Here is a 236,070-nt window from a genome sequence, read left to right as displayed (position 1 = left end):
ACCCATATGTCCATCTTCCAACCCCTCAAGACGTTCCAAAATTAACTCACCATCGTACCTTACAACAATTAAGACCTGCTCTGTCGTGCCAAAGGCAGCGGGGGGGGGGGGTGACCCAAACTTAGAAATAGGCAAACACGTTTCTGCATCGGAGTTTGCAGTTTGAGAAATGAACTGGCAGCCACCTCTTCAAAAGTAGAGCTGGTGGCTTGCGTTGTCTGCTTCTGTCCCTGTAAACTGGAACCTCTAGAAACCACTACAGGAGAATGAAACTTTGTTACTGCAATTAACAGCCCCAGAGGCATCCTTATCGTTTGCTTCTTTGATGAACGGCTGTATTTATTTCGGATTGATGGGCTAAGCACTTTGTTTTTCAGAATATTCTGCCCTAGATTTCGTCTGTAAGAATACATGTGTTTCTATGATGAATAAAACCATATTCATTAACTTATTGGCTTTTTTTTTTTTTAATTAGCAGCTGAGGTAAACCTTTTTCTCAACTATACTGTCTCAGTAACACTGTCTGATTCGCGTGCTAGCAATGATTCTTAGTGGGTGTTCACGATCAATTTGTCTAAGAGCTGTTGTTTGTAACCAGCTTCTGTATCCTCCCCCAGTCGTCGTTTTTAAATTGATCTGCTGCCTTCCATTCCTCCTGCCAGTGCCTTAGTTCCGCCTTGTAATGGCCTGCCTGAATTCCTGTAGCTGGTCTCTCTGCGATCCTGTCTTCCTCCACACCATTCTCTACAGCGCAGCTTAAATGTTTTCTTCTGAAACGTTCATTCTCTAGTCCAGAAAACATCTCACATTCCTCTAGGATACGGTAAGCCGGATAAGCCATGAGAAACAGACCTGAATTTTCTTTTTTATTGTTGTTTGTTGACGTGGTTTTTTTTTTTTTTTTTTCTTTTTAGTTGAAAGAAAGAATGGTCTCACTTTTATCACAATGGACCCAAATGCAACCAAGCAAGCTCATCAACTCCCTGATAACAATTGAGCTATCATCCGCCCTTGTGATTTCGGCCTCTAAGTGTCTGCCTACTTTTTGGTACACAGAGCCGTTTCTCTGGTAATGACTGGACTCTCTTGCAGGTGCAAGTTAAAATTATCCCATACTCAAATGCCTTTAAGGGTTTTGGGGACAGATATTTAATCATACTTATCAGCTGTGTGACCTTGGGCACGCTGCTAAACCTTCCTGATGACAGGGGTCAGGACAGGCCCCTGAGGCACAGGAATGTGCTGAGCGAAAGGGATTTGAGTTCCTGAAATCCCTTATCTGCCTAAAGCAGAGTCTCCCAAAAGAACTCAATTGTCATAAACCCCCACCTGTAGCAACTGTAATCATCTTGGAATTGAGACCTGGTCGCCACACCCAAACAGCCAGTGTCCCAAGGCCATCATATCTCCTATCTATTCTCCTAAAGGACCATTTATCTTTCCAAAAAGTCCTTCCCCTAAGGGCCCTTTCTCCCCTTCCCCATCCCCTAGGATGGAATAAAATGTATGTTTTTTAAAGCAGGACAAGAAAATTTCAGCAGAACATATTCCCGGCCCACCAGGGCCCTTCCTGCATCTGAGTTATACAGTAACCAGACCTCCTCAAAGGCAGGAATGTCTGCTCAACCATAAAGATCGTTTTTCCCTTCTTCTGACGCCAGTAATGTAACTCCTTAGCAGATAACATTCTTTTCCTAACTCTGCAAGGGGTTACAGTGACCTGCTACTCCCTTTGTCCCGTGTAGGTCTGGACTGTGTATCTCTGGTGAACTCTATGTAAGATATCAATGTGTCATTTTGATGAACGATCCTTTGTCTCAAAAATGTATATAACTGTGCTTTCGACTTCCAACCAGTAGAGCAGTCCTCAAGAGTTTTCTGAAAGGCTGTCTACAGGTTTATAATCCTCAGATTGGCACAGAAAAAAGTCTGTATTTTTTCTTTAGGTCTACTATTGATTAATTTTTCTTCAACGCCTACTACGTGAGGTATATAAGCACAAAGTTTTAACCCCCCCACTGTGAGTTAGCATCACTGAATCCTCCTCTGTGTGTGTGTGTGTGTGTGTGTGTGTGTGTGTGTGTGTGTGTGTGTGTGTGTGTGCTGTGTGTGTAAACTCTGGTGTTTTTCTGCTGTTAATCTGCCTTTTGTCAGTTTAACTTGCAGGTCCCAGTGACTGCACTTAAGAGGGTGAAGGAAAGCTCTTCCTCCCCTGCACTATCAGAGTTTTCACCTGTTAGATAATGATGGCAATAATAATAATGCATTTGGAGGATTTGAAGAGATAAAGGCAAAGATCTTAGCACAGTTCCTGGAATATTATAAATGCTGTGATTGTCACTGTTGGAACTATGGTGTTAGGACTGGTAAGACACAAGACTGGAGGATGAAGATCAGGTTTTCAGCTAAGAGTGAGGGGATCAGACTGGAGTTTTACAAGACAGTTTTAAGCTGCAGGTATCAAACAGAGGTAGGACCGAAGACAAGGAGACCACCAGTTGAAGGATGCTATGGTAACCAAGCAAGCTCTAACAAGGGCATGGAAAGAACTGAACACATCTGAATGTGATCCAGGAAAAGCCATTAGCAAGACTTGGAGACTAATAAAATATGCTTGCTTAACCACAATGAGAGACAATCTAAGGGCACTATGTGGTCTTTTTTCTTCATCACCTTGACCTTTGCTGTTAATCACTATGCTATCTGATCAAATTCTTCCTTGCTTGATATCCTCCCTGGCTCCCCAGGCCTTCAATATCAGCCAAATTCCTGACCACATCTTCCCAGGCTCTCAGTAATCAGTTCCTACCTGCCTTGTTTCAAAACCCTCCTCTCTCTGCTACAATTTGCTTTTCTGCCACAGGCCCTTGTCCTCTCACAGCATGCCTTGCTTAAGACAGAAAGCTGCCACCATGACCACACATCCACCCCTCCTCCTCACTGTCCTGAACCACCTCTTTGTCCTCCAGAACACGGCTCAGGGTCAAGGCCCTCTCAGAAGCCTTCCCTAGCGCACACACGGACCTTGACATTTTCTTAGCTTCCTATGTGTATATCCAACAGGAATACCACGCAGGATTGTCTTTGCTGGGCTCCTCTACTGGACTTAGAGGCAAACCATCTCATTCTTCTTTGATCTTCTGCCACAGTTAAGACACTCAATAAATTCTATTAAACGAAAGAAAAATCAGATAAAGGAGGAAATAAACAAATATTACATATCAGTGTCTCATTCCTCAATTTTATCCGTAACAGCTTTATTGAGGTATCCTTGACATACAGTAAACTTCATATATTTGAAGTGTACAATTTGATGTTTTGCTCTCTGTAAACACTCGAGAGACTGTAACCAAAATCAGGAGACTGAACATATTCAGTGCCCTGTGTTATCCCTCCCTCCTGGCCTTCCCCACGTCCCCTCCATCCCCAAGTGGCCACTGACCTGCTTCATGTCACTATAGATTAGTTTGCATTTTCTAGATTTTTATATAAATGTAATTATACAGTATGTACTCTTTTTTCTTTCTTTCACTCAACATGATGATTTTGAGATTCATCCATGTCATTATGCATCAATTATTCACTCTTTTTCTTTGCTGTGTGGTTTTCCATTGTGTGTGCATATATAATGCATTTATCCATTTATCTATTGATGGATCTCTGGGGATTTTGTTTGTTTGCTATTATAAATAAAGCCGCTATCAGCATCTGTGTACAAGTCTTTGTTTACATATACGCTTTCTTTTCCACTGGGCAAGTACTTAGGAGTGGAATGGCTGGATCCCATGGTGCCGTGATTAACAGCAAACTTTCCAAAACGGTTGTCATTTCACATTCCCAGCATCAGTGTGTGAGAATTCCAGTTCCTCCGTCTGGTGAGAAAAACAACTTTCTTTTTCTGAGTTGCTGCTGAGGCATTTTATAGTATGATAACCCTACTCACACCCAGAGTCTGAACACTTAGGGAAAAACTAGGGGCTGCCCGCAGTAAGTTCTGGTTTTTTTTGTCCGAGGGCACCTTTTAAAATAACCGTTTAGAGTTAAGCCTGCCGAAAGTTAGTGACCTCGGCCCGGGCACCCTGTAAGTAAAGGTGCTTGCCACCTGCTCTCCAGCTCCTGCTTGCCGGTGACCTGGGACAGAGGACTGCCCTTCCCCCAGTTCATTGTGCCCCCTTGCTTCTGGGATCTGTAAGAAATAATAAATCTTGTGACTCTACTTCTTTTGTGCAGTTGTATTGAAACTGCGCCTTCAAAAAAAAAAAAAATCCAAAATAAAAAAATAATAATAAAACAAAAACAAAAACGTAAATGGGGGGAGGGTACAGCTGAGTGGTAGTGGGTGTACTTAGCATGCACAAGGTCCAAGGTTCAATCCCCAGTCTCCCCATTAAAAAAACACAAACTAATACGAAATAAATAAAGCTAAGTTAAATGTCGAAAAAAAAAAAGAAACTGCACCTTCAATTAAAATGACTCCCACAAAGTGAGAACTTGGATGTCGAGGGAGCTACCTGCTGACCCCATGTGGGTGTCTTGTGCCCCTTCATTCATCAAGTCATAATCAACACATTCTTTTTTTAAAATATATTTTTAATGAATTACAGTCAGTTTACAATGTTGTATCAATTTCTGGTGTACAGCACAATACTTCACATAGGAACATACATACATTCATTCTCATATTCTTTTTTCACCATAGGTGACTACAAGATATCAATACGGTTCCCTGTGCTGTGCAGTGTGACCTTGTTGTTTATCTGTTTCATATATATTAGTCAGTATTTGCAAATCTCAAACTCCCAGTTTATCCCTTCCCACCCCCTTCCCCTCCAATCCCGGTAACCATAAGTTTGTTTTCTATGTCTGAGTTTGTTTCTGTTTTGTAAATAAGTTCGTTTGTCTTATTATTATTATTCTTTTTAGATTCCACATATAAGTGATATCATATGGTATTTTTCTTTCTCTTTCTGGCTCACTTCACTTAGAATGACGAGCTCCAGGTTCATCCATGTTGCTGCAAATGGCATTATTTTACTCTTTCGTATGGCTGAGTAGTGTTCCATTGTATAACTATACTGCAGCTTCTTTATCCAGTAATAGACATATTCTTAATTCAATACACCAGCTCCGGCTCCTCAACACACTCCACACCCTCACCAACACTTACTATTGTCTTTCTGATTAAAGCCATGCTAGTAGGTATGAAATGTATCCCATTGTGGTTCTAACTTGTATTTCCTCAATGACTAACAATGAGCATCTTTTCATGTGTTTGCCATCCATACATCTTCTATTCAAAGTACGTCTCATTTTAAATCCAAATTGTTGCATTGTTTTCCTGATCTTTCGTAATTTGGGTACATTAAAAACAGGTGCATAGGTCTTTCCTCAGGACTGGGAGAATGATTCATAAAGCTAATGGCATTATCTGGAATAAAGAGAGAAAAATAACCTCTCTTGCTGTTTTTTGGAGAATATTATTTTAAATATAACATATAATTTGCAAACGTTTATAAATATAAATTCTAAATAAATTTGTAAATATATTTCTAATAAAATACATACCTCACTTTAGTTTTAAAAGCAGCCTCGAGATGCAGACAACATAAATTAAATTGTACTCAAGCGTGATTTGCCTCTGCAATCCCAGAATGTGTTTCTCCCCAGACTTTTTCTTTTTTTCTTTGAAGTATAGTCAGCTTACGATGTGTCAATTTCTGGTGTACAGCGTAATGTTTCAGTCATACATATAAATACATATATTTGTTTTCATATTCTTTTTCATTATAGATGACTACGAGATACTGAGTATAGTTCCCTGTTCTCCCCAGGCTTTGGAATGAAGTTTGAAGTGTTGGATTTTCTAGAACTTTGGCTTCTTTCCACCTCTTTTCTCCACCACATGGCCCTGGCGCTGGGAACGTGTAGGCTTCCTCTTTTCAGTTCCTTATCTGCACTGCAGTTGCTGCTTCTTCGTTTGGTCACTAGGCAAGCTTTTAAACACTGGTCACTGAGTCACAGCCAAACATCCCGACATCTGGCCCTTTAAGATCAATGTGTTGTAAAAGGGCTGAGCCCTCACAGCGAAGTGAAGTCCTCAGCCAACTAAAGCCATAGTGCCACCTAGTGGTCACTTAACCACGGCCCCGTGTGTCTGAGCTAAAATGGTAAAAACAGAAAAGAGCAAAGATTCTCACCCACGATTTGACCACACATGCTGGCATGCCTGCTGTAACATGTGGCAGAAACACTTACCACTGATAATATTTAGGGCCTAAAGGTTACGAAAGATTTGGTATCTCCCGTGACACATTCCCTGTCTCTATCTCTCTCACACACACACCCACACACACCCAAAGGCGAATCCACCAGCGAATCCTGTAGGCTCTGCTTTCAAAATAAACCCAGAATCTGACCACCTTCCCCACCTGCACTCCTTCCCTCTGGTGCCAGTCACTACCGCCTCTAAGCTGGATCATTGTGAGGTTCTCCTAAGTAACCCCTCAATTTCCACCCTTGCTCCCTGCGAATCAGGTCACGTCTTTGCCCCACTGGAAACCCCCCAACACCTCCCCTTCCCACCTCATCCAGCCTAGCCCCTGCCCTGCCTCCCACGCCTACCACTTTCCCCCTCTTGACGACTTTTCAAATATACTGGACCATCTTTTTTTCTTTTTTCTTTTTTTTTTTGGATATTTTGTGATTTATTGAGCCCATAGTGAAGTGCTTACTAACACGTGATTTACAGTATAATAATTAGCATATAGTTTTCTTTTTTTAAATTTTTTTTTCCAGGGAAATATAATTAGGTTTTATTTGTTAATGGCAGTACTGGGGATTGAACCCAGGACCTCGTGCTCGCTGAGAATGCACTCTACCACTCAGCTATACCCATCCCCAGTTAGCATATAGTTTTCAACGTTCCAATGGACTTTTGCCGTAATTGTTTCTAACACCTTCACTGTGTTATGGTTCCTCTTGATGTTATGCGAACATGTCTCTCTGTTTCCTGCTTCAGGGTCTTTGCACTTGCTACACCGCCAGACTAGGATGGTCTTCCCTGCAGCGTGTAAACAACTAACCCCTCATCGCCTTGATTTCATCAAATGCTTTTTCTGCATCAACTACAATGACCGTGTGGGTTTTTCCCCTTCCTTCTCTTCATGTGGTGTATTGCACTGGTCCGTTTTTGTATATTGAATCATCCTTGCCTTCCAGAGATAAACCCCACTTAGCATGATGTGTAATTCTTCTAATATGTTGCTGAATTTGGATTTTCTAGTATTTTGTTGAGGGTTTTTACCCCTCATTTCCTTTAAGTCTTTGCTCAAATGCTACCATCTCCCTGAGGTCTGACCACTCTATTTAAAACTGCAAAAAGTTTCCCAGCTTTGTCTGTCTTCGTAGATACTCATCACTTATTTTGCTTATTGAATTCTCATGAGGACAGGGACTTGCCATGATGACAGAGACTTGTTTCCTTTTCCCCTTTTTCCTAATTGAGGTCTAAGTCACATACACTGAAGTCACAAATCTCAAGTGAACAGTTTGATGAGCATTTTGACAAAAGTAAGACACATAACCCACCACCTGTCGAAATACAAAACAGTCCCATTGCCCCAGAAGGTTCCCTCCTGCCCCTTCTCAGTCAATCTCACAACCCCCCAGCCACCTCTAGGCCAGCAGCGTGCTGGCGTCTCTCACCACGGGCTGGCTTCACCTGTTCTAGAGTTTCTTATGAATGGAATTACACAGGCTGTGCTCTTTTGTATCTGGTTTCTTTTGCTCAGCATTTTTTTGAGATGCAGCCGCATTGTTGCTCGTACCGGTCCTTCGCTCCTCTTCCCTTTCGCACAGCATCCCCCTGTGCGACATACTTCGGTGTGTTTACCTCTTTTCCTGACTATTGACATTTTGGTTGTCTCCAGTTTGAGGCCGTTATTAATAAAGCTATAAAACTGCTATGAACATTTCTGTAGAACTCTTCTTGTGGGCGTATGTTTTCCTTTCTCTTGGGCAAACGCCTCGGAGTGCAATCACTGGGCTATAGGGCAGGTGTATGTTGAATTGGACAAGAAACTACCACATGGGCTTTTGAAGTGGTTGTAAAGTTGTAAGATTCCCACCAGCTGGGCATACGAACTCCAGGCCATGGACGGTGGTGTCACCATTTCAACTTCAGCCATTCTGCTGCGCGTGCGGTGGTGTCTCATCGTGGTTTTTAACTTGCATTTCCCTATAACATTTCCACGTGCCTATTGAAGACTAGGATTTTGTCCATTTTGTTTATTGCTTATCTCGTGCACACCCGTGCAAGGTGGGGCCCATATTAGATCAACGAATATTTGTTGAATGAATGAATGAATGATTTACTCTAAGAAATAAACAAATTAGAGTGGATTCAGGGTCGTTATTCCTTGATGACAACCCAGAAAACATTCTCTCTGACTCGGATGCTGAAATCTTTCTTGAGTGGGAGAGAAAAGAGAGCCCAGCCTAGTTTGCTAGGAATGATTTTCAACTCACAGCTCTTTTTCCCCATTATTTCCCACAGCATTTTCCCATTGCTGATCAAGCTGATCAGACTGGGGGTAGGTAATTGAGGTAATATTTGACAGACCCATGAACGATCATCACATTGCTAGTCATGGTAATTAAAACTTGCCACGGTGCTTTAGTTCCCTAAAAATTTGTTTAAGATTTTTTCAAAAATTTTATGCCCACAGGGCTGTGTGGTACTTTCGAACATCATCAGACTTTCATAGATTGAGGAGGAAAAAATGTGAGAGCTTTAAATAAAATGTATGCAACAGTTTGATTGGAAATTATCCTTGAGTTTTCATTTAATGTGCTCCGAGCTTTCACATAAACTATTATCTAATTTAATAAAGAAAAATCAGGCTGGGAATAGCGGTATTAGCTCTAAGGATCTCCGTGGTTAGAATTTCTAACGGTAACAGGGAAAACTTTGTTTCAGTGGAAAGCTATGCGTTGTTTAGCCTACAGCCTCTTTGCCATCCTATCCTGATTCTCTGGGAACTATTGTTCAACTTTGTAAATTGTAGACAGCTAGTAACAATCCTAAATAAATCTTAAGCTCAGACATGCAAATCTTGTCCTGTCCAATTGCTTTCTCTCCTGCTCTACAGAAAAAGAACCAAGTTTTGCCTCCATTTGCAGATTCATTTCAATATTCCTGCTCCATGAATCCCTCTGTTGGCATCGCCTTTGAATTGGTTGTAACAGCTTCCCCGGGTCAAAAGAAACTTCAGAGAGCTTTACTGGATGTGATTATTTTATTGAGCGAGAAACTGTTGACAAACCGGGAGACTTCAAAACCGAAAGCAGCTCGCTTTCAGCAATTACAGCTCAGTTCATAAAGCCTGAATGGAAGGCACTGTTTTCTGTTGTGATCGGTCAGCAGACACGTATTCTGGTCCCGCAGTGATGTCACACAAGCTTATCTGTTTGCAGCTGATGGACTAGGGAGCAGCAAGGTCACGCCGATGTGAAGAAAGCTTACGTTTTTAAGGTCAGAGCCAGTATTTTGGGAAATCAGGACAACTGAAGTTTTATTTAGGGGACTAGGGGTGATTGACTTAGGGTCCACTCAAACTGTGGCCTCCGTTATAGTTTTTTTTTTTTTTAACTTTTTTTATTGAGTTATAGTCATTTTACAACGTTGTGTCAAATTCCAGTGTAGAGCACAATTTTTCAGTTATACATGAACACACATATATTCATTGTCACATTTTTTTCGCTGTGAGCTACTGCAAGATCTTGTATATATTTCCCTGTGCTGTACAGTATAATATTGTTTATCTATTCTACATTTTGAAATCCCCGTCTGTCCACAGTTTTTTTTTAATACCAGTTTCCTCATTAGTGAGCTTTTTAAGTATCCAACACATGTTCATTTTACTTATCTGTATGGGAGTAATGATTTTGCCCTCTTGAGGAAAATCATCCTTTAATTAAATAATTGGTTGATCAACTTAAAAATTAGCTAACCATATAAGAAGGCTGGTAATTAAGTCCTAACTTTGGGAATCTGGTCCACGTAGGTGCATCCTGAGTAACTGGGATCTGGCTTAGTGTAACCAGGAGTAGTTTGGCCGTTTCTTCCCCCCAACACTGACCAAGCGGATCAGATTGGGGACAGATAATTGAGGTAATATTTGATCAGAAACTTGGTCTTCAATAGACATGGTTCTTATGTCTTTTAAAAGCAAAAGTTGTCTGGGACAGACTAGCTTTAGAATATGTTATTTATTATCGATTTATTTAATTAAAGTGTAGCCAGTTTATGATGCTCATCAGTTTCTGGTGTACAGCACAATGCTTCAGTCATCCATATACATACGTATATAGAATATATTTTCTATGCTTCAAAATATATTTTAAATGTGGCTTATGACAGGAGCTATTCTTAAAAACGAACACAATGCTATCTTTTTCCAACAATTTCATACTGAGAGGCTGAATATGCCAAGGGACAATGACCAGCCTGTGTGACAGCAGAACTCTGACCCTCAGACGCCAAACCACTGCCTCTGAAGCCATAGCCCGGTATGATGAGACGAGGTCAGTGACTGCCAGCTTCCCTGCATTTGCCCCACTTCCAAGTCAGGATCAATTAGGCAAAGCCAAATATGCTCCTCAAACCCATCTCGTAAAATGCCGTGATTCTCGTCAGCCCACCTCCTCCTTCCTGGTGCCACCAGCCTCCGTCACAGCTTGCCCAGAGACGTCCCGCTCCCCTATGGGCCTCTGCCAAACATGAGCACTGGAGGCTGCCTCCCTTGCTGGAGCAAACTGTGAATACACAGCCTTTGTTCTCATCGGAGGCCCTTCACTCATTTCCGCAACATAGTACACTTACTTAGACAACCAGGAAACTTCGAAGGGCTTATTGTCGGCCCAGAGGAAACACTCAGAAAATCAGACTACTCGTTCCTCCCGGAGATCAGAAAGGATCTCTGTGCTTCAACATCTTTGTCTATAAAACAAGATAGCGGAAAGTACCTGAGTCACAGGGTCGTGGTGAGCATTAAATGAGTCAATGCATATAAGCTTCTTTATTTTTATTTTTGGGGGAGGTAATTAGGTTCATTTATTTTTTTAATGGCTGTAGTAGGGATTGAACCCAGGACCTTGTATGTGCTAAGCACACATTCTACCACCGAGCTATATCCTCCCCCCACCATATAAGCTTCTTAAAGCAGAGCCTGGAATATAGAAAGCACTCAATAAATAATTATAATAATTATTATTATTTAAATTAACAATAAATGTATCCTTGCTTGAGTCAAATAAGCTAGAATTTTTATTAACTTAGCATAGGAAGTCGTGTTCGTTATTTCAGGAGTGGGAATACGAAGATCTTTGCACAGAAACATTGTAATAGATTATGCTTGGTTCCCAGGCCCTCACACAAAAGACTCTCTAAGCCATGTTATCCCTTAAGGCTGTCATGTTTGCAGTTTAAAAACAAATTTAAAACCATTCTGTCATAATAATAGAAAGTAACCCAAAAAAAGATTTAAAAATACAATCGGTAACTTTGTATTTATCTTGAAAGTTGACACTTGAAGAAAAACAGGGTCGATTTTTAAATGGGTGAAAAAGTATATGGAAATTTCTGACAAGATGAAAAGAAACATCTGAGAGCTTTTAGAAGCTAACAGTAAGTTTTTAGAAAGTATTCTTTCATTCAGGACTTAGATGGCTTTTTTTTCCCCCAGCCACTGCGAGCGGTGATTTTGTACCTGTAGGTGGGATTAAAAGAAAAAAGGACAAAAGGTTTTCCTTAAAACAATGCGTGTACATATGGAAGAAAAAAACCGTTTGGAATGGAATTAATTCACTTTGAGAAAAAAAGAGCAGGATAAAGTCTCCAAAAAGGAAAAGAAAATATAACAGTCCTTGACTTTCATACTTCCAACCCCTGCACGTTACACACCTGCACTTAACATGGTGAAGAGCGGTGGGCAGCAAGTGGGGGACATGGGCCCTCGTTCAGAGGTGCCTGTCAGCCAGCAGTACAGGCTGGCATCTTTGTCTGACACTGTTTGCCCTTGTGACTTAATACCTAACTGTGTTCCCTTATTTTAATTTAAAAAATGAGAGCAAATTAAAAACTAAAGACAACAGGTAGACCACATTAAAATAAAACAATTGAGCAGAGGTGGCTCTCAGCGGAACACATCCTAAATCTCAAATGTCCACTGATCTAACTGCGCAGGAAAAGAAGAAAATTAAGAGTATGTGCCGACTATTAGAAATATTTGAAGAGTGTGAAATAAAATTAAAAATTTGATTATCCATTTTAGTCCTCTAGAAATGAAAACTCCCATCACACGCAAAAGCATAAAGACTACATAAGTCCAACTTTTTTACTTTGGATTTTCAGTAATGCTGTACGCAGGTCCAAGAGTGAGGAGACCGCCTCACGAAACGAGGCAGCGGTTTTGTGGCAGGTGGTTCCCGCGGCGGCCACCAGGGGGCACCACGAGCTCGGTCATAACCGCGCGGCTCGGGGAGCTGCAGGTGAAGCAGGGCTGTTCGCAGTGCGGTTCAAGAAGGAAAAAACGACCTGCCCTTTAATGCATTCATTCAGTCGGGCTTTTACAGATTAGTGATTGTAACTGAGACTGCCAGATATGCAGGCTGTAATTAGGTTTTTGCCGTGTCACCAACATCCTGCGTAGCAGTACTTTTAAATGCCGTCTTCAGGGTCACGGACCGACTTCTCTGTTCTCTGAAGGGCCTGTAAATGACTCCGGTTCCAACAAGACCCCGGGAGCTTTTATCTGCTGGACTAGATTATCTTATCTCTTTGAACTCTGAACACCAAATCTAAGTAAGACTCTGACCTCAGATTTTTAAAAGTCTTTATAAGTCTTTAAATGAGATAAACTATTACACTTGCATTTATCTGTACTATTTGTCAGGACAGAGTCAGATTCCAAACTAAAACAACCCCCCGTCAAGACAGCGGCAGCTCCGCTCTGCTCCCGCGGCTCCGCTCCCGGGAAGACACGTGGCGTCCGGCAGGACGGGGGCAGGCCCCCCTTCTCTTGCACCAGTGCAGTCCAGCGTGCTTTTCCCTTCCAGCTGTTTCCTCTTGCTGACAGGCTGCTTGTTTTAAGGCCTAAGTTACTCTAAACCATTTAAAAGACAACTGGGCTGCATGAGAACCTTTGGCTGGGAAGCCTTGCCGGCTGCTAAAAGGGTCTTCCTGGGAAGCAGAAAGCTGGTGGGGACCTCACATTCAGGGTCTGGTCCTCCTTGCCACAGCCCAAAAAACAGCTTCGTAGGACACAGAGATGGGGGTGACACTACCATGTTCCCGAGAGACTCTTGCACACAGAACAGTCAACTGCAATTTATTAAAATCATAATGAACCAATAGGACTTAGGAGCACTGATGGTGGCACATGGTTTAGTAGAAAGAGATCTTGAGTTACTGAGATTGTTTCAACAGATGGTAGCCTGGTCTGTTAAGTGTGGGGTTTGTGTGTTGATTTCTCAGTGGGTACATTATTTCCAAGTGTGGGGACTGCATTTTCCTGCAGTGTCGCATACATACGACAAGGTGACTGTGCCTTATTCAGTAGTCACTCGCCACCTTTATACCCACATGGTGCCCTCCCCGTGTTGAGGTGATCCTCCACTCTGATGAAGAGTAAGGAAGATCACAGCATGAAAGCAAGATAGGATGGGCTATGCTGGGTAACAAATAACCCCTGAAATCTCAGGGGCTGAACAGTATACAAATTTGTCTCTCGTTCGTGCTGGTGTTCCTGGTCAGAGGGTTCACCAGGCAGCCGTTCTCTAAGCAGCAAATTCAGGGATGGGTATCTCTCCCATCATGTCCCGCTGCCATCCTGGAATCTTCATTCCGGCTGTGAGGATGGAGAGACCGCCAGACTGAAAGGTTGTGAGGAAGTTTTATGTAGGGTTGCTGAGAAATGTCATCTTTCTCTGGGCTCAAAATGAAAATAAAATGGTTTGGTGAACACATGGAATCAGCCCTGCCATGATCATTAATCATTTCTAACAAAGGAACTTTCTGCAAATATCAATTTCATCTTTCCAGTTCAATTGCACCTTCTTGGATTCTGTAAAATTTCTAATAACAGGGAGAAATTAGATAAAACTTGTGCATCCTTGTGAATTTACCACCCATATAACCTACATAAGCATTTTAATCTACATAAGATTTCACTAAACCTGGAAGAATAGTCTTTTTTTTTTTGTCCTTTTTTAATTGAAGTAAAGTCAGTTTACAATGTTGTGTCAATTTCTGGTGTACAACACAATGCTTCAGTCATACATGAATATACATATATTCGTTTTCATATTCTTTTTCACTGTAAGCTACTATAAGATACCGAATATATTTCCCTGTACTATACAGTATAAACTTGCTTATCTATTTCACATATACCAGTCAGTATCTGCAAATCTCGAATTCCCAATTTATCCCTTCCAACTATCTTCCCCTCTGGTAACCAACCATAAGTTTGTTTCCTACATCTGTGAGCCTGTTTCTGTTTTGTAAGTAAGTTCACTTGTCCTTTTATCTTTTTTTTTTTTTTTTTTTAGATTCCACATGTGAGTGATATCATATGGCATTTTTCTTTCTCTTTCTGGCTGGAAGAATATTCTAATGATAAACCACTCTCTGTAGATGGAAAGCACTGAACGTACTCCCCTGCACCCCGCCATTCCTAACTTCAGACTTCACACCGTGTTACAATCAGGACCTACAACCATTTGCTTCCCCACAGTTGCAAAAGCTTAACCCTCCCAAACACAACAAAGAACATTAAACTAGAGTCATGTTTCCAAATTCCTGGCAGATTTTAATCTTTGGGAATTCAGGATGAGATGTGAGAATTCCCAAGAATTCCAGAAACCATAAATTTTTCCTACTCCTTAATCCTGATTGAGGTATCCAAAACAAACTAAAAATCATTTGAATAGGAATAGGAATTCATTTATCAATGAATTACTTGTGGAGTTTTAAAAGTGAGGTAGAGATACAAACAGACCTTGTTAGAAATGTTAGAAAACATCACATCATATAACAAAAATACCTGTCATTTCATTAATACAGGTTTTGCATTTTCTACAATAACCAGAAAGTATCTAAAAGAAATATATAGGAATCTGATAAAAATCATATTGATTTTTTATCATAGGAGAGGATCACCTTAGGAAATAGCTAAAACAGTGTCAAAGAAAACTGTATTAATGTGCTCCAATCACATTGTCTTAGAAATCTCTTGTGCTGTAGTCATAACGGAAGTTAGAACATGACAAGTCCAGCCGTTTTCATTCCCTGGTTGCTGGATAGAAAGGTTACCATCACTGTCTGCTGCAGTCATATCATGTCTATTTAAGTTTCCACATCATAAACTTGTATTCATGTGGCCGAAAAAGTTCCAGAAACGTGCTGCTGTCATATTTTCATTTGGGCCACAGCCATGTGCTAACAGACAACATGTTGTATTCTAGGTAATAAAAAAAAGTCACAACAAAAATGAATGTTTTAATTTAGAGCCCATGTTCGGTACTCATCAAGAATTTTCTGTGACTTTTCTTTTCTAAATGAAGTATAGTCAGTTTACAATGTGTCAATTTCTGGTGTGCAGCATAATAGTTCAGTCAGACATATAAATGCATATATTCCTTTTCATATTCTTTTTCATTATAAGTTACTACAAGATATCAAATATAGTTCCCTGTGCTATACAGTATGAACTTGTTGTTTATCTATTTTATATATAGTAGTTAGTATCTGCAAATCTCAAACTCTCAATTTATCCCTTCCCACCCCTTTCCTCCCCTGGTAACTGTAAGTTTGTTTACTATGTCTAAGAATCTCTTTCTGTTTTGTAAATAAATTCATTTGTCTTTTTTTTAGATTCCACATATGAGCGATCTCATATGATATTTTTCTCTTTCTCGCTTACTCCACTTAGAATGATGAGCTCCAGGTCCATCCATGTTGCTACAAATGGCATTATTTTATTCTTTTTAATGGCTGAGTAGTATTCCATTGTATAAATATATCACAACTTCTTTATCCATTCATCTGTCGGTGGACATTTAGGTTGTTCCCATTTCTTGGCTATTGTAAATAGTGCTGCTGTGAACATTCAGGTGTATGTATCTTTTCAAATTAAAGTTCCCTCTGGATATATGCCCAGGAGTGGGATTGCTAGATCATATCGTAAGTCTATGTTTAGTTTTTTGAGGACTCTCCATACTGTTTTCCACAGTGGCTGCACCAAATTCTGTGACTTTTGTGATTCGTGTTTGGGAATATTAGTAAGGACAATAATTTAATTTATCCTTCATTTCAAGTGTGTACACTTTGGGAGGAGGGGCTATGGCTGAGCTGCTTCTGGAGTTCCTATTCCCACCCAGAGAGCCTAACTGTACCGCCCGAGGCCTCTGTGGACCCCTCTCCTCGGTTTTCAGGTGTATTAAGAAAGCACAGGGACACGTAATGGCTGAGGCATGGGGTAACCCAGATGGCGAAATTGAGTTGAAGATAATTGAGAGACCTCTTCAGTGTGGTAAACCATTCACACTACCCCAAAGGAAACAAAGCCTTTTCCGGAGTCTGGGGGATGCGGGAGGGAGCTTGGGGAGAGGATAAGAAGAGAGAAGAAGGAGGAGGGCTAAGCAGAAAGGGGGAAGCAACCCTGGGAGGGGTCTTTGAGGATCCAGCCTAGGTAGAAGCTCCTGCGATTACAAGACACAACCACCAGGTGGCGCAAAGGAGCGCATCCTATTCAGGCCCTTAGCGGGCTGCCTACCGGCTTGTGTGAAAGCCGCCCGCCCACCGGGTTCGCACCTGCACACAAATAACGCACGGGTGACGATGAACACCGGGGGACTGCGCCGCATTTAGACAAGAGGGGATTAGGAGGGACTGGCAATAGGATTTGGGTTTCCGCTGGGTGATTTGGGGGAAGTTTCAGCAGAGTGAAGATTGCTGTGGATTGGGTGCTGTCAGAAAGCGGGGGTCACTTGGTGACTAAGCCGAGTATCTCAGTGATTTTTATCGAAGAGGTGGCGGGATCGGGATCGGCTAACACTGTCGGCGATGCAGAAGCAGCAGGAGCTCGTGTTAGCCGGAACGGAGCGGGGGTGGGGCGGGGCTGTTGGGTCGTCTCTGTGGTTCACACGGTTGTCCGGGCCCGTGCTAAGGGCATGGCTGCAGAGGGGTCTCGGCCTCACTCCGCAGCTGGTCTCGGGAGGCAGGGCCGGCCTGTGAAACGGCTCGTGATCCGTAGGTGTTAAGCCAGTTCCCAGCCGTGGGTGCCAGGCGGGTTCCCAGCTGACAGCTGCCGGGACGCCTTTTTTTCTTTTTCACGGGCTCCCTGTCCACAAGGGTGCAAGCTGTCAGAAGGCGCATCCCAGGACGTCATCCCTCAGGAAAGCCCATGGCGTGGCTGCTAAGCGCCTGAACGGGGGCCTGGGGCCGGCCTGACCTTGCCTCCCAGCCCTGCCGTCCACTGGCTGTGGGGCCCTGGGTTTGTTATTCAACTTCTTTGTGCCTGTTTCCTCATTTGTAAAAGAGAGCTAAAAATAGTACCTACCTCTTCTGGAAATTGGGACAATTAAATGAGATAACATACATAAAGCATTTAAAACAATGCCTAACGCATGATAAGCATTTGACTTAGACGAATCTACCCCGTTCACCATTTGTCAGAGGTCACAACGCGCAATGCATTCTGGAAACCCATTCCAGAGGCTGAAGAATGGAACAATATTCAGCTTATAGGAAACATCTACTATCAGAAGATGCTCATTAAGGAAGCTGATGGGTTGTCGTCCGTTCCTGGTTTGTCCAAAATACACATATTCCAGACTTAGTAAGGAGAGACTTGTATTCAGAAGGATTAGTGCAAGGGGGTGGGGAACTATTGCCGGGAGGGAAGGCTGTGACCATGCGGCCCGCAAGCATCTGAGAGTTAGGCAGAAAGATCTTCCTCTGCTATAGAGAGGAACAAGCAAGGCTTGGAAGAGCGGACTTGGGGAAGTGAGATGAAAGTGCGGCGTGATGGGATGGTAGATCAGGGAATGTTTGACTCCGAGGCCAGCCCATTCTCAGAAGCTGAGGGTGGGCCAAAGTTCAAGGGCCTGGAGGAAGGAGAGAGGCTTCACCAGAGTTTGGTTAACAGCATTTTGGTGTGTTGATCAGTGGGGACAAGCGGTCCAGCTAATCATTTACAAGGCAAAGAAGAGGAATTGCGAGGGTCTGTGTCTCCCTGGTCACAGGTGAGCAAGGGGGCATCTCTGAGTCTTATCTAAGTCATAGGGGCAAGCACGGGTCTTTGCATTAAGCAAAGGCTCTTGGGGGGATTTCTTAAACCTCACTTTTCAGGATCACAGGACTCAGGTAAAATTCAGCCCTGTCAGGTTGCAAATGATGTGTTTCCTATTTCTCAAACTGCTGTGTTTCAGATAAAGGATGAAAGCTGGGCTTTGATATGACCTGAGAGATCCTGGATCCTTACATATAGAAGCACAGGTCTGTAAGGCAGAGGGGCTGAGGATGGGCTGGTTTCTTTGCAAAGTCCTCAGCAAACTGGACTGTTTAGAACATACTTATGACATTGTGTAACTCATATGGGTCTTGCATTTCTTCTGATCTACCAGTGGATCAATAAGAAAGAACACTTAATACGAGGCCACATCAGCACAAGTGCTGAAGTCACACTTCAGCTGAACCGTGTCGAGGGCCCAGCTCTCTTGGCCAGTGCTTTGGGGAGTCTGAGCCTTGAAACCTGCTCGGCCCACACCCCCTGCAGAGCGCCCTCTGCCCTGTGATCCTGAATGTCTTCCAGCGCCACCAACTTCTCTTCCCCAGTAAGGATCCAACTGTTCCGCAGGTGTGTCAGGGCTTTCCAGACCAGCTTGCACCTAGAACACCTCCCCTCTCATTCCTTCCTCTCCTTCCACTGCCTCTGGTTCTGCAGTGACACGGCTTGAGGGCTGCTCTGTTATCCGGGCAGTCTTGTGACTCCAGCAATTTGCGGTGCCTCCCGGAAGCCAGCCTGGACACGCAGGGACCCTGAGAGGCGACCTGGCTCCCCACGCCTGCCCCACCCCTCGGGGAACATTTTTTTACGCCTTCCTGCCAGGTCCTGAGCAGTCAGGCTTTGAGTTACTTTCCCTTCCAAGAGCCAAGGGAATAAAGCTGTCAAATATAAGCTGATGATTTGAACTCATTCTGTGGATTTATGAAAGTGTTGAAAATCCAAGTGGGGCGTGAGGAGCGCCAGCCTGACGACTGCAGCTGGGAAGTGGGTGCCGTGGTCTCGGCACCCACCACCACCCACACCCCCCCGCGCCCCTTCCTCTTTCCTGACGGGATGCCTCCCCCCTCCTCCTGCCAATGCCCTCTCCCCTTCTGGAAAACAAAACCGAACGCAGCCTGCCCTGAGAGAAAGGATGTGAATCAGAGGATCCTGTAAACCAGGAGGAACTTTACCGAGTTGTCTGGTCCAGCTGTGTCCGTTGGGAAAATATTTACCACTCCACGTTTGGAAAGCTGGCTCTGGCCCTTTTGCTTTACATCTAGGAAGGTTCTGGTTAGGTATCTTCCTAGGAGTGGACCAAGGAAATTTTCATCTGTTGGTCTCATTCCTTCCTCCCTCCAAGGGATGCTTCTTTTTGGTGGGGGGAGGGGTTAAGTTAATTAATTTAGCTTTTGGGGGTAGTGGAGGAGGTAATTCGGTTTATTTATTTAATTTATTTTTAATGGAGGTACTGGGGATTGAACCCAGGACCTTGTGCATGCTAAGCATGTGCTCTACCGCCGAGCCATACCTCCCTCGGCAACCTGGATGCTGCTGCTTCTGTTATAAAACTGTGTTTTGTGGCACCACAAAGGAGAAGTGACAAAGCATTTAGAAGTATCCTCGCATCCAGTGCACTGAAAGATTGCTGAGGCAGGGTGGACCGCGGGTGTAGAAACAACACTCTTAGAGGGAGATGTTGATTAACTAGAGGGGTGGGGGTGAGCCGAGTATTAGTCAAAGGAGGTTCCAAGCTGCTGCTGCTCGCAGTGATACCGGACTGTCCGCAGAGAAGTCCCGCACAGGAGGAGGAGCAGGCAGGCGGATGCGATGATCCGCAGCTACATCCTGAGCAGAGCACCCTCTTCCCGGCCCGGCTCTCAAGTCCCTCTGCCCCCAAAGGTGCTGACTCAGTGCCAGGGGTGGAACCTGTGGCCCAGCCTGAGCCAATCAGCACAGCCTCGTCCCCCAGGCCATCGTGGCTGGTTCACAAATGGGCGCAAGATCCCAGATGGTCCAGCCGTTGAATGACAGGACTTGTGCTCAGCTCCCTGGATGAAGCTCTTTCCCTTCCTTGACCTTGAACCTAGGAGGCTGTGAGGCTGGAGCCCGAGAACAGGACCGGCACACGGAGGCAGGAGGAGCCGGCTAAGAAACAGGGAAATCTGTCTCTCCTTCACATTGTCTGAGCCCTGAGTCAGGCCTTTCCCTGAAACCGGCCCTTGATTCCACGCGCCGATGAAGCCCCGTTCGTGTGCATCCAGGCGGAGCTAGCACCCGTCACGGGACGCTCAGAGTGCCACCCAACAGCGTCACTGCACCGAACGCTGAGTAGGCCTGGAATGAGTGTATGACTCGAGCATGTTTGTGTCTTTAAGGCATCACGCAGGTGTGCACACACCCTCGGTCCTCTCTGGTTCCTTTCTTCACATGAGTTCAAAGAGCTTCATGTGTTTAAGTTCAAAGCAGGTGAATGGTAGGTGTTAGCTTCGCTTGAAGATGAGCCAGACGTGAGGAGGGGGAAATAAGAAAGAAGGAAGCAAACTAGAGATGCGAGGCTGAGGAAGCGGAGGGGGGCTTCCTCAGTGAGCGGCCACCCCCTCAGAAGAGAGGGGAAGTGAAATCCCCCTCAAGGAGCCAGGGGCTTCGGCTCTGCCTTAGCTGGAGAGACTCAGGAACAGTTACAGAGAACAAAATCCTTCCGGGACTCACACCGTGAAAAGCATGGAGACATCTGAAGGCACTGCTAATTGTATAAGCTGTTTCAATTCTGTTAGAAATGCTTTTGCCAGCATTTAGGGAAAAAAAAATTTTATCTTTGAACCCATGTTTTAAATTCCTATTACTAGCTACCTATTGCAAAACATAGGGCTTAATACAATCATTTATTTTGTTTGGTTTGTGTGTGTGTGGGGGGAGATAATTAGGTTTATTTATTTATTTTTTATGGCGGTACTGTGGATGAACCCGGGACCTCGTACATGCTAGGCACATGCTCTGTCACTGAGCTATATCCTCCATTTATTTTGCATGTGGTTTTGTGGAAAAGGAATTTGAGAAGGAACCTGCTGGGCAGTCTGTCTGCGTGGCTTCATATGGGGCAGTGAGGTCAAGGTGATACACTTCGCTCACACGTCCGATGTTTCAACGCCGCTGGGTTTTCTTGCTGCCTGCCTCACGCCTCAGACCCCAGGGCTTCTTCGTGTGGCTTGGGCTTCTCATGGCATCGTGGTCTCAAGATAGTTGCACTTTCAAGAAGCAGGAAATAGATGTTATCAGGCCAATTAAGGGCTATACCTGAAACAGGTGCAGTGTCATTAGTGCCGCATTCTATTGGTCAAAGCAGCCACAGAGGCTGTCCGGGTGCCAGGGGGGCGTGTCAAGTTCTTGATGAGATTGGGAGATATTTCATGGCCATCTTTAGAACATACATTCTGCCACAATCCATAATCTTCTTAGGAACTTGTTGCATGGAAATAATGCCAAAGAAGATATAAAAACAGAGAAGTTCATCACAACTTTTGTAGGAAAAAACCCCCAAAACAGTGGAAACAATCTTCATGTCTGCCAATAGATAAATGTCTAAACTGTCACACACAGACTGACAGGAATAAAAAGCCATGATAACTGAGAAACTCATGACACAACGTGAACAAGTGTTGCTATAAAAGGAGAAAATGTAAAATTAAAAAGCACTCGCACTATGCTGATAATTAGGTAAAAACCTGCAGACATCTGGACTGAGTCCGGAAGGAAATACGTAGAAATGAATATAAATGCATCGAGGAGATAAGATTCGGCATGACGTCCGTTTTCCTCTTTATTGTTACAGCTTCGCAAAAAATGAAAATTAGAAGAAGGGAATTAAAGCTTTAACTATCAGTGCTCAGTACCTGGCAGGCATGTGGACTGAAGGAATGAAGGAAAGACACAGGGAACCACAATTCTCCCTCTAGTTCACTTAGATTCAGATAAACTGTCAGGTCAGAGGGTCCACAGATATTTTCATTTATAATTAACTTTCTGCTGTGACCTCTCATCTTCGGGATGCTGATTGTCATGGAAGCAATAATTATTACATTAGTCTTGTTATGTTCCTAAGGCTGTTCATGATATGACTGAAAAAGCTTTAAGTTACTGTGACATGTAAACAGAAGGTGATACTTTAATCTTTTTCATGACGACTCCATCATATCAAGGGTTTTTAAATTGTCAGGGGCAGTTTGGCCCAGGAATTTATCCTACGATGCCCTCGTGAGAACTAGGTTGCCTCTCGCCCCACATCCTGTTTGCTGGGTGGCGCCATGTTTTGTAGATAAGCAGGCTATGGAGTCTGGAACAATCCATGCTAATCAAGCTGCAAGTGGAATTTCTGGAGTGGCCCTGAATTTGACCTGGGTCTCGGAGACCAGGGACCAGCCCTCCTGGGACTGAGACGCTCACAGCTGTAGACGACCTCCGGCCCTTCACGGTCAAATCCAACCTTTGTGCGGGCATTGCTTTCCGATACTACTTTAACTTGCCGGTCGCTAGTGTGTCTTTTTTTTTTTTTCTTTTTTTTCTTTTTGAAGGCCTTTTTAAAGAGTTATTGAGGAGGGTGCAAGAAATACAATAAAGGTCAAAGTCTTAAGAAAGTCTGATTAAAAAATTGCAAAACCAAATTACAAAAAACCCCACCAACTGTCTGATTAGTTGGCATGACCACTAGCTGTGTTGAAATAGTTAATAATTAGAGCAAAGTTGGAAAAGGGGAGGGTTTACTTTGATTTAGCGCACTTACCTTTTGGCAAGTTAACAAAATAAAACTTATCCACTGGTTGATAAATGTAATTACTGGTGTTCTTAGAATTAATACTTCAGTGCTCTTTTTTTTTTTCTTCTGAAATTGGTGTTTTACTTAACAAATGCTAATCTGCCAGTCATTATGTGGCATTCTCCTGTACTTTGCAGGTGTTTAACTAACTTCATTTTCAAGAACCCATAATGCAGGTACTGTTATCACCATTTTCATTTTACAGAAGAGGAGACTGAAGCGAGAGAAGATTAAGAGACTTGCGCAAGATCGCCAGCAATAAGCATCCAGTTAGGACTCAACCCCACACGGCCGGCTCCGGAGTCCTCCATTACTGTGCTGTGCAGCCTGGATAAGGATCCCAGTAGAATTACATGTTAACAAACACAGCTGCGAAGAGTTTAATAAAATATTTCCATGTCTAGGTGTGTGCTTTTTGATCAAATTGCAGCAAAGGCTCCTGTACTCAAAACAATTCGTCAGCTTTCTCTTGCTCACGCAGCTGTGCATTAGGAAAGATGCTGTAATTTACAGTACAACCGAGCACTTCGGAGGACTTCCTGCCTTTCCAGTCACCAGATACTCATAATAAGAACAGGTAGAATATCCCATGTCTTTCTTTGCATGGTGTGCTTGTCAGTTTCACAGGCTACACCCCCCCTCCACCCCGTGAAACACTCCTCCTGGTATACAGGCCTTTATGGGGTCCCTTGAACCTGGCTGGCCTTGCTGACCCTATTGATCAATGGAACATGGCAGAAGTGATGCTGGGCTAATTGCAGGCTTAAGTCTTGAAAGGGTAGGAGCTTCCACTCTTTTGCTCTTGGGAGCCCTGACCTGCCATGTAAGGAACCCAACTACCTTGTTGCAGAGAAGACATGAAGAGGCCACGTGGCCAGGGAGGAGCAGGCCCAGCTGAGCCCAGCACCCAGTCATTCTGGCTGCTGATGGCTGATGCAGGAGTGACTACTGGCAAAAAGCAGTGGGAAAATCACGCAGCTGAGCCCAGCCAAAGGAATCACTGCGTTCTGGGGTAGTTTGTTACTACAGCAATAGGTAACTGGAACATCGGGTGCCTTCGCCTTTTATTAATGCACTTACTCCAAAATATTTATTGAATCTCCACTGTGTGCCAGCTCTAGGAACTGGATATCGTGGTGACAATGAACAATTAAACAAACAAGTAAACGCCTTCTAAGGAAGCTGGCTTTCGAGTAGAGATCTGAGTGATGGGAAGGAGCCAACTGGACAAAGCTAGGAAGAAGCAAGTTCCAGAGATGGTGTGGAGATGCAGTCAAAGAAGCAGGCGGGTTCCAGGTCCTGGAGGGGCTTGGATTTTCTTCCATGTGTCACGGGAAACCCTCGGAATGTTTTATAAAACGGAATGATACTCTCTAATGTGGGGTCTGGAAAAGATGACTCTGGCAGCTGTGTGGAATCAAAGCTCCAGGGGCACCAGGCGGGCTCGGAGAAACTGGGTAGGCAACCCGTGCAACCGTCCAGGCAGCAGGCAGTCTTGTCAGCTTAGGGATTCCTCCTAAAGTTAAACACAGAGTTGCCGTACGACCCAGCAGTTTAACTCCTTGGTATAGACCCAGGAAAACTGAAAACACGTGTTCACACAAAAACTTGCACACTGATGCTCACAGCAACATTGTTAATAGCCAGAAAGTACAAACAACCCAAATGTCCGTCAGCTGATGAACAGATAAAATGCAGTCTATCCCTGCAACAGAATATCGCTAAGCCATGCAAGCAAGTGAAGTACTGATAACATGCTACACAAGAACTTAGAAAATATTATGCTAAATAAAAGAAGAAGCCAGACGGAGAAGACCATATAAAGTCTGACTCGGTTTTTATGATGTGCCCAGAATTGGCAAATCCATAGAAAAAGAAGGTGGATGGGTGGTTACCAGGGGCTGGTCTGAAGGGCAATGGGTAATGACTGCTAATGGAGTGATGGAGGTGCTCTGGAATTAGATAGTCGTGATGACTGCATGACTTTGCAAATATGCTGAAAACCACTGAACTGCAGATCTTAAAGGGGTGACGTTTACGGTATGTAACTTATAGCTCTATTTTTTAAATTGTTACAAAGTTCTTGGGGAGCCCTGCAGATCCCTGAGACATTCTAGTGGGTCTGCAAGGTCAAAAAAGTATTTTCGTAGTAACACATTACTTGCCTCTCTTAGTCTCATTCTTTTGTGAGTATATAGTAGAATTTTCCAGAGTCTACATGACATGATATTGTAGCAGGTTGAATACAGAAGTAGATATGAAAACACAATCTTTTTTTCTCTTTTTTAAAGCCAGACATTAAAGAGATTGGCAGAAAGATAAAATAATGACAGTCTTCTCACTACATTTTTTTGGGAAAATATATCTCCTTAAAAATATGTATTACTTATATTAACATGATATGGATTTATTTTTAATGGATAAATTAATTAATTTTATTTTATTTTAAACTTGTTTCAGCTCTGATTTCTAATACAAATAATAAATAGTAATAAATATTAGTATAACCCAGAAAAACAAAGGTCTTTGGCATCCACAACACTAGTTTCCAAGAATATAAAGGGACGCTGAGACCAAAAAGTTTGAAGATTGCTGAACTACGGTGATAGCAATGGAGGTGGTACAGAGAGGGTGGATTGAAGATGGATCTGAAGGCTGACCCCATTGCTGGGGGTTCACGTTAGCGGTGAGGGAAAGAAAAGGGTCAAGAAGGGCTTCTGGTGGGGAGAGGTTATAGCTCAGTGGGTTCAATCCCCATAAATTTTTTAAAATTTAAAATTTAAATTTTAAATAAATAAATAAAATTTAAAATTTAAACATAAATAAATAAAATAAACCTAATATCCTCTCCAAAATATAAAAAAATTTTAATTAAAAAATTAAATTAAATTAAAAATAAACTTAATTACCTCCCTCCCAAAAAAAGAGAATGGCTTCTGGTCTGGGGCTAAGCAAATGTGGACGGTGGTGTCACGAGCTGAAATGGGGAAAAATGTGCGAGGAGGAGGCTTGGCAGAGAAAACCAGGGCCTGTGTCAGAAATACAGACGTTTGGACATTGAAGGATGACCTCGTTCAATTCTCCCTCCAGTCTGATGAGTTAGATATGATTATTCTCTCCATTTTGCTGATGAAGACATTGTTACTCGGAGGGAAGACGGGAAATGGATCCTGATCTGAACCAGGTCTGACTCTCCAATCCACGCTTACCTCAGTCATCCTAACTAAATTCACTTAAACTCCCAAACAGGAGGAAACAATAAAGGGATTTAGGTAAAAGTGATACTTAAAAGGTGTAACAACCAGTTTGGTGCCCTGTGGAGGCTGCGGTTCCCACAAGTAGTGACAGAGGTTTTCCACAGGAGGGCACAAGGTGAGGGGACCCAATGGGCATCTAGCATCGTCCTCGGGGTGCCGGCAGAGTGGCCCCGCAGAGCCCAGGCCTGCCCAGCTCGGGGCCAGAGACGCCAAAGGCCGGGCTGAGGGGACAAGGAGGTGGAAGCACTGGGGTAGGTTCTCACCTTTCAAGAAGAACTTGAATATTTTTCACAGAGTACACCAACAGCAGTGTAAAGCCAGCAGAAAGTCAGCCATGGCATTAGGAAAGAGGATATTAAAATATTTCTCCTTCCATTCTGGATTCAGAGAAATTATTTTCAAAAGTAGAGAGGTTAGGTTTCAGTCTTACTCTGTTTCTTGTCTTGCAAATAATCAACCAACCGACCTATCAGATATGGATAAAATTACAGTCCTTGGATGAAATCAACCAACCAACCAATCTATCAAATGTGGGAATGTGATCTATAAGATATATTCATTTTAAAATAATTTCAACACAACAAAACAAGAAATGGAAATACTTAAACTCAAAATTCAAGTTCCTGCAAGTTCAACCTGAAAAAAAAAATTGTATTACCACTATTATCTAAACAAGGTGACTATCAGTAAGACTTTTAACATTACTGACTCTATTTGATTTGATGTTAAGGTCTTTATTTTCTTATGTTTGAAACTGGCATTAAGATTGTGCTTTCAGGCCTCTCTCCCCCTTGTCTTCGGAGATGGCCGGCACTCTGTCTATGGAGTGTATACCTAATTCTGCTTTAACCTGAGCATCCAGCCCCCACACCTCGCGCCCTTTCTCTTGCCTTCTGAAACAGCCTGCACTCTATGGAGTATGTATCTGTCTAAGTAAATCTACCTTTACTCAACTGCGGCTTGCACTTGAATTCTTTCCTACAAGAAGCCAAGGACTCACAGTTGGCAGGGCACGCCCCAGGGGCTCAGCCTCGATGTGACCCTTCTCATGCCTTGCATCTGTTTCTCCTGCATCATCTCTCTGGCGCCCAATGTGGGGCATTTAATTAAAGAAATGGGGCTCTAAGGGCATAATCTCCATCCGCCTATTGGGCTACAGCTCCCCTCTCTTCCGAGGGTGGCAGGGGGGTTCTCTGCGCCGTGCAGATTCAAGTAGCCTTAGGAGGCGGCTGGCGCTGCCTGCAGGATCTGGCAGAGACCAGCTCTCTAGCCGTGGAGGAGCCCCCCCCCCCCCCCCCGAGCCCAAGGCTTTTCTCCCCTCGATCATTTCTCATGCTCCTTTACTGCTCTATCTCTTTGGACTGGAGAAGATGCACCCAGGCAACGCTTGGACGTCCAAACTAAGACCACGTGGCAAGTACCTGACAGCCTGATTGGGTGAGCTAACCCTCTGTGGCTCCTTGAGCCCAGTTCCTCCTCTCTATTCGGTCTTAGTCTCAGCCTGGTTGTGGGACGCCAGAACTGCGAAGGGGACCCAAATTAGGGGATTCCAGAAATTCCTCTTTAAAACTTTGCAGCCTGACCCTCCCCAAGTGCCCTTGGGGCTTATAACCTCATTGCATAGCCGGGAGTCCCGGACAGGCGGGCACTCCCTTTGCGGATTGGGGGTTTTACACCCTTAAGCAGGAGTCTCTGGTGAGCGCTCCCTTCACAAGCTGTGGGTTTTTGCACCCCTCCTGGGGTCGCAGTTTCATTACACCCCTGAGTGGGATTCGCAGACGGGTACCCCCTCAGGGGGCCCATGGACCTCTGGTCTAGGAACATCTTGGCTGCACACCTTCCCTCCTTGCCCTGGATTTCTCTTATATCCTCCTCTGCCCTGACTCCTTAGACTGTCTGCTGATACCTGAGACTCGCTGTCATGCTCTGGCCCTGCCCTTCAGCTCTATTTGTCTACCCTCCTTCTTTTGCAAAAGGCAATCCACTTAGCTGACACAGGGCCTAGGTCTCCTCCCTCCCTCTTGAAAGGATTAGGCCCTGGGACTATGGTCACTTTTTCGCCCACTGGGTCACTGAATTACAAAGGGAAGGTAAATGGGGAAAGCCCCGTGTGTCCAAGTGTTCCTGACCTGATTCCAAGGCCCAGGTTTAAGGAGCGCCTGCCAGGGGTGCCTGGCTTACGCTCCCCTCAGTGTCTTGCCCCACACGAGCCTGATGATTTAAACGACCACTTATGGGTCCACGTCCCTGAGGTTCACAACTGGGAAGCTTTACCTCTCAGGACTCTGAGTTTTCCCAGTGATCTACCCCTAACACCCTTTCTGGGCAGCTGGGGTCCCCAGGCCCCCATGAATCCCCTCATGGATCTGGCATTTGGAGTATTTAAACAGTAGAGACAGGGTTAAAGAGGCAAAAAGGATTCAGGGACAACAATGAAAGGCACCACTCTTAGCGGCAGCCCTAACCCCTGCCCCACCTTAGGGTTACCCTCGCTTGCGAAGACCCATGGAGAGGACAGGATCCAGGACACTTGGATCAGAGCCACTGTCTTGCCTAGAAGGGACCTGATTTAAGTGGAGCCAGGAGGGCCATTGCAAGGACAAATGCCCCATGTTTGGGGAAAGTCCACCAGGACCCTACCCGATACGCAAATGAAAAGGCCACAGGAAGCAGGCTGCTCCAGGTTCCAAAGGGGTCTTAGGGCTCCCAAACCAATGATGGCCGAGGTGGTCAAAGACTGATGGGGCCCGGGACCCTCCCTGGCTCCCAAAGGACACCTGGTCATTTTTCCAGATGAGCTTCGGGTAACCCTTGATGTGGCAGGCAGGAAAGTTATTTTCTTACTAAATATGGGGGCTGCCTACTCTGTGCTGACTGACTTCCCTGGACCCTTGTCCTCTCAATCCTGGGTAATAACGGGGATCAATAGAAGGTCCTAAACCACGTGCTTACTACGAAATTTATTTTTGTGCATCAGTTTCTGCTGGTGCCTGAGTGCCCCATCCCCTTCGTTGGGAAGGGACTTGCTCACTAAATTCCAGGCAATAATCCAATTTGGAGACCCTTACATGCAAGACACCCACCAAAGAAAATGTCTGCTCTTGGCTTTGGGAGCCTGCCTCAGTCTTAAGCCAGAAGAGGTCTCCCTTCCACCCCATATTGTTTCTCAAGTGAACCCTGCTGTCTGGGAAACTGAGGTCCATGATAGAGCTACTACTGTCAGGCTATCATTAGAAATGAGACCATGTGGGGCTGCAGGCCAGCCTCTTTAGATCAAAGGTTGAATTGAGAGCCATAATTTAAAAACTTCTCAAACCCAAAAAGGATTCTCAAAGATGTTTGTAAATAGATACCCAAGTGGGAGGCCATACGTTGGACTAAACTGGCCACGGCTGATGTTCAGAGCCTGATAGAAATTTTGGGAGGAAGCCTTCTCCCCTAAGCTGAATGAGGAAAAACGAAACTGTCTTTATTTTACAAATCTAGTCTTTACAGGATCAAAGGTGTGGCTCCAGAAATAACACAAAGCCCACCAATAATTGTACAGCTCCCCAAACCTCCCCTACTTACCTTAAGAGACTTGCAAGTATTAAAGAAAGTTGTTTTTTGGTTTTTTGTTTCTGTTCTCCCTCTGGCTTTAAGGAAACAAAGTCTTTCTAGGAAAAACTTGCCTTCCTATACCTTTGAGATACAAATATTCTACCTTGTCTTCTCCAGAAACTCTGACCTCATCATCTTTTTAAAATGCAAATTTCAAAAAAGGGGGAATAAATAATTTGGAATTAAAATTTTAAGGACAAATAGAAATTTTGTCTCTTTTTTTCATAAATATTAGTAAAAAGGTTTAGCTGTTTAGACAGGCAACTTTGATTTGTTCTATCTGCCAGAAACCCAATTTAGATCCAACCTCTTTTGCAGCTGATGGGTTTTACATTGTTATATCTGATTTATGGCTAAAATTTTGAAATGAAAACTGTAAGGTCTCTGTTTTGTTTGTTTATATGTCATAGATCTATGGTACTGGCAAAATTAAATGGTGAAAGAACACTATTTAATTGGCTTAAAGGAAATTAAATGTGTATATAAATACTCAAAAATATAAAGAAAACTGGCCAAAATGAATTTCACATTCACATTATCTAAAAAGAATTCAGTACTAGTTTTGGCACTGAAGCTAGCTTAAACTTGTTGGTTTAATATAAACATGCCTTTAGAGCCATCAATGTTAAGTATAATACTTCTGTTGTACCTAGGTCACTAAAGGTCAAATAAGACCTTATTGTATCTGTTACAAATTTGTCAGAAGGGAAGTAGCTCAATATAAAAAACTTTAAAAAAAAAAAAAAGTAAACAAAATAAGAGCTTTGAGGTAAACTCTGTAGGACTAGTTACGTCTTGGAAATGTCTACCTAAAATTGTCTCTCCAAATGTTGGTACTTGAAACTTAAAACTAAGTTAAAAAACCTCACTGACTATCTAATGTCATTTATAAAATATTAAAACATTAATTGCTTGGCAGGTCTAAGTTTACCTACCTTTGCCTTCTTAGGAAAAAAACCCCCAAAAACTGAAGAAACTAAAGCATAAGTTTCCAATCAGGGAACGCTGATATGACAACCAAGTCACAATTGCTTGCTTCTTGGTTTTTGCCAGAGATTTAAGGTTTTTAAGGCTTAAAATTAAAATGTATGTAATGCAAGCTACTAAAATGATAAGGAAAATATTTCAGTATGCTAAAAAAAAGTAAAATGTGTGTTTTCAGTAAAAGGTTTGTGGAAAAATATTAGAATAGTTTCATACGTGATCAGGATTTTCTAACATTGAATTAAATTTAATTAGGTAAAAAATTTTGTTATTAAAAATAGGTTGATACAAGACTGGAGTTTGATTCTCTGAAATTCTGCTTTTGATAACAGATTGTGTGTGATTCTTTCAGTGATCTGTATCTGCTTTTAAAATCTTTGGCTAAGTAAGTAAGTATTTAACAAATTCTAGAAGTTGTAGCTCCAGCTAACTTTGAGATGCTTTAAAGGAACCCTGAGTCATCTTAGATATTAAATTAACTAGGATTATTTGGTACGTTAAGTTAATTAGTCATAATTTTAGTAATTGCAAACAAGTCTGTTTATCGATTACAGGTGTTCATGCCTTTTAACTCTTTTGTCATTATAGGCAGTTGAACTGCTGTTACAAAGGTGCTTCACCTTTAAGAAGATTCATCGGAAGTCTACAGAAACAGGTTACAACAGTTGTATGTCAGATGATGGCCATGCGAGGATTCCAGCACATACTGCCCTCTGACGCAAAAACAAAAAGCTCTCCCACCCCTGGGGCCCTGAGAATAGGCACTCAGAGATTTTTACTCCCTGATGTGCAGGGTCAACGCCCCTACTCAGCCCTGAAATAGTTTTGTAAGACAGACTGTGCCCACTCTGCACCTCCATGAGTTTATGAGAGTAAAACCTGTGGGAGGGGGGTGGATGAGACAGGAGGGAAGGGGGCAGGGCATGGTCATTCAAGGAATGACACAGCAATTAACACAAGGATGGTGGAAGATTCAACTCCCAGGAGGCCTTGAGGCTCAAGACAGCGGGAGATTTGACTTCCAGTAGACCTTGAGCCTCATTATACACTCATTGTCATATATTAACATGATAAATGACACTCCCACAGGTGCCATGAGAGGTTTGAGGCTTACCATAAAAGGTTAAAGAGTGGGTGTGGGGGGGCCAATTCCTGGGAATCCCAGCCCCTTCCCCAAGGTAGTTGGAATGGTCCTCCCATTTGTTGTCAGGTGAAGCTACCGAGCCCATAAAAACTGGCCACACCACACCTTACCGCCTCTCGCTCCCTCGTCTTCGGAGACGGCCCACTCTCTGTCTGTGGAACGTGTACCTACTTTTACTTTAACCTGAGCTCCCAATTCCCACACTCGTGGCCTTTGTCTTGCCTTCTGGAACAGCCTGCACTCTATGTAGTATATGTAGCTCTCTAAATAAATCTATCTTTACTCAAAAAAAAAAAAAAAAAAAAAAAGACTGTGCTTTTAAAAAAGAGTCAATCTCTTAAATATACATATTACAGAATTTTCTGGTGAGATGACATGACATCTGACCGTTGATTTCCAATAATCTAGTGTAGTGGGGGTGGGGACAGTGGGGTTATAAATGAAACAAGATTGGCCATATATTGATAAATGTTGGACCCAGGTAGTCAATACATGGGCGCGCATTATTCCACTCTTTCTACTTTGTGTACGTTTGGTAATTACTATAATAAAAAGTTTGAGTTCAATATTTATCCAATGTTTGGAGAGTGCAGTTGTTCAGAAAAAGGACACACAGGACACAAGACTAAATTGTTTTCTATATTTCACTTGCTTTAGGTCTTTTTTATTTTTTTTCTTAAACGGATTCTGTGAAATTGTGCATTTGAACACGAATATAAAAAGCAGTGTGTATTTATCTACAATCTTTACAGAAGCTTCTGGGTACCTCCTATACACTTCCAATTATAGCAATGAAAGTAAATAATCCCCCCTAATTTGGTCTTAACACTCAGCTGCTGTCACATTAATTGCTACCTTTGTGTAGCTGCTGCCCGCCTGTAGCCAGAGATAACATTTTAAAATACATTACTAGACAAGACAGACATTTTAGTGTCTAAATTCAGACGTTAACTTAGCAAGTTTTCCATTTTTCAGTAATTAACTTTTTTAGGTTAAAGATTTAAAATCCTGTCATTGACTTTGTTCTTTATTACGATCTGGGCATATTTTGCCTTAGAGGACTCTCCAGAACTCACTTTTTCCCCCTTCTTCAATCACCTTTATTTTTAAATATTTTTAGAAATTTGCAACTCTCACATTTTTGAAGTATCTGAAACAACTAAAATTGTCTAATATCTGCCTTGTGCGTGTGTGTGTTTGGCATCAAAAGAAAACGTTTTTATTTTGACTGCATATATTTAGAAATGCTACATGACAAACACTATCTTAAAACAAGGAAGATGAAGAAGAAATTACAAAACAGGAGATGGTGGTTGCAAAATCTCAAAATTTTCTAATCAATGAATTTAGCACTGAACTACTCTTAGGAATTTAGCACAAACTATAAATTAAGTATAAGGTAATAGAAATAATATGTAGTTTGAATGGGGTGTCTTGCTTAAGTTTTTTCAGTTTCTTTTTTTCCCATTTTTACCATTTTTTTTTGTTTGGTTTTTGTTTTTTGTTTTTTGTTTTTTGTTTTTTGGTTTTTTTTGCGCTTAGGTTTTCAAACCAACCAAAATTTATTCAGGTCAATATCCAGCAGTTACTTCTACATTGTAAACAGTAGCCAAATGTACAGAGAATTCTCATTGTCTCGAACATCTCTACCAGGACAAATTTAGAGGATGCCTTAGGTCATAGTGGGCATTCAATTTCAACCAAAATACAACACTATAGACAGTAGTCCTAGGGGTTTCAATGGGGAAATTAGTTAATTACGAGATCCACGTTTAAATGCGGCTACCATTGGGTTATAACGCTCTACTAGCTGGAGTCGCTGACTGTGGCACCGATGTGGAACCAGGACAAACTAGGGAGAGCTGGGTGGGGGAGTCCTCCCCAGACGCGCGTGCGGACGTGGTGCGGTGGTTGCGGGGGTCAGAGCCGGGCGCTGGGAGCTGAGTCATCCCTGCAGGTGGCCCCGGAGCCCTGAGCCCTCAAGGGGACTCCCTCCTCCTTGCTAGGAGCCCGATGCCCGATGCCCCCCACCTCCGGCCCCCGGGAGCGGCGGGCGGGGCAGCGGGAGCTCCAGAGCCCCGCGGGAAGGGCCCGGGGTCTCCCTGGACCCGCGGCGCCTGCCTGTGGCGCTGGTTGCCCTCCCTGAGCTCCTGGAGCTTTCTCTCCACCCCCACCGCCGCCATCCAGCTCGCCTGGGCTCTCTTCTCAAGGAAGAGGATCTCCTTCAGGTGACGGGGAGGGTTTTCCTCCAGGTGCTGGCCCAGGGCCTCGGCCATCTCCTCATAGGTGCTGCGGATCTGCTGCGTGGAGGCCACCTGTCCACTGGCGGCGGCCAGCTTCCTCTCCAGCTCTGAGCAGCGCGCTTCCTCCTCGCGCCACTTCTCCTGAAGCTGCGTTAAGTGACCCACGTGGACTCTGGGCAGCATCTGGAGCCTCTGGCGCGGCTACCGGATGTCACTGTGGAGCTGGGCGTTCTCCCACCGCAGACCTGCCTCCCCGGCCGGCAGACTGGCTGTTTGTCCCACGAGCTCTTCACTCATCCACTTTTCTTCCCCTGCTTGTCTGGCTCTTCCTTGAGGCTCCAGCTCAGGACCTGGACGGGACACTCCGATGTCACCCTGGACCCGCATTAGGTCACCTTCTGGACCGAGGGACCGATGGGGGGGGCCCTGTGCTGCCCCCGCTGGCCTCTAGCGCTGCCGTCTTCCCCCCTCCCCCCAGCAATGTCCCAGGGGCCCAGGCGGGGGGGGGAGGCCCTCAGCAGGCGCTCAGCCAGGGACTCCAGCTGGCTGACCTTGTCCTGCAGGGCCCACTCCCTTCGGCGTTTGCCTCCTCCAGGCTTTCTTTCTCCTCCTCCTTCTCCTGGACTCGCTGCTTCCAGGTTGCGATTTCCCGGGCCAGCAGCTCTGGCCTTTCTGGAACAAGAGGCATTCCTTCAGGCCCTCCCTTCCTCTCCGCTGGGGCTGCTCCCCCGTGCTCTCTGGTGCCTGGAGGCTGGGTGTCTCAGCGGTCACTTGGGAGCGCTAAGGAGGTGGGCTCCTCCGAGCCTTTTCTAAAAAGTCCGCAGTGCCCTGAGAGGATGACCTGCTCAGGCTGGTGCTCAGAGCTGACACACACACACACAGTTTGTAAGAGTGGAGGACTGGCCTCCCCGCCAGGCGGCCTGCCGGCTCCCTCAGCCTGGGTCATGGGTCCAGCTGTCTTAGCCTCTTGTCCAGGGGCTTCATTGCTGGAAGAGCACCCCTCGCCTGGAATCTTCTCACTTTGGGAAGTGTGCCATCTCTTTATTATCAAGAGCAGCCCTGCCGCACACACCAGGGTCCCCCAGGGAAAGAGAAAGGTCAGGCTTTCCCAAACCAGCAGCAGAACACCCCACAGGTGCTCCACCATCAGCGGAGAATGCGGGCCTGGGGGCAGGGAGCAGACCCTCCATGGCTTCCAGGGCCCCACAGCTCTGCCTCTGAGGCCAGGTCCTCTTGGCCACAACTGACCACTCAGAACCCTGCGGGTGTTCCATCTCCAGGTATAAACAGGTCCCTGAAGATGGGGGCTGACCAAATTTGGGCCAAGGGAGGGGAGGCCAGCCAGGTTCCAAGAAATGGTTCCCCCAACTTGGCTCTGGAGTTAGAGTGATGTCCCTTCTCCAGGCACTGGGGGAGAGGGAAGGGCTGATCCCAGCCTGGAGCTGGGCCACTCTGGCCCCCGCCTGGCCCCACAGGAAACCCAGGGGGTCAGAGAAGGGCCAGGCCAGGACCTTATCTGTGCACAAGGCAGGTCGGAGCCAAGTGGGGGGGCCCTGTCCCTGGGTGGGGGCCAGTTCTCCTGAGTGAAGGCAGAACTCATTTTTTTACCCAACACTGTTGAAAAGGTAGCTCCCCAATATTTTAACATTTCTAGTTACAAATTATATATATAATAAATATATCTCCCTATTTAGGGATATAGAATCTTAAGCTATAAGAATATCTTAAGATATTCTTGGGGGAAGGGTAGAGTAGAGTGCATGCTTAGCATGTGTGAGGTTCTAGGTTCAATCCCCAGTACCTCCTCTAAGAATAAATAAATATGTAAACTTAATTACCTCCCCCCCAACACACAAAAAAAGGATAGATAAACTTAAAAAAAAAAAGGATATTCTTACCACCAACCCCACCCCCCACCCCCACCCCGGATGACCATGTGAAGACATAACTTGAACATGGCTGTCTGCAAACCAGGAAATGGGCTCTCCCCAGATGCCTAATCTGCCGGTACCTTGATCTTGGCTCTCTCAGCCTTCAGAACTGTGAGAAGTAAATTTCTGTTGTTTAAACCTCCCAGTCTATGATAATCTGCAGATGCAGCCTGAACTGAGGCAAGGAGTTTGGTGTTTTATAAGCCTAGAGAGCAATCTTGTGAAGTGATAATAAGTTAGGCAAACTTAGCTCTTAACTAAATTTAAGGACAAAACAGCTAAAGACAAAGTTGAAGTTATTTTATCCATTTCAAACCATGAAGAAATGGGAGTATCTATAAATTTAAAATGTGTTGTTTCATGCTTCTGGCTCCTCGCTACTAGATAATGCTCCTTCCTCCTCTTAGTTAATAACATGCATATCTAAAATTAAGCCTCTTGTGTTGCCTTGGATTCTGTTACTTTAAATAGGCACCCGCCAGATTATAATTTTTACTTGTTTGAAGATTGTTGGAGTCTGATATTAATTTCTTTCCTGCCAAAAAAATCACAATGGGCAAGCTGGAAGTCAGAAACAATTATTCAGGATAGTACAATTAAATTGGCTTTTCTCCCGGCATCTTTCTTGTTACCTTTAATTATCACTGGAGCCTGAAGTTCAAGGAAATAGTCATAGGAGAAGAATTCTTAAAAAAAAAAAAAAAGAGAGAGAGAGAGAGAGACCATAGTTTTCCTAAAACATATTAGGTACTTTCCACAGTATATTCCAAAAACTATTACGTAACGTAAAACTGCTCCCTAGAAATGATGGAGGGGGTTATACACTTGAAGGGTAACAGATGCTTAGAAGCAACTAAGGTGAATAAACATCCTGAAATTTCTTCCTATGATTTCAAGCCTAATTCAATGATGAGATTATGTCTAAATTGCCAAGCTTAAAATAATTGCCTCATGAATAGTCATATTGATTATGACTGAAAAACACAGAGGGTCTGTGTTCTATTTTTAGTTTAGATGTATGCTCTCTGTTGAGGAAGCTGAGGGATGCATTTAGTCAATTTTCTGAAAGAATAAACTGATGTGTGGATGTGAGGAAAGAGAAAACATTTCCTGACCTCCATAAGCTCTCAGCCACACAAGCCGGAGAGAAAAGACTTATGTATCTGAATTAATTAATACTGCAATACTAAATTGTATGGGGCTAATTACAAGTGCCTCTGAATTCAGAGTGGGAGAGAACAGATGAGTGAGATTTCTGTGATTTAATAAAAAGAGGCAATAGAAATTGTATGTGAGGTCTGGGACTGAGACCTCAGGTTTAAATTCTGGCATGTGGTAAGGGTCTAAAGATGCTGGATCCAAAATATACCCAAATCAAGATCAGTAGTTTTATTTAGTGGGCTCTTCAGTTCCGTGCTTTCAACAGTGATTTTTATGGTTGAAACTGAGGAAGATGACAAATTTATAACATGGAATTGAGTTCATCACTGAATAGCCAAATTAAATGTTTTTGATGACTGCAATTTATACGTACATAAACATATATACTTTGCTACATTTTGACATTTTATAGTTACTTATATTTTAAAAAATTTTTATTGAAGTGTAGTTGATTTACAATGTTAGTTTCAGATGTTATAGTTAACTTATATTCTTTTTTATTTTTTATTCTTTTTAGTTAACTTATATTCTCAAGACTATTTTGGATCTCATGTGCAATATTATAAATCTATAGGACATTTTGATATGTCACTAGAATGCTGCCTGGCATATAGTAGGCACTCAATAAGAATTGTTGAATAATAAATGAATTATCAACATTCATACTCCATTATGCATGCATGTACATAAATGCATATATGAATATATCTATAGTTATTCAAATCAGTCTTAAGAATAAGTCAATAAAACAGTTACAAGTTTGAGTTATTTATATAAGAATAACTATAATTCACAATGTTGGTAGTCTTTTCTTACAGAAAAATACACATATGCACTTAAAAAGGAAAGGTTTTTGAATTACAAAAAAATTGATGCTTTTGTAAAATTTTTTTAGCAATTTATAAATTTCACATTTAGAGTGATGAAAAATAAAGTGGAAGCCTTTCATATTTTTAAGTACAAACATGTATATATGGTTTGTTTTTAATACAAATAGGATCATATTATATATTTTTCTTTCATGATTTTTTTATTCAACTGTATATTAGATAAATTTTTTCCATCAGTGAAGCCTCATTCTTAGCATTATATCACATAGATGTATCAGAATTTATATAACTATTTCCTTTTTATAGAAATAAGGTTGTTTCCATTTTTTTAATATAATGAACAATGTTTCAGGGAATATCATTGTACATGTATCCTTTGCTTGTCTATTTTGTAGGAGAGATTCTGAGAAGCAGACTTGATGAACCAAAATTTACCAGTGTTCTAAGTTTTGATGGCAAATCTGCATCTTAATCACTATTCTTACATTCTCAGTCTTGGTTTAGTGAGAAGGAACCCATCCAAACAAGGAAACTATGCCCTACAGATGACTGCTAAGTTACCTTCCTCATCCTATGGGCCCTGATTCTCAGTGGGGAGCCTGCCCTAGCTGCCAAAGTCTCTGGTGGCTGATCATTGTCGCCTCCTTAAGCAGAGACAGCTCTGGGATTTTCCCCAGATCATAGAATTATATGTTCTTTCCTTCTAGATTTCGAATATGCATTTTTCTTAAATTGGGAGAGATCTATCACCGTCCTTATCTTGGGAGCATACTTTTAGCTGCAAGTAAAAGAAAATAACTCAAACTGGCTGAAACAATACAAGGAACGTATTGGCTCACAGTAACTGACAAATTCGATACTGGGCAGACCTCTTGTGTGATGTGATCCAGAGTTTAGGATATAATCTGCTTTTCAGGGTTTCTTGTGGCTCTGCCCTCCACGGTACATCGGCTTCATCCTGGGCCTGGCTTTCCTTGTAGGACTATCAACAATTCTGCATACTTCCTTCATTACATCCAAGATGAGAAGAGGGTGTTCCTTCTTCCGACCATTGAATGAAGATCCCGAGCCTCACACTAATTAGACCAGCTTAGGACAACTGTCCGTCTCTGAATGATTAACCCTTAAGAGGGAGGTAGGGTCACAAAGCCTCGTCCTAGAGGTAGCAGTAAGGCCAATCCCACCCAAACATCAGTGCTACACAATACAGGGAGGGGAATGGATTCTGGTTAAACAAACACTCCTTAGGGAGGAACCTCTTTTCCTCTTGCAGCCTGTTTCCCTGCGGAGGGAAGTCTACTACTGTAACACTCATGGTCCCTCCTTTACCCCTTGCTTACTATTCTCCTAAATGGTGGGTAGCTAAGTCTGATACTCACGATCCTCAATTCTCCACTGAACGCAGCTAATCTAATTAAAGGTTGCAAGTGTTGAAGATTCAGCGATTTTCTTCCTACCTGGAGTTACATGAGACTAGGGCACTAGGGTAAATGTAGATGCTCTACAGGCTCAAAAATTCCCTTCTGTGTGTCTGACCTGGGGGAAGATTTTTGAACACAAAATGCAATTTACCAATAGTTGAAAAAAAAATAAGCTTATGACTTTTTAATATAGTTTTGCTATTGCTTCAAGACATAGATAAGGTACAATTAGCTATTATAGGTTTATGTATTTATATTTATACAGAGATCTTGAAAACATATACAGGATTACAGCTTCCCTTCTCTTTCGAATTTGGGGCTGGGTGGGTGTCTATAGTGGGCTTTATACCTTTTTGTCTGGGGTAGCCTGAAGGGTTTGCCTGATCCTTTCTACTGATAGTCTCCAGGCCAAATCACACACATATGTGCACTTTTGCTACAAGTGCCAGAATCCCAATTTAAATTAGCTTAGGTGAAAAAATTCAAACTCATGATGAGAATAGAGGATGCTTGCTCCGTTTGTCGTCTCTGTCCTGAATGTCAGCCTCATTCTTCTCTCTCCCTGCAGGCTGTCTCTCTTCACACAACAGAAGCATGACCACTGCTATCTCCTGAGGTTTTCAGCTTACAGCGTTGGCCTCCTGCAAAGACACCACCTCAACTCCCTGGGTCCCAGGTCCAAGACCACCCGGAAATTGCTTATTGGTCCAGCTCGAGCTGCAAGCCTTTTTCTAGACCAATCAACTGTTTTGGGAGGAGGGAGAGGTGTGTGTGTGTGAAGTTGTATCATATCATTGTAGCTGCTTGGAGAACAATTTGGATGGAATGAAAGGAAGGGCGTTCTCAGAAGTAAGAGGCAATCCTGAGAAAACAAGTACACGTGGATCTACTACACTATTATTGGGGAAAAAGTGTGAAAGAATAGGACTAGATGGTGAACAGGAGCTAATGCTGGGTATTTTATGTGCAGTAAAGGAAGAAAAGAAGGTCTGGAGATTTCATTGAGAGCATAAGGAAACATTCATGTGAAACCTTAGATAAGACAAACAGACATACTCAAAATGCTGACAAATGTTATGACTTATTTACTTTCAAATTCAGTAAAAAAAAAATAGATGAAACAAAAATGGCAAAGAGAAAACCTCCCCCAAACAAAAAACTAGGTGATGGGCATATAGGTGTTCATTATTCTAGTCTTTCTGCATGTTTGAAAATGTTCATTATAAAAAGAAAAAAAAAGAACCAAATTCTGAAGTGGATCTCTGAGAAGAATTCGTAAGCGGCACAGAAGGGAAAGATTAATTAACTCAAGTGAAGCGATTGCACAGATTTATAGACATCAGAACTGAAAAAGGCCTTAAGATATCCTGCAATCCAGACTTGTAGACTTTGCTCCTGGTCCTGGTTTGGGTAAGTCACTGAAATTCGGTGGGACTTAAAACATTGCAAAATCAAAGTGCTGGCTTAGCTGATTTCAAATATTCTGTGTTCAACTCACTGAGACCTAGCTAAGACTAGCTATCAGTTATTACAAAGGTAGGTAGAAGAGTCTAAGAGAGTCACCCCCACTGGCCTGGCATTCAAAGCTCTTCATGCTCTGACTTCAACTGAACTACTGTCCTCTACATACGTTTATACCCCAGTCATTTCTTCTGTGTCTGGAATGTTTTCCTTTTCATCTCTTCCTGAGGAACTCGTCTTCCTCTTGCAAGGTCATCTCAAATATTACTACTTTCACGATCTCTTACTGGATTCTCTAAGAAAATTGGACCCTCACTTTGGTATTTTAATTATTTTTGGAAAATATTTTCCTTCCTACTAGGCTGTGCCCTCCTGATGAAGAGGGACCATGTCTATTAGTTTCATATTCTCAAAACATTAGCATCATGACTTACATAAAAGAGATTTTTGATAATATTGGACTTGTTGTAAAAGGTAGAAACAGACTGATGCAAAATTGTGAGTTGGCTGTTTTGCTACCAAGCTCTTACTGGCGTAAACTAATCCTTTTTTGAAATTTTTTTTTACCAGTGAGTTATAGTCAGTTTACAATGTTGTGTCAATTTCTGGTGTACAGCACAGTTCTTCAGTCATACATGAATATACATATATTTATTTTATTTTCATATTTTTTTGCCTTGTATTGTTTGTTTTATGAAGGGGAGGTAATTAGGTTTCTTCATTAATTTCTGCTTGGAGGAGGTACTGGGGATTGAACCCAGGATCTCTTGGGTGCCGAGCATGTGCTCTACCGCTTGCGCTATACTCTTCCCCCAAACGAACCCTTTTTTGGAAACTAATGCTGAGGAATATGATTACTGATTTTCCAAATAACTTTTTGTTATGGTAAGATTTTCTCAGAAAGCTAAAACCCTGGCAGAAGGAAATACCACTCAAGATTCTCTTTTGTTGGACTTGTGATTATTTGGTTTTGTGCTATTTAGAGGTTAAAGTTGGGATGATTGTTTCCACTGCAGGTTCCCAGTCAGGCAGCTTATGTACAGTGGAATGACAGCGGAATGGAAGGCAATTCTCTAAGTATTTGAGCAATGATCTGCTGCCTCTGAAGGGCTCTCTGGTAAAACCTCCAACAGAGGGCATGATTTACGCTTGGGAAGGCTGAGCCTTGCCAGGGTCTGCTGCCTGCAGGATGCACAGGAATGAGGACCTGACTGTGCACTGTTACCCTAGTGGCACATCATATGGTGACTCTGACTACTGGTAAAATGTGGTCCAATGATCAGCTGGGGCTCTGAATAGTTACTTTAGCAATTCCCTTCTCACTTGGTTGTATGTGTGGATGGCACAGTGGAGGTGAAGGATGGTACAGACAAGGGTTGTCTTAGCATGGCAATGGGCATATGATCTCTCCCCTCCTCAACACAATTTAAATATTTTGGAAGATTTCTTTTAAGTCATTTTTGTTCACTGAGCTAATTCATTTCTATGTCATTATTTTAGAGGAAAACATGTATGCAATGATACATAGTTAATTCCTGTTTATCCTTTCAACTTCTGTTTGATTGCAGCTTAATGTGAAATATACCTACGCAGTGCCATTCTGAAGCGGTAATTAGGAACATACCCAGGTATTTTCAAATTAGACTTTAATCTTGTAATGTGTGACTCTTCTCTTGAAAGCTTTAGGGAAGATTTTAGAGATTTTGTCTATTTTGAGGAAATGTACATAACACAATTGAATGCATTCTGTTTGGGCTTCTTTCTATTTTTTCATCTTAAAAACACTAAATGTAGGGCTTACAAGCTCCTAAGTCAGTTACTTTTCTTTTCTTTTCTTTTTTTCATTGTAGTCAGTTTACAATGTTGTGTCAATTTCTAGTGTACAGTGTAATAGTTCAGTTATACATACATATATTCATTTTCATAATCTTTTTCATTATAGGTTATTACAACATATTGAATATAGTTCTCTGTGCTCTACAGCAGACACTTGTTGTTTATCTGAGGTAAGCCTTCAGCTGAACAGGGACACCGCAAACAGCCCACTCTCTTAGAAAGCACCTAAGTCAGTTACTTTTCAAAGGAACAAAAAGTGAAATGTCCCTTGGCTAGGGCAAACAGTAAATGAGTTTTCTGCTGTGCTTTGTTTTATTAGTCTAGAATCTAACATTCTGTAAGGAGCCACCACCAAAGATGAGGGAAACACGTACACATCCTGTCACTCCCTCTCCTCATTAGTGTAATTGTTTTACACATTTCAGTGCTCTATGAGAAAAAGCAGTAATTGTAGTAATAGCAAATTAGCATATGTTCATAAATATGTTACTAGATATCAGAGTTTCTGAGTTTTCCTAGTAGCATCAACAATTTGTTACTACCTGGATAACCATCCTTCTTTCGTTTACTCAAGAAATATAAATTGAGGGACTAGGTGGGACCAGGGTTCTGTTAGATGCTAGAAATAGGATGAACCAAGAGTGTGACTCCAGCTCGGTGGAGCTCACAATTCAGCTAAGAAGACAGACAAAGAAGAAGTCCTCATAAAAGTTTTGAGGGAAAAGTGCAGGGTGCAATGGGAGATAAAGGTCAATTACCCAGGCTGCGGCTCACTATGACTTTTTTTTTTTTTTTTTGATTCTTGTTACATTTCAAACTTGAAAGTGAGGATGCAAGATATAGTAAATATCTTACAGGAAGCTCATTAGTCAGTCAAATAATTGAGGTTCGTTCTCTCAGTCCATCTGCCTGGAAGGATTGCTTGTGTGTCCACCAGAGGTGTTCAAGATGCACCCTCCTCCCCGCCCCCTTACGCCCAAATCCGGAAAGAAGAGAGTAGGGAGTGGTGTGGAAGGGATGACAACGTGGAGGGGGGGATGGATTCATTTTTTCACCTTTCAAAGGAGTAGGAACTAGTTGGTGAGCTCGTTCTTGAAGAAAGGTCAGAGGAAAGAGCAGCGTAAGAAAGCCTTGTGAAGAGCAGAGTTCAGGGTCTAATTCCTGTTGCCTTATCATCCTCCAGTTGTACCTGCAGGGAGAGCTGATAACGTCAAATGAGTTCAGAGCTGGGGAACTGGAGCGCCTTGGCTTCTTTACGCTGACCTGGAAAATGTCAGGATAAATTACGGAATGGGTTGTTTAGGGGAGGTTGGCAATTGTAGTCCTTTTAGAAGTCTCAAAGCTTTGTGGATATTGAGGGGTTTTGTTTTGGTTTTTGTCCCTCCTCACTATTGAGTTGGCGCCAATTCACTGAGGAAGGATGGCTTGTAAATGGGGCTGAGAGCTGAGGGGAAGGAGTCAAGGACTAGGATCTTACAATGAGATAGGCATCTGCACTTGTTACAGTTCAAAATATGCTGATGGTCCAGACCGTTGTGGGAAATAATTTCAGAGCGGCCGTTAACCTTCCCCCAAACTGCATTTCTTTCTTCCGTCCTTTCTTTTTTCTTTCTTCTTTTTTGTTTAAATTAGGGTAGGTAGCATCCAGTTTAGAAGACAGAATCCCGCTCTGCAGCTAAGCCTCTCGCTGGGTGGCGCAGGCCCGGAGGCGTGTGTGTGGGGTCGCCCCTGCGCCGCAGTCCCGGCCGCCGGGCACGGATCCCGCCCGCGCCCCTCGCTCCCTCCGACCCGCTGGGCGCTCGTGCGCGCGCGCACCGCCGAAACGCGCGCCCCCGCCCCCCGCGAGCGCGCGCCCGCCCTCCCCGCGCTCCCACAGCCCGAGCGCCGCTCAGCTGACCGGCGGGCGCCAGACGCCGCGGCTCCCAGCTCGCGAGCGCAGCTGCGGCGGCGCGGGCCCCTCACGGCGACACTCCCCCCTGCGCGCCCCTCCCCCACGCGGCACCGGGATCCCGACCGGCTGGGCGCGAGCCCGCGGCCGCTGCCCCGGCGCCGAGCGAGGAGCGAGGCTGCGGCGACCAGCGGCGGCTGCGCGGCCATGGGCGCACCCGGGTCGCCCTAGGACGGGCGCGCAGAGACCGGAGCCGGAGCGGCAGCCTCGGCAGCGGGCCCTCCCGGGCGGCGGCGGCGGCGGCGGCGGCGGCGGCGGCTGCTGGAGCAGCGCGGCCGGGATGAGCGGGAGCGGCGCGGCGCCCGGCCCGGGCTCGGGCTCCTCCCCGGCCGCCTGCCGCTTCGCGCACTACTTCGTGCTGTGCGGGATCGACGCGGACAGCGGGCTGGAGCCCGACGAGCTGGCGGGTAAGGCCGGGCTGCGGTGGCGCGGGGCTCCCCTCAGGGACGCGGGGGGCGCTGCGGGGACGCGCGGGAGGCGGGGTGCGGGCTCCAGACAAAGTCAGCTCCTGGCGGCGCCCGCTCTCCGGCCGGCGGGGCTCTCGGGCGGAGATTTAATGACATTGTTATTTATTCTGCGTGCAGGGTGCGCTGCTGAGCCCGCGGGCGGCCGCCGGAGGCTGCCGCCTGGCGGGCGCGGGGTTATTAATAACGGGCGCGGGGGCAGGGGCGGGGGCGGCCCCGAGGGCACAGCCCCCGCCCGGCGCGCCGGCCCCCTCGCCCGCAGCTGCCGGCGGAGGCGGCCCGTGAGTCACCGGGCGCGTTAACTCCCGGCCTCGCTGCGCTCCCGCCGCTCCCGCCCCCCCCCCCCCCCACCCTCCGCCCGGGCCGCTAAGTTTCAGCCCCTGCACGTGACGCGGCGCCCCCGGCCCCCTCGGGGAGGGGGCGTCGGAGACCGCGGGGTCCGCGCCCACCCAGGCGGCGGTGGCCGGCTGGGCGGGCGCCGGGCGGGAGGCTGGTTGGACTTCATCCTTGACTGTCGCCGGGCTGCGCCGCCGCCCGCCTCGGGTTCTGCGATGACGGTCGAGTCACCTTTTGGAATCCTGTCGATTTGGCAGTGTCACGGGAGCAGGCGAGGATCTTTGAACGCTCGGGACCGGGCACGACGCTTTGTTGGCGCTGCCTGCGCTGCCCCCGAGTTTAAGTAGTTGGATATTTCCCCTCGGTTGGGTGCGCCGTGTGTTGCTGCCTGGGTTTTCCCGGAGGGGCTTCGGTCCGTGCTCTTGACTCATTTGATGGCGCAGTGCGGGGCTGAGCTGGGGAACCGACGCTGCAAAGAGGGGGCCGCTCAAGGATGGTGGTGGAGGGGGCGGGGGCGGGCGCGCAGTGTCGGGAGGAGGCCCCGAGAAACCTCTGATTTTATTTTTCACGCATTTTCTTTCTCCTTGCCTTCTTGGGATCTGAACCTGGATTTTTTTTTTTTATGGGTGAGACAAGTGACATCTACCGCTTGAACTTTATCTGTGTCACTTGTAAACACTTAGGTCATAGCCTTTCGGAACAGCTTCTTTTGGACATAGCATTCTTTCTTGATTGCACCAATGTGTATTTTTTTTTCCTTTCCTTTTTGGAGGTGGGGCACTGGGAAGAATGTGTTAAATAATAGTCAATAAACAACAACCGTTCAGCTTTAAGATACAGTACCCATCAGCCCACCTCTTAGCTAAGTGAGTATCTTAAGTCAGCCGCACAGCAAAACATTTTCAACAAAACCTGTGAATCTGTTTTTTTTGGAAGAGAGGGATGAGTACTGGGTTTTTCTGTATGTGTAATTATATAATCATACTGTTTTTTTCAGTTAAGATTTCATGTACATAATAAGAATGGCTATGTGAAGGGTCAATGAAGTTAAAAAATGTTTGCAGAGAGATTTGGGAACATTCCTTTTTTGGGATCGGTGAAGGGATTATTTTATTTTTCTAGAATTCCTTTTTCCTTAAACATTTCCCTAACCATTTGTGGCACTGGGTCACTTGGAGACCTTCTGTCAGTGGCGACCGATGACAGGGAAAAGCCTGTATTTTTTTTTTTTTTTTCTTTTTCGTCTCATCTATCTGCCTAGTAAAGCTGGAACAACACCTGTAGGTGTGGCCTGGGACTCTTTGGGCATAGTGTAAATGGCTTTAACAAAATTAAACAGTAGAACATTTTTAATGCATTTTTTAGACGCAAACTGGCTTATTTTGCAATGCAGTGTGTGTGTGGGTGATTGTTTGGGACTTCTGCTCATACTTGGTGTTTTGAGGTAACAGTATCGCCTGATAATACTTAATTAAATCATTCATTCATTCATTCAGTAGATAGTTTTGGAAGCCTTTGAATGTAGATTGTGTCCTAGGCACTGGAAACAGCTGTAAACAAAGCAGTCAAAAATCCCTGCCATCATAGAGCTTCCATTCTAGTGTAAACAAGTCATAAAAATATATAGCTTGCCAGAGGTTGAAAAGTGCTGTGAGGAAAAATAAAGCAGGGAAATGCGGGTAGAACAGTGCTGGCAGAATGGTGGGATTGGTGGGGTTATGATTTTAATAAGATGGCTAGGGAAGACCTCACTGATAAGGTAATATTTGAACAGAACCCTAAAGCAGGTGAGGAAGCAAGCCATGTGGATGGTCTCAGGGGACAGCATTGCAGGCGGAGGAAACAGGACATACAAAGCCCTGGGGTGGGAGAGTACCTTGTTTTGCAGGTAACAGCAAGTGAGGGGGAGATTGGCAGATACAATCATTGAGAAAGGGTAGGGGAGATTCTCTGGGGCCTCATAGACAATTGTGAGACTTCTACTGAAAACTGCTGAAAGGTTTTGAGTAACGTAATGATGAGATCTGATATATCCTCTAAAAAGATGGCTGTGGTTGCCAGGTTGACTAGGCTATATTGGGGCGAGAATAGAGAGACCAGATAGGAGGCTCTTTTTCACTATTTGAGGTGAGAGTTGGTGGCTTGAACCAAGGCAGTAGCAGTGGTTAGAAGCTTGATCTATTTTGAAGGGAGAGACAGCAGGACTTGGTGATGGGTTGGATATGGTATTCACATTCAAAGAAAGTGATGGAAGATGACTTCAAGCTTTTCTGTGGAAACAATGATAAGCATCTCAGTTTACTGAAATTGGCAGACTGATGGAGAAGTTGGCTGGAGAAGATGAGTTCAGCTTTGGACGTGTTAAGTTTGAGGTGCCCATTAGACATTCAGATGGAGATAATCAAGTAGGCAAGACATCTCTCAGGGGTGTAAATTGATTTTTAGATACAAATTGGAAGCCATGAAATTGGGTGACATCACCCAGGGAGTGAGTGTAGATAGAAAAGAGAAAAAGGCTCAAGGATTGAGTCCTTGAGAGATTCCAACATTCAGAGGTGGGGAGGATGAGGAGAAAACCCAGGAGATTAACAAGTGTGCTCATTGAGAAGAGAGGAAAACAAGAGAATGTTGTATCATATTTCCAACTAATAGTCTTCTTAACTTTGTCCACAGAGCTACATTTGGGGATCCGGAAACAAGGCTAATGAGTTAGGCAAATTAATCAGAAGGTTGTTTCTGTTTTGACGCATTAATTTCAAAATTAATGATAGTTAAGTTTCTGTTTTACTTCTTTAGAACTGATCTATTTTTATCACAGTTTCTTACCAAGTTGTCACCTTGCCGGTAGGTCTTAATTGTCTTCTGTTAAAGCAATTGGTAGAATTTATGTTTATTGACCTTTTTCTTAACATATGCATATTCCTAGAATTCACACTCTGCAGGTGGTGGGACATTGGTATCAAAATGAGGACACAGACTGTCTGATGAAGTAAGAGACAGACTGAGACCTTATGGGAAATGAGACTTTGTGATAAAGTTACCAGGGCTTTAGAGTGTTTTTTAGATGCTTCTCCAGTAAGGCCCTGCTTTACCAGCAATGGTAGACTTCTTTCATTTCAAATAGGTCTTTGAAGTATATATAAATTTAAAAATATTTTCAAATGGAGGACCTAGAAATTTGACGGAGATGTCTCCACATGCTGATACACCGGTGTTGTCTATTGGCCTTCCTCTACCACATCTTAGCCGTTGTGCTGCTAAGTATGTTCTCCTACTCACTGTGTGTTTTCAAGATGCACTTTATCCATAAACAGAAGTATCCCCATAAACAGAAGTAGCCCTTAAATGTTAAAGCAGAAATATATAAATTTCCTTTAATGTTAAAGATATGAAACGGTTTCAAACTGATTATTTCGTAAAGGAGAAAGGAGATATAAACAGAAGTAAGCCATTGGAATTAGTTGATGTGAATGGATGCCGGTGACATTTTGAAATTTTCCTTTTTGCCTCTCATTTCCTTTAAGCCCTAGTTGTAGGAATTAATATGGATTGATTTACAGCAACAAATCTTTCAGGCAATGGAAAAATAAAGGATGTAATTAGAGCTTTATTTAAGTGACATAAATATGCAAGCTCCCCAAAGGGGAGAGTGATCTTTACCTCCTTCTTTCCTTATAGTCCTTGGTGTTTAATAAGTGGATGAATATAGAGTACTGCACAGACCTTTGTTTGGAGATCTTCCTTGGTGCCTCCAGCTATTTATTTTTAGCTTGGATTGGTTTCCAAAAGAGCTTAGAGGCAGTGGAGACCATGGTCTAAAGTCACATGTAAAGCTTGGTTGAGACTGAGGGTGCCATGCCAAGATAGTGCTGGAAGGGGCCGTAGACTTCATTAACAGTGAAGACACCAAAGTCGAGAGATTTAAGGGCCGTCTCAGAGGTCACATTGGACCAACGCAGACACTGGACGAGCCTGGCTGCTCGAGTACTCGATGCTCCATAGTTATTTTACTTAAGCTCAGAAAAAAGATGCACTTGTTTGAGTTCAGCAAGCATTTCGGGCTTGCCCTTAATCTAGACTGAATGTCACAGTCAAGACTGTGCTAAAGCAGGTGTTTCAGAAACCATGGCCAGGTGTCCAGGCGTGGCTGGGGTAGGGGCTGCCCTGACCTGGCCACCTTTGGTAGTGCCTCAGTCGTTAGCTTTGTTGGCATCCCTGGGCTGCAGTAGATGATGTTTGGGAGTTTGGAAGCTCTGGCCTGCTGACTCGGGGGCTGGGGATGGAATAATACAAGGATCAGCCTCCATTCTGAGGGGCCAGAGAAGTTTCAAGGTCTAGTTGCTGTGGTATAGTGATAATTTGATTTTAAAACTCCGCTGGGGAAAAACTCTTTATAGGGAAATTGGCCTAACAGGGAGGGCAGCTGGGCTCCTGTGGTGACCCCAGGGCTCAGGCATCTGCTTGGTGGGTAAATGCAGAATGTGCCAGCATTAGGGAGCTCAGAAGCCCAGAGAAGGTGGGGAGGATAGACAGTGAGGGGAGGAGGGAAGGATGGAAGTGTCTTTGGAGGAGGAGAAAATAGGAGAAAGGGAAAGAAAGGGGATGGGAAGAGGGAGAGGAGGCCGGAGGATCAGAGTGCACGTAAGTGATGCCCACTGCTGAGGTGTGAGGCTGATGGTGCTCAGATGCCTGCGTTTATCCCTTGGTTTGTATTTCCACTGCTGGTCACAGATACTATGGGAGTAATAAAAATAAATGTCTGGAATACAGTGCATTGTTAGTCATATTCTCCATGAAACTCCATATGGAAGAAAACACTTTCCTCTTCTATAATTTATCAGCAGGTAGAGGCAGTTCCTACAGGAGGTACTTAAATCAACTATACTTCAGGTTTTTTTAAAAAGGTGCTTTAAGGAGACATGTGCCCCATGTCCAGATCCTTAACCTTTTTTTTTAAGCATTTGTGCTGCTGAAGCGAGAACAAGATCCGTGGGCATTTTTGATTGATAACGACCTAAGTTTTGTTTGTGATAAAGCCATAAGTAGCCATTACACTTTGGATTAATTATTCAATGTTGAATGCTTAGCAGTGTGTCAGGTTGAGGAGTATGTAGCTGACAGTCACTGTTCTGAAGGAATCCACAATGAAGCAGCAGTAATGAAATAGCCAGCATTTATTCAGTACTTTATGTGTGCCGAGCACTGTGCTAAATGGTGCATAATTATTACCTCATTTAATCCTGACAACAACTGTAGGAGGTGGCTCTATTTTCTCTATTTTATAGATGAGGAAACTGAGGCTAGATAGAGGGTTTAAGAACGCTACCTAAGTTCCTATAAGAAGTGAGAAACCTGGGTCAAAAGTCTATGTGACATGACCCATCCATGCCAATAACCACTACATTTGCTGTCTCCTTAGCAGCATACACTGCGTTGTGCAGATGATAAATCCGCAGTGGAGGGACCCTACACGGATAACCTTGTGATCAAATGGGATTATCTTTTAACCCCTCTATACAGGAAAGCTATTAAGAGGGAGATGACTGGTCTTTATGACCTCACGTGGGTTGTCTCTTCTTAATTGGCAACAGTGATGCAGCGGCTTGCTTGCTTTCATTCATTCATCAAAAAATTAGAAGAGTATGTATTTCATGTTACTTTTGCTGTTATTAATGAATATTTATAATGATATTAGTATGTAAATATAAGGCATTTACTACATAAATAAAAGTGCCACGTTCAAAAAAATTTTTAAAGCTTTTTGTTGCTAGGGTTTTATCATCTACCTTTCTTAGCATAAATTACTTGTTCTTAGATAAGTTCACAGTGTTTAAAAAGAATGTTGGTTGCTTGTGGAACCATGGCTGGCGGGGCAGTCAGTGCAGTTGTTAGAGCTTCCTGGCCCCTAGGCTCAGACGGAAGGGGTGAGGGTGCTGGCTGAGGTCTCTCCTTAAGGGTATTTATGAATTCCATTCATGAGGGCTCCACCCTCATGACCTAAGCACTTCCCAGAGGCCTCCCATCCAGATACCATCACATTGGGGATTAAATTTCAACATGGGGATTTTAGGGGGGCCACAAATAGTCTCTTCACCCTGGTTGGCAGAGTTATTCACGATCTGCTCTGTGCCTGCCTTTCCTACCTTTCCTGTTACGTTGGTTTTCTTGTGTTTTTTATGTGTGTGTGTGTGTGTGTGCGTGTAGGTTCTTAAGCACAGTGAACTTCTTGTCTCATGGCCTGTTCATCTACTGTTCTCTGCCTTGAATCCTTTTCCCCTAGGCCAGCATCGTCTATTATAACTGTAATATGAAACACATTTGTAGTTTTAAATTTTCTACTAGCCACGTTTAAAAAGGTAAACAAGTGATATTAATTTTAATGATGTGTTTTACTTATATATCTAGGATATTGTTTCAACATATAATCAACATAAAAATTGTTAATGAGATAATTTCACATTTTTTTTCTTCAAAGAAAAAAAATCTTCAAGATCCAGTGTGTATTTTCTGCTTACAGCACATTTCAGTCTGGACTAGCCACATTTCAGGGTTTTGGTGGCCACATGTGACAAGTGGCTACCCTGTTGGCACTGGAGCCCTGCATCTTTGCAAGATTGGCTTTTCCTTGTTCAGATCTTTGTACAAGTGTTACCTCCCCAGAGCGTCTTGCTAGACCACCTTGTATAAAGTAGTGTCCTTCCTCGGGCTGCCTGCCGCCCCCTGCGGTTGCCCTGCTTTATTTTCCTCACAGCACTTACTGGTACCTGACAGTGTGTTGTAAATGCATTTGCTGGCTTTTCCTTTTTAATGTCAGTCTTCCCCATTAGATTGTTGGCTCCTAGAGAGCAGGACCTTGTCTCTCTTGTTTAGTACTGTACACCCTGCGACTGAAATAGTGCCTGGCCCAAACAGATTGTTTGAATAAATGAAAGATAATTTGAGATGGACAAATATAGGACATTTCCTTTCGTTACCAACAATAAAAGTTAGTATAATTGGTGTATGTGTGGGTTTTCTTTTTTTAATTGAAGTATAGTCAGTTTACAATGTTGCATCAGTTTCTCGTGTACAGCATAATAGTGCAGTCATACATACATCTATTTGTTTTCATATTCCTTCTCATTGTAGGTTCCTGCAGAATATTGAATATAGTTCCCTGTGCTATACAGTATAAACTTGTTTATGTGTGTTGTTTTTAATCTGTGAAGTGGAAAGTAGAGTTCTTTTTTAAAAGGTAGGCTTGAAATTGATGAAGAAGCAATACAATGGATGAATAATTAATTTTAAAAAAGATATATGTCAGCTTTGTGGAAAACTGCTAAAATTTCTTATGTCTATAATGTTTATTAGCCTATTCCTCCCCTCTTGAAATAAGCTATGTAAATAGATAAATAAAATTAATAATCTTTTTTTTTAAACACCAATTTTATGCAAGCAAGCATACAGGTACCAGCAAGGCTTTGATTTTTTTTTTTTTAAGCAGACAACATGTCTTATTTATTTATAAACTAGTGCGATGCCATGGGCACATAAATGGTGGGTAGTGTTCATGAAGTTTCAGAAGGTAGCTTCAGGTGTGGATTTAGAGGAATATCTTAGGAAGTTGCATTCAGTTTCCTTCTTTGTGGGCATCCACAGCAGTTTTGGGCATGGTCAGCCACGACAGTTCTCTTTGTTTTATAAAGTTTAATCCTTTGTATTTTTCCCCATTTGTACTTTGTCTTTATTGTACCTTGTATGATATTCTGTTCTGCCTGAGGCTTGATTTTTTTAGATAGCTCCATATAATAATCTCTTAGCCAGAGATTCCAAAAATTTTCAGTATGAGACTGTCTTCCACATTACTTTTTAAACAGAATACAAAGATAGCTGTTTTAGTGTGAGCAGCTAAGAAATGAGAATTCTAGGAATAGAAATGGAAGTATTTTATGTGCTGCTGAGACAGTACATCATAAGGCTAGAAAACTAGGAAACACTTGCCTTCTCCTTCATTCCTGTGCCTTTCCCAAGAATCGATGATTTTTACTGACTTTACTCTAAATTAAATATTGTGACTATTTTAATTAACATGGATTTCTTGAGTTAATACCTTTTATTTTTCTTTTATAAACTTGTATACATCACTGGTGCATTATTCAAATAATGCTTTTTAAAAACAACTTTCCAAGATATATGCTAGCACTATTACGTCAAAAGTAACTCCAGGAAATCACCTTTATATGATGAAGCTATGAAAATAGCTAACATTTATTGGGTCATGAACTGTGATTGGTGATTTATAAACATTATATTTAATCCTCACAATAACTTTTTAAAAAATGTTATTTATTTGTTTTTTGGGGGGAAGGAGGTAATTAGGTTTATTTATTTATTGTGTTTAGAGGAGGTTCTGGGAATTGAACCAAGGACCTTGTGCATGCTAAACACGTGCTCTGCCACTTAAGCTGTACCCTTCCCCAATCGTCACAATAACTTGAAGGTATTACTCTCATCACTTTACAGGTGAAGAGGCTGAGAATCAGTGAGTTGTTACTCAAAGTCACAGAGACAATGAAGGCCAAGGCTGGAATTGCATCCCAGTGACTCTCTCTCACCATGCCGTGCTGCCCTTCCATGTCCTCCAGACCAGCTGTCCTCAGCTGCTGGGGGGTGACACATTAGTGGGCCTGCCAGTTGTGAGCTGGGTCATAAAGTAATTATTAACAGTGGTTGAAGTACTGAGGTTGTAAATGATACGTATGTTTAAGTAAGTGGAGTGAATTCAAGGTCTTCCCTCTAATGAGGTCACTCTTACTGCCATTCCTATGTGCTTTTTTTTTTGGGTGGGAGAGGAAGAAGCGGCACTGGACGCAGCAAATTAGTAACTGTGGAGAGCCCCGCACGCAGTGGGAAAGCTGCCTCGTTGATGCTCCTGCTGAGCTAGTTCCTGACGAGCTGTCAGTACTTTCAGATTCATATTCTCTTAGGAAGACTGTTGCAAAAGGAGTCTGTTTGCTTCCCTTCCCTGTAGATTAAAAAAACAAATTTGTTCCAAGTCCAAGGACACACTTAGGAGTATGTTTTTACAGCACTCAACGCTGATCTGGATTGTTTCTAAATACTCTTATCAGTTATAAAATGTGATGGTCTTTAGGAAAGAGCTTTTAAACTGTAGAAAACAATAAAAAAATACGAGGTAGAACTGTAATTTTAGGGAATTTAAGTTCAATCCTGCTGTGGACTAGCAGGCCGAATCCTTAGATACAGCTTGTGGACCTCTAGGTTTTAAGCTGTGAAACTTAGTTGAAAGATAGCTTAAGTACTTGGTTTTCTAGATCCCGGAAGCCTTGTGATGAAAATCTATCTGTTTGGCATAATTTTCTCCTGCCCAGACTTAGAGAATCCAGGCTTTGAAGATCATGTTTTGTCACCCTTTCTGTCTTCCTCTTTTCTGCCACCCTCCTACTGTCATTTATTTAACACAGAAAATTATTGTCTAGTTTGAGGGAACATTCATGTAGCAGTGATGTCTAAGTTAAGTTCCCAGGAGCCTGGCCCAAGTTTGCTCATAGACCAGAGTTTTGTACCTTTTTTTCCCCTAGTGCCTTCTTCAGAGATCACCCTTATTTTCACCTTAGGCCTCATGAAACCACCTCCTGTTGCTCTTTTGGTCGTCTTTTCCCCTATAACAACCTGGAGAAGAAGAAATTTTTTTTTAGCAAAAATTTTCAATGTCTTAATTATTGTTAATAATCTCATAGTGAAGAAATTCAAAGGTTCAACTGAGTATTTCTGTTACCTCCATCCCCAGCAGAAGGAGGGAAGGATTTCTTATTTCCCACAGCTTTTTTAGGTTTCATGCTTTCTGTTTCTAGAATCCCTTCAGTTTCCTTCCTTTTCCATCTCTCATAGTCCTTTGGGAAAACAGGGACAATCTGCCAGATCAACAATATTCTTTTTATATATTAAAGTTACATTATTTTTTTCTCTTGTCGATCAGGACTGAAATAGCAGGGCCAGATTGTCTCCCCCCCGGGCAGATGAGACATGAACTGTTTTGAGGGGAGCGAGCATCCCATGCTCTTATATAACTCTCTGACATGGGAGTCGTCCCTGTCGTAAGAATCAGCACCAGCATATCAGCTGGAATTCCATGAGAATGAGATACTGACTTTAATAAGAATGGTTGGAGCAGTAGGAATTCAGGACTGATTACAGGTTTAAAGCCTGCAGATGGTTCACTTCTGGGACCACAGCGTTTTGTTTTATTTTCTTCACTTTAAGTTTAACGCTAATTTTGAAGGAAATTTAAATGGCTGGGGTAACAAGATAACAGATTGTTTAAAAATGTTTCCCCATCTCCTGTCTCAAGGGTATTCTTTTTCTTAATAAATAAACTTTTGTCCGGATTTCAAAATATTCTGGCTCAGCTCCAGGGAAATGGGCTTTGAGACTTGACTCCGTTTGCTTTGTGTCATTGTTCACGAGAACAATGACTGTGATTTCACAGTTTTTAAAACACAAGCATTGGTATGACTGAGGTGGTTATGCCAAAGTGGGTTATTTTGTTTAGCTGTTCTCACTCCTGTCTGGCAGCGCGTATCTTCCATTGGCAGCCCTGGCTCCAGTTTGATTTTAAATACATACATGGAAGCCGTGTGGGCTCGAATGTAGAATCTTGTGTGTTCCTCATAGGGAAGGGCCGACAGGCCTTGTTTACTGTGAACCCCTTGTAAACCATCTCGTCCCTGGTGGAAAGGGCCAGCGGGGAGAGAGTTAAAGTCTGCGTGTGTGGCAGGTGGAAAGTGGTGGAAAAGAGAAAATTAAAACCACACCTGTTATTCCAAAATCCCCATTTCCTGATCTCCCCCTTACCCTTTTCTGTATGGAACACAGATTTTATGGTTAGAGTGTGAGAAATGGCACAGAGCTATCCAGACGAAGACCCTAGACCCTGGAGCCTCCCCCCCCCCCCCCCGATTTCACTGTGCTAGAGGGGTCATTTCAGAGCCACCTGTACAAATGTCACCCCTGCTGGAAGTTTAAGAGAATATTCTGTTCACTCTTCCCTGGAATGAAATCTCTAGATAAGAGTCAAAATGTAGCTTTTTGTGAATGTAGCCATAAGACTGAGAAGTGCATATATTTTGTTGAATCATTAGCGGGCAGAGGCCTCGATGTGAAATGTCTGTTGACATGTATGCACATTTAGTATTTATTTCTGTGCCCCAGTGAACTCTGTTGAATAGATCAGGTGACAGCTTTTATGCGAAAGTCAGTCTTTGAGGGACAGCTGAAGCATTGGTGTGTTACGTGTGTTAGAGAGACTGGTGTTTTTTTTCAATCTAGGGGAAAGAAGTAACTTCTTAAATTCCTTACTCTTAAAAATAAATTCTTTCATAAAATTTAGATTTGCTTTGGGACTTAAAGGAAATGCTTGTATTACTTTAGCGAGCATGACTGGATAGTTTTTGAAGGACTTCTGAAATAATGAGATACAGCCTCTTCTCAAGGGTGGGAACTGTTTTGCACCCTGTCCCCCTGGTCCCTGACCTCTGCCTTTTGACCCTGCTGCTTTGTTATGAGATTATGGGCCTTTGAGCTTTTCTCCAGTTGACCCAGGTTTCCTTACACAGCAACATAAAGCTTTAAGCTTCCTTAAAACATGTTCTTAGAATTGAGGAGAACATTCACATTTAATTGTGGGCAGGAGTTTTGTAAATGATTTTTTCTTTAAAAAATCAGTTTTTTCTGTCCAGGGTGTGTGTATATTTTCTAATAGGAACTTTAAAGTTTTGTGGGTGTGTGTATGACTAAACATGTTTTTTCCTTTGGAGTAAAGTGTCACAAAGTAATGGTGCTTACTTAGGGAGAGACTTAAAATTCGAGCTTTCTAGGATAAGGGAACCCAAGAGAGTCCCAACTGTTTGCTCCACATTGTCTCTTTAGGTACGAGAAGTTAAAAGTCTGTATTCAGAGGGTGTTTTGCAAGAGCAACCAACAAATGGAATGTTTTCAGAGAGAGTCAATTCTTTAACCTGCTTATCTTACAATAAACACTTTTTAGACACCTTACCAGCTGCCCAAAATAGAGTGGGAAGAAAATCAGGGGCAGACGAAAGGAGAGGAACACATTTAGTTTTGCTTCTTATTTGTAGTTTTGTTTTTGAAAGAGGGTAAAATTAGTATCAAAAATAAAGTCTCGTGGATTACTTATATATTTTATTATTGTTTTGCATACTGTCTTCAAGTTTATCCAGAAAACTAAGCATTTGCTGTATTTCAGACATTTAGTAGGACTTTCTGAGGAGTGTCTGTTTTACACTGTCAGAAAGGTTTATAATAATGAAGCTTTTGGACTTTGGTTTACAGGGTACTTTCCCGCTATTGAATATTCCATAAGAAGTGTGCATAAATAAAATAATTGACTCGAAATAATAGAAGGCAATAAATGCTTTTTTAAAAAATATGTGGCTTTTAAACTATAAAAGTATCATATGCTCAGTTTAAAAACTGAAGGATACAAGATTATATTAAAGAAAAAAATCATCTGTTATCCCAAAGGGATGGAATTTAAAATGAAAGTAGAACTTCTGATTTCTGGTCACTAGTTAGAAGCCAGAGTGACCATTTTCCTGAGGTTAAGTGAGCTGGGCAGTAGTCTGGGAAACACAGTAAGATTTTCTTTTGTCCAAGTAATTGCCACTGATTGAGGATAAGACAGCTGTGGAGATCTCCGTGAAGAACTGTTGGCTGAAAGAGTGAATGAATAAATAAAATGGAGTTGTCTACCTCAGGTGTTTACTTTGAGGGATAGGAGTTAAATGCTTAATACTTGTTACACATGTGTGTCTAAACCCGAATCCTCTAGATGATCAGTAATTAAAGTGAAATGGGAAAAGAAAGAGTAGTTTTGAATCTTAGGAGTTTAACACCAAAATAACATTGAAATTTTTTTTTTCTATTATGGAAAAAGGAAAGCATTGGTGACAAATGAGATGGGAAGACAGGAGAGACTGGTAAGCGAAAAAGGCAGTTCAGTGACAAATGAGATAAACTCTTGATCTCCATCTTACTGGGAATCCAATTTATTCATAGTCACATAGGAGAATGGAAATGCATTTAGATGGCATAATAAACCTCTGATGGAAAATCTGATTGTCTCCTGGGAGAGTATTTTAGGGAGGCTGAGTCTAGGAGCCCCAGCAGATCTGACACTTGTCCCTGGCAGCTCCCTTCCTGTGTCCCTCGAGGGGCTGTGTAAACATTCCAGGAGCAGGGCTGGCACTGGCTGCAGAGTGCCAACAGTTTCCCTTTTCATGTGGCGGGGTAATAAGAACAGGGACAATCTTTTGATTGTCTTGCAGTGTTTTGGCTGTTGGTGTCTTTAGATCCTTTCTGTAAATTGCTTTCCTCCTAAAAGACACTTTCCTCCTAAAAGAGTTTCATTTGTTTAAACCAACCAACCAAAAACCTTATGATACCAAAGAAGGGATGTTTGTCATAGTAACTGGAAAAACTTATACAAGAACAGATGTGCTTTTCATTTCCCTTGAACCTGTCAATTTACTGCCATGAATATAACTTCTGTTAGTCATGACAGTGCATTCTAACAATTCTTTGAGTAAATGAGGCAAAACACTTTTTCCGAAAAAAAAAAAAAAAGTGTTTTAAAGGGGGTGGGCGGGCAGGGAGTGAGGACTCTAGTTAGTTCTTATTTGGAGAGTTATTACTTGCATTTTTGTTTCTGTTTAGTTTTTTTTATTTTTTTTTTAGCATGGATTGATTGAGGTGAATTTTAGTTGCTCTAAGTACTGTGACTAGCAGTGGTTCTTTAAAAAGTTTTTTGAGAATATTAACACGTTCACAAAGGGAAGTAGAGGAGCAAGCCAGGGGGAAGTGGGATTTATTTATGCCTAGGTCTCTGCTCCCATTTTTTGTTTCTAGAGTTGGGTGTATACTTCAGACACTTAAAAGAGATACGTAGACTAGGTTCCTTTAAGCATTTCGTGAAGTAGAGATGAGTTGAACCTGGCTTTTGGACGATTTTTCTGTCAGTTAGAATACTTGTGATTATAGGTGAGAGAGGACCTAAGAAATGAAGGAATTTGGCTGGTTTACACGTAGCAGTTTTCTGGGGCTGGGCTGATCAGGTATAGTTTAAACAGAGCTCTCGCTCCGGTTCACAGCAGTTCTTTACCGTCCATCTCTCCCCAGTGCTGACTTCCGTTCAGTTTGGCTTCCTTCACATTTGCACATCACACTTTCCCTAGAGGAGATTTGACTTTCCTCTTCCACTCGCCACTCATGCCTGAAACAAGAATCTGGATCTTTGCTGTGACCAGGTCACAATTCCACGAGGCCATCCTTGAACCACTGTTGTGGCCAAGGAAAATGGGGTTACACTGGCTGTTCAGAGACCAGTTTGGGATGCAGACCACAGGGCTGCCTCACAATGGAGGGTGGGGGAGTGGGTACTGGAAAGCGGCCTCTCCGAATGCGTGACTGTGAAGACAGGACAGAGCCCCTCCGAGGTCTCGAGCACGGGAATGGCGCGCTCCAGGCTGTGCTCTGGGGATACCACTCTGGATGCGTGGTGTAGGATGAAATCAAACTGGGAAGAGCCTACAAGTGGGGAGACCAAGTAAGAGATTGTTCTCCAAAACAAACGGGAGGGGAAGGGCCTGAATTAGGATAGCGGCAGTGGGAGTAAAGAAGCCAGGATGGGTACAAGAGGTGGATAGACATTGGATGAACTGAACTTAGCAACTTTAGTGTATGTGAGGTCAAAGGGGAGATGGGATGCACAGGACTGAGATTTTCGGCCCAGGCAACAAGAATATATGATAGTGTCACTCAGAAGGAAGGAACACAGGAGGAAATAAGTTTCAGAGGATGGAGGTGAGTTCAGTTTTGAATTTGTGGTAGTGATGGTGCTGATAGGCCTTTTTTTTCCTTTCTAGCAGGAAAGACTAAAACCCCTTTCTCCACATCTTACTGTAATAGTAGTGATTAACTACGTTAAAGCACGTGTGTGCGAGCAGGTAGTGAAACTGGAGCTCGGATTCAAGGCTTCCCAGAATTCAGTGATCTTCCCATAATGCCACACTTACCTCTTTTATAACACATGCAATTCTTTCTCCCCCTTTTCCCTCCCTCTCTCCTTTCCTTTCTCCCTTCCTTTTACTTTTAAGGGAACCAAGAACATGTGCATGTTAATTTAAGTCTGTGTTTTTAAACATGAAATATAAAAATAACCGTAATTAAAAATATGGAAACTGTCCGTTACACAAGCTGAGAAACTTGTTTTTGAATTGGGATAATTTGTTGGGCATTAATTAGGAAATAATTTATGTTTCTTCTGCAGTGCTTCAGCTTGTAGTCAGAGTGCACACTTTTCGTGGCAGGCTTTAGTAGAGCATTTAGCGTGCGTCTGTATGCTTCAGCTATGAGGCAGCGAACCATATGCTCCATAAACTCTTTGGCATTTGTACAGCAAACAACTGCCTAACCAGTCTGACTGTCTGCACGTGCTTGCCGTGGGTTCTCGGCACGCCCACCCAGAAAGCTGAGGTCCTCTGGTACTGCTCCAGGACTGTGCCTGCCCGTTGGCTGAAAACACGTGTACAGTGCACACTGTAGTGGGATGTAACTGTTCAGGAAACAGTTAGCTACTACCTTCATTAACATAATCGATTGAATTAAACCTCAGGCACTTTGGTGAGATTAAACGCCTTAAAGGTGTTGCTGAAACTCTCCTTTAGACATTAAAAGACAGTCCCTAGAATTGTGTCCTTTTTTTTTTTTTAACTGACAGCGAATTCTCTCCATTATTTTTAAAATTCATGTGGTATCATTTTTCAGAAGATAAAAAAATATTATTTAAAAAAATGTGTCCCATTCCTTTCCCCAGCGATCCAGTTCCTCTCCCAGGCCACAATCAGTTACCACTTCCTTGTGCGTATGTCAGAGGTACTCTCTGTGTTCCGTGACACGTTTCTTATAAATCTCAGAGCATACTCTTACTTTGATCTTTGATAGAATTCTCTTACCCATGTTACTGCCCTTTTACCTCACTTTATTTCATAATATTAATGATAAAGCTATTGCTCAAGTTGTATTTTTTATTGCATATAGCACGTCAGGTACAAACCCAGTTTGCAGTTGGCAGTCACATTCAGATATGTTAAATGAATCTTCTGAGTTGGCATTGCTAGTGATAGAACCAGAAGAGAGAGTCTCCTGGGTCCAAATTCAGGCCCTTTTCCCTGCAGAGGAACTTAACCATTCTCAAGTGTAGAAGAGTCCACCCCTTTAATCTGATGGAAAGCAGGGCACTTATACTTAAAAAGAGCAATAATAAACCCATTCAACTTAAATCACATTCTGAATGAAAACAAGACAAACTTTGGGCCATTTTACACATGAGAGTTACAGATTTTGTCGGTTACCCGCCTGTTTAAGGAATAGATTATCTACACGTGCGAGCATACCTTACCTTATTGCGCTTCCCTTTACTGCGTTTTTTTACCCTGCGCCCAGCAAGTCTTTCGCTCACTTTGTGTCTCTGTGTCACATTTAGTAATTCTTGAAATATTTCAGACTTTTTCATTATTATTATATGTGTTTTGGTTGATCTGTGATCAGTGATCTTTGATGTTACTATTGTAATTGTTTCCAGGGCGCCACGAACCAAGCCCATATAAGATGGAACTTAATGGATAAATGTTGTGTGTTCTGGCTGCTCTCCCGACTGGCTGTTCCATGTCTCTCTCTCTCCTGGGGCCTCCCTACTTCTTGAGACACAACAATATTGAAATTAGGCCGGTTAAAACCCTATGATGGTCCTTAAGCATTCACGGGAAAGGAAGAGTCACACCTCTCCTGCTTTAAATCAAAAGCTAGGAGTGATTAAGCTTAGTGAGGAAGGCGTGTCAAAAACCGAAAGGCAGAAAGCTAGGCCTGTGGAGCCAAACAGTTGGCCAAGTTGTGAGTACAAAGGAAGAGTTCTTGAGGGAAATTATAAGTGCTGCTCCAGTGAACGCATGATTGGTAAGAAAGCAAAGCAGCCTTATTGCTGACATGGAGAATGTTGTAGTGGTCCGGATAGAAGATCAGACCAGCCACGATGCTCCCTCAGGCCAAAGCCTAACCCAGAGCAAGGCCTAACTCTCTTCAGTTCCATGGAGGCTGAGAGAGGTGAGGAAGCTGCAGGAGGTAAGGTGGAAGCCAACAGGGGTTGGCTCATGGGGCTTAAGGAAAGTAGCTATTTCCATAACACAGAAGTGAAGGAGCAGGTGCTGACGGGCAAGCGTCAGCCGCGTAGCCAGAAGCTCTGGCTCAGCTTGTCGGTGAAGGTGGCCACACTGAACAGCAGATTTGCAGTGTAGAGGAAATGCCCTTCTATTGGAAGAAGATGCCATGTAGGACTTTCATAGTTAGAGAGAAGTCAGTGTCTAGCTTCAAAGGATGGCATGACTCTTGTTAGTGACTAACACAGCTGGTGACTTGAAATTGAAACTAGTACTCATTTACATTCTGAAAGTCCTAGGACTCTTAAGAATTGTGCTAAATTTACTCTGCCTGTGCCCTCTAAATGGAACAACAAAGCCTGGGTGACAGCACATCGGTTTACAGCATAGTTTACTGAATATTTTAAGTCTATTGTTGAGACCTGCTCAGAAAAAAAGATTCCTTTTACAATATTACTGCTCATTGACAATGCACCTGGTCACCCAAGGGCTCTGATGGAGATGGACAGTAAGATTAATGTTGTTTTCATGTCTGCTAACACAGCATCCATTCTGTAGCCCATGGATCAAGGAGTCATTTTGACATTCAAGTCTTCTTTTTTAAGAAATTATTATATATATTATGTGTTATCATTATAAGACTATAGCTGCCATAAGTAGCAATTCTTCTGCTGGATCTGGATAAAGTCAACTGAAAAACTTTCTGGAGAGGATTCACCATTCTAGACGCCAGTAAGAACATTTGTAATTCATGGAAAGAGATCAGAATATCAACATTCACAGGAGTTTGAAAGAAGTTGATTCCAACGCTCATGGATGACTTGATGTGGTAGAAATAGCAAGAGGACTTGAATTAGAAGTGGAGCCTGAAGATGTGCCTGAACTGCTGCAATCTCATGATGAAACTTGAAGGGATGAGGAGCTGCTTCTTACGGAAGAGCAAAGAAGGTGGTTTCTGGAGATGAAATCTGCTCCTGGGGAAGATGCTGTGAAGACTGTTGAAATGACAACAAAGGAGTTAGAATGTTACATCAACTTAGTTGATAATGCAGCAGGGTTTGAGAGGAGTGACTCCAATTTTGAAAGTATTCCGCTGTGGGTAAAACGTAATCAAACAGCGTTGCACGCTACCAAGAAACTGTTCACGATTCGGCAGACTTCATTGTTTTATTTAAAGAAATTGCCACAGCCACCCCAAGCTTCAGCAACCACAGTCAGCAGTCATCCACATTGAGGGAAGACCCTCCACCGAAGCAGAAAGCAAAAGATTCTGAGGACTCAGATGATGCATACCGTTTTTTTTTAGCAATAAAGTATTTTTATTTTTAAAATTTTCTATCTTTATATACTTTTTAGCGGTTACTTTCCATTTATAGTTATTACAAAATCTTGGCTATATCCCCCATGTTGTATAATACATTCTTAAGCCTATCTTACACCCAGTAGTTTAAACTTCCCACTCCCTTGTCCCTATATTGTTCCCCACCCCCACACTCTGGTTCTCTCTGTATGTGTGAGTCTCCTGCTTTTTTTGATATTCACTAGTTTGTTGTAGTTTTTAGATGCCACATATAAGTGATACCATGCAGTAACTGTCTTTCTCTGTCTTATTTCACTTAGCGTAATGCCCTCTAAGTCCATCCATGTTGCCACAAATGGCAAGATTTCATTCTTATTTATGGCTGAGTAGTAGTTTAGATATAGATATAGATGTAGATACCATATGTTCTTTGTCATTCATCTGTTGATGGGCACTTAGGTTGCTTCCATGTCTTGGCAATTGTAAATAATGCTGCTGTGAACATTGGGGTGCATGTATCTTTTCAAATTAGTGTTTTTGTTTTGGATATATACCCAGCAGTGGAATTGCTGGGTCATATGGTAGTTCTATTTTTAGTTCTTTGAAAAACCTCCGTACTGTTTTCCACAGTGGCTGCACCAATTTACATTCCCACCAACAGTGTACGAGGATTCCCTTTTCTCTGCATCCTCACCAACATTTGTTGTTTGTAGACTTTTTGATGATAGCCATTCTGACAGGTGTGAGGATATCTCCTTGTGCTTTTGGTTTGCATTTCCCTGATGATTAGCAGTATTGGCCATCTTTTGGTGTGTCTGTTGGCCATCTGCATTTCCTCTTTGGAAAAATGTCTTTCAGTTCTTCTGCCCATTTTTAATCAGGTTTTTTTTTTTTTTTTGATGTTGAGTTGTGTGAGCTGTTTATATATGTTGGATATTGATCTCTTGTCCGTCATATCATTTGCAAATCTTTTCTTCCATTCAGTAGGTTTTCTTTTCATTTTGTCTGTGGTTTCCTTTGCTGTGCAAAAGCTTTTAAGTTTAATTAGGTACCATTTATTTATTTTTGCTTTTATTTCCTTTACTTCAGGTGATGGATCTAAAAAAATATTGCTGTGGTTTATGTCAAAGAGTGTTCTATATTTTTCTCCAGGAGTTTTATAGTATTTGGTCTTACCTTTATGTCTTTAATCCATTTTGAGCTTATTTTCGTATATGGTGTTAGAGAGTGTTCTAACTTCATTCTTTTACATGTAGCTGTCCAGTTTTCTCAGTACCACTTATTGAACGGACTGTCTTTTCTCTGTGGTATATATTCTTGCCCCCTTTGTTATAGATTAATTGACCATAAGTGTGTGGGTTTATTTTTGGGTTTTCTATCCTGTTCCATTGATCTATGTCTGTTTTTGTGCCAGTACCATGCTGTTTTGATTACTGTAGCTCTGTAGTATAGCCTGAAGCCAGGGAGCGTGATTCCTCTAGCTCCGTTCTTCTTTCTCAAGGTTGTTTTGACTATTTGGGGTCTTTTGTGTTTCCATCCAAATTTTAAAATTACTGGGTGTAGTTTTGTGAAAAATGCCGTTGGTATTTTGACAGGAATTGCATTGAATCTGTAGATTTACTTGGGTAGTATGGTCATTTTAACAATATTGATTCTTCCAGCAATAAAGTGTTTTTAAATTAAGGAATATACTTTTTAAAATTTAGGCATAATGCTATTGTAAACTTAGTGGACAATATATAGGCTAGTGTAGACGTAACTTTTATATATGGTGGGAAACCAAAACATCTGTATGACTCACTTCAATGTGATATTACCTTTATTGCTGCTGGTCTGGAACTGAACCCACAGTATCCCTGAGATACATGCCTGTAATTGACTAAAGGCACCCACTTAAGCAAGGCATATACGTTGGTAAAAAGGGCTCAACAACATGAATGTAAAAGGACTCAACAGATATAGTCCTTTCGGGGGGGGGTTAGTTAGGTTTGTTTGTTTGTTTATTTATTTATTTATTTTATGGAGGAACTGGGGGTTGAACCCAGGACCTTGTGCATGCTAGGCATACGCTCTACCACTGAGCTGTACCCTCCCCCCCTTTCTTTTTAATAGGTAGTTGAAAATCATCAACAAGTGTAACTGTACGTGTTGCATTAGTGAAAATTTTACTTAAAAAAAACCTATTATCTAAAGAAGTACAGAGCATATGTTTTGGTTTAATTAACCTTTTTCTTTGGTAAGATACTGTTCTACAAATTATGTGACATCACCTTGACTTTATGGAGTCTTGGTATGCTAAGTGGAAGTTTTGATTGATTATGGTAGTTAAGTAGGAAATTATCCAGTGTAGGGTATGTTTTGTTTTGTCTGCTTAGAAAAACAAACAAACAAGAAAACCTCTTTAGTATGAAAAGTTTCAAATATGTGTAAAAGAGAATAGTATAATGAACCTTCACGTGCCTGTCAACTTACCAGCTCACTGCCATGCTATTTCATCTTCATCTGCCTCCCTCTTTACTCCTACCTACCACTACAGAATTACTTTGAAACATACCAGATTTTATGTCATTACTACCATAATATTGTAGACTATTCCTCTAAAGATAAGTACTCTTTTATGGACACTTTAATGAGTTTTGATTTTCTGTTTAATCTTCTGATCCCAGTTACAAGCAAATTATGTAAGAATAAACAGTGTGAAATGTCTTATTAACCAAATTCAATAATTAAATCAAGAAGTACATTTTGTATGTGCTTTTAACATTTTTAAAGTTATGTTGACATAGATTTTATGAAAGTAGTTAATTATTAAAAGCATCAGTGTTATTCCAGCTTAGAAATTTAGACCTTTTTTGCTCGTCTTCTTCCACTTTTTTTTTTGAGGTATTATATTGAGGTATAAAATTTACAGTATTATATGTGTTTCAGGTGTATGACATAGTGAGTCACAAGTTTTAAAGATTATGTCCCATTTACAGTTATTATAACATACTGGGCATATATCTTGTGCTGTATAGTAAAAGACTCTTTTAACACCTTCTTACAAGCAAGCTGTCAGTAGGGCTGCTTAATTGTATTAGTTAACTTACTGTGGAACAAATTATCCTAAAATTTAGCACTGAAAACAAGTGTTGATTGTATTGCACACCTTCTGAGGGTCAAGAATTCCAGGAGCCGCTTAGCTAGGTGGGTCTGGCTCAGGCTTTCTCTTACAAGGTTGCAGTCAAGCTGCTGGCAGGGGCTGCAGTCACCGCAGGGCCCAGGCCAACTGCTTCTAAACTCATTTGTGCGGCTGTTAGCAGGTCTCTTGTTTCTCACCACTTGGGCTTCATGTAGGCTGCCTGTATGTCCTAATTAAACGGCTGCTGGCTTCCCTCAGAGCAAGTGATGAGAGAGAGACAGACAGACAGACAAACGGGTGGAGAGGTGGGTGGCCCATGATGGACTCTGCAGTTTTCTGTAAGATAATTTCAGAAGTGGCATACCATCATTTTTGCCTTGTGTTCCTGGACCCACAGTCCAGGCCTGGGTCTCTGTGCGAGCGGACTTGACAAGGTTGTGCGTGTCGAAGGGCAGAGATCTCTGAGCCGTCTTGCAGGCTGGCTGCCACAGTGATTCTGGCGATAGGAAAGCTTTTAAATCTCTGATATAGGTAGGACTTAAAACCTTCAGCAATGACTTTAAATAGAGTATGTCCAGGCTGCGGTAGTGTGCGGGAATTGGAAGCAGTCTGTATTTGAAGGGAATGATAGTACCTGCTGTTGCCGCGGCAGGGTTTGAGTGTGGGCTCTGAAGCGGGTTGTCTCTGCCAGTGACTTAAATTCTCTTTGCCTCGTAGTATTAGTTCTCTAACTTCTCTTGGGATTTGCTGATCAGGTGCTTTGGAACAGTGCCTGGCACATAGTGCGCACTCGAATGCTATTTGTAATTTTAATTTTTATTGTTAAAGGGAGCTGAGTGAGCTCAGCGCTTCTGTGTCGGGACCGCAGGGCGGGACGCTGGGAGGCGAGTCGGGAGGGGGCGGGGCCGGCGTGCTCGGGAGGGACTGCCCCCCCCCCCCCCCCCCGCGCGCCCAGGCGGAGCTGGTCTGTGCTGGTGTCTGCGAACCCTTGGCGATGAGTGTCTACTTCGTTTAGAAAAGAGTGGTTAGCTTTTGTAGCACTTCCTTTGTCCATTTTTGCTTCAGTCATAACACCTGGACTCACGCTTCAGCCTCAGCAGTACGGGACTCACAGATGTTCTTCTCTTTCCTTTAAAATTAAAAAAAAAAAATCCCACTTTGAAAGAGAAACAGTGGTGGTATTGCTCTTTAAAAAAAGAAAAGAGAAAGGAAAATGAAAAAAGAAAGAATGTAAAGGGTGATAGTGGAAGGGAACTGAAAAGTGCTTGATAAATTATGTAAGGAAGCATTTGGCTTTGGTCAGAAATTGAGTTGTTAGCCAGCTGCAAGCAAACCCATCTGGCACACTTTTTCATTATTCTTCTGAAATATTCATGGGCTCCAACAGTCCCTGCCTTGTTTCCATTAAATCCTCGCATATTCTCGTCTTCAGTAGCCAATCTGGAGTCGCACTGGGGTCGCCCTGGTTTTGTTTCCTTGTTGCTGTGGATGTAATCAATAAAGAATAGAAATTCAAGGGAAAGTTTGTGTATACTCCAATTCTCTTGAAAAATAAGCTGTGAAACAAATTAAATAATGTAGGACTTGAGCAAAGTAATCACTATGGTTCATTATGCTTAAAAATATCTGTGATACTCTGAGGATCTCTGAATTATGAATCTCTTTTGATCACTGGGCAGTACCCTTCATTTTCATTAAAGAAATTTTATTTTTGATTTAGAGAACATGTGATTAGTATGGCAAACTTAAAAGACTTTATTTCTAAGAGACATTTGCATGTTATTAATTTCTCAGATCTCTTGAAATAATTTAGAGTGCAGATAAGAGAGATGAAAAGGAATCCTTATATTTTAAAGTTAACTTTGTTATTGAGGTATAGTTGATTTTCAGTATTAGTTTCAGGTATACAACATAGTGATTCAGTATTTCTATATATTATTCTCCATTTAAAGTTGTTACAAATTAATGGCTCTATTTCCCTGTGCTGTATACTGTATCTTTGTTGCTTATCTATTTTATACATCATAGTTTGTATCTCTTAATCCCAAACCTTTATCTTGCCCCTTCCCCCTTCTCTCTCCCCACTGGTAACCACTAGTTTGTTCTATCAGTGACTCTGTTTCTGTTTTGTTATATATACTTGTTTGTTTTATTTTTTAGATTCCACAGATAAATTATAATAACATAGAATATGTTTTCATCTGACTAAGCATAATACTCTAGATTCATCCATGTTGTCACAGATGGCAAATTTTCATTCTTTTTTTATGGTTGAGTAATATTTCTGTGTGTGTTTGTGTGTGTGTGACATCATCTTTATTCATTCATGTGTTGATAGGTTTCTTCCATATCTTGGTTATTGTAAATAATGCTACTATGAACACTGGGATGTGTATATCTTTTCAAATTAGTGTTTTTTTGTTTTTTTTTTTTGCTTTTTTGGATATATACCCAGGAATGAAATTGCTGGATCATATAGTAGTTCTGTTTTTAATTTTTTGAGGAACTTCCATAGTTTTCCCACAGTGACTGCACCAGTTTACATTCTTACCAACAGTATACCCTTTTCCCTTTTCTCCACATTCTTTACATTTGTTATCTTTGTCTTTTTTTTGACAACAGCTATTCTGACAGGTGTGGGGTGATGTCTCATTGTGGTTTTAATTTGTATCTCCCTGATGGTTAATAATGTTTGGCATCTTTTCATGTACCTGTTGGCTATCTGTGTCTGGAAAAATGTCAGTTCAGTTATTCTGCCCATTTTTAAATTGCGTTTTGGGGGGGTTGTTAGTTTTTTTGTTTTTTGTCTTTTTGCTATTGTAAGAGGTTTTTTTTAAAAAAAAAATTTGTGTATGTATATATTTTGGACATTAGCCCCTTATCAGATGCATGACTTGTATATATTTTCTCCCATTCAGTAGCTCGCTTTTTTATTTTGTTGATGGTTTCTTTTGCTGTGCAGAAGATTTTTGGTACAGTATAGTCCCACTTACTTTTTGCTGCTTTTGCTTTTGGTGTTATATTAAAAAAAACATTACCAAGACCTATGTCAGGGAGCTTACTGCCTATGTTTTCTTCTGGGAGTTTTATGGTTTCAGGTCTAATGTTCAAGTCTTTAATCCACTTGAGTTACTTTTTGTGTATGGTGTGAGATAGTGATTGAATTTTATGCTTTTGCATGTGGCTGTCCAGTTTTCCCAACATGATTTATTGACAAGACTGTCCTTTCCCCATTGTATATTCTTGGCTCCTTTGCTGTAAGTTAATTGACCCTTGATGTGTGAATTTGTTTCTGTGCACTCTGTTCTGTTCCATTGATCTATATGTCTTTTTAAATGTTGTTCCCATACTGTTTTATTTACTATAGTTTCACAGTATAGTTTGAAATCAAGGTATGTGATGCCTCCAGCTTTGTTCTTCAGTCTCAAGATTGCTTTTGCTATTCAGATTTTTTTTTTTTGTGGTTCTGTACACATTTTGGAGTTATTTGTTTTATTTCTTTGAAAAATACCATTGGAATTTTGATAGAGATTGCATTGTTGAGTTTGTAGGTTGCTTTAGGTAGTAATCACATTTTAACAGTGTTTATCCTTCCAATCCATAAGCGTGGAATTCATGTCCATTTATGTCATCTTTAGTTTCCTTCATTAATACCTTGAAGTTTTGTGTATACAGGTCTTCCACTTTGTTGTTCTTTTTGATGCAGGTGCAGATGGGATCGTATTCTTTATTTCTCTCTGACAGTTTGTTATTAGTGTGTGGAACTGCAGAAAATTTGGGGTATTGGTTCTGTATCCTTCAACTTTACTGAGTTTGTTTATTAGTTCTAAGAGAATTTTGATGGAGTCCTCAGGGTTTTCTATACATACCTACTTCTTTTTTAAGAAGAAGCTTTGCCACTATTTAGGAATGTCTTCAACATTCAAATACGATTTTCTTCCGTTAGCTACCTGTTTTACATGGGAAAAAATCCTCGTATGTATTTTTAAGGGAGGATGGCAGTTTGTGTTCATACCAACTGCTGAGATTTTACCTAGTTGAGTGATAGAGTAAGATTTTAAAAAGAGTGGGGTCAGTCCTTTCATTTTTGTAGATTAATGTTGTGACAGCAGTGTTGAGAAATAGGGGCTGTGTACATCACAGATTTGTATGGTATGGATTTTAATGTTTGTCTAATCTTCCCTTGGTTTCTCTTCTTTTAGCTTTGCTCCTTTGTCGCTCTGATCTTGCAAGATGAAACATAATGGCTTTATTGGGGTCAATGCTTCCCAGAAACCTGGCTGGCTTTGCTGGTCAGTAGGACCCATTTGCCACCTTTTAAACAAAGGATTTGAAGGCCTTGCAGGCTGCCCACCTGTCTTAGGAAGCTTTGTGCAGCTAACGTGCACAAAGAAGTTTCACTTAGAGACAGAAGGAAGCCTCTTCTACATAAGTATTTAGAATTTGTGGGAAAAGTTTCTAGGCAAATACATAAAGTGGCATTTAGTTTTGTGCTATATTCCAAGTCACCTGCTTTTGTTTCCATGCGTTAGGAAGAGATGAGTTGGACAGAATTGGAGGTCTTGTCACTGAAGTAATTCAACTAAAGTTATTGGAGAGCAGCTTTTTTAGAGTAGAAAGGAATTAGTTGCTTTTATCTATTATTTTCATTCATTTTATTTTTCCTGTAAAATTGCTGTTGTTACCTGGATCATGTACAACTACAAGCTATTTATTTCTTTAAAATTGGATTTGTCCTCCAGGGAGTGATTCTGTAATATAAAGTGTGTGTACTCTTTACCTGGGGATACTTAATTTGCCATTTTTATTTGTTAGGTAGACTTCTGGGCCTAACGAGGTGGGGCTGGCCACATGTGTTAACATTATTTCTAAGCATATCTTTCTGCCTCCCAGACTTGAAGCTACTTGAGGAAAGCAGTTTAGCATAGCAGTTAAGTGCCTGGGTACTGCAGTTTAAAGTGCCCGAGAGTAAATCCCAGCTCTGCCGCTTGCTAGTTTTGCCTCTTAAATTTTCTAAGCTTTACTTTATCATCTCTAAAACAGAGACACATTTAACCAGTAAAGTTGTTGGATTAATGAATGAGCTAATACGCAGTGTCTGGGGTACAAAGGAAATAATAAATATAACCTATTTTTCACCTTTATAATCCCTCAGCACCAAATATAGTGCCATGCACACAATAGATGCTCAGTGTACATTTGTTGAATGGGAAAGTTTCCAGAATGTATAGTCACTGTCAATATAATTGGTGAATACGTTTAAAAGAAAAAAATGCTCACGTGTTTGATATTTGTACCTCATTTTGGCTGTAGTCAGTGCACTGAAGGCAGTATCAGCTCCTGTCACAGGCCTGACACATATTAGAATTAATTGTTGATTTTTCACTTGCCCTTGAAGTGGCACGTTTTTCTGTTTGTCACTTTATGGTATGCTAAACAGATTGGAGCTTTAGGTGTCCTTTTTGAAAACAAACTCTAAATTCAGCAAGTTAGATGATGGCTAATCAGATTTCAAAATGATGATGAGAATTTTTTGTTTGTTTTTGAAGCTGAGCATGTCAGGTGAGCCTCTTTTCATAAAGACAAACTGTTACAGGTATACGGAGCAGAAATTTTTATTTAATTTATTTGCATATACCTGGCATTGGGATATATTTCACGGCTGTTTGTCTTTTGCCATGTGTGGGTAAGGAGTTGGCTTTGGTTGTCTAGTGACTTCAAGGAGCCCTAAGGAGCCTGGAGGAGTAAACAGCAGGATGAATCACGGGAGAGAAGGGCCAGAAGCGTCAGATCATGAAGGGCCTTATATCATTAAAAGGACTTCTAACCCTGAGATAAAGAGCCATGGCAGGGTTTGAACAGAAGAGAGACCTCTGACTTAGTTTTAAAAGGATCATTCTGGGAGCTGTAGGAAGACTGTAGATTCAAGGCTGAAAGCAGGGAGCTCTGTTGGAAAGCCTGATCTAGTTAAGGGATGGTGGCAGCTCAGGATACTTGGGGAGATATGATCAGTTTCTGGGTATACTGGGAAGATTAAAGCAATAGGATTTCATTACCAAATGGTGGGGTATGAAAGAAGGGGAGGAATCCAGAACAATGCCAAAGGTTTTGACTGGAGCAGCTTGAAAAGTGGAGCTGCTGCCAGCTTCAGTGGGGAAGACTGGGTTGCATAGGTTGAAGGAGGCACGGTGCAGATCAGGAATTCATTTCTGGACATAATGAGTTTGAGATGCTTATTAGATATCTTGGTCAAGTGTGCTGTTAAATGTATAAGTTTGGAGTTAGAAAAGACTGAGCTGGAATTATAAATTATGCATGCATTTAAATCCTCGAGACTGGACAAGGTTTCCAAGGGAGAGAATTGTAGACAGAGAAGAAAGGGGGAGAAGATAGCTCACAGGCGAGACTGGATCAGTAAGCACATTTAGAACATTTTAGGGAAGAATCATGAGTAGCTTTTAAAGGATAGAATAGTAAATAAGGATGGCAGCTGTAGTCAGAGTATCTCTTTTTTCTTTCCCCTTTTCCTCTTACAAAATTCTTAAAATTCTTCCTTTGGTAGTAAGCGCAAGGTCAGAGTGAACACACAGCTGACCCTCTTCCTAGTGGATTAACATCTTTTGATTGTGTTCTTTTCACTATTTCATTGATGTTCTTAACTCCTTGATTAAACTTCAAGTATTTAATTGCTCAACAGATATTAATAAATCCTGTCAGAGTCTTACATTTCCATTATACTTTCATTAAGCTGAGCAGTGAAACAGAATGTAGGTGGAGTATCGTCGCTGCTGACTGCTAACAAAATATAGGCAGGATATCCTCACTGCTGTAATTAATATATTAACATTATAAATTTTGAAAATGACCAGTTGTTGGACATAGTAGGTTTAGAATTTTTTTCTTGTGCTTTAACTCCTTGCCTGAGATAATGCCAAAGTATTTGTGTTTTAACAAGTTTGTATGCTTAAGTAGTACATCCCACTGAATGATAGAAAGTAGCTGATCTAGCTGACGGAAAATTCTTACCGATACTTTCAGTTAGTTGAATGGAGCCGATTCTGAGCTATAATGTGGCTTAGGAGACCATATCCTTTCTTCTCTCTTCCGTTCGGTGGCCCAGCTCTTGAGCTTGCCTTTGGCTTTGTTGAGGAGAAGTGGCTTACAGTTTGCCATCAGTTCATTTCCTCTACTAGTGAAAAGGTTCAGTGAGAGCAACTTGGAGACGGATCATCTTCCCTTCCCTCAGCAATAAGAATTGTCTGTCGTTACTGGGATGGTAGAGAGTTTGCTTTTCATTTTTCACCTGTCATTAAAACTTCTTTTGCAAATGACATACTTACCACTGAATGAGGCACGGGTGGTGATGGGATGACTGATATGTGAAAGGACGGGTATATTTGTTTTTTCCTCCACACAGAAAATGCTTCAACAGTGCTGGTTAAGTTGGCAGTTGAGTCTTAAATCACTCCGAATGAGGGATGAAATTATGTTAGTTGCATTTGTTAATAAAAATCAATGTCAAACTATATTCATGGGGTTTCTAGTTTAAAGAACCAGAGTTTCAAGTCCTAAAATGAACTTTCAATTGCTAAATGGATGTGTAGTCAATTCTTTGTCATTAGATTGATTGGTTTGGGGGTTTTATTACTGTAATTAAGACAGTCCTTTCGGGGGAGGGAAACAAAGGGGAGTTGATTGAGAGAACTGTGCAAAATGTGTTTTTCTCAATCAGTCCGGATATTTTTCTTGCTTTATTTGTGGAGTCATCGGTTCAGAGAAGTTTTAATAAAATGCCCAATTTTCTTTGCAAAGTCAGAATAAACCTTGAGAGGAAAAGCTTGTGACACTCGGATACAGATTAAAGACTAGGAAAGGGAGTTGTTTGGATCTAGCATGTAAAATTAGGAGTTCTCGGGAAAACTTTCTGTTTGACCCTGGAGGTCTGTAAGTCTCCATAGATCTAAGAGCTGGGGTTCAGTTTTCTTATTTTGCTGTTCCTTCAGTTTCAGTGCAGTCATCTTTGACGAGAACTCATGTCACTGTGAAGCACTAACATTGCAAGTGCCTTTTGTTCCAAGCCCAGGAAAGAGAAAAAAAAGGAGGGACAGGGGAGCTCTGATGCATACTGATACATCATACACGAGGAAATTTAGAACTGCCCTCTGTGAGCAACTGCTGAAAATAACAGTAAAACTTTGCGATAAACTTCCATATTACTTTAGAATGGGCTCAGTGTCTGAGGATGGCCGGAGTCACATTATCGTGACAGCGAGCTCCTAAGACTGGTCTGTGTGGTTGGTTTTGCTTGGTGGGGGTGGTGGACCCAAGAGCAGCTTCCCCTGCGCTGCTGCGCTGCGGTGGAAGTGGTGAGCATCTCTCAGGTTGCACAGTGTTCCCACCAACAGCTCTTTTCTCATTTCTCCTTTTCCCTGTCCTCTGAAAGACCTGAAGGGGAGTAGACAGGTTGGGAGGGTTTTTTTTGCTTTTATCATTTCTTCCATTACTAAACTTCCTTATTTACCCTAAGCCTTGAATTTGTACTTCTACTTTTTGCCTTAAAAAAAATGAATATAATTGTATTTTTAAGCTGATTGTGAATTTATTATACATGATTTTGTAGAAAACTCAAGCAGTACTGGAAAATTTAAAGGAAGTAAAAATGAACAGCAGCTCAACTACTGAGAGGTAACTACTAATACAGTTTATGGGACTTCAAATCACTACTTTCTATACGTGAAGATACAACATATAATAAGTAATTTATATTTATTTAATATTAATATGTATGATTTAAATGTTTTATTTAATATATTTTAATAATTACAATATGATTTCACAATATACAAACACAATCTTAACCTTTTAAAACTCAATAATATGTTTCGGAGGTGATTTTTTGTTTTTGGAGGTGATTTCATTTTTTGGGCCGGGCCTGAGGTTCTACGTTTGGAGCTACAATATCCTTTTAATAGCAGAATATCATGTACTTTATGTTGCAACCTTATTTATTTACATATTGTCTTCCAGTAGGTTCTCAGTTATTTTGAAATCTTTATTTATAAACAGTATTGCACAGAACTTCCTAATAGGAAGATCTCTGCGCACATTTTAAATTATTTGTTCAGGTCACATTCCTGAGGCGGACCTGCTGGGTCCAGCGGCATACGTATTTTATTTTTTAAAGCATGTTGCCAAACTGCCCTCCATGAAGGCTGTACTGGCTGACTCTACCAGTATTCTTGAAGGAATATAACTGATTTTGACACTTTTTTTTTATCCTCCACTGTTTATTTTGTTGAATAAAACACACCCCACTGAAAGTTTCAGAATCCCTTTATTCTGTAAATGGTAGCTTTCTTCATAGTGTCCTGCAAAGCTGCTCGAATTTCCAGGTGTCATAAAGTTCCCTTCTGAAAATTGAGTGGCCTCACAGAAGCCAATATGACCAAAAAGATTAAAAAAAAAACCACAGATACCATAATTAAAGTAGGATTTGCCTTTTAAAATAATTTTAATAATCTTAGCAATCACTTTAATACTGTGAATCTTCATTCACAATTTTACTTAAAAATTCTAATTTCTTTTCTTAGAATCAAGGGGAAAAGGCAGTGCCTTTTAAGTGTAACAAGGAGACTTGGTTATCATTGCTGATGGGAATGGATGGTCCATTTTAACTCATTTCTGAACTTTCTTACTGAAGCCACAGTTAGAAAATGAGCTTGGTTTTCTGTTCTGTGCTCATCGGGCCTGGACTGAAAGGCACAAGTGTTCAGCTGCGCCCAATAATATATTCTCTGCATGAGGAGATTACAGTGTTGACCTTTGGAAAAATACGTAGCCATTAATTAATTAAATTGGTCCCCTTGAAGGCACTCTTGCTGAGAAGGTCTATCCTTTTACCCAAAGAAGAAAGAGGTTTGATTAATTTGCAGATTCTACTACAGCATATTATATAGTATTTGGGGAAATGTCAGGCTCTCATGAATTTTAAAAAAAATTATTATATGGGAAATTCACTTACTTGTTAATTGAATTAGTTTCCAGAAGGATGTGAAAACCTCAGAGGGTCTTGTAATGGGAATCAGGTTTGTTAAGAGACAGTATGTCATGTAAGGAAAAAAACCCGGACTCAGACTCAGGTACTCTGGGTTTTACTCCTGTTGGGAGACTCACTTGCCTGCTCTAGGCCTCTGTTTTCTTAGCTGAACAGAGTTGGTTCAGCTGCTCTTGGCAGACTTTAATGCACATGCCTGTCCCCGGGGGACAGAGACTGGTTAAGTAGGTCTGGGCCAGGCCTGAGGTTCTGCGTTTGGAATGAGCTCCTGGGTGATACCAGTGCTGCTGGCCCAAGTACCACAGTTTGAATGCCCAGGAATTAGATGATATCTGTGTTTCCTTCTAGCTCCAAAAGTCTGATTCTAACTGAAGCTGTACTAGACATTAAGCTTAATATCTTAACATTTAAAATATTTTTTAATATTGTTAGGTTTAAGTGAAAGATTAAGTGTCTTTACAAACTTTTAAGTTTGCTAGCTAGAAATTTTCTTTTGATCTTTTGTAAGATTTGTTTCAAACTATTGTTTAAAGTATCCAATATTCATTCCCTCCCTTACAAAGTTTGGGGGCGGGGAATAGACAAAATAAGAATAGCAAAATATTGAATGTTGAAGCTGGGTGATGGGTACATAAGGGTTCGTTATACTTTTCCCTTGTGCTCTATCCTTCGATGAATGTTTGAAAATGTATTTAAGAAAAAAAAAGAGGTCAACTAATCTTCGCCAAAGGAGGCAAGAATATACAATGAAATAAAGACGGTCTCTTCAGCAAATGGTGTTGGGAAGACTGGACAGCAGGATGTAAAGCAGTGAAGCTAGAACACTCCCTTACACCATACACAAAAATAAACTCAAAATGGATCAAAGATTTAAACATAAGACAAGATACAATAAACCTCCTAGAGGAAAATATAGGCAAAACAGTATCTGGCATACATCTCAAAAATGTTCTCCTAGAACGGTCTACTCAAGCAATAGAAATAAAAGCAAGAATAAACAAATGGGACCTAATGAAACTCACAAGCTTCTGCACAGCAAAGGAAACCATAAGTAAAACAAAACGACAACCTACCGAATGGGAGAAAAGTTTTGCAAATGAAACCGACAAAGGCTTGATCTCCAGAGTATATGAGCAGCTAATACAACTTAATAAGAAAAAAATAAACAGCCCAATCCAAAAATGGACAGAAGACCTAAACAAGCAATTCTCCAAGGAAGACATACAAATGATCAATAGGCACATGAAAAAATGCTCAATATCACCAATTATCAGAGAAATGCAAATCAAAACTACAATGAGGTATCACTTCACACCAGTCAGAATAGCCATCATTCAAAAATCCACAAATGACAAATGCTGGAGAGGCTGTGGGGAAAAGGGAACCCTCCTTCACTGCTGGTGGGAATGCAATTTGGTGCAGCCACTGTGGAAAACAGTATGGAGATTCCTCAAAAGACTAGGAATAGACTTACCATATGACCCAGGAATCCTGCTCCTGGGCATATATCCAGAAGGAAACCTACTTCAGGATGACACCTGCACCCCAGTGTTCATAGCAGCATTATTTACAATAGCCAAGACATGGAGACAGCCTAAATGTCCATCAACAGATGACTGGGTAAAGAAGATGTGGTATATTTATACAATGGAATACTACTCAGCCATAAAAACCGACAACATAATGCCATTTGCAGCAACATGGATGCTCCTGGAGAATGTCATTCTAAGTGAAGTAAGCCAGAAAGAGAAAGAAAAATACCATGTGAGATCGCTCATATGTGGAATCTAAAAAAAACAAACACAAAGCATAAATACAAAACAGAAATAGACTCACAGACATAGAATACAAACTTGTGGTTGCCAAGGGGGCGGGGGGTGGGAAGAGATAGACTGGGATTTCAAAATTGTAGAATAGATAAACAAAATTATACTGTATAGCACAGGGAAATATATACAAGATCTTATGGTAGCTCACAGAGAAAAAAATGTGACAATATATATATGTTCATGTATAACTGAAAAATTGTGCTCTACACTGGAATTTGACACAAAATTGTAAAATGATTATAAATCAATAAAAAATGTTAAAAAGAAAAAAGAAAGAAAAGTAAAGCACAAAAATAAATGAGTTTGCCAGGGTCAGACTGACGTTATATATGTGTACGTACGTATAGCTTCAGGCGCTGGTTCCTCAGTGCTGACTGGTTTGATGGGAAGCAGCGTGGCAGTGACCTGAGAGCAACCTCTGAAGGAAAGAGGCACAGTGGCTAATGAAGCACGTTTGCTGGAAAGAGAAGCTCAGAGCTGCCATTCTCTGTGTGCGAGTCTCAGGCTGTTTGTTTCTGTTAAACATTGCAAATGTGTCTCTGCCAACTAAACTTGAATGTGTTAGTGTGATATTTTTGGAAATTCACATTGCAAACTGTAAACTCAAAATAGATTTTGGTTGCTGTTGTTGAATGTGTCAATCAAATATTGACATTTTTAATAGGATGAAAGATACTTAAATTAGTATACAGGAAGTACACATTCAATAAATGTTTTCCCCTATTCCAGGGGCTTTTAAGATGTGGGGTTGTAATGTTGCTTTTAAATCTAGAATGGTTTTATACTCTGAGCAATAAAAACTTGATTTCCACAAAGTGTGTATTTTTCAGGGAGGAGTTGAAAATGAAATGAAGAAAGAATATAAGAGAGCTTTGTTTTCGTAATTATTTGGGGAAACGATCAGAAAGTGGTTTTAGAATGATACCCTGTTTAGGAAGTAACGTTTTGATATGGGATAAACAAATTAACTCTAATATAAAGCTAACTTATCTAGGTTTGTTACTATGTAGGTCATATATATAATTTATAATTTGAGAGTAAATATTTTAAAAGCACAAATTAATGCTAAGCTATTAACAAAAACTGTAAAACAAAAATAAAAGGTTTTAGAAGTATAAACGCCAGCCACAACCATTGTCAGCATTTCACTATATTTCCTTTCTGGTTTTAATGTGATTTTGTATAGTTTTTCTCCTACATAAAACATCCTTTTATCTTGTTTTTTCACTGAACATTGTAAAATATGCACTTTTCATTATTACATAGTTTTTTATACATACAACCTGAGTAAAGTAACTGTGTCAGGTCTGGCTGAAGACCTTCGTGGCCCCCAATGGGGAGTCTAGAAGGATCTTTCTGTGTCGATTTGTTTTTAGGCTAGGTCTAGGTTGTCTGTTATGGTGAGTGAAATGGAGACAGGAAGTCATATTCTGTTGGAGAGATCTAGGCAGTTGCAGGGTCCATTTGATATTTGAGTTTTGAACTGACTGAGATTCTTACATTCATCCCCGAAAGAAAGTAGTCCAGACCAGTGACAGCTCCGATGCCAGGATTCAGGACTTTGGAGACTTGTGAGGGAAGTCACACTTCTAACTCAGGATAATTAGGATGTGATACTGGTAGTTCTTGTCAGTCCAGGGAGTTCAAGTCTCAGCAAAAGGACAAAGCAGAACAAAAAATACGTATATACATACATGGATTAAGTGAGCTAATACAAATAAAGTGCTAAGATCAGTTCTTACCTCATAGAGTGTAAATGTTAGGTATTGTGAAAAGAACTGAAGAGACTTCAAGTCGACTTCTACGTTTAATATTAAAAGTAGTAGGTGCTTTTTAACAAGAAAGTGTGGATGTCTTTGAACACTGAATAAGCTGAACCAAGTTGAAAATAATGATTAAACCTGTTTCTGCCTCTCCTTCACTTTCATGGTTTACCCATTTTACGGAGGACCTTCCTCGGTTTTACCTATTTCTCTAATTTAAAAGCCTTTTTTAGATGCCTGGATTAAAATGGGAGGTGAATCTTGGCTGATTATTAGGAGCACGGGGAATTAGTTAATACCCTCACTGGTAACTGAGAGTAGCAACTTAAATTTCAGGTCCCAGGCTTGTGTTCCTCTAAGGTTTAAAGTTTTCAGAAGTAAATGTACTTGTTCTTTTAACGAAATTTCATCACGTCTGAATAGGATTTGAACCTGACACATTTCCTTTATCAAAGTAATTGCTTTTAAAGGTGTGTATTCTGTTTTCAAAATTCAGTAATTTTTCAATTCTGACACATTCAATTTGTGGTTTATTTTGATTTCCAGATCTTTAGCAGTGTTAATTTTCAAACCTGAAAGTCTTAAACTATATTGAGATCATGGACCTCATTGAAAATGTAATAAAATGTTTGAACCTTCTTTCTAGAAAAAGGTTTGTATGTTCAAAATGTTGTATACAATGTGAGACTTTACACAGATATTCTGAAACTTACCCATATATTGTTTTAAAATTAAAAACTGTTGCTCCTTCTTAGCTGTATTACTAGTCTGTTTCCATTTAGTTAGTGTCTCATTTCATTGTATTCAATTTCATTAAAATTGAAGTACAATTTTATAGTGTTTATTTGCATAACACAGAAGTTCTAGACCCTCTGCTTGGAATCAGTAATAAAATTGAGGAGGAGCAGTGGTGCTAACTGGGTTTTTGGAGGGTGCAGAATTCAAAGCAATGACTGCTGATAAGGCAGACACAGCTTGCTTGTCTTATACACTATATATGTGTATATGCACACACACTTTGTTTTACTTTTTAAAATGTAGTGTAAGAGATTCTAAATAAAAGTTGACATAATTTTGTATGGGACATTTTTAAAAGATATTTTCTTAAGTGATGGTTTTTAATTTTTTTTTTTAGTAGGACTTGGAATGCTATATAGCAGTATATATTGTAAATTTTGGGGGAACCAGAAAATATTCCAAGACATTTAAGTAATCTGGGCTTCCTTCAGTGGATCTGGTTTCCTTAAAGAAATGCTAATAGCTCCGTCGAACCTTAGGATGACTGAGGCTATAAAATTTTCTTTAGTTCTTTTCTGCCCTGGTGTGTACCGCTTAGTGGTTTTATAGGTGCTGTCACAACCTTCTCCCTTGGTGATCTAGTCCAGTATCGTGACTTTAATATGATCCTATATTAGCACTCTATTGATTAAATTGATTAAATGTTTAGTTTGTGTCTCTAGCTCAGACTTTCATCCTGAAATCCAGACTTAGCTGCCTTTTAAATGTCCCCATTTTGAATTAGCATCTCAAAATCAATATGTCCAAAACTAGAATTCTGTTATTTCCCCTAAAATGTAATTTTCCCCTCTCAGTTAATGATAAGTCAAACCATCTCTCAAAAGCCCTGGAGTCATTCTTGATTCCTCTTTCTCTCATACTCCACACTCTGTTTAGTCCATCAGTAACTGTTGCCTCAGTCTTCAAAATATATCCAGAATTGAACCACATTTCACTAACTCCACTGCTGCCGCCTTGGTTAGAGATACTGTCATCTCTTGCCTGGATTACAGTTTCTGCAGTCTTTTGCTTCTTCCTTTGCCCAGTCTAATGTATACTTAAAATTGTTTTCCCTGCAAATTCTTATTTTGAAAAATATCAAATCTACAGAAAATTTGAAAGAATAGTACAATAAACACCCATTAATCCTTCCTGCTGGATTCACTTGTTGGTAACATTTTGCTACATTTGCATATTATCTGATACGTGTTCTCTCTTTCTCTCCATATATATATAGCAAAAACATATACTTTCAAATTATATGTTTTTGCTATACAATTTGAAAGTAAGTTACATGTATTATGACAGTTCATCAGTTCATATGATTCTTTCAACATATAACCCCTGAGAACAAAGATATAATCCTGTAACTGCAATCCTAATATCACACCTAAGAAAATTAATGTTAATTCAGTATCATCTAATGTCTAAGAAATGTCTTTTATGCCTTTCCCTTCTGTAGTAGGCTGAATAATAGCCCTCTAAAATATCAGATCCTAATTCCTGGAACCTAAATGTTACCTTATTTGGAAAAAGTCTTTTTGCAGATTTGATTAAATTCAGGATTTTGAGAGGGAGAGATTATCCTGGATTGTGGACACTTTCACATGTGTCCCTATAAGAGGGAAGCAGAGAGAGATTTCAAACACACACACACACACACACACACGATGTAAAGACAGACAGACACACACACACACACACGCACACGATGTGAAGACAGAAGCAGATATTGCAGTGATAACAGCCAATAAGCCGGGGCATGGCAGCGGCCACCAGAAGCAAGGAGCAGATTTTCCTCTCGGGCCCCCAGAGGGAGTGCGGTCCTGCCGCAGCTTGCTTTCAGCCCAGTCATACTGCTGTCTGGATTCCGGCCTACAAGCACCACAAGGCAGAAATCTGTGTGTTTTGCTCACAGATTCATCCTGTGATCTTATGTTCCTAGCAGGTACATAATACTTGTTGAATAAACATGAAAGAGCTTTAGGTCAATGTTTGTAACTTCACTTTACTCCACAATAGAGAGTCTGCCTAAAAAAACAATAACAAAACACCTTATTTTGAAATAACTTCCGACTTGCAGAAGAGTTTCTGAGGCAGTGCAGGGTTTCTGTACACCCTTCACCCAGCTTTCCAGTTGTTAACATCCCGCATAACATGGTACATTTATTAAAACTTAAGAAATTAACATTAGGATAATGCTACTAACTAAACTCTACTTGTATTTCACTGATTTTTTCCACTACTCTCCTCTTTCTGTTCCTCTGGCCACTCCAGGAAGCACGCATTGCATTTGGTATGTCTCTTTAGTGCGCTCTAATCTATGGAGAGACTGATTAGAAAAGACTGTACTCTTTCCCAGGAATACTACCTGTACAAATTACCGTAAAACACTGCAACTTATGCATCATTTGAACAAGTGGCTATTTTGAGGGATAGAAAGATAGTAAAACTCAGGAGCACCAGAATATGTAGCCACAGGGCATCGTTGAACTCAAGGCAAGAGGATTGTGCGATTTGACAGTATTTTCTGTGTTCGATGCAGAGTATATATATATATGTGTGTGTTTAGTGCATTCTCTTCTGCCATCAAAACTTCCCACCCCATCCATGTTATCATTTGAAGAGGTGAATCCTAGAATGGCACTTAACCATTTGTAACTTTTTAATAGGTAAATTTGACTCAATATATTTAACTTCTTTCATATAATCTGCCTGCGTCACTCTTTGAGGGTAATTAATTCTGTTGTACAGTAAAGGTATATTGAATATCTATTCTGTGTAATGCACTGCGTTAAGTCTTGGGAAAATGAGTGCAAAGAATAAATTTTTTACCATTCAGAAGCTTGAGTTCTAATATAGGTAATATATAACTAATAATAATAACTGGTTTGACAGTGTAGAGGAAATTATTTTTGCTGGGTAAGGAAAAAATAGGGGAGGGTCATATTTGAACTTGCCCTTAATTAAAACACGCTTAGATTTTTAAAAACAGCTTAATTGAGATGTAATTCACATAGCCTACATATACCAAACATACTATTTAAAGCAAACAATTCAGTGGCTTTTTAGTATATTCACAGAGTTATGAAGCTGTAAGCACAAATCAGCTTTAGAACATTTTCATGATCCTAAAAAGAAACCCCGTATCTGTGTTGACTCCCTGTTTTCCCCTCCTCTCAGCTCCTGGCAACTGCAAATCTACTTTCTATCTCTATGGATTTGCCTATTTGGACATTTCATATAAATGAAATTATACAATATATATCTGACTTCTAGCATAATATTTTCAAAGTTTATCATGTTATAGTACATATCAATACTTCATTCCTTTATATTGCCAAATATTACTCCATTGTACTGGAAATGCTGTATTTTTTTTTTTTTTCTGTTCATCAGTTAATGGATATTTGGCTGTGTCTCCTTTCTGGCTACTATGAATAATGCTGCTGTGAATATCATGTGGACGTATATTTTCAGTAATCTTGGGTTGATGAGACTGGGGATGGAATTGCTGGGTTGAGGAGCTGTCAGACTATTTTCTAAGGCAGCTGTACCATTTTACATTCCCACCAGCAGTGTATGAGGATTCCAGTTTCTCCACATCCTAGCCAACATGTGTTCCTGGTTTTTAATTTTTTTTTTACTTTAGCCTAATCCTACTGAGTGTGAAGTAGCATCTCGTTGAGGTTTCGATTTGCATTTTCCTAATGATGAATGATGCTGAGTATCTTTTCATATGCTTATTGGCCATTTGTAGATCTTCTTTTGAGGTATATAATTTTAATAGATGAAGAAAGGAGAAGGGAAGGGAGCATTTCAGCCTAAGAAAATAGGGACAAAGGGCTGAGAAATCAGTAAAACCAGAGAGTAGGGTCTCTAGAGGAAGAGAGTGAGAGAGGACTGGAAAATTCAGAGATGCTTGGGTCTCTAAGTTTATTTTCTGATGAGTCAGGTCACACTGTCCTCTGCTTGTCTTAAGCTTACATTGCTCGAATTTCAAGGATATTCCTTCTTTTGTAAATGTCAGAGAGTGTTGTGTCTAGCTCATTTGATTGACTCATCCAACCTTAAATAAATTATTGAGAGCCTACTTCAGTCCAGTCATTCCAGGCCTCAGTTAGTGAGAGGGGGTGCATCACTGAGCAAAAACAGGCAAGGTCCTTGCTTTTCATGGAGTTTACTTTCTAGCAGGGGTGATTTTTGTAATCAATAAAAAACTGCCTGTTAGAGACTGCCTTTATCCAGCGTTTCTAGGCTCGGTAAACAAATCCAGGTCTGCTGTGTTCATGCTGGTGCTGATTTTGTTGGCTTGGGTCACAGCCCCTTTCAGCTTTCACCTTTTCAGACCTAAGTTTTCATCTTTAATCATCCCTTATGCAGCAGCATCCTGAAATCCCTGTCGGCTTCCTTGTTTCTCTTTTTGGGACTGTTGCAGTTGAAATTTTTTTCAGCTGTAGTTGATACCAATTAATCAGAAAGTCTGTTGAAATATAAAGGAAAATTACATGAATATCTTAAATATTTTCTCTTAAAACATACATATGTGTATTTCATAAATGTTTTGTTGTAGGACCAAAGGCCTTCTTTTGAATAAGGATCTGCTGACTATAATTTTTTGTGCTGTTTCTTACATAAACCCCACATGTAATGAATCATCTATGATTTTTAATTTCTATTTCTTTACAGTAGAGTGAGAATTCAAAACCATTTCAAAGAAATCTGAATGTGAAATCCTACTAGATTTTAATGATTTTACACTCTAGACCAGTATTTCTTTACCTAATTAGACAGCTTTGTTATATTTTAGTAACTTACCTATGTACATATTCAGCTTCATTTTCATAGGAATTACCAGTCTTTTCACAGTCATACTTCCAGGTTTACTTAATAATTAAATTTTGAGTTCAGTATCATGCACAACTGCAGAAAACAGATTGGAATGGCTGTGGCAAGCACATTCAGGTACAGAAGGCAGACGTGCTACTGGCCATGAGCGTTTTTGGTTGCTGTGAACATCACCATTGTGCTTTACAGGAGAAACAGTGTTAGTTCAGTTGAGGTAACTGATTAAGGAGAATTGGTTAAGATGGCTGCTTCCATATGCCCCAAGTTAAGTGCTCTTCAGTGCTGTCTTCAAGCACTCTGTAGAGACCTTTTATAAACTTCATTCACTGCTCTAGAGTCATCTACTTGTTCATTTTATGGGATTTCATAGTCATTGAGGGCAAGGGTATACCCTCTTGTTATATTTACAGTTCCTAGTATATTCTTGACATGTAATTATATATTCACTTTAAAAAAAAATTGACTGCAAGCTCAGTATAACCAATAATATGACAAGGCTGTCAAAAAAAAAAAAAAAGTTGTGTGACTCCTAGGTTGCATTAGTTGTATGTAGTGTTCAGAATAGGTCCACTTTGTTCATATTGTTTTGAACTAGGGTGATAGATTTTAAGATACGTATTGACTAACTTGAGCACGTTCCTCAAAATGTTAATTCAGTGAGACTGAGACCATGTCTATTTCACTCTGTTTCTCTGGTACCTACAACATAGGATATTAATGCCTGGCAAACCACAGGTATTCAGTGCCTTTTAAAATTTTTTAAATTACCGAATCCAGGGAATAGAGAATAGATTGGTGATGTTTCTTTATTGTTTTTTGAGGGATGGTAAGATGAATAGGGTGTGCTTCCTTAGAAGAGAAATTACTGAATATATCAACCAGTTCTTAAAATTTGAGGCTTGATCATGCAGCAGAAAATATGGACCTCAGTAGATCTACAGACCTGAGCTAGGATTAGAGAGTGTAAGGTATAGGAAAGCAGATTGCATCTTAAAAACTTTTTTCTAAGTATCAGGACTTAAAAAAAAAAAGAATGTATTACTTCATGTGATCACTGGAACAGAAGTTTAACAACTTACTTCAGGGATGTAAAAAAATAAATTTTGTGTGAAATGTGTTTATCTGGACCTAATACAGGCCCTGTGATCTTGTTTCAATCTTCTATGGCATTAATTTCCTTTATCAGTCATTTGTCTTCTAAGTTAAATAGGTCTTATGGTCTTAAGGAGAAACAAATGACTTGTTTCCCCATTTAATTTTTAAGTTTTTACTGTGTCTTATTACAGTAAAAAGAATTTTTAGTGGTGTTCATGTCATCCAGAAATCGTGATGGATTGGCATCTGAAAATCAGATTTTGAATAGTCCCAGTTGTCGGCTTTATTAGTGTTACAGATGGTTGTGTGAATTAATCTGGCATCAGATTGCTGGTGATACCATAACGTTTGTTAATTTGATGGGTGCAGTAGTCAGTGCGCTTCTCCATATAATATGTGATGAATCTGCATATTAAATGAGTAAGTTCTCTGAGATAGTACTACAGAAGTCTGGATTTTTTTTTCTTTTGAACTTGCATATTTTAGAAAGTAGTAAAGCAATGAATGGAAATACAAATTTCTGTGAGGGAGAACTAGTTTGGCAGGAGAAAGACAGTACATTTTATGTCAAATGAAGAATCTGAAGTGGTAGTGATAGCCATCTACCCAGATCGAAATGTGGATTTTTTTTTTCATTTTTGCAGCCTCATAGCACTGATAACACTTAGCAGAGTATCTTCTTCATATAAACTATCCAATAAATATTTGTTAAGAGTTTGGAAAATCCAGGAGAGAAACAAGATGGCGGAGTAGAAGGACGCTTGTAGCTCCCCTTCTCCCACAAATACATCAAAACTCACATCTGCGGACCCACTCAGCCAACCAGAGCACCTGCCAAACTCCAACAGAACATCGCCCTCTTCGAAAGACAAAGACGCCAAAAATCTGGTAGGAAAAAAGAAAGAAGAGAAAGCAAAACAGTGCGGACCGATCCCACGGGGAGGGAGCGGCAAAGGAGGACTGGTGCTCGTTTGCTGGGTCTTCCTTCTCCAACGGAGAGGCTCAGGTCTGCCCCGAGCACCCCTTGACTGACAGAACTGAGTTAAACAGGCACAAAGGGTCCCCGTGACACCCAACCCGAGACGCGAGCCGGCAGTTGGGGCCGGGGCAGGCAGCCTGAGCCGGGCAGAGGACTGGGGCGGCTGCACTGAGACAGCCCTGGGGGACTGTAGGGGGCTGCGCACCATGGCTGGGAGGGGATACGGAGCAGAACAACCTTGGTCCTCCATAAATTGCAAAAAAAGCAAAGCAACACAGCTGGTGTGCCCTGGGGGGAGGGGTGCCATAGCCTTTGTCTCCTCAGACCCACGGCACCGTTACTGGCACTTCTCGCAAGAAGAGAGGTGGGGAGCAGCCACAGCCGCCATATTCTCTTGTGCACAGTGCCCGGCCGGGGGTTGAATCCGCATCAGGGGCTCCACAACCTCCTAGGCAGGACTGAGACTTGTTTACAGCTAGAGGCAGATAGGATCTTTCTGCCCCAGTACCTCAGAGAACTCGCGCCACCAAGACAAACGAGCTGAGATTTGGCACAGAGCAGGGGTGGGGCTGTTCCGTGGTCTTCCCCAAGCTCGCCTTTGGAGTGCCGACCTGAGACGGAGTGGGCAGCTGCACAGAGCAGCGGAGCAACTGGCGCCGGGAGAGGTCGGGCAGCAACCCGCCTTACTGGCAGGAACGCAGCACCTGAGCACGGTGCTGGGAGGGGGCTCAATACGCCCACCTGCCTCCCCTGAGTGCAGCATCTGACTGCGGCATCAGGAGGGGGAGTGACCCGCCCATCCACTGGGTAAGAGCTCAGCACCTGACCCAGTGTTGGGAGGCGGGGTGATCTGCTAGCCGACAGCTGCTGGGAGCAGCACAGACGAGGGCACCAACAGAGGGCCTCTGGAAACAGCAAGATGAGTTCACGAAACAGTGCGAAGACACAAAGACCTCTCAATAAAATCATTAAGAGCGCACTGTCTCTGGGAGAACTAAATAACTGATACTCCTTAAGCCACAGTGCCAGAGAGATATGAGCAATATGAAGAAGCAGAGGAACCACTCCCAATTAAAAGATCAAGAGAAATCCCCTGAAAGCACGATCAAGGAAAAAGACATTGATGGCCTACTAGATCAAGATTTCAAAAAAGGAGTAGTCAAAGTACTGAAGGAACTAAAAGAAATAGTGTTTAGAGATATAAAATATGTCAAAAATGAAATAGAAGCTATAAAGAAGAACCAAGTAGAATTAGTAAACTCATTTGCTGAGATGAGAGCTGACCTAAAGGCTGTACAAAGCAGGATAGAAAATGCAGAGGAACGAATAAGTGACCTAGAAGACAGGACAACAGAAAGCACCCAATCAGAACAGCTGAGAGGAAAACAAATAAAAAACAATGAAAACAATATAAGGGACCTATGGGATAATATAAAGTGTGCCAGTCTACGCACAATAGGGGTTCCAGAAGGGGACGAAAGAACAAAGGGGATTGAAAAGGTCTTTGAAGAAATCATGACTGAAAACTTCCTAAACCTAAAGGAATCGGACGGATATCCAAGTATAGGAGGCTCAGAGGGTCCCAAAAAGGATGAACCCAAACAGACCCACACCAAGACATAGCATAATCAAGATGGCCAGAGTCAAGGATAAAGAAATGATCCTAAAGGCAGCAAGAGAAAAACAAAGAATGAGTTACAAGGGAGCCGCCATAAGGCTCTCAGCTGATTTCTCTATACAAACTTTACAGGCCAGAAGGGAGTGGCAAGATATATTTAAAGTCCTGAAAGAAAAAAAAGATGCAGCCTAGGATACTCTACCCAGCAAGGCTATCCTTTAGAACAGAAGAAGAGATAAAGAATTTCACAGACAAGCAAAAACTTAAAGAGTTTAGCAACACTAAACCCATGCTAAAAGGAATATTGACAGGTCTACTCTAAGTAGAAAAGAAGCAGGATGCTACAAAAATGAGAAACTCGTAACTGGAAAGGAGATAACTGTCGTGAATTACAAAAAGAATAAACACAAAACTGTAAATGAAGACAACTAAATCATTAAGGGGAGGGGAGGGTATAGCTCAGTGGCAGAGCGTGTGCCCCTCATGCTGTGAGGTCCTGGGTTCAATCCCCACTATACCTCCCTCAAAAAGTATAAATAAATAAATAAACCTAATTACCTCCCCCCATCAAAAATAAACCTAAGAAAAGAAAGAGTGGGAGAGGGAAGCAAGGAAAGCCATTACAGAAAACAGTATGGAGATTCCTCAAAAGATTAGGAATAGACTTACCATTTGACCCAGGAATCCTGCTCCTGGGCTTATATCCAGAAGGAACCCTACTTCAAAGTGACACCTGCACCCCAATGTTCATAGCAGCACTGTTTACAATATCCAAGAGATGGAAACAGCCTAAATGTCCATTGACAGATGACTGAATAAAGAAGCTGTGGTATATTTATACAATGGAATACTATTCAGCCATAAAAACTGACAACATAACACCATTTGCAGCAACATGGATGTTCCTGGAGAATGTCATTCTAAGTGAAGTAAGCCAGAAAGAGAAAGAAAAATACCATAGGAGATCGCTCATATGTGGAATCTAAAAAAACAAAAAACAAAAAACCAAAACATAAATACAAAACAGAAACAGACTCATAGACATAGAATACAAACTTGTGGTTGCAAAGAGGGTGGGAGGTGGGAAGGGACAGACTGGGATTTTAAAATGCAGAATAGATAAACAAGATTATACTGTATAGCACATGGAAATATATACAAGATCTTGTGGTAGCTCATAGCGAAAAAAATGTGACAATGAATATATATATGTTCATGTATAACTGAAAAATTGTGCTCTACACTGGAATGTGATACAACATTGTAAAATGACTATTACTCAATCAAAAAATGTAAAAAAAATAAAAATAATAAATAAATAAATAAAAATTAAAAAGAAATTTAAAAGTTTGGAAAATCCCTTGAGTCTTCAAAAAACCAGTCACACATTTGAGGAATTTTTTCTTGTTCTACAGAAAGTTAATAAACCAAGAATATTTGGGTCCAAATATGAAAGTTATTAAATTATATTGTTAATTTATTCTTATGTAGGGGAGGGTGTAGCTCAAGTGGTAGAGCACATGCTTAGCGTGCACAAGGTCCTGGGTTTGATCCCTAGTACCTTCTCTAAAAATAAATAAACCTAATTACCTCCTCCTCCAAAAATAAAAAAATAGTAATTTATTCTTAACGTCCACAGGGCTTAATTAATGATGCTCTATTCATTTATTCCAAACTTATGATACATAGCTATAAAAATAATTTTCCTTTTTGCCTAACTTCCAAAAAACTTACTTCCTCTGCTTTCTTCAGATGGACTTCTTCCAGTTTTGCTGTAAAGGCAGTTGTGGGGTATTCCTTTTTGAACTGTACCCATTCTCTTGATGTCGACAATAACACTTTTCACATGTATGTGAAAGATTCACATATATTCACATGTATGTGGCCAAAGGAACAAGTCTATGTTTTCTAAAAGGCCTGGAGAACATGTAGCGGGTACCTCTGCTGTTGCCCTTTGTATTGGTCATGTTTACGATTTACTGGAAGATGGTGGTTCCAACTGACAGAACCTTAGATTAGTTCTTGAACATCACATGGAATCTTTTGTTGGGTTTCTTTCACTCAACAAAGTGTCACTGAGATTTATCCATGTTGCTGTGTGCATCGTGGTTTATTGCTTTTTATTACCGAGTTGTTTTCCATTGAATGTGTGTATACGACAGTTTGTATATCCTTTTGCTTGTTGGTGGACATTTGAGTTGTTTCCAGTTTTTTGCTGTTGTGAGTAAAGCTGACATTCTTGTACAAATAATTTTGTGGATATATGCTTTCTTAGGAGTAGAACTGTCAGTGTGTGGGCTAGGTATAAAACTCCCCAACAGTTTTCTAAAGAGGTTTCTTTACCATTTTATACTCCCACTAACAAGGCATGAGTTCCAGTTGGTCAAGATCCTCACCGACACTTGGTATTGGCATTGTAAAGCTTTTAAATTTTGATCATTCTAGTGGGTGTGAGGTGGTGTCTCATTGTGGTTTTAATGTGTCTTTTACCTGGTGACTAAAGATGCTGAGCATTTTTTCATTTGCTTATTGGCTTTTTGTATGTATCATAGTTATTCCCTTGTTCGGATGTTTTGTTCATTCTTTAGAAATGGGTTGTTTGTCTTTTATTACTATTATACTTTATATACCTCAAACTTTTTTCAGTGTGTTGTGTCATGTCTAAAACAAAGTTAGTAGGGATGATATATTATTGTCCTGATTGTGATTTTAAAGCTGATGCTTCAAAGCTTTCCTATCATCATCATCATTTTTTAATTGAAGTATAGTTGATTTACAGTGTTGTTAGCTCCTGGTGTACAGCAAAATCATTCCGTTGTACAAATATATGCATATATATATACACACACACACACTTTCTCATTATAGGCCATCACAAGATGTTGAATATAGTTCCCTGTGCTATACAGTAAGACCCTGTTGTTTAAGTATTTTATATATAGTAGCTTGTATCTGCTAATTCCAAATTCCTAGTTTATCTCTCCCCTCCTTTCCCCTTTGATAACCGTAAGTTTGTTGTCTATGTCTGTGAGTCTTTCTGTTTTGTAAGTAAGTTCATTTATATCATACTTTAGATTCCACATGTAAGTGATATCGTGTGGTATTTGTCTTCATCTGTCTTTTTAAATTATTGATTATAAGAATTCTTACATATACTGGTGACCAATCCTTTGTCAGATATAAGGACTTCTGGTTTTGAAAATTAGAAAAATATTCAGTTTAAAGGTTTCGAGATCCTTTGGGGATCAAAGTCATTTTATTATTGGCAAAAATTCAATTCCATTTCTAAACCTAGGGTTCTAGAAGAAAATTAGTTAGGGAGTATGTGGGATTTTCTGTTATCTATTGCTGTGTGACAAACTATTCTACCACTGATTTGTTATTTATGACACCCTTGGTCAGCTAGGCAGGTCTCTGTTTCACATGGGGTCATTGATCTGGGTGGATGTCCAGCATGGCTTCTCTCATGTGACTTGGGTGGCTGTAATGGCTAGTGGCCAGGTGGGCCTCTCCCATTTCTGCATGTCAGTTCTCATTTTTATTCAGTAGTTTGGCCCAAGTTTCTTTATGTGATGGCTAGATTCTAAGAGAGAAAAAGCGGGAGCTGTCAGGGCACTTCAGGACTGGGCCCAGAACTGGCACAGTGGCACTTCAGTCACGCTCACAGGACCCGCCCAGATTCAAGATGGGGAAGGTGGAAGAGGCAGCGTGCACACATACAGGGAAGGGGAGAATTTTTGGTGGCCATCTTTTTGGTGACATTTTATTACAGTGGAGATGTTTAGAATTTCCTAATAAAAGATGATTTCATTAAATATATAATTTGTAAGTTATTCCTATATTTATTTTTCAGTATCTTTCTAGTTCTTTTTTTATTCCGTGTGTTTGTTTATCCCTCACTGCATACATTCTGCTACCAGTATTTCTAAGACACAACTCAAAATTGGAGATGATTAAAAAAAAAGGCTCAGTAGTTTTCACTTAAAAGACAACGGGAGGTTTGCTGAGCTGTTACAGTTGTTAATTGGGATTCGTTTCCTTTAATATGCTAGAAAGGATGTTATGATGTCACTTCACTGATGAACAAAATGAGTCTAATCACATCCTGGGAGCCAAGTATTCTGACCTTATAATCTCTTGTCTTGGAGCCCCTCACATCAGTCTTAGGGTTCAAGATCTAACCCCAGAGAAAATGACAGGGCCAAGTGTGTCCTGTGCACACAGTGAAGGGAGGTAGGATGGCTGTGGTAATCCTGCAGTATTTTTCTTGTTATATACTTTTTCGTTTTCAGAAATTGAGATAAAATTCCCATGGCATAAAGTTAACCATTGGCCATCTTAAAGTGTATGATTTAGTGGCAGTTAGTATATTCACAATGTTACATGTCTCCTCATGTACTTTTTAAAGGAATGGTTTATTTTCAGGGAAATGAAGAAAATAAAATTATGGCAAAACGCACTACATAAGCTGTCCAAATATTAGCTCACAAAGAACGCTTCTTTGGTGGAGTGGATTAAGAGATGCGCTGGGGCCACTGCATTCCCACTGCAGTGCCAGTGTCCGGTCAGCAGCAGCGTGGCCCGAGCATTCTCCTCGCCTCCTGCCAGCCCCCCAGGTCCTCCAGAAGTGCAAGACTAGGTCAGTTTTACCTTGCCCTCCCCCTCCTGGAGATGGCGAGCGGTCTCAGGGAACTGCCACATTGGTCCCCTCATCCCAGGGCTTGGGGGCTTCACAGACCCGTTCCATGTCTGAGAGCAGCTCTTCCCCTGGGAGCAGGGACTGTGGGCCTGCGCTAACCTCTCCTGGTGCCTTTCTATGCCTGCAGAATGACGGCACACAGGTTGTCCTGAGGGCTGAGGCCTCTGCAGTAGACTTGAAATTGTAGGCTACTTACCGGCCCTGCTCCCCCACCCCTCCCAAAGTGGAAAGGTATTTAGCTATTTTTGTCGTTGTTGCTTTACTGGGATCAGGTAAGAACTGAACAGATGTAGTAAGTCATTAGAGATCTAAAGATGTTGTAAAAATTTTGCTATAGTCTCCCTTACATACCTACAATAGTCTCAAGAATTAACTGTCACCCACCTTGACCTAAAAAGGGGTGGAGGGATGGGTGAAGCAGGAGACCTATCCGTGAGGAAAGAGAAATACTTTGGCCAGAAGAACTGATCATTCCAACAGCCATCTTAATGATGAGACTGGCGTAGGCTGGAATACAGCAAGAGGGTTAAAGGGAGAGAACCTCCTTAGGTGGTGGTGTCCCAGCGATTTTTTTTTAAGAATATGTTGGAAAAGCAGTGCTGGGGATTATTGGGCAGACCAGGAATAATGTTTGTAACCTTACTAATTAAAGTTTAATACCGGTCATAACTTACTTGATATTTCCTTCATCTATGAAATGGAGACCTGCCTAACTCCCTGAGGAAAGTACATTTAGGGCTGCTGAGTACAACAAATTTCAGTTCCCAATAAGGCCATGATATCTTAATAAGTTTTTGGAAGTAATTTGACCCTGATTTCAGCTTTAATGATCACAGTAGAGCCAGACTCTCATAAGATTTGACTCCAAATGCACAGCATGATGGATGCAGAGGAAGGGAGCTGAGAGGGGTGCATCTGATGTTCCCTGGCGGGAAGTGGGGAGCCGTCCCCTGCGAACGTGTCACTGAACTGGGAGCAGATTTCTAAGTTGGCAGAGGTTGAGGGGAGGATGTCTCGTGTCGAGTGGAAGTATTTGGAAAGGCAGAAATGGGGTAAGAATGAGATGGCAGGTACTTTACCGTAGCTAACGTGGGACAGAAGAGGAAAAGTCACAAGTAGGGCTGGAGAGGTGTCAGGGGCCAGATAGAAGTTCGCAGTATAAGCTAAGGAATTTGGATCTTTATTCAGCCTTAAAGGGCCGCTGAAGGATTTTGAGCAGAGGATTGTAATGATCAGACTAGCACGTTAGCCTATTGAGATCATTTTGGCAACAGTGTAGAGGCCAGATTGACAAGGAGGCCAGTTAGGAGTCTCCCAGTGCTCTGGGCAAGAGACCCTGATACCTAAACTAAGGCAACCCTTATGATGAATTGAAAGAGAGACCAACTTCAGTAATGGAATGCTGTGCTGCTGAGTACGGGAGCCACTTGGCCACACTGGCTACTGAGCATTTGAAACTTGACTGTTCCAAAATGCTATGTGCTGCAGGTGCAAATACACAGCAGATCTCAAAGACTTGGTATCTCAGTAAAATGTGAATTGATTAAAAGTTGAAGCAATATTTTGAATACATTGGGTTAAATAAAATATATCATCACAATTAACTTTTTTCCTGTTCTTTTTTTTTTTTTTTTTACTATTTTAAGACTGGCTACTAGAAAATTTTAAATTACATATGTGGCTCGCGTTATATTTTTACTTTTTTCATTGCTGACTGAATTTATTTCAGTTCAGTTGCTTGCCTAACTTATGCTAGCTGTTTGATTAGAAAGTAGTTGATTTTAATTCATAGTAGGTGTCTGGAAACTGTGATAATGTAAAATTGTTTTCATATATTTAGGAAATAAGGTTGATAAGTTCTGTAAGACTGTATTTTTATTAATAAATTAATTTTATTTTTATTAATAAGACTTTCAACGCAGAGTATCTGCAGGAAGCTGGCTTTTGCAGATGAGGTCAGAATGCATTTTGAAATCCATAGTTGGGTAACATTTATTCACTCTTCTGCAAATAAATTATTTCTGCAATGAAGTACCAAAGCTGGTGCATGGATGAGACTGGTCTAGAGAAGAAGTTTATTTGAAAAACATTTTTTGAGACTTTTTAGGTGTTGTCTGAACACTCTAGAATTTTTTTTTTTTTTTTGCCATGTTCCAATTGACAAAGGCCAAGAAATGTCCTCACAGGTAACAGACACTCCTAGCAAACAGGGATGACTGTTGTATCAAAAACACTGTCTACTGGTGGGTACAGAGTTTCTTTTTGAAGTGATGGAATGTTGTAGAATTAGATAATGGTGATGGTTGTACAAGTCAGTGAATAAACCCCAAACCATGGAATTGTATACTTTAAAAGGGTGAATGTGAGGGTATATGAAATATATCTCAGTAAAGCTGTTATAAAAAAACCCCTCAGTCTTTACATGCGCATCTGTTGCAGTTACTTATTTCCTAGTCATTTAATGAGAATTATGTGAGCAGACACAGAAAAAGCAACCATATGTTCAAAAATTATCTGTGATCAGACAAAAATGGTCTGCCCCTTTTTGGCTTCTGTACCAACCCCACAGATCTGGTGGTATGTTCGGAAGCCTAGCAGCCTTCTTTGGTGGGTACTTGTGAAGTTATTAAGCAGTGTTTATCTAGCTTAAAGGATTGAAAGATTGAGTATACTTCATTCTCATTCATATTCTAGTACAAAATGAATGTGATACACTGAGAGGTGTAGACTGAATCCAGCGCATGAGTAGAAAAAAATAATACTCCAATATTTGATCATTTGATGTTGAGGAATTCTTAAAGGTTTTAGACTAAGTTAGAGTTGGTTTATATCTATTCTGGATCTCAGGCACGTCTCCTGTTTCTTTTTTCTCGGCTCATCCTGTGGAGAACCATGCCATCTAACTCACTAGGTACCCAGAGGACAGCCATGCAGTGCTTTCAGCCACAGAGACTGGCAAAGGATGCATTTACTGTTTCTTTCCCATTTGCTACCATCTGAAGCAAGATTTTCTGGCTAGTCACCGAGCACCGATCATCCCAGAAAGGAAGAACTACACTGGATTTGGTGCATCTCTCTTCTCTCCATATCCTCTTTCCAAGTCAACTCGACAGAAGTGCCAAGGCACAGAAGGAAGCTGAGCCCTGGTTTATCTGTCAGAAGCAGAGCTCCTCGCGTAGATTTGTACACAGCTGCTGCGCTTGTCCTAATCCCTTCCCTGAGCAGCCTTGTTACCGCGGCCTCGCTCCAGGGCCGCTCAGCAACCCTTCTGACACAGGTTTAATGCTGATTAGTCCCCAAACAATTCTAGGGCAGAGCTCCCTGCCAGGATGAAGAGTGAACAGAATTGGTTTGCACACAGGCCAGCTGCAGTTGCTGCGGCTGGAGTCTGCCAAGCGCGGACCGTTTTCTTGTTTGCCAAGATGAGGTTAAATTAGCACAGCGTGAAGCAAAATGGGTAAAAAAGAGAAGAGAAAAAATTGAAAACTGGCTATGCTAGTTGAGTAGGATGCAGTGAGTGTGGAATTCAGGTGATTTTTAGTTTGAACAGGTAAGGTGGTATACTGTACTAAAAGCTGACTAAAAGTCACTCAAAAGATTCGCTTACTCTAAGTGATGAAGGGCATAGATGGGCTGTATAGTCTTTTAAAGACTATTCAAGTCTAGCATGTTATGAATTACTCATTTCCGAAGAAGTTATTTTCTAAAAAATTTGCAGAGCCATCTCTGGTAGACGGATCTGCAGCCTGGATGAGGAAGTGAGATGAACTATGTCATGAGAGCCCTGAACCCAAGAGGTCTCTGACTTCCAGAGCCACAGTTTATCGGGTCCTTTCCCCTTCCTTTCGTGCAGAGCCAGCCCAGAGATCCTCTCCTGGGAACCCAGGCTTCTCACCCCAGTCTCAAGGCCAAGTTGAGAGAAGGACCCCCTCCTTCCCCCCACAGGGGCAGAGTAATTAGCTGAGGGTCAGAAGGAGAGATACAGGAAGAGGAAAGAAAAGGCAAATACAGAGAAGCCAGTATGAGACAGAAAGGCACAGTGACGTCTCCTCTGACTCCCAGGCTGTGTGTTTTGCCCCCTAGTCCTGCATCAGCTGAGAATTTGAGAGCTCCCGATCCTCTCCCCGCTCTGACTGTCCCAGATCCCTGTCCTGGGTCATTAGGTATTTTACCCCTGCTAGTTTAGAGCTGGGAGATGGGGAGACTTTACCACCTTATAACATTGTTTCTATGGGAAATGAACTGTCTGAATACAACCATTAATGAGATTAAGGCTATCAAACTGCAGCTTGTGTGGTTAGAGATCCTTCTTTCCCAACTGTGCACTTCTTTTTAAAATTAATTAATTATTTATTTTAAGTTTTTATGTGTGTGTGTGTGTATATATATATATGTGTGTGTGTGTGTGTGTGTGTGTGTGTGTGTGTGTGTGTGTGTGTGTGTGTGTATGCTGAAAGAAAACTTTGTGGCAGACAGCAAGTATAAAAGTTGGTTAATTTGAGAGAGCACAGTACATAACGGTGAACAATTAGTAATTTCTGCGTGGCTGGAGTACAGAATACAAAGGATATGGAAAATCCTGCAGAAAGAGTTAAGATATAAGCAGTCAAGATTGTGAAAATTTTGAAGCTTTATTAAGGAATTCGAGATTTAACCTTAGGATAATGAAGCTCTGTTGGAGGGTTTTGAAGAGTAGTAATACCAGATTTGTATTTAGAAAGATTTTTTGGCTGCATCATGGAGTTGGTGAGGGGTAAGCCTGGAGGCAGAACAGTGATGACATTTATAATAGTTCAGGTGGGAGATGGCATTGGATTGGACTAGAGCAGTGACAGTGGGGATGGAGAGAACTGGGTAGGTTTATTGGCTGTGGGTAATAAGAGTCAAAGATGACCCTAGCTGTCCGGCTTGAGCCACTGGGTGGATAGTCACACCACTCACTGAGCTAGAGAAATGACCACTTAGGACTTCAGGAGTGGGTCCCAGGTGGCTGTACCGCTTTGCATTACCACCAGCAGCTTATGAGAGTTCTGTCTCTTTGCGCACTCATCAGCATTGGTATAGTCAGTTTTGTCAACCTCAGACATTCTGATAGGCGTGCAGAGGTTGGGGTGCAATTTTCATAGTTGGTCTTTTAGTCCTACCGTCATACTTTTTTACATCTGACTATACAGAAGCATTAGCTTTCTCCTGATATTTCTCTTCAAATTAGCATTAAAAAAAGAATGTTTGCTTTTTCCCATATGAATAACTGTTAAAAAATGTTTAAATAGCTCTTCACTTATTACATTAAAATACAGTTCCTTATCTCTTTGCTTTCTTATTACTAATAGCTTTTAAGCTACATACTATTGGTGTTAAGCTATGTTCCGTTGATATTGTCTCACGTTCGATTGCTTTTGTTTAAGTTTTTTTATTCTCGTTTTCCATTCTTCAAAGTCATTTTTGCTTTTATGTTTGTTTGTGTTTCTTTGTTCATAAAGCTTTTTTTGTTTCTGTTACATTATGTAGTTTTGTACCAATGGCTAGAAGCAGATCGTCATGGCAAGAGCCAAGATGCTACAAATACGACTTCAGGTAAAAATAAAAACAAAATTTGAGGTGTTAGAAATTATTATTTTAATTCACCCCAAGCCTATCACAATTGTTTCTTTATTCAGTTTTTTTAGGCAAAAAAAAAAATAGGTATTATATTTCTGTTCTGTCATTTGCATCTTAATTTTTGTAAAGACCTCATTTACATCAAAGCCTTGAAAAAAATTATTCATTAGTCTTTAAGCTCTCTTGGCAGATATGTCCTATTTTCTTGGGAGAAAAGGCTTAATTGCAGCTTCAGTTTAGTAGGAGGTTACTTGGCAATATTATTTGGAATTAAGTCTACATGTAGTTGTCATGGGAAATATTAATATTTGCACAAACTCATAATCCTTGTTTATTTCAGGATAATGTTTAAAAGGCAGATTTTAAGTTAAGTAAAGGATATTATATAATTTCCATTTCCTGGGAATCCATATTCTTAGGCTGATTCAGTTTTCTTCCTAAGTCCCAGCAGTAAATTACAAGTTAGAGGTTTATAAAATGTGAGTTCAAAATGCAAAGATTAGGTTGTTCCCCTGTCTCACATCTCCGAAAGGCATCTCCAAGATTCTCTTTTTTGACTGGTACTGGTAGAAGTAGCTGCATCCACTCACTGCTAAATCCTTAACAGTGTTATCAGAATTTCTACTTAGTTCTTCTCTAAATTTTCTTCAAAATAATATTTGCCAAGACAGCTGTGTATATAGCAATGATCTTCCCCCCTTTTAAAGCAGCCTAATAAGTGGTGGTGGCGGTGGCGGTGGTGGTGATGATGATGATGATGGTGGTGGCTCTGTTTTTCTTTTGTTAGATTTATATTTCTGTTTCGTGGGTTTTTGTCTTTGTGAAATCCTTTCTCTGTGGAGGTGGTTTCCCTTCTCTCTCTCCTGGTTGATTCGTTGTGCCTCAGGAGGGTGCGGTGTTCTGTAGTTAACAGAACCATTGTGTTGAAAATGGCACTGTCATGACTTTCCTGACTTACCTTCTGTCCCATTAATAACTTGATATATGAATGAAGATAACGTTACTATTTTAAGCAAACGCAGGCAGGAATTCACTAAAAGGTAAGTGTTGCAGGGAGTTATATCCTGCGTCATGTGCTATTTCTTCTGCCCCTGCAGTATTTCACGTTTCACTTACATTTATGAATGATAGAGTAACCATTTTTGGTATCCGAGGGTGGGCGAAGAGGAGTGTCTTGATGGCTGGGTGTAATCTGAGGATATCCTGCTGCTGTGTCACTAGCACAGTATGCAGCATAAACCTTAGAACCAGGAGAGAATGTCTGTTTTGCTTTTTCCTTTGACTTAAAGTGAAGTGAGAAGTAACCTATTTTTTTTTAACGAAGAAATGAATAATCTAAAAATTCTTAGTATTGCATGAGAATCTCGTATCAACTTAAAGATACCATTTACCTTTCCTGAAATCTACCATGCTGAACTCGGACTCCTTTCATCAGATACAGTGACCCATGGATTGTTTCACATTTTCCATTGACTTTTCAATGTTCATATGTTCATATGCCCTAGAAGCATGGTGCAGAAATTGATAGGCTTTCCTTAGAGGGGGGTGCCTTTGACAGTTTCTCTTCTAGAAGTGGAAGCTCTGTACTCGATCTGATTCTTAGAAGATGAGAGTATGGGGTAGAAAGATAAAGGGATGAAGTGCTTTCCTGAAGAAGTAAGGGGCATCCAAAGGAAAATGATCATTGGCCAAGGACTTAAATTAGAAGTAATAGGTTAGCTGCTGCAGCAAATCTATTTAAATTACGTGCTTTCATTCAGAAAAGCTCCTGTGTATTTTATATTGCAGTCTCCAGCAAGATTTTGCATTGTGACTTTTCCCTTCTTCTGTGATCTGTTAAATTTTGCACTGAAAGGTGTTTTAGTACCCATCCTTTGTATTTTTCCCAGAGATGGGAACTGAGTTAACTAGATGTCAAAGTGTGACTCATGAGTTGCTCTATGATATTTTCACTTGCACAAATACCAGTAAGTGGCATTTATCTCTTAATACAGCAGCTCGTGTTTTGCACTTGATTAGAATTTAAAAAGTAGAAAAAACAGCAGAGAGAATGATATTGCTCCTAAGATCTTCTTCTTTTTATTTAACATTTTTTATTGAGTTATAGTCATTTTACAATGTTGTATCAAATTCCAGGGTAGAGCACAGTTTTTCAGTTATACATGAACATACATGTATTGTCACATTTTTTTTTTCGCTGTGAGCTACCACAAGATCTTGTACTCCTAAGATCTTTCTAATTTCTCAATCTCAGCCTTTTGACACTGAGAATTTAAGATCCAGCCACATTAAAATATTTTATGAAAGTAAGGCATTTGGGGGTAACAGATCTCATGGGAGTTAATTTAGTCAAGGAGATAAGGAACTGAATTGACAGTTATTACTGGATTTTCTTACATATAATCATCAGAAAAAAAAGCCTACTTTTACCTTTCCAGAATTTTAACAGGTGGGGGACGAATTTGACTTAGAATAGCTTGTTTCTTTTCAGAGGTTAGTGTGTTTAATGTGTTCTGTCTACTAAACAAGGCAACTCGATAATGATGTCTCTGGTTCCGTTAATTCTATTATTTGTAAAAGCATGGAGCTGCAGTCACGTTTAACAGAGATTGTTGTGGGAATTCAAGCAAAGTTGCCTCCTTTGGGCACTGCAGCATTGGGTCTACTATCCATGTACAAAATTTGGGGATCTCAAGAAGTACAGTTAGCTGAATTCAGGATGTTTCTTTAGTGAATTAAATGTTTTTAAATAGATTTTTTTTAATCACCGCATACTGAAATGAGGACAGTAATTAGGTTACAGCACGGATTGGTTTAGCACACCTTGATTTTTAGTATCATTTGTCTAGCCAGGATTTTAAAGTTCAGATTCTGAAATTTTAAATGCGTATCTCTTATTAACAGTTCCTGTCCGGTTGTCCACTGAAATATAATAGCTCAGACTGTTAGAGATAGAAATGGAATCAGGTTTCAACATTATCAATCAGTTTGTCTACAAAATAAAAATAAAACTATGACGTGCTTTTGAGAACGTTCTAGATATTAACTAATTATTAATTATCTGTTGTAGGTGAAAATTTTGACCAGAGTCCTTTGAGAAGAACATTCAAATCCAAAGTTCTGGCCCACTACCCTCAGAATATAGAATGGAACCCTTTTGATCAAGATGCAGTAAACATGGTATGTGTTTACTCTTTTCCTCTTCAGCCTACTTTTTATTTTACGGTGACAGTAGTGACTATATTTTGAACTTCTACATTATTTCATTTAACTCTTTAAACATTTTTGTAAGGTAATATTATCCTCATTTTACAGATGCAGAAAGTGAAGCTCAGAGAGGCTAAGCAACTTGCTTGTGGTACCCAGAGCTCATAAGTGTACACGACAGACCCTCAAAGCCCATTTTCTTTCCCTGCTATTAAGCTGTGTGGTGAATTTGTGCTAATTAGTACACAGATCCTTTGATAAACAGTGATGTTATTTTGTTTGCCTGGAGAGGAGGAGCCTGGTGGAAGGAGCATGGTTACAGGTTTCATGCTTCAAGGCCTGTTGTATGATGGGGCTGTGCTTTATCATGCTCACAGAGGTGAGAAAGGACCTTCAGTGCATCATTTAGACATTAGTAGGAATTTGTTTATAAGGAATTTGAAATGTAATGAGTTACCAGTGGTGATTGTAAGTCCCTTTAGAGGTTCTTAGAAATGACAGTAGATCATAATTTTCAGGTCATTTAGGAAGGATCGTGCTTAGAAGCCTGAATAATATTTTGTACCTCCATGTACTCTGTGATTACAAAAATGAGGGGGCCTCAAAGTGAGCAGGTCAGAGGTCAGGCATGGCAGGCACAGAAAGGATTAAAGGTGGACTGAGACACTGGTACGTGAGGCTCTTTTTGAGTGTTTTAAAGGTAGAGCCACAAGGCCCCATTATGGTGTGATACTAAGGGAAGAAAATTAATACGCAGTAGACGCCTGCTGGATACTTCCTGTATGTTACTTTCACATCCATGCTTACGTGTGCCCAGTGAGAATTCTTACCCACGTTTTACAGAGGTGAAGGTACTTGCCCAGAGTTGTACAGGAAGTCCCAGAGGTTAAATATGGATCATGTTTACTCTCTAGCTTTTTTCCCAAGTGCATGCTGCCTTCCCCAAGGAGACTATATAATCTGGTTTTGGCCTGTGCCGGAATGATACGAGTCACATTAGACCCTGTGTGATGTTCTGTATCACAGCAAACCCGCTGCAGTCTGGGCATGCTCCAAGGGGGGAGTATCATGGTACTTCCTGTGAGGGCGGATGCCTAAGGCACTTGGCTCTTAGACTTTGATTCTTTGCAGAGCACAGTGTAGTTATTTTTTCTAAACTGTTACCCAGTGTGCAACAATATACCCCAAATAATCAGAGATGCCGTTTTCCGGGAAGTTAGCCCTGTGGGGCCCAGCCTCGTACTTTGGATACGAAGTAGAACACAGCCGTCAGGTACGTTGGTGAGAGTTGGAGGAGCCGCCAGCAAGCTTCTGACTAAAATAGTCAGCACATAGCAGTGACAAAAAATAATTTATCAGCTGCTTATGCCAGCAAATTTATGGAAAGATATTAAAGAGAAGAGGATCTAAATGAAGCAATGGGAAAATGGAGAAGAATGTAAATAGATTATAAAACTTAATCTTATTTAATTAGTAAGATATTTCAAAGTATAAATTGTCCTGTGAGGAATCAGAATGGTGTGCAAAACTAGATTCTTACTACAATATGAATCCATAGTCATTTGGAACAAAATGCCATATTTGATATATTTTATCTCTTTTAATCATTTGGATGGATTAATAGTAAGCTATCTGTGATAGCTTTTGCCTCTTTCTGCATAACATTCATACTTAAAGCTTCCTTGATCTGTCTTTGATATTTTCTTTACCTGTTGTCTGTGAGTTATTTTGTACGAGCAGAAAGTTTCCCTCCGAGGAATAAACACGCAGGCTTGTGTTTTGACGCTTAAGCACCATACAGCATTTTATTTATTGCTGCAAATCTAAACAGCTTTGCTTAGTACTCCTTGAAAATCTCTGAAAAGCATCCCGTTAAACTAGTCTGCATTTGGGTCATAGATTTACTGCCCTTAATTTCCTCTTTGATTTATTAGTAAGTGCATTTGTATGAAGCTATAATTTATTCCCACCTAAAGGTATAAGGCTTTGTCCTTGCCTTTAGCAAAACCCTATTCCAGTAAGTTACCACCTTCTGTAATGTCAGTCATTCCTCTAACAAAGTGGAACTTTGAATAAGGTTCATTAATTTCACACAAATGAAGTACCCCAAAGCAATGCAATTTGTTAAATAAAAAAAATTCTTGTGTATGAGCGCAATGCACATGTATTAGAACACAGATATGTGACATTAGAAATTGTTTCTGAATTAATTACTTTTACATCTCTTTTGGTTGTGGATTCAGAAATTTTTGTGGGGAAAAAAATGGAAGTATCATAAAACAGAACAGAACAACAATCATAAACTTACCACCCAGAACTAACACATGTCAACATTTGACAAAGTTGCTTCAGATCCATACCTTTCCTCTTAAAATCAACAAAGCATTGCACATGGAGCTGAAGCTCCCCTGTCTCCCTCCACCCCGATTTCAGATTCCTTTAAGGAAATCTGCATATTGGCATCCATGACTGTCTATGTAAGTAAGGTTCTGGTAGAGATCCTTCAGAATGTAGTGAATCTAGGATAACTTGTTAGGAAGAAAATATAGTCAGTATCTTTTTAAGCAAGTTCTGTGAAGTCTAGAGTTTCTAGTTTGTTCATATGTCCTAAATGAAACATCTGATATATGTTATTTCAGGTAATTACAAGCATAATAACTATTATATAGCTCTTTATAATCTATAAAACCCAGAGTTTACAGTTTACTGTTTACTTCGATCACAGAGAAGTGTGGAGTGGAATGATGACCAGAGAGTAAAACATAAAAGATTGGCTGAAAAAAACCTGTTCAGATTCATCTTGCAAAACTCAGAGGAAAAAGAGCACCGTATACTTATTACAAACTAAGCAAGTGTTTGAATTTGAAGTGGGTGACCCTCAGTTACATCCACAGAGTTGATATTAGAATGAAAGTAAGCCCTCGTTTTGCCCCAGCTGTAAGTTCGTGCCTCACAGTAAAACCTAGGAAAGGGGCTTCGATCCAGCTGTTCCTGAGAGAGCCTGTTTGTTTTGTTAGCATCGTAGATAGACTGTTACACTGGCATCTCAAACTCAGCATTTCCAAAACTGAACCCACCGTCTTCCCACCAGTCTTGGTCAGAGTGGTGCAGCCATCTTCCTGGCTGCCTAAGCCAAAAATCTAGCATCATCCTTGAAGGTTCCCACCTTCTCCCCCTCTCCCATAAGCAGTCAGTTATCTGTCTTCTCTCTGCTTCTGCTCACCCGCCTTAGGCCAAAGCACCAGGCGCGCCCCCGGACTCCTGCAGTGACTGTCTAACTGGTCTCCTTTCCTGCCCTGTCCGTTCTTCACTCTGGAGCTTCTGCTTCTGCATTTGCCTCACTCCCTAGGGGGCTCTTCCACTTGCCCTCCTCCTGGTGAATTCTTCATGTTGACCCTCTGGGTTTCACTTTAAACATGTCCTCAGAGGGGCCGTCCCTGACCATCGCCCTCCATCCCTCCATCACCCTTCCAACATTCAGTCAGGTCCCCGTAGGTTCTCTTGGCACCTTGTACCTTTGTGTAGCACTATCATATTTGGAATGAATTGATTAATTATGTAGCGTCTCCTGCTATAATGTAAGTACCATTAGGACAGGAACACTCTCTCATGCATTGCATATCCCTAGCTTTGCACATGGCAGAGGTTCGAATCATTGATAAATGAGGGAATGTATGCTTGCTTACAGGACTTCCCTGTCCCATCTTTGTGTATTCAGGTGTCACCTCCACTGCACAACCATCTGTAAAGCAGGAATTGTTAGATGTTCTCTCTTCTCTATTCCTGCAGCACCTTGAACACACTCTTTAGCAGTAGTGATCACATTATATTGTAAGTGTTGGCTTATCTCTCTCTCTTTCTATTTGGCTGTGAGCTCCCTAAAATATGGGACTATTTTCTTATTTGTCTTTTGAATTACCAAGATCTAATACAACAAATGATGTAAAATAAATGTTTATTAGAAAAGAAGGAAGGAAGGGTAAACTGAGCAACTCATTGGAAGGTTTTTGAATACCTTTTGTTTGTATAGTAAGAGAGAAGGAATGGGAGTCATAGATAGAACTATAGAAAATAGAAAAAAGAGTTGTTAAAATTCTAGCCAGACTGCCTGAAAGAGCCCAGAGAGGTAATAAGGACATTTGGTCTCTCAAGTCAGGAGTCAGGAGATGTACACAGCGTTATGGGCTCACTTTGCTAGCGTAATCTGATTGCCAGCGACAATCTGATCAGCAGTGACCACTCTAAATTTTTAGCTGTTGTGGGAGAGTCCGATGGGGAGAGGATTGTTAGCAAACAACAGTATTAAGGGATAACAAGATGTCGTTGAATGCCATGGTGAGCACGTCTTGATTTATAGCTTAAGATTATAAAAATAAACTTCAATGCATGCGATTCTCACTTTTAAAAATGAAAAAACAATAGCATTTTCCAATTTATGGTTCCTGGATTAGAAATAGAATTCTTACTTTTTTTGATTTGTAGGAAGAGAATTTAAGAATTCTTACATCTGTTATCTGTAGCATAGAAAGTTATTCTTCATGTTGAGCACAACTTTTGGCAAGCTCTTCCTGTAAATGTTTGAATGCGTGCTAAAGAAAGCTACAGACCCTTAAGGGAATATTTGGCAGGTGTTCAAAAACAGTTTGAGCTGTAATTTTGTGGTTTATGATGTCAGGAACGCCTGTCAATTAAACTAAGTCTTTATGTTGACTTTGGAGGTCACTGTCTCTGTAGTGCCTGCTTGATGTAAAAAGAGAACTAAAGGCTGGGTCAGGAGGTGAGCTCTGTCTGATCCTGTACCTCAAGCTGTAGTTTCTGATTTTCTTGTTCATTCATTCATTCATTCATTCAACAAACACTTAGTGTGCCTTGCACTGTGCTATGCAAGTTTGAGCTTAGCCTGGAGCAAGTCTATTCAAATCATCCTTCCTGCAACCTTCATTGATTATAGGAAGTATGTCAGATGAGTTTTCATTCATAATATCAGCAGAAGATCTTATTGACTTGTTCTGATGAAAGCAGCCTTAATGTGAAGGCATAATTTTGCAAATCCCCTGCCATAGCCTTTTATTCCCAAGATTAGGAAGAAGCAGGTTTTGTCCTTAGCAAATCCAGGCATTCATGGATTTATCATAAGATAAATCTGTATTTTATTCTGCCCAAATATACACAGTAATTTAATTCTTGTCAACATGCATATATAATAACAATTAAGTAAAGCTACCTTCACTCTTTCCGAGTCTCATATTAAGTGATATGAAATATAAAGTCGTTTTCATTGGGTTACTTATGCTGAGCTTCACAGTTTTTGCTTTTCAGCTTTATCAACATTGATTATGGCCCCAGATAGTATATTGTTCCACGTGTGGTCCTCTTGAACGGTTAGGGCTGTTACTAGTCCTTGCATAGTTTGCAATCTAGAGCTCAAACAAAACTAGAGAATCCACTAATGTTTGTCAGTATACATATGTTTACTGTGGTGCAAGATTTTAGTTGCTTCATTCAATACAGACTTTCTAGAGAAGTGACATTTCAATGGCAATTACAGGATGAAAACACCATTTTTTACAGAAAGGTACAGGAAGGTAATATTCACATGGAGACTTGCAGGAAGTAAAGGAGTTTTTTGGTATCTGTAGCCACATGACAGACCATCCCAATGTTACTTAAGTTGTGTGAAACACAGACTGGCAGGTTTTTCCACAAAGGACCAGAGAGTAAATAGTTGAGCGTTGTGGGCCTTACAGTTTCTGTCGCAGTGAAGGGCAAAAGCAGCCATGGCCAGTGCTTAAACGGATGGGCATGATTGGGGGAGGACAGCTCAGTGGTAGAGTGCATGCTTAGCACGCACAAGGTCCTAGGTTCAATTCCTAGTACTTCATCAAATAAATAAACTTAATTACCTCCCCCCTCCAAAAAAAAAAGGATGGGCGTGATTGTGTTCCAATAAAATTTTATTTGCAAAAGCATGTGGCAGATTGGCTTTGGCCTAGGGACTGTAGTCTCTGAATTTAAAACAGCAAAATTATTATTTTGCTTACAGACCTGCAATTTGTGTGAAGTTTACGGGGGAGCCCCACTCTGCTCTGTGAGGTGTCAGGGTGGTGCAGAAGCTGAGGACTGGGAGCTCTGCGGCCCGCTCACGCAGGGCCTGTCTTCTGGGCTAGAAACGTAGCTGGGGCTGCCTCTGTGGTCCCACCACGAGGTGGGTCTAGGACAGCAGCTTCAGGTTAGCCAGACCTCTTACATGCTGGCTCAGGGTTCTCAGGGTGTGTGACCAGAGGGGCACGGGGAGGCTGTATTGCCTTTTTTTATAAAGCCTTGCCTCAAAAGTCACTCACTGTCACTTGCTACTTCTGTTGCATTTTTCTTGACGAGGCCAGGGCTGGGCAGGATCATGGCCCTTAGGTCAAATACAGTTGACTGCCCAATTTATAAATAAAGTCTTACTGGAACAAAGTCATGCTCATTCCTCATGTTGTCAGTGGCTGCTTTCACGCCACAGTGGTAGAGCCGAGCGGAGTAGTTGTGACTAAGACTGGCTGGCCGGAGATGTTTATCACCTGATGCTTCACAAAGCAGACCTGTGGGGCCCGGGTGTAGGCGCTGTGAGCAGGCCCCCAGCTTCTCGGTGGGAGAGTGGCAAGGTTCTGGAAGAGCACGTGACACTAGAAATTTTTTTGAAGCCATTTTTTAAGAAAATACAGCCTTCCACTGGGAATGAACTGTGTGGGTCAAGGAAGCTAGTTCCAGCCAGGAGGAAGAGCGGATTGCAGCAAGAGGTTGATAGGTGTGCTCGCAGAACAGCAGTGTGGCCGGCGGTGCTGGAGCAGAGCTGAAGAGCAGCGGGGGATGCGGGCAGAGAAGTTGCTGGGGCCACGTCAGGGGGTGCCTCCCAGGGACCTTTCAGGGTAACGATTTCAGCTGTTAGCAAAATGAAAGACCACAGGAGGGTTTTGGGAAGAATGGCAAGATCTAACATACATTTTAAGGATGACTTTGGCTACCATACGGGGGAGCAGATACAGGCGACAAGGACAAAGGCAGGGAGACTGGTTAGGAGGATAGTAGTAGTCATCCAGGCGAGAGAAGAATGTGGCTTAGATTAGAGTAGTAAGAGTTGTAAGATAGGAAGAAGTCATTTGCTTCTGAATGTGTTTTTGAAAGTAGAACTGATGATCTTTGTTGATGGACTGGATGATGCGGTGAGAGAGAGGAGCACCAGAGAAAACTCTAAGACTCGGAGCAGCCCTTCTACCTCCTTGGAACCCCTGTGAAAGCCACCACCCTTGCATGCCTGAAGGCTCATGTCTTAAGAGGCACATCTGTTTCTGTAAAAGCCCTTCAGAGGCTTCCCCTTGTCCTCCTCAGACGCCTGGCATGACTCACCGGGGCCCTTCACAGTCTCGTCTCTAATGTCTCCTGCGCTCTCTCTCACGGCCCCCACCACGAATGGGTTTCAGTCCCTCCAGACTGCGTATTCCCTCTTCTGGGCTTTTGCACGTGTCCCCTCTGCCTTCTCCTTATCTCACGAGCACCTGTACTTATCCTCAGGTTTCCACTTGGACGTCCTTTATTTTGCCCCCAGTAGCTCCCTCCTTTCTCATTTATGTCCCCCTGCTGTGTCTTTCCCGCAGCAGCCTGTATTCACTCTGTCACAGCACTTCCCCTACTTTATGATTTTTAATCATCCGTCATCCTTACCGGACTGGAAGCTCCGGGGGAGCGGGAGCTGTGTCTCTCTCACCATTATCCCACCGTCACAGGGCCTCGCTCAGAAAGACACTTAGTAAGTGCTTGTTCACGGTTTGGAGGAAGGACATGTAACTTTTAAAGTGAATTACAGTTTCTTGGTAATCTGGATTTGGGAGAACTTCTAAATTTTACTCCTGATCAACTGTTAAATCTGGAAGAAAAAAAAGAAAAAGAAAAATGTAATATAGTAATGTATGGTAAAATTATTTCTATGCAGAAAGCATATTGTAATACTAAAGGAGAAAGAAATAGTAAGAAAATTAATAATGATTATGAATTACAAGTTCTGTTTTCCTTAGTCCATTTCAAGTTTTCTGTAATTTATTTTATTTCTTTTATTTAAAGTGTTTGAAGGAATCAATTCTAATTTCTTATGCCTTTTAAGTACCTTAAATATAGCATTTTTAACTCTTCATGTAATTATGTAATTTTATTGCCAAGTTTGACTCAATCCTGGGTAGTTCCCAAGACCAAAGGCATAATCTCTACTGGAAATAATCTAAAATGTCTTGTTTCTACTCTGCTGCTACAGTCAATAAAAAGTCATTCCAATTTTCAAAGTTTATTTTTCTGATAGAGTATCATATCGTTCAAAACAGCAAAAATGATGCTAATTTTATTATTCTGTGTTTAACTTTTTTCCATTTATCAAATGAGCCTTCACCTGTTTACATATTCCTCTGAAACATTATCGTTACTCCCAAAATAGTCCTTAAATATGAAATATTTATAAAGTGCCCTTGCATATTTTGTCTTCAAGTCATTGATGCAGCAAATGTCACGGATAAAGAGACTGAGACTTAGAGACGTTAGGTGACTTGCCGGAGGTCCCAGGCCCAGGTGGAGGCTCGCAGACATTTCTTTCTGGTCTGAAGTTGTTTGTGTGCGCGTTCTGATGCTTGTGCTCTCTTTCCCCTCCAGCTATGCATGCCTAAAGGGCTGTCGTTCAGAACACAAACTGACAATAAAGATCCCCAGTTCCACTCATTTATAATCACCCGGGAAGACGGTTCTCGCACCTACGGTTTCGTTCTCACCTTCTATGAAGAAGTCACAAGCAAGCAGATCTGCACGGCGATGCAGACGCTGTACCAGATGCACAACGCGGAGCACTACAGCAGCGTGTACGCCTCGTCGTCCTGCAGCATGGACTCGCTGGCCAGCAGCGCTGACGAGGGCGACACCACTTCCCTTTTGAAACTCCAGCGATACAACTCCTATGACATCAGCAGAGACACCCTGTATGTTTCCAAAAGTATCTGTTTGATCACACCACTGCCTTTCATGCAGGCCTGCAAGAAATTCCTTATCCAGCTCTACAAGGCCGTTACCTCACAGCAGCCACCACCCCTGCCGCTGGAGAGCTACATCCATAATATTCTCTACGAGGTGCCCCTTCCACCTCCAGGGAGATCGCTGAAGTTTTACGGTGTTTATGAACCCATCATCTGCCAGAGGCCGGGGCCCAGTGAGCTCCCCCTCTCCGATTACCCTCTGCGGGAGGCCTTTGAGCTCCTGGGGCTGGAGAACCTGGTGCAGGTGTTCACCTGTGTTCTCTTAGAGATGCAGATCCTTCTCTACTCACAAGGTAGGTCTGCCCTAGACTTGAGGTCTCCCCACAGCAGGTACTTATGCTCCAGCTACTGTATTTCCACGGGGTATATTATTCAAACCAAGTAATTCGTGGTCAGAAGTCTGTTCTGTTCTGTGTGAAAGGAGTGGGTTTGGGCAGGACCAGAGGCTGAGGGGTTACTTCTCTTTGGGCGGCAGTGGCTGTGGAGGGAAAAGGGAAGGAATATAAAAGCGTTGACTTGGATAACTTGAGTGTGTCTATTTTTTAATGGAAAAAGCCATTTTTTCCCCTGATAATACATAATCATCATAAACGAAACATTTGTTTTTATAGTGAAACTGAGAGAATCCTCTACCTACCAGGAACATGTAGACTTCTTATTTTTTTTACAGATTAGTAAAGGTTCACATCAAAACTCAGCTGATATTGGAAAGGGACACACAGAATGTTGACTCTGCAGCTCCCTAAGGCAGTTGGCTTTGGATCTCTGCCTGCGGGTAATTTCACGTTTAGCGGGAGAAGGGGCACAGACAGGCGTGTGGAACAGGCACGATTCTCCGAGGTCCAGCAGTCCCACTAAAGTTACGTAGTAGGGCTTTTCTGTTTGTTTTTTAATCCCAGAAGGAAATGATCTTTGTGATATTTTTCATTCAAAATTATCCCAAAACACCCTTAAGAAACCAACACAATTTGAGTTTTATTTTACTAGCGCATCCACTGTGACTCACGTTGAGTCTAGACTGGAGTACTGGTTCCAGCCTGAAAACGAGTTTGCAGAGCAGATAGAGATGTCTTAATGGACAGTGGATTGAAGGACAATGTGAAACGGTACCTGTGCACTGATGGGTCGTTTGAGAAATGTGGCGCTGATATTTGGGCTAGTGTTCTGCTACCTTGCGTTTAGGCTGGCAGAATAGTGCGGTCTCCTGACTGCTGCTGTCAGGCTGTGTTACCAGTTTCCTTTTTTTTTTTTTTTCTATTTTAAATTATAAATGGGGCTGAGCCAAGCAGGCTATATTTGTACTTCCCCATCTTGTGTGTGTGTTGACACTGTTTGTGTGTTGACAGCCCTTCACGAGGTTGTATTTTCTTCAGTTTATCCTACATAATGTTGTCTGATAATGTGTTCCAGTGTCTCAGTTTTGTTGTTAGGAGTTCTTGTCTAATGACTAATCTAAATTCTTTCCTAAATTCTCACTCACTTTCCCTCGCTTTCTTAGTGCAGGTTATTACCTGCAGGTCGCTCTTTTGTATCTGAAATATTTAACTTTAAGTAATTCTCTTTTCCTTTCCATGTCTTTCTTTCTTGCTTTTTTCCCTGAAGTGGGTAGGGGTCAGAGAGTTGCTGGGAGGGGCAGGGGCCTGGAGGTTAATAACCCTCAGGTGTAACAGCTTATTAGTAAAAATAATTTTAGATCCTACATTTACAAGGGATCTTTCTGGTCATTGAGTTCTGTTTCCTTATGTTCTGCCTAGAGAAGCAATTTGGGCCAGAAAGAATATTGGTGTTTGGAGTGGTAACAGTCATGAGTTCACATCTCTGTTCTGTCACTTACTAACTGTAGCCATGAACAAGTTAGTAATTTTCCTGAGTGTCAGTTCATCTTTCCGGGGGTAACAGATTTTTTCCTTCCTCTCTCACTGATTTATTGTGAAAGTTAAATAAGAAAGCCTGCACACGGTACTTAGGGCACCATTGCTGACTGAATGACAGCCCATGTTGTTGTGATTGTGATTTGCTTTATTAGTCCTACATTAGCCCTCTGTAAGTTATGCAGATCTTAAGTTGTGAGGGTCCAGCATATTACCGCGTTTAAAGTATAACCTTGTTAAACAGTCAAGGCATTTGTTTCAGGGTTGAGAACGTAATACATGTTCTCTGACACTAAATGTCATGCTTTTTAAAGGAAAAAAACCCCTTCATTATCACACTTCCTGTTTTAAGTAGCACTGTATGTCTCACTGCTTGGTCTGTCCTGAGCTGTTTTATCTTTCTGCTCCGTTTGATTAGCTTATCCCATTTGGTTTATGGAGTCTGTTGAAAAGTTAGAGTTAATTAACATCTACCTACTTATTTCAGTTTCAAGTTAATGAGTATTTATGAGCATGTTTTGTACTCACATGAGTAGTTTTTGGTAACTTGGTCTTATGCCAAGAACAAGAGTGAATCCTGAGATTGCAGAACGCTACATATGTTTTCTTAAGTGTCATACAAAAAAAAAAAAAAAAAAAAGCGCCCCATGAAGTAATTTTCTAACCATTCATGGAAATCACTTTATATTAGGAATTATACTACTAAAATGCCTTATGCACTTTGGATTTTCTCCCCCTACATTTAATCCTCTCATCAGTGAGTTACTACGGGCCATGCTTTTATGAAGGAGGAAATGGAGGCTCAGGGAAGCTTAGTAACATACACAGGATCACACAGCTATTAGGTAATGGGGTAGAGCTGAGAACAGGCTCGGATCAGTCTTTCTCCAGAGCAACCACACGTTAACACACGTGGACAGCACAGTTATCCACATGTTAACTGTAGAGGGCACTGCACTTAACCTCTCCTTCTCTGTCTCAATATTTATTTTTAAATTATAAATTCACCTCTGAAGGTCTTTTGTAAAGGTACCATGTTAAATAATTGTAGAGTATCTGTGTAAATGCAGATTTTAACAGTGACAATATCTCTTCTGTTAGAAAAAGACATTTCATTTAAATGACTGAAATAAGAGAGCTGTTATGTTGATTTGTACTCTGGTGCCCTTCTTCATTTTTCCTGACTGTGTTCAGGGGTTTTAATAACATCTGATATTTCATTTTTTGTTCACTGATGCCATAAAATTTAAAAACATTTGCCTTGAACAATTACCATGAAAACCCAAAGCGAATCAAAATAGTTGAATTTCAGTGATAAAAATGTCCTTCTAAACTGATTAAAAATTCTGGTCCACAGCCCATTTAAAGCGATCCAATCTGTTATTCAGAGAATGTGTACATCACAGTCACTTTGCAGTGGTAACTAGCTAGAAATTTTAAGTAGAGAATGAACCCAAGAGGTAAAGGCTCTTTTCTAGGACCCCAGGTCAGAAAAGAACACTGTTCTTTTGCCGCCGAGAAATACCTGGAGCAAGACAGTGGGAGTATTGGAGTCTGATCATCTGTTCAAAGGAATAGGGGAGGAATAAAAGAGAGGAATTTAAACACCAGCCTCTGACTGTTGGTACCAGTAATTAAAGTCTCAGGAATATTTTGGGGCCTTGCTTACCTCCTTTGTTCACAATGGAAATAAGCAGTTACCCACAGCCCACGCTGCACACCTGCCTGTGGGCCTTCACAGTACTCCTTGCCTTCCTCTCCCTCTGCAAGTTGTGCATGAATTAACCTTGTCAGAAGGCAGGAGCTGCTTGAAGTTTTCTTGAAGAAGTTGGAAACCTAAACACAGGTTGCTAGTCATGCTAACACAGGTTGCTAAACATTCTAACTTGTTGGTTATGGAATTTATAAATTATAAAAGCAAATTTGATATTTTGATGGCAGAAGGTGGGTTCCCATGACCTGACCTATATCCTAAGAGAGTTAGAAATTGAGCAGCTTAGGCCAGTGTTTTTATACTACTAGTTTTATTTTGTGATAAGCAAAAACTTAAATATTAAGACATATTTCTTAACAAGCTTTCATTATATATTCAAGACACGGATCCTTGGTCAGTTATATGAGTGGCACCTCTCTCCTTCCAATTTGTGGCCCTTTGTTTCCTTTTAGGGGTCTTTTGATGAATTAAGATACTCTTAATATTCATAAATTCCAATTTACTGATCTTTTAACTGATGACTGAACTTTCTATTCTATTTAAAAAATCCTTCTCTATTCTGAGTACATAAAAATAGTCTGCATTTTTTTCCTAAATGTTTTAAAGTTACATTTACTATTTAAGGCCTTTGTCTGCAAGAAATTGATTTTTGTTTATGTTGTGAGGAAGAGATCAAATTTAGTATTTTGGAAATATCTGTAACTGGTTGTTCTAGCACGAGGGACTGAATAGACCACTCTCCCTCCCTCTGATCTGCAGGCCATTTCTGTCATGGAAGTTCCTGTATGTGAAGGTCCTTTATATATTTCGGGGCTTTCCATTTCTTCTGCCAATTTTTCTGTCCCTGTAGTAAACCATGCTGTTGTGTGATTATTAAAGCTTTAAAGTAATGGTTTCTTATAGGGCAGTTCTCTTCACCACCTTCTTCTTATTAAAATTTCATTGAATCCAGTTTTGGGACAATTAACATATTTAGAATATTGAGTCTCCCTTTCATGAAAGTGAAATATCTCTGCATTTATAAGGTCTTTCTTTAACGTCTCTCAGTATAGTTTTGTAACAGTAAAGTAGATGGTAATGTGCAAATAATGACGGTTTTGTTAGTTCTCCTCCAGTCCTTGTCACCTTTCTTTCTCTTCCTTGCCATGCAGTACTAACGAGGCTCTCCCGTGCAACAGAGAACGGAGTGGACAACAGCAGGCATCTTTGTCTTTTTCCCGATGTTAAAAGGAATCCTTTTAATGTTTCAGTACTAAGTATAACATTTGCTCCAGTTCTCGGTAAATACCTTGTTACCAGGTTAAAGGAGTTTCCTTTTATTCCTAGTTTGTTCAGAGTTTTAAAAAAATCATGAATGCATGTTGTATTTTATTGAATGCTCTTTTTGCATCAAGTCAGATTGTGTTTTTCTCCTTTTAAATCATTTAATAAGGTGAAAAGTCTTCATTCCTCCCTGTTATTCCTGAGACAAGCCTGAGTTGGTCGTGGTGTATTACTGCCTTCCTGGGATGTTTAGTTTGCTTACATTTTGCTTAGAAGTTCTACATCTATGTTTTTATTGATTTGGCTTATAATTTTTGTTCCTTGTACCTCTTGCCTGGTTTTTGGTATTAAGATTATTCTAGCTTCATAGAATGAATTGGAAAGTATTCTATTTTTTTCTGGGAGATAAAGTAGAAGAGGATTGATTTAAGGTTGTAATTATTTGGTCTGTAACTATTTGAGGTAACTTGTCTGTAAACTGTTTGGCCTTGTTGGGAAGATCTTAAGTACCAGTTCAGTGTCTTTAATGGTTTATTTCGGATTGTTCTTTCTCCTCCCACTTCTCCCTCCCATTCCTCCCCTGTCATCGTTCTCATCACTGTCATCAGCATTAGCTGGAGACAGAGATCACATATTTTTTATTATCCCACAGGCCGCCCCCCGGTCTTTGACCATGATCCCTTACAATAGCGAAAGAACCCCAGCAGTTCAACGCTGCTGGCACATTACTTGTCCCGTTCAGTCATTACCGGTTAGTTCAGTGTATCATCCTGTTGTATGAAAATGTCTCCCAGGGCCAGGCCACTGAGGTTTGCAGGCTTCCATTCCCTCTTGTCAGGGTCCAAAAGCAGCAATATATAGCTTCCCCCTTTCAAGGCTTCTGGTATAATTGAGCTGAGAGGCAATGTCATCTTTTGCTCTGAGCCCCTTTCAAGGTGTTAATGTAATATTGGATTTCTCTTATTACATAATCACTTATTCATTTCTTTATCCTTAGCCACTGTTCCTCTTTCTTTCCATTTATACCCAGACTTCCCCTCCTTTGGAAGGGACGTTGGGTCTGGCCGTGGTGCTGGTTCAGATTGCAGGCAGCAATGCCAGTGTAGCAGGTATCTGCCCCTCAGTCCACTAGCATTCATACCGGGCTCAGGTTCCGAAGTACAGAGCTGCTGGGCTGTTCTGCCTCACTGTTCACCCTAGTTTTGCTGGATGGGGTGAAGGCACAGTCCACCCCATCGGGCTCTTAGGAATTCTGAAATAGAGATTTAAAAATAGAGTTTCAGTTTCTTGGGACTCATCCCTGCTCCTGGCACTTGTAACTGTAGTCCTGGTCCTCCGTCAAGTAGGAGAAAGACAGCTGAATTGATGTAGGGAAGAAAATAAAAAGTGTACTGACATACCAGCATCCTTCCTCCTTGGGAAAAAGTGTAATCATGCCAGCATCCATCTCTATTCCCCTTTCCCTGGACCCACCGGAAGAGCAGAAGTATCTGTCTAGTGGGGACCCGCCCTCGGGGCCCCAGTGTTGAGTGTGAGCACACGCTCATGAAGGCATGTAAGTCAGCCCCGTGTGCCTTTGTGTCACCCATTTGAGACAACAGATGTTTCAACTGCCTCTTGTAATTCTCTATTGAACCATCACTATGAGGATGACAAGCAACGTCGTGTGTCCATCTGATGTGGCATCTCTTCTCCCACTGCCGGACACCATGTGCCATGAGTGTGTTGTGTCCCTTAACCTGAAGATGCGCGACTTGGCGGCCCACAGTGGTAGGGTACCTTCCGTTCCAGGCCTCTGGTAGTATTTTAAGCATTTGCATCTCCTGCCTCGTATGCAAAGCCCAGTGCGAAGGTCTGTTCCTGGTAGGGCCCATTCACAGCCCCCCAGCCGGGGCTGCTGGCATCTCTCCAGGGCAGCCTCCTTGCCTGCTGCATGTCTACAGTAGGGCGTTCCCCCTTGGGGGTCCTCCCCACAGCCGTCTACAGCCTCTGTCTCTCTTGCTGGCAGACAAAACAATTCTTGTTGGCAGTTTGTGCCTCAGAGCGTGTAAAGGTGTTGTGTCTAGATTCAGCCCATCTCCGCATTCCTGCAGCGCCCCCGTCTCCACTCGTTTCATGGACCCAACTGCACTTCACAGGAGTGCACGAAAAAGGAGTCCACTTGGTGGTTACAGTCACTTCCCAAACCTGGAAGGGGGTTCTTCTGTCGGGCATCAACACACTCTATTTTAATGTGGCCCGTAAATTCCCAGGGTGATTTCCATATGACTGCACTCCATACAGGCATGCTGCTAATAGTCCAGTTTTCCACTATCCCTGAGTCCATAAAAACCCAAGCGTATGGTCTTTTCCCATGGTTCAGTGCCTCCCTCACTGCTAGAGCAGCACACAGGTCAGCCCACCGAGCCCATCTGGGTTTACCTTTTTTGATCAGAGTGGTCGCCGTTCACCTTGGAACTGTCATCCATAAACCAAGCAGCTCTTTGTTGGTCAGTTGACAGGAGTCTAGACTGTCCAAGTGACAGTAAATTCTGGCAGCTCCTCACTGAGTTCCAGAGTCAGTCCTCTGGGAAAAGAAGCTCCTGGTGGTATCTCCTCCTTGCCTTCTCCTTGTAACAAGATCTTGTGTAAACAGTGTCCATTTTGTCAGGGAGCTCTTCTGTGCACTGCCTTCTTCATTAGAGTGTCTTTCTGACATCACCCAAGACATCATGGGTTTCTTGGGTTTCAGAGTTATTTTATGTCTTTCAGTGATAGGGGCAGTTTAGACTAACGTCCGATGGCAGGCTAGGAATGGCCTCTAAAATGGAAATTCTCTAGGCCAGCATCCCAGTGGTTGTCACTGAGAGGTGCTCACAGGCTTTTGCTGTAGCCCCAGTCTGTGCGCCACATAGAGCTTTGTACAGTCTGTTGTACAGGCGCCAGCTTCTGGTCTACAACGCAGCGTGGGCTCGAGCAGTCTTACTCCCGTTTAGCGTGTCCAGTTAACATCAAGGGCCGTTGACATGCCTTCTGTTTTACTTCGGGGGGGGGTTCCCCATTTAGACATACTATTTATTCCCATAAACCATTCGGGTAAGCCTGTTTAAACATTCCAGTTTTCACCCAAACTTCCACCTTAATCCAGTCAGTCTTAACATTTCTGATTTTCTCTCAGTCTGTGCGTAGCCTGTGTTAAGACTTCACCAGCAGGTTTTGGTGTCACAGAGCATGAGGCCCCATCCAAGTGAAGGAGTCCAGAAAGCTCTCTTCTCCGCCCCTTGACCATTTTAGCCAGCAGCTGGTTGAGCGAAGAGACCCTGGTCCTTCTGGCAGTCTTTATCTTGATGAATCTGCCTGACCGCTGCCCCAGGTGATTTCAGGTCTGGTTTCTCATAATCATTGCTTTTCCTGTGTCTTAAATTCCTCCAAACTGGGTAAATAGGCCCTTAAATGTAGGGGGACCAGCAGGAGCCCCTTTGATCCACCCAGTCTCAGATAGTGCTGCGTTAAGACCTTTGTTTCATCCCCATCAGTGTCCGTTTTATGCATCCCATTTCTTAATAACCATCCAGATGTCCATCCTGCTAGGATGGGTCCCTTGACACTCTCCTTTCTTTTTCCTCTTTTCCACCCCTATCAATATTTGCTTTATTCACCCAGTTCCTTAATAGCTGTTTAAAAATTTCCACCCTGCCGAGACCAGTCTCTTGACTCTTTCCTCTGCCCCCCCCACATTTGCTTTTTAATTAATATAATGTCTTTATTAACATCTGTTAAAATTCATGAGGGGAAGCTGAGACTGGCTTCTCTGACTGTAGGGTTACGTGGGTTGCTGATGCAAGAGGGGCCCACGGTACTTACCATGACCTGGGGATTGGCCTCTTTGGTTGTGAATATCCCGATTATCATAATGCCAGCCCCACAAGGCTTGCATATGAACACTGTCAGTGCCTTCACCTGGGGTGTCCCGCTTAACTTTTATAGGGGAAGTCGGGCAGTCCCCCTTCTTAGTGTAAACAGACTTTACAGGAGCTTTTGTCCAGTGCACCGGGCTGGCTGTTCCCTCGGGAACAACCCGCTGTGTGTCTGGATCATGAAGAGCCATCTGTGATTGTCCCGTAGCTGTGGGTCCTGCCACTCTGCAGCATTTAACAGTGGGGATCCTGCTCCTAAATTTCTCTGTTGGTCCTTGTTAGTAAAGCTTCCTCAGAATACCAGTTTACCAAACGAGACAGCTCCTTCATACTGAGCGCCCGGTCTCGGTAGTTTCTTGGTTTTGCCCTTCCCACACGCCACGTGGACTTTGGTGTGCTTTGTTGTCCCCGAATAGTTTTTCCCTTTGGAGGCAGCTCTGAAGCCAGTTGGCCCAGCATCAGAGTCTGACCCAGCACCCTCTTAACTTCATTTTAGCTATTACAGGTAACAGTAATCAAGGGATTGTCTATTTCACTGTTTCTCATTGGTTTGCATTTCTTTACGCATCTATCGAAACAACTCCCCAGGAGTTGGATCCATCAATAAAGTCCATCGATAACTTTTACCTTCAGTAGCTTATCTCAGCATAGCTGCTGCTCTACACCATGGCTGACCGTACAGCCACCAAGGAATCAAAGGTTCCTCATCCCCTGCCCTTTGATCCTTTCTCTTCCTAAACCACATGCTTCTATGAGGCTGGGTCATTCTGTTGAATCCTATGTTTTCTGACACCAAATGAGAGCTTCTTTCCTCCCAGACACCTGTCAGATCTGATACCGACGATTCAGTCCACTCCTGACACTAACTGCCTGGAGTTAACATCGGATTCCACAGGCTTCTGGGCTTGGTTTATGCAAGACTGCCCTCACTTCACACACCAGCCACAAGCAGGGTGCCAGGCTACTTCCCACAGCGCCCTTTCAGGCTCCATGATTCGCTGAAACGACTCACCGAGCTCAGGAAAGCACTGTACCTGTTGTCACCATTTACTATAAAGGAAGCAACTCAGGAACAGTCAAGTGGAAGACACGTTTAGGAGGAGGTATGTGGGGGGGATACAGAGCTCCCATGCCCCTCCAGGCACAGCTCCCTCCCAGCACCTCAGCATGTTCACCAACCTAGAAATGCCTGTTTCTTCTTGTATCAGTTTTTGTTCATTTCTGTTTTCTCTAGGAGTAATTTTCTTAACTTTCAGATTATTGACATAAAGTCTTAATACTTCCTTCTTAATCTCTGCTGTATTTGTCGTTTGTCCCCCTTTTCTTCCCTAATACTTTTATTTGTGCCTTCTCTCTTTTTCTCTTTATTTTTTTTCCATAAAATGTGTCAATTATATTATTCTTTTTAAAGAACTAACTTTTACCTTTGTTTATACTCTATTGTATCCTTTGTTTTCTGTTTTATTAATTTCTGCTTTTGTTTCTTACTTCCTTTGGGCTCATTATTTGACACCCTACCTTCACCCTCAAATATTAGCATTTGAGTCTTGTGTTAGTTGCATCCCACAAGTCTTGGTATCTGATATTTTCATTATTCAGTTCTAAGAATTAAACATTTTTTATTTATTTTGACTATTTGTTTTGCTTTTCTTCCTCTTTTTTTTCTTTTTTGCCTTCTTTTGAAATAATTGAAATGTTTTCTCTCATTTCCTTTTTTTTTTTCCATTTAATTGGTGTAGATGACATTTGCTCTGTTTCTCTTTCTTAATGGTAAATTTTGAGATTTTTAACATGAACAGTTAGTCGTATTAATCAGAATCTTTAAAATACAGATACTCTAAAAATGCTTTGACGCCAATCACCCCCATCATGGCTTACTTACTACAGTTGGTCAGAATTTTGATGTTCCTAAGATTAGGTATTTTTCTTTTATATGCTTGCTTTGTTTAAACTGACTCATAATTGCCATTTTTTTGAAAATTCACTTTTCATTTTGAACCTTAGGTATTTCTTCTGGGATCAGTCTCCTCCTTCCTGAAGTATATCCTTAGAAGTTCCTTAAATGAGGTGGCATTCTCTATTAGATTTTGTTCATCTGACAGTGTTTTTATTTTGTCCTTGTTTTTAAAAGATGGTTTCATTGGATATTAAATTGTAGGTTATAAGTTTTTTCCCTCCACTATCTGTCAGCACATTGTGTTCTACTGTCTTCTGGTTTCTCCTGTAGCCATTGAGAAGTCATCTGTCACAACCTTCCTGATTGTCCTTCCTTGACCAGAAGTCTTTTTTCCGTCTGGCTGTATGTATGATTTTCTGTTTGTCTTTGGTGTCCTGAATTTTGACTGTGATTTATCTAGATGAGAGTTTCTTTATTTGTGCTGCTTGTGATTCATTGTGTTTCCTGAAACTTAGGGTTAATATATTTCACCAGTTTTGGAAAATTCTCAGCCATCTTTCTATATTTTACTTCCATCTGTCTTTTTTTTTTTTATCCTCCTGAAACTTTAATTAAATGTATTAATCTGTCTTATCAGTCATCTATATCTCTCAACCTTTTTTTCTGTCTCTTTGTCCCTATGCTTTATGCTGGTTGATTTATCTCCCAGCTTATTAATTCTCTTTTTACCCATGTTTAATCCAGTTAACCCTTCCTTTGATGTTTTAATTTCAGTGGTCCTATAAATAGTCTTACTCCTAATTCTTCCTTTAATTTCTTTAAACGTATTAACATACATATTTTATATTCTTTCTCAGATAAATTTAGTATCTCATGAGTTGAGAATTGAGGGTTTATTCCTTCAAGAAGGGTTTGTATTTTCTTTAACCAGGCACCCGAAGTCACTGGCAACACAGGTTTGTTTTAAATTAAAAGTCTCACCTTAGTCTTTCTTTGGGCCACACAGATGGCACGAGAGCCCCAAACATTCCTGAGAACTAGCCAGTAGATACGAGTTTGCAGGGATGCTTTTTTTCTCCCTTCTGCCCAGGATCAGGGCCAGGACAGACAACTTTCTTTCCCTGGCAGTACAGATTTTTTTGTTGTACCATTTTGTTTTTGTTTTTTCGTTTCTTGATCTCTTTTCCCTGAGGTTGTTGCCCTTTTTGGTTCTAGCTTTATACAAGAGGATCTACCATCTGAATTCCAGCCCTTCTTGGACTTTGTTCCTCAACATACACAAAAGTAAAACCGAAGCTCCAGTAAAACGCCCCAGAGACAGCCAGACTCTTCTGCTTTATGACACTGGACTCCTGTTGCCATTTTGTTCCTGGCCTCCCATGACTTCCCTTATTTTCTTTAAATTCATATAATCACATATTGTGTGTTTTACAGTTTTTTTTTTTAATTTAAAAAATTTTTAAATTGAAGTCTAGTCAGTTTACAATTTGTCAATTTCTGGCATACAGCATAATGTTTCAGTCACACATACACATACATATATTCATTTTCATATTCTTTTTCATTATAGGTTACTACAGGATATTGAATATAGTTCCTTTACAGTTATTTTATTTAGCATTTTTAGGTTAGTTTAGGAGCCCTAGTCCACAACACTGCAATAAATAGAACTTTTTAAAAAAGATCACTAAACTAAAATTAAAATGAACAGATTGGTTGTGACAGTTATTGTAGAGTATAACAACTGCTAGGCATGTTACTGTAACTATTAAAAATGTAAAATAGGAAAACAATCCAGATCTTTTTTCTCTTTTACCGACTATATTTAACCACCATTAAGTAATTTCAGTACATAGTATGTACGTAAATACTATGTTTTTGTTTTAACCTCTGTTGAAGCAGTAAGAGATACTGTTTTCACAGGTCCTTATGAGTGTTAGAAAATTATATCTTTATGAATGTATAGATATGCATATATTTATATGGAACTATATTTTTATTTAAAATTATAAATTAAGTAAGACCTGTTAATATAGAAAACAATTCTCAGTGAATATATAGTTCATTACCTATTTTGCAAGCCTATTTGACTTTGAAACATATGTATACTTTTTAAAAACATCATCTTATGTTAAATAAAAAATTCTTCTGAAGGAGAGAGTATAACTCAAGTGGTAGAGTGTATGTTTAGCATACACAGGGTCCTGGGTTCAATCCTCTAAAAGTAAATAATATGGAAGTAAACCCAATTACCTCCCCCTCCAAAAGAAAAATAAAACAAAACAAAAAATAAATTTAAAAAAAAATCCTTTTCAAGTCAGATTCAAATTATTTGTTCTCATAGATTATCCATTCTGGGATGATTACTCTTTGCACAGATTATTTCCATATATATTAGATTCAGCAAGTTTTAAAATTGTGGTAAGAAAAAAAACAGATAAAATTTACCATCTTAACTATTGCTTAGTGAAAAGTTCTGTAGCATTAACTATATTCACTGTTGTGCAGCCAATCCCCAGAGCTTTTTCATCTTGCAAAACTGAAACTCTCTACCCAGTAAACCCACTCCTCTCAGCCCCTTCCTGACAACCGCCATTGTGGGTCTAGTTCTATGAATTGACTAGATACCTCATGTAAGCGGAATTAAACGATGTTTATCTTTTCGTGACTGGCTTATTTCACTTAGCATAATGGCCTGAAGGTTCACCCATGTTGTAGCAGGTGTTAGGATTTCCTTCCTTTTTAAGACTCAGTAAAACATTCCATTGTGTACATATACCACATTTTGTTTATCCACTCACGCATTGATGGACAAAAGGTTGCTTCCACCTTTTGACTCCTGTGAATAATGGTACTCCAAACATAGATGTGCAAGTTTGTCTCCAGGACCCTCCTTTCAGTTCTTTTGGGCATGTATGCAGAAGTGGGATTTTAGCAAGTTTTTAGTACCTGACTGCTTCCTGATGCTACCAAACATATGTTGGTTTTCCGTGTTAATAATATAGATCCGCTTTTAATGGCTTCATATTAAATTATATAACTGGCCATAAATCTAGCCCTTTTGTTATATCCTTAGGGTATTACAGACAATGTACTGGTTATACATGACACTTTATACATATGCATCCATGTACATATGTTTTTGTATATTTATGTGATAAATTGCTGAGTTAGATTCTGTGTTTAATTAGGTCTTTAATAGATATTGCCAAGTGGAAAGCCCTACCAATTTACGCTACCTTTATAAAGCAATGCATGAGAATATCGTTTCCTCCACACCTTTGCTATGATTTTCTTTTTTAATCTTTGTCAATCTGATAAGCAAATGTAGCTCACTTTTCACCCATCATTGAGGGTGATTTTTTAAATATTTTTTTTTGGTCAAAATAAAGTTTATTATGAAAACAGGTTGGCATGAGGACAGAAAAGTACATTTAGGTTGGCTCAAGTGAAGTTGTGCAGCTCCTTCAAAGACATTGGTGACATACTCACCAAGGCAAGAGTCAGGTTCTCTGTTGTTAGGGCATCCTTGGCAATACCTGAGATGAATTTCTGGAGCTAAGGAGATGAGCTGAATTATGCCTGGGTCCAAGGCCTCAAAGCCAGCCTAGCTTAGTTAGTAACCAGTCAGTGACTTCTGGCTGCATCAGGATGTTCAGCAGGGCTGTGCTGGACACCGCCGTCCTCACACCTCCACTGGCAGTGCTGCGCGGTGCGTGAACCCCATTAGGCGTGGCCTTTTCCTGGGGCATTGCACCACCAGCCAGCACTGGACCTGCCCCGTGTCACTCAGCCATCTCCTTAGCCTGCAGTGTGTGTCCTATGCCCCCAGACACAGCTCAGCCCCAGGCCCCTTGATTGCCCTGTGGGGCTGACCTGATTCTCCACAGTGATGCTGGTGGACAGGGCCCAAGACCAGGGCATGAGACGCTGGCAGCCAGGCCATCTCACAGTCTGTGCCTGTGCCACTGTCAGGCAAGCTTTTGAGGGTACGTTTTATCGTATAACATAATCAAGTGTAACAGCCTTAGACGTTAACATATTCACTTCTCAGTACACATGTGTTGACCCCTCACTGTGTAGTAGGCCCTGTACCAAGTGCCGGAAATGCTGAGATTTCCAAGTATAGTCATTGCTTTCCAGCAGAAGATGGTTGGTCGGGGAGAGAGGGGAGACACACAAACAGGTAATTATAATAGAATTTTGATAGTTTTAGTGAGATGTGTAATTGCTGTGATGGAAACAGAGACGGGGCACTGTGGAAGCACGTGGAAGGGACTCCACATAAAAAAGCTCTCCGAAGGCACTGTTGCCTAAGGAGAAAGTGGAACTTAGCCAGGTGCTGCAAGGGTAAGGGACATTCTGGGCAGGGAAAACGGTGTACAGAGGCACAGGGACCTGTGAAAACATGTCACATTCAGTGAATGAATTGCAAGCAGATGATTTGGCTGTATTTGCGGTAGTAAGAAAGGGCCAAATTACGAAAAGCCTCATATGCCATGCTGAGGCCTGTCTTAAATGTGAAGGTAACTTATTTTACACAATCATCACTTTGAGTACCAAAGAAAAAGGAATTTTCCTAAACTATTTGAATTTTTAAAAGCGTGCTTAAAAAAGAAAGCTACCTTTTATTTCTTGATTCAGTTAAAAAGAATTGTCTTGTTACTGCTAAGTAACTGCATGATGAAAAAGTGTGTGGCATTTTGGCCAATCTTGAGAAAGCAGGACTGGAAAGGAGCGCAGACACAGAGCTCCCCCAGCAAGTGGGCAGAGTTGTGGCGAAGGGAGAACGGGCCGTGTGGCTCCGTCTTTCAGTGTCTAGTAGAAGAGGGGAAAACATGTAACCTATTTTCACTTCCCATGCAAAGTTTTCCATAATCAAAGCAAGAAAATAGCCCAAGAAGCTAGTTGCCATTACTTAAAGAATTTGTGGGTTTTTTGTTTTCTTTTTTTTTTTGAGATGGAACATTTTCCCCATCAACAGTAAATAAGGTAGCCAAGCTGCTAGGGATTTGATTTGATTTGACTGCTTAAGATCCTCTGCCTTTCAGCATGGATCCAATCTGGAGACAGATGAAACCATACAGTAAACAGAGGAATGTAATAGGAAGAATTATTAGGGACAGGAACTATAAAGACATGAAGGAAACTATAAAGGGTACCCTAGGAAGGACAGACTTGGAAGGGGGGCCCGTGTCCCAAGGCTGAGGTTCATATGTCATTGAAGAAAGTGTGGTTGCAGCTCATTGGCTGGTGGAAGTCAGTGGGTTGCCTGGGCCAGAGCAGAGCTGATGCTCGGTCACTGGGCAAGCAGAAGACAAACCTCGCAGGTACACGTGTGCTGTGGCTGGCGAGCAGGCACACAGGAGTTGTCAGGGAGCCGCTGGGACTGAGATCGGAGTGTGCGGTGTGTGTGTGTTGGAGGGCCCAGTCCCTGAGACCGCCCACTCTGGCATGTGGCCGGGGGAGTGTACCCTGAGATGTCTTCCTGTATCCGCCCCACTCATCAGCCGTGCAGCAGGAGCAAGAACACCCCAAACACTGCGCGTTGCCCTCTGCGCTCCACCCCCGGGAACAGGCGCCCCTCCCTCCTGCGGCGTCTCTCCAGCGTCCTCTGCTGGCAGACCTTAACGGTGTGCGCGCTTTAGCAGAGCATGCGTAGGGTCCAGTCCACTTCCTAGACCACCTACGGGGTGAATTTGGACCTCACTGACATAGGATCTGACTGCGTAAAACCCCGAGCCTTTCACCTGCATCTGGCTTGTAATTGAGAAAGAAAAAAGCAGCCTCTGACACCCAGGAGCTTAGCTAGCCCTCACAGCGAGGCCTCCCTGTCGCTGCAGCTGGACGGGCTGCTCACAGCTGAGCCATGCTGTTCTCCTGTGGATCATAAATGGCCTCACAGGTCCATGCACTCCAAGCAGGGTCACGGTGTAGCCCGCAAAGTACCAACCAGCCGCCTCCTAAATTAGTAACTGCCTCCTCACTTCCTTACCAGTTACAGCTTTCTGACCTCCCCATACATCAGATTTATTGAGGTACCCAGTCATAGAATTGCCCTGATTTCTGACAGCATCCAGTCCAAAGCAAATCTTCACTTTCACAATTGCCCAAAATTATCCAAACAAAGCCCAAATCCTATAATAGGCCCTCTCCAAACCCTCTTGTAAGTCGTCCCACCGTTCCCTGGGTGCAGGCTCTCTCCCTCTGCACTAGTAATAAACCCAGCTTGTTCAAATTCAGGTGTGTTCCTGGGGTTCCTGACCGAAGAGCATTGGCAGGATAAATAATTATCAAGTATTTCTTAATCAAATGAATCTTCTCACTCCTTTTTCTTATGAAATTATTCTCAAGTCAGGTATTTTCAAGTTGGAGGTGGGTAAGGAATTGGAGGAAGACTATCCCCCTACTTTAAATTATTTACTATTATGTGGTTTTTTTCCCCTCCCATTTAGTGTTGCAAAAACTGTAATTCTTTTTTAAAATCTAGTTTTTAGTTTAGTTTTGTTTTTTAAGAAACTGTGTCAGAAACATTGACCTCTTATTAAGGAAGTGATTGTCCTAGAAAATTAATCTTTAATTAACAGTACTACCCCCCTCAAAGAAAACCCTGATAATAGTTTATTTTATGGAATTTTATTTAATTCCATAGAAACCTCCAGTAAAACTAATATCTGTTTTTAAAATTTAGCAAATATAGACAAGAGCAGTCAAGTTATATCTGTGCTGACACATCTACATAGAGTACACACTGTACATTTTGAATACAGTCAAGTCATGAAATATTCAAATGAAATTACGTTTTTCTTTCTTTCTCTTATTTTCAACGAGCTGTGTTCCTTGGAGTGAAACGTGGAATTCGGCTTTCTCGTGGGCTGACGTCGTGTTTTCATTCTCTAGTCAACTTCCATAAAGCTGTGGAAACTTCCTGAGAGTCCTTTCCCACTCTGAAGGACCTGTGTCATATTTCGCCGTTAAAGTCTCTACATTTTTAATATAGAGGAGGGGAAAAAGAATTAAAGTGATTTTTTTTTTTTCTAAACAGTAGTTCTGATCCTTATAAGGTCTACTTATCCGTAGTTGGAATGAGTCATTTGGTAACAATTCTCTGTGTAATGAACAGTATCTATGGCTTAGTAAATAGGTATTTGAGTTTTGTTTATAATGTGCCTGGGCATGCACATAACTAACTGAATACATGGATATCCAGGAAATGTGATTTTTGAGTGAATAGCTTCTTGTTTGAGTAGTTACCCTTTTCTTCTACTGAAAAATTTGGGGTTCTTTAATCTCATGCGGGCAAAATCTAATCAAGTCTGTTGAAGTTGTGGATACCCACCAAAATCATATAGTCTTATCCCACTAATTTATTTATTTATTCAAAACTATTTTTGAGCATCTGTTATGTGCCAAATACTGTGCTAAGTGCTGAGGTTACAACAATAAAAACGAGGCCAGTCCTTGAGTAAAATGGATGGCCACACAGCAGAATCTTAAGGACGCTTCCCTGGATTCGGTCTTTTTATAGAATCTTAAGTATGTGCCCTCCTCCTTTTTTTCATGCATTTTGTTCTAGGACTCTGTTGCAATAAGAAAAGTGTTAACACTCAGTAGCGTCTGTAAATTTTGGTCAGCCCTGGCTATGAGCTAGGCCCTTTGCTTTGTGGGCAAAGTAAGATAAAACAGATAGCATTCTGCCCTCAGGGAGCCCACAGTGGAGGAGAGAGCCCTTGAGGCAAGCGCCCATAACGGGTCCTGTCCTAGTGCAGAGCTGCGGTTGATTCTGACCATGCCGCGGGTTCTAAACCTGGGGCATTGGACAGGTTTCAGGGCTTTCGGGTCAGCTCCCCATCCTCAGCCCGCTTTGATGAAAGCGCCCCCTCTCCCGCGGCTCGGACACCTGCCTGACCGCTAGCAGAGCGGTAGGTAGCTGATGACCTGCTCTTTTTCACCATCCCTCCTGTCCCTCACCCCCTCAGCTGCACATGTACCAGCTGCCTTGGCCCGGATTCTTCTCTGGGCCTCTGCTGGTCTCATGTGTGTGTCCGTGTCTTCCCCCATGTCCTGTATCCCCGCATCCCCACCTCAGCTCTTTGGGTCAGCTCTTTGCATTCGTGTGACTGAGCCCATCCCCCAAGCCGCCTGGTATTTGTTTTTTAGAAGTGTTCCTGTAAACAGGTTTTCATCTAAAATTCAAGTCTTAATAATGAGTCAAATAAAGAAAATTTTAAGTACACTTGGGCTGTAGATAGCTGATGATTCATGACCAAAATCCCATTGTTAAAAAAAAAAAAATCCCATTGTAGACTATTAAAGGCAGTCATTAACAAATTACAAAACAACACAAGAAAAAAATTTTAATTGACAACATCCTATTTTTGATTGTCAGATGTTCTTTGAGTTTGATGCAAACCAAGTAGCATTGGTTCGTTTCCCTTAACCTTGGGATTAACATATACATACTACTGTATATAATACAGACAAATAACAAGGACCTGCTGTACAGCTCAGGGAACCATATCTGATACCTTGTACTAGCCTATAATGCAAAAGAATCTGAAAAAGAATATATATATGTGTGTATGTGTGTGTGTATATATGTATGTATGTGTAACAGGATCACTTTGCTGTACACCTGAAACTAACACAACATTGTACGTTAACTCTACTTCAATTAAAAAGTTAATTAAAAAATAAGTAAAAATAAAAAATAAAAAGACTCCCCTGACGTCTTTCTCCCTCAGATTTTACTGTATTTGTACACAGTAAATTCTGTGAATTATTACAATTCCACGATACTGTTCTCTTTAATTCTCAAATCCAAAAGAATTCTAAAAACCAAACATTATTTTTGTAACTCATTTATTGGCAAAATCAGAACTGAGCCAAAGTGACCCTATTTAAATTCTCTGGTTATCTGCCCTACTGGGACATTCATATAGTTTGCTGCAGAAATATTAATGTGTTTGACTACTGGGTGCTGGCCTGGATATTTCAAGTATGTGATTTATGCACAATATTATTACCTTTCTAAATTTAAAGAAAAAAAATCTGAATTCTGAAGTATGTCTGCCTGCAGGGGTTTAAACGGGGACTATAGACATACGTATGTAGAAGTTTCCATGGCAGAGTGGTTTAAGAGGGCACTTTATTTGTGATGGATGTTAACCGTACTTGTTGTAATCACTTTGCAGTATGTACGTGTGTCAGATCACCCTGTTGTACACCTAACTAATTCAGTATTATATGTCAATTACATTTCAATAAAACTGGAGGGGGAAAAGAGGGCACTTTAATATTTTGGACAGTTTTGAGTTTTGATAAGTTAGTTATGTAAACAAAATACAACAACAACGAAAAACAACCTTTAATTCTCTGGTAGCTTTCACTTTGTCCCTAGATTTGAGTTGGAGGTTAGGGAGTGTGAGTATCAATGCATGTGTCTGTTGATTCCTCATACCCACAAAGTGAAGGCTAAAATAAATAGAGTCAGTATAACTGTAGGCTGTAGCCTTGAGTATTTATACAAGAAAAAGCCTCTGAATTGAGGATTGTGTAAATATGCATGTATACAAAAAGTGATCAGTAGCAGTATTCTTACACATTTTCAGTGGGAGAAGTGCCAAGAGCAATTTTACTAGTTTTTGTTCCCTTCACTTTTTAAGGGAACGTAAGTTTACATACCAGTGTTTTCAGAAGCAAAGAGTTTGATGGTGAGTTTGATTCCTCACCTACCCATGCCCGCTTACAACCATTCAAATGAAACCATTTAGCTCTTTAATTGTGTGGGGATAGAGCTGACTTCTTTTCTGCGTGGTCATAAACATTTGATTTATTTATGAGCCCAGGAATCGTGTTCTGGAAGTTGATATTCTCAAGCTGAATGCAGTGACTACGTTTTGACTTGGAATCTTCCCCTCTGGTTTTCTTTGTTGTTGTTGTTCTGTGCAGATTATCAGCGCCTGATGACGGTGGCCGAAGGCATCACCACACTTCTGTTCCCATTTCAGTGGCAGCATGTTTATGTGCCCATCCTGCCTGCTTCTCTGCTGCATTTTCTTGACGCTCCTGTCCCTTATCTGATGGGCCTTCAGTCAAAAGAAGGAACTGACCGTTCTAAGCTAGAACTTCCTCAAGAGGTAAAACTTACGATGAATCATGAAAAGTTTGCTGTTTGCCGATTTAGGTCAGGGCTGCTTCTGTTAGATAGCATTGTCACTGTCCAACTGAGTCTCTGGCTGTTCCGAATCTCCAAGTAGGTGTCGGGCAGTGGCTCAGCCGCAGAACGTGATCCTGACTCCTAATGGTTATGGTCATTCATTAAACATGGCTCAGAGCAGGACAGTGGCCAGTTTTCACAGCCATAAATTTGTGAAGATGGAGCGATAGATGAGTATTATCAAGTTGCTTTATTCTCACTACATTTCATTTCTTTTCTCCTATTCATGTTAAAATTTTGCTTTTAAGTGGTACAGCCCAGCTTTAACATCCTTTAAATTCATTGTATTAATTGAGTTGAATTTGATTCTTGACCTCTGAAATGAGAAGTATCCTGTTTCAGCAAGATAGGGATCATGGAAATATTAAATACCTTAGTAGCTTTTGTAAGTAGTGGTAAGGCTAGTTACCAACTTTCTCTAAATGTCAGCTTGGCTAGGTTGTTGAGATAAAAATTCTAACCCTTAGCTTTTAGGCCACCTTAAATTGACTATTTTTTGTTTTGGTTTGGTTTGGTTTTTTGACCTTCGGTAGCCCCGGTTTATTAAAGCACGTGCCTAGCAGTCTTCTCCTGTGCCTTCTGTGTGTTGTTTGTTCAAATGCTGTTTCAGAAGAAAATGAACAGGAATTCCTGAAAGCATTTTGAATCTAATTTTTAGCTGTTGTTGATGGTACTCGGAACCGAAATGTAAAGCCATTGAATGAACTATTGATGAGAGCGCCAGTGGCCTGTTGAAAACGTAGCATGGTTAATTGCACTATAGTATTAACCACTTAATTAGCGCCTTTCTTAATAAAATCTTTCATGCTGTTCTTCACTTTTATTTGTTCTTATTTCCCATAGAGATTCTCATTTTAATAAGTGAATTTAAAATAACACAGTGAGCCACAGCCATTACACCCAGTAAATGATTCCTGTAATCATCCATTGCTTGCTTTATTCTAATGAATATTTCCCTACCAAAATTAACATTTTTGTTCAGGGGTAGATAGCTTGATTCAGATCATATAAAATACACATGCAAACTGTCTTGCTCTTTTTGAGTGTGTGAACATTCTCTGCTTCTGTCTGCCTCCTGCACCTCTTTTTTCTAATACCTCAGCTCTCATGTTTTCTCTTTTATTAATCTGAGTATCTTGTTGGTTCAAAGAAGTAAGTCCTTTAAATTTTCAGGGAAAAAGGAATAGACTAGCCAAATGCATTTTGTTTTAAAGACTTAAACAGTGACATGTTTTAGTTTCCTGTTGAGTATCTGATCTCTATTTGTATGTTAATTAAATGACATTTGCTTGGATGCATAAATATTACCTTCCCATTTTTTACACGAGTAGTGATTGTTGGGAATTTCTGAATGCCACCTTGACGTATTTGCTGTCAGGGAATCTTTCTGTCTCTAGGTCTGTGTGTATCCTCTGACTCTGAAGATAAACAAACTTAAAAATTCTGAAAGCTCTTAGAGCAATGTCTGTGATTTTCTAATTTTTCATTCACTAAATCAACATCGTTTAATAAATATATATACTCATCTGTTCCTAGAGTAGAATAGTACAAAGCAACCTGAATTAGCTGTGAAAACAGCAGTGCTTCTGCACAGAAAGCATACATCGGTGCCTGACTGTCAGAAGAAAAGGCTAACAGCGCGTCACTTTGCTCTGGCGTCATTTTACAATGAGATAATCTACTCCACATAATTTGGGGGAGGAAGTGGTTATAAAAATAGCCATTTAAAAAAAATGACTAGTAATACTCACCCCCACCACTGTCCCTAAAAGCAGTAAAATAAAATAGTAGCTAAAAATAGTGAGAGAGGGTTTCTTAGAATCGTTGTGAAAATGGTAAGTTCATGAAATGATTATTTTAACAAGGCATGATTTTAGTTGTTAGCTAATGTAGCTATAATTAGACTACCATTAGACTTACAATTAACCACCCCCTCACTTGCTCCATGATTGCAAAATGACAGGCACAGGTAGCCATTTGTTACACGGTTTTGGGAAGGGGGGTGAGCGTGATGGTGGAAGGGTATCGCCCCAAGGACTGGTTGCACAGACTGATACACCTCACCTCCTACCATTCTTGCTCTCTTTACAGCAAATGGTGGATGAAAAAATCAAGAGAGAAAGTGAAACAATTGCTTTTGCTACTTTTTGTCATGTTTTACTCTAAAATGCTATGGAAACATTACGTATTGTCCTCTGGCCTCCCTCTCTGCCAGCTTAGCTTCAGCTGTTGAGAAACCAGAACCCTCCCCAGACGTAGAGAGCTGCCCTGGTCTCACATTCTGGATTCTTCTTCCTCTTACCAGCATTTTTAAGGTTCCACAAATGACCATTTCTCCGAGCCTTATTCATTCATTCAGCAAATGGTTGTCTCACACACCACTGGGAGACGTCTAGATAAAGAAATCACATTTAACAGCTGATTTCTCCTTTCCAAAATAAGACATTTACAAATATCAGTAACACAGCCTGAAAAAAAAAAGTTAGTAAGAGGAATGAAAGAACTAAGAATATATACAGAGGAACTCAAAAAATGCCTCTAGCATAGGGACACGTAAGAAGGCTTCATCGCAGGAGAAATGATTAAGTGTCACATCTTTGCTCCCTTGCTTTTGAGGGAATGTTTGTTTTGCTTTGGAGTGATTACATATTATGAAGGCTTCTGGGCAGTGTTGATCAGTAAAAATATAGAACTCTTTAGTCCTAAAACAACATAAGATTGAGATGTTGAGTATATTTTTCATTCTTGAGCTTTTTAAAATATTTTTTTAATTGAATGATATTAAAAGCAAGAAAGTGCCTTATCAGAATACCCTATTGTATAGAGTTCTTATCTGTTTTAGGAAAAGGACTTTTGGGGGTTTTCTTCAATAAATTTTTATAACACAAGTTCACAGTTCCTATTTCTACATTTTGATAATCAAAGCCCCAGTTGGGGCCCTTCCAGGCCAACATAGGAGGGCAGGAGAGACTGGTGGGAACAGGACGACAGGCGGGTAGCTGTGGTGCTGGAACACCCGCCTCGCTCTGCATTTTCTGTGCAGCCGTGATGACATGAGCGTAACAAGCTTTGAAATTTCCCCAAATGTATCATTTCCTCTTTTCACAGGGGGAGGAGACGGGTAAGGGGTAGCAGGAAGGCATTAACGAAGGAGGCAGTACCAAATGTAAGTGGTGCGAGGTTGCTGGTTAACATTTAGATGAGCAAGTTAAGGAATTTTTTTCTTCTGTTTTTAAAGATATTGAATCATCCATTTGAATTATGGTGACCTAGTTTCTCCCTTTAAGCCTTTCAATATATTCTAGTTTCTAGCGACTGTGAAAACATATATAAAGATGTGGGTTTAAATAAAGCTGTAAGTAGCACTACTGTCTTCAGCAAGATGTGACTTGCTCTTAACTTTATTTAGAGAAAACCACTGACATTGGCGATGAGGCATAATGGAGGGAAAAAATCCCTTAAAGCTGCTAGAACAGGTGTCAGGAAGTCACCTACCTACTTGGGCCCCAGCTTCTTCATCTGCAGGGTTAAAAGTTTGGATTCAAAGGCTATTTTAGGCTTGAAGAATCACTGCTGATTCTCTGGTTTTGGATGGGGGAGAACCTTGGGTTTTTTCCAAGCTTAACTTGGAACTTTGCTCTATACTTGCTCATCGGCACCGAATCTAAAGAACAGGGATCAAGAGAAGAGTAATGGGCCCCGTTGTCTGCCCTCCTCTGCTCACCTCACCTTGGCCTTCAGGCTCGGAGAGCAGTGTGACTTCTCTCCTTGCTGACCTGGCGGGTACGGCTGGGGAGTGGGGAGACCAGGAACCCGGGGGTGAGGCTTCCTGTTCTGCTGTCTTCACCCCATGCCTTATGCTCAGCTACTAGAGCAGTCAGGGTCAGTTCTGTGCGGTGGGCGACCTTTGCCCTGACAACCTTGTTCCAGTTAAGACGCCATGAACAGTAAAGGTAAAATACTGTTTTTGAGTATATACTATAATCAGGTACCCGAGGGATAATCAGAATTTTATCTAGGTACTTAGTCTCTTGAATTTTCTGTATCTACTTGGAAGATATTTAAAAGTCTTTTTAGGGTGTGGGTGATAGCTCTGTGGTAGAGCACGTGTTTAGCATGCATGGGGTCCTGAGTTTAATCCCCATTATCGCCATTAAAAAAATAAATGAATGAATGAATAAATAAGTAAATTATTAATTAATTAAAAATACAATAAAAATTTAAAAACTATTTTTATTCAAAATCTAGAGAATAAGCAATCTCAAAAAAAGTTTTCTCTTATATCTGCCTCTTCTTTTCTTTGACTCAAAAATATTCAAGTGAACTCTTAATTATCCAAGGGTTAATCATTTTATCGTTCTCAAAGCACTGGCCTCCACCACTGTTCTCTGCTTCCTACTGTTTGTCTAATGACTTCTGAAAGGCTTTTACTGTCTGAGAGGTTGAAGCTGATGGTGGATAAAGTAAAAATGTGTGGCTTTTCTGTGAACTGGACTGCTCTTTGCCAGTTTCATTGAATTTTGAGGTACTATAGCTATTAAGTTTTAGCAGTGATTGTTAATTCTTAATTATAAATGATGCTAGAGCAGCGGAATGGCATAGGAAGTTCAAGCTCGGTGAGCATTTTATTTTACCTCGTGCCTTTGAATCTGCACTTTGACCTTTTAGGAAGGGACTCCATATATTACAGAATCATGTCCAGATTACAATAAACTGATGAGAACCAGGGAAAATTATTCCTATATATTAAATATGTATGTATAATAGATTTCCTCACTTAGGGAGAAATGCTGGCAACAGAGATTTATTTTTAAAGAATATAATACTCTTACCCTTGAGAAGGTTAAGGTAGAAGGCAGCACAACCTGTGACTTTGTTTATAATAGTGGGCAAGAATATTTTAGAACATAAGATTCTGTTACTTTAAAACCTTTGTGTTTCTTTCTTTCTTTTTTTTTTTTTTTCGCTTTCAGGCGAATTTGTGTTTTGTGGATATTGACAACCATTTTATTGAGTTGCCTGAGGAATTCCCGCAGTTCCCCAATAAAGTGGATTTTATCCAGGAACTGTCTGAAGTTCTTCTTCAGTTCGGGATCCCCCCTGAGGGCAGCCTGCACTGCAGTGAGAGCGCCACCAAGCTGAAGAACCTGGTCCTCAAAGACCTGGTCAACGACAAGAAGAATGGCAACGTCCCCGCGAGCAGCATCAGCGTGTACGAGCTGCTGAGGGGCAACGAGACCATCGCCCGCCTCCAGGCCCTGGCCCAGAGGACCGGTGTCGCCGTGGGGCAGGTGGACCTCTCGGCCTCTCTGGGTGAGAAAGAAAAGGACGTGAAACTGCAGTGCGAGGAGGCAGAGCTGAGGGACTACCAGCTCAACGTGCAGCTCCGAGAGGTCTTTGCCAACCGCTTCACGCAGATGTTTGCAGATTATGAAGCGTTTGTGATCCAGACCGCCCAGGACATGGAGTCGTGGCTGACCAACCGGGAGCAGATGCAGAACTTTGACAAAGTAAAAGAACCAGAGTTTCCCTTCCTACGGCTCTTAGTGGGCTGCATGTTGCAGATTTTGTTAACTTCTTTTTAGTACAGATTTTTTCCTCTCCCTTCCCATTAAGAACTTTTCTTGTGGGGAGGGAAGTAGCTCAGTGGTGGGACCCATGCCTAGCATGCGTGAGGTCCTGAGTTCAATCTCCAGTACCTCTATTAAACCCCTCCCCCCAAAAAAGCTTTTCTTTACTAGTATTTAATACTAAATTTAAAAATTTCACAGGAAAATAAACTAGTTCCTTAAGTTTCTCACTGAATTATGTATTAACTTGCCTTTAACCTCATTTTAAGATTTTCTGTACTTTGAAGATGCTTGAATTATAGAAACTCTTAAATTTCACATGTCTTTCAAATCTGTTAACACAGTCTGACCTTGTAAGAGATTTCTTTACCCATAGTTTAGGATCAAGTCTAGTTAAATGAGGCTAATTTCTTTTCTAATAAATCCTTATTCTTATATTTTGTCTTTGTCCTATAATGAAATCACAACCTGTCCATGTAAAGATAACAGTTTAGTTTTAAAAGGTAAATTTTTATCTCATTTTAGGATCAAAAGAGAAAGAAAATGAATAAATTAGATTTTATGACTTTAAGGCTCTGTGCCAAAGTTTTTGGAATGGGAAGGCAGAAAATGACACCATCTTTTGGTTGTCCTGCTGAACTTGAAGCTTCTTTCTAAGGTCTGCTGTGGAGTATTCTTCTGCCAGTTTCCTTGACGTATTCACCATATTTTCGTTCAAATAGAAGCACTTAAGGGTGTGCACTAACTCCTTCAGGTCTCTAGGGGATAGTTCAGTCCCTTGCTTCTGTGAATGCCGAGGCATGATACTGCTGTTGGAATGAATCATGGCTTTTTGCTAAGTGGTATCTTTGTGTCATGGAAGACGTCTCAGAAGGGCTGATATGTTCTAGGAGTCTAATCTACAATCTTGGCGTATCTGACAAATAAATGTTAATGAAATATTTTTGTGAAGGTAGGCAGTATAAAAGATTATTTTCTGATGTCGTGAGATTTTTTTAGATGAGTTATATAAACTGCATTGAACAGTTAAGTTCTGATGCACTTTATGTTTGAGAAAACGTATTTAATTCAGAAGCCTGCAGTCTGCTCTGAGGTTCCTTTCTCGTTGAGCTCAACCGTTTTCCCACATTGTTTTCCTGGCCAGCTTGGAGCTAATCTGTGTATACTCAGGATTTATCCTTGGAGCAATTCAAATTCTTATCTAAATCGAGCACTGGTACTTTCTTCTTTCTTAATCTTTATGTAGCTTCAAACTATAAATTGAATTCTTTTTATATAACCCCTAGAGAAATGAAAGTTTTGTGTTGGATTCCAGAAGGCTTCTAATCATCTCATTTTTCACTAGGACAATTTACAGGACTACCGCGTACTCGTCCTGGAGACAAGTCTTTGCTGACCTAAGTGTTGTAGCCCACAAGGACCTGAATAGCAAAAGCCAGACATTTGGTCCATTTAGGAAGAAAGGCTGTTTGCTGTATGAAAAGTAAAATTGATATTTATCTGTAAAATATCTTTTGAAGAGGTGAACTGATTTCCGGAAACTACTGTGAACCTTTCTGTGGCTCTTTGGGTTTATGTAGCTGCATCTGAACTATGGAGGCACTTAAATTGAATGAATGGATTTCAGTAAGGAGCTTTTTAAAGGCTTCCTAAATTTTAGAATGAAAAGTGAATATGCTAGGAGGGAGCTAATGAGTATTAAGGAGAGTAGCCTTGTATCAGAACTTCCCCTTCCCCTTTCCCCTCTGGCTTCCCCTCACCGCACCTTCTCAAAAGGGTGGGAAGCAGAACCAGCCCAGCAGCTGAAACAGTGATCCGAATTTCAGGTACTGTCACACTGTGACTAGAATCCCTCTACACACATGGACCTGAAGAACCAAAGGCAAAAAAAGAAACCTTTGAATCAGAGCCTGATTACAGTTTACCAGACTGTTCCAGGCAGCAGACAAGCTGGTACCAGGAACATGTGGCTGGTGGTACATGTTTCCCAAAGGCTTCGCTTGCTTTGGATGGTTTTTCAGGCAACGCTTTTTTTAGTTGTTAAGGCCCAGACTATTCTGTCAGCACAGATCTGGATGAAGTGTGATCTTGGATTAACACTCATCCATCAGTCTCTAATTGTGGGGGCCTAAGAAGAACTTGAAGAACAAAAAGACTTCACCCATAAGCACAAAGTCCATGTTGTTGGTGTTTTAAGGTTACTGCTGATGTGTATATGGATATGTCACTGTTGAATCAGTCAGTCATTTACTGCCTTGTAACGTGAAGGTATTTGGCAGAGGCTGGGGACAGAGAGAAGAAATTACAGCTCACTGGGGAAAGGGGTCAAATTTAACGGTAAGCGAAGAGGATGATTGACGATCATGTAGCAACTGATCCACCGTCTCTCATTAATGGTGCCCTCTTTTCTACATAATGGCCGTGAGGACCAGAATGTAAATCGGTTTTGAAAGGTAGGATCAGTGCTAAAGACCTAAGTGACCTAAATTCTATGAATTTAGAAGAAAGGAAAGGAAAGCAGATTTTTAAATTTTTAAAGCTTCCGTTTTGTGTGTTATAAGACGAAAAAGGAATGATGACAGCAACAGATAATTGTTGGATTTATCACGCAGTCCTGAGATGGTCTCATTGCACTAATAATCTCCTAATTATCTCATTACAGGCTTCCTTTCTGTCTGACCAGCCTGAGCCTTACCTGCCATTTCTTTCACGCTTCATTGAAACACAGATGTTTGCCACCTTTATTGATAATAAAATCATGTCTCAGTGGGAAGAGAAAGATCCTTTGCTTCGAGTCTTTGACTCTCGGATCGAGAAGATAAGACTGTATAACGTAAGGGCCCCCACCTTGAGGACGTCTATGTATCAGAAGTGCGGCACTTTAAAAGAAGCAGGTACATTTGTCGTGCCTTTTGAGATTAACTGGAAAGCCATGATCATTTCTCTTGACGCTCTGTTGGCCTGATAAAGCACAGAATTAACCCCCAGTCTTAGACTTCATGGTTGATCCTTGTACTGTATCCGGAGATGCTTTCTGTAGTTTTTGTTCCCTTCTCTTCTGTGAGCTGATGTCTGTCTGTCTTCTGCTTCACATTCCTCTTCCCTCAGAAGAAGAAAAACAATACAGTTGAAGCAGCTGAATGGAATATAACTATAAGGTTGCTGTGATTTTTGTCTTATTCTCTTTACTGCCATAATGGAAAAAGGTTCATTTCTGTCTTGCTGTTTATTTTGCTTTTTTGCTTATTTACCTCTTCTCTCTTCATCCAAGGAAAGAGAAGTATTAACCTCAAGTAGTCAATTTGAATTGCTGCCTAATTTGCATGACCAAAACAGTATATTTACTTTAGTGGTGCCATTCATTAAAAAGCTTCATTAATTGAAATTAAATCTCTAGATTCTTGTATTCAAATTAGAGGCTCCCCACCCCCTGACACTAGTTTCTCCCTCTGAGAATTATGAGTCTTGGCCAATCTTGTCCGGCAGTGCAAGAGTCCATTACATAAATAATCATGTTAATAGTCAGTGTTTCCTGAGTACCTGCTCTGTGCTGGACAACATCCCAGCTGTCTCGTGTGCATTTTTGCATTTGACCTTAATAATGAGGGGGTGTGGACACGGTTAATTGTTTGTTTCGCAACTGTCTTCATCTTACGGTTGAGCAGACAGAGAGGTCACTTGCTTGTGGTTCCATTGCTAGTGGCCGGTGGGGGCCTTTGTTATTGTTGTGACGTGATGCCCTGCACGGGGAAGGCCTGCTCGCACCCTGCGGACCCCTGGCAGGTGCTGTGACCTATGCTTGTAGATGAATTGAAACCCTGCAGGGGCGCATGGTGCCCGGACCTGCCCTGGGCATGTATAAACTTAGTGTCTAGCCCTGAAAAAAAAGAGTTTCAACCCGGATTTGACTGATTCTAGCACCTGAAGTCTTACTACCATGTCAGCTGTTCCTGCAATCAACATGTGAAATGTACCAATCCACACTGTCTTTACACACTTACACCTGGTTCCCAGCTCTTTGCCAGATAAACTGGTATCTGTCCCTTGAGAGCCCTTTCTTTCCCTCCAAATGTAGGAGCTATTTGAAAGCAATTTTTTGTCTGGAGCAAAAAGAGGCAGCAAATGTGGGTTTTCTTTTCTCTGCCCGTGTTGCTTGCCTTTCTCACTTTATTGTACGCAGATCAGATTACAGGAGCGGCGATGCTGTAGACGTAGCGTATTTTAGGGAAAGAAGTACATAAGTGCTACCACGTGTGCTGCCTTAGAGGTCTCTGATACTTGCTGAAACATCGTCGTGTCGTGCCCCAGCTGTGAGGGTAGGTCCTGGGAGCCCCTTCGGGAAGTGACAGTTGCCTCTGTGTTTTGGAAATTGAGGGAGCAGAGAGAATGAAATTGGCTGCGCCTGTTCGGAGAATAGTATGACTTTCAGTGCTTTGATAGCCATGTAAATAGTATAATGTCTTGTTGAGCAAATTTTATTCCTCCCTTCCTGACAGAATTTTTTAAATGGAGCTAAGCACTGATTGCTCTATTTGCATCCTTCTAGAAAATCTTTTCAATTAAAACAGATTTTCTGTCAGCCCCTCAGAGTTTGGTACTCCTGCTGTCATCACAGAAATTATATAATACTCTTGAAAATGTACCATTATAGATGTAACATATGAAAAAGACAGTAGGCTAAATTAGGAATAGTCCCCCTGGAACTTACTCTGTCAAAGACTTCTTTAAGAAGTGAAGAGAGGCAGTTGGCTGTGACTGTGCGTGTCCCCCATAAACCGTGAGGTGGTTTCTTTTATCGGGTAAAATTGTCTCCTCCCCACCCCTCACCCCCAACAAAAACTACAGAGATTGGGATTTTGTTGTTGACATTGGGTTTGATTGTGTATCACTTCTTTTGTCCTTCATTGTTTTGCTTTTGTTTCTGTTTTGCCTCCAACTAAGACGACTTTTGACTTGCAGGTGCGCTGCGCAGACAGAGGCGCTCTGCCGCTGACCTTGTTGCCCCAGAACCCCATGATTTCTGTGCAGAAAGACCACAAGTTGATAGTAACGCAGAGCTTTTTATTTTTTTATTCCCTACCGGTCACAGAAAATGAGTTTTGGCACAAACCCTTGAAAGTCTAACAACAGGCCCATGAGCTCTAAAAGCAGGCATTTAGTAATTTCTGAATGTTCGGGGTTCACTGTTGGTACAATCGCTGAAAGTAGCATTGCATCGTGCTCCCTGTGGCGGTCCTATAAACCCTAGATTGCTAATTGTGTATCATGATTTTTGTTTTTCACAAAGCTTCCTAACTGAAAGAGAGTAACTCAGTATCAGAAGGATTTCTCTGTCATTTTAAATCCAGTGGAAAAACTGAAGCTCCTTTCCCCCCTTTTTGCTTTTGTGAGGACAGAAGCACTCATTGGCAGAAATGGAATTTTGTCTTTTTCATGGAACATAAAATTGTGGTATTTCATGGAATATAAAATTGGCAGGGACTTTAGAGAATTGCATGCTATGTATGAATCTAAGGATGATTTGCCTAAACCATCTGTTAACTTTGTTTCATGTTAGGAAGCATTGAGAGTATAGATACGGTTTTGGAGAGTCAGGGGGCATCACTGAAAATTAAATACCATTTCACATTAAAACATGGCATCCTTTTGCCCAGCCAAGAACATATGGACTGTGATTCAAGAGAAGTTACTAGTTACACATTAAAAATAAAATGAAATTCAAAAAAGTTTTGGATAAATTCATGTGAGTTATGAAGAAACATTATGGAAACTTAAAGTAGATGTCTAACATTTTGAAGTTTAAAGTTGTAGAGGGTGCTAGTGCCTTCTGCACACATCCCTTAATGCTGCAGACACAAACAACCGGCCGGGGGCACATCCATCTCATGTAAGATGGTGTCAAGCAGATTCTTTTGACAGGAGTGGAGTATGTCATGGCCAGATCCCTCACCTCCCAAAAAAGAATCTTTTTTAGAACACATATGGGGATAACCAACAGTATTTAATCTGCCGGTATCAGATGGGGCAAAATAAACTGACCCTCTGAAATAGTTACAAAAATACCTTTTTGCTTCTCTGAAATCCCGAGATTGGCAGTCCCTGCAGCGTGCCCTGTTCATCAAACAACCACACTTCCTGTGGCTTCTTCCCTGTGGTAATCGTCTCTAGGCAGGAGATGCGAGGCTAGTCTTGCTTCACAAGTATTATATTTTCTCCTGAAAATTCAATTGATAAAAACACTTAAAATCAGATTTTAATTTTTTTAACCAGAGAAATTGTTCACTGTTTTCCTGGGTCTCTGAAACATCTTTTAACTTTAAGTGGTTTTAAAATAGAAGAGTAATTCCTACCTTTTATCTCTGGCCTGTTTTATTCTTCAAAAGGCAGTTTCTTATCCTCTGGACATTTTCTAAATGCCTACTTATTTTGTTTTTCTCTGCGTTACCCCTTTCGATCTAATAAACACTCCTAAATGACTCCTGCTAATGAGAATGTGACTGTTGCTGACAGTGAGGTAATAACCTTTACACAGTCCCTTGTTTTACAAATGGAGAATCATGAATATTTAATGGGTCTTTGCACAAAGAAATAAAGTAACATATGGCTACAATGCTTGCTTTTTCCTTCCCTTCACTTGTCTTTTAGCTCAAGGAGAGTATTTTATTGGCCATCATTTTTTAAATGTACTGAGAACCACATTTTCATTAAGAATACTGAATTTCTCACTTAAGGGAAACTGTTTCACTAAATTATAGATTTTTCTTTAACCCCACTGTCTTGCTTTTAACAAATGCAGAAAATACCAGGAAAATTAATTGTCTAGTATTTACTTAAAATTAACCTTTTTATACATATGTTGTACTGATTCCTGATGAGCTTTTGTAAAAATCTATTTCAGACTATCAGAAGGATTGAGTTTCTTGCCACTGCATGAGTGGAGGAAGCTAAACTTTTTAAGGTTTAGCCAGTGAAATGTCTCTAATGTGTTATAAATTTAATTTATAGCGCAATCAATTGAACAGCGACTGATGAAAATGGATCACACTGCAATCCACCCACATCTACTCGACATGAAAATTGGTCAAGGCAAATATGAGCAAGGATTCTTTCCAAAGTTACAGTCTGATGTCTTGGCAACAGGACCAACCAATAATAAGTAAGCACGTTCTTCACTTGAGTGGGTGGTGGAAGGAACAGAGGAAGGGTGCCGTGCTCTGCGCCTCTCACGGGGTGTGTGTAACCGCTGAACATTTTATCAATCTCATTACTTTCTTCAAAGACCAAATTAATCCATTTGAAATATTAATTGACACTCTACAAATATTTGACTTTAAATTCCATCGTGTAAGAAAATCCATAGAATAGATTTTTTTTTTCTAAGTAGTGTGCACTTGGGAATGGTTTCACTGTAAATAACTGTGTCTGATTATAATGCTTACACTGAATTAGAAAATTTGTACTTTCACTGCCTCTGTGTTAGTTTCCTAGGACTGCTGCAACAGAGCACTGTGAACTTGGTGGCTTAAAATACCAGGAATTTATTCTTTCACAGTTCTGGAGGCTGGGAAGTCCAAAATCAAGGTGCTGGCAGGGCTATGCTCCCTTCAAGGCCTCCAGGAGAGGCCTTGCCTCTTCCACCTTCTGGTAGCCCCAGGCGTTCTTTGGCTTATAGTAGCTTAACTCCAGTGTCTGCCTCTGACTACACATGGCTACCATCCCTCTATGTCTGTGTCCACAATTCTCTCTTCTTTAAGGACACCAGTTATGTTGGATTAGGGCCCACGCCAACGACCTCATCTTAATTTGATTACATCTGCAAAGACCCTGTTTCCAAGTAAGGTCACGTTCACAGGTTAAGGCTTCAGCATATCTTTTAGGGACTTGCAGTTCAGCCCATGGCACCATCTTTGTACTTTTAAGTATGAAGTACAGAAATTACAAAACAACCAAAAATAAAAAGGTGTCAACCCTATCATTCTTTATGGTAGATGATTTCATTCAGAAAATATCTGAATATGTTTAAAATTGAAAACAGTTATTCGGGCCTAGGGGAATTCTTGATTTTAGGTGAATTCAGGTGTTTTATTAACAAGTTGATAATAAAGAAGGATTTTACAAAAAAAAAAAAAAAAGAACTGTTAAGAGAGTATTAACGAATGGGGAATATGGTAAGTTGGAAAAAAGGCTTTAGACTAGAAATTGGCGGTTGGGGAATTTCGTTCATTCCTGACCACTGACCAGCTTGGGATCTTTGGACAAGTCGGAATCACTTGCCTCTTTCCTCATCTGAAAACACTCTTAACATTTTACAGCATCTGTGATCTTACTAAAGAGGCTCAGAGAAGGAAAAAAGGGAAAAGCCAGTCAGTGGCGAAGAAGTGGAATAGAAAACCCATTAGAGACTGGGCGCACGACGTGGAAGTGGCGTTCAGCCACCAGAACTGTCAGAAGGCAAGCAGAGACGCAGCAAGGGGAACAGGGCAGTTGGGCTTGTGCCTTTTAACCTAAGTGGCCGAAGCTGAAGTATAATCTGCAGGTTCTTGAAAGGTCGCTTAAAAATATGTTTTTGTTCTGATGATCTGCTGAGCTGTATGTTGCAAAATTTTTGGTCCTTCTTTACTTCCCAAGACACATCATGATTTTATTGGTCAGGAAAAAAGAAAGCATAGTAAATTATCATATAGGATGGTAACACTTGGTGTAATTTAATAAGCACTGTACTAAGCTAAATATTTGCTATTTGTAGTTTCTTGGGGTGCATATATATATATGATAATATTTGTATATCCTTGTGTTTGCACTATTAATGTCCTGTTTTTAATAATCTGAAAGGAATGAAACCTTTACCGTTTTCCCAGCTGAAGGTGTTTCTTTAAATATGTTTCTGAAATGTGCCAGAATTATTGATTCATTTAGGCTCTCCATGTGAGAAAACTACGTGATAGCAAACACAGCAAAGGAAAACAAACGGTGGGTGTGAATTAAGGAAAGCAGTTATAGTGCTATGTATGCAGTAATATATTCCATGGCTGTTTCTTTTCCTCTGGAGCCTTGGACAGGCGTACCTTGGAGATACTGGGGGTTTGGTTCCAGACTACCACAGTAAAGCGAATATCACAACAAAGCAAGAATGTTTTGGTTTCCTAGGGCATGTATAAGTTATATTTACACTATGCTATTGTGTGTTCAGTGTGCAGTAGCATTATGTCTGAAAAAAACACAAATATATGTATCTTAATTAAAAATACTTCATTGCTAAAAAAATGCTAGCCATCATCTGACCACACGGGGTTGCCACAGACTTTGAAACTGTAAAAAATACAGTATTTTCAAAGTCCAGTAAAACAAGTTATGGTTGTATTTATCATTATAAACATCCACCCCCCTTTCAGATCTCAGTCAAAAAATTTGGAAGCCTTCATCACTACTTTATTTATAGTAATTATTATCCACCTTTGTAGATGTGGAGGTCGCACTGCTCATGTTACTAAGCTGGTCTGCACTGGCTTCTGTGTCGACTGCCTTCAATCCATCAGTCACTGGTCCTTATTACAAGCACATCCCTATATATCAAACATGTATTGTTTTACCCATTTTATGAATGAGGCTCAGAGACAGTCAGCAACGTGTTTCAGGGTCACGTAGTAGAAGTGGTCAAACCTAGGTATGCTGGTCCGGGGGCCCAGGCGCTTAACCATTATCCTCGTATACTGCGTGGCTCTGTCACTGTAATACAGAGGTGACTCGTGTCTTTGTTACTTTTGGAGTTGGATGTTTTGCTTTGGTAGCCCCCAAGAAATTTTGAATAACCTAAAATATTGAGCATAAGGGAGTTTAGCAACAGCTTGTCTTACTGATCTAATGAGGTGTTTCAGAATGAAAAGAGCCCTCAGGTGCCTCCCTTTGGGCTCACACTGGGCTGTTAAGAAGGGTGGACCCAAAAGGAGATAGACTAATAGTACTCTGAGAAGCAAGATACATTCCCAGGCACTATATTCCCTCTTGAAGAGCCACATGAAGCAAGGATTGGGATCCAACAGCCTAACCTGAAGTGATGCCCTTGTCATATGTTGGTAGGAGTCTGAGCTTGGGTTCGTGGCAGAGTTAGGATGAGAACCCAGGTGTCTTACTCCTGGAAGCATGTTCATTCATAAAGACTGGGGGGCTCTGGAATATCTTCAGTGCCAGCATCCTTTTACGTATTTGGAAAGGGAGCACTGTGCAGTAAAGTAAATGAGTTGTGGATTTGTTAAAAAAAAAAAAAAAAACTTTATTTGATTGAACTCTTTTATTTAAATAGGTTGTTTCAACTTTAACGAAGACAGCGAAGGAGGAGGATTCACTAGAAAGGTGGAAAAGTTATGTGTTCAGAATGAAATCTTGCCCTCCTGTAGATGGTGCAGCCGTTTATACTAAACTCTTAGGGAGGAAGGTCGTAGGGAGATTTTAATATGCTGCTTACGAGGACAGAAGTGAATAGCTAATGGCCGAAAATTTTACCTTACTTACTTTAACTTGCAGGGTTTCACCCTCTGTTGAAGAGCTATCCTTGCTTTTATAAACACTGAACTCAAAATGTGCTAAGAAATATTGACCAGTATGGGGATTCAGACTTTCCAGAAGACTGTCCTAGATACAGTGTTCTGTTTTTGAGAAGTGGATGAGAGTTTTTCACCAGAATAGACTAGTCATCAGTTTATTCATTTTTTCTTATGTTTGTAAAATATCCTGATTTTTCACCTCACTTGGATATGAGTAGACTATTCATTTAAATAGTTTTTATTTCCTTTTGGTAGCATTAGAATGCTCATTCATTCATTTGGCAAATATTTACGGAAGCCCTACCATACGTGAGGCACTGTCTTGTTCATTGGGAGTTGATGAATGAAATAACAAAAATCCCTTTTTTTGGTTTAATTTGAAACAAACAAAAACTTAATGTGTAAAGTAAGTAATCTGTCAGAAAGTGGTAAGGTTTGTGAGGAAAAATAAAGCAGGGAAAGAAAGTCAGGAGTGCTTAGGAGGGAAGATTTTAATTTTAAAATCTTACTGCCATATTTTATTGCTTTTAATCATACATATAATCTCAAGTTTTCCCATTTCCACACAGAACCCCAAGCATTATATTTTCAGATAGGTTGTAGTCTGAAAGAGAAAAGATCTCAGAACTAATTTCAGGGTAAAGGGATTTATGATCCTGCCTGTGCACATGGTTGATCAGCTGTTAGAATTTCATATGCTGCTTACAAAGCAAAAGCAAAGAAGCAATCTTTAGTATTTCAACAATTGTGATCACCTTTGGTAAAATCATGCTTAGTGAAGAAGTTTAATGGTGCAAAGGATAAATTATTTATTTAACATAGACCAGGAATGTGTGGACTTGATAGTAATTTTCTCAAGCAGATGCTCATTTCCCTGTTTTGAAAATAAAATGAAACCAGGCATTTTGTTTCACAGACTGAGTTGCTAGTTACATCATGTAAGTTAATATCTATCCTTGTCTTTTGTGCTTTCCACTTTCGCTGCCAAGAGAAAGCAGCCCTGTGTATTCATCCTATTTCTTTCCTTTATTCCTTATATAAGTTTGTTAGCTGGTGTTTATAATCACCATATTCACATTTTTACTGCTTATTTGAATCTCTCTGCCCAGTAAGCCTGATTTTTTAAATCCCTGAACAAATTTCACTATCTTACACCGACAGTTTTTTGCAGGGCTGTTTCCAAGGCCTCCGGGTCTTTGTACGTTGTGTCATTTATATTTGACTCTTCCTCTTTACTGATTATGTAAGTTCATCAACTGGTGTTTGTATTTTGCTTCAGAATTGTTAAAGAAAAGAAACATTCATGACACTTGTTGAAGATGGTAAGACAGAATTTATTCAAGGAAGCGGGGGCAGGGGGCGCCTTTATTCAAGGTGTAGGGACCATTGCAGTGGGGTCTTGCAGAAGAGGGAGAGATTGGAGTCCAGTCTGAGTACTGCACGGGCAAGTGGGAATTTATCACCAAGGAGCAGAGTGGAGTCAGTGGATAGAAATCACTAAGAGGAAGCATCATGGGTAAGAGGAGAATCTGACCAAACTGACTAACAGGATTCTTGCCAAAGGCAGGCCTGGGTGATCAGACATCCCCTGGGGGATGGTGGCGAGTCTAAAACCTTATCAGATACCCAGAATGATCATATAACAAGAGGGAAGATGGTTTCTGCTAAAATGTCTTAGCAATGTTCTCAGTAAAGCTAGATTTTACAAAGAAATGCACAGATGAGCTTAGGAAAGGTCAGGATTCTTGACTAAAGTTTGGTCAAGCAAGGAATCTTTGTCAGTGTCTTGATATGCTTTTTTTCTGGGTCTTCCTTTTCAGGCACCTCAGCTCTCTGAATCCTTTTTACAGTCTCATACTGATCTTTTGCTATAGGGACATTTCCAGGGGTGCTACCTCAAAGATCCATCACTAGATCTTTACACACTTTTTTCTCTGATACAAATGTATTCTTTTTTTTTTAAACTATTTTAAGAGGGCTACCTTCCTTTGCTACCATTTTTATCATATTCATTTAAATAGCAGACTGAAATGAGATGATTCATCAGTTTGAAACCAAAGGCATGTGTAAGTTATTTTAAAAGCAACAAAAGAAGCAGCATTCCTATTTTAGGCTTTCGTAAGTTAGATACTTCATTAATAAAAAAATTAAAAATAGCATATTGTCAGTAATGCAGTACTGACTGGCAAAAGTCTGAATTCATTTCTTAACTTGTGTATAGCTCTGTGCTGTCAAGGATATACTCCAGAGTAAATATTCCTGGAATAGTGCAATGAATTACACAGTCATAGGGATGGTAAGTCAAGACCTGAGAAATCTTTTTAAATAGTTTGATATATGAGTAAAACACAGATGGGACACTCTTTGACATAAATCATATAGTATTTTTTGGCTCTGTCTCCTAAAACAAAGGAAATAAAAGCAAAAATAAACAAACGGGACCTAATTAAACAAAATAGCTTTTGCATAGCAAAAGAAGCCATCAACAAAACAAAAAGATAACTTACTGAATGGGAAAAAATATTTGCAAATGATACGACCAATAAGGAGTTTAATAGCCAAAATATATAAACAGCTCATACAACTCAACGTCAGAAAAATAAACAACCTACTTAAAAAATGGGCAGAAGACCGGAATAGACATTTTTCCAAAGAAGACATACAGATTGCCAACAGGCACATGAAAAGACGCTCAACATCGTTAATCATCAGACAAATGCAAATTAAAACCACAGTGAAGTACCACCTTACACTTGTCGAAATGGCCTCCATCAAAAAGACTGAATAAATGTTGGTGAGGGAGTGGAGAAAGGGGATCCCTCATACACTATTGGTGGGAATGTAAATCAGGGCGGTCATTATGGAAGACAGTATGAAGTTCCTCAAAAAACTAAAAATAGAACTGTCATATGACCCAGCAGTTCCACTTCTGGGTATTTAGCTGAAAAAAAAAAACCCCACTAATTTGAAAAGATATATGCACCCCAGTGTTCATAGCAGCATTATTTACAATTGCCAAGATACAGAAATAGGAAGCAACCTAAGTGTCCATCAGAAGACGAATGGATAAAGAAGATATGAGATATATATAAGTACACATATAAAAATATATTTATGTACATACATACATACACACAATGGAATATTACTCAGCCATAAAAAAGAGTGAAATCTTGCCATTTGCAACAACATGAATGTACTTGGAGTGTATCATGTTAAGTGAAATAAGTCAGAGAAAGACAAAAACCATATGATATCAGTTATACATGGATTATGAAAAAATAAAACAAATTAGTGAATGTAAAAAAACAAAAACAGACTCAAAGATATAGAGAACTAGTGGTTACCAGTGGGGATTAAGAAGTACAAACTATTATGTATAAAATAAATACATTGCAGCACAGGGAATGTAGCCAGCATTTTATAATAACTATGAATGGAATATAACCTTTCAAAATTGTGAATCTGAATCACTTTTGTTGGACACCTGAAACCTATGTAATATTGTACGTCAACTATACCTCAGTTTAAAAAAATAAAAATAAAACCACTCATAATGCCATCACCATGAGATGTTAATATTTGGTGTCATGCCCTTCTGTTGTATCATTGTGTAGATCCTGGCATGTGTTTATGTCCAGTTGTTGGTTTTTTTTTTTTTTTTACAAAATTAGGAAATTGTTTTTACAATGTTGTGTCTTGCTTTTTCATTCATTATTTTATCATGAACACACTTTCACGTTATTGATAGTCCTAGTAACTCAATTTTTTAAAATGACTATATGATCTTTCGTTGTATAGCACCCCCTACTGTTGAACATTTAGGTTGTTTTGAGCACATTTACTTGATTCTCAGTAACTGTCGGTTTTAAGATTTGCTATTCAAAAGCTTTTTGAAAAAAGTATGCATTAAACGTGTATGGCATAGAAGATTCATCCTAGTTTCAGGAGCATTTAAAAGCCAAAATGGTGAGTCTTTAGAATAAAAGAAACACAGAATTGGTTATTGCATATATGCTGTGATGAACATCTATAAACCTAAATGTTAGATTGTATCTTTGATTACATTTATTTAGGGTGTATTTATAGAGTAAGATGGCTGGCAGACATGATGCCAGCTCCTCAGGAGTTTGTGTTAGAGAGGATTGTACACAAAATAGAGATAAGTACTATAGCACACTGAGGTAGGTGCTATAATTGGAGTGTGTAAGAGGGGTAGCTAATTTAGATTTGGAGGGATCATAGGACACTGTGTGTGTGGCCTCTGAAGCTGTCTGAAAGATGAACAGAAGTGGGCGAGATCTTCATCTTCAAAGGCTCGAAAGTGAGAGAGCTTATCCCCGAACACTGAGGTTGCTGAAGGTAACGAGTTTTAAGGTAGGAAGAGTGATCAGCAGAGAGCGTAAGCTCAGAATTGAGTAATAGCCATCGGATTGGCAGTTAGGGCTCTGAATGGCTTCATTAAGAGCATTTTCAGGGAAAGAAGCTGATTTGAGATAAAGATTCAAAGATAAGTAAGTAGAAGCCTTACCCCTCAACTTTTCTTAAGAATCTTGTATGAGAAGAGTAAAGAAGCAGATTTACGTGCAGCTAGACAGGGTCAAGGGAGAGGCCAGCGTACTTGCAAGCTGAAGGGCAATACTTAGTTGAGAGGGGAATGGAGATGGGGCACAGGAAGTGACCGAGTGGAGCAGGTCAGGGACCCTGGTGGAAGAAACAGTCTTGAGTTGCGGCCAATATACTTTATACTTGAGGGTTAGAAGAAAGATGAGGGGGTCAGTGTGTGTGCATCATTTAAGTAAAGGGCAGGAAGAGGGAGGCAGGGCTGGGTCATAGTTGAGTGGAGGCACTTGAGGATCAAGTGAAAGACTTGGAATAGTCTTTGAGGGGGATTGAGGGGGTGTTGAGAAAAGGCAGGTAAAGTGATTCATGGTAGTCAGTCACGAGGGAAATCAAGAACTAATGGACGTGGATGTGAGAAAGGGAAGGGACAGGGTTCTCTCCATCCAGGGTTTGGGGCTCTGTTGGGCGGGGAAGGTGGAAAGGGGTGGGTCATTACAGAGGATACGGTGCAGTTTTTAACCTCAGTTTTAAAAGAGCATTGATTTGTGGTGATAGTTGGACATCTCTACGAATATACTAGAACCCCCTGAATTGGATGCTTTAAATGGGTGAATTTGGTATCTGAATTACGTCTCAATAAAGCTGTTACATGTATGTTTTTTAAAGAATCGATTGAAAATAAATATTGTTGGTCTTTGGGTTTGAACAGCACATTCTTTCTGTTTTGAAGGTGAGTGATGATCATACTTTTTTTCGCCGGGTGGTTTGTTTTAACCTACACCTTCTGCCTTTTCAGCCGCTGGGTAAGTCGGAGCGCCACTGCACAGCGCAGGAAGGACCGCCTTCGCCAACATTCCGAGCACGTCGGGCTGGACAACGAGCTGAGGGAGGTAAGTGGGCTGCCTCCCCTGATGCCTTCATGCGAGAGCTGTGAGCTAGGCTTCCTCAGCCCGGCAGGTGTCATTGTGTAGATTCTTTTGTGTTCTTCTAAAAATGTCGTTCAGTTATATTTTAAAATAGTAATCCTCTTGTACTGACTTACAGCTGAAAATACCCTTTCTTCCACTTTTGTAATTTTAATACATCTTAAGACTCTAAAACAAGTCTCCCTGTGTACCATGAGTAAAAACTAAGCTTAGGATAAATTTTTGGTCAGTGTTTCCTCTGGGGAAAAAAAATTTATAAGAAGCGTAGACTTTCTAAGTTTCAAGTATAATTTAAACTTTGTAAGTAAAGATGTATTTGCCTGTGCTTTGTCCTTGGCTTGCTGACACCATTTCTTAAAGTGCTTTTAAATTGTTTTAAAGTAAGATCCATGTGCTTTATTTGTACTACTTGGAAATAGTTACATATTTGAATGATGGTAAATAATTTTAAATTATTTCTTGTGATCAAAAGCAAATGCAATCAGAAGATCTGTTAACTCTTTTCTAAACTCAAATGGGTAGAAATAAAGCAGAAACATCATTCCAAATACATACTGCTTTTTGTGGATGTGTTCATACATGTATGATTTTTAAACATTTTTTGAGAGCTGAGGCATAGCCTGTCTACTGCTTTTCTTTGAGCTACTGTAATTCGTTTCTCCCTTCCCTCCTGCTGTGACTTTATCATATGCATGCCTGTTTTGCTTGTCTCTTTCTCCCCATCCTTTTCTTTTTTGCTTTTCTGTCATTGGCACCTCTCCATCCTCTTAGCCTTCCGGGGAGCTTGTGGTCTGTCAGAACTCCATGGCGTTCTGGGAGTGGGATCAGGGCCCACCTCCTCCTGCACGACTTCCTAAAAAATCCTTCTCTGAGTGCTGCCTGGTATGTTCTCTGCCTGAAGGTGCTTTGCAGATGTTCCTGAATCTTGTCTTTGGTGTTCCTTGAATTATCCACATGCGTGATACACGTAGCTCTAGAATGCCTCACATCACCTCGTGACGTGAACTCTTGGCTCTCCACTGCCTTCTGTGATTGGTACCTTCTCGTGGTGGTGTGTGCTAACAAGAGTAATTCTATCCTGTTGGCAGGTAAAACCGATCATCTGAATCCCTAATCAGTGGTATTTTGTGGGGGTGGGGGCAGTAGGGGGACTAGATTTAGCATATTGTTTTTCTTCCAGATGGGGAATATATTAAATATTCAAATTTTCTTTTATTTAAGCATTTTGCAAAAATGTAGAAGTGACTCACTTTCAAACAGCTTTCCTCTTGCTGGGTTTTATCTCCACAGTGTTTTAACTTACCCTCCCTTATCCTGGTCTGTATTGTACATGGTCAGAAAATCAAATCATCAATATAGGATTTTAATGCTAAGAGGAGCATTTGAGGTAACTGTCCAACTTGACATGATTTAACTGAAATCCAGGAGGCTTGTCCACAGGTAAATGGACACACAGAGGCAAGGCTAGGCCCACAGGCCAGGCCTCCTGCCTCCAGGCAGGAACTCTTCCCCGTAACCCTGCACACTGTCCTGCCCTGAACAGCTGCTCACCTGAGGGCCAGAGTAACAGGACTCCTGACTGTCTTTTTTCCCGTTGTGACACATTAGCCTAAACTTACTTAACTCTGCAGTGGTCTTCTCCTCACAAGCTCAGCGCCAGGTAGGGGGGTAGGGTGTTTATTAGAGAATTCACAGAAGGCCTGTACTGAGGAGCAGTTAGTTCCATGTTTATTGAATAATACAATATATCTCATACACTGTTGCTACTGGTTTGGTTTTTTTGGCTAGAAATGAAGAAGAGCATAGTGGAAATCTCAGAAGAAACCCTGGGTGACTTCCCTTTGTAGGGAAATGGACTTTATTATAAAAGCACTTCTTGTGAAAGGTTTCTCTTCTCCATTTTTCATCCTAAAATACACCTTTTCCCCCAAAGAAAATCGCATGTTTGTCATCAGCTGTTTGCTGTAAAGGCACTGCTCTGCTTCACAGTGTGCAGGGGCAGCCTCACCTCGGGCTGTGAGGAGGGGTCTCACGCCACCCCCACATCCGTTCTGTGCACGTCCGTGGACTGTGGCTCACTCTGTGGCTTCAACAGCGATGCTCAGAAGGCGACGTCACACACGGCCCTGTGGAGTTCACTGTTGGTTAATACCATGCCCGCCCCACGTGTGCTGGGTGGACGGGGGAATATGGCCACTCAGTGGACAGCCCTTTTCTCTTGCTTTCATTTATAAAAAAAGAACATAAACTTTAAACATAAAAATTTTAATGCAATTATTGGTTTTTTAAAATCTAATTATTCCGAGGGGGAGGGAATAACTCAGTGGTAGAGTGCGTGCTTAGCATGCACGAGGTCCTGGGTTCACGCCCCAGGACCTCCATTAATTAATTAATTAATTAAATCTAATTATCACCGCCCCCCCCAATTTTTTTTAAACCTACTTATTCATTTATTTCAGAGAAAGGAGAAATACTAGAGGCTTCTTCCTAGCCGCCTGCCGTCAGGTCACGTGTTCCTCACTTCTTTCTTTCTAGCCAGTGTGTTTCGTCCTAAGCCAAGTTTGATACCGATCCCTTCTTGAGAACTGAGTCTTACGGTGGTTCTCTCTGCGTTGGCACAAGTCCTAAAGCTGGAGGAATTGCGGCCAGGGGAGAAACAGAATGCTTTTAACATTTAACAGTTAACCAGCCTTTTTATCTCTGATTTGTAGTGTTCTAAATAGCCTTAGTACCAGCCTGAAAAGGTAGGAAATGCAGGTGTTAACAATCTCCCATAGGATCTCTGTCTTATGTCTTAGGTTTGGTTTTTCTGAAACTTCTCATTTCCTGCTTTTATTTATTTGAAAACCGCCCTTCAGGATGTTTCGCTAGACCTTGTCACACTTCATTTCCCCAGTGGTGATAGTGGACTCTCGTCTTCTCTCCTTTATTGACCCCCTAAAAAAAAATTTGAAGCAGAAGGAAGTATGCACAACTGTTATGGCAACTGAATGCTTGCAGAGTTCATTTAATTTTTAAATCTGTCCTTAAAATAATTGCACTGGAAAGGAGACAGATTAGTTGCTGCTGCCTTTCGTCAGGAGGGCTGGGAAGGAGAAGGTAAATGGATCGGTTGAATCCCTAATTGGCAGGGTTTTTAACAAATTGTACCAGATTTAGCAGGTTATTTTTCTTCCAAAGGGGAAATATATTAAATGTGCAAACTCCCTTTTATTTAAAGAATGCAAAGAATTTTACACATCTTTCTTTTATGACATCAAATTCTCCCCTTAGCATAGTAAAGATAGATTTTTCACATATGTGTCTGTGGGAGGACGTGCTGGCTTACAGTCTCTCTTTCTCCAACAAACTGCTGGTTTTACTATATAATTTAGAGCAATTATTCTCTAAATACGGCCCTGAGACACTTAGACCTTTCGGAGACTCTGCCCTGGGGTCCTAATGCAAACATAAGGTGTCTAGATACGCTTTTGCAGGTGCCGTAGGTAGGAGGCACAGCAGCTGTCCTGCGCTAATTACGTGTAGTCATGTTTTTCCTGGAAGTTTGCTAACCAGAGCTCAGCAGCAGTGGACTGGGTGTCTGTGGTCCTCTCTGAGCCATCAGTGTCTCCTAAAATAGTATGACATTTCCACTTTCTCTTGATTGTGGAACATGACAAGGGGGGGGGATGTAGCAAACACGTCTCGGAAACAAGCCATCTTCCTGCATTTGGAGCTCGTGGTCGTTTTCAGAGTGATCTCATAGCCTTTCTTGTGAGGTATGTGGGCACGTTTCATGCTGCTTTTATAAATAAGCAAACACGTCTGAGGTCATGAGATTAACTGCAACCGTTCTCCAGAGCTCCTGATTTTACTGTTGTGACTTGATTAGAGCAAAGGATGGGGTTGGAGAACACTGCCTACAAGGCAAGAGGCACGCTCAAGTTTCTTGGTCTGTGAGGCGATGAGTGGAGGAAACCAGTGGTCTGAGCATCACTGGGTTCCTGGAGAAGCTTGGGTTTGTTATCCAGACACCCCTGTTTTTCCATCCCAGCCGTGATCCTGACAACCACCCCCTTGAGGATCCCCAATAAAAAGACTAAACTAGATGAAACCCCATCTCATTTTGAGTGAGTTTTGACTTGGCGTGGTTTCCGTCCCCCTCGGTGTCACAGGGCTGACAGCAGAGGGGGTGCGAGTGCCCTCTGCCTTCCCGTGCGCTAAACCTGGAACTGCTGTTGCACAGATACACTCACGGCCTTTTTTGCATCTTGTTCCTGCACTTGTTTGTAAGGGTTAAGTAGGTCAGAAGAATGCTTGATGTTTATGCATTAAAAATACTCTCTTAATTTTTAGAAATACATGCAAGAGGCACGAAGTTTAGGAAAAAGCCTAAGACAACCCAAACTGTCAGACCTCTCTCCTGCAGTGATTGCACAGACCAACTGGAAATTTGTAGAAGGCTTATTAAAAGAATGTAGAATGAAGGTACGTATTGCTCACCGATGCAGGACCGCGTCCTTTCACAGTCCCTCCGTGTGTGAAGCTGAGATGAGCTGAGCCAGCCCTGACTTGAGCCTGTAGCTTGCCTCGAAGTACGCTCTTCCTGGAGCGTGGCCCTCCGTGGCTGCACCATTGCCCCCGCAGTCGGTGACGCGGGAGCCCGCCACAGGTTTCCTCACCTTTCAGCCGTCGCTGTCTGCCTCTCCAGCATAAACAAATGCTAAGCCAGTCAGAAGTGTCAGGGACATTGTCACCTTATGTGAAAGACAACACATTTTTTGTTTGTGTCTCTTTGTGCACACGTGTAGACCCTTACCTGTGCACATACGCGTGTGTGTGTACCCAGAAGGAAGGCCTCTTAGCTGTGTTACAGGTTTGTCTGGATTACACACGAGTCTGCTCTTAGACATCTTTGTTTATCAGAGGTAACAGGACATACTGACAAAACTCAGAGCATCATTTTAGCCAATAGTTTCATTCATTTGACAGTGGTTTCTTGAGTACCTTCTCTGTGTGTTCAGTAAATGCGCTGTTTGAGCATCAGCATGCAGCGCTGAACCAGGCAGAGAGGCCCTTGCGTTGCCTAAAGGAACTAGGTTCTCTCTCTCTTTACATTTTGTAAGGGCAGCTAAGTCCGTTGTACCTTAACTTACTTGAAACTGATTTCCATTTCCTTTGCACGTTCGGTGCATACTCGTAGCAGAGAAGAGATAAAAGAGAAAAAGAGGAAGGAAAGAAAGAGGTCTGCTTCCCTCACAAGTGGGAGAATGCTGAAACAATTCAGAGCTGCCCCCTTGTATTGTGATTTTTGCCTAAGCGTGAATATCTTTAATTTGCTGAGATGAAGGGCGAGTGGTTGTGGCAGGATGGGGTTTCAGGTTCTTACGGTACATTTTCTGCATCTGGTGTAATTCCCCTGTATCTCTCACATTAGTAATCTGAAAATTGATGTACGTAAGCATGTACATGGGGATATTTTAAAACCGCATCAGAGTCTCTCTAGTGAGCCTCTATTTCTGTGACAAAATAGTAGAAGTATACAATGATATTCCAGTTAGTCGACCACAGAGTTAAGACCTTTTCCCTGGGTGATTCAGCCTCTGCAGTTGGAAGTATAATGAAGGGAACCCAGGCCTCCTGGTCCAGGAGTTGACTTGGCTTTGGCCTCACTGCTGGGCGGGTAGCACTTATGACCACACGTGATGTTTTCAGACAAAACGCATGTTGGTGGAGAAGATGGGACACGAAGCAGTGGAGCTGGGCCATGGAGAAGCGAACATAACCGGCCTGGAGGAGAACACCCTGATCGCCAGCCTCTGTGACCTCCTGGAAAGGATATGGAGCCACGGTTTGCAGGTCAAGCAGGTAACAGCCTCAAGGGGCCCTTGGGAGCCCAGTTAAGGAAAGTAACAAAGAGAAAAAGACACCATCCAAATTAAAGGCTACACTCCTTTGTCGCAGGATGACTGGAAATACGCCACAGGTATTTTCATTCCAGAAAAAGAAAGCAGAACCCATGATTAGCAGGCAGTTCGGGGCTCTTACCTGGTAAACAGGAAAGGATAAAACAGCACCCTCCCTGCAGAGGCTGTCCCCTGTCGATTCCATTAAGCGTCTGCTTTCGTCACCGTTTGGGGAAGAAACCCATTAGCGGGAATTAACAGTTCTTTGCCGTTTGAAGTTACCTGGTTATTCACAGTGGAAAAATCAGGCGATTTCTTCGCTTTTGTGCTTCTAGTCTCTCTTTCCGTTCTTTTTTTTTTTTTTTTTTTTTTTTTTATCCTATTGTGTGCATGTGACTTTCTTCCTGCCCTTTTCTCTTTCTCCTCTTGCCCCAGTGTTCTCCCCTCGTGGCTACTGCATATATCCAGGCATATTTGCGGACCCGAATATGTCCTGTGCTGCTAGACCCTTTAACTCCACGGTTACTAGCGTGGCCAGCGTAGACAGCCCGGGTTACATACCGCTAAGTGATGGCTGAGCTGAGGTCGGGCGTCTCCGTGCCGGCGCTTCTGGCTTTAGCTTAGCTGCCCTTCTCAGGCTGTTGCCAGTCTTCTCAGGGAGGCAGAGGGTGACCCTCACTACACATGGCCTGAGATGCTCAGAATGCCACACAGCTCGGAATGGGTGAACTTGGGTCCCCCAACTTCAAAATAGCCATTTCAGTTGTGAACAGTTTTGGTGAGAAGTTATTTTCTGATGAATTATTTCTTATAAAATGAAAAAATGTGCATACCTTGTACTTTCAGGGGAAGTCGGCTTTGTGGTCACATTTAATTCAGTTTCAGGACAGAGAAGAGAAACAGGAGCACCTTGCAGAATCGCCAGGTGAGAATTCATGGGCTTGATTGTTTCCACATCTCTGGCAGCAATGGACCACGTGAAGAATCAGTACCTCCTGGCTTTGCCTCCACCTCGTCTCTCACGTTGAAAGTCGCCCCGTCTTGCCAGTAGTGGGGTAAAGCAGAAGGAGCAATATTATTCCCTAGCTTTGAGACCTGGGGAAAGTTCCTTGATCTCTCTGACCTACAGCTTCCTCTTCCCCAAGATAGGGAAGCCAATATTAGCCATGCCGAGGCTGTGAAGTTGATCGAGTCAGAAAACATTCGAAAACCCCAGTGAAGTGTAAAGAATCCTACAAGTGGTGTTCCTTACTCTCATCAGTACAAGGCTGTGCTGTACACTGATTTTTTTTTTCTTAAATAAAAGTTTATCACACCATTAATAATCTTTCAGGGGAGAAAACATACACGTGTGTCTCCAAAATCTTCAGAAATCAGGTTTTTTTTTCCTTCAGTTTATAACAAGACATCATGCTAGTGTGGCATGATTCTTTAGCCAGTTAGAGTTTTATAGGTTTCCTAGATGGTCTGCCTGTTGTATATTTTTCATAACAAGGAGCTTGTTTTTCTTTATGCAAAATAATCATCTATTTCACAGAAAGTAGAAGTAACAGTGGAAAGCTAGTAGAGAGAAATGTTTTATACTGAATCAGTTATTTGGGAACAGTTTCTAAAATTATGGATGACTTTAAACATTGAAAAATATTTTTTAAAAATTAAGTTAAAAAAAACCCTCACAAGCCGACTGCCTTCTAAAGAAATAAAGCATTAAGTGTAATTGAAGCACCCTATTTCTATTCCCCTCACTGCCCCTAGAGGGCAGCACTACCCTAAGTGTGGTGTTTATGGTTGGAAACCTAGTTTTTCAATGTATCCACTGAGACAGCTAAGAATACGAATTTGATGCTAGATTACCCAGGAGCCCCTCTAAATAGAATGTCAAGGTTCTTATGTCCCAGGATGTAACTGTACTTATGAAGATTGAGATCAAGTTTAAAAGCATCCTCTAGTGTCCACCTCCTTTCTCTCTTTTTCTATTGAAAAACTAACAATGCATTGGTGTATCTCCTGAAACTTACCACTGTCATTTACTTGTGTTTGTTGAGAATTTAGCTGTTTAAATCTTAAGACCATAACTAAAGTAGCCCGCCCTAATTAGAACAAATAAATTCCTAGGAAGAAATAACAGTTTGTAGGATGAAATGTTGGAAAGCCAGGCTCAGTTAAGCAGGGAGGTGGAAGCATTTGACTCTGTGCCAGATTGGCACGTGAGAATGTCCAGCTGTTAGAGTAGCTACCAGGCAGCACCAGCAAGTCCATGGCTTTGAATGGTCAAATGTTGGGCGGTGAAGCTAGAGACCAGAGACCCAGCCATTTGCAGGGCCCTTCGATCAGTCAGTAGTGGCACCAGTGAAACTCGAAGTCAAGGCTCAGAAGTATGGAACGTGTCAAAGCCTCATGCAGTCACTGTGCTGCACTGGCAAATAACGAAGGGCCAGAGATCTAAGAACAAACACGAGCTAAACAGTTGTAGATCCTGAGGAGGATTAACGTAAGCTGTGTAGCTTTTGAAATCAAATGTATTGTCTGTTTGGAGGGGTGGATTTGATAAATATTGCTCTAACACTTCTGATGATTCAGCCCATGGAGCTAGGACTTAAAAATATGACAGTGTGAAATGTATATGAAAACATCAGTTTAAAAATAAAGTAGTTCATTATTGAGAAACAATGTGTTCTAATTACACGGAAATTAGCAGTTCATTGGCTTTCGTGATTTTAAATCTGGGTGTTTGGTTTCTTCCCCAAAAAATGCTTTTTGTTTGCCAAAGCTTCTCAGCCTCCTAATTACCAGCAGTAAACAGTCTGCATCTTCATACTAAGGAAAGTGCCTCCGTCCTTAGAGATTCACGGAGGGTTTGAACGCAGCTCTTATTAGCATTGAACCAGGATGAGATTAGATGATAGATTGTTGTTTCAGAAGCGGCACTAAACAGGAATCAGACATTTTAAAGGTTGCAGAGGAAGCGAAAAGGTCTATCTTAGCAAGAGGACCATAGCAGGGTAGACTGTCTTTAATTGTTTTAATAGATTTTATTTTTAGAGCAGTTTTAGGTTCATAGCAATATTGAGCAGACGGTACAGACATTTCCCCTATACCCTCTGCCCCCACACGTGCGTAGCCTCCCTCGTTATCCTCTTCCTCCACCAGAGCAGTCCATTCAGTGGATGAACCGCACGGACAGATACCACCCTAAGCCCATAGTTTACATGAGGGTCCACTGTTGGTGTGTTGTGCGTACTGTGGGTTTAGACAAATGTATGTTACTGACATGGAGCCACCATTACAGGATCACACAGAACCGCTTCACTGCCCTAATAATCATGTGTTCCACCTGTTCGTCCCTCCCTCTCCCCTCCCCTGGGGCAACCACTGATCTGCTTACTGTCTCCATAGTTTTGCCTTATCCGGAATCTCATACAGTTCAAGTCCTACAGTATGTGGCCTTTTCAGGTTGGCTTCTTTCACTTGCTGATACGCACTGAAGTTTCCCGTATGTCTTTTAAAACTGTCTTGATTTTGATCTAATCAGATTTTGGCCACGTCAGCATGCCTGGCAGTTAGAAGTCCTATTAGAGACGGGATCTCAGAATGTGGTTGATTCTAGAAAGAGGACTCTTCCTGACACATCACCCCAAAATTTCTACCTTTAAAAATGTTGACCAGCCTAGACAAAGTGTTGTTCTCAAACCTTGCATCCTCAGACGGGGTTCCACTAAACTTTAAATGGAATTTTTCAAACAGCTGGCAGGGGTGGGGTAGGGTGCAGAGGGAGTGGAAGCCCTGTTTTCAAGTGGTGGTTCTGGATCTAGCCAGGAATTTGCAGTCACTTTTCAAACATCTTATCTTCATCAGAAGTTTTCTTTTAATAACGTACTGGCCAATAGACTATAGATGGTTTTATAAAAATAATACATGGATCCCCTGCCTCTGAAAACTTGTCCATGCAGTATCTCTGATTCAGGCAACTGTACCAAGGGAATTCCTGTGGCTAAGTGGTAAATCCATGAGTGTTTGTATTGAAGGAGAAAGTGGCCTATCACATTTGAGTATAGCGAATTAAGAAATACTATAGAAATATACATTTAAATAGTTCATAAAATTTCCTTGTGGCCAGAGTAGACTTCATGGAGACTTTCTTAGATTGTAGATCTATATGTGAAAAGTATGGCCTCACTCCTTAACCCCTGATCTGCACTTTGTTCACAGTTTTCTAACCTTTCCTCCAAACTTAATAATGACCTACAAAAAAATGGATTTCTTGGGGCTGCCATTATAGAGGACCGCAAGCTGGGTGACTCAAACAACACATGCTGTTGCAGATGTGCTGGGGGTTAGGACTTCAGCCTCTTTTTGTTGACAGCTGGTTCAGTGTTATCATCCAACTGTCCCATCGGCAGATTTTTCATAAATCTGTGTCTCCAGCCCTAGTTCCCAGACATCCGTAGCCCACTGGGACCTCAAACTCAGCACATCCCAAAACAAGCTCTTTATCTTGGCACCTCTCCCTCTTCCTGTCCCCGTCAGGCTTTCTCCCTTCTTCTCTCTGTTTTCCTTAATGACATGAATACCTTTGTCTCAGTCAAACTATAAGCCAGAAAGCATCCTTAAGATAACAACCCACTGGACATGACAGCAGAACACTCTGCCCCTTTTAATTAATGGATATGATTGGGCAGGTTTCTCTTTGAGCCTCAGTTTCTTCATTTGCAAAATTGAGATTAAAAAAATTTAAAAGAAAGTTATAATTATGGGATAGTATATATTAAAACAGTTTATATTCATACTTAGTATCAACAGTGTGTCTGGGGGGAGGGAATATTCAGAAAAGATTTCAGAGGCAAAATTAAAGCTTAAATTCATTTTAGTTGTGGTTTTTTGTTTTTGTTTTTGTTTTGAGAACTTAACTTTGAGCCAGTCACTTTGCTGTTTGAATATGGTAGGTACCGTGACTGGCCCCAGTTTTCAGCTGCGAAAACAGACCATAGAAAAGTTAAATGACAGTGTGCTTTTAAGTTCTTTCGGGGTTTGAGAAAGCCACGTTCTTAAACGTTAACATTAAGTGCTATTCTTAATCTAAAGTGATAACTAGGCTATAAACAGGGAGAAAGATGCCGAAGCGACAAAGGATACACTGAAGACTTCAACAGACTGCACGGAGACGTGGAAGTACATCGCGTGTTTAAGGAGCATTGATCAGCGGAGGGTGGCTGGAATACAGGATTCCAAAAGAGGATTCCCAGAGTGTGCTTAGACCTGTGGCCACGCTCACTGGGGATGCTCCGCGTCTTTAAACGTCAGACTCCTCCTTTATGAAGTCTCCTGCCTGTTCTCTGCCCCCTGAGGCGTGATTCCTTCTTATTGTCCTGTTTCCCTTTAACCAAGTCGCTGATGTTGGCCTCAGCTCCTTTCTCCTGCCTCGTGGTCTTGTTCTTTTTCTCTTCTCAACCACTTGTGTGGCCACCTTTCATGCTAATCGTCTGGGGTGTCGCGGCATTCTCCGAGGTATTTCCCCTTCTCCCCAAAAAGAGGAGTGTTCTTTCACTAATGACACTCACGTGGTGATCGGCTTAGAGAGGAGGGTGAACACAGCACAATCCCCTGCCACGTGTCAGCCCAGCTCCTTTCACCAGGTGCAAAAACGTGCAGATCCTAGTCCACCGAGGGGTCCCCTGTCTGTCTGCCCTCAGTGCCGGCTTCATGTGTGTTTGTGTTCCAGTATCGTATCCTGGCCCCCCAAAGCAGAATGGATCTGAAGACTGAGAAAATGCAGGTTTAATACACAGCAAAAGCCCACATCCTAAATCCTCGTTGTGTTGATATATTTACCAAGTGTGATGTTGCGATTTAGCTTTCATTTACAGATAGGAAAATGGAAATAAAAAGGCACACACACACACACACACACACACACACACACACACACACACAAGAAATAAAAGGGCACAAAACTCCGTGGCATCTCATTTAAAGTGGCACTGAGCACTCCAGCAACAACATGTTAGCCAATAATTGATTGCTTGGCCGTTGCTATATAAGAGAAAAATCTCTCCTCCTTTTATAAATGTTAACTGTTCAAGCTTCGTAAGCGCATGACTCATGGACATTACACTTCCAAACATCCGTTTAGATTACTCACTGCACGTACTGTGGTTGGGATTCTGAACCTTGAAGTAGAAACTTACCAGACTGAAGCATCCAAACCCTTAGCTTTTCCTTTATAAACATTCTTTCAGAGTAGAGGGGAAATTGTATGATGTTCATGAGCCCAGAAGTGATGCATGTGCTTCATAGGTTAATTTACAGACACTGCTTTCATGTAATTATTCAGAGCTATTAGAGTGATAGCTTTAGAAAATGACTGGCCTTTCTGGCCAGAATGTGCACACATTATCTTATTTGGTAAGTGGGCTTTTATGACTCATTTAAAATTTTCAAATAGAGCCCCAGACCAACTAGAAAGGAAAGGACTGGTTTACTGTATTGATAAAGCAGGAACATTTCGGGGAACAGAGTTGAGCTTTTCTGTCTTTAAAATGTGTTCATATCAAAGTAATTTCAGAGTATTTATTTATGGAATGTGAATCATGCAGATTTTTTTTTTAAGTCCTTACTGTTCTTTTTCTAATACTTTGCTGATATTTTTCTAGTTGCCCTTGGACCAGAAAGAAGAAAATCTGACTCAGGAGTCATGTTGCCAACACTCAGGGTCTCTCTTATCCAGGACATGAGGTATTTGTTACATGTGCTAGCATATGGTGATAACTTTGAAATATTTATGGCTTTCTTTTAAGTGGCTCAAATAATTGTGGCTGTGGTATTTCTTGCTTATGTATTCTAAAGAAAACTTTTTTAATAATCTTGTTTATTTTACTTTTATACTATTATATTTTTTCCTGACATTAAATCCAAAGGCAGAATGCCACTGTGAAGAGTTTTAAAGCATCCCTAAGTTATTTTTATAATTTCTTTTGTTCCATTTTTTAAAATCTCCTTAAATTCCTGCTGCCCAAGATACAGACCGAAAAATCTGCAAATGATGGCAGGTTACTTAGCAGAAAAAATACTGTTGGGTAGATTTAGTTTGAAGCAAATGCAGATCTGAGAATTATCACCAGTCATTCTGGTGTTAGAAATCATTAGACGGCATCAAAATACCTACAACAGATTTACTGAATGAGGAAGGCAGGGCTTTTTTCTTTTAAACATTTTGAGTACAATACTTAGTCAGCTCTTAAAATGCGTGGGTTTAAAGTGAAAGTTACACATTTTTAACACTTGAAACTTCTGTGCTGGGCTTTATGAATATCAGTTACTGGTGTTTATCTGATTTGTCGGACGCTTACCACTGAAAAGCGTAGCTTTTTACGAGCGGCATCATAGTACAGCAGTGACACGTCCTGGCTTCACACTAGCTGTGTGGTCTTTGGCACTTTGGGTAACTTCTCTTTGCGTCAGTTTTTCCATGTCTCAGAGAATAAAACAGTTATCTGTCTCATGAGAATTAAATGAGTTAGTCCATCACAGTCAAAAGTTTCAAGAAGCACTGGGCTCCTAGTAAGAGTCTGGAAAATGTTGGGTTTGGCATCTGAGTCTGTGACTGTTCTTAGGTCTTAAATGCCCTGTTCCTTGACAGGTGGCATGTAGTTGCCCTCATGTGGCTTATGGCTCCTTTTGATGGTCAGCATGAGATGAGTAGTTGTAACTATGAGGGGAAAACGGGCTCCAGCTCTCTTAATGGAAACACAAAACCACACGAGTTCTTGGTGGCCATCACTCTAAGGTGATGATTGTTAAAAGCTTTTCAGCGGTGACCTCGGGCCAGACTACTGAAGCCTAACTAGGACATGGTCACATCACACAAAGCTGCCCTGCTCCTTCCCGCTCCCTGCGTGCTTCCTTTTGTCTCCTTCATGCTGCTGGCTGTTTGTGGGGGGGTGAACTCCCTTCACTTTGTAAGAGGCAGTACAGTGCGCTGGTCACGCCCTCAGGCTGTGGAACCGGCCCACAAGGGTTGATACTTTAGCTCTGCCACTTACTAGTTTCTGTAAAATGGGGATGAGTAGTGTTCTCTCAAATTTTGGGTGGAAATATTCAATGAATTAATAAATATAAAGCCCCCCAAATAGGCCTGGAAATAAATGTATGTATATGAACTCATGCATACACATACATCTGTATTTATCTCTGTTTCTGTGTTTACTTACATGTGTATATGTATTTTTATCCACGTACACACCATCACATTTTTAAACCGTAAGCTCACAATGCCATCTCTGATTCAGTGCAGTACCACGAGGATCACTCTCGCTTTCTTCCTTATTTGTAATTTTTTTCCCTCCAACCGTGAGAAACCTGGCTCTCATTATCTGCAATGTGTTCAGTTATTTGCACACCCTGTAAGGTAGTGTCAGGATTGCTACCCCACGGGCCTCCTGTGAGGAACGAGGGTCAGTACTGAGCACGGTGTTGTGCCCAGCTTCAGTTTTCTTTGTCATTAACCTCTTCAGTATCCAGTCAAAGTACTGCTCTCCACAAGTTAGATTGGTTCTTTTTTTCTCCTGTCCCCTCCATGTGGCTTTATTATTCACTTGTAATAGTGTTAGGTTTATTTGTTAGTTTGTGTTTCATTTTGGGTTCCCTCCACATCCTGATGATTTTTTTTTTTAATTTTTAAAAATTCTTTTTAATTTTTTATTTATTTTTGTGGGCGGAGGTAATTAGGTTTATTTACTTATTTATGTTTAGAGGAGGTACTGGGTTCAATTCCCAGTACCCAGTACCTCGTGCATGCTAAGCATGTGCTCTACCACTTGAGCTATACCCTCCCCCCTCCCCCCAGGGGTTTTTGTCTTGGGTTTTGTTTATATACAGTAAAATTCATTCTCTCCTGGCGTGTGGTTCTGTACGTTTTCACAGACACACAGTCGTGATACAGAACAGTTCCGTGGCCCCGCCGTGCTGCTCCTTCTGCATCAGCCCCCCTCCCCGTTTCCCGCCCTTGGCAATCACTCGTGTTTGCAAGCTCTTTCCACTGAGAGGGCCTAGAAGCAGTGATACCCCAGTAACAGTGAGCACACCTAGTTTCTGCATTTTATAGTATTTTACAATATTTTTGTAAGTCAAATTATTTTTTTAATATATAAATTTTTATTAATACATAACATTAATATATTAATAGCAACATCTTAATATATAAACACTTTTATATATAAATTTATATATATAAGCTGTCTACTCCCACATAGCTATAATAATAACAGCCCTGAAACATTTCCTTTGTACCAGGCCTGGTTATATATAGACACAATGTTTTTTTAACCAAGCCTCCTACAAAGTTAAAGTATCAAGGTTCTTATTATTATAGCCACGCGGGGGTGGACGGCTTGCTGTCTAGGGCTGTGATTCTTGGTAGAGCTGTCTGTCACCTCTTCTGCTGAATGTGAGATCAGAAGGCTGTGACCTCTCTAGTCTAAGCCCCTAGAACGTCTCACCTAGATGGCATCGTGGTCCGCACAGTTCAGTGCTTGCCCTTCTCTAACGCACCCTCCCCACGGGTGACATGGTGATTCTAGAATAAAGTGCAGATCACTTGCCCTGACTGGCAGAGGCTGCTTGATCTGACCCCTGTCTAACCGCAGCGTTAATTCCTGTCACTCTCCTTGCCACTTCCTTGTTCCCTCCGGCACACCAGGCTTGTTTCCTGCCTTCTTTACCTGTTCCTTTCCCCGTAGAATCTCCACAGCCCAGGCTCCTCCTTGTCATTTGCATCTTAGTTGCGATATCACTTCCTCCAAGAAGCCATCCCTGACCACCTGGTCTAAAACAGCCACCCAGTCACTCTCTTTCAAATTCCCCTGTTTTAATTCTTCCTATAATAGCACTTATTTGCTTATTGGTTTGTCTAGTGCTATTCATAAGCTTCATGAGAGAAGGGAGTCTTATCTAACATGTGGAACTGTTGAATTGCTAGTAAGTGTTAAGAGAGACTGGCACGTAATTGTTGTTCAACTAATAACTGTTGAATGAAGAATTGGCCATATTTTAAGCTATGTGTGTGTGTGTGTTTATCTAACATTTTTATATATATCCTTATAGCCAAACTGCTGTTGAATTATATCGGTTACAGTTTTGAAGGTTTAGAAAAGTGTTGATGGCTGAGATACTTTTTACTGATCAGCTTAGAGTGTGGAGGAAACTTGAGAAGCCATGTTGCTTAGCTTCTTCCTTTTATAGATGTGGAAAGTTAGGTGCAGGCAGAGTAAGTCTAAAACCATACAGCCAGTTAACAGCAGAAATGAAACGAGAACTAAGGTTTCCTGTGATAGTTCAGGTCTCTTCCTAACTAGACGCAGGTTCTCAGCCTTTGCCATGTCACCAGAAAAAATGCCAGATGCGACGAGGCACAGACAAGTCGCCAGTAGTGCATGGTGCACGTCAGCCTGCATGTACTGCAGTGTCACTTTGGAGAATCTGTATTTGTTCAACTTGTTAATCTGTCTTTGTTAAGTTGAGGATACTCAACTTAAAAATTGATGTCCTGTGACTTCTCACTTAAGTGTTACTGTGGCTTTCAATTTTCAGACTTTTTGTGAAAGAGACCTCTGAGGACCCTAAAGTGATGTTTTGGCCAAATGATGGGTGCTTTTAATAAAACTTGATTGGTTGACTGCTTTCAAAAGGTGTTCAGTGAGGTAGAAAGGCATTGCCGAGAAGAGACAAGCCGACTTCCTAGGGGTTTTCCCTATTATAGAAAATTTCAAACATACAGCAAAGTCAGAAGATTTTATAGTGAAATGCATCCATATACCCACAGCCTAGATTCTACCACTGACATTTTTCTATGGCTTTTTAAAAAACTGAGATGTATACATATATATGTATATGTATATCACATAGAATTTATATATCATATATATATATCACATAAAATTTGCCATTTTAACCATTTTTATGTATACGATCAGCGGCATTAAGTACATTCGCATTGTAATGCAACCATACCAGTGTCCATCTCCAGATCCGATGATCATTCCAAACTGAGACTGTGCCCATAAAACAGTAGCTCCTCAAGCCCCTGGCAGCCACTATTCTGTTTTTGGTTACTATGAACTTGACCATTCTAGGTACCTTCGCATAAGCAGAATTGTGCCTTTTGCGTCTAGTTCGTTTCACTCAGCGTGTTTTTGAAGTTCATCCATGTTACAGCATGTATCAGAATTCCCTTCCCTTGTAAGGCTGAGTAGGATTTCAGTGTATGTGTATACATTTTGCTTGTCAGTTCATCCACCAGTGGACATCGGGGTGGTTTCCACTTTTTGGCTGCTGTGAAAAGTACTTCTATGAACGTGAACATATAGACATCTTTTTGAGCCCCTGCTTTCAGTTCTTTGGGGTATGTACGCAGAAGTGGAATTGCTTGATCGTATAGTAAATCTATGTTTAGTCTTTTGAGAAACCATCATACTGTTTTCCACAGTGGCTGCCACCATTTTTCCCACAAGTAGTACACAAGGGCTCCAGTTTCTTCACATCCTCCCAACACTTGTTGTTTTCTGCTCTTTTTGACAGTAGCCATCCTGCTGGGTCTGAGCTCCCAGTTTCTTGCGGCTGCAGAGCAGCGCTCTTTCCAGGTCTTCGTAGACCTTGTGCTGGAGTCATCAGCTTTATCAGATCGGAAACCAAATCATTAGTAAAAAACTGTAATGAGACGCTAAGATAGTCCTACTAACCAAGAGACTTACCTCAAATGCCTGAGAAAGATGGGGAGGTAACAGGCTGGACTTGGGTCATCTGTCCGTTCTTGTCCAGTCGTCTGTGACCAGGTTAGGGCGTGGTCACAGGAAGCCAGTGAAACCAGTTCATTATTTCCTTACCCAGAGGACTTGATTATTTCTTCACTGACGCAGGCAGGCTCTGCCTGGAAGCTAGATCATAATCAGAAGGCTGCTGGTGTCCTCAGGAGCAGAGATGTGGAAGCTGACCACTCAGCTCCACGCCACTGGTCCTCACGCTCAGGGGGCTGAGGGCATCTCGGGAAAGCCCCGCGGAAACATTCTGCCTCTTCAAGATGACTTTCTACATATGGCTATTCTTATTCATGATATGTCTGCCCCTCAGCCCACAGGCTTATTTCTGTTCCCAGGTACTTCTTTGTGATCCCTAATCTCTACCTAGTTGATGTGGATGTTTTTCCTTAGAGAAAACACCCAGGTGTAATATTCTAAAGTTTGATTTCTTTCAATATGAACAATTAAACAAAACTTGTTTCCTCAAGATTAGATGGCATAGATCTTCTTTTTTTTTTTTTTTGATGGGTTTGTTTTCTGTCCATTTTTTAAATTAAAAACAATTTTAATAGACTTTATTCCTTTAGAGCAGTTTCAGGTTCACAACAGAACTGAGCAGAAAATACAGAGAGCCTGCACACAGCCCTCCCCACCCACACATACATACTCCCCTCCCCTCAGCGTCCCTCGTCAGTGTGGCATGTTTGGTACAATCGATGAACCAACATGGGCACGTTATTATCAACCACAGTCCATAGTTTACGCTAGGGTTTAGGAGGCATTAATCTTTGAGTTCGTGCTCTCTGTTGGGCACATGCCTCTGTCAGTACCTTCTGTCTCCCAAATTTCTCTCTTGAGGCAAAGACATTGGCAGTTTGGAGACTTCTGAGTCCTCATAGTTGCCAGGAGTCTTGGTACCAGATTGCTCAACAGCTGGCATGAGTCCAGGACAGACACATCTACAGGCTGTCCCCGTGTCTTGGTATCTCTGACAGCTCCCTGGACCTTCATAGATGCCAAGTATCACCAAGCTGCCAGTTCTAGAAGGATTTTTTTCTTTCAAACAGAAAGGCTTGGGACAGTGAATAATTGTATAGATTATCTACATATAAAAGAGGAGTATTATCATGCTGTTACCATCAGTATCAGTTTCTTTCCAGAGTAGCTGTGTATGTATCATCTAGCTATTCAAACAGACCTTTATTCTCGAGGACTTTTTTGGGGGGTTGGGGAGGAGATTAGGTTTATTTTTTTATCTTTTAAAATGGAGGTACTGAACCCAAGACCTCACGCATGCTAAGCGTGCTCTACCCTGGGCTATACCCTACACTGGGCTATACCCTACACCGGGCTATACCCTGGGCTATACACTCTACACTGGGCCATACCCTCCCCCCAGACCTTTATTCGTAATAACAAAATGTAATTAATGATCAGGGGCATAAAACATTACATGGTGGGGGAAATTGTGTAAATATGGAAACAAATGAACAGAATGAGTGGATTTTAGAAATATGCTATTTACATACGGAAATGAGAATAAATTACTTGAGGGTAAATTAACTAATCACCTTACCTTTTAATAAAAATGTGTGCGTATGTGCTTGTGAGCATCTGGCTCTTATTCTATGCTAAAGTAAGTGATTGTGATTGATTTTGTTACCCTGGGTAGGAATATTTTGAGGAGTTTCTATGACTATGGAGTGTGAGCTGAAATTGAAATTGGCTAATTCCTTAATTTCTCTAGTAAATATTATTGGGCTTCATTGGTGATACACTGAAGTAAGCACCAGTTCTGGACTCAGAAAACACGAATTCAAAGATAGTGGCAGCCATTCTTAGAGATCCTTTGGTTTTAGGGCACGGAAGCCCATTCAAAGTAGTTTCAGCAGAAAGGAGGATTTACTGGAACTGTATGAGGGCATTTTCCAGAATCCAGGCACCGGGGACTGTGGCCGGATTGGAAGCAGCCTTGTCCCGGGTCGCTCTCTCCATCTCACTAGAAGCAAATTCCCTGCTTTTCCCTTCACGTCTGCTGCTTCTCCTCCCTCTCCCTCTTTCCCTCCTTTTCTCCTTTACTGTGCACATGCTCACGCAAGCCCTAGCCTTAACATCCTTTCTTATTTTTAAGCATTCAGCAAAAACTAACTTGGTTTTCCAGTGTACTAATGCCCGGTTTCTGAGAGAAAATCTGACTGACCCAGCTTAGATCAGGCAAGTGCTGCTCGTGCACTGAGTTCTAGCTGAGGGATTAGGAGCACGGGACCGTCAGTCGTGGTGACACCTGCAGTCGCGTCTCCTGGGTCTTCTGGGTCTTCTGGGTCTGTAGAAGGAGAGCGTCTCCAAGAATGTGAGTACCAGGAAGCAGTGATGGTAGAAAAAGGGTGGCATCTCTTAAATAATATGTACTATTTCTGTGACCTTGGGTGGGACACTTAGTCTCAGTGAACCTGTGTTCTTATTTTTCAAGTGAAATAAATGATGGCCTCCCTTTCACTATTTATTGTGACAGTCAGGTAAGACAAACTATATGAAACTTAGCAAGCTTGGTAGCCGGGTTAGAAACAAATCAAATCAGTAAGTTACTTAAACCATACCGTGTGTGCTTTTCTGAGAATTAACAGGATCTGTTTTAGAAGTAACACTTGTATAGTACTGTGCTGAATACCATTATAATTACCTATAATAAATTATTCCAATTAAAAATAGGTTCAAATGGTATAACTACATGGAAAATTTTTAATAGACTTAGATTAAAGTTTAATAACACAACACATTTAAATTGTTTCAAAGCATAAAATTAGATACAGAGTTGCAAAGCAACAGTTTTTTGAGTTCTCATGTATGCTGGGCCCCCTAGGGTACACAAAAGGATGCAAGGCTTCTGAGAAGTACTGGGCTCCTTGTTCTCAGGGCGCTTTTGTCAAGCTGAGAAAAGTGTACACCAAGGGAAAATGATAAAAGTAATAGCACATGACACATGCAAATAAGATTAGAATTTCAGAAATATGTGAGGCCAAGGATAGTGGGGCCTTGAACGCAAGGCTGAGCAGTTCATGCTCTACCCTGTGAGCTCTTGAAGGTTCTGGAACAAAGGAGAATTATATTAAGAGGCAGTCTTTTAGGCAGAGTAATTTCCCTGGTGCCCATGAACAAGGGGCTTGAGAAGAGTCTAGTGGCCTCATCTCCCGACTCCAGTGCCTTCTGCCAAAAGAAAAAAGTACAAATAATTTTATGATGAGAATTGCTGATAGCCACCTAAATACAATGTTTCACTTTGTGTTTTCCAATTCTCCCCATTTTCCTTCAACATGCATTGTTTTTTGAATTATCATTATTTCCCACTTTGTCATTCTTCACCTACCATGTCTCCAGATACTTGTTTAAGGCCAACATAAAACTAATTCCACTAGATTTTACTGTTTTAGAGTAAGACTAATATTTAGGGGGAGATGATACAAAGTAAGCACTTACCAAACCTCAGACTGATTTTCAGTGGCTGCGCTGAATCCAGTTGGTATTCCTGGATCACGGGAGCGCTAACCTGGCGCTGCATTCACGGCGGGCTGGCGTCGGGGGGGGGGGGGGGTGGAGGTTGTAAATAAACACTGCGGTACTTTAAGTGGTGACTGCCTGAGCATTTCCCCCTTGCTGCTTTGAGTCAGCTGTGTCACATTGGGGCAGTGTCAGCCGGCTTGAGGAACGGCCAGTGCTAGGCTCACTCCCGAGGTGCCCGCGTGGGTGGTCCAGCGCCCCCAGTGCCACCGCCACCAGAGCCAGGGTCTGAGCGGGGCTTGCCTGACCCCACTTTTCTCCACCTATGACCATGTGTAATGGTATCAGCCCTTTAAAGGTAAAATTAAGTCTGTCAGAATGTCTGACATTCTTAGAGGTGAGGTCAGCTAACACAAAAATGGCAACACAGTTTTCTTTCATCTCCTCATTCTGACTTGTTCTGAAGCCCCCTCTTTATGCCTCACCTGTTTGATGTGGTAATGCTTTACATGCATTCTGTTTATCACGAGCGTTTGATCAGACGGGAGAGAGGCTGCCCCAGACCCAAGCCCCAGCCGCAGGCAGCCTCGATCAGCCCGCTAGGGGAGGGTCCCTGACCAGGCTGCCTGTTAGGGCGGGGTTGACCTGAGCAGGAGACCTCTGCGAGGGGGCAGGGCTGCAGAGGCATGGCCTACAAATGGGGTCGGGGTGGGTGGGGCGTGCCCCCACTGTGGAAGTGGAGCCCTTCTGCCCCCGCCCGCGAGAAAGCCGCACTAGCAGCGGGGTGGGGCCGGGGATGGGGACGCAGGCACACAGTGCCGAGCTGCACATTGACTCACGAGGCATCTCACGAGGCATCTGGGACACGGAACAGCGGCAGCAGAGACGAGAGGTGATCCAGCAGCCGGTGCAGAGAGCATCATGGCAGAGCAGGTGTGTCTGAGCCGGACCCAGGTATGTGGGATCCTGCGGGAAGAGCCGTACCAAAGCGATGCCGTCCATCAGTCTGATACACACACGTCATCATCATGGGCGCGTCCAGCACCCTGGCCTGGTGGTTATTCTGGGATGGCCTTCTGCCGGAGGATGCCTTCATACTGGGCTCTGCCCGCTCCCACCTCACAGTGGCCGACATCCACAAGCGGAGCGAGCTACCCGAGAGGGGAAGCCCAAGCTGGGAGAGTTCTTGGCCTGCAGCTCCTACGTGGCTGGCCAGTGCGATGCTGCGGCCTCCTGCGAGCGTCTCAGCAGCCACATAATTGCCCTCCAGCAGGGTCCACAGGCCAGCCGCCTCTTCTGCCTGGCCTTGCCCCCCGCAGTCTGTGAAGCCGTCACCAAGAACATTCCTGAGACCTGCATGAGTCCCTTAGGCTGGAACCGTGTCAGTGTGGAGAAGCCGTCTGGGAGGGACCTGCAGAGTTCCAGCCGGCTGTCCAGCCACATTACCTCCCTGTTTCGGGAGGACCAAATCTACCACATGGAGCACCAACTGGGCAAGGTGATGGTCCAGAACCTCATGGTGCTGAGGTTTGCCAGCAGGATCTTCAGCCCCATCTGGAATCGTGACAGCATCGCCTACGTCATCCTCACCTTCAAGGAGCCCTTCGGCACTGAAGGCCAGGGGAGCTACTTCGATGAATTTGGGATCATCTGGGACGTGATGCAGAATCATGCCTGCAGGTGCTGTGTCTGGTGACCATGGAGAAGCCCGCCTCTGCCGACTCAGGTGACATCTCTGAAGAGAAGGTCAGGGTGTTGAAACACATCTCCAGAGGCGCAGGCGAGCAGTGTGGTCTTGGGCCAGTATTTGGGGAACCCTAGTGGAGAAGGTGAGGCTACCAAAGGGTACCTGGAAGACCCCATGGTGCCCCGTGGGTCCACAGCTGCCACCTCTGCGGCTGTTGTCCTTCATGTGGGGAACGAGAGGTGGAACGGGGTGCCCTTGATCCTGCGCTGTGGCAGAGCCGTGAACAAGCACGAGGCCGAGGTGCGTCTGCAGTTCCGGGACGTGGCGGGTGACATCTTCCAGCAGGAGCGCAAGCGCAGCGAGCTGGCAGTCTGCGTGCAGCCCGACGAGGCCGTGCACGCCAGGACGGTGACCGGGAAGCCCAGCACGTTCTTCAGCCCCGAGGAGTCGGAGCTGGACCTGACCTGCAGCAACAGATACCAGGAGTGAAGCTCCCCGATGCGTGTGAGCGCCCCATCCTGGACGTGTGCTGTGGGAGCCGGTGCACTTTGTGCGCAGCGACGAGCTCCGCCGGCCTGGTGCATCTTCACGCCGCTGCTACACCGGACCGACCAGGAGAAGCCCCGGGCTGTCCCCTGCATGTACGGCAGCCGCGGCCCCGCAGAGGGCTTCCAGTATGAGCTGAACCCCACAAGCTCTGAGCCCTCAGCGCCTGGCCCCCACCCCAACCCCTCTTGGCTCGGCCTCTCTGCCCTGCCCACCATATGACCCCCACTTAGGGAGCATGTCAGAAGCATAAATCTCAGCCTCACCTTCTTGGCCCGTCTCAGGCCACCCCGCCCTGCTGCTGCCCCGAGCCCAGCTACATTCCTCACCACTGAGCACCCAAGACTGGGTGGCCGCCACAGGACTGAGAGTCGAACAGAGGGAAGGTGAAGAGTGGCTCTGCCATCCACCCTGGCTCCTTCCAGAGTTCTGGAGTCCAGGAGGACAGGGAGGGGAAGGCCTCAGTGGGCCAGTGGCCAGCACACACCCCTGTGGCTGTGGGCAAGCCCCTCAGAACTCGGGAGGAAGGGGCCGGGCGGGTCTGCAGCAGCCTCAGTGCCACCTGACATTCCTGGTCACCCACTGGAAGGGACCTCCGGGCTGCCCAGCAAACCCCCATGTCTTGGGTTCCTCAAATGACCCCCATCCCACTGGAAAAGTAGAAGCAGCAGGTGGGATGCCCCACCCCAGTCCCCTGCAATAAAGTCTACAAACAAGGGGGAAAAAAGAGTGTTTGATCGTATATCAGCACCCTGGACGGAGGGCCTGCATCTTTACATCCAGGGATTTAGACAGAGGGAGGGAGGGAGAAGAAAAAGGAGAGAAGGAAAAAGAAAGAAAGAAAGGATGTGTGTGTGTGTGACAACATGGGCGGACCTAGAGGCATTATCCTAAGTGAAATAAGCCAGACAAGCACGGCGTGATTTCACTTTTATGTGGAGTCTGAAAAACAAAGCTAATGAACAAACACAATCAAATAGAAACAGTCATAAATACAGAGAACAAACAGGTGATTGCTGGAGGGGAGGGCGTTGGGAGACAGAGAAGTGAGGGAGATTAAGAGCTACTAACTTTCAGTTACAAAATAAATCAGTCACAGGTATGAAATGTACAATGTGAGGAATGTAGTCAATAACTATAATATCTTTGGTGACAGATAACAACTGAGACTTTGGTGATCATTTCGGAATGTATGGAAATATCGAATCACTATTTTGTGTAGCAGGAACTAAGTGTTGTGGGTCAATTACACTTCAAAAACAAACAAACTCATAGAAAAAGAGATCAGATTTGTGGCTACCAGAGACGGAAGTTGGGGAGGTGGGGTGAGGGGGAATTGTATGAAGGCTGTCAAAAGGTACAGACTTCTAGTTTTAAGGTAAATAAGTAGTAGAGGTGTAATATACACGATGATAAAGCTAACACTGCCGTATATTATAATTGAAGGTTGTTAAGAGAGTAAATGCTGAGAGTTCTTACCACAAGGGAAAAAATGTCTATTTCTTTAATGTTGCATCTGCATGAGATGATGGATGTTCACTAAACCTATTGTGATCATCATTTCATGATGCATATAAGTCAAATCATTATGTCGTGTACCTTAAACTTACACAATGCTGTATGTCAGTTATATCAGTAAAACGGTGGGGGGAGGATATGTGTGTATTTTACAGGGAGGATATTCTTTATTCTGAATGCTTGGACTCATCAGAGAAAAGGGTTCGTTGCACAATGTATTACAGCTCGGATGAGTCATTCTGCACATGAAAAAAAATCAAAGGACGGGGTCATGGGTCCCGGAAACAGAGGCTTTTCAGTGACTCCCTGTCGTGGGTCTGTGATCACGCTGTTCCTTATGCTTGCCCTTCCTGCCCAGCCCTCCTTTCCCCTTAGGAGGGGAAACATTCAGGAAGATAAATTCAGGCCCGCTGGGTATGGCATCGACTTCTCACAGAATGCCGGTTTCTGCGAATGTATAACATTCATTTGGAGGTTGACTGCACAGTTTTTCTGTGGCCTCACAATTTCCTAAGTCTTTCAAATGTTTAAGAATTTTGAACTGATCAGTGCAGTACAGCTTGTCTCCTGATGCCATAGAAAGTGAGATTTCCTATTTTCCACATGTTGTCGTGGCCTAGGGTGGTAGCAGGTATTAGGCAAACTATAGAACAGTTATTTTGTACTGCTTTCGTTTTCTTGATGGTCAGGAATAACCACGTGCCAGTCACAGGTACCTACAAGCCTGAAACGAGAACATGATAAAACCCGGAAGAGTAAACGAATGTTAAACGCTTTATGTGAGGGTGTTGCCTGTGCACTTGTGTTGTGATGGTCATTCTGATGTGGGACTGATTTCTTGGTTCAGATGGAACACCTGAAGGTTTAATCAGCATAAATTGTGTGTTGCTGTTGCTTCCTCTAAGCATAAGATAGCCTTTCTGTGCACAGCACTGTAATTCCCTCAGTTCTTGGCCAGTTCGAGGTTAGCCTTAGGATTTACATCTTTGCTGTTCTGCTGTTCTCTAGGCATGTTCAGAACATGAGTGAGATCAAGACTGATGTCGGACGAGCGCGGGCGTGGATCAGGTTGTCCTTAGAGAAGAAGCTCCTGTCCCAGCACCTGAAGCAGCTGCTCTCTGACCAGCTGCTCACGAAGTAAGGGGCTGCCTCCGGGGGCGTGTCTGTTTCCCTGACCTGTGTGCTTACACACAGACCGCACAGGCTGGCCTGCCGGCTGCTTCAGCATGCATTCCTGACTCCTGTGCACATGTACTCTTTCTTTCCAACAGGCACGTGCTTCAGAAACTCCTGTGTCGTGACCTCATGTTTGATTATATATCTAGGAGGGTACAGATTTCACAGCCAAGGGCCACATTGCACCACTCCAATCAGAAAAAGAAGAAAGCTAAATAGTCCCACAGGCTGACAGTAACATCCAAAAGATGGATTGAATTTATGTCAACCTTATATTGTAAACACCACAACAAAACTGGAGTAGCAAAAAAGAAAAAAAAAGTCCACAGTAAAGGGCTTCTCTGAGAGTCTGAGTCTTACCGATACCTGCATTTAGTAGTTTAGAGCCAGGAAATCAATCAAGTGCGTCTTAGTGCGTTGTTAACTGTTTTGATAGCTCCTCTTTACCCCAACAAGAAACCTGGGCTGAAATGCATCATCCAGGTACTAAGTACATTAGAGCTAATTTGAAGGCTGAGGACTTTGGGTTCTTTCCCTAGAGCAGAGGTACGCAGAGAATGCAGCAGAGTCCCCACACATGACAGTCTGTTGGAATCCCACCATGGTAACTCAGTTCTTTTCATGATTTCGCATTTGTACATATCGCCGTTGGGTTACTGACCCCCGGAACATTTTTAGGATGAGTCTTAATGTCCAAAGAGTGGGTTTGCTGAAGAGTACATGTGAAGTGTAGTCTGTGAACCTGGCCTTGTTCTCCTAAAACTGAGTGCTCTCCCCACACCTTACCCCGCCCATAAGTCATTTTCCTTTTGTGGCCAAAGTACAAAGAAGAAAATGATAGTCATTTAAAGTCCTACTTCACGAAGGTGACTGCTGAGTATTTCACACGTTTTCTTCTATGCGTGTTCCCTTAGTTAAGATTATACTATATTTGCAAATATTTAGCTTAATATTATATCATAAACATGTTCTATATCATAAGGGTTTATTTAACCTCTGAAATTGGAACGCCTGTGTTCAAATACTGCCTTTACTATTCGTTGTTTGAATGGCCGTAGGCAAGATACTTAACATCACTGCATCTGTTTTCCTCATCTGTAAAAGGAGGATGCTAACAGACTTACCTCACACGTGGTCACGAGGATTAAATATATTAATAAGTATAAAATACTTGGGGAAACCCGTGAATGTAAACGCGTAACGAAAACTGCTTATTTTGGGGAGTAGTAGTTGTGTAATTGTTAAAACTCTTCATAAGCTTTATTTTTAACGGGTGTACCGTAATATATTTTTACTTTTACAAATAATATCCAGGTGGACATTGTGAGTAAATCTTTGCCCACGTTTCATATTATATCCTTAGGACTGAGTCCTAAAAGTAAAATTAATGAGTCAAAGGGTGTGATTGGTTTAAAATAATTGTTACCAACAAATTGCTTTCCTGAAGTTTTCAGTTTCACTTTCTACTGTTTGTTGCCACCCTTGACCCCCACAGCTCCATCAGCGCTGGGTATCACTGTTAAATCTTTATTACTTTGATAGTGGGTCACGGGAGGCTTTTTCGTTAATTACCAAGTAGGTTAAAAATGTATTGTTACCTGTACGTTCATTTTTGTGAATTGCCTGTTCTTCCTGGATTAAAGTTTCTACCTGTAGTTTGTCTAAGTGGTGGTGTTTACTTTTAGCGGAAGCCATAATGAAAAATCTGTTATTTTGTGCTTGTCTTACCCTTTCCTAGGAAGCTTTATAAACGTTATGCTTTTCTGCGTTGTGAAGAAGAAAGAGAGCAGTTTCTTTACCATCTTCTTTCCCTCAATGCTGTGGACTACTTCTGCTTCACCAGCGTGTTCACCACTATCAGTAAGTCTGGAGAATTGACTCTGAAGTGAAGAGTTGCTCAAATGACTCATGGAATGTGAGTTTGTATTTTTAAAGTGAGACATGCCATAGCGCAGTGAGACACTGTGCCACCCCAGTCCCCACCCTCCCCAGACCTCCTCAGGAGTGAAGGCTGTATCCCAGCGCCAGAAGTGCTGCAGAAAGACGGGTCCTCGTCCGTCAGCACCTGCAGGGAGTGTCTCACCAAAGAACACTACCTTGCCTGAGGCTGGCCCTCCTGCCAGAGCCCACCCGCATCCCCGGCTGATCTACGGGCTGTCCCGGAGCTCACTGTGGGCTCAGCTGAGGGCTCGCAGCGTCAGACTCGGCATCTGCCCCAGCGCATCCCGCTTTCTTCCTCACATGTTAACCCCAGGAGCAGCATTCTGCACGCTGATTTCTCAGAGTCTGCTTCCCAGGAAACCCAGTCTGCGGTGGGAAATGGGATGGAGCAGTGTTTTATCAAATATTCCAATATCTTATCTGAAACACATAAATTCAAAGAATCAGCATATGATAATGATAAACTTGCAGAACTGAACTTCATTAAACTTTGATGATTCAGACTTTAGGATCTTGCTGGTTGTTGTAGGTTTATAGAGAGAGGAAACGCTGATTGGAGGTGTGTTTTTGTTAAACTGAATTGCAGCATTTATTCTTTTCACCACTACTAATTCTTATTTGCAGTGGGTCCCCTTCCCCACTTCGGCGAATTTTGACTTGTATCAGTTAGGAGTTGTGCTCAGCTGCAAATATCAGAAACTTGGAAAACAATGGTTTAAACCAGGTAGTTTTATTTTTCTTACGCAATGAGGAGTCTTGAAGTAGGCGGTCCCCAGCATCATCTCAGACCCAGGCTCTTCGACAGTTACCAGTGTGTGGTGATTGCTTCTGGGTCACAAGATGGCTTTTCTCAGTCCACCTTCCAGCCCAAAGAAGGAAGGCATGCCAAGGCAGAACAGTCAGAATCTGTGCCAGAAAAACATAGTTTTTCTGAAAAATATCACTGATTTTTCACTGGACAGAATTGTGTAGGTTTTGGCCTTCTAAGTCTCTGAAGGAGGCAGAGAAGGAAAAACAGAGTTGGAATGGCTATTGGGCAGACCTGAAATATCTGTCTATCTAATGTTAGTTTATTAGAAGCTGAGGTGTGCTGTACAGTTTTGAAAGAGAAGAAATAGCAGAGTTAGGAATCCTGAGGCCGCCCCATATCTGCAGACTGCTCTCCATCTGAGTAACTCTTCCAGTCAGAGGAATTGAAACACTTCATGAAAGAAATATCCTGGGTTCAGTAATATTAGTCCTTTTCTACTTTACGAAATCACTGTTGTGCATCTGTGGGCCCTTTGCAGCCGCAGAACCGCTGACCCTAAACAGGCCTTTTTCTGCAGCTTTTCTAATCCTGTCAGTGAAAGAAATGAGAGAGGTCTTTGGTGCCTAAAATAATGTCTTGCACAAATCTCTTCTGCTTTCAGTTTCAGAAACCATTTGATTCCCATGATTACTAAACCATGAAAGTGTGGCCTCCCCTCAGACATTTTCCTTCCCTTCAGCCAAAATAAAAGGACAGAAAGGGAGGTTTTTTCACCCAATGGAAAGAAAGTCGTACGTGTGAAGTTAGGGAGATGAGCCATTTATCCCGTGCCTTTTGCGCCTCTGAGATCTCACTGAAACACGAGCTCACACTGTGAGGCTGTATCTGAGCACCTTGCCTGGTGAGTGTACCTGGGAGCTCTTGCAAGGAGAGCTGCTTATAGCCGTCTCGTGACTGAATGAGCAGAAATCCCGAGAACACCAACCAAAATATTGATTCTCCCTTGCTTTAAAAAAAAGAAAAACATGGCTCTGAAGGATAAAGATGCGCTCATGTGTTTGCAGCATCCCCATTTTTTAAAGGAAAATGGAGGTTTGTGTAATGCCTAACTGGTTTCCACCTTTGAGCCAAGGACGGTGGTGGGACAGCGACATCTAGTGGTGTGCCTGTTGAAGAGCCTTCGGAAGGAGAGTTCACACACATCCCTCTCCGCATCCTGATTCTTTCTCTGGGGCTCCTCTCGCTCATGAGTCACCTTAATAGCTTTCCAAGTTGCGGTTCATGTTAACGTCCAGACTGGAGCTGCCCTTGTTTGTTATTCTTGGCTTTGCATATTGAGCTGTAAAAAATGGGAAAGTTCTGAAGTGTAGAGCTTTAAAGCGTTGCCCAGAAAACCAGTAATGAGAGGAGACTGTCCAAGAAGTCGGCTACCCCCTTTTTTTAATATGAAACCATGCCAGTTGCCATACTCATTTATACTAAATTTGGGGACAAAATTAATTCAAACATTAAAGCAATGAAAATACTGTACAGCACAGTCAGTGTTTATGCCCTCAGGTTTTCTGGTGCTGATGCCTGAGATTGTTTATAAATGTGGTGGTGCTAAGCATGCCGTGCACACACGGTGATATATACGCCGTGGAAACCACCAGAGGTATTGGGACCTGGGCTTATTATAAACTGGACCCCCTCTTTCTAGACGGGGAGGTTACGATTTCATCTTTTTGTTTAAGAACATCTGGACAGATCATTAAAAAGCAAATTACCCACGAAAGCCACCAGAGTTCTTAACATATATTTGTTTTGTTATCAAGAGGATTTTATTGTAATTTTGCCTTAATTTCAGCGTTTTTCTTTCAGTGATCCCATATAGAGCAGTGATCATTCCCATCAAAAAGCTGAGCAACGCGATCATCACGTCGAACCCCTGGATCTGTGTGTCAGGAGAACTGGGAGACACAGGAGTGATGCAGATTCCCAAAAACCTCCTCGAAATGACCTTTGAAGTAGGTTCAGCTGATGCCTTTCTTTGTGCAAATTTTTATACATGGCTCTACACAGCGATGCCAGTTTCACATTTTCATTTTTCCATGACTCAAATGATATAAAGGAGTAATTAAGCATACAGGATCATTTCGGGGATTTTTTTATACCTAAAGTTGTCCAGAACACGTTAATTTGTTTTATATTTTTATTGTTATTATTTTAATTGTTTATTGGATCTGTTTTTCTACTTGGAATGATGGACTTTTGGGCTTTGCCAGGTCCTTTTCCATAATTCCTGGTGCCTAGCACAGAACCTGCCAAGTAGGGAACATTCAAATAAATGTTTTCCCCAGCCTTGTTCTCTCCCAGACTGTAAATTTGCCCTGCCTGAACCTTGACAGAGGACAGGCGACAGCTATTCATGCTTTTGGCATTTAGACCACACAGTGACATTTATAAAGTGATTTTGTAAAAAAATGCCTTTCACTATGGTAGTCAGTCTTCAGGTCTTACCTGGTGAAGTATTCCTGTGCTTTTGAGCCCACATGTGGGTTGATTCTGGCGTGCAAGGAGAGGACAAATACTTGCCCTTGTTTTAGGAGGGAAGTGGTACTAACTGAATGTCCTGCTCTCATGTTCCATGGGGTCTATGAATAGCAGTTTCCACGCAGAGTCATCGCACTGCCCGAGAGCTTATTTTGGTGATGTCTGTCCAGTGGGCTTACAGCCTTCTGTGTGTAAAAGATTAAAATCCTTGACTTTCCTTTGACTACCAAGTATGGTACATAAATTGCATTGTAAGTTCCATCATTGTTGTTCCCCAACTCTCACATCTGCCTCTTTCCATCTCTGCTGCCACAACTAATTCAGAACGCCATCCTCCCCTCCCTAGATGGCTGTGAGGCCTTCTCACCGTGATGCAGAGAAGCGAGGGGCTTTGAGAACTCATAGCTCGGGTGCTCCCAGCCATACATAGTCAGCTGGGGTCTGTGATCTTTTATCAGGATTTAAAAATCAGGATTTATTTGACATTTATTTTCACTATTCCTGTTCCCATCACTCTTTTTTGTACTTGTCCACAGAGGGTCAGGAAACACCTTGATAACTATGCTTCTTTTTTTTTTTACAATAGCTTCAAAGACTTCTAGATGAGGCGTGAGGTCAGTTCTGCCTTAGTATTTTATTAGAAGCAGAAAAATAGTCATGTTGATGATTTTTTTTAATCTATAATTGTTTTTCTGACCTCTCTGTAACTAAATCTAAATAGCATTGTTTTCCCACTTCTTGAAACTCTTCTCATCCTTTAAAGGCACAAGTCACTGACTGATGTTTCTGGGTTCCACAGTTAGAAATTATTGTTCCTTTCCCAGTGTCTCCTAGCACCTGTTACATCTCTAGTCTGGGACGTTGTGCAGGCCCCCTCATTTGATAGTTAATTGTATGTCTCATCTCATTAGAAGGGATATAGTAAATGTGAATATTTTTCTCTAGTGCACAGCAGAACACCTTATGCAGAGTGGGTCCTCTATATTTGTTAAATTGGATAGAACCACGGGGCCACTGCTAAAGCTGAGAGGTAGCGGGGAAGGGTCAGGTATGAGTAACCTGTGGTCCTGTCCCTGCAGTGCCAGAACCTGGGGAAGCTGACTACTGTTCAGATTGGTCACGATAACTCAGGACTGTTGGCCAAATGGCTAGTGGATTGTGTCATGGTCAGAAACGAAATCACAGGACATACGTACAGGTAAGCAGATGTCTGGGGAGCTCAGAATTCTTTAAGACTCTTTAGAAAAGGTTTGAGAATTGTTTTCATTCTAAAGCTTTGCCACTGCTTTCTGAATTTTAGTTTAGTTTTTGGGGTGCTTTTGTTTTTGTCTGTGTAGTAACAACATTTTGTCATTTTGTTACAAATACAAAATTGCCCAAAAACTACTTTAAGGAAAACTGATTGTTTTTGCTGCTAATGCTTAGTTCACAAATGTTGAAAAAGATGGATGTAACTCTGACAGAAAAAAAGAAGCCTAAAATAAGGTTGGTAAGAGGAAAGTTTCCTTCACACGCTCCCGATTTCAGCCAGCACCCCTCTTTGGGAACAGTCTCCTCTTGTCTCCTGTAACTTAACTCCTACATTAATCTCTAGTTAGAAGATAATCTTACTAGAACTAACCACAGAATTTTAATATACATGAGGTATGAGAAAACAGTGAAGAATTATTTTAACTTGTTAAAATAACAATTTATGGCTATATTAAGAGAGAATGTCTCTTTTTTTTAAGATTCATACTGAAATGATTAGAAGTAAAATGTCCTGATGTGTGTAATTTACTTTATTTTGGAGGCGGGGGGAGGTAATTAGGTTTGTTTGTTTATTTTTAGAGCAGGTGCTGGGGATTGAACCCAGGACCTCGTGCGTGCTGAGCGTGGGCTCTACCACCTGAGCTACACCCTCCCCCCATGTGTGTAATTTACTTCAAAATACTTTTAACAAAAAATAAAAATGAAGCATATGGCAGAATATTAGGAATATGGGTATCTGTTCTACTATTCTATATATTTTTTTTTAGGTTTTTTTGTGGGGGTAATTAGGTTTATTTATTTATTTACTTTTTTAAGAGGACTGGGGATTGAACCCGGGACCTCGTGCATGCTAAGCGTGCGCTCTACCACTTTGAGCTATACCTTCCCCCCCTTTCTATATGTTTGAAAGTTTTCATAACGAAAAAAAAAAAAAAACAACCCGCAGGCTCTGAAATGATGGCCTTCACCCATGGTGCCATTTTAAAATTTCTGGTTAAATCTAGGAAGGTATTGGTGATTCCAAAGTTTGCTCCTGTCTTGCCAGGTTCCCATGCGGGCGGTGGCTGGGGAAAGGCATCGATGATGGGAGCCTGGAGAGAATTCTCATCGGGGAGCTGATGGCATCCGCACCAGACGAGGATCTGGTGAAGCAGTGCCGGACTCCGCCGCAGCAGAAGTCACCCACCACGGCCAGGAGACTAAGCGTCACCTCGCTGACAGGGAGAGCCACCAGTAAATCTGTTTTCTCATTTTCCTGTGTGTCTCACAGGTTGCAGGCATCTTGTGGCCATTTCTCGGGAATCTGAATTATAGTAAGGAGATTAGAAGGAAGAAAGCTGAGGAAAATTAATTTGGGAGAAGGGACTTTAACAGTGGGGAAAGAAAAAAGGGGAAAAAAATAAGGCAAGACATTAACAAAAAATTAAAAGCCTGAAGAATTTAGGTGCTAAAATCCAAAGCAAACTCCATGCTCTGTTTTATTTAAGCTTTGGAAGTTTGAAAAAGTGATATTTTGCTTGAAACTTAAAGGAGAAATAAAGACAGTTACATATGCCAGTACTTTCACATCTAGTTAGACAGAACCCTTTATTCTAAGAGGAATTCTAAAAATTCCTCTCCCCACCCCACCCCCCGACTTCCTGTAGAAGTGATAAAACAAAACACTGCAAAAAAAAAAAAAAAAGTGAATTCTGTGTTTAGGATACTATATTCATACGCTATTTTTTAATAGTACAGTGAACTTCTAATTTATACTAATGTGGTCTTTATTCGGCTGAATAATGTCTCTTAAGGGTATCAGATTTTAATCCCTGAAATCCCTAAATGTGACGTGATTTAGAAAACGGATCTTTGCAAATATAATTAAACCAAGGATCTTGAGATGGGGAGATCATCCTGGATTATCCAGGTGGGCCCTACATGCAGTCACATGTATTCTTAGAAGAGGGATGCAAAAGGGAGTTAGACGCACAGAGAAGACAACAGACGGATGGAGGTGGAGACTGGAGTGATGCGGCCACAAGCCAAAGCCGAAGCCAAGGTGTGCTGGGGCGCCCGGAGCTTGACGAGGCAAGGAGCAGCTCTTCCGTTGAGCCTCCAGGGGAAGTGCAGCCCTGCCCACACCTTGATTTCTGCCCCATGATATCCATTACTGACTTCTGGCCTCCAGAACTCTGGGAGAATAAATATCTGCTTTTCTAAGTCAGCAAACTTGTGGTAATCCACTGTAGGAACCACAAAAAAACTAGTAAGAGACAGTATGATCTAGTGAAAAATCCCAGAAGGTTATCAGTGAAGTGGTTTTATTTCACCTTACAAGCAATAACCATAAGTAGGTCATGCAGGTACCTGAGAGGCCTTAGTTTGCCAACAAAGCAGTTTCCTTACATGTTGTTATTCCATATCCATTTGTTGGTGCATGGTGATATATTAACTATTAAAATGATGTAGTCTACAAGTCTCTCTTATTCTTTCTCAAATTATTCCCTTTATTCCTAATTCCTTTCTGCCTTCACAAGTAAGCTTCCCACCACACACTAGAACAGCTAAAATTTAAAAGACTGATAAATATGAAAAGGAATATATATATACATGTATGACTGAAACCTTGTGCTGTTTCACCAGAAATAGACACAACATTGTAAACTGACTATATTTCGATTAAAAAAGAGGAAAGAATTGATTCTAAAAGACTGATAATACCAAATATGGGTGAGGCTAGAGAACAGTGGAATGCCCCTACTCTGCCAGTGGGAATGCAACAGAAAAACAGTTTGGTAATTTTTTATAAAGATATACGTAGACTGACCATCCAGTTGACCCTGCAGTCCCACTCTAGATAGGTACCCAAGAGAAATGGACACGCATGTCCATCCTGAGACTCGGACTCAGGGGTTCCTAGCAGCTGCAGTCCTAATAACCAAAGTGGAAGCAGCACCGGTGTCCCCCAGCTGGTGAGGAGAGAAGCAGGTTGTGGTGTATCTAGTCAATGGGGTACTACTCAGCAGTGCTGGTTTTTTAATAATTCCTTTTAATTCTTCTTTTTTAAAATTGAAGTACAGTTTACAATGTTGTGTCAGTAGCTGGTGGACAGCATAATAGTTCAGTCATACATATACATACATACATTCATTTCCATATTCTTTTTCATTATAGGTGACTACAAGATATTGAATATAGCTCCCTGTGCTGTACAGTAGAAACTTGTTGTTTATCTATCTTGTGTATAGTAGTTAGTATCTGTAAATCTCAAATTCCCAATTTATCCCTTCCCACCCCTTCCCCCACTGGTAGCCATAAGTTTGTTTTCTATGTCTGTGAGTCTGCTTCTGTTTTATAAATTAGTTAATCTGTCTTTTTTTTAGATTCCACGTATAAGTGATATCCTGTGGTATATTTCTTTCTCTTTCTGGCTTACTTCATTTAAAATGACAATTTCCAGGTCTGTCCATATGGCTGCAAATGGCATTATTTTATTCTTTTTTATGGCTGAGTAGTATTCCATTGTATAAATATACCACAACTTCTTTATCCAGTCATCTGTCAATGGACATTTAGGTTGTTTCCGTGTCCTGGCTATTGTAACTAGTTTCAGCAGTGCTGTTGATTCATCTAAAAACATGGATGAATCTCAGAAGCATTATGCCAAGTGAGAGAAAGCAGACACAAAGGACCAGATACTATAGGATTCTATCTGTATTAAATTCTAGAGAGACAGTATAGTAATGATGGAGAACAGATCAGCAGTTGCCAGGGGTTGAGAGCTGGAGAAGGGGAGTGACTGACTGAAAAGGGGTGCTGGGGAACCTTCTGGGTTGATGGAAATTTTTTATGTTGATTGTGGTAGTGGTAACATGTCTGTACATCTGCCAAAATTCATCAAATTACACACTTAGAGTCAGTGAATTTATTGTATGTAATACTTTAATTATGCTGATTTAAAATTAAAAAGTAGATTTCAGTTCCATCCTTTCAAATTTTTACAACTTCTGAATCAGTTCAGTTTCATGGGATATTAATGTTTCAAGAGGCCTTATCCTCCATTTTCGGTCATATATTCATTACTTAATAAGCAGAAAACCTTAAATAATATGAAACTCAAGATGGGTAACTTGGAATTTTTTCACAGTGTGTGTGTGCAAGGTGATATTTAAAGAACTAAACATTTTAAATCAGCTTCCAAATACTGCTGATGAGTTCAGGGTTCTTTTGAAATGAATAAAAACTTTCAAAATAGATCTTCATGTTTAAAAGAGAAAATGTTCAGAGAAAGGTGAAAGTAAAAAAAAAAAAAAAAATTACTCGGAGCTGAAGAGGACACAGTATCAGTCCTACAATCATAAGAGGTTTCCATTTTAACAATTTTTATTCATGTAGAAAAAACATACTTGAGTTTTACCTGAAAGTGTTTTCTGCAAGAAACCCTCCAGCAGTATGAATTCAAAGATTCTTAAATTCTAGAATGGACAGTTTATCTTTTATAGTGTGACATACAAGTTTGATTTAAAAGTTAATCACTGCAAGAAAATCCCAAATGTTTAAATCTTCTCATCACTGGATGATACCTATGTACCACCTTTTTTCTTTTCCTCCTTTCTCTCTCTTTTTTAAAATCATTCTTGGGGTTTGGGAGGCAGAGGTGCTTTAGATTCCGTTCAGACAGCCCACCCAGCTCTCCCCCAGGAGCGGGGCCTCGGGGAGCAAGTGCTGGCCGGGAGGGTGCGGCGGCGCCCAGGGGGGCTGACTAGCCAGAAAGAAGCAGCTCTGGGCTTCCGGCAGGGTGTCCCCACGTACCTGGCATCTTCCCTTTACTGTAAACACAACTGCAGAACAGATTCCAGGTGAGATGTGCAGAGCTCCAGAAGTCTTGGTCTGTGCCCACTAAGGGACTTGGAAGTGGCAGGAGAAGGGGGTACCTGAGGAATGGTGCTGTGGGGCCCGCCTCACTCCTTAGATCTGGGGACTTGCTAGCACTTGGTGACAGGCACCATTCCCAGTAATTTATACCTAATAATCTCATTCACTTTTCTCAGTGGCCCATGAGGCGTGTATTTTCCTGGTTTCAGGTGGAAGAAACTCAAACTCAGAAGAAGTTAGACATGTGACCAAGGGTATGGATCACAAGTGGTGGGGCTGGGACTGGAATGCTGGGATCTGGATTCTTTGCCAGTGTACCTGTCACTTGGCCAGACTGGCTGAGGCAGTCTGAGTGGGGCCGCTGACAGGCCGGCCTGCTCTGGTGGAGTGTTTTCTGCACCGGCAGGCACAGCTGATGTCCGGCAGTGCTTCGGTTTATTTCCTGGCCATGAGAACTCAGTCACCATTCACTATTTTTCAGAACCAAATGCTGGACAGATCCAGGAAGGCATTGGAGAAGCTGTGAACAATATTGTGAAACATTTTCACAAACCTGAAAAAGAGGTATGATGGGCTGTGAAACAATATGGTGGGATTTGTAAAGCTGCTTTTATACGTGATACAGAAGGTAATAAAGGGTGCTTTAATTTTCATTTGTAAGCTTCCTAATAGCTGCAAAAATCTGCTTCATAGCTACCCTTAGCATTTGTTCCTCTAGTGTTTTCTTTTTCTTTTAAACTGGGGGGGGGGGAGGTGGGTAATTAGATATGTTTGTGTATTTAGTTAGTTATTTTAGTGGAGGCACTGGGGGTTGAACCCAGGACCTCGTGCATGCTAAGCACGCGCTCTACCACTGAGCTACACCTGCCCCCTTGTAGTGTTTTTCTTAATCACGGACGCAGGAGCTTACCTCCGGCACTGCGTGTTCCGCCCCACAGAGAGGAAGCCTCACCGTGCTGCTCTGTGGGGAGAGTGGCCTGGTCGCAGCTCTGGAGCAGGTCTTCCACCACGGCTTCAAATCGGCTCGCATCTTTCACAAGAACGTCTTCATCTGGGACTTCATAGGTAAATTAAAGCAGGTGTACTTTGTTATCAGGTCATCGAAGTGCTTCTTGGAAAATTAAAGACCCAGGAATTTGAGTGAGTGAGGGTTAGTGGTAAGGGTGTGTGTTTTTAAAAGTAAATATCAAATAAGCAGTATCGTGCTTTTCATTCAATCAGCAAATATGTGTGTGTCCACAGTGTTCTAAACACTATTCCAGATGCTCAAAATACACATCCAGATAAACATAAAACACAAAGATTCCCATTGTTGGCAGACTTATAGTCTGGTAGGGACAAACACACAAAAACATAGCAAGTACGCAGTTCATCTAATATGTTGGAAAGTCACCGTTGATCAGAGGAAAAATAGAGCAAGGAGAAGGGGAACGGAGTGGGAGTGGGGCGTTTGTAGGCTTTGTTGACAAGGTAACATTTGATCGAAGACTTTAAGGAAGTGAGCCTCCTGAAAAAGGGAAGGAGGGCACTCGGGGCTGAGAGCTGCCCCGGCAGGGACCCAGGGTGGGAGCGTGCTTGGCCTTCCACAAAGTAGGAAGGAGGTGAGCACGACGAACAGCGTGCGGGAGAGAGAGGGGAGTTTACCGCCGGAGCCGGGCTGTGGAGTGCTTCTGGCCCTTTGGAAGCCCTCTGGTCTTCATCCTGAATGGAATGGGAAGTCATTGGAAGGCTTGGAGCCAAGGAGTGATATGATATAATTTATGTTTTAATAGGAATACTTTATGTCCATGCTGTCCGATAGGGTACCCACTAGCCACGTGTGGCTATTTAAATTGACTTCCTCTAAATTAAACTTAAAATTCACTTCCTTAGTCACACCGGCCCTGCGAGTGGCCATAGACGTGGCCCTTGCGGATGGAGAACATTTCCATCATCACGGAGAGCTCAGCCGGCATGTGCTGCTCTAGCTCGCTAAACTTTGTGCTCTTTATTTTCGTATGCAGCTCGTCCACCATCCCCACTTTATTTAACAAGAGTGATTATTACCATTTTGTGTTTTGTAAATAAGGCCTAGATGAAGTAGTTGATTTTTATCCAATTTAGAATTCTTAGGCAAAGGAAGGAAGGTTGACAAAGCTAGGCTCCCTGGGGGTGGGGGGGTGAGGTTGGTTTTGGGGGGAGGTTGCGGGAGTTTTTTTGGAATACCTAGAATCTTACTGCTCCTGCTTCCAGTATGTGTATACACAGCCCTTCATCAGATTTACTGAATCCGTTCCATTTCGAGGATTTTGTTGCAAAGTGTTAGCCAGCCATTCTGTAGCTAGAACAGAGGGCACCGTCTCAGTGGCTACCATGTCTCCTGCTTACTCCTAGAAGGCTCCAGTCTGAACAGACAGGTCCATGTTTATTTTTTTCTTTGCTGTAAGTTGCCACTTCTTGAAGGTATTCAAAAGAGAGTAAACTTTCCAGCCCTCTGGAATGCAGTCTAGACTGGAAAGTAAGCTCCTGGAAGCGTACTGTTCTACCATGAAACATGGGCCTCTAGAATTTATTGTGAAACCAGTGATAAAGGAGTGGGAAAGGTTTTGGTTTCAGGACTGGCCATAAGGCAAAACGTCCTTAGTGTTTCCATAGTAAACTAAGTGATTCATCTTTCCGTATATGAAGTACTGATGTGTCTTGTGCTGTGATTCTGACTTCCTTCCCCAGAGAGAGCAGTCGCTTACTTTGAAACCACTGACCAGATTCTAGACAATGAAGATGATGTCCTCATTCAGAAATCATCCTGGAAAACCTTCTGCCACTATGTGAATGCGATTAACACTGCCCCCAGGAGCATTGGGAAGGACGGCAAATTCCAGACTCTAGTTTGCCTTGGAACACGGTATAAAGCCAGTGCTTGACGTTCTTTGTCGTGTGTTGAACAGACGTTTAGAAGGGATGGTACCCGATCACGCCTCTTCCAGGCTCTCCCGTGGGTTTCTTTCATTCCACGTTTAATGAGACACTGTTCATTGGGTACTTGCTATGTGTGGGGCACTTTGCTAAGTACTTTAGGTACATTATCTCCTTTATTCCTCCTGTCTCTTCACCACCGCCACTACATGAAGTGGCAAGGGATAGCCCCATTGTATGGATGAGAAAATAGAAGAGGCACAGGTACACTAACAGACTTTCTCAAGGTCACACAGCTAGAAAGAGGCAGAGCCAAGACTGATACCCAGTCTCACGCCGGAGCCCAGAGCTCTGAACCATGACAAAGCACCGGCACCGGAGGAAGGCACATAGGTAATAGGTAGACTGGTAGATAATTAGACACACCAGCACATACACAAGTGTATTTACTATAGACAGCTTGTATAGTGTGGGAAGGCCACCACATTGCTTGAAATTAATGACATTGTGGAATTCTTACTATCTAAATAATTCTTAGTATGGAAAGCTTTCTTTAAGACAATTTCCTACCCCTTTTTTTTAAAGATGGCACAGGAGCTGTACAATCCATTCATTTTAAAACAGCTCTCAGAATGGTAAGAAACACACAGACCTTCAGAAGATTTTTTTTTAAGTTATCTGTGCAGTGTTTGTTTTCTTCTAAACCCCTGGTTCCCCAGCGAGAGGTTTGCGGCGGCCTGGTGGCGGCTGCCCGTGCCGTAGCGGCGTGGTGAGAGGGGCGCAGTGAGGATGTCTTAGCTGCCTAGTGACAGAAAACTGGTGTCAGTGTAACCAGGAGACACCGAAGACTGAGATTGTCTTCCTGAACAACTGGTTTTTCGAACTAAGTTTGGTATTTCTTCTTAGTAAAAGGGGCCCAATTTCAGCTGTGCTGTGTACCGTTCCTTTTGAACATGATCCTTATCTCCTTTTATCTCTTTACAGTTCTGATTTATTAGAGCAGTGCAGCCCCTCTTTGGGCTTATAAAATCTGCTTAATGCTTTTCTGCTTTGATTTAGTTCCTTACCTTGTTATGTTGCATAAGTTTTTTTTAAAAAATGCTAGTCCCTACAATGTAATGGAGTCTTCCTTCCCAAAAGGTCAGTATACTTTGGCATGCCTTGCCACAGATGTCTGAATAACATCCCTGTAAAAAAAAAGGAGTACAAAATGACATTCTGCGTCTTTTTTCAGAGTGGTGGAGTCAGAATAGAGAATTTCGTCAGTGCATGTAAATCTTTATGCCCAGCTTGTCCCAACCCTGGCGAGCTTCCCCGTTAGCTCACACTGTCTCATTGCTGTGTCTTCATAACCGGTGATTATCCAGCTCCTCGACTTTGCCTTCCTCTCTGGTGACCTCAGAGCGTGGCTAGACTTGCCCCGTCCGGCCCCCCAGCTCCCCGCTGAAAGCCCCAGGGTGTGTGCCTGGTTGTGCAGCGTGGGCAGCCGCACTCAGGACGCTCGGGTCTGTTTGGGTTGCAGGGACCGGCTGCTGCCACAGTGGATCCCGTTGTTGGCCGAGTGCCCTGCCATCACCCGAATGTACGAGGAGAGCGCCCTCCTGAGGGACCGCATGACAGTCAACTCCCTCATCCGCATCCTGCAGACCATCCAGGACTTCACCATAGTCTTAGAAGGCTCACTCATCAAAGGAGTGGACGTGTAGCCCGATTAGCCAGAACCTCTCAGTCCAGATCCCTCGTTCCTGAACCTTCCCCAGCCGTGGGGACCGAGTTGGACTTGTCTGATGAGGCAGTGAGTCATTGCAGGGGGCAACACACCGCATCCCCCAATCTGACCAGTCCTCCCACTGCAGACAAGGCGAAGTGCTGTATTGTAGTTCATTTGAACCTGGAATTTAGTATAAAATAGAGTATTTTCATGTGTTAGATGTCTGTAAATACGCTCTCTTCTCTAAGAAATTCTATTACTCTGATAAGATACTTTTCTTAGGTTGAATATTCCTGTGACTTAAAACAAGTAGCTTAAGAGTATTGGGAGCTGCGGGGGGGGGAGAGTGGTGCTAGTCAGGAAGAAGCCAGTAAACGTGTAAATAGAGTGCAACCCAGTGGGGCTCTTTTTCCCTCCAGGTACCACAAGGAACCCAGAACGCATTTTGTTGTGTCGCAGCCGCCCGCCTGTCCCGGCGTCTGCACCTTTGTATTGTGAATGTAAACAGCTTTACCCACCGTATGGGGTAGCGGGCCTCACTTGTATCGCTCAAGTTTCAGATGGTTTCACACACTTGAAGTGAGTCACTTCTCCAGTCTTTTGGAAAATTTTCCATTTCCATTTTCAGATTTTTTTTCACAAGATGAAGGTATAATTCAAATACTTTAAACACTGGGCCCCAGGAGCTTGGCTTGAACTGGACCGAGAACACACAAAGCCCTGAGAAGTGTGTTAAATTGTGGGATTATAACTTCTTTACACTTCTGGAAAGATTAGCCTGGGCGAACTTCATTCTTGGCATTTTTATTCTTGTTATTTGAGGTCCTTTGGGGAGATGTGAGTTTTCAGAGTGTTGGCCACATGGTCCTAAGGACTGCAAGCAGCAGTCTGATTCTGCCATTTTAATTTGGCCACCTCCACTCTGGAGCAGCCCCGTACCTCGTAAGGACGACCACAGCCCAGCCTTTGTTAGGTCCCACTCGGCCGGCTCCCTCCACCCCCGCCCCCCGTGCCCATCCCCCCTCAGGAAGTGGAAAGAATGTCTAAGAAGGAGGCGGGCTCTGCGTGGCCTGGAATGTTTTTGTGAAAGTATTTGTTGACCATGATAATGCAAATAAGAGAAGAAGAGGGCGAGAACGGACCCTTCCCGGGTGTCTCAGGGCCGGCCCTTCGTAAGCAGGGCCGACAGCGTAAAGCCGCTGGCCGGGAAGGTGGAAGCCGGTGCGGCGCGGGCTGGCCAGAGGGGAGCAAAACTGGAGGCAGCGGTTTCGAAAGACCAAGCGTGGTGACTTTCCCATTTGGTGTTTTAGAAGGAAGTGAAATGAACGTGGTGGCAGCTCTTTACCTTTAGTCTTCATCTCGCTGTCGGTCCCGTGAGTCTCATTGGGCATTTGCGCGTCGTCAGCAGCCAGATTGCCTCGGCAGAGTCCCGCACTTTATTCCCGGTTGTGGCCGAGAAGCAAAGCCATGGCCTCTCAGGGCCCTTGCGTGACCCGAGGGCCCTGGGCTTCAGCCAACAGTGTTGTTTCCCTTTTCTCCTGGAGGAGGAAACTAATGAGGCAAGTGCCTCCTTCCCTCTGTCAAACGGGTGTTCAGCCAAGGCGCACCCCCTTCAATGCCTGCCTGAGCACTTGAGGAGGGAAGGGCAGTGGAAGGCATGGGGGGGAGGGTAAAGACGGTCCAGGTGACCAGCGTAGACCAGACATTTGTTTGCCTGCAGCAAAAGTATGTCTCCGGCGGTGCAGCTCTTCCAGGGACACGGGAAGTCTGTGGCTGGAGGCATCCGGAAGCTGTCACACCAGGCCCTTGCTGTTTCAGTGCTCAGAAACCAGAGCGTGATCCAGGCTGGGGTTTTGTTCTCACCACCTCTTCCACAAGGCCATGCTTCTGACCCGCGCTGGGCAAACAGGGATGGCGCAGGTTAGCAGGCTGGAGTTGAGTCGCGCAGCCTTGCCCTCTCACATTACAGATGGGCACACTTGCGGATCAGAGAGATTGAATACTACCCCACCCCTGGTCAGTGACAACACAAGGTCTGGATTCCATGCTTTTTCATTACACCAGGCTGCGTGGGGCTGACCTCCAAGGCATTCATATGAATAGTCTTTCTACCCTTGCATTTTTATTCATCTGCATATACAGGTGAGGACGTAAGGATTAATATTCATGATAATGGATTCCCCTCAAGTTACAGAGAATTAGACCTGTTACAAAAACTGGGAGCAAAATTGGGTTGGGGGCCTGTGAATGAAACCATTACTTTAAAAAGTAAAACTTCCCACGGAGAGTCACACCTAAAAGTTTCATGCCTCTTTCTGTAGTTGGACCATAGCAGTGAGGTCGCGAATTTCAAAAGGAAGGGTCACACCAGCACTGACACATCCTCTGGGGTGCCAGGCCCCTGACAGGGTCACTTAGGGTTCCACGTGCGTGCCCGGTGATCCTGCCAGTGCTCCAAACGCCCGGGGACCACTGAGCTGCCTGAGGGACCCGCAGCCCATTCTTCTGAATATTGTCAGTGATGGTAAATGTTGGCCTCTCAGAAGAAATTTAACAACAACAAAAAAGTCATTAGGATCCAAGCTGATGAAGGAGCAGGATACTTAAGCAGAGTTTGAGTTCACGTAAGAAACGCAATTCTAATGAAGTAAGACTTAGTTCTTACATGGCTCTGAGCCAATACCAAAATATTTTGAGCAGGACAGTAGCAGAATCCTTAGAATAAATTTACATATAAATGTACGTAGCCTTCCAAACTGACTTTTGAAAGTGATTCAGAGGTATATTTTCTGCTGTGTTTATTTTTTAAATTAATATGTTGCTTTATCATCATACCTCAAAGTTAAAGTACATAAAAATCAATTTTGTAATTGACTTTTTTTCCCCCTCAGAATAAATTAAAAGTAATGCCTAGAATCATTAATTAGTATTTTCACATAATAATAACTTAAGAAGAAATTGTTTTAAAATTAAGTTGCCAGAAGTATTAACCTCTTGAAACATTTATTTTCCAAGTGTTTTTCTGCTAATCTCAACCTTGTGACACGGTGGCATTCCACCGATGTTGGTATTATGTGTGAGACCCTAGAGCTGGGCTCTGGTTGAGGGCTCATTAGCGCCTTAAAAATGACCAAGGCTCAGTGGAGTAGTATAAAGGAGGGTGGAGAGAATACAGTATAAACCAGGAGAAGACAGGACGCTGAGAACAAAGAGTAAGGCCGCCCAGCCTCCCCCATCCTCTTTCCCACTGGGGGCAAGAATTCGATGGAAGAAACCTAAAGCTGGCAAAAGTTTGTGATTTCCCTCTAAAATTTATTTTAAATAATTTCACACATTTTTGTACCTTTTTGTAACCCTGCTGTATTTACTTTAACATGGCTTTTTAAGAAATCGTTTAAATGAACTTCTGTCACACTGTATGAATGATACAGGGGAAATACTGAATTGCTCCTACTTCCTTTTTTGGCAATAAAGCACTGATGTATGCAAGTGTAAGTAAATGAGAGTAGACCGTACATGACACTGTGTGTGTGGTGTATGCTGACACCTCTGAGATGCTCTGAAACGAGGCAACAGACCAGGACCTCGGATTCCCCAGGGAAGCATTTATTTGACAGCATTGGGCGTGTAGCTCTTAATAAGGAAATAGCTTCTTTCTGCTAAGAATTACGATTTTTTTTCAGTAGATTTTCATTTTGAGAACTGTGAGTATTTTCTCTGTGAGGTTTACAGAAACTAGCGTATCCTTTTCACTATTCAAAAGGACAATCTGAACCTTAGCTATTTATATTTCAGTATTAACACACCTTCATTGATTGAGAATGGAGTCTTGAGATCTTATCTCTACTTTTATAAAGTGAATCCTATTTCCAAGTCATGTCATTTGAAGTCTGTGTTTCTTATGTAAGTATTTGTTACATCACCATTTAGTGTAAGAGGAGACGGAAACAAACAATAAGCCACTAGGTCTCTTAATCCTGTTAGAATACATTTATAAATCTCTTGAATCAAACTGATTTCCAAGCTTTTTGAAGAGGGTGCCAATGGAATGTGATCAGAATAATCCAAGGACAGCCTCATCCTTCCAGATCTTACTAGACCTGATTGTCCTCTCAAGGACAAGATAAAGATTGCCTCCAGAAAGGTACCGCACTGAGCAATTAACAGCAGAGTGAAAAAAAACGTCAAAAAAATTTCTTCTCATTTGAAGGAATCCAAGGTATCCTTGGGTTATGTGGGAGGGAATAATGCTTGACTCAGTTATTTAAATCTATTTCTGTGGCTCCAGTCTTTATTTTGAATACCAGACAGATCTTGTTAACAGTAGAGAGGTAATGGTAAGAGTTCCTGTTGTCAATCAACTGAGGGTGTAAAACAAGTAGAAAAAATCCTCTGTGTTACACTTGAACCATGTATAAATGTATCTTGTGTATCTTTTTTTTAATGAGCATTTCTGCATTTAAATTATATTGTTTTTCTTTGTATTGTTAACAAAATGCATCAGAACTGGATTTTTTTTTCCTCATCCGAACATAATTAAAATTTAAAGAGTATTGTGATATCAAGCACTTTAACATACGTATCAGAGAAACTGAGGTGGGTTTTTCAGGTTTTGGAGTACATTTAAATATGACTTTTCATGCTTTGTTCTTTACAAATAAAACTGTGGGGTTGATACTTTGTTTTGTTTCATTATTATAGAATCTTACACTGAGTAGTTCATGGGCCAGTGACTCAGAAAGTGGAGCACTTACATGGGGAGAGATAAAGCTACATAAAACCATTTGGAGCCAGCATAGCTCAGGGGGGTGGGAAGAGACAGACTGGGAGTTCAAACTGCAGAATAGATAAACAAGATTATACTGTACAGCACAGGGAAATATATATACAAGATCTTGTGGTAACTCAGCGAAAAAAAATGTGACAAGGAATATATATATATATATATATATATATATGTATGTTCATGTATAACTGAAAAACTGCGCTCTACACTGGAAATTGACACAACATTGTAAACTGACTATAACTCAATAAAAAATGTTTAAAAGAAAAAAAAAGGAAACAGCATATACCTCAGTGGTAGAGCACATGCTTAGCATGCATGAGGTCCTACACTCGATCCCCAGTACCTCCGTCAAATATAAATAAGTAAATATAACTAATTACCTCATCTCTCCCCCCCAAAATTTTTAAAAATTAAAAAAAAAAAATACATAAAACCATTATGCAGTAGAAACAACCTGCTGGGCAACTGGTTATCCAGAAGGAGTTAAAAAAAAAATTGAACCCTACCTCATACTATACAGAAAACTCAATTCTTAAATGTAAAAGGCAAACAAAAATTTTAGAAGAAAATGTAGAATGTGTTTATGAACTTGGGAAAGGGAAGTATTTCTTAAACAAGACACTCAGAAATAACTAGCATTGTAGTCCACGGTAAAAAAGAGAAAGCAGATTCACTGATTCTGCACTGTATGTTAAGCGCTACTCGAGGTTGTGGGCATACAGCAATTTAAACACACACATCAAATTCCTGCTCCAAATCAAGAGACAGAAACCACATAGCAATTCAAAGAGAGATGGTTTAAAGAACTAAGAATTCTCCAGAGAAACAGAACCAACAGGATGTGTGTGTGTGTGTGTATTGGGAGAGATTCATCTTAAGGAATTGGCTCACACACTTGTGGAGCTTTGGTAAATCCAAAATCTGCAGCGTTGGCTGATGGGCTGGAGACTCAGGGAAAGAGTTGTAGTTCAAGTTCAAAAACAGCTGACTGGCAGGATTCCTTCTTGCTCAGAAGAGGTCAGTCTCTGCTCTAGTAAGATCTTCAACTGATTGGATGAGGCCCACCCATGTTATGGAGTGTAATCTGCTTTACCACCAATGTAAATGTTAATCTCATCCAAAAAACACCTTCACAGAAACATCCAGAAATGTGATTAAATTGCTGGGCACTACAGCCCAGCCAAGTTGACACGTAAAAAAGCCACAGACTACTGTAATAAGAAATGGAATGGTGGAATATTTGCTACTAAGCAATAAAAAGAACTCTAAAGAATACAAGACTAGCATACATAGGGAGCAGCCACTAACCCTAGGGCTGAGGCAAGGCAAACCCAAAAGAGCCCCCTCCCCCTTAGGCTGAGAGTCAGACTTAACAGAGAGGGCACAGCCATGGCCCACTGGAGGGCAAAGAAGTTTACTGAGCTGCTGTACCTGTGCACTTGTTTGGAATCTGCTCTCAGGTGCCAGGAAAACATCCTTGGGAGGTGGCATATCCCAGAACTTGCTGGGAAGCCACTAGACAGGGTGCCGGGGAAGCCGTCCATGGGAGAGGTGCTATGCCAGTAAAACTCACCCAGCTTCTGAGTACGACAAAAGTCAGGAGCTGTGTGCCGCAGGAGCCCACGGAGGGGAGCACAGCCGAACCAGGAAGAGAAGCACCCTCCTCCAGTGCCTCTCCGGTGCATTCTGTTGACAAAGGTGAACACTGTGCCAGCTGGCAAAGGAGAAACGGCAATGAGGGTCTGGCTCCATTGTTGCAGAGTAGGTAATAAAGAGTAGATTTGGAGCTGAGAGGTGATACATTGATAACTGCCCCAAACAGTATAGTTCCTTATATCCAGTTGAGGAGGAAACAAAGGAGGGGAGTGGGAAAATGCAGGAGGAAGGTGCAAAGATCGAGAGCAAATGTCTCCAAACTCTATGAGGCAATGGTTTAGAGGAGACAATGTCTGCCATGTTCGCTTGAACCTGGTCCAGATACATACAGTTTTCATCGCTGCCCTTTAAATTTTTTTTTTTAATTTTTTGAGAGTTTTTTTTTTTTAGGGGAGGGGAGTAATTAGTTTTAATATTTTTATTTATTTATTTTTTAACACAGGTATTGGTGGATGAACCCAGGAACTTGTGCATGCTAAGCATATGCTCTACCACTGAACTATACCCTCCCCTCCTTGCCCTTTAAACTGTTGAATGATTGCAGCTACTAAGGTCGGGAGGCTTTTACAGTCTTAAGAGAAAGACCTCAGTGGCAGCAATGAAGGTGGTGAAAAGTGTTGGGTACTGGGTATGTTTTGAAGCTAAAGCCAGAGAATTTCCTGATGGACTGAATGCAGGGGATGAGCAAAAGAAGAGTCAAAAATGACTCCAAGGATTTGGAGCTGAACAACTGGGAAAAGCGAAGCTAGAATTTCCACTAAACTGAGATAAGTAAGGATGTGGTGAGAATGGGCTTTGAAGATAGATCAGGAGTTCAGTTTTGGACATGTTAAATTTCAAACACTGATTAGACATCCAAGTGGAAATGGTCAACAGGAAATTGAGTGTCTGAGTCTGGATTCTGTGAGCGATTGGACTTCTGATATGAATTTGAGAGCTGCTTGGCATATATAGATGGAATTCAGTGTTACAACACTGGATGAAAACACAAAGTCTGTTGTTAAATAATCTCTCGAAACTTTAATTTTAATTCCACAATATGGATGTGGCATGATTTACTGTTTGACATTTAGATGACTCCCAGTGTTTCACTATTCTGAACAATTCTATAATGAACAAACGTCCTTGCTTTGTGAGAAATTAACGTTTTTGTAGTCAAAGGCAAATGTGGACAACTCCATGTGATTCAACCTAACATTTTTTATCATATTTTTAGTTCTTTATCCTGATGTGTGCTATACTTTGATTAAAATAGATACTGTAACCTAAATGGAGCAACTAATCTCTGGGCAGCAAAGCCTAAAAATAAATCAGTCTAGTCAGAGCCAGCGTGTGGGCCAGATGTTCCCTAGACTCCAATACAGCAGAACCCCAAGGTCTATCTTTCACCTACCCGTAACTTGTGTTCTTAAATGTTCCAAAACTTTTCCTTGATTTTTTACTTACATTCTGTTAAAAAAGAACAGAGCTTCAAAATGCACAGAAACAAAAATTGATGGAAACAATAAGAAATAGATAAAGTCTCAGTAATAGTAGTATAAAATACTCCTTTCTCAATAATTGATGGAGTAAATAGGAAATCAATAGAGACACAGAGGATTTGGACCAACTTGACCTAATTGATATTATTAGAATGCTTTTATCCAATAACAGCAGAATGCAAATTCTTCCCAAACAGACAAAGAATGTTTACCAAGATTGACCATATTAGGGGCCATAAAACAAGTGTCAGATTTTTAAAAATTCAACTCATGCAAAGTATGTTCTCTGGCCACAAGGGTCAAAAACTGAATCAAAAGTGAAAGTAGAAAGTATTTTGAACTGAATGAAAACAAAAAATATCAAAATTTGTGGGATGCATCTAAGGCAGCTTTTTTTTAAATTTTATTTTTTGGTGGAGAGGTAATTAGATTTTTTCATTTATGTATTTTAATGGAGCTACTGGGGATTGAACTCAGGACCTCCTGCATGCTAAACTTGGGCTCTACCACTTGAGCTATATCCTCCCCCTCAATGCAGCTCTTAAAGAGAAGTTAGGAGCACTGATCAGCTACTATATTAGAAAAAGAGCCTCAACTCAATGATCTATTCTTCTACCTTTAGAAAGTTTAAAAAAAAAAAGAAGAAGAAAGATTAGAGCAGAGATAAATGAAATAGAACACAGAAAAAAAAAACCCCAATAAAATCAGAAGGTGATTCTTTGGAACTCAATAAAACTGATAAACCTCTAGCTGGATTGATTAGAAGGGGAAAAAGACACAAATCGCTACATCAGGAATGAAAGAGATGACATAAATACAGATTCTATGAATATTAAAAGGATAAAAAGGAATATTATGAATATCTTTTTGGCAATATGATTCACAGCGTAGATGAAATAGGTAAGTTTCTCAAAGACATTAACTAGAAAGTTTACTTAAGAAGGAATAGATAAACTAAACAGCCTATGTCTGTTTTAAAAAATTGAATTTGTTATTCAATTTGGATTGAATAGTTAACTTTCTCATAAGGAAAACTCCAGACCCAGAATTCCCTCCAGGTGAATTCTATCCAAAATTTAAGGAAGAAATAATGAAAATTCCATACCAACTCTTCAGAAAATTGAACAAGGATGTGTTACTTGCTAGGACTGCCATAACGAAGTACTAAAGTTAATTTCTTCACAATTCTGGAGGCTAGAAGTCCGAGATCAAGGTGTCAGCGGGACTGGTTTCTTCTGAGGCCTCTCTCCTCAGCTGGTCGAAGGCCATCTTCTTGTTGTCTTCATATGGTCTTCTCTCAGTGCCCGTCTGTGTCCTAATTTCCTTTTCTTATAAAGATACCAATCATATTGGATTAGGGCCAACCCTAATGACTTCATTTTAACTTAATCTTTAAAGACTTTATCTCCAACTACAGTCACATTCTGAGGTACCGGAGGTTATGACTTTAACATATGAATTTTGAGAGGACATAATTCAGCCTCCAATTCCTGATACCAATACCAGACAAAGAACTTAGAAGAAACAAAAATACAGACCAACAAATTTAATGAACACTGATGCAAAAATTCTTAACAAAATGTTATCAATTCAAATGCAGTGATAAAAATTATGTCATGTTTAATTGGGGTCTATCAAGGAAAGCAAGGTTGTTTTAACATTCAAAAATTAAAAAGCAAGCAATATAATTCACCACACTTACAGACTAAAAAAATCTCAGTAGATGCAAAAAATTTTTTTGACAGATTCTAATATTCATTCATAGTTTAGAAAAAAACTCAGCAGACTTTCTCACCTCAGATATACTATGTTCATGGGTCAGAAATTACTGAAAGGCAGCTGCAAAAATCTTACAGCTAAAATCATCCTTTATGGAGAAAGACTGAGTGCTTCCCCCATAAGATCAAGAACAAGGCAAGAATATATGCTTTTAACACTGTACTACAGTTTCTAGCCAATGCAATAAGACATGAAGAAGAAAGGCATAAAGATTGGAAGGAAGAAGTAAAACTGTCTTTATTCACAGGCGACATGATTGGCCATGTAGAAAATCCTATGGAATTTACTAAAAAGTTAACTATCCTAATATGTGAGCTTAGCAAGGTTGCAGGATACAGAGTCAATGCACAGAAATCAGTTGACTTTCTGTATGCAATAGCATTGCAAGTCTGAAATACTTGGGGATAAGTTTGACCAAAAATGTGTAAGATTTGCTCACTGAAAAACCACTGAGGCAAATTAAAGAAGTCCTAAATACGTGGAGAAATATAGTGTGATCACAGGTCAGAAAATTCAATGTTATTAAGATGTGAATTCTCCCCAAATTGATCTATAGAGTCAATGCAATCCCATTCAAAATCCCAGCAGTCTTTTTTGTAGAGCTTAACAAATTAATCCTAAATGTGAATGGAAATGCAAAGGCCCTAGAAGAGCCTAAAGACTCTGAAAAAGATAAACAAGCTTGAGGATTAATATTACTTGACTTCAATACTTAAAGCTACAATGATTAACGCAGTGTGGGGAAACTGAGGTAAAAACAGACAAATAGGGCAACTGAACTGAATAAAGAGTCTGGTAATAGACCCACACATATGATCAATTGCTCAACAAAATTTCGAAGGTTATTAATTGTCAAAAAGGTTAGTCTTTTCGGTGAATAGTTCTGGAACAACTGAATAGCCACATGCAAAAGAAATGAAGTTTGATCCACACCTCACACCATATACAAAAAATTAACTCAAAATGGATCATAGATATAAATGGGAATCCTAAAATTAAAAAATTTTGAAAGAAAACACAGGGTAAATAACCTTGAGTTAGGCAAAGATTTCTTACATATGACAAAAGATACAGTCCATAAAAAAATGGATAAATTGGGTGTCATAAACATTAAGAATGTATATATGTTTTGTTTCAAGTTTCAGATATTTATTAACCAGTGTAAATCCCAACTCAACACACCAGCAGGATTTCACGCATGTAGAGGGGAAATAATTCCTGGTTGAGCATAAAATTGTTGGTTTCTGGAAGACCTTCATTCTAAGCAGCTTTGTAGTCAAGCATTTTGTTTAGAAGTCTGGACCCTCTTTCTTCAGTTTGCTGTAATATATATTCACTGAGTAGAACTTATGTTGATCATTGGGATCCAGTTTCTTCTGGGTTCTGGATGATTCTTTCTGATCCAACATATTGAACAATGCCAGACTCAAAACATACAGTGCTGCTCCAATACCTCGGGCTCCAATAAATACGAAGAGAGAAAGCAAGCTTGTATCTTCTTGGCCTAGCCGAGGATCTAGTGGAGACTACTGGGGCAAAGGTCCCTGGTCTGAAAGGAGAGAACAGATCTCCAGGCCCCAGACTAAGTAGACTCTGCCAAAATGTACATTCTTTGAAAGATAAACTTAGAAGAATGCAAAGATAAGCAGCCGACTGGGAGAAAATATTAGCAAATCGTGTATCTGACAATATCCGCCATCTATAAAGAACTCTCAGAGTGCAATAAAATTGTTTCCCCACAACCAAAAACGGCAAATGATCTGAAAGGACACGTCACCAAAGAGGACGCATGGATATCAAAAAGCACACAAAAAGACGCTCAGCACCACTAGTTACCTCAGAAATGCAAATTAAAATGAGATACAACCACAGGGAGCTGAGCAGGGCTAAAATCAAGAGAACTGACTGTATCAAATATTGGTGAGAGCAACTGGAGTTCTCACATTCTGCTGATGGGACTGTCAAATGGCACAGCTACTGTGGAAAAGAGTTTAACAGTTTCTTTAAAAGTCTGCCCTACACCGACCATATGATCCAGCCATTCTACTCCTGGGTAATTAACTACTGAAGAGAAATAAAAGCACACGTCTACACCAAGAGTTGTACGTGAATGTTGATCACAGTTTTATTTGTAATAGCCAAAAACTGGAATCAGCCCAACCGGCACTGACAGATGAGTGGATAATTTGTGATTTTATCCATACAATGAAATACTGCTCAGGAATTAACAGGAGTAAACCATTGATGGATGCAACAAGCATAGATTTAAACTATTCTTAGTTTAAAAAGCAAGGCAGGGGGAGGGTATAGCTCAATGGTTAGAGTGCCCGCTCGGTACAAGGCCCTGGGTCCAATCCCCAGTACCTCCATTAAGATAACTAAGTAAATAAATAAAAACCTAATTCCCCTCCCCTCAAAAAAAAAAAAAAAAAAAAAAGCCAGGCAAAAAATGAATACATACTGTAAGATTCCATTTGTGTAAAATCAAACAGAACTACAAATAATCTGTAGTGTCTGACAGAAGAAAAATCAGTTGCTGCTTGGAGATGGGGGCTGGGAGGGTGAGGAGACAGAGAAACAAGGAAGCTTTGGGGGCGACAGATATATTCATAATCTTAATTGTGGTGATAGTTTCACAAGCAGATACTCAAGTCAAAACTTATCAAAATTACTTAAAAGTGTGTAAAATTGGGGGAAGGGTATAGCTCAGTGGTAGAGCGCATGCCTAGCATACAGGAGGTCCTGGGTTCAATCCCCAGTACCTCCATCAAAGATTTAAACAAACAAAAAAAGTATGTAAAATTGGTTAAATGTCAATGACACCTCAAGTCTAAATAAAATTAAAAAAAAAAACTTAACTGGAAAGTTGAGAAGACACACACTGTAATTAAAATGGGGAGAAAAGGGAAAAATCCAAGAGGGGAGGGTATAGCACAGTGGGTAGAGCACATGCTTAGCATGCACAAGGTCCTGGGTTCAATCCCCAGTACTGCCTCTAAAAATAAATAAACAAACCTAATTACTTCCCCACCAAAAAAAAGTGGGGGGAGGGATTCACTAACTTGATTTACCAATCATTCCCTTGCACCTCATTCTATAGGCTTCTTAGTACCATCACCTGCTTATCCACAAGCACTTCAGGCACCCTAAGATGCTGTACACCATATGCCAAGGACCCGAAGCCACTCAGATAAATCTGGACAAATCCAACAAGCACTCCGCATGAACCACAGGCACGTCACCGCAGACACAGCTTCAGAGAAAGCCAGTCTGCGGGCGCTTGTAGGTTTCCACGCACGCCACTGTGACTCTTTAAACTCCTTCCCTTAAAACCCTTGCTTGGCCGTGGCTATTAATCCCAAACTATTATATAACGATCCTACCCAAACCTAATCCAACCCGGCCCCCCTTCCCCACGGAAGGTCTGCCTCAGACCCGTCTTCAAAACCTCAGTAAATATCCAGTCTCTGCCCTTTGCCCGCTGATCGGTTACTAAGACTCTGTCAAGGTAAAGGTCTCCCTTCCTGGGCAAGCAATAAACAGAATGTTTTGATGATCATTCAGGAAGCCAGTGTTCAACATTATTGATCTTCTGAGTTATTTTAGTAATCTTTGCCCATTCATTTTTAATGTGAGTTCTTGGGTTTGATGCATAGTTTGAAAACATCTTTGAGCTATTCTTTTGCTCCATATGATATAAATATTTTCTCACTTCCCTTTTAATTTGGTGTTTTCTGTTGCACAGAAGTTTTAAGCTTTCAATTGTTTAAAGTCACTAACCTGTTCCTAAAAATACAAAACAAAACAGCTTCTGGTGCCATATTACCTGGGTTCAAACCTCTACTTCTTATTAGCTGAAGACCCTTGTTTATCACTTAACTCTCTGTGACCCTGGCTTCCTCATCTGCCTCCCCATGGGAGTGTAAGCTCCCCAGAGAAGGCATTTTATTTTATTTTATTTTTTTATTTTGTGCAGGGGGGAGGCAATTAGATTTATGTATTTATTTGATTTTTCAGTGGAGGCACTGTGGATTGAACCGCGGACTTCGGGCATGCTAGGCATGCACTCTACCACCCTCCCCCAAAGAAGGCATTTTTGACTGTTTTGTTAACTGCTGGATCCCCAGCTCTGGGAACAGTCCCTGATGCATAGACAGTGCTTAGTAAATATTTATTAAATGAATGAATCTACAAAACCAGAACAGCAATCTTATTTATCTCATAAGGTTGTTAAAATCCTTGTAAATTTTGGTCTAGAACAATGCCTGGCACAGTCAGAGCACAAGAAATGTCAGCTGCCCCCCACCCCCTCCTGCCTCTTTCTAAAGTCTTACCTGAGTACCACCTCCCTTCCCTGTTGTGTGCACACATCAAGGCAGCCCGTCAGTGACCCGGTGATGAGTGCGCGGTTTGGTAAAAGAATTTACCAGCGATTAAGTACGGGAATAGAAAGGAGTTTTCTAGGGTGCGCTGTCATAGACAGCAGCGGGCCACACAGACGAGGGTCCCCATGTGAGCCCTGAGGGCTGGTTGTTGGGGTCTTCTATAAGGTCCAGTCTCAAGGTGCCTGATCGGCTTGTGCACAAGTTTCTGATTGGTTGCAGGTGAGGTAAGAAGTTTAGGGTCTGTTGTGGGGGGAGGTTTGTGACTCTGATAAGTTGGGCTGAAACAGGCCAGCCTCAACATTGTGAGATTAAGCATTACCTAGGGCTATTTGTCAGGGCAAACACGCCCAGGAAAGAATGTACTCTATCTGTTAAGGGATCACAGGCCGGCCTCTGAGAGCCCAGACGTGGCCGTCCTCTGGGAACTGGAAGGCTGTCAGTGGGCCCAACATTTCTGCCTCCCTCTTCCACTCACAGGATTTGCACCGCCTTAGTGACCCACTTGTCACTTGGCGTTCTTAACCTTTGGGCAGCTGTAAGCCCCTTGGAGAACCCAAGCAAAGCTAGGAGCACTCTCCCCGGAAAAACACACTTATGCACATGCCCGTAACCTTTTCTGTACAATTTCAAGGAGCTCACAGAACCCTGACCCTAGACCATCTTTTCAGATTCCTGAGTTAAATGGACGTTAATGTCAAAGACTTCTCACTTCGCAGCAGCAAACCTCAGCAGGTTACAAATAATTTCTCAGAGCAGTTTTTAACTGCAAAGGTCAAAGTCCAAACTGAGCTCCTCCGAGTTGCAAATCACTCTCTCCCTGAAGGAGAGGACTGTTCCTTCCTGACCACCCTTTCAGAGCCGACCTTTCACCCTGATGGGGAAGGGCGGTGTGGGGAAGGGGGCTCTAAATGGAAGCAGGGGCTCCAGTGGAGGCTAAGATCATCTGCAAACTTCGGGAACCCTGTTTATTTATCTCAGTCTCCCAGCTGGCAATCAACAAACCCATATTACAGTGATGATCCGAGTTCCTGTCTCCTGCAGCAGGAAAGGGGGGTACAATGGGAGACCGTCCCACCCACCTTTCAGGAAAAGAGGAAGGCTGGCCAGTTGGACCTGGTGACCAGCCCTGCGGCTTCCCATGAATTCTATAACCTTCCTCAGCCTCCGTTTTGCCTTAAGAAGGGGACTAGCAGAATGAGCTTCATACTTTTGTAAGTGATGTAAGTAAGTCGCCTAGGCACTGTTTTGCACCTAGAAACACCCAGTGCTTGTCAGCTGTTATTTCTTACTATTAAAAAGCAACTCTAAGGAAGCACGTTGCCCGCTGGCCAAAGCCGCGGGCTTGGAGTCGACTCAGGGGGAAGGGGGCAGAGGGCAGGGAGCCGGCCTGGGGTGGGCCTGCGGCGCTTCCCAACTCCCCGGGAGCCGCCGGCCCTCCTGGCTTCTGCTACTTTCGCCCTCCTTCTAGCGAGATGGGCCTTCGCCTTTTTAAACTGCCGGACTCCGCGCGACAGAAATGCCCAGGTCCCCCGGGGGTCGCAGCCCCTGCCGCTCCTCCCTTCAGCCGCAGGCTACCCCCCCTACCCCACCCCCCCAGACTGAGGACGGTTCTGCGCTGGAGTCTGAGAGGGTGGGACTCCCAGAACCTAAAGATGGGTCCAGCCCTTTCTTCCTTCACTCTGATTAGAAACAGTCCCAGAGGTGACGTGATTTGCCCGAAGTCGGGCGACTTCCTGGAACTGGAAACCAATCGGAAGCCTTGCACGTCGGCGCCCTTTCCGCTGCTATCAGGTTACCTTCGGAGCCCGCGGACCCGCTTCTGAAAAGGAATGACGAGGTCGCCGGGGGAGAGCCCCTGAAGGAGGAATTAGTCGCATTGGTAACAGCTAATGGCAGGGGATGAGGGAGTGCGCGCTGACGCCGTGTGCAGCCGGCTTCCCCCGCCCACCGCCGAACGTGAACAATTTTCATATCGTTGTAGGAGATCATGAATTTTAGTGGGTGCGTCTTCCAGCGGGGGCTGGGAACTTACCTGTTTTGTTTACCCAGCTGAGTGCCTAAAGCAGAGTAGGGTGCTAATAAAATACCTGCCTCGTGGATGACTGTGAGGCCCCATATGCCCCATTCCGTCCTAGAGAAGTGGGGAGACTGGGGGAGCCAACCCCACCTGGGAGGCACTTAAGCCCTTCCCAGTTTTTCTCAATTATGGCTTTGTAATGAATATTCTTTGTTCATAAATCCTTGACTGCATCTCTTGATTATTTCCTTAGGATATTTTCCTAGAAGGGGGATTACTATGAAGGGCACGCAGATACTTAAAGCGCTGGCTTCACAGCCCCTCCCGCTGAGCAGGAATGAGTCAGCCTCCCAGCAGGCTGGCCCAGCCTGGGCATTAGCAGGCTTCATTTTATTTTGCACCCTCTCGATAAAACAAAAATAGTATTTTGTTTGCATCTCTTTGTCGACTAATTAGATGGAGGTGGAACAAATGTTAAAGAAACCATCTAAGAGAAATCCTGCGTGAGCCAGGAGGCCCCTGAGATGAGGCACATTCTGCCCAGTAAAGGGAAACCTAAGGGCACCTATTGTTTGGAGCCATTTGACCTGAAGTTGTCAACATCTGAGCCTTGCCACAGCGGCTTCCCCTGAGCCAGCGAGGGGGAGCTGTGACTTAGGAGTTTCCCTCTGTTTGTTATATTCGTTTCCTAATGAGCAGTTAATGTTATAAAACGAGTGAAAAACGAGGATACACTTTTTTAAATTGAAGTATAGTCAGTTACAATGTGTCAATTTCTGATGTGCAGCACAATGTCCCGGTCATGCATGTACATACATTCATTTTCATATTCTTTTTCAATAAAGCTTATTACAAGATATTGAATATAGTTCCCTGTTCTATACGGAAGAAATCTGGGGTCTTTTTTTTTATATATAGTGGTTAACATTTGCAAACTCCCAAATTTATCCCTTCCCATCCCCTTTCCCCGGAGTGTATTTATCTTTAAGGACAGCAAGAAAAGGTAGAAATGGGAAAACTGTTTCAACTTAAAGTCCTGGAGAAGGGGGAGGGGTGAGTGGTGAACTTTGAAAGATATTTCCAGAAGATAGGAGATAAGTCCCTGGGCGGGAAGGGGTGGTGGTGAGGTAGATGCTGCCAGTCTGGAGGGGCCCGAGGTGGCCTCTGGAGGCTTCGGACATGAGAGGCTGCTGTTTGGTTGTGGAGCTTAGAAGGCCAGGGTCCCCGAGGACCTGGAGGGGGCTTTTAATGGACTTTTGAGGCTCCGAGTTAAACTGCCAGGGACAAAGGAAAGTGGTAAGGAAGTGGTGGCAGAGGAGCAGCTGAGAAGGGAGCTTCCAGTTTTTCCAGGAGAAGAGGCGACAGTGAGCTGGGGAGGTTTCCCTGGCTTATGAAACAATGAGGCATTCTCACTCCATCAGAGCCAGGAGCTGGTCCCCAGCTCTGCAGATATCCACCCGGTTCTCCTACAAACCATACCCAGAAGGATAACTGGTTTACGAATGTTTACAGACAGTTTTATTTACTAATCTAGTTCTCATTTACTCTCAAGTAAGTTTATAGTCCTAATTACTATCATCAGCATTTTCTTGATAATAAACATACAGGATGTGTTTTATAGTTGTTGTTTTTTCACTTTGTGGGGGAGTTCATTTTCTTGACTGCTTTAAATTTCCTCCTAGCATCTTAAATTTAACAATCAGCTCACAGCTCAGCAATCTATGAATTTTTCTGCCACTTTAATTCTTCTTAAAAGGGCTTAAGCCAAATATGAACCAGTAGTTCTGAGAAGTTCAAATGAGTGATTTAAAAATCTTGTCACACTTCAAAATCTCTTGGTGGCTTTAAAAAAAGAAAATGACGGTTGTCCCTGTTTCCCTTCTGGGAGACTAGTTTTACAGGGCTGGGACTTACCCTGCAACTGGTATTTTTGAAAAGCCTTCCAGGTGATTCTTAAATTGTTGCTAAAAGACCAGTTTTGGAGAACTGATGTCTGAATGCTTATCTATTTTACTTGTTCTTTGATGGAATTTGGAAATGGCAGTTTTAACTATTATTTTTAAATAATGCCTTTTCGTACAAATCATAATTTCTCTAAACCTGTACCTTTTTAATTTTAATTGAAGTGTAGTCAGTTTGCAATGTGTCAATTTCTGGTGTACAGCATAATGCTTCAGCCATACATATACACACATATATTCATATTCTTTTTCATTATAGATTACTGCAAGATATTGAATATAGTTCCCTGTGCTATACAGTAGAAACTTGTTGTTTATCTATTTTATATACAATAGTTACTATCTGCAAATCTCGAGCTCCCAATTTATCCCTTCCCACCCCCTTTCCCCTCTGGTAACCGTAAGTTTGTTTTCTATGTCTGTGAGTCTGTTTCTATTTTGTTAATAAGTTAATTTGTCCTTTTTTAAGATTCCACATCTAAGTGATATCATATGTTTTTCTTTCTCTTTCTGGCTTAACTTATAAAAATATTAAATAACACTTTGCATTTCTGGAAAATATTCCTTTTCACCTCCCTCCCCACCCACCCCAGGCTTCAGCTTGCTGGGCTTTCCAGTCCTCACCTGACACTCTCACTACCCAGTGTTCTCTCTGGTTCCCGGAACTTCCTGGTTTTCTTCTCCGGCAGCATATTGTGGGCTTTCTTTCGTGACTGACAATTGGCTTTTCTTCCTGTACTGTCTTTCAAAGCGCTGTTGCTGCTCAGGGTGTCCTGGAAACTCTGGCAGCCATGTGATCCACTCCCACAGGTGGCATCTGGCTCCTTACGATTCTGTAATCTACATCTCTCATTGTTTCTCTGGGGAGCTCTCCCGATCTCCACATTTCACCTGCCTGCTGAGCATTACTCTTGGATGTCCCCCGAAGCACCTCAGACTCAATATTTCTCAAATATTAAACTCCTAGCCACGTGTGTCCTCTGTGTTTCATATCTCAGAGGCAAGCTATTCGAGCCAGAAGCCTGGGGGTGACCTATTCATCCATTTAAAGCCACTGTTCTAGGCACTGGGGAAACCAGAGACCCTGTTGAGCATGTGTTCTAGAAGGGGACAGCGACAATGAGCGGTCAGTCCCTAAACCTCCTGGATTCCTGCTCCTTCGTATCCCTGGACTCTTGTCTCTTCAGTCACTTAGTTCAGAATCCCCCTAATGGTCTCCCTTTTCTCTCCTGCCTCCTCCAATCCATTCTCCCCACAGCAGTGTGATCTTTCTAAAGACAGATCTTAAATTTCAGCCTCCAGCTTTAAACCCTCCATCCCTCCAGAATAAGGGCCACCTGCACAAATCTGGGTTAAAAGGTTTTACACCCTCTGGGCCCTGCTGGTCTCTCTACCACACGTCTCCACCCGGGCCAAACACTGAGTTCCCGCTGCAGCTCACCTCACTGGCCCCCCACGCACCCCTGCCTCCTAGTTTGCGGTGCCCTGAAGTGTGAGCTGGGTTTGCCGATGTGATTGTGGAGAATAGAATAAGGCAGAAGCGATTGGTCACTCCTGACACTTGGCTGCTTTCTAGGGGTGGGGGATGGGGTGGGGTCTCCCTCCCAGTCCCCGGCTCTGCAGGAAGCCAGCTGCCCAGGTGGGACGCCCTGTGATGGCACCACGTGACAAGAACAGAGGGGAGGCCTCTAGCCCCCAGCCCAGGTGGAACCGACTCCTCTCAGCAACGCCACGAGGGATCTGGGAGCCAGGTCCTCACCGGTTGTTAAGCCTGATGTCTGGGCAGCCTCAGGAGACAGCCTAACTGCCACCTCTCGGAAGTCCTTCCGCCGGGAGGCTCCGGCTCAGCCACGCCTGGATTCCTGAGCCAAAGAATCCGTGAGGTAATAAACGCTTGTTGTTTTAAGCAGCCCGGGTTTTGTTCGTTTGTTACACAGAAATAGGTAACTCTGGGTGCTTGCCCCTCCTCCACTCAAGTGTCCTTCCGAGTTCTGGTTTCCACCCGTCAGTCGCAGCACTTGGTCCTTAGTGACGGATGTGTCCCTGTCTCTGCAGGCAGGATGGGGAAATCTAGGAGAGAAGAAAGTCCCATTATTTTCCTCGTGGAGACTCTGAACCCCCGCCCTGCTCTGATTACAGCTGTGCGCGCCCGCAGTGTCGGTGACCGCGGCCCCGAAGCCCAGGCGCAGCCCCGGAAGAGGCTCGTGCAGCCAGAACCAAGCCGCCCCCCAGCCTCCCCGGGCGCAGCGGGAGCCCCCCACCCCGCCCCGGACACCCCGGATGCTGTGGGCGCCCTGCCCTCTGCTCCGGGCGACAGTGGAGTCACTCCCTGCTCTCTCACACTCACCCCGGGGCTGCACTTTCGTGGGGTTTCTGAATGGCAGGCGGGGAGGCAGCGCCTCCCAGGACTGAGCCTCCCGCCTTTGGACTGCCCAGTGCCTCCAGCCAACCCAGCTGTCGTGGTGGCGAGTCCCCGCAAAAAGCAAAACTAAACAAAACGAAAAAAAACACGAGCCCAGAGGGCTTCTTGCTGCTTTCATTTTCTGGTGACTAAATCCACCGGGCGCTCACCCCTAACCCTGAGATCCGAGCATGCTTCGTGGAGCCTGGGAGCACCCCTCACCCTCTCGGGACGGGGAACAGCACCGTCCCGCAGGCCCCTGCCCTTGGCTAGACCGTCTTCCCAGTGGCCTGCAAGGCTGGCAACTCCCCCAGTCCCCACCCCCTAACCGCGCGGCCAAGCTGCCAGCGTTGCTTTTGTGCCCAAGCAGGATGAATGAATGTTTGAGACAGCCTGGCGATGAACACACCTGTCTAGTTAAGAATAAAGGCTTCTAACCAGCCTTGCACCCCTGGTGGGTGCTTCCCTCCCCGGCCCTACGCCGCAATCCCAGCAGCTTCCCTGCGGGCCCTCCCTCCTGCCGTGGCCTCCTGCTCCTGCTCTCTGTTGCTAAGAAGGCTGTGCCCATCGTCTGTGCTCAGGGCAGTGCGATCCCGGGAGGGACATGGGTTTGAGGGCACAGATCTGCCTTTAAGTCTGAGTTCTGCCATTTATGATATTTGATCCTGGTTATTTTCCCCGCCACCTAAGCCTCATCCTCTGATGGGGTCTGTTAATAAGCAGTTCCCCAACCCCCAATCTCAGCTTCTGAGATTCAATTAAATAAACTGCAAATATGACGCCACATGGCATTGCAGTCGTAAGTGTTCTGTAACTGCTTCTTGTGTGTTTTAAAGGGGCCTTAACCATCCCTGGAATTTTTCCTTGGACATATATGAAGCTAAAGAAGATTTTTGGTGTCTAGTTGAAGAAGTGCCACATCAGGTTTTTCGTTTGTGTTTTTTGGCAGGAGATGGAGTAGAAGGTTGAGGGGTTTGGGGACCGCTGTTTCACTGGGTTTTAATCTGACTCTTCCATCTGCGGTTCGGGGGCAATGCTGTAGAAACAGCTGCTCGAATGCCAGAGAAAGGGATATGCCTGAACCTGCCGCTGACTCCCAGGTGGTAAAGTGTTTTTCGTGTTTGTTTTCAGGCCTCCGTGCCTGGGCTTGGCCCTGTCGCAGGTGAAAGGGAAGGGCCCTGTCACTGTCACCGAGAGCACGCAGAACACGGGGCGCACACAGTGCCTGCGTTCTGCCATTAGCAGCAGGTATACAGACTCAATTTCCAGATCAGTAAACATTTGACTTCAAGAATTAAGTGCTTCCAGGCGGGGGAGGGCATAGCTCAGTGGTAGAGCACATACCTAGCATGCATGGAGGTCCTGGGTTCAATCCCCAGCACCTCCATGAATAAATTAAATAAATAAGTAAACCTAATTACCCCCTCCCGTGCAAAAAAAAAAAAAAAAAAAAGAAAGATTGCCTGCACCAACTTTCTTTTCATTACTCACAGTGGGTAGGATATCGAGTCAGGGACTTCAGTGGTCTTTTCAAATCAGTCCAGTTTACGTTCTAGTGTGTGTCTAGACTCCACACGTGATCACAAAAGGAGCCAGACACGTTGGGTTGAGATTTTTAGATATCTAAATCAACTTCTATACCCACAGAAAATTCATTGTAACAATTCAGCTTTTTCTCAACAATGTGAAAAATTACCATAGTTTAGTAAACTTAGGTTTAATCAACAATGGATCAAAATTGAGGTTTGAAGTCTCCATACTACTTCTTCAATAACTTAAACAGGAAGGAGAAGTATAAAAAGAGATTTTAACAGTGGGAGAGGTAATTTGGCATTTTTGTATAAAGTCAACACTTCAAGGAGTTCTCCAAGGGGCATCTACTTCCAGCAAGTCTCTAACAACTATGTCTGAGCTTGCTCTCCCCCGGAGCCCCTTCGAGTTGTTTGCCATTTAAAATGATAAATATTAGTCATTACCTATAATAACTGGTAAGACACTTAAAGCAAAATAAAGATGTCAGGGAAGGAGGCTGACAGCGTTTGACTGGTTGCTCAGACTGGAATACATTACTTTATTTAGGTCATAATGCCCCGCTTTGAAGAGCCCCAAACTCCCTATTCTGGAGGCAATCACTCAGGCTCTTCACGGTGGGAGCTAACAGTAACTAAACTCCTAAGAGACTGATGTGTGAAACCAGCTGCCAACTTGTAGTTTCACAGAAATACAAAGCCAAGAGCAGATGGTCAGCCCCGTCTCCCTTATGGGAATAGGTGTGAACAAGTTAAACCCGGGTAACAGAAGCCAGAGACCAGGAGCTGGAGGTCAGGATCTTAGCGTCAGGAAGAGCCCTTCACTATTGTGATAGGTGCAAATTCAGGTTACAAAACAGTATGCACAGTGTAAGCCCAGCGTTGTTTAAAGGTAAAAATAAACCTGGAGAAACAGACATTGTCATGTTATAATAGCAGTTATAGTCTCTGGATCATGGCTTTGAGCAATTTTGCCTTTTCTTTTCCTTATCTCCACTTCAAATTTTTTCAACAGAGGTAATAATGAGTTCCTTTTGAGGAAAGAAAATAAAGGATAAATTAAAAGTCCAACATTAGAGACTTTGTTAAGTAAATCGTGAAAATCTATGTGGAATGTCAGGCTGTCATTAAATATCCCGTTGTAGAAGAGTTTTTAATGCTTGAGGAAGTAGCAGTTTGTATTTATAAGGAGCTTACTACAGGGTAGGCGCCGTTCCGAGTGCTTCACGTGTCTGAACTCATTTAATTCTGTACCAAGCTTCCAAGGAAGCTGAGGCAGAGGAACGCCAAGAAACACGGCCATGGTCACACAGCTGATCCCAAAGTCAGTTTCCTTTTCCCTAAAACGAGTCCCTTCCTAACATTATTAGCTCATCAGGTTGATCTTCAGATTAAAAGAGATAACGAATATAATCCAGTGTCCGGAATGGAGGTCAGCGACCTTCAGCCCACAGGCCAAATCTAACCCTGCCACCTGGTTTTTGTACGATCTAAGAATTATTTTCAGTTTTAAATAATTGGAAAAAAGTCAGGAGAATAATATTTCATGACCCATGAAAATTACATGAAATTCAAACATAAGTGTCCAAAAATAAAGCTTTATGGGGACTCTGCCGAGCTCATTCATTTCTGCATTGTCTGTGGACGCCTTCCTGCTGCCCTGGGATGCATAGCTGAGACAGTGCATGAACCGCAAAGCTGACAGTATTTACCATCTGACCCTTAATAGAAGTTTGCCAAAAGCCCCAGTTGAGGTCTAGCGCTGGTTGTAATAGTTACATGAAGAAAGGCTCGTCTTCATCAGTTAAAGCAGTGGTCTCCCACTCGCCCTTCTCCAGCTCTCTTCCAACCCTGCTCACCTTCACAATTGTGGCTAATTCTGCAGCCAAGTAGGTGGGCAGTTTATGTTTTCAAGTGTGTACCATGTCTTACATGTTTGTGTTTACTTGGACATCTTATTTCATTTCCACAACAGTTCTATGGCAGTGCTATTATGACCCCAGTTTTACAGGTGAAAATTGAGGCCGATAAAAACATAGGTGGTGTCGACTGAAATAAATGCGCAGCCTATAAGTTGAGAGTTATGTTTTATTTGGCGGGAGGACTCAAGCCGGGATGACAGCCCCTCAGATGACTCTGAGGGACTGCTCCAAAGAGGTAGGGGAGGAGCTAGTGTATATATAGGAGCTTTACAACACAGACCAGGTAGTTGGAACAATAAAAGATTACTTGTTATCTAAAGAAAGCCAGGCATCTCAAGTTAAAGAATTTAGTGCTTTTCTATGCATGGGAGGAAGCAAACATTTGGGCTCATTGAATTCATTCCTTTGACAAGCACCTAGCTATCTAGGGCCAGTATCCTGTCCTTTCTTATTCTGAGTCCCCTCGGAGTGCACCACTATGAGCCGTTGCAGAGGCTGGGCTGAGGGCCTGTCCTTACTGGGGGGTGGGGCAGCCACTGATGACTTGATGGCTTCAGCATTCTTTGTTTACTGATACGGTTTGCAGTATTCTTCGTTCACAGTAGTTTGCTGAAAATGATATCATTTGGGAAGTGGAAGTAGTACCAGTTTTCTGGAGCGGACTCAGTAAGTATTCTTAACATACACGCTGCCTCCCTGCTCCTCTCTTGCTGTTTCACATGCTTTGTTTAGGGGGAGGGTACAGCTCAGTGGTGGAGCACATGCCTAGCACGCACAAGGTCCTGGGTTCAATCCCTAGTACCTCCAAGGGGAAAAAAAAGACAAGTAAATCTAATTACTGCCACCTCCCAAAAAAACCTCATATGCTTTGTTTATTCTGTGACCATTGGTCACTTCCTTTTTGTGGTGGGTACCCAGAGTTCACACAGAAATCAAACCCATGCCTACCAAGAGGAGTAGCTAATTCTCTGATCGGGTACAAGCTAATCTCAATGACTCCTTTCACTCCTAGGTGACATTAAACCCAGTGCATTTTAACCCTATTCTGGAACCGACATTGCTGCCCTTGTTGAGGGACTGTTGGTGGACGTTCTCGGTGGAGGTGAGTGCAGTGACAGGTTGATGGGGATTTCTGTTTGGACAGGTGTGACTCCACTAAAACCACACAATGTAGACTTTCACGGTTCCACAGGGCACTTGTGTAATCTTGTATGTGCTCATTTTTACAAAGTCAAAGAGGCTTTTCCTTTGTCCTTTTATGTGTGAGTTGTTGCCTCATGCTTGCTGGGAGTGCCAACTCATAGCAAATGGAAGACCCCAAAATAAGCTGAAAGTCAATGGCACAGGGTTTACTTACGCCAAGTTCATTAGGAAACCTTGGTGGGATTTGCTTTTTCTTCTTTCACGTAGAAGCTGAGCTAATTCTGTCTTTATTTTTCATAGTCCACTTTAGGTGGTTACTTCAATTCAGTCTTTTCCCCTCTGGGCACAGTTAATTTCTCCTACACTGAGCCCTCCCCATGTGGCCACTCAGGGGCCAGGACAAGCCAAGGGGAAGAGGGTGTGCTGGGTTCCTTGCCAGCGCTGGCTTGGAAGTGACGTTGTGCAGTGACTCTGGACACTGCTCAGTGCCCCTGTGGAAGTAGGTACAGCACCTCTGGGGGCCCAGACCCAGTCAAAGGTGTCATATAAGTTTGCCGCTTTCTTGGAAGAGCAAGTTTTAAATAGTTCATGATTATAAAGAAACTCATTAGGAAAAGTGCATTTTACCTCCTTTTCTGTCATCATTATAATAGAGGATTCAATCAACTTTAATTTATTCAGCCAGTTGCCTATGGAAGCTGCTTCGTTTGTTTGGTTTTGTTTTTGTGAAATCTCTTGTCACCTGTGTTCCCAGCGTCAGTGCGCGAACCCTGCCCTCCTGTCAGAGCCACGGCAGACAAAGGCCACTGACACAGAGTTTCCACGATGAGGACGGCAGAATGTCTATTAACGGGTCGGTTGTCTGTGAATTACAGCCAAGATATTTGCCCAGCATATGGCACAAGGTGATCACGTTGTAAAAGCATCTCATTGGAAGCCAAGCATCCATGCACGCAGACAGATGCTTATAATTACTTAGTGGTATAAAAAAATTGTGCCTAAGGACAAATAGTCTGGGGAATCTGATGCCACTACTAAATTACAGCAGAGTTAATCTGTTGGGAGCATTTTACTTTTCATAGGATAAAAATAAATTAGAAAATCAGAGCAGCTTTTAGGGATAAAGTGGAAAAACAGCCTCGTTTAGATCTAATCCTCAGTTAGGACTAAGGGGCAGGGTCCATGGGCGGGAAAGAGTGTTATGAGCAGAGTCCATTTTATCCATGAAGACAATTCAATGGAAGGGAACAGGGTAATGCCATGGAGGCAGGTGTCACCTGGCCTCCTGACAGCCCCTCCTGACTGGCCCGAGAGGTTTGGCTTTCGCCTTTCCCGATTCCGAATCTTTAATTAGCAGTCCCAAGTTAACAGGACTCAGACACTAACTCACTAACAAGGCTCAAAGACAGGAATGTCTAAAACAGAATGCCAAGTGATTCATTTCCAGCGAGAGACAGAATGGCCCAGCCTAACAGTTGAGTCCGCCTAGTCAAAATACTCTCTCCTGGTCAGAGAGAGGTCCGCGGCTGTGTGTTCCCGTGACAGCCAAAGCGCGCGTGGCTGTGCGCCTTGGGGGACCGTGGCTGCAGGGTAGAGGGAGAGCAATGGGCAGAGCGGAGCAGGCGTGATGGTAAAGGCACCAGATTCTCCTTCCAGACTCATAGACTAGGTTTTGGACACCCACAGGGAGTGAGGTCTAGTCAGGCTGGTGAGAAGGTGTAGGGAGGTTTCATGAGAAATTATATGTGAGTCTCAGCCCAGGAGGCAAAAGGCCGTTCAGAGTTGGGAAAGGGCTGTGCATTAGTGTTCAAAGGCTGCTTTGGCAAAGTATCACAAACTGGGCGGCTTAAAATGGCTATTCTCTCACTGCTCTGGAGGCTCACATTTCAAAATCAAAGCATCAGCAGGGTTGGTTCCTTCTGAGGGCACTGAGGGAGACTCTGCTCATGCCTCTTCCCTAGTGTCCGGGGACAGGTGGCAGTCCTCGGTATTCCTGGGAGTGTAGACACATCACTCCATTCTCCGCCTCCGTCTTCACAGGGGGTTATCCCTCGTAAAGGCTGTCTCCTTAAACAGGGACCCCTCCTACACTATTGGCGGGAATGTAGTTTGGTGCAGCCATTATGGAAAACAGTATGGAGATTCCTCAAAAAAATAAAAATAGACTTACCATATGACCCAGCAATCCCACTCTTGGGCATATATCTGGAGGGAACTCTAACTTTAAAAGATTCATGTACCCCAATGTTCATAGCAGCACTTTATACAATAGCCAAGACATGGAAGTAACCTAAATGTCCATAGACAGACGACTGGATAAAGAAGCTCTGGTATATTTACACAGTGGAATACTACTCAGCCATAAAAAAGAATAAAATAATGCCATTTGCAGCAACATGGAAGGAGCTGGAGATCATCATTCTAAGTGAAGTAAGCTGGAAAGAGAAAGAAAAATATCGTAATATCATTCATAGGTGGAATCTTAAAAAAAAAAGAGAGAGAGAGAAAAGAAAAAAGAAGACCCTAATGAATTTATCTACAAGACAGAAACAGACTCACAGACATAGTAAACAAACTTATGGTTATCGGGGGGGAAGGGGCTGGGAAGGGATAAATTGAGACTTTGAGATTTGCAAATATTAACTACTATATATAAAATAGATAGATAACAGAATTCTTCTGTACAGCACAGGTAACTATATTCAGTATCTTGTAGTAACCTAGAATGAAAAAGAATATGAAAACGAATATTTGTATGTATATGTATGACTGAAGTACTATGCTGTACACCAGAAACTGATACATTGCAACTGACTATACTTGAATTAAAAAAAAAAGATTGTCTCCTTGATCAACCTCTAGTCAGGCTTCTTTGAACTCTCTTCTCAATGGAAGCTCGCCCTTTGGAGGTCCCTGTCCTTTATGTCTCCCAATTTTAGCCAAAATTCCCCACCCTTGACATTGGCTCACACCTGGGTCCGATTTAGATCATCATCCTCTTCCATCCCCCAGGTAACACCTGATCAACCTGCCTGCCTTCAGCAAGAATCCCATTAGGTTAGTTTAACCAGCAATCTCTCCTTACCCCTGCTGTCTCCTCTTAGTAATATTCCATCCAATGACCCCCCCGACTCTGCTCTCTGACTATAAATTTCCCATTTTTCCTTGTATGCAAAGTCGAGCCCAAACTCTCTTCCCTACTGCAAAACCCAATTGGAGTGGTCTCTCTACCTATCATGACGGTACCTTGAACAAAATCTCCCTTGTCACTTTTTAATATGCCATGAATAATTTTTTTCTTGTAAGGGCACCAGTTATATTAGACTAATGGCTCACAGTACTCCAGTGTGACACCATCTTAACTACGGTTGAACTTTAGACAACATGGGTTTCAACTGCACAGATCTACTTACGTGCAATTTTTTTTCTGTAAATACCTACTATAGTACTACGTAATCTGTGGTTGATTGACTCTGCAGACGTGGAACCGAGGATATGGAGGGAGAGCATAAAGTTATACGCAGGTTTTCAACCGAGTGATGATTAGTGCCCCTACTCCCCAACCCCACCCATTGTTCAAGGTCAACTGTAAGTACAACTGCAATGGCCTTACTTCTAAATCAGGTCACATTCTGAGGTGCTGGGATTTAGGACTTCAACATGTCTTTGGGGGGAACACAATTCAACCCATAACAGGCAGCCTCACTCTTTCTGCATGGAACATAGTATAGTGAACAATCTTTTTTTTTTTTTTAACAGACTTTATTTTTTTAGGGCAATTTCAGGTTTACAGCAGAATTGAGCAGAAAATACAGAGTTTGCACACAGCCCTCCCCACCCACACATACATGCTCCCCTACCCTCAACATCCCTCATCCGTGTGGCATATTTGGTACAATTGATGAACCAACAAGGACACATTATTATCAACCGAAGTCCACAGTTTACATTAGGGTTCAGCATAGTGAACGTTCTAATGTTGCCTTATACACTCTTTTTTTTTTTACTTTTTGAAATTGAAGTACAGTCAGTTTACAATGTTGTGTTAATTTATGTGCAGCATAATGATACATATATTCTTTTTCATATTCTTTTTTTAAATTTTATTTATTATTTATTTTGGGGGGCGGTAATTAGATTTATTTATTTTTAATGGAGATACTGGGGATTGAACCCAGGACCTCATGCCTGCTAAGCATGCAATCTACCACTGAGCTACACCCTCCCCCTCATACTCTTTTTATTATAGGCTATTACAAGATATTGACTTTAGTTCCCTGAGCTATACAGCAGGACCTTGTGGTTTATCTGTTTGGCCTCATAAACTCTTATTCCTCCTTCTGGCAGTGCACCTCCCTCTCCCTGTCTTAGGAGAGACTCCCCCACTGCTCCAAAAGTGAGATTCCACACCCTTGGTCACACAAGACTGAGATGTCACCCAAGTAGGGCCCATAGCTAGTCAACTAAGACCCTCTCCTCAGATTTTTCTAAGTAGAGCTGAAAGGGGAAAGCTCTTCCTCCCTGGCATTCGGGACTTGGGCATGAAATTCTAGACCTGCCGTGGCTCTGTCCCCCAAAATGTGGAGAGAGCTTGTCTGCAGTTGGAGAAAATGAAGCCAACAGAAGGGATGGAGCCCAGTTGAGGGGCAGAGAGCCAGAGACTGGTGGCTCGGAGGTCCCTGCTTCCAGCTTTCCCCAGGGCTCAGCCCTGGCTCTTCCAGGGTGATGAGAACTAATCAAGCCTCCTTTGTGCTCAAATTCATTTGAGTTGAGATCTATCACTTGGAACGAAAAGAGTCCTAGGAGATAGATAAGCACAGAGAAGACAAAAGAGACAGAGCACTGATTGGATCCTTGAGGCCTGCGCCATCTGAGAAAGCTCTGGGGAGGGCCCCTGGGAAGCATAACATCCTCCCAGAGGAGCAGAGCTGGGTGGAGAAGAAAAGGGGACCCTGAGAAGTACTTGGGGACACTTTGGGGGCTGAGGCATGTGGCTCTGCAGGGGAGCCACCAAATCAGCTTGGTGTTAAAGCTTAACTGGACTTGATTGTGACCCTGTGACCCCTGATGATATTGGCATTAAGAAGGAGAAGACTGGCTGGCAAGCCTAGAATGCGAGCAAGGGGAATCTACATGAGCTGTGTGACTTAACTGTTCACTGGCATCAGGCTCCGGTGTCTGATTTCATAGTAGAACATGTCTGTCAGAGGTGAATGTATTCATTCAACAGATATTTACTAGGAGCTGTATGGCTCAGGCACTTTGGTCAGGATGAGTATATCATGATAGACAAAAGACGTGTGATTTCCACTCCTATGGAGCACTCAGCCTATGGAGAAAAAAGATACTCAATAGATAAATATCCCTGTAAACATATGATTACTTTTTAAAATGTATTTTATTGAAGTATAGTCAGTTACAATGTGTCAATTTCTGGTGTACATCACAATGTTTCAGTCATACATATACATATATATATATTTGTTTTCATATTCTTTTTCATTATAGGTTATACAAGATGTGAATATAGTTCCCTGTGCTATACAGAAGAAATTTGTTTTACTATTTTATAAATAGTAGTTAATTAGTAGTTAATGTTTGCAAATCTCAAACTTCCAATTTATCCCTTCCCAATCCCTTCCCCCCAGCCCCTCGTAACCATCAGTTTGTTTACTGTGTCTATGAATGTTTCTGTCTTATAGATAAGTTCACTAGTGTCTTTTTTCTTTTTTTCTTCTTTTTTAGATGCCACATATGAGTCATATCATATGGTATTTTTCTTTGTCTTTCTGGCTTACTTCGAATGACAATCTCCAGCTCCATCCATGTTGCTGCAAATGGCATTATTTTATTTTTTTATGGCTGAGTAGTATTCCACTGTATAGATATACCAGAACTTCTTTATCCAATCATCTGTCGACGGACATTTAGGTTGTTTCCATGTCTTGGCTATTGTAAATAGTGCTGCTATGAACATTGGGGTGCATGTATCTATTTGAGTTAGAGTTCCCTATGAATATATGCCCAGGAGTGGGATTGCTGGATCATATGGTAAAGTCTATTTTTAGTTTTTTGAGGAATCTCAAACTATATAATTACAAAATGGTAGTAGATGTGAAGGAAAAGTTACGAGAATTGTGAGGGACCTATTTTACATTGGAAAGCCAAGAACCATCTCTCTGAAGAGAGATTATTGAAACTTGAAGGTGAGTAGAAGTTAGCCAGGCCACAGGATGGGGAGGGGGTGGTAAGGCAAGGCAGTAGAAGGGAGGAGAATCCAAGCTCAGGAAATAGTGTGTGCAAAGGCCCTGCAGCCAGAAAGAGCTTGACAAGTGTTGCCCCATAAGGGGAAGGGAAAAGAACCCAGTTCTTGTCTTACACAAAAGTGAAGAATTCAGATGGGAGATGGAAGTGTTGCATGTGAAAGATTTTTAAAGTTGTATTTAGCAAAGGGAAATTACACCCCCTAGAACAGGAGATGGGCTGATCCAAGGGCAGCTAGCAGTGGTCTTTGTTTGTCCCTTCTCTTATACCCTCGCTTAGAGGTGGTCTCTGGATTGGCTGAGGGCTCTTGCCCCTGGAGTGCTCAGTCATACTCATCCCCTCTTGCACGTATCCTTACCTATGACACACACAGAAAAATCCACTGGGCAGTGGGCTAAACTGCAGTGCTAATTACATTGCAATGAGCACTGGATCATGTCCAGTTAGGTCCTTGTCAGTTGCAGCCATTGGGTTCTAGCCGGTTTCTTCCTGGCACTCATTTAGAGGAAGCAAAGCCTCTTTATGCTGAAAGCAGGCACACATCTTTCAGACCATCCTCCCTCTCTTCCACCTGTCTGCCCGGTGCCCCCACTTATCTAACTACCTAAAACAAGAAATGAAAGAGAAGCATGGCTGAAGAATAATTAGGACTGGCACAGTGTGGCTTGAAAAAAGCCCAGAGAGATGGACAAAGGCCTGATGTAAGGATTCCAGATTCTGTCCTAACTGCAATGGAAGCCACTGAAGAATTTTAATTAATGTTCCAAATTACCTTTGAAGAAAGGGAAGCAATTGAAGAAGGACAAGAGAGAAAAAGACCAGTAAGGAGGTTATTTGCAATCATTCAGTCGAGAGAAGATAATAGCTGGGGCCAGTGGTGGCAGAGACGTTATTTAAGGTATCTGCTGAAGGGAGGGAAGTATATATAGCTCAGTGGTAGAGCACCTGCTTAGCATACACAAGTCCTGGGTTCAATCCCCAGTACTTCCTCTAAAAATAAATAATTAAGTAGACCTAATTATCTCACCCCCCAAAAAAAAAAATTAAAAATAAGATACATATTGAAGGTAGAAATGGTTGTGTTGGGCCTGGTGTGGATGTGGGAGGGGACTTTCAGGTCATTGGCTTGAACTTTTGGTGGTTGGTAGTTCCATTAACTGAGCTGGAAAATAATGAAGAAGGATGTTGCAAGAAGGGCAAGGAAGATCAAAGAGTGATCTTGGTTTTAACACATTAGGTCTAAGATACCAATAGGACTTCCAAATGGAGATGTTAAATACTAGTCGGATATGTGAGTATATAACAGAGCTGGGCTGGTGGTAGAAATCTGTGATTCACTGGGAAAAAAAAAATCAGAAGAGTTGAGAATGCCTAGAACAGAGAAGAGAACAAGAAAAGAGGAGGGGATAGAGACTGAGATTGAAGGAACTCCTTGCACTGAGTTGTTGGGTACAAGCCAATATCTTAACAAACAAAATGAAAAGGCAAGACCGGGCAGGCAGCAGAAGAACCAAGGGAATGTAGTGTCACAGATTCCAAAAAGAGAGGGTTATGCGGAGCCACTCATCACACATATCGATTGCTGAGCATTCCAGTCGGACGAGCTTGAAAGGTGTTTATTGAATGTGGTGGTCTCATCAAGGCCTTCCTCAATGGAGTAGCTGGGGCATAAGCTAGACAGGAATGGGCTGAAGGGTCAATGGGAGTCGGACAGTGGGGTCAGGAAGACGTGTAGACAGTGCTTTCAAAACCTCTGTTTACCACGGAGAACAGAGAAATGACACAGTGACCAAAAAGGAGATGTAGGGTCAAGAGGGGTAGGACTTAAACAAGGGAGATACTGGAGCATATCTGGATGCAAATGGGAATAATTCCAACCGAGCAGGAGGATAAAGACATACAGGAGGTACTAGACAGAGTCCTGAAGTGGCTTCAGAGGACGCACTCTCCTCCGGACAGGGCTAAGGCGGGTAACACCAGCCTCCAGCTTCGCTCTGCTTTGGTCGCTGACCAACAATCTTCCCTCCTCACCCCACTCCTTCTAGCTGACATAAGAATGCTTCATTTAGAATATATGTATGTATATGCATGACTGGGACATTGTGCTGTACACCAGAAATTGACACATTGTAACTGACTGTACTTCAGTTACAAAATATGTAAGTTAAAAAAAAAAAGAATGTTTCATTTATGTGAACATTTTCATTTTCATTTAACTGTGACTCAGAGTTTTAAAGATGATAGTATATACCGTGCCCATTCTATTGTGTTTTTTTTAATTGAAGTATAGTCAGTTACAATGTGTCAATTTCTCATGCCATTGTGTTTTGATTTTATAGTTAATTCTCTGGGAAGAATTTCCATCTTTCTTAGATACTACATTCACGAGATATTTTCTGTCCCAACGTACCAACTCTATCCCATTGGTGATTGCCTGGATGGTGATTGAAACACCTAGTAAAATTTATCCTTGCCCCAAAGTATCATTTAGTAAGAACCAATAATAATTAACTCAAGTATAGGCGTTACCTTTAATAAGCATCTTAATTTCACAGATGTTACCTCCTTTCATCTTTATAAGAATGCCGAAGTCGGTTTTGTTATTATCCCCATTTAGAAAAGAAGAAACTGAAACCAGGAGATGTTACATGATTTGCAAGGTTAGAGAGCCAATAAATGGCAGATCCTGCATAGTCTAAACCCAAAATTTCAAGAAAATTTCACATGTAGCTTCATTGCCCTTGAGATTGATGTAGTCCATGAGATAATCACAGATGTTCTGACAACACTGCTCAGCTGTGAGCCTCTAAGAGCAGGAGTAAGGGGCGGGAATGGAAGCGGAAAAGCACACATTTGATGTTCAGCTCTGAAAGACCCTCCTGAGTGCCCTGAATCCAGCATCTGGGAATCTTTCACAGGTAACCGTCATTCCACAGAATTCAGCCCATGTCCTCCCAAGTTAAAATGAGACAGAAGCAATGTGGCTCCTGGGGACAATCGGACTGGAATCACGCATGTATTAGCTGCAATTAACCAGGAACAGGCTTATTACTTTTCATGTTCCAGCACACAAAGTGAAGGGCGGAATAAAGATTTCCCACAACTTAATTTTCTGAGAATGGCGTCTGAAGTTGGGATGAGATAATGGATATGAAATCCTCTTGAAAGTGGTCCAGCCACATGGCTGTGTGATGCCTTATTGGCGGTGGTGGAAGGGAACCGGCAGCTCGCGGTATTATCCCAGGGCTCAGGACCTAGTGAGCCAGCGACCCTACCTCCTATAGGAGGTGATGGAAGCTACGGTGCCCCCCTGCATTCCCCCCAGCTGTCATGCTCCATTTATTGACTGGCCCGTCACTCTTCCATCACACCAAAGAGATTAAAAATGGAAGATGGACAGTGTCCTTTGGAAGCTGTAATGGGAGTTCAGAAGCCCAAATAGATTCTCCCTAGTCTGTACTAAGTAAATAAATTGGAGGAGGGCATAGCTCAGTGGTAGAGTGCGTGCTTAGCACACTCCAGGTCCTGGGTTCGATCCCCAGGAATTCCGTTAATAAATAAACAAATAAACCTAATTACCACTCCCCAAAACAAACAAATGTTTTGGGAAATATCCACCATGTAGTTAAACTGTAGGACTCCTCTGCACTCACTTAGTGATAGACAAACTAAGAAAAGCCATTCTTTCCTCAGAAAATTTTCCTGTATAAGAAGGTAAAATGATGGGGGGGTGGTAAAATGATTTGGATTCAAAAGGATCAGGGTACAGTCACTTACTAGAGATGAGGTCAGACTTGGTTTCTCGCACGCTCATTTTGCTTGGTGATAAAATCATACTGCTTAGCTCACAGGAAGAGGGGGAACTAAAGAGATAAAGGAGGTAGAACACAGTCGATCAAGTGCCCAGGGCTTTGCGTGATCGCCGTGGGCCTGCTGCTGAAAGAGGAAAGTAGACTCATAGACACCCCGGGGAAAGTCTGAGAAATCAAGTAAGTTTTGAAAACGGCTATTCCAACTATTTACTATAGCCAAGACATGGAGACAGCCCAGATGTCCATCGACAGGTGACTGGATAAAGAAGATGCGGTACATATATACAACGGAACACTACTCAGCCATGAAAAAGAACAAAATAATGCCATTTGCAGCAATATGGATGGACCCGGAGATCGTCATTCTAAGTAGGCTGGAAAGAGAAAGAAAAATGCCATAAGACATCATTTATATGAGGAATCTAAAAGGTAATAACAATAATAATAAGGACACAAATGAACTAATTATTGTTTTGATTTCTTGAATATGCGTCAGCACATCTGACTCTCCTTTATGACTGGATCACCGCATTCTGTTGATTCTTATTTTGTGGTTGGCTTTACTCCTTTGATAACTATGTAAGTTTAAAAAGTTTAAGATCTATCTGTTCTTAGAAACAATAATTAGTACATATATGTAAACTAGAAAAAATGTGCAGTGTACTGTATACACGTACTTACATGCAATATAAAGTGTATTGCAGTTGAACTGTAATAATTCTACCTAATAAAACTGAAAAAGGAAAAAAAAAGGTATAAATTAAAAATAAATTTAAGAAAAAGCAAAAGGAAAACAGCTGCTCCAGAGCGGAGGATGTGCTGATCTGGGGAACAAGGCAGTGGTGGGGGTGCCGGAGGCTTGGTGCCCTAGGGGCCGTGGAAAGGGGTCAGCTGGTTTAGTCAGATTTGGACCGGAGGCTAGAACACTCGTGTCATTTCTGACACAGGAAATAAAGTCTGTCACATTGGCTTCTAAGTTCAAGGTCTTAATTCACTTTGGAGAGTGAGAAGCATTTTGCAGCTACATTCACTGCTTGGTTCTATGCTCTTCCCCGAACTCCTATGCTGATTTCATTTCTCAGAACCTGTTTATCAAGACTCAAGACTAATGCCTGTGCCGTGGGCTTGTCTGGAGAAAACAGAGCCATTAATGATCGTTAACATATTAATTGCAGAAAGTGCTTCTTTAAGTTTCTGTTGGCAACAAGTTACCAGTCTAACAGAGTAAGTGATGTGCGTCCAGACTCAATTTAAAACCTGGCCAGGCAGGGCTTTTCATCTCCATGCTTCAGGTTTTTGTCATTACAGTTGCCAAAACGCCAAGCTTATAATTTATAAGTGGCACCCGTGTGTCACTTCGAAAGAAACCCAAAACTAAAAATAGAAATGAAACTCAGGAAAACACCAAGCCAAATGAACGACTCTAGTGTCTGCAGAAAGCTTGCAAACTGTGCTCCGGGTTACATTTCAATTGATTAAAGCAAGTGCATTGACCACCCGGTGGGCCACTGCTCAGAGGAAAGTGACAATCCCCTCCAGTTTCGGGAAATGTTCTCACATCTTTTCTTGCTCTTTTTTTCCACAGGGTAAGAAGAAGTCTGACTGATGATTCAATTCTTAGGTAACAGAGTGCTCTTTCTGTAACAGCCAAGGCAATACTTTCACAGGGGCTACTTTCACCTGAAGCATCACACACACAGGGCCAAGGTCATTGATCATCCCTCTTCGGCCTTTGTGACATTGCCACACAGTGCCTCCCTGGCCCCAGGAGGTTGTGTGTGTGCCATGGTTCAGGGCAGGACAAGAGTGAGAGAGAAACCATGGGTAGAACAAGAGTACTCGTTGTCCAGGGTCGGAGGGAAGTGAGGATAGTTTCGAACTACTGTGTGTAAAACCTTGGACCTGTGAATGAAAAACATCAGTAAACAAAGAACGCTGAAGTCATCAAGTCATCAGCAGCTGCCCCACCCCCCAGTGAGGACAGGCCTGCAGCCCGGCCTCTGCAGCCGCTCACAGTGGTGCCCTCTGAGGGGACTCAGAATAAGAAAGGACAGGATACTGGCCCTAGATAGCTAGGTGCTTGTCAAAGGAATGAATTCAGTGAGCCCAAATGTTTGCTTCCTCTCATACATAGAAAAACACTAAATTCTTTAACTTGAGATGCCTGGTTTTCTTTAGATAACAAGTAATCTTTTATTGTTCCAACTACCTGGTCTTTGTTGTAAAGCTCCTACATGCCCTGGCTCCTCCCCTACCTCTTCGGAGCAGCCCCTCAGAGCCACCTGAGAGGCTGTCATCCCGGCTCAAGTCCTCCTGCCAAAGAAAACATACCTCTCAACTTATAGGCTGTGCATTTATTTCAGTTGACAGACCTCACCCCCTACCTGCCATATTCCAGCCAATCACCAAATCCTGCTAATGTTTTCCTAATTTTGGGGGGGACATGATCCATTCTTCCTTTTCCTGAGTGATGGTTTTATGTGTCAACTTGGTTAGGCTATGGTACCCAGCTATTTATTCAAACACTAATCTAAGTGTGGGTTACTCTGAAGGTATTTTATAGATGTGGTTAACATCTACAATTAATTGACTCTAAGTAAAGGAGATTGTCTTGTTAATGTGAGGGGCCTCATACAATCATTTGAAAGTGTTGGGGAGGAAAAACTTTTCCTCTACCCTCTTAGTGTAGGTGCATGGGAGCTGCAAATTAAACTGACAAAGCTCGGTGAACATGAAAAAAAAACAAGACAGAGTTTATTTACCCATGCAGTGTGTGTATATCAGAACCCTTGGAGTAATTCAAAGGGGTGGTTAGAATTTGGGGTTTCTATACCATCTTAACAGGTGAAGGGAAGGGAGAGAAAGGCACTTACAGGAAAACATTTATCATTGTAAAGATAGATGGATTTTCATGAGAATAAACAGGAGATAAGAAAGTTTGTGATAATATTTGTCTATTCAGGTATGAGTAGTCTTTCTGGCTCCTTGAGGGCCATAAAAAAATCTCCCCTGTAAAAAGGATAACTTTTTTTTCACATTTTCCCTTCTGGGAATACATCTGCATCGAAGAAGAATTTATGGCAGCCCGATTTCTCAGAAGTTGCTGCTTTCAGTCAGATGAGGGGAGCTCTGAGAAGGATTTTTTTCTCTATCTGTTGAATCTCCAATGTCTCCAGCTTAAGATAATCTTTCCACCAATTCGGGGTTCTGAGTGGGTCCCCACAAAAGACTTTAAGAGCAAAAATGGAGGTTTCCCAGAGAGGAGAATTCTGTCTCTAGCCTGCTGGCCCGCGCAACAGATTTCAGACTTGTCAGCCCCCACAAATGAGTGAGCGAGCTCCTTAAAATAAATCTCTTGATACGCATATATTGGTTCTGTTTCTCAGGAGAGCCCTGAGAGGCGCACAATGCCACTATCCCTAATCAAGGATCTCATCGTCTATTGAAAACTTAACTAGTCTCCCTATTTGAAATGTTTCTTGTAGGGAGGGTACAGCTCAAGTGGTA

At 41.9% G+C, this 236,070-nt stretch overlaps 1 protein-coding gene, 2 long non-coding RNA genes and 1 pseudogene across 9 annotated transcripts; 2 read left to right on the top strand and 2 right to left on the bottom strand.

Moving 5' to 3' along the window:
* The first annotated feature begins 44,887 nt into the window (after positions 1 to 44,887).
* DENND5B (DENN domain containing 5B) lies at positions 44,888 to 202,101 on the top strand. 6 transcript variants are annotated; one of them, XM_074357616.1, is made up of 23 exons: positions 44,888 to 45,365; positions 100,584 to 100,649; positions 103,744 to 103,853; positions 112,557 to 113,223; positions 133,523 to 133,710; positions 138,764 to 139,300; positions 142,023 to 142,254; positions 146,366 to 146,516; positions 155,261 to 155,354; positions 156,162 to 156,272; positions 159,726 to 159,857; positions 161,085 to 161,237; positions 162,122 to 162,200; positions 167,926 to 168,007; positions 181,319 to 181,447; positions 183,225 to 183,346; positions 186,039 to 186,184; positions 187,790 to 187,908; positions 189,007 to 189,194; positions 193,300 to 193,382; positions 193,757 to 193,883; positions 195,528 to 195,702; positions 197,236 to 202,101. In XM_074357616.1, the coding sequence occupies exons 1-23, from the start codon at positions 45,239 to 45,241 to the stop codon at positions 197,417 to 197,419; spliced, it is 4,002 nt and encodes a 1,333-aa protein (XP_074213717.1). In that variant the 5' UTR covers positions 44,888 to 45,238; the 3' UTR covers positions 197,420 to 202,101. The 6 variants fall into 6 exon arrangements, with proteins under 6 accessions (XP_074213717.1, XP_074213718.1, XP_074213719.1 ...); XM_074357621.1 differs by lacking the exon at positions 44,888 to 45,365 and adding an exon at positions 45,760 to 46,029; XM_074357622.1 differs by lacking the exon at positions 44,888 to 45,365 and adding an exon at positions 96,762 to 98,138.
* Positions 53,602 to 56,958, bottom strand: LOC123616605 (uncharacterized). Its single transcript, XR_006724611.2, has 3 exons — positions 55,537 to 56,958; positions 55,325 to 55,430; positions 53,602 to 54,762 (listed from the first exon to the last, which is right to left on the bottom strand). It is a non-coding gene; the product is annotated as an uncharacterized LOC123616605 (long non-coding RNA).
* LOC141575931 (glucose-6-phosphate 1-dehydrogenase pseudogene) lies at positions 168,020 to 181,307 on the top strand (annotated as a pseudogene).
* On the bottom strand, positions 193,236 to 198,904 carry LOC123616609 (uncharacterized). Of its 2 annotated transcripts, none has more exons than XR_006724615.2 (4): positions 198,770 to 198,904; positions 196,781 to 196,900; positions 193,729 to 193,929; positions 193,236 to 193,371 (listed from the first exon to the last, which is right to left on the bottom strand). It is a non-coding gene; the product is annotated as an uncharacterized LOC123616609 (long non-coding RNA). The 2 variants fall into 2 exon arrangements; XR_006724616.2 differs by lacking the exon at positions 198,770 to 198,904 and adding an exon at positions 197,040 to 197,229.
* Positions 202,102 to 236,070: the final 33,969 nt, after the last annotated feature.

Source organism: Camelus bactrianus, chromosome 34, assembly GCF_048773025.1.
Source record: "Camelus bactrianus isolate YW-2024 breed Bactrian camel chromosome 34, ASM4877302v1, whole genome shotgun sequence".
NCBI lineage: Eukaryota > Metazoa > Chordata > Mammalia > Artiodactyla > Camelidae > Camelus > Camelus bactrianus.
The sequence above is the reverse complement of the archived record's forward strand: the minus strand, read 5'-3'. Positions and strand labels throughout refer to the sequence as shown.

Coding starts and splice junctions, on each gene's coding strand:
- DENND5B (XM_074357616.1), top strand. CDS start 45,239: ATGAGCGGGAGCGGCGCGGCGCCCGGCCCGGGCTCGGGCTCCTCCCCG. Junction 133,711..138,763: donor AGCTAGAACTTCCTCAAGAG/GTAAAACTTACG, acceptor TTTCGCTTTCAG/GCGAATTTGTGTTTTGTGGA. Junction 187,909..189,006: donor ATCACAGGACATACGTACAG/GTAAGCAGATGT, acceptor CTGTCTTGCCAG/GTTCCCATGCGGGCGGTGGC.